Below are 288,358 nucleotides of genomic sequence, written 5' to 3'. Positions count from 1 at the left end.
ACTACACCTGCCACGCCGACTCCAGTGGAGTCTGCTTAGCATGGGAAACCATCTATCAGACCAAGATAGAGGCTTCAGAGACCTATCTCTGAGTTTTGGGACTTCACCGAAGTCTACCTCAGAGAATGGGGCTTTACAGAAACCTATCTCCAAGTTTTGGGACTTCATCGAAGTCTACCTCGGAGAATAGGGCTTCTAAGAGGCCTACTCCTGGAAAAAGGCTGGCAAACCCCTGGGAAAGATGTGTTTCTGTCTTTCTTCTCCTCATAAGAGTGCCTATTAATCTTTTACTGTTTCTGCTGTTCATCGTACTTACTCATTGTTGAGTTCCCTTATTCAAAGCTCTTTCTTAAGAGTATTGATGACTCCAATATCTGATGAGTGTCTCAAAAATATGACTAACTCACCAGAGTTAAGTGCTACCCTGAAACCCCTCTTATGAAGGCTAGTAGACAAGTTATAAGTAAATATAAAAGTATTGGGGGGTTCACAAAGTCACTCCAGCAGAAGGAATTGTAAGAGATTTACAAGAAGCTGTAGGCGCGGCTAGAACAGAAAGAATGTATGGCAATTGCGGAGATAACTACTTAGGAGAAAGAACTTCCTGTTACTCTCATTTACTAAGAGACTTGCTAGATCTAGGCCTCCATGACCTTACTATTAAAGAAGGAACAGGAAAGATCTTATGGGACAATTAAGGCCTCTATAGAAATAAGGTACTGGTTAGATGGTGACAAACATCGAAACCCATTATATTTCTTAGAGATAAGCCGGAAACAAGTGCCTTTCAGGCGACCAGCTGGTGACCACCCAAGAATGAAGCCCTGCAGCAAGATTGTGTAACCTTTTGCCCTTTCAGGGGACCAGCTGGTGACCATCCAAGAATGAAGCCCTGTAGCAAGATTGTGTAACCTTTTGCCCTTTCTTATGAAGACTTCTGTTATAAAAGTTTGTTATCCTCTGCATTAAATCGCACTCAGCACTCAGCACTCAGCATCCACTCCTAATGTGTGTGAGTTGTCTGTTTGCCATCTCCCCGTCCTATTCCAGGTTCCTCCCCTAGGTATCCTCTGTCGTCCCGACAGAACCCGGTCCGCGGCATACACCATCACCCATGCAAAAAAAGTGTGTTGGAGATAGTTTCTTGCAATAGGGCTTCTCCAATCTTTCTTTCAAATGACTGGCATTCATACACATTTTGATGGTAGTCTTCACCTCAGTGACATCCATGGTAATGACATAACAGTTCTCACCACTGGACCACTCTAGCCAATAGATGACAGCATCTCAAACATCTAAAACTTCACCAGTGTCCACACAGGAGCTTCTGTCACTGCTGTGGGACACCTGACTGATTCCAGTCGCATACATAATCTTTTCTGTATTGTAGTTTAGGATACTTAAGAATATTTTAGCTTGACTTTTTCATGTGTGAAAAGAGACATCCACTTGAGCTTATTTTCATGTGCACCATGTGCCAGGAAGTCAGGCAGAACTCACTTGGACAATTCTGAGCTGACTCATCAGTAATGAGTTGATGAACAGGCTGGTCTAGAGATTGTATGGGAGTTAACACATCCCAAAAAGAATGCTCCAAAGCAATCCAAGTGATCTCAGCTGAATTTTTAACTTGGTTTTTGGTAGAAATTTTGTCACCTGTCTTCAAACTTCCTCTGTAACTTAAGGTTCTTTTCCAGATCCCTGAAAATATTCTCAAGCTGGTCTTTTTACCTATTATACATAGCAAGTAGAGCCTTCTGTATTCTGTGTCTGATCATTTCAATTCTTGTGTCTTTGAGAGACTATTGTTTACTTGTGGAGGCAGTACAGATCCTTTTCATTTGGGGCATTTATTTAATTTGTGCCTGACAATATTTAATTGACTCTATAATGGTACTCAGTTAATTATTTAAGAAGCCAGGTTTGGTGGATCATGCCTATCATCCTATATATTCAAGGGGTGGAGCTCAGGAGGATGGAAGCTCAAGACAAATCTGGAGAAATAGCAATATTGTCATCTCAAAAATGAAAAACATCTGGGCATGGTGATATGCATTTGTCATCCCAGCTACACAGAAAGTTCAGACAGGAGAATCACAGTCCAGATTGGATCAGGCACAAATGCAAGACTATATTTGATGGTGTAGGTCAAATAACAGAGTGTCTCCCTGGCAAACACAAGCCTTAAGTTCCAACCTCCATAAAACCATAAAATAAGACAGAAAGGATATTTTTAAGGAATAATCATTAAAGTCCTGGATGAAGATAGCTTCTTCCAGAAGAAATCAGAACTACCTCCCAAAGTAACACTTCATGTGCCCATAATGTCCATACTATTCCGTCCTCCTCTGGTCTGCTTACCTTGAAGTCTGGTTCCCTCAGGGGATCAGAAAGCCTTTCTCTTTTACTTGAACACTTCGGATTCAATAACAGAATTGGAACTTATCTGATTTGTCAATGTAGATCTCAAACTGTTCAGAAATTCTACACACAAAAGTTAAATGTTTTCCATCTGTATTTATGGAACTTAAAAACAGCAACACAGCCTCGGCCAACAGGGATAGAAAAACCTGCTCCTAGACACGGCTGTTTGTCGGGTTGGCTGAAAACATTCTTCATGGTGTGTTATGCCAGAAAACAGGGCCCAAAATGATTGATAAATTTTGGATTAAACTCCTGAAATTCTTTTCTAGGCCTACGTCTAAGTCTGTGGGAAATCCCTCGGGCTAGAACATGCTACCTAGAAACGAACCAGGAAAGAGACAAGACCCTCAAAAAGCCCCCACTAGGAACTTTCCAGGGCACGCTACGGTGTCTGTCTGAGGCCAGCCCTGCCCATCCTGGCAGAGCTGGGTTGTGTGCCCGGTGTCGATGCGACCCCGCCCACCGTGAGAGAGCTGGGCCTTGTGCCCTGGGATCCAGAAGGAACAGACAGGTTGAGGACCGCACAGCAGAGGGACCAGCCAAATCCCTCGATTTAGGTGAGAAAGAGAACCGTGTGACTTCATCCCCCGTGAGCTGTGCTGCCTTATCTTAAAGTAATACGAGAAAAACCGAGACAATTCCAGAGCCAGGGCCATTGTAAAGCTTCGGGTCACCTTCTAACAGCTTTGTTGTGTTCGTTCTCAGTATAAAGTACTGGAAACATGGGCAGTGGGGGGGAACCAACCAGAGTCACTGTGGGACAGGTATGGTAGTGAGACCTCAAGCCAGATCTGCCTGCAGCCAGGCAGTACCCCAGCTCTTGTTGGGGCCCTGGCTGCCACTGACCACCGGTGAGCAGCTCCTGGACATGGCTCTGCACACCGCTGCCCAGCCTCCGGACGCCTGTCCCATGCTGGGTCACAGCGCTGTCCCCTGGTTCCTCTCGAACAGCCCTGCCTCCCAGCCAAGAATGCTTCCATGACTGGAATCACATGGACAATGTGCAATTCTGGTCAATCTGTTCCGCTTGAGAAGTAGTAAAACGTGCAGAGGCAGCTAGAAACAATCCTATCAAGAGTGGCACAGGCATGTAAAGTCCCACACTGAGGGAAAGGCAGGGTGGCATGGTACAGCACCTCCTGGTGACACAGAGGAACAGAGCTTTACTGGAGGGGGGAGACAAGCTGAGCAGAAGCTCAGCCTTCTAGAAACGTCAGAGCACTGTGGACATGTTTCATTTTTAGCCTGTACTGGGGCTTGAACTCAGGCACCACACATTTGCTCAGGTTTCTTGCTCACTGCTAGAGCTCTAACCCAACTTTCTGCTGGTTAATTGGAAATAGAGACTCATGGACTTTTCTGCCTGAGCTAGTTTGAAACAGAAACTCTGAGGGTTAGACCCTACAGGTTTTACACTCCTAAGTAGCTAGGATTACAGAGTGAACCCCTTGTTACATTGCTTATTGTTGAAGTGAGGTTGGGAAGTTAATTGTTCAATAGAGTTGCATAGAGTCATATACATATGTATGTTTGGCTTTAGCTGATAAGCAGGAGGTGTCTTTCCTAATAGCTGGCTTAATACCTTGAATTACCTTGTGTGTCTTTCATTGGAGTGACTTAATTTTCTCTAGGTGGTGAGACTATCTTAAAATTAGTTCAAACAACTTCAACAAACACAGGCTCATTTTTCAGCCTCTTATTAATCATATTCCAAAAAGAATTGGAATTCTACCTGAAGATATTTCATGTTCTTTCAATATGACGTTGTTTGAAACTACTTGATAGGGTAATTTAAAGGAAGATAATTTGTTGTTGTTTTAGTACATGCAGAAGTAGCAAGTGTCTTGCTATTAAATTCCTTGCAAAGTTTTAACCACTTGAAAGAGACACTTAGAAATTGAATTGGGCTCTGGACGATAATCAATTTTAAAAAGAACTAATAACTGAAAAGGTAAAAATCACATTGCCCATATGCCTAGTTTCCAAAAATCTATTTTTTCTTTTACTACTTTTGAAAGAAATTTGGGGCCAGGAGCTGGGAGGCTGATAAGTTAATCAATTATCTCATCGCTGTTGACGCAGAATTAACAGCAAGTCCTGTGTGCCAACTGGCAGGGCCTCTTCTCCAGGGGAAAGAACACTCACCCCAGCCTGCAAGAGGCTCTGTCAGTACCCTTGAGTGATACATTCCAGAGGCAGGCACAGCCCAGCCTTGCCCCACCACCCTGCATGACCCCACCAACACACAGCCTGTAGGCACCAGGCCTCAGTGCAGGTATAGCTGGGGCTCAGCCACCATCCTCACACCACAATGAAGGTGGGAAGACAGGAGTAACATGGAAGCTTTGCCACTTCCCAGCCTGTGAAGGGTTATCTGCACTTCATGAGGCTCAGAACATTGAGAGAGCTGAGCTCCTCAGAAGCCATGGTCTCCACACGCCCACCAGAAGCAGGGATAACGGTTTTTTTCTCCACTCCAGAGCATGGAGAGCCAAGATGTAGCTGGAATAGCAACACGAGCAAGTCACACTGCTGCTTCCGGAAGGCCCCCTGGACCCCAGCTTCTCACAGCTCTGGAAATTCAAGTCAATCCTGGGCCCTAGAGCAAGTGGTCTCCAGTCCTTGGCTTCAAGCTGGGCTTATATGCCAGTTGCTGTTTCCTCTTCTCCATTGCTTCCCCAGTCCACAGTGAGGGGGAGGAGGTATGTGATGGAGACACACTGCAGGAGTAGGGGTTTCATCCACACTGAAAGATTCCTGGAGTGTAGTGCGGAAGAGAAACTGGTTCCCAATCTTGGGTTGCTGACATCCCCTCAGGCCTCCTCCAAATGGCTGACTCTCAGATTCCACCATGAGCTCGCAGTCCTGTGAAGCCAGCCCTCCCTGTCTGCACAGACCCAGGTGCTCGAGATGTGCCAGATAGGCAGTGTGCAGGCAGATCGACAACAGGTCCTGTAGTCATCAGACACCATCATCACACTGGCCTTCCACAGGACAGCCTGAGCCTGGAGGCAGGGCCAGCCCACCTAGCATCAGGCTGCAGGTTCTTTCCAGAGTTTTCACATTCCTCTCTCTTGAATCCTGAGCAAGGATGCCTTCACTTACACTTTAGAGAGGAATTAGGCCTGAGTCTCCTCTCCTTGGCCAGGGGTTTCTTCCTCACTGGCTGCTCCATCCCCAGGGTGACAGAGAAGGAACTGTAAACAGCAGGTGGGAAAAGGGGAAAGGACACTTGGAAAGTGAAGAACAGATCTGCTATGATCACCCATGAGAGGGAGCCATGCTTGCTCCTTTCAGGTGTGCCAGGAGGCTGACAGAGCTGAGCTGGTGTGCCACAACTGAACCCACCACAGTGTTCCGTGACCAACCATCTGTTCATGGGGCCTGTTGCTAAGAGGAAATGCAGAGGAAGGGATCACAGAATGGAGGCAGTGGGTGGATGAGCAATGCATAAAGTCTCAATAGTAGATCAAGGTCAGGAGGCGTGGGTCTGAATCTCTCTCTCCTAGGTTACCAACTTCAAATAGATCTTCACATCTCCCTTGCCTGTACATACTCACATACCCTCCCTTTAAAAGTTCAGCTGAGTGCTTGCTTCAGCAGCAAGGATGACACAACAAATTCATGAAGCGTTCCATATTTAAAATGAAAAAAAAATTGATGACTACTATCTCAACCAGACTCTAGAAGTATATCCTTGTTTGCACCTCAGCAAGATGAATGAACACCGGGAGTATTTGATGGGGAAGATGAGGTCATCCGCCTTCTAGGTGACCACACCTGCATGCACAGACCCTCTAGGGCACATGGCAGTATAGGATATTTGACAGAGTAGCCCCGTTTACTGTGAGCCCTGGGACCACAGGCTTAGGATTGGCTGTGGTCCCGGCTGTGGTCCACCATGGCCAGTCACAGTCAGTCATGGGGTCCTGCACTCTGAACTCTTGGAGGCCATTGGAGGGGATATCTATCTCAGATTGAATGGCACTTCATGTTCCTGACTGGACTCACCAAGCTGTCAGTGACAAGGAAAGTCAAACCAGATGATGGACCAAGACCTCCAGAGACAATGAGTTTACTTAGATGGGAATACACATGCAAGGGCAGAATTTTAATGGAATTCAAAGCAGTACAAGCAAGGGGAGGTTTTAAATCGAGAAAGATAGGATTGCCTAAGTTCATTTGAACTAAAACTCCTTCACCAGAAAGTTAAATCACAAGGATGGCCTGGTTCAGGGTTAGCAGTCGGTCAGATGGCTTGTAGTGGTCCTGTGTGTCCAATGGAGCCTATATTCAGAAAATTCATGGACAAAGCCTTCCTTTCACAATCTCCTTTACTCCCAGCTTCATGTTGCCGGGGTCGGATACCAATGCTTCCATGTTGGGTTTGGCTTTGGGGGTGAGGTCTCAGTATGTTCCCAAGGCTGGTCTCATACTCCCAATCCTCCTGCCTTAACAGCAGGCCTGAGCTGCACTGTAACTCCATTTTGTGTGTGAGAGAGTGCCAGTGCTGGGCTCTTTTATTCAAGGCTAGTTCTCCTTCTAGCTTTTTGGTGGCTAATTGAAGATAAAAGTCCTGTGGACTTTCTTCTCAGGCTGCCTTCAAACTACAATCCTCAGATCTCAGTCTCCCAAGTAGCTAGGGCTAAGGCGTGATCCCACAGCACCTGGCCTAGACCTTATTTTGTAAAATCAAAACAACCTGACCTAGGCTCAAGTGTTTCTTGTGAGCTACCTGGCTTCGAAGCACATGGAGGAGACAGGTTTTGGCTGGTGATCACTTCTGCTTGGTTCTAACCATGGTCAGACCTGTCTCCTTAAACTAAGAACAGGGGAGACACAGACATCCTTGGACCCAGCCCCAACTTGCATTTTTCATGGATGACTTTCACATAGGAGAAAAGGAACTTAGGATTTTCCCAGAAGCTACCAAGGTAACATGTCTCCACCATGTCTTGTGTGAAAGCCCTCAGACTGCAGACCTATTTCACAGGCCTCCCCTTGGAGCTGCTCCAGAGACCCAGCAAGTTGGGCTCTGCACCTTAATGAAATCCTCAGTATGAACGGCAGCACACTCTGATGCCACAGGAGACTCCCAGTCCTCTGTATCCAGAGCAGCCATTTTCTGAATACCCCATGGCACAACACTAGAGTCCCTCTCTCTAGGAAATGTAACAACATATATTGAGCCTCCCATACTCCTAGACACCTCTTAGCATAAAAAGATAGATTTTAAGCTTAGCACCAGTGGCCCATGCCTATAATCCTAGCTACTCAGGAAGCTGAGGCCTGAGAATCATTGTTTGAAGCCAGCCTGACCAGGGATGTCCTTGAGACTCTTTCCTGTCTCCAACTAACCACCCAAAAGTCTGAAGTGGAGTTATAACAAGTAGCAGAACACTAGTCTTGAGCTAAAAAGTTGAGCCAGCACCCGAAGCTCTGAGTTCAAGCCTCAGTATTGGCACAAAACAAAAAGAAAAGATAAGAAAAGAAAGAAAAGATGGACTTTTAGCAAGGAATTTTAGCAAGGGGAATTGATGTCAAGAGAGCAGAGACATTGGTCACCTAGGTATGTTTGTCCGCATGACCTTAAAAATAAAAGCAAAGGCTACTGACAAAACTCCATGCTGGGGGATAAGAAGTTTTGACGGCCTGGCCTGTCATGTTTCCACAGGAAGGGCCCATCCCAGGACACGCTCTGCTCCCAGAAGCAGCAAGTGTGCCATTCCTGAGCTATTTTACTTCAGAACACTGAATCCTAAAATTCCCAACCATAAGACTGCCAGAAATTGGAGGAAGAAACTCTATTTCAAAAGATTAGTGGTCAGGAAGAAGATGGGGCCCAGGGGTCAAAGACAACATCACATGACCTTCCAGGAGCATGATTCTCAAATGTTCAGGGTCGGAGGATCCTCCCTCCCAGCTGGGTGGGCACTCGCACTGGACCTTGCCTTCCATCCATCATCTCTCCTCGGCCCCCAGGCATCTCAGACAGGATGCTGAGGAGTTGGCAGTTTTACTTGCCTTCAGTCTCATCTTGTGAGGGCTGCTGGGCAGGTTCTCCCTACACTCTCCATTTGCTCTCTTTTATTCTTAGTAACACAAACAACTGTAGATAATGGTGGGATTCAGTACGAGAGTTCCATGCATGCACATTGTGTGCTGGTCACTATATCACTTCATCTTTGAAAATACAGCTGCACTGTTAGAATCTTAAACTTGTACACCATACTCACAAAGATGAGAGGAAAACTTGTGTGCTGTGTGAAATAGTTTGTGGCAAAAGTAAATATGGCTGCAAGAGCAGATAGCCAGGAAGGAGCAGTACTGGGGCTCTCCAGAGAAACAGTGAATGCAAGAATCTAAGATGTTCACTGTTAGTATAATCAGGCATCCACTTCCAATAGGTGCGCTCACTGGGAAGTGCACTGTTTGGTAACTGTTGGGTGTATACTCCATAAAAGGTGCTCACACTAACCACCATGGTATAATAGGGACCACTCTCTTTGGCCTTGCATGCAATTACAGTGCTCAGGAAACACACAGTGGAAGATGTTACTACAGTGTAACCTGGCACACTGCGTCTCAATAAACTCATTTTACTGGTTATTCTCAAGTAACAATAAACAGCCAGGTAAACACAGAAGCTTCAGCATAGTGATTGGTTATCACCACCAAGCACTATGGCTGCAACTTCTAGGGTTGTACTTCATATGGTCGAAGCACAGCAAGACAACCCCCACCACACCACCACAGACACCTGAGTGATATGTTCTGTTACTGATTGACATGAATTTTTCAGTTCTATTATAAACTGGGCATAGCACCTTCTAGTCAGTCCATTGCTGACAGAACATTACGGAACACATGACCACCATTGTGGTTTACCCCCTGTAAGCTGGAGACCCAGGAGAGCCAACAGTGCAACCCCTAATCTGAGGGCAAGAAACCAGTGTGCCATATTTCAACCTGCCACACAGAGAATGTTTTCTCTTCCTCCACCTTTCTGTTTTATCTAGACCCTCAGTTGATTAGATGAGGTCCCATTCAGATTCTGCTCTCATCCAAAAATGCCCCTGTAGGCACACCAAGCATAATGTTTGACCAAATAGTTGGCAACCCTGTGGCCCAGACCAGTTTACACCTAAAATAAACCATCCCTCAGTGTATCTGCCACCCTAGACTCAAGAATCATGACTTACAAAGCCAGGCATCAGTGGCTCATGCCTAGAATCCTAGCTACTCAGGAGGCTGAAATCGAAGAATCCCAGTTCAAAGCCAGCCTGTGCAGGAAAGTCTGTCAAACTCCTATCTCCAGTTAACCACCAAAAAGTCAGAAGTGTAGCTGTGACTCAAATGGTGGACCACCATCCTCAAGAGAAAAAATTAAGGAACAGCACTCAGACCCAGAATTCAAGCCCCAGGACCAGCACCAAAATAAATAAAAACCATGCATCTTTGGAAAGTCATATTACATGCACACACACACACACACACACACACACACACACACACACACACACACACACACACACACACACACACATACACACACACACAGAGCGCGCTATGATTTCAGGGATCCCAAACTCATGACTAAGCTACTCTGGAATGATCTCCATGAATCGCATCATGAAGGGGAAACTTCTATCCATCAGTGCCTATCTAGGGCTGTACCATCCAGTGACCTCTACATAGTCCACATGGATGCCAGGCTTGAAGTCAGCTTGCACTCACATCAGAAGAGCTCAGGGCCAAGACACTAAGACAGCTGCCAGGGCTGGGGGCAGGGGGGCAGAAAGTGGCCCTGAATAACTGCAGGATCAGATCTACTAGTTAGGCTGAGCCTTCTCTTCCTCATCAGGGAAATGAGGACTTGGAAGTATTAACTGACATAATGCAAGAAAACTGCTTATCCTTGGGGAATATGCCCCAGACTATGGTTTCAATATTGCTACTCAGGGCAGGAGTCATGGCTTACATGGAATCCTAGTTGCTTAAGAGGCTGAAAATAGGAGGGTGGCCCAGTAAGTCCAGCAGAAAAGTTCTCAAGACCCCTTCCAAACTTTAACGGGAAGCAGTAGTGTGCCTGTTGTCCCTTGATCTATGGGAGGCTGATTGTGAGAGGATCGTTGTGTTAGATCAACCCAGGCAGAAAGGTCTGTGAAACTCCTCTCCACAGAAGAGAAGCTGGATGTAGTAACACACTCCTGTGATCCCAGGGACCATGTTGCCTAAAGCAGATGAATGAGGCTCAGGTGCACACCTGAGTAAGAAGTAAGAACCTGTCCTTAAAAAAAATGTGAAAATCAGGGCTGGAGCCATGGCACGGCAATAGAGCACCTGCCTAGCCACGAGTTTAAAATTCCCAGTACCTCACAACGAAACTAAAAAGATTGCCAGTCACAGCACCATTGTGATTAAGGATAAACATTGCTGTTGGTTTTCCTTGCCTGGGCCTGAGGTCTGAGATCTCAAGGCCAGCAGGGCGAAGTTTGCCGCTGTTTTCTAGCATGGAAACCCCCATAGTGAGAACATGCTGTCACCGACATATCCCTGAGGGAGACACTCAGAAGACAGTGGCCTGAAGACCAGGGGCTGGCACAGAGGAGGGCTCTGCAACCCCTGCAGAGAGTGCTGATGACCAGCTTAGGATACACAGGGGTCTTGCTTTCTAGTTTGGGCTGAACATCACTGAGGATGGACGTGATTGGTCTTCTCCCTTTATCTCTGGTGTCTATCAGAATAAAGCAATGTACCCACAGCCAAGAGAAATGCTCCCAGGACCTGTTTCTAGAGACCTTGATCTGTTCCTATAGAAGGATAGTCTCCTACCAGGTGCCCACAGAACCAGAGCAGAAATATAATACCTGGAGCCAAGCAGGCTGGGATACAACTCACCTGCTCCCTGCCAGCTCCTGTCCTTGGTCCCAAAATCCTCTAAGCTTCAGCTTCTACTTGTGCAGAATGGAGAGTGATTGTCTCTGCTAGCACTTCTCCCTCCCACTTCTCCTTTTTTTCCTCCTCTTTCTTCTCCTCCTTCTCCTCCACCCAGAGCCCACCTGAGACTGACCTGAGATGGTCAGTAGTGGCTGGACAAAGTACCTGCACTGATGAGTCCCCTTTTCTGGAACAGCTGCTGTGACTCTGTGTTCTCCTGTGGCTAACTATGGCGGCCACCCAGAAGACTAGACTCTCTGCCCCTTCCTTCTACGCCCTTCCTTCTGCCTCTGGCTGACCAATAGAAAAGACAAAGCAGACCTGGGGCACCACAGTTGGGACCTCACATCTTGGGACCTCACAGGGACCACTACAGTGGTGGGGAGGGAGGGTGTTCTCTGAGAGAAGGCTCCTTGTGATCCCAGTAGTTCTGGGAGCAAAGCTGCATTTCTCTCAAAAGACTATGGGACATCTGTGTGCCCTTTCTCAGCTCATTCTGCTGCAAGCTTCTCTGTGTAAAAGCTCCCCTGGCAGGATGCATAGAAGATAACAATATACTAGAACTGACCTAAAGAACAAATAGACCTCTGGCAAGCAGACATTAGGAGCATTCTATACATCCACATGGAGGCAACTGGAGCAGCTATTCCTGGGCATAACCTGCCCTCATTATCTTCCAGTACCCCAGAGGTACAGTGCACCCCCTCCTCACCACAGGCATCAGAAGGGAGAAGTGAGACCCACCAGAGAAAGAAAGGCCCACATGCAAGGAGACCACTCGTGGCGACTGGCTGAGCCTAGGCTGGCTTGGTCTGTGAGCTGCCACAGGTTGCCCTGATGGGCCTTGTATGAAACCAACACATGTGGTCTGCTAAGGGGAGGTGCTTTCATGCTATTCTTCATAAATCAGGATATAATCTCCTGTCCGATTTCTCTGATTATAAACCTGTGTGAGCTACAGAAAATTAAACAGGAAAACGATAAAGTAAAAGCAAACCATAATCCTGCCCAGTTAACAGTTTCTTTAAAAACTTTTCTTTGAGATGACTAGGCTGGTCTCCAACTCATAGACTCAAAGCATTCTCCTGCCTCAGCCTTCCACATGGCCTGGAGCTCAGGTGAATGCTACCATAGCTGGCTTGGCTTCATTTCTTTCAAAAACGGGACATTGAATATTTAGTTTGTTTTCTTTTTCAGCTAGTATTTCATACTCACATTTTTCCTACTTCTTCAAAAATTTCCATTACTATAATTCCCTGAGTCACTGTGCTTGGTTATATGAAGTGAATGTCCTTTAGCCAAGCTTTCTCTATTAAACATGGCTTCCTTCCCTTCTCTACAGTGAGTAGCAGCACTGAATTGGCTCCTCTCCTGGGCACGTGACCCAAGTGCAGTCCCACCCTGCCCGCAGGGGGCAGAGATTCACAGCCCTGCCTTCCACTGGTTGGAAGCCTCTAAGTCTCTTTGCCAAGATCCCTGAATGGCCTTTGGGGAAAAACCACCTTGTATATCTATCAGCATCTTGGGAGAGCCACGGTCACGTGTGACTCTCTGTGGCAATGAGTCTACTTGTTACTAATGCTACTCTGTTCTAGGTACAATTCCTAAGACATTTCCCCACACTTTCATGTCAGCCATGCTCTGTTAAGGGGTTGCTGTGAGATTCCCATTCAGAAAGCACACACTTAGAGTCAGGAAGCTGAGGCTCAGCGTGAGCCTGCCTCTCACCCCTTGTCTAACTCATCTGTGCCATTTGCGGTCTATCTGCTCAACACAGAAGCAAGCCCATGGCCAAGGAGGCACAGAAGATAGTCCCTCGTGGACTCAGGCTGTCATCAAAGACAGCATCCTGGAAGAGGTGGTGCATACCCCAAGCCTCAAGTGACAAATGGGAGTGATTCAAGGTGTATGGTTTGAGTTGCTGTCCCCAAGGTGCTAAAGACAGGGCACTACTAGGAGATGGAAGGAACTCTGGTCTCCATAGAGCTGCCTAATGGGAGGTGACTGGGGCATGAACTTGAAGGGGCCACCGCGATTCCGGCTCCATCTGCCATCTCTTCAGTTCCCAGCTGCCATGAGATGAGGCTTCCTCTGCCCTGCACTCTGCATTGCTCTGCTGCCTCACCAATGGTAGAGGCCGGCTGACAAGCACTGAAAGAACTCTCCAGACCCATAAGCCAACTCAAACCTTCCCTCTTTATGAATTGACTCTCTACGATGCTTGTCACAGTAATAGAAAGATCAACACACACAAAAAGAAGCTTAAGAGGAGTTGAAAGAAGTTAAAGTGCAGCTGGGCTTTGTCAGTGACACCAAATAGCCCTTCAGGAAGGGAGTCCAGAAAACTCCCCAACTTTCAAACCCATGCCCACCTGAGGCAGCCACCCCAGGCCAGATTTGACTTCGACAGGAAACTCAGACCCTCTGGATTTATACCTGGGGCCCGCACAGGGCTATGTTCCTGTGGCCGCCCACTGTAGCACAGCAGGCCTTGCCTGTGTCACTTGTCACTCATTTCCCAACTCCCGCCTTTCTGCTCCTATCTCATTGTAGCTCTTCTTCTGTGTCACATGGCTTTTCTATTTGAACATGATGTCAATAAGCAGTTGAATTCAGCATTTGTAGGCAGTGCCCTTCCCTGCTAACTTCTTGGGCAGAAGTCGATGAATAACGTCACACTCACTGATGGCAAGTCCTGATGACGAGTGTCACACACACCAAATCATGAGCAAAGCGCTGCTGAGCAGCACTGCATGTACAGCAGAGGTGGGGGAAGTGGAAAGCAATCCTCCCACAAATTGCCTCTTGCCCTGCAGTGTCCATTGGCAAACTCCAGGACACTCTACTGCTCTGTTGCCTTTGCCAGATCCTGAAGGCTCTTAAACTTCTCAATGACATGTTCAGATCAGTCTGCTTTCTCAGGGTAAGCGGGGCACTTACCCATGGTCACAGTACCAGGGCCACATGGAGAGGATGAGTGCTAACTTGACCTGCTGACCAACTGCAGAGTCGGTACTATAAAGCACAAACCAGAAAACCACTCAGACACACAGTCATGTAGAAGAAAGAAGCATTTAACGTCAGCTGGAAGCTTACAGGCTCTCATGAGATAGAGAGTAGCAAGTGTTCTCAGAACCATAGAGGTAGATATAGTGTCAGGAGTCTAAAGGCAGAAGGGGCTGGGGCTGGTAATCACAGCTGAACACTGGAGATATCAGACAGCCAGGGTAGGACATTCTATAGCTGGCTTGCAGCCATAGAAAATATCCCATATCTGGCATGGAGCAGAGACAATACATCTTATAGCTGTCATGTACCCAGGGGAAACATCCTATAGCAGAGACAATACATTCTACAGCTGGCATCTTGTGACTATACACTAGAACCCTCATGTGACCAGGACTGGGCATCCAGACTATGTTGCTGATGCAGCCATGGCTGGTGGGAATAGACAACTGTGGCCCAGCCTGGCTTGTGGATGACCCAGGGTGAAGGCTGTCAACCCAAAATAGGGGTGAATTCGCTTACATGCACTCCAGCTGCCCGATTGTTCTACAATATATCAGACCTTTTCCCATTCTAGTGGAAATGTGCCGAGATGTTCATTAATACACTGGACATTTCAATCCATGACCTCCGCCCCTCCCTCATGTCTCCTCCATCAGAGAAGCAAGGACACCTGTACGCATCACGGTAAATAAAGGGGAGCCTGGGAAGCCAGCCATGTTGTGAGGGCACTGGGGCTGGGAGCTGCTGTCTGACTGACTGTCTAGCTGACTGAGAAGCTCAGGAAGACCTTGGTCCATGGCCCATCATACCTCAGAGGAAAGTGAGGAAAGCTTCCCACTGGTCCAGGAGAAACCCTGCATGGGGGCAAGGCTGTTCAGACAAACAGGACCACTAAGATTATATGCAAAGACACACAGAGAGGAAACATGGTTTATTCTGAGGAATTGGCTTGTGAGATAGTGGGAGCTGGTGAGCCACAAATCTTCAGGGCAGGTTGGCAAGATGCAGACCCAGGATGATGGCATTTGATGGCACCACTTAAGTCTTAGGCTATTTGGAGGCCTTCCCCTTCCCCTTCCCTGAGGAAAACCTTGGTCTTTTTTCTCTTGTAGCCTTCAAATGATTGATGAGGCCCACCACATTATAGATGAATGATTTACCCAAAGTCTTCTGATTTATGTGCTTACTATATATTTAAAAATGAAAATTTCCTTCACCACTGGGCACAGTGGCTCAGATCTATGACCCCAACTTCTTATGAGGCTGAGATCTAAAACTGAGGTTCAGAGCTAGTCCAAGCAAACAAATACAAGAGACTCTTATCTCTAATTAACCTGCACAAATCTAGAAGGTGCTCAAATAATAGCATACCAGTCCTGAGCAATAAAGCCAAGCAGGGGTGCAAGGCCCTAGTCTAAGCCCCAGTACCAGGGAAAAAATCCTTCAGAACTAAGATATAAATGACTTACATGCACAATAAAACTAGATACAACTTTTAAACTCTCACAGCAACATTTACACTGCTATTTGGCCAAATATCTGAGTGCCACTGCCTAGTTCAGGTGACTACAAGTTAATACCATGGGCACACACCCTGAACTACATGAGAAACCCTGAATGTGAGCCACCTAGTTGAGCCTATCAATCCCAAATAAGCAGAAATAAGAAGTGATTATTGTTATTTTCAAGACACTACTTTTTCTGGTAGAGGATTGTTCATAATAGAGCCACAACTAAATAGAACACTGTACAAACTTCACACCAAATCTCTCATTCCCAGTAGCTTTTTTTAATTTAATTTTATTGTCAAGGTGATGTACCTCTGTACAGTTATATAAGTAAGGTAGTGAGTGTATTTCTTGTCAAACAGTGTTACCCCTCCCTTATTTTTCTCCCACTTTCTCTCCCCCCATACCCCCTCCCAATTTGTAAAGTTTATTTTCAACATAGTGTCTTGTGAGTATCATTGTTGTTGCTTTGGTTCACCCTTTGTCTTTTGTCTCACCATTTTGCTGTTCCCCTTCCCTTCTCTAATTCAGATAAATATATATACAATACCCAGGGTACCAAAATCAAATACAGCAACAACAGGGGATAAACAATAAGGGGAAAAAAGAAAAAGCAAAAGAAATAACTTTTCACAGTACATTAAAAACAACAACAAAGAACACTCCTTATGTCCATGCCTTGGAGTTCATTTTGTTTAGCATCATCTTATACAGTCATATGTACATAGGTATTGAGCTATTCTGCTCATCTGCTAGGACTGTCCTAGACATGTACTAATTATTGCAAATGAGGGAAACCATGGAGTCTATGTTTCTTTGGGTATGTCTTGCTTCACTTAATACAATTTTTTTCAAGTCTTTCCATTTCCCAACAAATGGGGCGATGTCATTCTTCCTGATGGAAGCATAGAATTCCATTTTCTTGATTCATTCATCCATTGAAGGGCATCTGGGTTGGTTCCATATCTTAACTATGGTAAAATAATGCTGCAATGAACATAGCTGTGCTATAGCTTTAGTGTATCCTTGCTTGTGATCATTTGGGTAAATGCCCAAGAGTGGGATTGCTGGGTCGTGGGGAGGCTCTACGTTTAGTCTTTTGAGGAACTTCCATACTGCTTTCCAAAGTGGTTGAACAAGTTTATACTACCATCAACAGTGTAGTAGTGGTGGTTCCTTTTGGCCACATCCCTGCCAGCATCTGTTGTTATTAGATTTCTTGATTTAACCCTTCCTACTGGGGTGAGGTGGAATCTCAGTGTTGTTTTGATTTGCATTTCTTTTATGGCCAGAGATGTTGAGCATTTCTTCATGTGTCCATTGGCCATTCTTATTTCCTCTTCAGAAAAATCTCTCTTTAAGTCATTAGCCTACTTCTTAATGGAATGGTTGTTTCCTTGGGGTTTTTTTGGGGGGGGGTATTTTTTTGAGGTCTAAGTATACTTTAGATATGAGGCCCTGTCTGTTGTATGGCTAGTGAAGATCTTCTCCCAATCTGTGAGCTTTCTGTTGATCTTGCTAGCTCTGTGCTTTGCCGTGCAGAAGCTCTACAGTTTCATGCAATCCCATTTGTCCAGTCTTTCTGCAATTTGTTGTGTTTCTGTGTCACTGTGCACTCACAGTCACACCCTCCTGGCCACACAGGCCACAGAGTCCACTCCTGGCCACAGCAGCCCACCACCTGCTGGCAGCCTTGCCTCATGAGAGCCAGCCTGTGTGGAGAAGGATGTGTGTGGAGGATGTCACACTCTGTTGCCCTGCTAATTCTGGCCCATCCTTCCTGACAATACCCAGTCTTTGTCATATTTGTGTTCCCAGCCCCTGACCCCTCCAGCTGTCAGGAAGCAATCACTAATAACACACGGGTGCTCATGTCTTTCCAAAGGACTCTAGCCAAGCAGAAAGACTGCGGATTGCCACACAGCACTTCCCTCCAGGACCTGTTTGTGGGAGCTGGCAGTACAAAGAAAGAGCTCAGGCAACATCACCCACACCCCTGAACACACAGCACACATCTCTAGTGCCTGCCAAAGGTTGGCCTACGGGGAATCCATAGTCAATGGAATGGGTTCTCTGGGCTGACAAGCCATCCCAGCTTCCTGGTGCATCTTTCCTGTCCTCTCTAAGTGGCAGCTATAGGGTCCAGCTATACCCATGTGGAGGCTGAAGCCTCTGCCCACCAAAATGTGTCTCCTGGGGCCCACAGTATAGCTCTGGCAAAGGATGCAATGATAGACAGAACCCATCTGGAGGGGCAGGCAGGCTGGAAAGCCAGATGGTAAACAAGGAAATTCATCATGTCTTATAGGACAGCAGCAAAAAACAGGGGTAGAGAGAGAGAGAGAAAGAGAGAGAGAGAGGCATCCACAGACAGGAACTTTGACAAGGTGACATTGAGCAAAGAAGAGAGAGAGAACACATGGCTGTTGACAGATGTCAGCACAAACAAGGGCCCTGAGGATAGGTGACATGTATCCATGCATATAAGGGAAAGTGAGGACAAGGATCTGTGCCTGCACATGGGAATTGAGAAGGGTCCAGAGTGGCTGAAGAGTGAGAAGGACCAATCAAGAGGAGATAAGATGGAGGCATCAAGGATCATGCAGTGAGGTCAGTGTGCAGGCCCCAGGTACCTGAGCTGCTGAGGGCTTTTTTACTGTAGGAGGAGGCACAACTCTCTGAAGACAAAGGTCTTGGCAAGGAGCTGCCCTGTGGTGTTCCCTGAGATTGAACCTCATGGGCCATCCACACACATAGGGACTGGGGCCTGAGCCTCTGCTCTCAAGAAACGCTAGGAGCTCAACAGCACACACACACACACACACACACACACACACACACACACACACACACACACACACACACAATACACGTGCATACTCACACACCAGCGCATCATGACTGACCAAGGGTTCCTCATAGGTGAATCATTCTTGGATGCTTCACAAGAAAACCCCAAGTCCATGCAGACCTGTATGTGCATGTATGCCCCCAAATGCAAAAGTGTGAACCTACCAGGATGTAGACAACCTGTGAATATGAAAGTGTGACCAGGTTGATGGTGACAAAGTCAGTTTCTTTTCCCAAGTCAGAAGGACTCAGTCCTTCCAGGCATATGTGAACAAGAAATAGCGACACCCCCCCCCAGCCCCTGGAGTGCCTTAAAAAGGTCTCAACCAACAACACAAAGTGCTTATTTTGTGTCCCAAGTTTTCTTTTATTTCAGATCATCACTGGCGTAGGATTTTACACATAGTTAGTCATAAATGCAAGGAAGTCCTAACTCCTACTCTGTGGGTAAGAGACAAAAACAAACAGTGCACTAGAGTATAACACTGCACTACACAAATAATACCACATGATACAGATAGCCCTGGTCCTACAATGCTTCAACTTGTAATTATTTAACATTACAAGAGTGTGTAAATGGTACCCATTCAAATGGTACCCTTCAAATTTTGACTTTTCACCTTCTCTCAAAATAGCAATACAATCCTTTATCACCAGGTTAGGAGTTGGTGAGAGCCATAGCTGCAGTCCATGCTCCTAGTGGGAAACAGCACTCCAGCATGCTGGGTGGCTCGGCTCTGCTCCACAGGGGAGTAAAATTATTCTATGAGTTTTCAACCTGGGCTTCTCAGAATGCAGCCTCACTATGAGCCGAGCTACACCTGCTCAGCTCATGACAGTCAGTATTTGATGGTATGGTACACAGCCAGAAGGCCTGTGCAACACTGTTCCTGTTGTTTACAGCACCAACATGCATACCACATGTAGTGCAATAGAGTGTACTATAGTATCATGGCACACAACCCAGCAAATACAACATAACACGTGGTCAGATGCCTAAGGTGGATCAGGCTGAGAGACAGGCCCTGAGTGCTTCTGCACGAGGAAGCAAGAAGAGCATGTGTCCCATCCCTAATCACCCTAACAGCAGCAGCTGCCACAGCTGGCACTAGGAGAGAGAAGGCTTGCCTGGGCCTGTGGTCTGGGCTGCAGAAAACACCTCCTTCAACCCCAGCTGCTCTAGCAGGAAAACACAGGCAAGACAGCTGCAAAGGCCTAGCCTTGTGGCAATGATGGGGAGGTCCTGGTAAAGTCCCAGGCCCTGCAGAACTTTGAGCCCTCTCTGACATCAGGGCACACTGTGGGCTTTACCTGTCCAGCTGGGCTTTGGCACAACCCAGGCGCTTTCCTGTGTACCAGGTTCAACATGGCCCTCTCAATCGAAGCACCCAGCCTCACCAGCCCATGTGCCATGCCATGCCAACCTGTCCACACTTATCCAGGGAAAGCCCATTTACCATGGTGGAAAAGAGAGTTCACGGGCAAGCTTTTCTCTTTCAACAATATTTCTGAGGTTGCCTCAAGGTGATCAGAAATATTTACAAATATGAAGAGCCTGCCTCCTCACAACTATATCTTATAGTGAGCTATGGATGCAGTTTGGGTTGGTCAGAAAAAATCATTCTCACAGGGCTGGGAAGATGGCTCAGTGGTAGAACGCTTGCCTTGCATGCCTGAGGCCCTGGGTTCGATTCCTCAGCACCACATAAGCAAAATGAAAAAAGCCGGAAGTGGTGCTGTGGCTCAAGTGGTAGAGTGCTATCCTTGAGCTGAAGAGCTGAGGGACAGCGCCCAGGCCCAGAGTTCAGGCCCCATGACCGGACCAAAAAAAAAAAAAAAAAGAAAAATCATTCTCACAGATGAGACCTCAAAGGTCCTCCGATAACAGATTCTCTGATGTTTAAATGCCGCCACCCCCCCCCCCCAGGCTGCCAGAGCCTGGGCCTGGGCTGTTCCAGGAGAGCCCTTTAACCACTCAGGCTCATGGCCTCGGGGCAATGCTGCCCATGGGCTGCCTGGAGCCTGCTGGGAAACATGAAGTCTCAGCCCCAGAATGGGCTTCAGCGTTCAGTGGGCTCCACAGTTTCCCCCAGGCACTTTCAGGGATGGACTCCCTTTCTATGTGCAGGGGCTATTTTGTTGGCTTTGTTCTGTTGTTTGTTTGTTGTTGTTTTTGTGCCAGTACCAGGGCTTAAATGCCACCAGGGTGCTACTCTCCCTTAGGCTGATACTCCACCACTTGAACCACAGCTCCACTTCCAGCTTTTTTGCTGGCTAATTGAAGATAATAGGAATCTTACAAACTTTTCGGCCCAGACTGGCTTTGAACCATAATCCTCAGAGCTCAGCATCCTGAGTCATTAGGATTATAGGCATGAGTCACCAGCACCCACCTTTAAGTGCAGTCTTAAAAGGAAACCTCTTTAAAAAAAACAGGTTAACAGTGGTACAGAAGTAGAGGAAGGATGCCTAGCACTCTGTCTTTTCAGTCAGCATGGGGTCCTGCAGGGGGAGACTGTGTGTTGTGCAGAGGTCCCTCCCACAGCTTCTGAGCCTGCCCACTGTCAGCAGGAAACCGCACAACTTAGAGCCTGTCTCTTACCAGATACTCACCCATAATGAACAGGAACAGTGGCCAAAGGAAGAGCAGACACAACTCACCCATAATGAACAGGAACAGTGGCCAAAGGAAGAGCAGACACAAGGCCATGGATCCAGATGTCCCCAGCTCCTGTGACACTGGCACCATTCATTACCAGGGCCTTCCCATTGATGCGGCCTCAAAGCAGATGAACGCTCACAAACCTTATGCAAAGATGAAGGGGAAAGGAGACTGAGGTTTAACTTGATGGTACGGTACTCGTGTGGCATGCGTGAAACCTAGGTTTCACCTCCAACACCAAAAACAAAAACAAAATCAACAAATCTGGCAGAAGCAGGAGCAGCAGCCCCACCAAGGAGTCTGTGTGCACATCAGGCCAGGATTGTGAGGGCACACTGTCCAGGTAAGGCTCTTCTGGCACCTCCTGAGGGCATCTCAACCTGGCACCCCATGGAGACAGCCTCTCCATGGCACAGTCCTCATCTGTCCTCTGTCTGGAAGAACATACCAGCCCAAAGGACAGCCTAAAGGGACAGGCTCTCGACTGGAGTTCTGTATGTACCCATGCTGGGTCCACCTGCTGTTCCCAGTGCCTGCGATATGTTGTTGGTTGCATCCTGTTCTGTTAGAAGTACATCTCTGGAAAATAAATAAATAGATAAAAATAAAACTCCATCACTAAGAAACAGATGCAAGCTTAGAGCAGAAGAGACAAAAGCCTGAGTTCCTCTTGGCTCTCCTGGGGCCATATGCACACACATATTTAGGGGATGGGTGGAGAACCCTAGAGCCCTCTTGCTTCACCAGGTGAGCTCTGGCACTGGAAAGGATTGTGGGTGGAACTACACTGGCTAATGGTGGACAGAGACCACCTGTGAGCTCTGCAGAGGTGAGGATAGCATCCTCTCGGTTTGTGTTGGAGTAGATCTTCTCTTGCCATGGAACCCAACTTCCCAGGAGTCAACAGACAGAGCAGTACTTGTCTATCAGGCCCTGTTTGCTTCTGGATATGTCAGCACCACAGGGAAGGGGATGCTTTGTCCAGCGGCTCACATTGGCCCCAGACTCAGCATGGGACATGGAGGACCCACTGAGACATGCTAAGGGGAGAGGGAGGCTCACAACAGACCCAGTAGTTGCTGAACAAAGCATCCTGAGACTGGACATTGCAGAGTTACTGGTAGGAGAGAAAGCAGGAGACCCTGAGGTCTCTCTCAGGGCAAGGCCAACGCCATCTCCATGCTCAAGTTGCAGCCAAGTTCGACTCAATCACTCTTTAAATAAAGTCTCACTTGAGAGACTCACAAGACAGCAGCTAGAGGAGCCACATCAGATGAGTTCTGTGCAACATCCATGCTATGGCTTAGGTGTGGCTTAAGTGTCCCCTAACGGCCATGTGAAGCATGGGTGCCCACGGTGGCATGGCTGGGAGGTAATGGAAACTTTTGTAGTGGGGCCTGATGGAAAGAAGCCAGGTCACTGGGTGGCCGTGCAGAGGAGTGTGGGAGCCAGCCACTCCTGCCCTGGCTGGAAACACAACCTTAGGCTTGCTCCCTCCACACAGGCATCATTGCCCCATGGAAGGAGATGATGCAGCCAGGAGACAGCAATGAAGCCTGCATTGCACTGGTTGGACTCTTAGCCTCCCAAATAGTGAGCTCAGTAAGCCTTTTCTTACTAGTAGTCCGCTTCCAGTATTTCATTATAGTAACACAAAGCCAACGAGCCCTCTCAGAGTCAGTGTGTCTGTGTCACACATGTGCACGTGGACTTGTACATGAATGCTGCAGGTTTCTGTGAGCACTTGTCTCCCACTGTGGGGAGATTTGTTGTTGGTTGTGTACACCACGGGAAGACTCAGCAAGGCACAAGCACTTCTCCCTGTGTGACAAACCCAGCAAGATTGCTTGGCACCATGGGGGGAGGAGGGGTATCGGCATCTGGACAGGGTGTCTCAGTAGGACAAGAATGGTATTCTACAAGATTGGATGACTTTAGGTAAGCTGGGTGGATCTTCAGAGAACAGAATCACAGGTGCCATCCTGAGACCAGAGGGAGCAAGAACTCCAGGTGTATCTGCCTACATGGGAACCACCACAAAACAATGGAGGTGAAGAAAGGTCTGTATCATAGAGCTGTTGCAGGAACTTCACCGTAGTTATGTGAAGCTAACCGCTCAGCTCCTTTCTCTGCAAACATGTGGATCAGCAGTGAGTGAACCTGAGCAGAGACCACTTGGGGCAGTAGCCTGAGATCAAACCCTGGGCTGCACCTCTCACCATGAGCCTCAGCCAGGGGCTCTATGCCTTGAGCTTTAGCTATGAAGATTGGCAGGATTCAATCATCAGATACATGAAAAGGCCCTTGCACACAAGATTCCAACACTCTGGCCATCTGCAAGCCCCCACTGTAGGCTCTGCATGGTCCAGAAGCTTCTGGAGATACCCCAGGTGTGTTCAGGGCCTCTCGCTGTGTGGCCAACCCAACAAGATTGCTGGGCACCGTGGGGGGGGGCGGTGTCTGGACAGGGTATCTCCATAGGACAGGAATGGTGTCCCATCAACATTATGTGGCATATACATAATCTTAAACAAATATCCAGCCTACAGTGCCTTGGTTTTCTCAATGTAGCACATAGTGCAATAAGCAGGGTTTTTCAACACCAGTCATGGGGCTCAGTCCAGGCTGCCTGGATGGCAAACTAGTAGCTGGCAACCAACCCTGTAGATCTGACTGTCCACAGCACATGCTTCCCAGCTCAGATCATCCGAAGTGAGAAAGACCAAGTCTATTCTATACTCAAACACCAGAGAAAACGCTACAAACCTCCTGATTTGCCAGCACACTGGAGCACTCTGATATCCCAGTCATTCCCCAGCTCCTGGCCCCCCGTTTGTATTCAGCACCCTAAACCATGCTGCTTTGGTGAGCTGGGGACAGGTGCACTTGAAAAATGCATGCTCCTGTACGCTGATAAAACTGATTGAATATTTTAGTTAATCTTGCCTTTTCCTCATCCACAACTCATGTGGCTTTTTTGTAAGTCTTCTTTGAAGCTTAAGTGAGCATAAGTGTAAATATCCATTAACATCTCAATTTCCCTATAAATGATTTCATTTCCCTGAGGCACTGCTGGGTTCCCTCATGGGCTCCTCCAGCAAGTGCATGTGCTTCTGCTCTCTAATTGCACGGCCAACAAGGGTGCCCACAGTACTATAATGCTCAGAGCAGCAGCCAGTCACCAAAATTGAGACACTTTACTGAAGGAAGCAAAAGTCTTTATTCAAACTCTATTCCTCTATTGATGGTTCATCTTGGACTCAGTTCCCTGACATAAACAGAATGACCTGCTGAGTGCTGATGGCTCACATCTGTAATCCTTGATATTCAGGCAGCTGAGATCTGAGGATCGCATTTCAAAGCTAGCTTGAGCAGAAAATACCATGAGATGCTTACCTCCAATTAACCAGTAAAAAGCTAGAAGTGGAAATGTGGCAGCAAGAACCCAAGGCCCTGAGTTCAAGCTATAGTTCTGGCAAGCACACACACACACACACACACACACACACACACACACACACACACACACACACACACACACACATACACACACCAAAAAAGAAGGAAAAAAAATCTAGTGAGTTCACTACCAGATCTTACATGAAATGATACGAGGTTGAGTGCAATGGAACAAACCTATAATAATAGCTACTTGGGAGGTGGAGGTTGGAGTATTGAAGTTTAAGGCCAGCCCAGAAAAAAAAAGAAATTTGCAAAACACCACTTGAAACAAGGTCTGGGAGCAGTTTCTGTCCCAGAAAGCACAGTAACTGAGGGTAGTGCACCTGCTGGGCATCCCCAGTGACACACAGAAGCACAAGGAGGACTGCCATCCAGGCCAGTGAGATCCCACCTGAACAATCATCAATGAAGGGGCTGGAGGAATGGCTCATCGGGTCAAGCCTTTGCCTTGCACATGTGAAGCCCAGTAATGGAGTAGGAAAGCAGTGAGCTACAGTGAGACTTTTCAGGATGAACACATGAGGCTCACTTGAAACACTAAGTAATGATCAAATCCATAACATAGGAACCATGGAACTTTACTAGAAGGCAAGCCTAGTGAAAAATAATAATAACGACAATAAATATGAACTATGAAAAAGTATAAACTGTGACATTAGGAATTCAAAATGGAGAGTAGAGTTAGAAGATACTGATTATTGCAATTAAAATAAAGTTGTTATCAGCTTTAGATGAACTATTACATAACTGTAACAGGCCTTTTTAGCTGCATGGTAATCTCAAAGCAAAATTCTATAAAAGATACACTAAAAATTAAAAGCAATATATCAAAACATACCACTAGAGAAAATCAGAATCACTTAGCTGCAAAAGAAGACAGCAAGAGATAAAGGAAGGAAGAAAGGAAAGAAAGGAGAGAGGGAGGGAGGGCAGAAGAAAGGGAGGAAGGGAGGAAGAGGGAGGGAAGGAGGGAGGGACACAGGGAGGGAGGGAAGAAGTAGATCTAACTAGAAAATAATTAACAACATAGCTCTTACCTTCCCTCAAAACTTTGAATGTGATGGATTAAATTAAAGGTTGACATTGGCCAAGATGAAATGGCAAGATTAAAAAAAAACCAACATGCAACTATAAGCTGACTCTGAAAGACTTCTTCAACCAGTAAAGACATACACTGAAAGAGAGGGGTTAATAATGTGTGAAGATGGATAGAGCATGCAAATGGAAAATAAGAAAGCATATAAAATACACTTTAGGCCAAGTACCAATGGTTCACACCTATAAACCTAGCTACTCAGGAGGCTAAGATTTGCGGATTATGGTTCAAAGATAGCCCAGGCTGGAAAATCCACTAGACTTTTATTTCCTTAACCACCCAAAAGCCAGAAATGGATCGTGACTTGAGTAATAAAGTACCGACCTTGAGCAAAAAAAAAAAAAAAAAAAAAGCTAAGTAAAAGCACTAAGCACTGAGTTCAAGCCCCAGGACCCAGAGGTGGGGGAAAAAAACCTGTAGGTACAGACTATAAAAAGAGACAAATATGGTCATTTTATGGCAAAGGGATTGATTTGGCAAGATGGGATTACAATTATAAATAAATGTGTATGAAGATACATGGGACTACCTAAATATATAAAGCCTATATTAACTATCTACAGGGAAAGACTGGTGGCAATATAATAATGACAACAACTCACTTCAAGTCACACACATCGATCATCTGGACAGAAAAATCAGCAAATGAATATCAGACTTAAACTTCACTCTTGACCAAGCAGACATTTATAGAATATTCTATCCAATAGGAAATGGAATACACATTCATCCCAGTTGCATACATTTCATTTTCCAGGATAAAGGCAACTGAGTCCATAAAAGAGATTTTTACAAATTTAAGCCGGTTGAAATCACATCAGGTATACATGCCCATGATGGTATAGAACTAAAAAAATATAGTAATAGAAAGAACTGTGGAAACTTGACTAATATGTGAGCATTGAACATGTCTCTGAATATACAGAATAAAAGAGAAATGTTAGCTTTTCTTCAGATGAAATAGAAAAGTAATATATCAAAACTCATAGGATGTGGCAAAAGCAGTATTAAGAGAGGTCTACAAGAATAGATCTAAGGATCACGGTTCAAAGCCAGACCAGGCAAGAAAATCCATGAACCTCTTATCTCCAATAAACCACCAGAAAACCAGAAGTGGTGCTGTAGCTCAAGTGGCAGAGCGCTAGCCTTGAGCTGAAGAGCTGAGTGCTCAGGCCCAGAGTTCAAGCCCCATAACCGACAAAAAAAAAAAAAAAAAGAATAAATGCTCACATAAAAAAAAAAGACCTCAAAAACTTAATGTTGTAGATGGATGAGTGGATGGATGCATGCATGGATGCCTGGATGCATTCATGCTTAAGTGGGTGGGTAGACTGATGAGTAAGTGGGTGAATGGATGGACAAATGGGATGAATGGGTAGATAGATGGATGGATGATACTTGCATGGATGAGTGAGTGGGTGAACAGGTGAGTGGGTAAGTGGACAGGTGGCTGAGTGGGCAGATAAGTGGATGGATGAGTGTCTGGGTAGGTGAGTGGGTAGATGTAGATGGATGGATGCCCTCAGACACTGAACACGAAAGTCCTCCCTTTTCTTCCAGTCATAACTTCTGTCTCCATGCAAGAGAACATGAATTAGAGCTTCAGTTCATGTCCTTCTCCCCTGGAAGCTCATGGTGATATGCCTACAGAGCCCAGCCCAGCCGGAAGGCAGAGGCTTAGCTTTGCATCCATGTGTTGCACAGGTGAGAGTTGTCATTAGAAGCAGACAGATGATGGGATGTTCTTGCTTGTGCACTCCCTGCTGTGGACCTGGAGTCCCAATGGGAGAACTCATCTTGAGACAGAACAGTCCTGCATGGTGCTGGTGCATGTAGAATGGAGAAGGATGCCCAGAAGCCCAGGCTTGCCCACCATGCCACTGCCCAGCTCAGCTCAGCTCCCAAGCCCTATCCCAGACCCACAGAAGACCCTCTAGAGCAGGGACCCCAACCCCCTGGAAGTTTGAGTCATAGTCAGATCAGTAATTTTTTTTAATTTTATTTTATTTTATTTGAGAACATACTGTACAGAGGGGTTACAATTACATGGGCAGGATAATGCGTACATTTCTTACCAAACATTGCAGCCTCCTCCTTTGTTTACCCTTCACCTCCCTTCCCAGCCTCCCCCCTCCCCCCCACCCAATCATATCCCCCTCCCCCCCCCCCACACCGACATTGTAAAGCTGGTTTTGACATGACATTTTGTACTTCTCATTGTTGCAACAGGTCCACCTGAATCCTTAAACGACTTGTTTGTCCCCATCTCCTCCACATGTTATACTGACATCAAATATAGTGAAAGCGGGGGTTACACTGTGGGGGAGGGACATACAAAGCAACAAAGCAATAATCTTATAAATGCGTTAGAAACACATGCATGAAAGAAACGAAAACATTAAAATACATATTTAAGGGTTAATTTTCCTAACATCACATTAACTGACCTTTTCCGCTTGACTCATACCTATACTAGATATTGCAAATAAGGGAAACCATGGGACCTATGTTTCTTTGGGCCTGGCTTACTTCACTTAATATAATTTTTTCCAAACCTTTCCATTTCCTAACAAATGGGGCAATGTCATTCTTTCTGATGGAGGCATAGAATTCCATTGTGTATATATACCACATTTTCTTGATCCATTCCAGATCAGTAAATTTAAGGAAACTGATAGGACCCTAAGTGTAGCTGTTCTGTCTGCAGTCAATCAACGGTAGGCATCAGTGGCCTCCAGGCAGGGAGAACAGAGAAACTTCATGGGGAATTATGTACACCCTGCACTAGACACTCTTCTGAGAAGTCTCATGTTGTAAACCTTTACCTGTCAACACATGGGGTCATCCCTTCATAAAGTGGTGACTAGAACTCATCTGTGCAATCTGGGGTCTATCTCAACACCAGGGTGCTGAAAGGGCAGGGCAGGGAGGCCAAATGAAAATGGATGTATAAAGGAAAGTCCTGAGAACAGACAGGCTATGGAAATAGAACAAGGGCCTGGGGCAAGGGGCTAGAAAAGCACAATGGGCTACAACAAGAGAGAGAGGGAAAGAGATGAGAAGGGAGAGAGAAAGAGCTGCAAGAATGGGCAAAAAATGTAGCATGTTGGGCGGGTGCCCGTGGTTCATGCCTGTAATCCTAGCTACTCAGGAGGCTGAGATCTGAGGATCACGGTTCAAAGCCAGCCCAGGCAGGAAAGTCCGTGAGACTCTTATCTCCAATAAACCACTAGAAAACCGGAAGTGGCGCTTGTAGCTCAAGCAGTAGAGTACTCACCTTGAGCTGAAGAGCTGAAGGACAGCGCCCAGGCCCAGAGTTCAAGCCCCACAACCGACCAAAAAAAAAATATGTAGCATGTCCCCAGCACTTTACAATATCTGATAAGATACTGTGCACCTGCCCTGGTCTTTAGCAGGACATTGCCAGATACATTACCTTGAGCAGCCAGGAAATGACAGGATGAGTCTCCATCTGAGAAAGCTTAGGGAGGCTTCCAAGAGCCCCTTCTCTCCAGATCTCATCCATATGGTACCCCTTGTCACCTAGAAACATTGGCAACAGACAGACTGGCTTTCAAGGACAAGGAGCAGTGCACAGCTCAGACCAGTGGCAGGAATAAAGGGAGGTGTCTCTGTGACTCTGAAATCATCAGACACAAGTCTAGAAATATAGTTCAGTCCAGAGAGACAGCCCTGGGCCAAGCAAGCCTGGAAGGGCCTTGGCAGCAGGGAACTCTGTGGATATGCTGCCACCTAGTGCCAGCCCTCAGAACAGCAGCTACCTGTGGGGTTTGGGGGAATGCAGGGAGGGAAGGAAGGGAAAGAAAGGTCTCTTTGAACTCACACTAAAACTTCTGAGAGATGATCTGGATTCAGGAGATGTAGGCAATAGAGAACTTATCTTGTTTTTTTGGTGGGGGTCCAGTCATGGGGCCTGAACTCTGGGCCTGGGCGCTGTCCCTCAGCTCTTCAGCTCAAGGCTAGGGCTCTACCACTTGAGCCACAGCACCACTTCCGGCTTTTTTTCTTTTTGCTTATGTGGTACTGAGGAATCGAACCCAGGGCCTCAGGCATGCAAGGCAAGCGCTCTACCACTGAGCCACCTTCCCAGCCCCACGAGAGCCTATCTTTTTTATTAGCTCCTGGGAACCGCTGGGCTGAGGTCAGTCAAACCCAGGAAAGCTATGGCCAGGCAGAAAGTGCATTCCTCTACCTGGAAAGCGCTTAGGGCAGGAGACACAATGCTGGTCCTCTTCCTGTGTTCAGAGAAGTGATAGAGATTTAAACCCCAACCCCCCACTTCAGTCAGTGATATTTGCTACAGAGTGATTGGATAGATCCCCTGTGTGAGAGTGAGTTTATAAGGCCAAGGATGCCTCTCTGTGTCCTTGTGAACATACAAGTTGCTCACTGGTCTCTTCCAGATAAAGGAGAGAGCCAGCAGGGTATGCAAGGCTGCTCAGGAGCACCCCAGGATTACAGCCCCGTAAGATGACTATTGAGGAAGACTGTCCTGAGGGCCCATCATTGTCTTCTCTGTTGGGTACAGGGGGGGCACCATACTCCCACCTGCCAGGCAGATATGCCGCAAGTGTCAGGGCAAGTCCAGAGCCAGTGGCCTGCCTCCCTGTGCTGACCAGGAAACTCCCGAGCAGCAGGAGGTCCTCCTTTGAGTCCAGCTGGCTCCAGCAGGTCCCAAGGCCAGCCAGCCATCTAGGCCAAGACTGGCCAAGAGATGGCACAGACTGCCTATCAGCATAGCAAAGGTGCTGGATCTGGTTCTAAGCATTTCACATCAGTACTAACTCAGTCAGTCCACACAGCAGTCCTTCAAGGCACTTATCTGCCTGGGTCAAAGAAAAAGATTACAGGTGTGAGACGCCAACGCCTAGCTAAAATTTTTACTTGTTATCCTTAAGTAATTGTACAAAGAGTCTTCAATTCAACATGTCAGTGTGTGAGTACAATGCATCTTGATCAATGTCACCCCCCTCCATTGTTCTCCTATCTCTCCCAACTCCACCCATCCCTCAAATTACCTGGTTCCACTTTCACATGTGTACATTGACTATTATGACTGCATACATCAACTACGATGACTGCATTTGACCACCCTTCCTCTCTCCATTTATCTGCCCCATTCCCTTGACAATCTCTCCCTGCAGACATGCTCCAGCTTCCTGGTGCTCTTTTTGTTAAACTGTATGTTTGTTATTCAAAGGAGTTGCACTATTGGAATCCACACTTGCATATACCATGCTTTAATTAATACATGTGCATATCACCCTGTATGATTGCATATATGTATAATTTAGAACTAACTTACACATGTGAGAGAAAACATGCATCTTTTGTCTCTCTGAGCCTGACTTCACTACTTTTTTCCCAGACCTTTCCATTTGAAGGGAGTTTTTCAGTAAAGAGCAAAAGCAAGGGCTGATGTGAAAACCAAAAAAACAGGTCTTGGTAGTAGAAAACCTCAAGTTCATAGTTTACATTTCTGTGGAGGGGGAGAGAATAATTCTCCCCATGGCATGTCTTGGGTGGTATATAGGGTCTTTTGTTTGCTAATTCTCCATCACCACAGCTCAGGTGTGGGCTTCCCTGGCCATGAGAACCAGCTAAACTTTGAAGGCTATGGACACTCAAGTGGTATTTTCTTTTTCTTTTTATTGTAAAGGTAATATACAGAGGCGTTACAGTTACGTAAGTCAAGTAATGAATACATTTATTTCTGAACACTGTCACCCCCTCCCTCATTTTCTCCCAGTTTTTCCCTTCCACATTCCTCCCCCAAGTTGTATAGTTCATTTCCAACATAGTGTCTAGTGAGTATCACTGCTGAATTAGTTCACCCTTTGTCCCATAAATAACAAAGTTTAGGAAAAGCAGCAAGAAAAAGCCAAGGCTTGTTGAGTTTGCACCACACAATAAGCCTGTGTATGGCCTTCACACTCACTGATATCAGCCCATCCTTGACCAACACTGCAGGGAGAGTATCACCACACTACAGAGAAGGGTAAGCCCTCACCCACAGCAGGCTGTGTGGGATCCAGACCATCAGCTGGCCAAGACCTAATCCAAAATCTTGTAGGCTCTCATAAGCTGCCTCACTTCTGCTGTGTCCTGTCCAGGCACAGGGCCAGGCACCTGGAAGTAACGTATCCTGCTGGCTTTGCTCCCTTCTGGTGCCTGTGACCTGAGCCTTGGGGTAGCAGGCTGTCATTCAAACCCTTGGCTCGCATACTAGTGGAGAGACACTGAAGAACACCCTACACTTCCTAGAACACCTGCCTAAACATTCCATGCTCTCCCTCCCAGGCCATGGCTGAAGCCGCCGCCTGCTTTCAGGCAGGCAAGAGCTATCTCTGTGGCAATGCCATCACGCTCAGAAACAGATGAGGATTTTTAACACCACAGGAAGGAGCAGTGGGAATAGTCAGACACAAAAATGCAATGGCTCAGTAAATACTCTGGCTGAAATGAATGAAGTTTGTGTATTACAGAGCAAATGACTAAAAGGACCTTCCCTGTGGGAAAAGGTGAATGCTTTTTTCTAGGTCAAACTAGCTGACTAAGGAAAACCATGTATTAACAGCCCAACTATGTTTGCTCATGCCACACACATGTGTATGCTCACAAAGACATATATGGTATACATACACATACACATACACAACTGTAAGCTCTCGCATTTCCACTTCCTGCTTTCTCCCAGAGCTGCTCATTCCTGGCACAGGCATATAGACTCAGTGAGCCACACCACACAGCTCCCAGGCTGAGCTGCCCCTACCCCTGCCCTTTCTTTAAAAGTTACCCATTTATAACTACAAAAAAACCAAAACTACCACTGACAATCATTTCTCAGAAGATGGATAAATAGGGGCTGGGAAGATGGCTCAGCAGTAAGAGTGCTTGCCTTGCATGCATGAGGCCCTCGGCTCCATTCCTCAGCACCACATAAGCAGAAAAAGCAGGAAATGTGGCTGAGAGCTGAGGGACAGCTCCCAGGCCCAGAGTTCAGGCCCCACAACTGACCAAAAAAAAAAAAAAAAGATGGATAAATAGAAGTGTAATTGTTCTAATACTGTGCCTATAACCAAGTTTTAATGAAGCATTAATGTAATCCTACTTTTGCAGAAAAAAATCTAAAGATCATGTATATAGCTTTATTTAATATTTCTTATTAAGGTATACTTAATTTTAATGTATACATTATCTCTGACTTAAAATTATGTCTGCCTTAGCATTTAAAATGTCCATTCTGTGATGTTATAATAATTACCAAAAATGTATTTAACATGAATAGTATCTATAGATGTGATCATCATACATACTAGAGTTTATCTATCTATCTACTATCTACTGAACTGGAACCACATCTCCACTTCCAGCTTTTTGCCAGTTATTTGGATATAAGATTCTCAGTTTACTTCTGAGACTGGCTTTGAACTATAGTCCTGAGTAGCTGAGATTTATTAGGTATGACCACCAGCACCTGGGTTCTGGAATTTATTTTTAAATTATTAACTACAGTAGGTACATTTAGCATCAATCATTCTCCAAATAGTAATGTTTAACCAATAATCCATTAGCCTGCTTTGAAAAGTTAAATTTAAATTAAACTTAATCAAACCTTCCTGTGATTTATTTATACTCTACTGTTGGTAATTTTCATTTCTAAAGATGGAGTACCAGTTGATAATGTTAATTACTTAGGACTTTTCTGTAGATCATCTAATCAGGGGACCTGAGAACCAGTCATTCACATGTAATTGGTACCACCAGTTTTGCTGATCAGTAAATACCATGCAAATGCAGGTCACTCTTAACCTGACTTCCATAGAGTTGAGGATGACAACTGGGGTCCATCCTCTGTCAGTCATTCCCAGGGATCTGTTGTGTTTATCAGCAGCAGAGGCCAGGGTGGCTTCCTGGAGCACTTGGAAAACAGCCCTGGAGCCAGAGCTGAGCTGACACTGGGAGGGGCTGTGTCCTTACATCTCTTTCCTCCAGCAGGCTACAGAGGCCCCAGAAAACTCCAAGACAACTCATAGAACCTCAGTTTTGACAGAATCCCCTCCTTAGAAATCCACATACAGGGAAGTGGTGCTGTGGCTGAAGTGGCAGAGTGCTAGCCTTGAGCTGAAGAGCTGAGGGACAGCACCCAGGCCCAGAGTTCAAGCCCCACGACTGACAAAAAAAAAGAAAAAAGAAAAAAGAAAAAAGAAAAAAGAAAAAAAGAAATCCACATACATTGCAGCCAGGCACCGGTGGCTCACACCTGTAATCCTAGCTACTCAGAAGGCTGAGATCTGAGGATCATGGTTCAAAGCCAGCCCAGGCAGTAAAGTCTACAAGACTCTTATCTCCAATAAACCACTAGAAAACCGGAAATGGCACTGTGGCTCAAGCGGTAGAGCGCTCACCTTGAGCTGAAGAGCTGAGGGATAGAGCCCAAGCCCTGAGTTCAAGCCCCACGGCGGACAAAAAGAAAAAAAAAAAATCCACATACATTGCAACTTTTATTAGCAAATAGCAAGTGTACAAAAGGATTTTGCTCTGATACTTCCATACATGTATAGAGCATACTTTGATCATGTAAGACTCAAAATACTGCTTTGAAGGTAGCGCCAATTCAGCACAGGGCTCCAGGAGTTTCCTCTCCTCACTGGTTATCTCTCCATCCAGTGACAAGCCACAGGGCACGCACATAACTCAGGAAGGCCAACCAAAGAGCAATACTGGATTGTTCATTATATCCAAAATGACATAATTTCTTTCTCTGTAATCATATGTTTCTGTAAGAGTATATTTGGTTCACGGTAATATTTAATAAATGACTATTCTTTATACATAGAACTAATGCATATTAAGTATCTTATGAATTTTTCTGTATACTTTTTTTCACTATAAAAAATCTGTAAAGCCAGGTGCCGTTGGCTCATGTCTGCAATCCTAGCTACTCAGGAGGCTGAGAAGTGAGGGCGGTGGTTCAAAGCCAACCCAGGCAGGAAAGTCTGTGAGACTCTTATCTCCAATTAACTCTGGGCTGTGGCTCAAGTGGTAGAGCATTAGCCTTAAGCTAAAGAGCTCAGGGACAGTGCCCAGGCTCAGAGTTCAATCCCCAAGACTGACAAAAATAAATAAACAATAAAAAATGTGTAATGTATTGCTTCCAGATAATCTCTCTGGCATATACATGTCCTTATGGACACATTCTGGAATTCAGTAGCCTACAAAGTTGGTAGGTGTATAAACAAAGTATTTGTAGAGAATTGACTTTTATATATTGAAATCTCATTTAACTTTAAGGTGCATTTATTGGTACAAAGCATTCTAGCCATTCTCTATTATATAAAAATTACCTTGCATACAAGTTTTTAGTTGCAGTGATGTTCTAAAATTTCTGGAACATAGTACAATAAAGCTTAGCTATGACTGAAAAAGTATAATTTGTTTTTTTCTGTTGTGAAAGTAAATTCCATAGCATTTAGTAGGTTCTGAATAAAAGGCAGTCTCATTGATCATGACAGCAGAGATTTCTGATTACTACAAAGTATTTGTTTTTAGTCAGGGTCTCACTTAGCTAGTCCAGGCTGCCCACGAACTAGTGCTCCTCCTGTCTTACCCTCCTGAGGGCTCAGCTTATAGGAATGTAGCACCATGGCCACTTATGAGAGGGGGGAGGGGGAGAAGGGAGGGAAAGAGAAAGAGGGAGAGGGGGAGGAAGAGGGAGAGAAAGAGAGGAGAGAGAAAGAGGGACATGTGTATAAATGTTTATATAATTATGGCATATGTATATGTGTAGTTATATATATGTACACAATATATTGTTATAGTAGACATTGGCATCTTCAGATTTGAACCCAGGACCTCATACTTTCCTAGAAAAGCTCTCTACCACTTATGTCACAACTGTCCCTCAGTTTTTTACTGGCTATTTTGGAGGCAAGAGTCCCTCAGACATTTCTGCCCAGACAGCTTTGAATGGTGATCTTCTGAACTCAGCCCACTCAATACCTAAGATTATAGGCATGAAACACTGTTATCAGGCATCATGTATGTATGTGTATATACAAAATATATATACTTTTTAAAAACTTTTTTGTTCAGGTACTGAAATTTGAACTCAAGACTTGAGTGCTTCCCTTAACTTTTTCACTCAACGCTAGTTTTATACTATCAGAGCCACAGCTCCACTTCCAGTTTTTGCTAGTTAATTGGAAATAAGAGTTTCAAGGACTTTTCTTCCCCAGGTTAGCTTCAGACCTTGATCATCAAATCTCAGCCTCCTGAAGAGCTAGGATTACAGTTGTGAGCCAAAATAATCCAAAAAACAAAAACAGAAGTACCAGGTGCTGGTGGCTCATGGCTGTAATCCTAACTACTCAGGAGGCTGAGAGCTGAGGATCATAATTTGAAGCTAGGCTAGGAAGGAAAACCCATGAGACTCTTATCTCCAATTAACCACCAAAAAAGCTGCAAGTAGCTCTGTAGCTCAAGTAGTAGGGTGATAGCCTTGAGCAAAACTGCTGAAGGACAGTGCCCAGGCCCCTGAGTTCATGCCCCGAAACTAGTGTGCAGGTGTGTACGCATGCGCGCATGTGCACACGCATGCACACGTGCACGCATGCGCGCGCACGCACACACACACACACACACACACATGCGATCAAGTCAGAAAAAAGCATACTTCAAGGTTAATGATCATTTAATATTTGAATACTTTCACTTAGAAACATACAATTTTGCACATACAGGGAAAACAGGCTGTGCAGAGAACAGAATACTAGAGACATAGAATCACTCACACAAAAAAAGAAAAGCAAGTGTGGAGAGAAAAATGGAGCTGTATTCTATGCCTCTGTCTACATACACTGGGGGGTGATTCACAGACTCAAAGCTGACAGAGAAAATTAATCTGATCATTCTCTGTCTGAACTGCAGAACTTCTTATGATCCAGACAGCTACCTAGGTTCATGGATGGCCTAAAATAGAAAAGCTCTCTCTGGCATTCTTCACAAATGATTCTGAGACACTAACCACAGTTCACCCTCTTCTCTTTTATATCCCAAGTCCAGAAGTTAACTCAAATCAAGAGAACAGAACCAAAAGAACAATCAGGTCAACAATAGTTAATAACACCAGCCAACTTCTTCCAGGCCTGAATGGTTGTTTAGGTATACATGGCTCAAACAAACAATTCTTTCCAACCCATGCCTTTTGTGATGCAATGTGGCCCTGTGGACAAAGCTGTGAAAGGGGGCACCTACAGGAGTTGGGGCTCAGGGAATCATACACCTGAACCACTTCATACTCATCATGCATTTCATACCAGAATCAAGTCACCAGAGAAAGGGAACTTCCAGGCTCAACTATATAGGCTACCTAATGTGGCTGACACCTCCCAGGACAGAGGTTAATGAGACAGACACTCACTTCAAAGAATTTCAGGGGCCACAACTCCATTCTCTGGGTCCAGGAATTCAAAGTTAATACTAAAATGTACAGTGAAACTGGATTTTAATATTTTGTAAGAATAGCCACAGCTTTAATAATTATTACAATCAAAGCAAAAGCCATTCTTCAGACGCAGAACATACAATCAACATTATGCTGGTTAAAGTAACACTTTCTCACACATCAGAGATGACAGAGTAGTCAGTACACTTTCCTTCAGCTGCCAAGGGCATTGCATGTAACAACTTCTCTAGGAATGGGTACTGCTACGTCTCCTTGGTAGCTGGCTTCACTGGGCAAGCTAGTCAAAGATGAACATAGCAAGAGATGGGGGTCAGCTAGCAAGAGATGGGGTCAGCTAAGCCACACAGTAAGAGAGCAGGGCAATGTAACAGAAATGTGCATTTCTGGAGTGTACTGTGGGAAAAATAGAACCAAACAGAGGGCATGGTAGAGGTTACTGTACTAACCTGCCACTGTGAAAACGTACTAACACAGGCAGGACAGAAAACATAAAGTCGAAGCTTTGAACACAGAATAACAAATATAAATATTTGAAATACATTATTCCATAATAGTGGGAAATATAAGAATCTGTTAGAAAGGCAGGGCCGTGGATTTTCCATGCTTCACATGTTTGGGGGGGGGGGCACAAAACTGAATATGTGGGCCAAGAACAAAAACAAAACTGGAATACTGGCCAAGCTGATGGCCCTAAGCCAGTACCTCAACTCTATACCCAACTTATCATCCATAACTCAAATCTCCCTCAGTCACAGCCCATCCCAGTGCTCAGAACACCCACCAGACTTACAAGACAGCCCTTCAGGGGGGTGGAAGTGAGCATTCTCACACAGCTTGGTCTCTGAATGGCCAGAAACAGAACACTAACTGGGCTCTTCCTCCCAGCTTTCTCTCATTCTCTTTATAGTACTTTATCAACAAATAGAAAAATAGGCTCCATGTAGGCTTAGCTGGTAGTAAATATACCCAAAGCAGACATCAAAAATACATTTGAATAATGCAAATCTACCTTCATATACTTCTTACTGCTCTGACTGTTTTGGTTTTACCTTTAAAAGGTAAAGCCAAAATTTATGAGACTCAAACCTATTACCAATTTGGAACACTTTCCAAATACCACTAATGAAAAACTAACAAGCAGAAATAATCAATCAAAAGTTCTCTCAGGTTAGGCAAATTTCTGAAGCATCATTTTTAAAAGGGGTGTCACCCTGAGCAGTCAGCTTTGCTGGGGGCCCAAAGACCCACTGGTGGTTCCACATTACCACCTTAGGAAAGTCACTTGACAGCATGCCAGCCCTTAACTCCTAAGAAAACAAGCAGCCAGTTCTGGTCTGAGGTCTTGGAAGTTTATCATTAGACCAAAATAAGTTGTAGTTTTTTCCTGCCACTATCACTTACTCAGTCATCACTAGGTCCTTGGCATAATATGAAAATAAGTTATCCCTTTAAACACTGTGAAAAGAAAGTGCTTTTCAAGACATGTATATTTAAATAAGGTATTCCAAGAGCTCCATAAGGAAGAACTGGGATGAGCCGGCACCCTTAAAATGTCCAAGTGTTATTAGCTAAACAGCTTCAACCCCCTTCTCAGTGGTTCTTATGAGGATTAGTTACAATGATCAGATCACTACTTCCAAAGGAACTATTAAAACATTAAAAACATTTGTCATAAACAGAAATTCCCTGCAAATCATATTATTGCACACAAGGTTCTCAGAAGCTATGCACATTATTTCTTGAAGACTCTAGAAGACCCAGAACAGAGACCCCAACGCCATGCCTGTTGCTGCTCCAGCCAGCATGCCTAGTGCCAGGTCACTGTCATTGTCTCGATACCGCTCTCGAATGATGACTTGGTTGGCAGGCTGCTGTCCATAAAGACCTAAAATAAAGAAGAAAAAAACAGAGCTTTGAAGAGCAGCTTGTGAATTCCAAAATTCACTGGAAAAGACTCTCTCCCCATAACTGAACAGAGTCTCCTCACCACCTCCTTTCCTGTTGCCTTCAGCCCCGCCTGCTGTCTTCTGCAGACATGGTGGCAGGAGGTAAAGAGAGTTAACTCCGGCACCAGCCCTCCCGCACCCCATCGGGATATGCCCTCCACCCTCAAACTGCACCAAGAGAAAATAATGATCCTCAGGCTCACCAGGACCAAACACTACAAGAAGCAGGGGCCTGATGAAACTAGAGTCTTGCCTCAAGTTTCCAGGTCAGGCCTACAGGCAATGGTCACCAGGACAACAGATCCATGGCCTCCAGACAAGCAGAGAGCCAAGAATTCTAGTCCAAGTTATGTAGTTCCATTTTTACATAGTGAACATTGACATTATATAATGACTGTACCTGCTCACCCTCCCTCCATTTGTGTGTAGGGATGGGAGGGGTATAATGGTGGAAAATGAGGAAAGGGGTGACACTGACCAAGGTGCACTGCACTCGTAACTGACATGGAATTGTAACCTCTCTGGACAACTATGTAATAATAAAATATTTCAAAAATAAAAGAAATCTTGTCCAGAAATAGCCCATTTAAAAGCTATTAACTATTTACTTTAAATCAGCTCATATAACATGCTATTTATTTATTTATTTAGCAGTACTGGGGATTGAATCTTAGCAAGCACTCTAGCACTTCATTTATGCCCCAGCCTTTACGCTTCCTTTTCAATCACATCTTTATGAGACAAGAATAACATTTATGTTAACAGTGGGACGTTTTTTAGCACATTTAAACAAATTTAAGCTTATTTTATATAACTGAAATTGTAAGTGAAAATATGTTATTTGCTCTCTTCTCTTGTTTATAGCTATAATGCCTCCTGGTCACTAGGCAGCTTTCCAACTGCTCCTGTACTAACAGGGATCTCACCAGGACATGAACACATGTCAGAGCAGACAGGAAGGCAGCAATGCTCCCAGCATATGCCCAACCCAGGCATTTACCTACCACATAACACCCATCTGTCTGAATCAACCCTCAAAATAATCCAGTTCAAATGTTCACCCCCAGTTTGTAGATGGGCACACTAAGGCACTGGGCACCCCTGCTATACTCTGTACATATGGCTAACAACCACAGCCTCAAAAGCAACAAAGGATGCTATAGAAAAAAAAAAGTCACAAAGAGTACAATGAGATCATTGTAATCTAAGGATACATAACAGCATTAGAAGTGACCATTTTTTCTGGGGGGGGAGGGGAGGGTCATTCGTGGGACTTAAACTCTGGTCTTGGGAGCTGTCCCTCCCTCAGCTCTTCAGCTCAAAACTAGCACTCTACCACTTGAGCTACAATGCCACTTCTGGTTTTCTGGTGGTTATTTGGAGGTAAGAGTCTCACAGACTTTCCTGCCTGGGTTGGCTTTTAAGTGTGATCCTCAAATCTCAGCCTCCTGAGTAGCTAGGATTACAGGTGTGAGCCACCAACACCCAGCAGAAGTGACATTTTTTTATAAAAAAAATTCCAAAACTGGTAAAGGGTAGCATTTACTCATATAACCTGAAACCTTTAAATATTCCAATTAGCAAAATGCTAGTTACATAACTTGTAAGATGGCCTAAAAGATCACCTGGAAAATCTCAACTCTATGTCTGCCCTCCCCCCACCCCCACACAGGTCACAGCCCTTATCACTGGATCCAAAGGCCATGTCCTTGTCGCTTGGAAACTGAGCCAAGACTCACCAAGTCATACCTATTATGGCTACCAAACATAACTATTAGGTAAATGGTCAGATGTCAGCAAGAAGGAATCAGCTACTGTTTCCATAACAACAAAGTTAAATAAATCTTCAGGCAAGACTGAAAGCAGGTCACTTTTGCAAACAATGAACTATGTGGAATGGAGAAGCTTTAAGAGATGGGGAGACAGCTAAAATCACACACTTAGAAGTCTGTTTGGGTTTATATCCATCTAGAAACCACAGAGCAACATTATACTAATCCATTCTCTACAAGATAGAACTATAAGCCACTAAACCAAAGGAGGCAACTCAAACAAGGGTCTCAATCTACATCACAACATACCTGAACCAACTCCACTAACGTGGGTCAGTTAAAGCAGAACATTTACAGTATGTCCTGTGTTCATTGCAATCTGTACCAATTGACTGACCAAGCTTTGGTCCAAATCACACCAAACAGAATGCTGTTAACCAGTTCTGCACATGAATAGAAGGGTCTCTATGGACCCTGGAAGGTAGGAGAACAAGAACCACCTAAGCACCATAGGGTCTCAGGAAAGGCAATGAAGAATACCCCTCTGCCTGCCCGCACACCACTGCTGTGGGGTGGCCACAACCACACTTGGGCCTTCTATTCCCTCCATCTGCTAACTAGTCACAATGCCTACCAACCAGTCCCTCGTGCGGCAAGCAAGGGCACCACTGCCCCCATTCCTCATACTAAGAACAAAGAGTAAGTTTGAAATAGCCTTTACAGTTGCTTCTGAATACTTCTGCTCTTCTACACAGAGAAGAAACAGCTGTGGCCTTTCACTCTGTGAACCCACACCTGGTATTAGGCTTAAGAGCCCCACCACAACCAGGACCCCAGTAAACAAATGGGTAAAGGAAATAAATTCACACAAGGCGAACATAATTAGCCAGCAATTAACACAAGGCTTATCCTTGTGTGTCAGCCTAAAAATGTAAAATTGGAGTAAATCCAGAGCTCTCCTTTCGACATACTGACATTAGAACTGTCGGAATAACAGTTGATTTTACAAGAGCAATCAGTATAACAATGAGAATGTATTTTATAAACTGGTCTGAGAATCAACTTGGTAAAGTGTTCTCAAGACTTATTCCAATCTTTTTGTATTGCTGTTGGCAGTACAGAATTTTGAACTCAAATGTGTTCAAAACGGAGCCACATCTTCAGCCCTTTTTACTTTTAGTTCTCTTTCAGATACAGTCTCCCCGCCCTTTTTTTTTTTTGTCTCAGTTTGTCATGGACCTCAATCCTTCTGCCTATGCCTCTCACCTAGCTGAGATTATAGACGTGTACTACCATGCCTCGATTGTTTTGAAGATAGGGTCTCATGCTAACTTTTCGCTTGGGGCTAAAACTCAAACCATGACCTTCCTATCTCAGCCTCCCAAGTAGCTAGGATTACAAGCATAAACTATCATGCCAAGCTACCTGTTAAAACATTAACACATGAAATAAAATGTGAGAGTTTCCTGAAAAAAAAAATCAGAGACAGAGAGAGGGAAATAGAGATTAAAAAAAAGATTACTCATGATGTAATAACTATTAAAAATACTAAGAACACTACATGAGTAACTACATTATCATAATAATCTCAATACTGGATATTTTAAAACTTTAATAATTTTAAAAACATTGGAAGAAAAATGTCTATTCCTTCTGACATTAATAGGCAGAAATGCACATTAACATATGTCTCATAGAAATAAAAACAGAAACAAGAATTCAAAGCAGATTTACAACAGAAAAAAGTAAAAGCAAAAGCAGTCAATCCTGATATGTACCATCCAGTACAACATGCAACCACTGAAAGCATGTAACAATACTGTGAGGCTCTCTCTGGACAACATACAAAAATTAAAATTTGAGGGAAGGAGTGACATTGCCCAAAAAGAAATGTACGCCTTATCTGACTTATGTAACTGTAACACCTCTGTACATCACCTTTATAACAATTTTTTTAAAAAATTTAATGAACCTAAAAATAAAAATTCACAACATAAATATAAAAGGCAATATACAATTATATAGACAAAATAGTTATATAGAGAAAGTGATTCAAATAAAAATAATTGTGCTAGGATGAGGTATAAACATTTTATATCATAATTATTTTGCTATTTTTCATCTTGACATTAAAACCAGTCAAACAAAATTGAATCCTCCAAAGTACATAGTGGCTGGGCAAAAGGAGAACAAAAAGCTTCTACTTCTACTCAAGCACCAGTCTCTCAGATGCTAATGCACCTGAAGCCAAAAACAACCCTCTAAGAGTGGCTGCGGGTGGCCAATTTCCCTGAAACCACTGTCAGTGTCCACCCCTTTCTGCTGGCAACTCTGCTTAGACACCATGCTACTTCTGTTCACAGCCTATGGACCCCATAAGCCAACCCTCCTGAGCTTCAGGCTCTGATTCCACCATCCAGCAGTGTGTCCTCCTGTAATATACAATCGATTTGCTCTTCTGCCTTCATCCCTCTCACTGTGGCTCCAGACTCACTTAGAAACTAGCAGCTCCCCACACACATCCCCATACTGAAGGTCCTCTTGCCCAGGAGACCTAGGAATCCTACCTACTCAGTCCCATTTATAATTTGTTTCAAGTGAGACAAAAAAATGGGACAAACTTCCAAAGCCCCAAATAACATAGCCTCTTGCAAGCCTCTTCACTTCACTGGGAAAGAGATTGTTAGCTCAGTAGTAAAAACTGTCACCTCTCATCCCTTACAATGGGTCTCTTTCTTTCACTTTCTTTTGCTTCTTAATATAATTCAATCCCAGTAAGTACAAATTATCTTCATGAGAATTAGACTATACATAATAATGACATTCTAAAACTCAGGACTATTCTAGCTTCGTAAAATAATGCGTGGATACAAAGGCTTATTAAAAAGCAAACATGGGCTGGGAATGTGGCTTTAGTGGTAAGAGTATTTGCCTAGCAGGCATGAAGCCTTTGGTTCAATTCTTCAGTACCACATAAACAGAAAAAGCCAAAAGTGGTAGTGTGGTTCAAGTGGTAGAGTGCTAGCCTTGAGCAAAAGAATCTCAGGGACAGTATCCAGCCCCTGAATTCAAGCCCCAGGACTGTCAAAAAAAAAAAAAGCAAACATGCCAAAGGCATAGTAGCCAAGTGATCTGTGGTATCTAACAGAAAATACAGTTGACTTAATCTTAACATGAGAAATAAAAATTCTTCAAGGCCCACCCACTAAATAAAGAGAAGCTGAGTAGAAGGCCAGCGTAAGTTACCTGTGTATGGGTACTGGTAGGGCACAGCATAGGCCTGCCCATTTGCAGCATAGACAACTTGAGTTCCTGCCGGGTAGGCACCACTGTAAGGACCGTAGCCATACATCTGCTAGAAAGAAAAAGGCCCATGAGAAATACATTCCTGAAAGTTCCAAACACCTTGAAACTGCATCTCTAAGTGGCCATTAATAAAATTTGAGTCATTAAAAAAGGAAGAAAATGAGACTACATGGTTATGACTTGTTTTAAGATTACTAAAAAATATAAACTAAACAACCATATTTAAAAGTCTACTTTCAGAGTATAAAATGAAGAAGATGTAAAATACAACAAAACAGAGAGCTGGATTTCTAAGAGACTGGGATATGAATTCAGTTCTACCATTACTTCAACTTTCAATAGATTCCCCAACCTCTCATTACACTAGACAATGACATTCATTCAAACATGTATTTTCCAACTAAAACCAGCCTAGAGGCAGAACTGTCCCCAGCCCAATTTCAGCTTACTGGGAAGAAAATATAGCAGGGGAACACTAGAGGTCTAGGATTTGATCGGGTAGCTGATTTTCTGGTCACAAATATCTATGAAAGACCACTACCAGAAATAGGCAGAGGAGGTGCCCCCAATGGCTGAGCACATGAACTATGCAACAAGAAACCCAGAGGAAAAAAAACAGCCTTGCTTATAAACTCACAGGCACATTTAGACAATTACAATTATGTTCATGATGTCACTACCACCTGATATGAGGAAAGTAAGGAATCTGGCATAGATCTAAATCTGTAATTTTAGAAAAGCAGGAGAAAAGACTTCCACTTCTAGAAGGAGTGGACCTTCTTTCCTTATTTCTCCTTCTAAGAATGAGCACTTAAAACTCTGGACATTCCACACAGAACAACATAGGAAGCCACAGTCAGTCTAGTACCCCAGGAATGGAGGGATAACACATGGCAAATCTTCTCCCCTTGGAAATGTGAGCAACTACACAAAAAGGTCTCAAGAAAAGCCTGTTCTCCCTACCCAAAGATTCTACAAGGGAAAGGGGTAGCTGAGCAAAAGGGAACACTGTCAGATGATAGCTTCTCTACTCTAAGCAAAACCACAGAAAAACCCCCAGCCCAGCCCCATTCCACCAGCAAAGGCCTCGTGTGGACAGCTTAAGCTCACACACTAAGCCAACGGTAACACAGCCTCCCCTTACGGTATTCCTTCTTAATACTGTAAAAGAAGTCAAGCAGGGAGTGAGAAACTCTATTCCTGCCAGATGAAGGTGGTCCCACTATGGTATGGGGACCATGTGGGCCCTGAAATGACTATTCTTGCCTTATGGAAAAAAGACACCCCCTCCTTAACACCCAGGATGGCATCAGCACAGCCTCATAGATAGTATGTTCCACTCCATGGGAGCCACGGGGTGAGGTTATCAGTAGGGGTGAGGTCAGAGCAGTGGCCTGACTCCCCCCCACTTTATCTTTACGATGTCCATTTGTCTTAAAATCATTAATCATATCAAGTACCAGGAAGATCTTAAACTGAATGACAACAGAAAACAGTAACACTAAGGTAACAAAGACTAGAATTAAGGGATAGGATGATGCTCAGTGGCAGAGCACTTGCCTATCATGTGCAAGGCCTAAAGGTCCAACTGGGAAAAAAAAATCTTAAAGAAGCTCCATAAAAATATTTCAACAAGCCTTGATGAACTCATAAGCAAAAAATAGAAACTTTCCCCCAAAATAACAAAATCAATAAAGATATAAGAAGGTAAACAGATTTTTCTATATGAAGATATAAATAATAAAATGAAAATTTTAGAACCAAAATAATACAACTAATATACACCATTCAATGAATAGGCTCAATAGAATAGAGCAGGGAAAGATTCAGTGCCTTAAATCCAAAGTACAGTATCATAGAAAAGACAGACTAAGGAAAAAGAACAACAAACCTAACCTTCCTGTCATCAGTCCCAAAAGGGGAGGAGAAAAGGGTTGGCTGAAAAAATATTCAAAAATCATGGCTTAAAATTTCTCAAACTTAAAACACAAAATCCTATGTATTTCAAAAAGGTAAAGTATTAAATGAAATAAGCTTAAAGGAAGTCCCCACCAATACAAATCAAAGTTCTGAAAACTAAACACAAAGAAAACCAGAGAATGAACAGAAGGAAATAAGCAAATCCATTAAACTAATAAAGTGAATAAAGCAAAAGGCTGACTCTGGAAAGAATAGTAAAAGTAACAGACCTGTGCAGGGGGCAGGGTTACAAAAATTACTATTATCAGCAATGAATGGAATGGCGACTATCACATTACAGACCTAGCAGACATCACAGTAAGAAAACACTGTGGTGTCAGGCTTGCCGAGTCATGCCTGCAATACCAGTTACTAGGGAGGCAGAAGATCTCAGAGGCTAGCCAACAAGCCAACAGGCAAACATGGTGGAGCACCTGTAATTCCAACTATGCAAGAGGCATAGGTCGGAGGATTGTGGCCTGAGGCCAGTTCTGGGGAAAAACTTAAGATTTTACCTGAAAAATACCTAAAGGAAAAAGACTGGGAGCTCAGCCCAAGTGGTTGAGTGCTTGCCTAACAAACACAAGTCTCTGATCAAAGAGTTTATTCCAGAAAATGCAGGGTTGGTAAGTATTTGAAAATCAATCAATGTAATCCAGAATATAAGCAGGTTAAAAAAGAAAAAGAAACTACATGATCATTTCAATTGACTCAGTAAAAGCATTGAGTCTAACATCCATTCGTGATTTTTACAAACAAAGACTCTGGGAACTACAAAAAAGAAAACCACCTCAACTTGATGAAGTTATTTAGAAAGAAAGAAAGAGAGGGAGAAGGAGAGGAGTAATGAGTATAAGCATGCTCACCATGGTACAGCATTCCCCCAAACCCAAGAACACATCCTGCCTGACCATTGCCATTCAAAACAATTCTGCAAGTTGTAAGCAATAAGGCAAGAAAGGAAGTGGGAAGCATATAGACTAGAAGACATAAAAGCATCCCAATTTGTACATGCATCTACAAAAAAGGGATACATGATTTTAATAAGTCCACAGGCTATAAGATCAGCATACAAAAATTAACTATACTCCATGTGAAGAGTAAAATTAAAATACTGCATCACATATAATCACTTCAAAAAGATGAAATACTTGTAAATCTAACCTATCTTGAACAGTTATACTTTTACACTGAAAACTAAAAAATACTGAAGAAAGAAATCAGAGAATTATAAATAGAGAAGCAGTCTATATTCATGCACTGGGAAACTCAATATAGTAAAGATGCTCATTTCTCTCCAAATAAACAGGAAACAAAAGTTTACAGCAATTTCTGTCAAGAGCCACACAAGATTTTATAGTATATACAAATACATTAATTCTAACTTACATAAAAAGTGGTAGAATCAAGAGCGCTAAAAGAAAGAAGGAAGAATGGAGGTGGTAGTAAATCAATTTACCAACTTCAAGACAGTACTGTATATAACTACAGTACAAGAACACTGTGTCTACTAGAGGAAGAAAAACACATTGATCAAGGGGCCAGAAAAATCAGAAATAGGCACACACCTTATAAAAATATTAACTCAAAATGGGTCACAGTGGTAAGATAAAACTTTAAAATGGTAAGATAGTAACATAGGAGGGAATCTTAGGAAACCTGGGCTAGGTGAGGTATTAGGTATGACAACAAAAGAATGATCTAGAAAAAGAAAAAATGGTGAAAGGCCTCATTAAAGAGTACAAAGACAAGCAATGGAGCTGAGGGAGGGGTAAGGCTCAATGGCAGAGCACTGGCACAGCATTAAAAAGGCTCTAGTTCCATCTCCCTACACTGCAGGGGGAAAACAAAAATACAGATAAGAACTCAAACTGAGAGCCAGGGGCTCTTGCCTGCAATCCTAGCCATTCAGGAAGCTGAGATCGGAGGTTCAAACTGGAAATCAGCACAGGCAAACAAATTCAAGAAACTCTTATCTCCAATAACCAGCAAAAATCTGGAAGTAGAGGCATGGCTCAAGTAGTGGTAGAGTTATAACTTGAACAAAAAAAAAAGCTGAGTATAAGTCCTGAGTTCAATCCATAGTACCAGAACACACACACACACACACACACACACACACACACACACACACACACACACACACACACACACACACACACACACACACACACACACACACACACACACACACACACACACACACACTCATAGAAAGAAATCTCAAATGTCAACATTTTTTAAAATGCAATTATAAAAATGAGAAAAGAAATAAAAAGTTATTTCCACTAAGGAGGAAATACAGATGGTAAATAAGTACATGAGAAGATGTTCAACATCAACAGCTTTAGGGAAATGCAAAGTAAGTCCACAAAGAGCTACTACTGCAGATAGGACAGCTAGTAAAAAATAAAAACAGTGATAATACCAAGCCCAGTGAGGATTCAGCAAAACTGGATCACTCAGACATCACTGGTAAGAAAAATCCAACTTAAAAAAAAAAAATTAGGGCTGGGAATGTGGCTTAGTGGTAGAGCATTTGCCTAGCGTGCATTAAGCCCTGGGTTCGATTCCTCAGTACCACATAAACAGAAAAAACAAGAAGTGATGCTGTGGCTCAAGTGGTAGACTGCTAGCCCTAAGCACAGAGAGGCTCAGGGACAGTGCCCAGGCCCTGATTTCAAGCCCCAGGACTTGGCAAAAAAAAAAAAAAATTAAATTAAATTAAACCTATACTTAACTATACATAGGACTCAGCAATTTCACATTTGGGTATTTATCCCAAAGAAATAAGACTTTTCATCTGTACAACCTGCACACACAAGTGTTTGCTGTAGTTTTACTAGTAATAGCCAAATGCTGACAACAAAATACCCCTCTGTGGGAAAATGTTGTTCCATACAAAATGTAGGATATTTGTACCATGGAACACTATACAGCAATAAAATAGAACAGACATGCAAGGAAACCGCGGCCCACTCTCATAATCTTAACTTCTTTGGAGGCTGAGACCTAGAGGACCATGGGTTCAAGATCAGTTTAGACAGAAAAGTCTAGTACTATTTTAACAGAAGAAGCTAGGCATGGCAGCACACACTTGTCATCTCAGCTATGATAGACAGCCTAAAATAAGGAGATCACAATAGAAGCTTATGCCTAGCCAGAAAATAAGGCCCTATCACAAAAACAATCACTGTAGAGAAGGAGTAAGGTGTGGCTCAGCAGGACAGGGATACACAAGGATGAACCTCAAGGGCATTAATGCTGAGTGAGAAGGACTTTATTCATCACTGAAGTGAAGAGACAGGTCCTGCTGTGGGGAAAGTGTGTGTGTGTCTAGGAAAGGAGTCAGGCTCTGTGAAGATCTGTCATGAACAGGTTGGTGGTTACTACAAGCTACACAATAACACAGGATTACACATAGTACTATATCAATTTAAAATTCCTGGTTTTAAGCCAGGCGCTGGTGGCTCACGCCTGTAATCCCAGCTACTCGGGAGGCTGAGATCTGAGGATCGCGGTTCAAAGCCAGCCTGGGCAAAAAAGTCTGTGAAACTCTTATCTCCAATAAACCACTAGAAAACCAGAAGTGGCGCTGTAGCTCCTGTGGTAGAACGCTAGCCTTGAGCTGAATTGCTGAGGGACAAAGCTCGGGCCCAGAGTTCAAGCCCCACGACCAACAAAAAAAAAAAATAAATAAAAAATTCCTGGTTTTGATGCTATCTAATATGCAACAATCAGAGAAACTGGTTTAAAATATACCGAAATCTGTACTGACTTTCTGCAACCTTAAATATATACCCACTGCATCTGATTTAGGTAATTTTTTTCAGGTCTTTTCTCACCCTCAAAAAAAAAATTCTGATTATAAAGAGAATTCAAATCAATACATATAAACTATAAATCTTCAAAAATCTCATTATTTAAAGCAACTATTATTAACATGATTCATCTTTGAGGCTTATCTTAAAAATAAACCCTGTGAACATAAATTCAAATAGACAATAGCTGCTTTACCTCATAAAAGCATAAGTTGATAAGGAACAATTTGTTTCAGAAAGTAAAAGTTTAAAGTACATTCCTAATCTCTGATACTGTTTCATATTAAAATCAAAACACAAAGACACAGGACAGCAGAGACCCGAGAGAGCTCTCCTCATCTGAGTGTGACCCTGCTCAGGTGGCATCCTACCTCAGCTGTTGGTGCGGCATAGGCCATGTACGGAGGGGGCGAGGAAGCCACAGCAGCCTCATCGGACAGGACTGCTGAGCCGACATATGCCTGTACGGGAAGAGGACAGGTAAGAGCCAGAAGTACTTTTATTTTGCAAGTGAAAGGATCAAGAGCTATGAGAAGTAGGAAGCCCTGATGGTGGAGAGGAGTGGACAGAGCCATGAGCATGTTCTCTTAGTCCAGGAGCCAGGCAGCTATCCCTGTCCACTCTGCAATAGAAACAGCCTTGAGGCTCCACTGCCACACAAAGGCTTTAAAAAGACAGCATGCCACTTTCAATTCTCTGTTCACAATCTGACATGGAGCAATTAAAGACGTGTCCTATACAGTCTTTTTATTATTATATCTAGGTATTTGTACAAAGGGATTTCAATTTAACCTATCAGTTGTCCTATACAGTCTTTTTATTATTATATCTAGGTATTTGTACAAAGGGATTTCAATTTAACCTATCAGTTTGTAGGTACAATGCATCTTGATCCACATCATCCCTTCCATCATTTTCCCCCTCTCTCAACCCTACCCATCTCCTCCATTTACCTAGTTCCATTTTTAGTCTATTTTTTCAGCCTTTTTTTTTTTTCTGTCAGTTATGAGGCTTGAACTCTGGTCCTGGGTGCCATCTCTAAGCTCTTCAGCTCAAGGCTAGCACTTTACCACTTGAGCCACAACGCCACTTTTAGTCTGTTTTTTTTTTTTTAATGTTAAAATGTTCATTCAATCGTTCTCCAGTAGAAAAGAAAAAATAAATCACTGTTTTCTAAAAAAAAACACACAAGAATTACTGGTATTTTGCCCCTAACGAGGAACTGGTAAGACTAATTTCACCTAAAAAGAACATTTGCTGTAGGAGGTGACTGGAACTGCTGAGTAGGCATACAAGAAAGAATATATTAGGCTAACAAGAATAGAAAACACTGGTATTTGAATAGTAGGCTTTTTTACATTCTTTCCCTAAATATACAAATTCTTCTGTAAGCTTCATCTCATTTTTTTTTCTTCCTACAGAGATAAATGAAAAAACTAAAAGCCCATCTTGAAGAATGAAAGTGTTGACCAGAGGTCCTGCTTGCTTGATTGCCTGGTAAGCAAAGTAGGACCTATTGCCTCCGAAACCTCCTAAGATCAGAAGCAGAACCAGAGAGAAGTATAAAGCCCAAAATGTCATGAAATCTTATGCACAAAATAGATACTATAGTTCCTTTTGGACTTCAGGACACAGCACAGCACAAAACAAAACTGCAAAATGCAAACATTTCTAGACAGCATTGGAACTGGCATGCCTGTGTGAAGAGGGCTGTGCTATGTTCTGGCCATGGTGACAGCCATTAGCGACTTACAGTGTTTGTTCTGGAATCCTGCAGTGTAAATTTCCAGGCCCTGGAAAAAAATAAAAAGGTGCTTTAATTAAGGTTACCTAACAATTCAGTGATTCCCAGATTCAGGTTAACATCAGAATTCCTAAAAAGACTTGCTTAAAGAACAGGTCTTCAACTTTCCCCAAAATAAATACAAGGAATATATCCCCCCCCTCCACACACACACACATATACATTTTTAAATATCCTTATTATGGAAAAATAACATTTTAAATACAATGAAAACTAATATATCTGCTTTATTTCTTAAATATGAAATATACTGCAATTTGCCTTGCAGTTTAAGTCACATAACTAGATCTACTTAATTTTTAATAGTTTTCCATGATATAAGTAAGCTTAGATAGCCAGCAATGTATTCCAATTGAAAAGAATGTTTAAGCAGGTGCCTGTGGCTCACACTTGTAATTCTAGCTACTCAAGAGGCTGAGATCTGAGGATCATGGTTCAAAGCCAGCTAAACAGAAAAGTCTTTGAGACTCTTATCGCCAATCAACCAGCAAGATGAAAGTAGAGCTGTGTCTAAAGTGGTAGAGCACCAAAATTGAGAACATAAGTGGGGAGGGGAGCCACACAAGATCAAGAGGCCCCAAGTTCAAGCCCCAGTAAAGGTAATGACACACACACACACACACACACACACACACACACACACACACACACACAGAGAGAGAGAGAGAGAGAGAGAGAGAGAGAGAGAGAGAGAGAGAGAGAGAGAGAGAGAGAGAGAGGAATGCTTTTCTTAACCTTATTACCCTTGGTACTCTTCAGTAAACATTTTTCTACAGGATGAATTTGAATGAACTGCTAGATCAAAGGATATAAACATCATATCAAAGGCCCAGTAGAAAGTATGTAACAATCCTGCCTAATCTTCCCCTACATGGCCACAAAAATGAGATTCTTAAATCTTAAATTTCACAAGAGTTTTCTCAGTTGTTGGGTAATTATCTCTTCTTCCCTCATTCTTCTTTCTAACCTTCTTCTCTCATCCCTATCATTTCCATCTATGTTTTACTATCTCCTTGAGTTGAAAGATTAACTCATATTTTCAAAAGTTCTGGTTTTCTAATGAATGTATTTCACTTGCAAAATTGCCCCACAAATGTGGGGAACCTTGGCTCAAGCTGCTAAGGGCACTACATGCATCATCCGTGTGCCTTACAAGTATTGTTTGGTTGTCAGGCAGGACAGTCCAGCCTTTGGTCTACAGATTCAGTTCTATTATTCCAGAAGATTTTTCTTCTTGCACTGAATTTCTAAATACCTCTTCTTTGGATTCTGTGCTTTCTGGATATCAATAATCTTTCTGAATCCTTTTCATCTAACATAGCTTTCATCTTTTTCTCAATTTTTTTTCTTTTTACCATATTTTCACTGAGATTTCCTCCACACCAATGATTCACTGTTCAGTTGGGTTGTAAACCAGGGGAAACGTTAGCTTCAAATGTAAAGGATACCCCAAGAGGGCCAAGGCTATAGACACAATGGGCACACACCCTAACCCTTATGCATCTTCCATTCTACAGTAAGAGACAGAGGACAAGAGAGTAGGAAAGGGAGATGTCATTTTAAACATGGCAGCTAGGCTGGGAATGTGGTAGCCTGACTAGCATGCGTCATGCCCTGAGTTCAATTCCTCAGTACCACATAACAGAAAAAGCCGGAAGTGGTGCTGTGGCTCAAGTGCTAGCCTTCAACTAAAGAAGTTCAGGGACAGTGCCCAGGCCCTAAGTTCAAGCCCCAAGACTTCAAAAAAAAACAAAAACAAAAACAAAAACATGGCATCTGGAAAACCACTCTGGGATCATTCGCTCTGTCATGCTTTCTCTCTCTCCTCCCAACCCCCACCCCACTCTTTCATTCTGAATTTTGTGCATTTGAACTGAGGACCTTGGGCTTCTAGACAGGCATCCTACCTCTTGATCCACAGTTCACAACCTTGTTGCATTAATTATTTCAGAGATCAGAGTCTCATCATTATGTTTTAAGCACAGGCCAGACTAGAACACCTTTTTGTCTGTACTGACTTTTGAACCTTGATTCCCAATTAGCAAGGATTACAGGTGTAAGCTACCAAACCCATTCCTTTAGTTTTGAGTTCTTTGAAACTTTATTTCTGCTTTGCTAGCCTCCAAACCAGGAACTTTTTCTGAGGCTTACATCTTCCTTTCCATATTTTTTTCCTTACGGCATATTTGTAGAGTTGCCCAGCCATGGTTATATGCCCTAATCATGTTTAACCTGGGAAGGGATATCCAAAATATGTTTGCTCTGATGATGATGATGAGTCACTTTTCCATAGTGTCTGACTATCAAGCATCATCTGGCAGACCTAGCCTTGCCTGTATCCACAGAAGTTTGATGGACTAGATGTGACCCACAACTACTTTTGTATAATTCAAGGGCATGAGGTAGAAGAGATTTTTTTCTGGGACAGAATAGGCCCCTTCTGAAAGATGTGGGTCTTATATTCTTTAATGACCATATTCTTTTGAATCTCTCATGCTAATTTTCACATCACCAGCCAGAGAATTACCCAACACAGGTAAGCATCAGTGCCTTCAGTGCCCTGGCATGAAAAACCCTAGGGAACTTCCCAGCCTCTGATAAAGTCACAGGAATATCTGCTCTGAAGAGCTTTACATTAACTTTCCCAAAAAAGTATTTTACTCTTAATGCTATCACTCACAATTACAGACTATTACTACAAATTTAGAAGGTTTTATTAATTCATGTTATGCTGTCTCTGAGATCAAACATGAGGATAAGGACAGTGATAAAACTCAGAAGAACTGTCTACTTCACTTCTTTGGCTATTCACAGTTTGTGCTTCAAGTCCAACTTCTGCTGTTGAAATGTCTTCCCTTCATTTCAGAAAATAATTGGAGAAAATTTGTCAGGTACATTTTAGCACTTTTACTCAGGAATCTCTGCTATAGGTTGAATTGTCTCATCAAAAGATAAGTTTAAAAAAGTGTTTAAAGCAGACAGAGCAAGTTTATTTGAGGCTGAGTATGAGACTCTGGCAATTCAGCTGAGAAAGTGACTTCAGATCTCTAGCCCCCAGAACTATGAGCAAACCAGCTTCTGTTGCTTTCATTATGCAATTTGTGGTACCTAGTGTAACAGCCCTGAGAATATCTCTTATTCTACTTTTTTACCAAACATTTTATTTCACATTTGCTTCTTAGTACCAGAATAAATAGTTGTACTTTGTATCTTCTACCTAATCTCAAACCTTATTTTCCTAAGGTAATGTGACCATCTCACCTTAAATGAAACCATGGATACTGTCAACATAACTACTGATAGGTGAATTTTTTAGTGATTTACCATACTTTACCAGTTTGTCTTTTTCTGATTATAGGAAGCATTTTCTGTTCCTTTTATTCCCCTGGTTTTAAAGGTATTATTCTCCATATATTTCCCACCTAATTAATGCCTTTAATATCAGATATAGAAGGCCAGACATGGTGGCACATACCTGTAATCCCAGCTACACAGGAGTTAGAGATAGGGGGAAATCATAAACCAAGGTTTACCCTGGGTAAAAGTGAGACTCTACCTGAAAAACAAACTAAAGTAGAAAGGGGGAGAGATGTAAAGTGGTACAATACTTGCCTCACAAGCATTAGACACTGAATTCAAATCCCAATACCACCAAAATAATAATAAATCAGACACAGATACAAACTCCTATTTTTTTATTCTAAGATTAGAGCTGACCTACCCTCTCCTTCAGGCAAACCTTCACCATATTTTTACTTCTTCTACAAAAGGAAAAAAAACTCCATGTTTTGCTGAAACACTCTCAAGTGCTAGTTCTAGTTGTTTTTTTCTACTATTGAAACATTTCACATAATCACCAGTTCAGCCCCAAGAGAGCACAGCAGTTGAGACTAATCCATTAACTCCATGCCAGGGAATGTATGATGGGAAGAATGATGGCCCATAAAGATGTCCACATCCTAGTTTGTGATGGCTTACAGGGCAAAAAGAGACTGTGCAACTATAATTATTAGGCTAAGTACTTGGGGTGAGGAGATTATCCTGGAAAATCTAGGTGGGCTGAAACGAAACACAAGTCCTAAATACCTATATAGCCTTTTCTGGCTATAGAGCTAGAGCAGTGGCAGTATGACAAGACTGGCACATTTTTGAGGAGAATAGGGCTAAGAGCCAAGGAATGTAGGAAGCCTTTCTATACTGAAAATGTAAGAAAATAGATTCTCCTATAGAGTGCCTATAAGCAAGGAAGCCCCACAAATACCTTTTTAGTGAACTTTGTTTAAACTTCTGACTTTCAGAGTATCTGCCTACCAGTGTAAGGTCCCTGTTCAATCTCCAGTATCACCAATAAAAACAATATAGTATAATGTAGATTCCTGTGCACATACTAATAGTAGAGCTTGGACGAAGGGTCTGGGTACTGTCCCTTTTCACTTAAAGCTAGCACTGTACACTTTAGCCACCCCTCCACTTCTGGCTGTTTGATAGTTAACTGAAGATAAGCCTCATGGACTTTCCTGGCTGGGTTGACTCTGATACTCAAATCTCAGCCTTTTGAGTAGCTAGGATTACAAATGTAAGCCACCAGAGCCTAGCTAGTGTAGATTCTTTGAAGCCACTAAACTTGTGTTAATTTGCTAAAAGAATGAACAGAGAAGCTAACTAATTCTTCTATTCCTCAATTTATATACCAAGAGGAACAATATCTACTTTGTAAGTCACGGTGATAATTAAAATATCTACAAGGCAGTTATGTCCATGCCTAGTACAAAGTAAGTGTTCAGTATTTAACTTACTAAGTAGTAATGATAGTTACAGCTTATAAAAGGACCAAATTAGCCTGATACATGTCATTTTTTTATCCTTCTTTAAGAAAGCCATGATATCTCCCAGAATATACCATTTAAGATTAACTGGTACAAATTAAAAAGTATAAAAAACAAGTTATATCTGGTATTTAAACCATAGAGTTTGGCATAGAATAAACATTTATCTCAAGGATAAGCATGAGCATGAATTAACAGCAGCCACTGACAAAATCGTCTGTGGGCTTCTATGAAAATGTAATTTATGTGCAAATACTTCAGTGATCCCTGCTAGCGAATTCTTACCAGGTCCAAAATTAACACACTGTAATGATACACAGTTAACAGAAAAAACTCATTCTCCTATATCTCATTCAGCCAGTGTTTTCAAAGATCTAACCTAATGTTAATGCTAATGTCAACAGGCTGAGGACCATTTTAATTTTGCATTTTAGTTCATGATCCCTTCTTGCAGAGCTAGTAGATGAAAGTAATTGCGACCAAAGCTAAGTAATAAGATACTACACTTCTTAAAGACATAGTTACATTTTTTAAAAAGACGCAAGAAATAACTCACCTATGCCTATGAAGGTACCTAGTGTGACTCTGACAATAAAAAAAAGCATGGGGAGGGGGGAGCACAAAGTGACTGCCACTACCTTCTGCCACCCTCATGGCCTAGCAGTCTAGCTGGCCAGGTGTGACAGGCAGAACCTGCAACCAGGAAAAGGTCCTTGTTACATTCCTCTCACACACTGCTAAGTCCTATGTTCCCCTGCCTGAGGAAACTCCAATCCCATTCTTTTCTCTTTATGATAACTAAAAATTAAACCAGTAACTACCTTGTAAATTAAACACACAGAATCAAAGAATGGGGTTAGAGCAATGACTAAGGTAGTAGAGCACCAGCCAATGAATAAAAGAGTTAGAGTTTGAATTCAAGATGCAGACCAAAAGAAAAAGAAGAAAAAACTCACAAACAATCATCTGTGCTTTCTGCACAGAGACTAACAGTTTTCCCATCTCGGCAAACAATCTGCAGCAGACAGTCTTTTGGCTTCCCATCTGGAGGCTGAATGTCTAGGGGGAAAAAAGAAGACAGAAGAAGCACTTACACAGTTGGTTTAAGATTTCTCCTTACACATTCTAAGACCTAACAACTTAGATTAGCAAAAATCTGGATAAGAAATCTCATGCTACATCCAAGAAATAACCTGTAGCCTTGACCAACTGTGTGAGAAGGAAACAGCTAGGCTGCCCATCAGGAGTGGTAGTTAGAAGACTTCCACAAAACTTAATCTTTTCAAGTTCAAAAGCCATGTACATATGACAAATAAGATGATGTTAAGTGAAATGAACCCAAGATAAATATTGACATATTTAAAATATACTATGTGATTTTTTTTTTTGTTTCTCTTGTATGTTCTTCTCCCACGCTATAACCCATTGTCACTGTATTTGATGTTAGTGCCCTGCATCTTGTATATACATTTCTCTAATTTGGGGAGGGAAAGGAAAATAACAAAATGCTGAAATAAGGATGCAGGTTGACCCACTATAACAATGAGATGTACAAAACACTATGTTGAAGACAAACTTTACAACTTGGCGGGGGGAGGAAGGAAGAGTTGGAGAGGTAGGGAGGAAAGGGATGACAGGGGAAAACAAAGGAGGAGCTAACAATGCTGGATAGGAAATGTACTCATTACCTTACTCATGTAACTGTAAACCCTCTGTACAGTATTTTTACAATAAAAAAACATTTTTTAAAACTAATCTGTTCAAGTGAATATGAGAAGTAATTCCAGGAGAGCATGATATTGTAGAAGCCACCAAGTAGCCAGAAGCTAGTGACTCACGCCTATGACTCTGGCTAATCAGAAGGCTGAGATCTGAAGATCATGGTTTAAAGCCAGCCCAGGCAAGAAACTCCATGAGACTCTTATCTCCAATTAATCACCAAAAGCCAGAAGTAGAGTGATGGTTCAAGTGATAGAGTACCAGTCTCTAACAAAAAAAAATCTAAGGGATAGGGCTCAAGTCCTGAGTTCAAGCCCCAGTCTGTACTGGCACATGAAAAAAAAACTGGTATGTGCCTGTTTCTGTCACAAAATAAAAATCCCTCTTGGGATTCTAACATCTGATTCCCTCTCCAGCAGGTGATAGGACATGAACTGAAAGGGCCTAACTCAGATGAGAAAATCTATCTGAATGAACTCTATGGTTCACAACCTAAGTGCCTGTGACCCCACTGTAGCTACCCATCTTGGATGGAAACTCTTTCAGTCTATTAACAAATCCATATACAATAAGAAAAGAAATCCATTTCCCATTAAGATTGAGAAAGGAGCTAGATGTCAGTGGCTCATGCCTATAATCCTAGTTACTCAAGAGACTACAATGTTAGGATCACAGTTCAGAGCCATCCTGGGCAGAAAAGGGACAGTAGCCTCTTATCTCTAATTAACCATCAAGAAGCTGGAAGTTAAAATGTGGCTCAAGTGACAATGTACCAGTCCTGAGTAAAAAAGCTAAGGGACAATACCAACGCCCTGAGCCCTGAGTTCATGCTCCAATATTGTCTCTCTCTCTCTCTCTCTCTCTCTCTCTCTCTCTCTCTCTCTCTCTCTCTCTCTCTCTCTCTCTCTCTCTCACACACACACACACACACACACACACACACACACACACACACACACATATACAGATACACACAAAAAAGACAATGGCAGGTGACATAATAGAACAAAGCCAAGAAGCTTACCCCGACACTCATGCCCCATGCGAAGATTGATGCAATCCACCGGCATATGGACTTTATCCTCAATACTCTGCCGGGTCTGGTCATCATAATAGATTAGGTGGCCATCTGACCACAGGTCAAACCAATTCTTCTTCCAGCGTTTCAAGATTGTACCTGAAAATATAAGAAGATAGCTTTGGATGAAAAGAACAAAGACAGTATTCTTACTTACAGCAAAAACAAAGGGAACTGTCCTTTAGCCTGAAGCACACCTGCACAGAACTTAGTAAAGCCATCCATCAAATTGTTAGTGGAAATGTTCATCATCCCTGGTGGTGAAGGAAATGCAAATAAAGACAACCCTGAGATACCACCTTACCCCAGTCAGAATGTCCCACATCCACAAATCAGTCAACGACAAATGCTGGAGGGGATGTGGAGAACGAGGAACCCTATTACACTGCTGGTGGGAATGTACACTCATACAACCACTTTGGAAAGCAGTCTGGAGGGTCCTTAGAAAGCTAAAGATTGACCTCCCTTACGACCCAGTCATACCACTTCTAGGCATCTACCCTGAACAACAGGAACCAATATACAAGGACACGTGCACCTCCATGTTTATTGCAGCACTGTTCGCAATAGCTAGGATATGGAAACAACCTAGATGCCCCACCACAGATGAATGGATCCAAAAATTGTGGTATCTATACACAATGGAATATTATGCAGCCATTAGAAATGACAAAATAATGGCATTTGCAGGGAAATGGATGGAGCTAGAAGGAATCATGTTGAGCGAGGTAAGCCAAGAACGAAGAGACAAACAGTACATGGTCTCCCTGATAAGTGGATGATGAATCCAAAATGTTAGGTGATATGACAAAACTAACAGGACTTAAGAAACAAAGAACTCCCACTCATCTGGTTGAACCACTACTAAATATCCCCATGCTGCTGATCACATATATGGTATATAACATATGAGCACCGTTATATATTACAGACTGTGATAGACAATTTGCTCCAGGAAAGTTAGAATGAACTTGTGACTTTAAATGAGCATCATTATTCCACAATACTGTGAATTTCCGGAAATTAAGTAATCACTTAATCACAATCAAAAAAAAAAAAAAAAAGAACCTTGGGGAAGGGAGGGAGGGAGGGGATGGTAGGGGGAAAACAATGGAGGGGGTAACAATGTTCAAGAGGAAGTGGAAGTGTACTCATTACCTCACTCATGTAACTGTAACCCTCTGTATAGTATCTTTACAATAAAAAAAAAGAAAAAGAAAAAAAAAATAAAGATACAGGTTGACCCATTGTAACAATGAGATGTACAAGACAATATGTGGAAAAACTAATTTACAATTTGGCATGGATATGGGCGGGAATGTAGTTGTGGAGATGGGGGGGAGTGGATGGTAGGGGAAAAACAAAGGAGGAGTCAAAAGTGCTTGATTAGATATGTACTCATTACCTTGCTCATGTGATTGTAACCCCTCCGTACCGTATTTATACAATAAAAAACTTACTAAAAAAAAAAAAAAAAAAAACAAATTGTTAGTGGAAACAGACAGTATGGCTTCTCTATACTGCTGTAATAAGGCTTCAGGTAGCATATTCTGCAGATACAGAGGAGGCTACCAGCCAACGGGCAAGTCCCAAAACAAACAAGAAAAGTTAGGCTTTTAAAAAGCTTGCAGGTTCAAGTGGGGGAGTGCCTGCCCAGGAAGCAAGAGGCCCTGATTTCAAACCTATATACCAATCCACACACACACACAAAAAGCTGGATTAGAGAGTCACTAAGCAAATGATTATAATAGCTCTTGGAAAAATGTTTTTTTTTTCTGTCCTTAAGAGCTTTAACCTAAACTTTTTTCTAATATTGCCCCTCAGAAAACTCAGAGCCAAGATCCTGTAGCTCACACCTGTAATCCTAGCTACCCAGGAGGCTAAGATATGAGGATCATGGTTCAAAGTATAGGCAGGTAAGTCCATGAGACCCTTATTTCCAATTAACCACCAAAAAGCCAGAAGCAGAACTGTGGCTCAGGTGGAAGAACACCAGCTTTGACTTAAAAAGCTAAGAGACAGAGCCCAGGCCCAGCAGCAGCACACACATGCACGTGCGCACACACACGCACACACACACACACACACACACACACGCACGCACGTACACACACACACACACACACACACACACAACACAGATACAGATGGAATCATGCCCTAGGTAAATAGGCACAGGGCTATTACCTGGTACATCCCCTATCCTTCTATTTTGTCATCTTGGACCAGGAATTTATTTCATAACGTTGTAATTTCCTTGCCTGCTGGGAAAGAATTTCCTGCAGTAGACTCTAGGGCAAATCTTAACTTCCAGCACTCTTTCTCACCCTGTTCTTGACCAATAAGCATAAATCTCCTTCTACTCCCTACATGTTCTTTTATGTGACATCCAGCCTTCCTATTACCAATACTATACTTTCTCATTGTAACACCAATATCCACATGATGGCCAGGGCATGAGCTACCCAGAAACCACCAGACTGAGCCACAAAAAAGTTGGAATCACCAGGCTAGGAGTTTCTGCCCAAGTATTCCCCCTGCCACTAAAACTCTTGACTGGAAATGCTCAAATCAAGTTGTACAATAGAGGCAAAGTACTAGCCCCTAGGTCTATGTAGAAAAAGGAGACCAGAGTACCACATGTCCCACATGTATACCTCTGCTGCTATGCAACCCAATAAATGTAATAGATGTCCCCTCATTTGTTGTTCTCAAGATTGACTCTTCTGCTGTTAGTAAAGGAAAAGCAATCCACATTTCTAGAGATGGGTCTATAAAATAGTCGTCTAAATACACACCTCTGAAATAGCTATGGTCTATTGCTAGGACCTTTGAAATGACTGAGTAACTTCAGGCTACTATGTGTAACATCATCAGGCTAGGCACTGGTAAGGAGCAAAAACACTAGTACACAAGATACTGTCCACTACAACTACAAACCACTTACAGTTAAATATGGTGGGAAAAGGAGAAAACCAGAAGACATCCAAAGGAACAGAATAAAAGTAGGGGAGGCAAGTATTCAGAGATGTTGGAGCAACTTCTTCACAGCCAAGGAGTGGTTGGGATCACAAAACCCAAAACAAGGAAACTTACACAAAGACTAGCACTAAACTCTAACACACCAAAACTTACTGTGTAAGTCAATATTACAACAAATCCATCTGTGCTAAAGGATGGATATGATACATGGTATCCTATGGTTAGGAAATAAAGGTCCAGGTCTAAGAATGTATAGATAGACACTAACAAGCTGAAGGGCCACATTTGTGTCAAAATAGTGTTAATGATGGAGTCAGACCTAGACAAATTGCACTGAATCTCCACTTCAACAAGAAACAATAGCACCTACCAAAACTTCAGACAAAACAATGGTTTTTAATAAACCATCTAAAGTATGTAGTTGACTCTTCCCTGCTAGATTTACAACCACAAATTAAAGTCTCTAAACAGTAAATAACACATGTTTTTGCTCCATTTTTTGCTAAAGTCATAAATAACATAATGGTCACTTTTCCTTAATTTGTCTCTAAGACAGCAAAATAATCTACTTATTCTTCCTTTAATAAACAGAGCCAGCTTCTCCTGCTTTAAAGTAGAGGATGACTTCCTCAGAGATGAGCAGACAATATATGAAGAACATGCCCACAGAGACAAGTCTAGGACAGTGGACCCCAACCTGCAAGAAATGAGCTTCTCTTCAATGGAGCTGTTTTGGAAACAAAAGTCTCTTCAATAAACTATGTCCTCAGTCAAGTTGTCCTCCAGAATCTGAGTCACAGTAAGACAGATACTACTTACAGGCAGAGACTAAGTCCCAGTGACAATCTAGCAGTAAGGTGTGCTTAGAGTCAAGTGGAACCTCAGGTCAGCCATTAGTAATAAAGCAAGCTGTTAGTAATGGGGAGCAGCAAGAACTGTCACTGATGCCTCATTCCCATCAAGAGCAAGCAAGGAGGAGCTCCATGTGTGTATATTTATAGAGTTCTAAAAATTCCCAAGAGGAAATTCAAGGCTACTACATTAAAAAGGATTTCTGATTCATTTTTAAATGGGATTCATTTCACTTGCAACTATGAAAATAGAACATGAAACCTGGTGAAATTGTTTTGGGAAGGGAGAAAAAGAGAATGGTAGAAGGGGTGAGACTAATTGGAACATATTGTAAACAAGTGTGGAAACGGAACACTGAACTGCCCCTCGGTATAACTAACATAAGCTAATGTTAAAGATGTGATTCATGTAGGCAAACAGAAATAAAGATGTGCAGAAAGCACAGCACATGTACTCACTCTGGCGTAGCAACCATCCACTCTTCACAAACGCCATCTCTTCACCTACAGAAGGAACAGGCAGGTTCAGAATAATATCCAGGAAAAGAGGGATTCATCTGGCCCAATTCTCACTCCTCATGTCCTTCAGTGTGAGCAGAGGAACACTCAGAGCTATCTCACATCACTGGCCACCTGACCTCCGGAGTCTCCCATTCCCAGCTTGAACCTCACCACCCACTTTGCTGAATCAAACAGAGAGGAAGCAGTCCCAGGATTACTAAGATTCAGCTCTGATAAAAATGTATGGCTTCTTATAACTCTCCCAATGTCCTAGGGGCCTAGGAGTTCAGCTCCTAGCTTTACATCTGGCATGCCCAGCAGACTGACATGATACAATCTGGGCAGGATAGCAGAAATACGAAGGGAAAGCTGATAAAGTTAACTCCATCACAGTATTTTTTTTAAAAAAATGTGTCCACAAGCCTTAGTCCTCCTACACCCTATCTGCAACCTTATACTCTGAAGGTTCTAGCATTCCTTCCAGTTTTTGCCAACTCATGCTATCTATTCTGCAATCTTTCGCCTCAGACATACAGCCAGCATCCACTTTGTCTCAGTAATCACAAACAGAAGCAGCTCAATCCTGCTGGCTGCCACCTTCTGACCAGCAGGGACCAGAATGCAGGTGGCTAATCCTAAAGACAGAAAATCTCACAAAGGTGATCCACCAACTAAACCCAAAACCCACTCTAATCCAGGGATTTCTGCTAAGCAAAATTGTAGGTTTATCCTTTAAGCTGGGTTGAATTTGGTTCCCTGCATTAACACACTGAAATAACCATTCTTCCAACAGGATTTGAGGTAGAGAAATATTATCATGTGCTCATTGAACAAATATTCTTAGTGTAGCTAAGAATTGTGCCCAAATTGCCCTACACACTGGAATTTGGCAGTTCAACTACCTGCTTTCATGTAGCTTACACTCTAATAGTAAAGAAACAAGTGAGAAAAGGATTTAAAAGCCAGGCTATATGTTGCAGACATTACATTTCTGCAATGTTATTACCTCCATTCACACCAAACTGGAAGGGTAAAATGCATTATACCAAAGTGCAAAGCATGACAAATCCCTATGCCCATATCACATAAAAAAGAATCTCTCTAGCAACAGCTACTTAGCAAAAAGTACTTGAAGAAGAACCACCTAGTTACAATACAAAGAGAAAATCTGACTGAAATGTTGCCACACAACTCTGTTAGTAACATTAGTTTATGGCTTTGAAACAGGTATATAAAAATGTGGAACAAGGACAGTGCCCAGGCCCTTACTTCAAGCCCCATGACCAATCAAAACTAAATAATAAATAAATGTGGAACAAAAGAAAGGAGTTTCTTGAATTTCTGTGGTATCTCTATTTAAATTTCAAATGTCTAACACCAATTTGGCTGTATTATTGCCATTTTAAACAGTCCAAATGTCAGGCCAGTAGAATACTGAATAGCTTTGCTTATTCTCTGTGGCCATCAGTTGAACATGTCTGTCAAATTACCATCAACAGCAACATCCAGGAAAATGTTTTAAAAAACAGCTCTAGAAGACAAGTGCTGGTGCCTTGTGCCTGTAATCATACCTGCATATAAGGCTGAGATTTGAAAGAATCATAGTTCAAATCCAGCCCAAGCAGAAAAGTCCATGAGACTCCATCTGCAAAATAACCATCAAAACTCAGGCTTAAAGGCATAGCTCAGGTGGTAAGTACCTACCAGCCATGAGCAAGCAAGCCAGCAAATGAAGGGCCTGAGTTCAAACCCTGGTACTAGAAAAGATAACTTTAGGTAAAGCACAAATCATTAGATTTCCTATTGTCTCTGCTTATAATCCACTAATGTATGAGTCGTGACAGGTACAGGTATCTCCTTGGGATGAGAGCACAGTTTCTTTGCAGGTAGGAACTAGACATAAAAGATATCAAAAAGGAGAGAACAGCAGATTGGGAATTAGTTCCAGGCCAGTTAAATCAAACTTTAAAATGGAGAAAAACAGAAATATGTCTGCATGTAAAGAACATTATGAACATACTATATATGCCTATGTAATACAATTAACACTATTAAAAGAAAGGGAAACATTAGACAGAAACTGGAAACTTTCCGACAAAGGAAATTCTGATGTTGAATTGCTTCTTTTCTGGTGTCATCCTATCCATCTTTAGTCATTATAGGAAACAATCTCATGGCTCCTAGTGCCCAGGTTTTATTATCTCTAACTCTAGTCTTCTCTAAAAGGAATCAGCACTCAGTGCAAATGAGCTGATTACAATTTAGGGGCTGAACATCTCAAGACAGTCCTGAGACATATTATTATTAAAAAGCAAAGCTGCATCATGCCTGGGGGCTTATATCTGTGGTCCTGTCCTCAGACAGAGGCAGGAGAATGGCTTGAGTCCAGGAGTTCAGTGTCAGTCTGACAGCGTGAGTAATGTAGTGAGAACTTGTCTCTTAAGAAAAATTTGCTTTTAGAAATGCTTTTTAGAAAGGATTTGAAAAAGTTAACTAGCTTTAGAAAGGGCATCAAATTCCAATTAATAGTTATAGCTTATTAGAACAAGAGAACTAGACATAATGGTGCATATCTATATTCACTCCGGGAGAGGAGACAGGAAGACTGAGTTTAAGACCAGCCCAGGTTACCTGGTGAGACCAGGTCTCAAAACAAGGGAGGTGAACAAGTAACCTGAACATCAAGAATTCAAATTATACCACTATAAAATGTTAGTGAAAAAGAAATTTTCAATGTGAGTTTTATCTCACACAACTGGGAACAGTGCAATTGGGTTTTTATATATAAAACTTACAATGCAATTGGGTTTTTATATATAAAACTTTATTGTTATTGTTAAGGAGTTATACAGAGGTGTTATAATTCCATAAGTCAGGTAATGAGTACAATTCTTCTTGGAGAGCTGCCCCTTCCTTCACTTTCCCCTGTGACTTTTTTTTAAGCTGATACAGTGATTTTGTTTACTATCATCCCATAGATAATCCAAGTGTTCATTTTGTTAATAGTTAATCCAAGTGTTCATGTTGTTAGTAGTAAGGGATATGTGTCATATTTTGTATCTTAGATGTTAGGATTTCTTTTATAAGACCAAAAGAGTAGATATCTAGGCTAAGGCTCAAGGTTACAGAGATTTAGACTACAAGGATAACCTAGGAATAGGCTTGAAACCAACCTAAACTTGAGCTAATGAAGAAAAATGGCTGTGGGGAAATGAACCATAAGTTCACATGCTAAGGAATGCATTGAGTTTGTTGATCTGAACTTGCTGGGCAGGCACCTACTGCTGGGTCTCCGGGAAAATGTAAAGAAGCCAAGAGGCAATAAATGCTCCATAATGATGGGAGCATCTTACTGTACTGTGTGGAATTTGCAGAATCTTCACCCAGGGTATACAGTACTTTTAGCCACAGGGCATCTTCTTAGGACTCTGAAATCTGCAAACTATACCATCTAACAGAGTTAACAAGGTTGCAGACAGTTGAGTACTTTAAAGAAATGTGTGTCCTTTGTATCTTCTGGCCTCTGGGGTTGGCCTCCACATTGGTTTCACTACCACACAGAGTACTACCTGCCTCTTCAACCTCTACTCTCAGCTACAATCTACCCTGGCCTCTGGCTCCCAATCTCTAAGCCGCATGTGACACAAACTAGATCCCCTACATACCAAGCAGACTAAGTTAAGACCTGTCAAGGGAAGCAAGTCCTCACATAAGCAGTCACAATCACTTGTTTCTTAACTGAGTCACCTTACTCATACTGGACCAATAAATGGTTCTGTCTAAAGTTTGGCCCTGTCACACTCTTCCAGCAGGTCTTGAACCCTCCCAGAAGTAAGGTCCAGAGAAGACACTGTGTATCATTTTGCTTGTCCTCAGTCTTCTGAAGAGTCACATGCTTCTGAAGAGTCACAGAGTCCTAGATCCTACTAGCCTGACCTGCCTTAAGGTTACCTATGGCAGGAGAAATGCAAAAGAGGCAGACTTTTAAAGTCTATCTTTCCATTTGTATCTCCCTTATATATTTCTAGAGAATTCCTGGTTCTTGTGGCTCAACATCATAGTTCACAGGAGAGTTATTTTCCAAGGGAAAGGCAGAGAATACAATTAAAATACAAATAAATGTAATGCACATGGCAGTATATGAACTTCACCATGGTGACTGCTCTGCTATTTCCAAGGTTAATTATGGATCATAATAGTGGCTCACGCCTATAATCCCAACAACTCAAGACACAGAAATCTGAGGATTGTTGCTTAAAGCCACCCTGGATAGGAAAGCCTAGCTCCAATTAACTAGCAAAAAAAGCCAGAAGTGGAGCTATAGTTCAAATGGTAAAAATGCTAGCTTTGAGCACAAAAGATCAGGGACAGTGCCCAAGCCCTGAGTTTAAGCCCCAGGACCAGCACAAATTAAATAAATAAATAAATAAATAAATAAATAAATAAATAAATAAATAAATAAATAAATAAATAAATAAAAAACAGATAACTCTGCTACCTTCTGAAACACAACCAGGATGATAACTGGAAACAAGGCATTAATCCACAATAATAAAGTGAAGAGAATGGCAAAAGAGACAAAGTCAGATAAGAAGTCAGATAATTCTAAAGCAACTAGACAAGAAATAACAGAAAATCTAGCTTTCTTTGGTTTTCCATATGGTAACAGAAGCAAAAACTCAGCAAACCAACTCTAGCTGTATATAAAATTCTAGAAAATTCAGAGAATGGAAGTAAAAGATAAATCTGAAGGTGGGGGAAATACTAGCAGAATTTACTCAAACTCACTAAGAATTATTAGGCACCAGAACCATCTAGGTAGCAATCCTTATGACCCTGAGGATCTCCCTCTAGAGAGGCTCTGGGCTTGGGACATCAGGCACAGCTCAGAGTGGGTATGAGATGTCACACCTAGAAGAGGAATATAGCATGTGAAAATCTTAAAATACCCAGTACCCTTCCATACCTCACCTCCTAGAAACTAGCCCAGTACTAAGGTCATAACCAAAGAGAAAAAGCTCACTGATACTGATGGTTGGGGGTTCCACAATAAAAAAAAATCAAGTCTCCACTCAGCTAATAAACTTTAAGCACAAGACTCTCTATCAGTCTTTCTTAGTACCTTGCTCTTAAATAGGAACAAAGAACAAGAATCATCTATCATTTAATAACAGCCTAACAGACAGATTAAAGAAAACAAGACTCACAGGAATCAGAGACAATATAAAGAGCAAAGAGGTTCAATAATAAATAAATCCCTATTATTGGAGAACTAATACATGTTACGTCCAAAAAACAAAACTGTGTTGTAAAATAGAAACATTCAGAGAGCTCTCAGTTCCAAGATAACTACAACTAAAATTTGAACAAAGTTGGGAATGTAACTCAGTGGTAGAGCGCTTCCTGGGCAAGGCTCTGGACTGCATCTCCAATACCAAGAATATGTATGATAAAATTTAATAAAGCCTAATGCTTATTAATATAGGCTTTAGAGCCTGTGTTTGCTTGGTGCTGGTGCCTCATGCCTGTAATCCTAGCTACTCAGGAGGCTGAGATGTGAGAATCCAGGTTCAAAGCCAGCCTGGGCAGGAATGTTTGTGGGACATTTATCTCCAATAAACCACCTGAAAACTGGAAGTGGTGTTGTGGCGCAAAGTGGTAGAGCGCTAGCCTTGGGCAAAATACCCAAGGAGTGTGTCCTGGACGTGTCCAGGCCCCAAATTCAAGCTCCAGGAAAAAAGAAAACAAAAGATTTGTTCTGTGTTTAAATCCCAAATCAGTTATGTTACCTTAAGCAAATTTCTTTATATTTCTAAACTTTAATTTTTTGATCTATGAGAATACCACAGGCTGGGTGGCAGTGACTACCTGTAATCCTAGCTACTGAGGAAGCGGTTATCTGAGGATTGAGGTTCAAAGCCAGCCTGAACAGTAAAGTCCATAACGCTTTTATCTCCAATTAAACATCAAAAAGCTGGAAGTGAACTGTGGCTCAAGTGGTAGAATGATAGTCTTGAGCAAAAAAAGCACAGGGACAGTGCCAAGGCTCTGAGTCCAAGCCCCAGGACTGGCAGGCACACATATACACACAATTTACTTGATAGGATGTTTGGAAGACTGAGTAAAATATTCAAGTATGTGGCATGATGCCTGATAGTTACTAACACTCTACTCATGATAACTGCTTCCACAGTAATAAGTACTACCACCAACACCAATGTTAGTTTACTCATTTAATTATTTGGATATTTATTTAGCTTTAAGTAGTTGGACAAATGGTTCTCAACTTAGTGTCAGTCTGAATACAATGTATCTTGATCAGTGTCATCCTTTCCATCATTCTCCCCATATCTCTCAATCTCACCCATCCTCTCAATTACCATTTTCATGTATATATATATATATATATATATATGTTGAATACTATGACAATATTCACACACCTTTCTTCTTACCATTCATTTTATTCACTTTATACACTTAGCTAAAATTTGTCCACAACATTGTAAAACAGGGACATTAGTCTGTTTCTCAAAAGGAGCAGAAGATTTAGCAAAACACCTTGAGGATCGAACTTTAAACATAGTTAGAAGAAGAAGAAAAAAGAGGGCGCAAGGGAGACAAGCAACTTATTCCAACATTTCACTTTTTATATTCTGGAATAGGGCCTAATTCATAAGTTAAAATTCATCCAGCTAGACGTAAGTCTGATGTTCATCTTAGAGGACAAAATAAATTAGTTGTAAAACAGCCACATTACTTCCAGGACAATAAAATCTATAGAAGCCTTGAAAACCTTGCCACAGTCAACAGTTCAGATTAAATAGGAATTCAACTCAGTTGTAATGCATGGAGTACAAAAGGATCAACTTAACAGGTGAAAAGATAATAGTGCTAGATCTGGACCTGACTAGTCTGCCTCTCCTCCCTGGCATGACCTCGAGCAAGGTACTAAACCTCCCTAAACCTGTTTTCTTACTGAATGAAAGAAAAGACACACCAATTACCTAATGGGGTTATTATGAAGGTTAAACTAGGTGTGTCAGAAAGAGCCACACAGCAGAGCCTTCCATAGTTATGAATGGCTGTAACTACACTACTATCTGTAAGGTACACTCCCGGATAGCTAGCAGACTCCACCCTCCTCGCAGCAAAGTCTCCACCCAGTACCTGCCTTACCTAGGCAACTAGGACACCTGGAAGAGGTCACATCTGCATCCGCTGAGGTCACATCTGAATTTGATGTGGCCACACCTTTCTCCGCCCATACCCTAGATAAGGGCTAGCCCAGGTCCAGATGCTCTCTCTGTTCTTTTCTAGCTCTCTCTCTGTTCTTTTCTAGCTCTTTTCTCTCTCTTTCCTCTCTCTTTCCCAGCTCTCTCTCATTCCCAGGCCTTTCCCAGCCACATGGAGTGCCAACCTTGCCTGGTCCAGCAGGTCTACTGAATAAACCTACCCCTTACCTGAATACCACGGTGTGCTGCTGTTCTTACTCGGCTACCTCTTTTTAAAAACCTAACACTATCTTGTTTCAAGAGCTGTAATTCTGGGTAACTCCACCAAACACAATTTGGCCTGTTCTAACTAACACTCACTTTAGCTATAAACAATTGCCTCCTTAAGAAAAGGAAAAAAAAGGAGTAATTAGAAATCCCAGGTATATGCCAACACCAGAGGGGTTCACATGTAGTTCCCATTTCCAGCAGACCTGCCCAGGATCAGGTCTTCTAGATACAGAGAACACACCCGCGTCCTCCCAGAACCAGCGGCAGGAGTATTCCCACCCACCTGCTGGCCCTTAAGCAGGTGCGCCCACTGCACAGATACCTGTGTGCCTATGCATACATGTTTGGATTACTAATATCTTCCATAATATTGTGGGCTATAAGTAAACAGGCAGGCCCCAGCCCTAGCTCCCCATGTGACTTCCAACAAATCACTTCCGCATCAACACTGATCCCCTCTGAGGCCTGAGGAAATAGGAAGAGCCCTCAATCTAGTATTGGTTGTTCTGATTCCTGCTCAAATGGGAGACATCAAAATAAGGAGAAGGAAGTAGAGGAGAGGGAAGAGAATATTTGATGATAATCAACCTCATTCCTCTGCCCACAAGGAAACACGATGTGTAAATTTACTCTACCAAGAAGCCTATTTGTGAACTGCTCTACATGAGATTTAAACCCCACCCCCGCAAAAAAAAACTCATGCTTGTGAAAAATAAAAACCCATGACCTCAGAGTTCTCAATCCAGTTACATAACAGAATCAAATGTGAAAGAAATATACACTGTAGAACCAGGCATCTATGACACTAAAGGCCGTCTAAGGCCAAAGCCTGGGAACGCCAGCTAGGAAGGGCCCATCCGGGAGAAGCAAAGCGCCGAGGACGGGCAGAAGGCCCAACCCCGGGCACTAGGCGCAGGGGCGCTGGCAAGGCGCCCGCAGATCCCAGGCTGGCAGAGAGGCCCACGGAGGCCCGGGCAGCCACGGAGGCACACGGCGGCGGCCGCGCTCGGTGCTCGCAGGCCCCGGGGCTACGGAGGGGCGCGGGACCCAGGAGCCCGGGGAGGGGAGAGGAAGGACTGCGGTTCCCCGGGAAGGGGGCGGGCGCAGGAGGTCGGAGAGGTGGGGAGCCCAGCATAAGGATCGGGGCGCGGCGGCTCGGGAAGGGCGCGAGGATTAGGAAGGGCAGACTGGGGAAGCAGACAGGACGGGGTTCGCTCAGGGTCAGAGCACAGGCGGCTTCCGAAAGGGGAGCCGGGCTGGAGGAGGGGTCGGGCAGGGGAAGGAGGGGAAGGGTGTAGAAGTGCGGGCCCCTCCGGAGAGCTGAGAGGCGGAGGATTCGCATGGGGGAGTGGGGGCCCCTCCCGGGGTCGGGAGAAGCAAGGTTCGGGACGGGGAGGGCTGTCCGAGGCTCATGGGCTGGGCGGCTGGGGATTCAGGACGGGGACGGGGGCGGGGAGGGAGGGCCCCCGATGGCCAGAGACGGGGGCTCCGGGGAGGTGAGGGGTCAGAGTCGGGGCTCCGGGGAGGTGAGGGGCCGGGGACGGGGCTCCGGGGAGGTGAGGTCCCCCTAGGGGCGCGGACTGAGGAGGACCCTAGAGGAGGTTCTAGTAGGGTCAGGAAGTGGGGAGCAGGCAGCCGGGTGAGAGGACCAGGGTCATCCCAGGCAGGAGGGGACGGTCACCTGCGAACACTCAGGCCGCCAGCTAGAAGCCGAGGAGACCAAGGACGCTCAAGCTGCCGAGAATGGACAACCCACCGGGCAGACGCACGCGCACGTCCTGCGTCCCTGCCCTGAGCGCATGCGCCGGGCACGCCGACCGTGTCGTGGGCGGGGCGGGGGCGGGGTCTGGGCGCGCGGGGCGGGGCCTCGGCTAGGCGGTGCTCTTCCTTGGCGCATGCTTGGTCTTTGCCTGTGAAAGAGTAGGAAGCACTGGACTTGGGCTGTAAATCCCATCTCTCGCAAATAAAAGGCCTGAGAGAAAGGCATATGTGTAGGACCTGGACTAGCCAAGGGCTATCTCAGGCAGGACCTCCTCCTAGAAGTGAGGAAGCGCTCAGCTATTAGCCTGAAAGAATACCCAAAGGCCAAATTTGGAATACTTTTTAAGTCTCTTAGGATTGTTATAACACGGAGATAAGTATTAAAGAAATGCATCTTCCCTACAGAGGGATTGTAATTATTTTAACCATCAAGGCTGATATCTTGACCCCTACCCATCCAGAATTTGAGAAACCGCCTTTTCTAAGTGACCAAGGTTCATATCAACAGCGATTAGACATGGTGGTAGTTACCCCCATAAGAAGCGATGAAAAATTCTCCTGTGACCTTTCCCCAATATCCAGAACTACTATCTAACCCGCAGGGAGATACCAGACAGGTCTCAACAGAAGGAGGGACATTCAAAATAATAACCCATCAATACTCAGAACTGTCAAAATCACCAAAAACCAAAGAAGACTGAAGCGGTTTGGAGCCCCAAATGGGATCCTGGAACACAATAAAAGTGTTCATGAAAAAATTATGAATGCTTTTTCTTAGTTAATAGTTTTGACAAATGTACTACTGTTATGCAAGATGATAACAAAAGAAATTGTGTGATGGATATAATGTCTCTAAACTTTAAGTCTAAAATTATTACAGGGGCTGTAGGTATAGGTAAGTCATATAACACTTGCTTAGCATGTATGAGATTCTGATATGGATCCCCTGCACTGCAAAAGAGAAAAAATATGTATTTCTAGTTTTTTTTAAAAAAAAAAAAAGATGATGAGGAAGAGTAGGAAATGTTAATTTCCTTGCTGCTAAACATCTCTAGAAGAGAGCAGGAATGCTGTCTAGAATAGGATTTCAAGAAATCCCTGGCAACCCCCCTTCTGGGTGCTAGAAATGCTCCTTTTGTCTATTTGAATGGTGGACATTTGAAATTAAGCAAATGTTATCAAGGCTTAAGATTTATTCACTTTTCTGGGAAAAAATTTAACAAAAAACAAGATATGTTGCAGAAATCCTGTTCTTACTGGTTTTCCAAACTCTAAGCTCTGCACATAAAGATCCCTATCTTAACACAGCCCCTCTCTGAGGGTAGAAATGCTGGCTGGGGAGTCATGTGCACCAGCAACTGAGCTTTTGCAAGATAGCTCAGTTTACTTAAGCAAGAGCTTAGAGATTGGCACCATTTGGAATTCTTCCAGGTTCTACCACTCCTGAACGCCCTCAAGAAAAATGCTTCTTGACTAGTTCTGGTTAAGACTCTCAGTGTACTTCAGAATGCTGTCAGTGCTATGCTTAGGAGTTTTTCATGGTTTGTATTTGAAGTATCAAAAAAGTACACTAACATTTGTTGAGTAATGACACTATGGATGTCTTACTTTTTCTTCCTACTTCTCTGCATTTACCAGTTTTCTTCAATAAATGTGGATTGCTTAAATAACAGGGAAAAGTGATATTAGCATCTAGTTTGGTTTAAGCTATAGTAAGAAATGCCCCTCAGAATATGTCCAGGTTAATCAAGTTGAGTTTCTGTCTAAACTGACTGATAAGAGGAGCCTAAACTGACTACGGATGAGGACATCTTTCCAATCCCACATCTGACAATACTGAATGTATGACTTTGGGTCTGAGCCTGAGACAGAGACATTGAATAGCTTGATTGGAATGTCACACCCAGTCACCCTGCATCTGTGGACCTCAGTTCAGCCAAACCAAATTACCTACTAATTTGCTCCATTCCCTTGTTTGTTTCCAAAGATTAGAATAGCTTTTCTTGTATAAAGGAAGGAAGGAAGGAAGGAAGGAAGGAAGGAAGGAAGGAAGGAAGGAAGGAAGGAAGGAAGGAAGGAAGGAAGGAAGGAAGGAAAGAAGGGAGGGAGGGAGGGAGAGAGGGAAGAAGGGAGGAAGGAAAAGTAAGAGATTCTTGTGGTTACAAAACTCCAAATAGAGCATGAAGGAAAATGCCACACTCCATATAATTTGAAATGCATTTTCGACAGATAGGAAGTGTTAGACACTCATAGTTCTAGCTTCTGTAGCTTTCCTAAATGACTAGCAACTGCCCATGTTCTCAGCCAGTGGGGCACAGCAGTGGTATATAAGGCTCTGTGGTTAACTCCCAGTGTCCCCACTGCTTCTCCTTTACTTTATTGTGCTTCTTATTAGTTGTTGAATATCGATCATCTATTTCACCGGACCTAAAGGGATAAAAGTGTGTTCTTGATCTCCCAGTTCAAATTCAAAACTTACAAACCTAGTTGCTTTCTATCACATTTGGCCAACTGAAATTAATTGATAGAGTTCCTGACTTGTTTTACAGAATTAATGTGGATTTGATTACAGATATGAGCCACGAGCACTTTGCTTGGATTCATTCTATTTTATTATATTATATTACATTATTTTTTGTTAGTCCTGGGGCTTGAACTCAGGACCTGGACACTGTCTCTGAGCTTCTTTTTGCTCAAGGCTAGCACTCTACCACTTGAGCCATAGCACCACTTCTAGCCTTTTCTGTTTATGTGATACTGAAGAATTGAACCCAGGGCTTCATGCATGGTAAGGCAAGCAATCTACCACGAAGCCTCCTTCCCAGCCCCCTCATTCTTAAAAAAAAAAAAAAAAAAAAAAAAGCTTTTCTAGTGGGTGCTGGTGACTCATACTTGCAATCCTCACAGTTCAAAGCCAGCCTGGGCAGGAAAGTCCATGAGACTTATCTCCAGTTAACCACCAGAAAACTGGAAGTGGCACTGTGGCTCAAGTGGTAGAGTGCTTGCCTTGAGCTGAACAGTTTAGGCCCAGTGTCCAGGCCTGGAAGTCAAGCCCCATGACTGACAAAGAAAAAACAACAGCTTTTCTAGAGCCAAGCTTGATGGTTCATAGGAGGAATGCTGTCTCAGAATAGCCCAACCAAAAAGTTCATGAGACCTCACTTCAAACAACAGCTAAGCAAGGTAAGTGCACCTGTCAGCTCAGCATAGCACAAAGTGAAAATAAAAAGATCATGGTCCAGGAGCATACCCAAGCAAAAATTGAGACCCAAACTCAAAAATACTCAGAGCAGAGGACTAGAGGTGAGACAGAGGCAGTGGATCATCCTCCTAGTAAATGAGCAGCTCTGTTTCCAGCTAATGTGCCCAAAGTACAGTACTTTAAATGCATGTATGAAAACAGAGCAATGAAACCAGTTGAAATGGCCTTTAAAAAAACAAGGATAAGGACAAATAATAAAGGGGGGAAAGGAGGGGTGTTTGATGGGACACATTGTATGCATACATGAAGATACCACCATTTATAAAAGATCCCTGAACAGCCAGGCACTAGCAGGCATGCCTGTAATCCTAGCTAATCTGGAACCTGAGATCTGAGGTTCACCATTTGAGCCTGCCCAAGGAAGGAACGTCTATGCCACTCTTATTTCCAGTTAACCACTTAAAAAAAGCTGGAAGTGGGGATTTAGAGCTCAAAGTGGTAGAGCATTAGCCTTGAGAAAAAACACAGGGCTAGCCCTAAGTTCAAGCCCCAGAACCGGCACCGAAAAGAGACTGAGAGTGAGAGAGAAAACGGAAAGAGAGAAGAAGGAAGGAGGAAGGGAGAGGAGGGAGAGGAGGGAGAGGAGAGGGAGGGAGGGAGGGACAGAGGGAAGGAGGGAGGGAGAAAAAGAGAAAGAAAAAATTGAACAAATTAAAAATCTTAAAAGAACAACAATTCTCCCTCCAACTAGTCAGTGCACAAAAGGCAGTGGTATTATCCTGTCCTCATTTCACACAACAAACTCAAAGTAATTGACTAGGGAAACACTAAGACTCCAATAGAGAAAAAATGGTAATAGGTACATGAACCAATCATCCATTAAAAAAAATGTAAATACAACCATCATATTATGAAATGAGTCAAGATTATAATTTATTAACACAAGTGAAATACAGATTTTTTTGAACTAGTAAATTTATTTTTTAATATATAGTTTATTGTTGTTGAGGTGTTGTACAGAAAGGTTACCATTTTATAAATTAGGTAATGAATATATTTCTTCTGTTGGACAGTATCACTGGTTCTTTTGGTTTCCCCTCCCATCCCAGCCCACAAGTTATATAGGTCATTTTCCACACAGTAGCTACTGAACAACATGGTTGCATTTGTCTACCTTTCCTCCCTCCCTTTCTATACCCCTCCTCCCCTCTCCCCCCCAAAAAAGAAAGAAAAACACTCAGCAAAAACAAATACCATAACCACTACCACCACCAGTAACAACAGTAACACCATAAAACCTGAGTTTCCATTTCCTGGAATTCATTTCAATAAATAGTTTTTTGTTGTTGTTTTGCCAGTCTGAGGCTTGAACTCAAGGCCTGGGCACTGTCCCTGAGCTTCTTTTGCTCAAGGCTAGAACTCTACCACTTGAGCCACAGCTCCACTTCCAGCTTTGTCTGTTTATGTGGTACTGAGGAATTGAACCCAGGGTTTCATGCATGCTAGGCAAGTACTCTACCACTAAGCCACATTCCCAGTCCCATAAATAGTATTTTAAATGTTATCAGAAGTTACACCTTTGTGTAGGGAACTCTGAGGCCAAGCTGTGAGACAAGGAAAGGGGTAAGAGGCTGGAATATGGCCTTATCAATACTCAAAAGGCTGAGAAAGGTTAAAACAGACAGGTCTGGAGAGGGTTAAGCGCCAGCAGGCCACCTCCTTAGATAGTGCTGGAAAGGCTGAGAGTAGACCTTAAAAAACCAATAAACTAAAATACATGTTTGAATTATGCCTGGGTTGCAGTCTTTGCCCCCCAAACAATAAGGGAATTTATTTGCAAAAACTGTTTTGTCTCTATGATTGTAATAACAGTATAAACAACTTGTTTTCTACAGGTACCTATAGTAACCTTCACTGTATTAAGCTAAATAAATAGGCTTGCTTATGGGAACTCAGGGTTCAAGAGCTGGTGGGTCCCCACTTGCTTTACTCTCTCTCTGTGTCTATTCTTACTTCTTTTTTTTTTAATTTAAAATTTTATTTTATTTTATTTGAGTATTCTTACTTCTTTAGCTCAGGTATCTGGTTGTGCTGTTCCAGGTTGCTGGTTTCAATACCTTTGTGTTCCTCCCCTAAAGGTATCCCCTTTGAGTCTGAGTGTTTGTATGTGAATGCTAGAGTTCTGTATAAGTTACCATGTTCAGTCATCAGTTAGATCTTTCTTCCACATATGATGGAACACATGTGCTTTTTGGCTTGTCACTCTAAGCTTCACTGTAAATTTATTTTCTGAATTGACAATTCCAAGGCAAAAATAAAATTACAAATAACAATGTTATGATGGTATTTTTGGTAAATATTTCATTGTTATTATAAAGGTGATGTACAGAGGGGGTTACAGTTACATAAGTCAAGTGAAAAGTACATTTATTTTTGGACAATGTCACCCCTTCCCTCCCTCACTCCCAGTTTTTCCCTCCTGTTTCCACTCACAAATTGTACAGTTCATCTTCAACCTAGTTTCTAGTGAGTGCCATTGCTGCATTTGTTCACCCTTTGACCTTCCATTTGAAATACAGATTTTTGAATTATCAAGTTTTACTAAGGATTTTTAATGAAACGTTCACTAGCAGTCACTGCTTGTACCTTTTATAAATGAATACAGTCCTTTCAGAGAAAATGTTGACAATACTTTAGGTAAAAATGGACATAAAAACAGCTATGAGATATGATTTCAAACTCACTTGACTGACAAAATTAAAAATTCATATTGAATATGACAAATATGTGAAGGTACCATGTTTTACTGGGGATGAGATAGCTTGGCACAAACACTTTAGAAAGTCATTTTGTGCTACTCAATACAAAAAAAATTTTTTTTGGGTCCGGTCGTGGGGCCTGAACTCTGGGCCTGGGCACTGTCCCTCAGTTCTTCAGCTCAAGGCTAGCGCTCTACCGCTTGAGCCACAGTGCCACTTCTGGCTTTTTTCTTTTTGCTTATGTGGTGCTGAGGAATCAAACCCAGGGCTTCAGGCATGCAAGGCAAGCGCTCTAAGACTGAGCCACCTTCCCAGCCCCTCAATACAATTTTTTTTTTTTACAGTGCAGGCATTCAAACCAGGCCTCAAACATGCTAGGCAAGTGCTTTACACTAAGCTAGATTCCTACCTTAATCTAAAGAGTTTTAAGATACATATGTCCCATGGTTGTGGAGTTCCTTTCTAGGAAAATACGTTGAGTCATATTTCCAAATATTTTGACAATCGCCTACAGTAATAAATTTAATTGAAAATGCAATACATAATTGTATCAGAATTCTCCATCATAACAGAACTAATCGGTCTGGTGCTTGACAATAGATGAATGGATAAAGAAAATGTGGTACAGGAACAGGAGTTTTATTCAGCCATTAAAAAAGAAAGAATGAAATTATGTCATTTGCAGGAAAATGGGTGAAACTGAATATCATGTTAAACAAAATAAACCAGATATTGGAAGACAAATATTGCCTATTTTTCTCATGTGTATAATCTAGATGTCAAAAAAGACATGAAGAGGTATTATTTGAAGGAATAGGAACAAGATGGTTATGAGGGAGGCCAAACTACATTGTGTGCAAATGTGAAAATACCATATTAAAACTCATTATATATTATTTCAAAAAATATAAAAAAGAAAGCTGGACACAGTAGCTCATGACTGTAATCCTAGCTACTCTGGAGGCTGAGATATGAGGGCTTCAATTTGAAGCCAATCTGGGCAGGAAAGTCTTTGAGACTCTTTCTCCAAAAAACTACTCAGAAAAAGCTGGAAGCAGTGCGGTGTCTCAAAAGATACAGTGCTAGCTTTGAGCAAAAGAAGCTCAGGGACATGGCCTAGGGTTGAATTCTAGTCCCAGGACCAGCAAAAATAAAAGTAAGAAATAGAATTTTACCCACATATATAAAGAGAAAAGGAGCCATACTCTGTGCTATTCACAAAGTTATAGGTACTCATACCTCTCACCTTTTTTTTGATGTTAGCATGGTTCCATTTTTTTAATCTCTAATTCCAAAATACAGAGAGCATGAACTAGTGGATTTATTTTCTTTCCAAGGCAGGAGAGAAATGGAGTACTTGAATCTTTACAAAAACTGGTATAGCCTTTAAATTCTTCAGACTGAAGCACATATGGGTTGTCATGAGACTAGCTCAGTAAGAATAACTGATTTCTTTCTTCTAAGAGGTTTTAGCTGAGAAACATCTTATCTATCTGTTGTAGGTCAATAAACCAAACCAAAGGAGAATCACACAATACTGTGACACTAGGAGCCCCTCACCAATCACTTTATTTCCCATTCTTGCAACCCATGCCACTCCATTCCAAGCTCAGTTGTTATCAGCAAGCCCTAGAGACACTACCTGCTTTCAAGTTCGGTCTACAGTATTGACATTTTATTTGTTACATTGTTAAGTTCAGAAAATCAGCAATAAATGAAGCCTTGATTAATACTACATAAGTAGTCTGTGGAGGGTAGAAATTCTGATAAAGTTCATGTTAGGTTTTCAAGGTGACCACACTGAGGAAGGCAAGGGTATCACAGCACCATACAACATGGTCACAGGTAGTTGCGTGGGGGGGAGGGGGGAAGAATCTGCAGACAGCAAAAAAGATACTGGTGATGTCAAGATAATGAAGAAAGAACAAGTTTTCAGCATATCCTCCTTTGTTTTTAATATTAAGTTTATACACTATAATTTATAATAGTGGCTGTACTTGACAAATGGCTTGCCAAGTCACTGGAAATTTGTCCTTGGGCTTTCACAAGCAGACTAAATACATCCCTGAACTTGTTTATCTGTGTCTTAGTGATAGATGTCTTTCTGTTTGGGGTTATTTTTCATGAAGTAAAATAAAACTGCTTCTGTGCAAATCTTTGTATAGATGTATCATTTCATTTCTCTTTGGTACAATTTACAAGGTGGTAGGATCTCTGTGTGTGTGTGTGGCATATATATGTGTATATATATATATATATATATATATATATATATATATATATATATATATATATATATGTTTTTTACAAGAAACAAACAGACTTTTCTGAAAGTGATTTTTTTTATGTGTGTGGCAGTCCAGGGGCTTATTTCTGAGCTTTTTTTTTTTTTCCTCAAAGCTGGCACTTTACCATTTGAGCCACTGCTCACTTCATCCTTTTTGGTGCTTTAGAGTTTCACGGACTTTCCTCTTGGGCTGGCTTTGAATAGCAATCCTCAGATCTCACCCTCTTGTGTGTAGCTAGGATTATAGGTGTGAGCCACCAGCACTGATAGAGATTATTTTGAACTCCTATTAAATACATGGGAAGTTACATTTTTGGTGAGTTTCATTAATATATGCATGTAACATATATCAATCCTTTTCATTCCCCAGTACTGTCTCATTTCTCACTCTCCACTAAGGCTGATAATACTCCAAACAGTCCCACTTTTGCACTCATGGCATCATCATTGTTATTATTGTCATCATCACTTTAGGTCTAGATTCAACACATGCATAAAGACATGAAATATTTAGCCTCTTGATCGTAACTTATCTCATTCAACATGATAATCTCCAGTTCCATACATTTTTCCAGCAAATGCAGTTTTATTCTTATTAATGGCTGAAAAATACATACTACATTGTGCTTTCCTTTCATCAGTTGTTAAGTATCTTAGGCTACTTCCTCAGCTTATCTACTATAATTAGTGTTATAGTAAACTTGGGTGTGTAACTACCTCCCTTGTGTGCTTATTTACACTATTTTAGATATATGCCCAAGCATTTTATAACAGGGCCATAAGCTCAGTCTATTTTTTCAGAAATCCCTATGCTGATTTACAAAATGATTGTACTAATTTACGTTCCCACCAACAGTGTATGAGAGTTTCTTGCATCTCTACTAGCATGTGTTATTATTTATTTTTTTAACAATTGCTAATCTACCTGAAATGAGATCTCAGTATTGTTTTTGATTTGTACTAATTTTATGGCTAACAATGTCCAGCATTTCTTCATGTAGCTATAACTATTTGAATTTATTCTTCTCAGAACTTTATTTCATTTGATTATTTGTTAATTGGATGTTATTCTTCTGCATTTTATTTTTTCTGAGCTTTGTATACTCTGGATATTACTATCCAATGAATAGTTGGCAAAGACTTTCTTTCATTCTGTGGGTTTTCTCTTGGTTGTGATAGTTGTTTCCTTTTGGCATGCAGAATACTTTAAATTCAAATTTATTTGTCAATTCTTGCTCTTATTACCTGAGCAAATGAAGTCCTATACAGAAAACAATTACTATATCAATATGTTTAAGTGTTTTCCTAATTTTTTATAGTAGCTGCCTGGGTTTGGGTCTTCCATGAAGATGTGTGATACATTTTAATTTTTTTGTATATGGTGAGAATTATGTATCTAGTTCCAGTCTCTTTCTTGTGGATAACCAGTTTTCCCAACACCACTTGCAAAGGAAGCTCTCTTTTCTCCAGCTTATATTTTGGTGTCCTTTATCAAAGACCAGATGGCTGTAGTTATGTGGGTTTATCTCAGATGTTCTGTTCTATTCCATTGATCTTTGTATTTGTGTGTGTGTGGGAGGCAGTACTATGCTTGTTTTGTTACTATAGCTCCATACTTAGAAGTCTGCTATTGCGATACCTTTAGCATTGCTCATTTTGCTTAGCTACCAACACTGTCTGTAAGTTGAGTTTATATCATGTTACATTGCCCAAAGTGTTTATAAGATTTAGGTTTTTTTCTAATTTACTTTATTGTTGTTTTAGGGGTGATATACAGTGGGATTACCTTTATATATATATATCAGGTAATAAGTACATTTCCTTTCACATAGTATCATCTGTTCCCTCATTCTCTCCCATTTCCTCTCTCTCCTGTCTCTACCCACAAGTTGCATAGTTCACTTTCATCAATGTCTATTGTGCTCCACTGCTGCACTTTTTCATCCTTTTCTCTGATTCTTTCTATTCCTAATTTCTCCAAAACTTTGATCATAAAAGCATGTTGCATTTTGCTAAAGGCTTTTTGTTATTGCAATTGACATAATTATTTTTTTATTCTTGATCCTATTTATATTCTGTACTACATGTATTTATTGATTATGTATTTTAAACCATCCTTGTATCCCTGGAATGCAATCAACTTGATAATGGTGTATAATCTTTTTAATGTGTTGTTTTACTGATTTAAAAAATATTTTTTATCTTTTTTTATCTTTTTTTTTTTTTTTTTGGCCCATGTGGGGCTTGAACTCTGGGCCTGGGTGCTGCTTCTGAGTTCTTCAGCTCAAGGTGAGTACTCTACAATGTGAACCACAGTGCCACTTCCAGTTTTCTGGTGGTTAATTGAAGATAAGAGTCTCATGGACTTGCCATCCCAGGCTGGCTTTGAACCACAATCCTCAGATCTCAGCCTGCTGAGTAGCTAAGATTACAGGCATGAGCCACTGGTGCCTGGCTTATTATCTTTAAATAATGTTACAAACTAATTAACATTAAACAAATCAGTTTATGAATAAAATGCATCTTGACTAATGTCATCTTTTCATTATTATCCCCATCCCTCCCAACCCAACCCTTCCTGTCAATTCTCTTAATTCATAGGATATATATTGAGTATTATGACTGAATTCTTCTCTACTTCTTCTCTTCCTTCATCTGCCCTCTTCCTCTAACCTCTCCTTACCTGTCAAGTGCTAGTTTCCTGGTATTCATTTTGTTGGACTATGAGTTCGTTTTTCTAAGGAATTATACCATTTTAATTCTTCCCTGGAAGTACCATAGTGTAAACTTGCATGCAACCACATTGTGTTTACATTTATAAATTTGATCTAGTTTACACATATGAGAAAATAATATACATTGTTCGTCTCTCTTAACCTGATTTACTTCACTTACCACAATTTCTCCAGGACCATACATTGCTTTGCAAATGGTATAATATCATTTTTCCTAATGAATAAGTAAAATTCTATTATGCACACACATATACATATGTACATATAAACAACGTTTTGATCCATTCATCCATTGAGGGGCATCTGGGCTGATTACATTCCTTGACTACTGTGAATAGTGCAACAATAAACATGGTTGTGCAGGTGGCTTTATTATATCATTATTTGCTACATTAAAGGATAGTTCTATAACTTGTTTTTTTGAGGAGTCTCCAAAGTTCTTTCCGGAGTGCCTGAACAAATTTACATTCAATGATTTCTGCATCTATATTCATTAGTGAAAATGGTCTATAATTCTCTTTTATAGTTGTGTCCTTTTCTGGTTTTAGAATGAATGTTATGCTGGCTTCACAGAATAAAGATAGTCATGTTTATTCCCTTTCTATTTCATGGAAAAGTCTGGAATATGTTAGTTTTAGTTCTTTAAAAGTTGAGGATAAGGGCTGGGAAGGTGGCTCAGTGGTAGAGCGCTTGCCTTGCATGCCTGAGGCCCTGGGTTCAATTCCTCAGCACCACATAAGCAAAAAGAAAAAGAAAAAAAGCCGGAAGTGGCGCTGTGGCTCAAGTGGTAGAGCGCTAGCCTTGAGCTGAAGAGCTGAGGGACAGCGCCCAGGCCCAGAGTTCAGGCCCCATGACCGGACCCCCCCCCCCAAAAAAAAAAAAAACGTTGAGGATAATTCAGCAGAGACTTCATGCGGTCCTGGGATTTTCCTTATTAAGAGACTAGAACTGCTTAAATCTTGTTACTTGTTATAGATCTATTTAAATGGTTGATATTTTCTTGGTTTAATTGTAGTAAGCCAAGAGCACCTAGAACCTATCCATTTCTTTTAGGTTTTCCAATTTATTTAAATATAGGGTTTTTGAAAGTATTCCCTCCTGTTCCTTTAGATTCTATTAGCATTGGTTGTGATAGCATCTTCTTTTGTGTCTACTTTTATTAATCTGGATATTTTCTCTCCTTATTTTAGTAAGAATGACTAAGGTTATCAATAATACTTATCTTTCCAACAACAACCTGCCGGGCACCGGTGGCTCACATCTTTACTCCTAGCTATTCAGATGGTCAAGATCTGAGGATTGCCCTTCCAAACCTGCTAAAGCAGGAAAATCCAATAGACTCTTACCGGAAATTAACCGTGAAAAAGCTGGAAGTAGAGCTGTGCTTTAAGTTGTAGAATGCTGGTTTTGAGAGGGAAAAAAAAAAGCTCAGGACAGTGTTCAGGCCCTGAGTTCAAGTTCCAGGAGCAACACACACACACACACACACACACACACACACACACACACACACACACAGCAACACACACACACACACACACACACACAAGAATCAGCAAAGAAAGAAAACCAAACAACAACAAAAAATTAACTTTATTTTAACTGATTCTTTATATAGTTGTTTTGGTCTCAATTTCATTGCTTTCGGTCTTCTAAATTATTTGTTTCAACTGCTAATTTGGAACTAAGCTTGTCCCTGCTTTTATAAGAGCTTAAAATATGTCATCAAAGTGATAATTTAAGATCTTTGATTTGTTGCGTTTCTGAGTCTTTATTAAGAAAATTTTGGCTTGTGCCAAGGAGCCCTAGACTTTCTCCTATTCCTTCCTGTAGTGTTTTCAGGGTGTTTGCTTTGACTCCGAGGTCTTTGATTCCATTTGGAGTTGATTCTGGTGCAGGGTGATATATAAGGATCTAACTTTAGTTTTCTACAGGTGTTGAACCAATTTTGCCAGTACCATTTACTGAAGAGGCTTTCTTCCATTTTTTTTTTTGGCTCCCTTATCGAAGATTAGGTGGCCATAGGTCTGTGGGTTCATTTCTGGGTCTTCAGTTCTATTCCATTGGTCCTGAGGTTTGTTCTTGTGCCAGTACCAAGCCATTTTGATTATTATGGCTTTGTAGGAGAGTTTGAAATTTGGTATTGATATTCCTCCAGCACTGTTCTTTCTGCTAAGGATTGTTTTTGCTATTCAGGGTCTTTTATTGTTCCATATGAATTTTTAGAATGCTTCTTCTATTTCATTGAAGAATGAAGTTGGGATATTGATGAGTATTGCATTGAATTTGTAGATAGCCTTTGGCAGTATTGCCATTTTCATGATGTTAATCCTCCCAATCCAGGAGCATGGGAGGTTTTTTTTTCCATTTCCTTAGTTCTGCTTAAAAACTGTTAGAGGTTTTTAAAGTTTTCATCATAGAGGTCCTTCACTTCTTAACTCCTAGCTAAGATATGAAACCAACCCAGATGCCCCTCAGTAGATGAATGGCTCAAGAAAATGTGGTATATACAATGGAATTCTATGCTTCCATCAGAAAAAAATGACACCACTCCACTTGTTAGGAAATAGAAAGACTTGGAAAAAAAATCATATTAAGTGAAGTAAGCCAGAACCAAAGAAATATAGGTCCCATGGTTTCCCTTATTTGCAATAATTAGTATATGTCTAGGATAATCTTATCAGATGAGCTCAAATGCTATGTACACATGACCATATAAGAAGATGCTGAGTGAAATGAACCCAAAGATATGGACACAAGAGATTTTTCCTTTGTTGTTGTTATTTTAAATGTACTATGTGACTCTTTTATTTCCTTTGTATGTTCTTCCTCCTATGGTATATCCCTGTTGTCACTGTATTTGATTTTGGTACCTTGTATCTTGTATATACATTTATCTAATTTGGAGAGGAGGAGGGGAATAACAAAATGCTGGAACAAGGACAAAGGATGACCCATCGCAACAATGATACTCACAAGACACTGTGTTGGAAATGAACTTCACAACTTGGTGGGGGGGAGTGAAGGAGGTAGGGGAGGTGAGGTAAGGGATAGAGGGAGAAAAACAAAGGAGGAGGTAGCAATGCCGGACAAGAAATGTACTCATTAACCTATTGATATAACTGTAACCTCTCTGTACAGCATCTTTACAAGAAAATAAAATTTAAAAAAAGATCTTGAAGGTATTATTTTAATGTAAGCACTTGTGGCTATAAACTTTCATTGTAACATTTCCTATGTTGTATCCCCAAAACTCTTTATTTTATATTTTAATTCTCATTACATTTTAGAAACTTTGTAATTTCCTTGCTTCTTCCTTTAGTGACTCACTCCTCATTCAACAAAGTATTGTTCAGTCTCCACATATTTGAATACATTCTGTGGTTTCTTTTGCTGTTGAGTTTTAGTTTTATTTCATGATGATCTGATATAACACAGGGCATTATTCCAATTTTCTTTTATTTGCTAAAATTTGCTTTGTGTCCTTAATTTTTATTTTTTTATTTTTTGGGTCTGGTCGTGGGGCCTGAACTCTGGGCCTGGGCGCTGTCCCTCAGCTCTTCACCTCAAAGCTAGCGCTCTACCACTTGAGACACAGTGCCACTTCCAGCTTTTTTTTTTCTGCTTATGTGGTACTGAGGAATCGAACCCAGGGCCTCATGATGCAAGGCAAGCTCTCTACCACTGAGCCACCTTCCCAGCCCATGTGTCCTTAATTATGATCAGTTTTATAGAACTTTCTTCAGGCTGCTAAGAAGACTGTATTTTACAACTTCTAGGTAAAATATTCTGTTTATCTGTTAAGTCCATTGGATCTATGGTGTCAATTAATTCTGAGGTTTGTGTATTGATTTTTGGTCTATGTGATTATCAGAAAGAGTGATTGAAATCTTCCTCTATCATTTTATTATATCTATTTTATTCTTTCTGAACTTTTGAATTCAGTAGTGTTTGTTTAATGTAGTAGCATGTACCAAACTTCGGCACATATATGTTAATGATTTTAGATGCTTGTCAGTTTGGTGACAATGCTGCCTTAAAGTGTTCACTTACATTTTTAAAAATACAGACACGGTTGAATTGTACAAGTGGAGCTTGTACAATGCTAGCCTTGAGCAAATAACAAATAAGCTAAGGACAAGCATTCAGACCTTGAGTTCAAGCCCCTCAAAACGTAAAATGTTCTATTTATGTATTTATTTACTTTTCTTATAAGTAATTGCTAGAGTATTTTAGATTTTGCCAGAAAACCATGCAGACATCTAGGTACAAAGAACAAAGAAAAGGTTTACTGCCAGTAAGGGGCCAGCAAGACCCCTTCCCACAAGAGAGAAGTGAGAAGAAGTACAGTTTATTGTCTGAGGTGACCGATATAACCTAGGAGGTTTAGGAGGGGCTAGATGGGGTTAGGAGGCGGAGACCCTTGTGTAGATGTGAGGGCCAGGGGCTTCATGATGGTGGACTAGGATTTATGGCTACTGCCCAAATAGTAAATAAGGGGCCCTGCAGCTGCCCAAACCTAAAGGTCACTCTAAGGGACTCTTGTTGCCTTATATGGTGTTAGCTGCCCCAGAGAAGTGCACAAGGTAAAGGGGTGTTGGAGCTGATTATTTATTACCTCTACTAAATGGTCCTAGTGTTGCCTAGGAAGGGAGCATGCTAAGGTGTGGAGAAGGAAGAAGCCTACTAAGCAATGGGAAAGCAGCTCATTGGCTAACAGTAATCCTACACAAAATAGATCTTTTCTTCCATATATATAGTTAGATATATCATATCTATTGATTCTTTTTACTTTTTCATACTTGATTTTATTGTTTACATAAACTGTTTACATAAACTGTAGTTTAAGTGGAAATACATTTGGATTGTATGAGAGCATTGAGATTTGGGGCTTGATGTTATTGTAGCATTCCCTGGATATCCTGACAGATACAAGTGATTAAAAAAATGACAACTATGTTTGACTCTCTTTTTTTATTTTTATTTTTTTTTATTGTGAAAATACTGTACAGAGGGGTTACAATTACATGGGCAAGATAATGAGTACATTTCTTATCAAGCATTGTAGCCTCCTCCTTTGTTTCCCCTTCCCATCCTTTCCCACCCCCCCTCCCCCACCAAAGTTGTAAAGTTTGTTTTCGACATAACGACTTGTACTTCTCATTGTTGCGATGGGTCCACCTGTATCCCTATTTAAATGACTTGTTTTTCCCCCTTCCCCTCCACAAATTGTTTGACTCTTTTTGACATGGAAAGCCACATTCACTAACTTTCTTATTGCCTAATTGAAAGAGGGCAGAAGTTCATACTTGTTCATGCTTATGGAAATAGAAAAGGTATCCATTACCTTACAAGTGTCCTTGCTGTTAGGCCCTTCCAAAAAACCACACAGACACCCAAGCACATAGGACAAAGAAAGGTTTATTGCCAGCAAAGGGACTAGAAAGGCTCTTTCTCACACTGGAGAAGCAGCATGGATCAGTATCAGAGGTGACCTTTTTAACCTAGAGGGGCCAGGAGATGGGAACTTTGATGTGGATGTGTGGCCCAGGGGCTTCATCATGGTGGGCTAGGATTTATGGCAGCTGCCCAAATAGTAGATAAGGGGCTGCAGCTGCCCAGACTGAAGGTCACTGGAGGGCTGGGTTCCTTGTTACCTTAAATGGTTGTAACTTCCCCAATGGAGTGCCATCTCAAGGTAAAGGGGAGAGGAGGCCCATGATTAGCTGCAAGCACCAAATGGGCCTGGTGCTCTATTTACTGCCTGCACCAAACAGGCCTAGTGATGAACTCTCTGGGAAGTGCCTTCTAGGTTCTGGGAAAGAAGCATAGGCTATGGGAAAGGAGTCTATTGGACAAACACTCACAGTCTACCAGAGCCATAACCTTTCAGTCTGCCATTGCTCCACTACATATTTGTTGGTGACTAAGTTAACACTTACTCATTTCAATAGTGCTTTTCTGTCATGGCCAATCATTCTATCTCCCATGTTAGGAAAATGAGGCTTTAGACAGTCTTTACGGATCATTCCCTCATTTAGATTTGCTGATGTCAGCTATGCGCTTACAAGAAAGGTTCCCTATCTTTCCTAACCAAAACACTGAATCATTTGTCTCTCATACTACTAAAGAAAAAAATGTATTGTGAATAGCACTAAATCCTGAAATGATGTCTGTCATTCCTAATATTATAGGTCATTCCTAATATTATAGACACATTGACTTCACTCCAAACACATTTAGGAAGAATAAAAGTATTAGAACTCCTTCCAGAGAGGCAGAGATGGGAAAAATCAAGGGTGAAGTCAAAAGTTAGTGAGATCCTATCTTAAAAAATAAGTTGGAGGCTCAAGGCATGGCTCAAGTGATTGAGCGACAATGCAGTACTTCAGAGGCCTTGATTTATTTTAATTATTTTTGTGCTAGTAGTGGGGATTGAATTTAGGGTCAGGGCACCACATAGATTTTTCTTTGATTGAGAAAGTAGAATCTTTTCACTGAATTCATCTTTAAAGCTTAAGAAAAGCACGGAGGTGAGTAATAAAATCAGCTCTGTTTTTAAAAAGAAGACTCACAATATGTTAGTGTATAAATGTAAAATTCTGTGGAGAAATGGAATGGGAATTCAGTGAGAAAAATAGTCACAATATCTTGCACTGTTAGAGAAGAAATTATTGATGTATTTTAATAACAGAATAATTGTGAGAATTAACCATGGTATTTATGTGTATTTTGTTGTTGTTAGTTGTGAGGTTTGAACTCAGGGTCTGTGTGCTGTCCTTGAGCCTCTCTGTTCTCCCGGCTAGTGCTCTACCACTTGAGTCAATGCCACTTCTGGTTTTTGAGTGGTTAATTGGAGATCAGAGTCTCACAGAGACTCTTCCTACAGTGGCTGGCTTCAAACTGAATCCTCACACCTAGCCTTCTGAGTAGATAGGATTACAGCACTGAGCTTTATGTGTATTTTAAAGTACAATATCTTAATGTAATTTAAGACATCAAGTACTCTAGAAGTTGGACCTAATTGCAGGTTGAGTATCTGTAAACTGAAACCTGGAGATCAAAATCAGGTTAGCGGTGTCTTTTGTTGTTGTTGAAATATCTGTAATCCCAGCTGCTCAGGAGGCAAACAGAGGAGAATCAAGGCTTGAGGACAGCCTAAGAAAAGTCAGTGAGATCCATTCTGAGAAATAAGGTAAAAAGACAAATATGGCTCAATGGTAGGGATCACAGCTACAGGCCCTGGGTTCAATCCGCCATGTAGCAAAAATACCAAGCAAAATGCTCAACATTTGCTATTTTTTGAGACAAAATTCACACCTGGAAACCTTTTGTTTCACGAACCCAGTTACTAAAATATTGTATAAAATTACATTCATGTGTTGAAGAAACATAAATTCGTGTTTAAAATTGGACCCGATTTCCAAGATATCTCATGTATATGTAAAGACTCCAAAATTGGAAACATTGCAAATTACAAAAACCATTTGGTCTCCATCATTACAGACAGGGCCACCGTATCTGTATTTTAACATCCATTAAAATCTAATTGATGCCATCTGAAAAAAAAAAAAAACAAACCTTCCTTGGAAGTGTGGCTCGTGCTGCTGAGGATGGCAGAATAGAGAGGGCTGTTTTTGCTGAGCACAGGCTTAGGTGGTCTTGCTCCAATGGGGCTCTAGCCCGTGCATGGACCAAGGCGGCGGCGCGGGGGGGGGGGGGGGGGGGGGCGGGGCTGTGTGTGCCAGAGTCGCTCCTATACCTCGGTGTGTTCTGTGTGTATGTGTGTGTGTGACAGCCACAAAGGGTGTAAGACCTTGGCAAGACCTTGGCTTGCCGCGGCGGAGGGGACCCTGCCATCCCGGGTCGGTCCACGCCGGGCTCGGGGAGGCGGCCTGGCCCCGGGCTCCGGGTCGATCTACCCCGGATGCCCCCACTCGGCCGCCCGCCAGGAAGGCAAGCGCCCTCACCGGGCCCGGGACCGCGTCCGCCCGGGGACCAGCGACCACCGCCGCGGGAGCTACCGAGGCGCTTTAAAAGCGCGAGGCCTGGGCTGGAGCAGCGTGGCGAGGCGGGTAGCGCGAGTCTCCATCTCAGTAGGAAACAAAGCGGAACAAAAACCGGAGCCCGAACCACTTTCACTTACAAGAAGTGAGCAAAAGCCACAGCGGCGTTCCAGAATGTCCATTTCCATCCCGCGTCAGCAGGAAGTAGGCCCCGCACGAAGTTAGTCCACACCAAAGTCTGCAACAATCCCTCCGCGTGCCCGCGCCGCCCCGCGCGCGCCCGCGCCAAGCGCCCGGCGGATGCCGTCCCGGGAGCGCGCACGCGGCGGCGTCACGTGCTCGGCGCGTCCCCGCCGTGGCGCGCCCGGAGCGGAAGTGAGGTCGGCGGCTCCGGTGGCTGCGCAGCGTCGGGGAGCGCGGGCTGCGGTGAGGCGGGCCAGCCCAGCGAGCGGGAGAGCGGCTTCGGGAGGCGGCCGAGCGCGGGACGAGCGGCCCAGCCTGCGGCTGAGGAGTCTCCGCGGCGCTGCTCCGCGCCTCACCCCGCGCCGAGCCCGCCCGGGCCGGCGTGCGCCGGTCACCGAGGAGGCCCAGGCTGCCGAGCGCGGCGCAGTGAGGTGAGTGGGGGCGGCGGGTGACGGGGGTGGCACGCGCGCCCTCCGCGCCGGGCTGCGGGCCGGGCCCGGGCTGCACGGTCGGCGACGCGGCCGGGCCGGAAGTGCGGCGCTTTGTGCGCCGACCCAGGGCGGCGCCAAGGTCGGGCCCGCGGCCCGGGGTCGCAGGGCGCCAGGCAGGGCTGCGTCGCGCTTTGTCCCCTGCCAGCGGGCTGGGGGCCGAGGGGGCGGGGCGCGGGCAGGTGCGGGAGGGCGGCGGACGCCGCGCCACGTCCGGGATGCGGTCCGGGCCATTGCCCCCCGCGCCGCGCCGCGCCGCTCCCGGCCTGCGGTCCGGGCCGATATCCCTCGCACCGCGCCCGGGATGCGGTCTGGGATGCGGTCCAGGCCGATGCCCCCCGCGCCGCGCTCGGTTTCGTAGAGGTCGCGGGGAGGAGGGGAGAGTGCGAGCGGCCCTGGACCCGGAGCGACGGGACGGCTGTTCTCCGAAGATCTCGGCGGTTTTAGTCTTTCCGAATGTAACTTAGCCTAGGTACAAAGTAAAACTCCATTTGTCTGGAGCAGACCGAGCATCCTTGAACGACGTTAGGTCGGTTTCTTTGGAAAGGACGTTTCGGGTGTAATCGTGGTTGCCCTAAGAAGGAACTGGGCATTTCTCTTTCTGAGTGTGGGATGATCACCTAATGCAATGTGGGAATTAACGTTTGGTCATTGAAGCTACACATAAACACGTTGGGAGTGCACTGGCGAGCAACAATGCTTTTAAAAATGAAAGGTTTAGATATGTTGTTTGTACTCCTTAAACCCTCCAGCCATCTTTTTTTTTTTTTTTTGTAATTCCAGATTTGTTTTTAAAAAATGAAAGATTTTGGGCTGGGAAGGTGGTTCAGTGGAAGAGTGCTTGCCTAGCATGCATGAAGTCCCCAGTTCGATTCCTCAGTACCACATAAACAGAAAAGGCTGGAAGTGGCGCTGTGGCTCAAGTGGTAGAGTGCTAACCTTGAGCAAAAAGAGTCTCGGACAGTGACCAGGCCCTGAGTTAAAGCCTCAGGACTTGCAAAAAAACCATTTTTTTTAATGAAAGATTTTAGGTTAAATGAAAGATTGTTGGTTTTGGCAGGAACACATTTTTAAACCTTGGTGTAGGTTGAGAAGTATTAATGGGTTTTTGTTTTGACAGCCAACATTTGAGCGAGCTAGTTTTCCTACTGTTGAAGCCACTGTGATGGAAGTTGTGGTGATTTTTTGCTTTTCTTTCTGAAAAGATCCTTGTTTTTCATGTTTCTCTTGCAACATTTGGTATGCCAGGAAAGCTTTAAGATGAGTTAAAATTAATTGTGTTTGTGACCCAAATGCAAGTTAAGATCTGATAGAAGAAGGAAACTATGAACTTTCAAAATTCCCAATTTCCTCTATGTTTGCTTTGCAGAGGTCAGTAAAAATACTTTAACAGGTAGGTACCCCTTCTTTCTTCATCTGCCCTTGAGAAGAATGGAAAGATTAGGCTCTATGCATGAGGCAGAGTCCCTGGAACCTAGAGGGGAGGAGGAAGCAGCATGTGCTATTTTAGTCAGGCCCTCTTTTCATCTCATCTAGCCCACTTCCATTTTTAAGTTTAGAGTAACAGTTGTAATGAGAAAGTTAGGTGAATTCTCACTAGTGGTAGAATAAGAAGAACATAACAGCATAGAAGTTTACAGTTCAAATTGGAAAATAAAATCTGAAGTACATTTTAAAAATATTTTTTATAGATTCTGTAGTTTAAATTTTTATCTTCCCGTCTTATATAGACCCTTTAGTTTCCTGGACCAGCTGAGAACAATTTTAAAAACATCAATATTCTAGTGTAAAAGAGTTACACATTTGTATGTTACTCTGTATTGTGCAAATACATGAATTTTTCCCGTAGAGTGTAAATTTTGGTTGTAAAAGTTTGGGGAATGGAGAGCTTTCTATTTTGTGCTTCTACTGTGGGTCATATATTACTGAGGATTGCTATTGCTGATGTTTTATATTTGTTTCTCTGGAGAAAATTTTAGCTCTTGGAATTAGGGTTGTTGATATGGAATGCTAAAATATGATGTTTATATTTTATAACTTAAAATTTTGTAATTACTTTATTTTTTATTTTTATTTTTTTGTTGGTTGTGGGGCTTGAACTCTGGGCCTGGGTGCTGTCCCTCAGCTAGCACTCTACCACTTGAGCCACGGTGCCACTTCCGGTTTTCTGAGTGGTTTATTGGAGATGAGTCTCACAGACTTTCCTTGCCTGGGCTGGCTTTGAACCCGGATCCTCAGATCTCAGTCTCCTGAGTAGTTAGGATTACAGGTGTGAGCCACTAGTGCTCAGCTGGTAATTACTATTTTGTGGGGAGACTTTGTTTAGATCTTGGTATAGTAAAACTATAGATAGCACAGGTGTATTTCTGATTAGTGTTAGATTTTAAGTTAAGGAATTTTTTGCCTTTTGGTAAGAGTGGTACTGAGGTTTGAATTCAGGGCCTTATTATTAGCCAGGCACTCTGCCAGTACTTGGGCCATACTGCATCTATTTTGCTTCAGTTATTTTTCAGGTAGGAGCTCTAGCCTTTGCCTGGGGTTACTCTCAGCTGCTCCTACCTCACACCGGTCTGGGGTCATAGGTAAGATCCATCATGCCCAGCTAATTGATTGAGATGAGGTCTTGCTAACTTTATTGGGGCTGGTCTAAACCTTGGTTCTCCTGATCTCTGCATCATGAGTAGGTAGGATTACAGGTATGACCCACTATGCTCCAGCTGCCATACAATATGAATCTGAAATTTGTCTTTAGATACAGATATCAGAAACGTATTAAGAATCTCACTCAAACAAGAATCTTAAAGAGTGATCCCTCTGGTATCATCTTTGGGATTGGTGTCCTTGGTGTATACCAGATCTGAGTAGAAAATTGGTGACCAGTGGCACTAGAGTCCCAAGTGGATTGCTGGTGGTGAGATTTTTATCATTATGCAAATTTAGAAAGTACAACACTACAGTATATTGCCTTGTTCCTGATACTTACGCAAAGTTTACTAGCATTTTATTGTGGGGTTTTTTTTGTTGCAATTTTTCCATCTAACTCAGAATCCAAAGGATATCCACCTCTTGACTTTTAAATCTGTTTTAATCTAGACTCCCACAACCCCTCCCCCCATGCACACCTTTTGAGACCATCAACTTAATGCCAGTCAGCATATTCCTTTTGATTCCTTGCTTTTGTCTGTAAACTGAAAGTTAAAATTTTAGTCTGCATTTGGCTTTTGCAATTGACACAGAATAGTTGATACTTCTGTCACATAAGGGTACACATAATAGATTTTTTTAAACTCCTGGTGAACCATTGGATTTGTTTACTAAATAGGTATGCTTTGATATTTCTGAATTAGAAATAAGTGCTTCAAATTAATATTGACTTAATGGAAAAAAGTCCCATGTTTTATTGGATGGATAGGGCTTCAGTTATTTAATGCACATTTAAAAGGTATTTAGGGGGAAATCATCACATGTTAGAATAGTGCAAGCCTTTTTTAAAAAATAATTTTTATTGCAATTAAGTGATTGCATAAATTCACAATACTGTGAGATAGTGATAGAGTCATAAAAACATTTTAACCTTCACTAGGCAAATGATCATTATCATGGTCTATAATGTTTGTGAATGCTATGAGCTTTGACAATACAACTATTTTGTTTATTTACCATTGGTTTTTATTTTGTAACATTTTAAAGAACATTTATTAACTTTCACATTTACATGGGTTATAAGAAAGGTTTATCATATGGGACAAACTAAAATGAGGATATTAACTTGTATGAGGTTGAACAGCACAAAACCAGTCATCCATTATTCTACCATTGGCAGAGTAGGCCATCAAAATACTATGATGAGTTGGGTGCTTTCCATCCTACATTGCTTGGGAGTTTTTTTTTTCTCTTATGATATTGGGCCATTCCACACGGTGGAACTTTATTATTCATAAGCCATAATAACAAGTAGTGATAATAAGAAAATAGTTCATTGCAAGTCACAGAAGTTTTATATGGCATTTAATGTATGATATAGAAATATATCCTTTGATCGATTAACAGATATTTCTTTTTTTTTTTTACAGTTTGAAAATAAAGTTTATTCATTTATAATGTGACAAGTCACCAAAGAAAACCTAAGAGGAAAATTTACACTTTTATACAACTTAGGTTCTGCTCAAAGAATATCAGTTTTGTAGCTTTAATGAATGAACTATATCTATCTAAAGTAATTATCAATTTTGTATCTATTGGAGTTTTGAAGGCTGAGATCTGAGGATTATAGCTTGAAGCCAGCCCAGGCAGAAAGTCTGTGAGACTCTTATCTCCAAACCAAGAGGTACAACTGTGGCTCAAGTGGCAGAGCACAATCATTGAGCACATAAGCTCAGGAACAGTGCCCAAGCCTTGAGTTCAATTCCAAGAACTAGTACAAGACAAGAAAAGGGAAAAGAAAAAGAACAAAGAAAGAATGAAGGATTTTTGCAATGTCTTGTTTAATGCCCTATTTTGTCCTTTGTTACTGTCTTTAACAAGTCTATGTACACATCTGTGTACTACTGAAGAGTCCAGGCTCACAATGTCTTATCTGTCTGTGATTGAATTCTTTTATGTATAATTCTCTGAAACAGATAATATTTCTAAACATTCTTTTTTTTCTCTTTTTTAAATTATCTTTAAGTAGTTGTGCAAAGAAGTTTCCATTCTACAAAACAGTATATGAGTACAAAGTGTCTGACAACGTTGTCACCCATCTCTCTTAACCCATCCCTCTCTCACCTTTTTTCTTTGAGATTAGGTGATTACATAAATTTCACATATTTCACAGTATTGTGGAATAGTGATACTTAGAGTCAAAAATACATTTTAACTTTCGCAAGGCAAATTGTCATTATCATGGTCTATACAGTTTTGGAATTCTATGAGCTTTGACATTACAAGTTACTTTTTCCACATCAGGTGATATTTACATTCCTTTTGCTTAGTGTAGGCTATTTCCACTTATTCTGTTCCTGCTCCTGGCTTCCCACTGTTGCATGCATATATCTACCATATATATAGTCTAGAACATGGAGTCATTTAGCAATGATATGACAAAATGGGTGGCTGTCCTTTGTTTCTTGAGTCCTGTTACTTTGCCATATCAGTACAACTATTTCTTCCACATTGGGTGATATATGCCTTTTGCTTTAGTGTAAGCTGTTACCTCTCTCATTCCCTCCTGTCCATCGCTGCCCTTGAGTTGCTTAGTTCTTTTTAATCAATGTCCAGTGCAGCTGTGCAGCTGATGAACTCCTCTGTTATGTATTTTCCCATTTCCCTCTGATTGTGTGTCCTCCTCTTAGCTTCCCTCAGATGTGCGCATACACACACACACACACACACACACACACACACACACACACACACACACACACACACACACACACACACACACACACACACACACACACACACACACACACACACACACACACACCCATATATGTGGTCAGGAACATGGAGTCATTTAGTAATGATATGAAAAGTTGAGTGAAGGTCCTTTGTTTCTCGAGTCCTGTTTACATTGTCATATCTCCTTGCATTTTGGATTTAACATCCACACATCAGGGAGACCGTGTGCCCTTTGTTTCTCTGCTCTTGGCTTACCTCATTCAAACTGGTTTTTCCAGTTCCATTCATTTCCCTGAGAATGCCATTATTTTGTCCTTTCTAATGGCTGCATAATATTCCATTGTATATAGGTACCACAGTTTTTGGATCCATTCATCTGTAGTGGGGCATCTGGGTTGTTTCATATCTTGGCTATTGTGAACAGTGCTGCAGTGAACATGGAGGTGCATTTGTGCTTGCATCCTGGTTCCTGTTACTCAGGGTAGATCCTAGTGGTATAGCTCAGTCATAGGGCAGGTCTATATTTAGCTTTCTGAGGTACTGCCAGACTACTTTCTAAACTGCTTGTATTAGTGTACATTCCCACCAGCCATGCAATAGGGTTTCTCTTTCTCCGCATCCCTGCCAGCATTTGTTGTTGGCTGAATTTAGGATGTTGGTCATTCTGACTGGGGTAAGGCGGTACCTCAGGGTTGTTTTATTTGCATTTCCTTTACAGCCAGGGATAATGAACATTTCCTCATGTGTTTCTTTTCCATTTTTATCTCTTCTTCTGAGAAGTCTCTCTTTAGCTCCCTTGCCCATTTCATGATTGGTTTGTTAGATTTGGGAGGGATTAGTTTGAGTTCCCTGAACATAATGGATGTTAGGTCCTTGTCTGATCTATTGCTGCTAAATATTTTTTCTCAATTATTTGGCTGCCTTTCTAGTTTGATAGCTATGTCTTTAGCTGTGCAGAAACTTTTTATTTTAAGGTAGTCTCATTTGTTGAATCTCTCCAATTTATTGTGACCCTGGGACTCTGTTGAGGAAGTTCCTGCCTGTGCCTATAAGTTCAGGTGTCTTTCCTGCTCTGTCCTGAGTAGTTTCAGAGTTTCAGGTTTGATCTTAAGGTCTTTAATCCATTTTGAGTTGATATTAGTGCATGGTGACAGGCTGGGGTCCACTTTTAATTTTCTACATGTGGCTGCCCAGTTTTCCCAGCACCAATATTTGAAGAGGCTATGCTTTTTCCATGAAGAAACATTTGGCTCCTTTGTCAAATATCAGCTGACTGTAAGTGTGTGGTTTTGTTTCTGGATCTTCTATTGGGGGTCTATTTTTGTGCCAATACCAAGCTGTCTTTGTTATTATGGCTCTATAATAGAACTTGAAATCTGGTATCATGATTCCCTCCCGCGTTGTTTCGTTTGCCTAGAATTGCTTTGGCTATTCTAGGTCTTTTGTTGTTCCATATGAATTTTTGGATTGTTTTCTCTATTTCAGTAAAGAACATTGTTGGGATTTTGATGGAATTGCATTGAATTTGTATATCAATTTTGGCAGTATGGCCATTTTCATTATATTCTGTTCTAAGATATTTCCATTTCCTGCTATCCAGTGCAAGCCTTTTTATCCAATTGGAGAGAGAGACTTTTGGGGAAGTATCCTTTTTGAGCTGGTGATTGAATCTACTAGGGCTTTGGACATGCTAGGCAATTGAGCTACATCCCCAGCCCAACTTGTAAATTTTTTTTTTTTCTACCACTTGAGCCTCAGCTCCACTTCCAGCTTTTTTTTCTGCTTATGTGGTGCTGAAGAATCGAACCCAGGGCCTCATGCATGCAAAGCAAACACTCTACCACTGAGCCACCTTCCCAGCGCCCCAACTTGTAATTTTTAATTATTGAAACTTGACCAGTTCAGAAAATGTAAAGATGCTTTCAGGAATATAGTTTCTATCTAATTTCAATCAGGACTTTAGAATTCAGATATGGCTCTATAAAACCCTTTTGTGGCAGATACAGATGTTGTATTATTAATAGACTGTAAGGTTATTATGGGATGAGAACCCCTTTGGGGTTCAGTGCTTCTTTGGGGTATGCAGTTTGTGACTATCATGAGAAGTACAGGAATAGACATTCATGTACCAGCCTAAGTCTTATATCACTTGAGCTTCCTGTTTTTCAGATAGGGTCTTAGTTTTGCTGGTTCTGGCCTCACCAAATTCTTATTCCTACTTCTGCATAGTTGGAATTATAGGCATGAGCCACAGTACTGTGTACAATTCTTGGTGTGATCACGTTTCATTTTTCTTTGGGTTCATATCAAGGAGTGCAGTTTTGAGATTCTGTAACATAATTGCTGGGCTGTTCATGAGCTTTGTTGCCTGCTATATGAAAACTCATGCTCAACTCACATGTAAAGGTATCTGTGATGTTATAACCTAACTTGTGTCTCTATATAATCTTCTATCTTGATTGTAGCTTGAACTCCAATACTTTTGTGCATTGTTCTTAAAATGCATTTTGCGTTGTCTCAGTTCTGTGCAAGTCAGGAAATTGGAAATGCTGACTGCCTCCTTAATTTTTCTCCTAATCATATTCTTCTTCTTCACTGAATTTCTGCTCTTCACTCAGCCTGGAGAGCATTATGTGCTTGTGACCTTTGACACATAGCCTGCAGAAAGAATATTATCTGATCTTTAACACTGTCTCAAGTTTCTTTCTTTTTAAAAATTCATTATAAGCCATTATAAGTGTGATCCCGAACAGTGGCTGTAATCTGTATGTGACTGATTAAAGTTGGATCAAAAATTTATATCTATGAACAATGCAGGTATAAGATTGCACTTTAGCAAAAAATTCTGTTGGATAGTGATTTTTCAGGATCGTAAACTCAAAACTTTTCTGTTTTCTTTATAGACTTTGGATGGTACTTTGCTTATTATCTAGAATTCAATTAAAGTCATCCTGGTGCAGAATAGTATTTGGAAAATGTTTACTTCTTCAGAGATGGTGATTGAACCAGAGAAGTGGATGAAGTATCTTGAGGGCTTCTACAGTTCTTCTGTTGTAAATCTTGCAGAATTTAGTCACACATCACAGATCCTGTGCTGGCCACATTTTTTCAGATGTTCATGAGTCACTTTCTGCAAATGGCTTCCATGTTGGACATCCCAGATTGAGAACATTGGATGGTTCTGACTTAACCATTTGACTGTGATGGAAGATTGTGTAGTTTTGGTTTAAGTCTGGGCACCAGTGGCTCACCCCTATAATCCTAGCTACTCAGGAGGCTGAGATAGGAGGATCACAGTTCAAAGCCAGGCTAGGTAGTAAATCTGATCTCCAATTAAGTAGGAGAAAAGCCAGAAATGAAGCTGTGGCTAAAGTGAGTAGTGTTCACTGTGAGCAAAAAACGTTCAGGGAAGGTGGCTCAGTGGTAGAGTGCTTGCCTAGCATGCATGAGCCCCTGGGTTCAATTCCTCAGCACCACATAAGCAGAAAAAGCCGGAAGTGGTGCTGTGGCTCAAGTGGTAGAGTGCTAACCTTGAGCTGAAGAGCTGAGGGACAATGCCCAGGCCCAGAGTTCAGGCCCCCAAACCTACCAAAAAATATAATCATTGAGATTTTTTTTTTTTTTGATATCTTAATCTCTGGTATTGCTCAGAATGGTCTTGTTCTGTAGGCCAGGCCAGGCTCAAACTCTTGATCCTCTTGCCTGTGTCTCCCAAGAGACCAAGAGACTAGATACACTAGAGACCAAGATACACTCTTTACTAGACTTCTTAGCTATTTTCTAAGCAAGTTAAATAAGCTTAAACATTGATGTGATTTGTTTTGTATTTTGTCTTTTAATGAAGTTTGATACATACAATGTTCTGAGGTGTATGTGTAGGTAAGTATACCTGTTAAACAACACATCTTATTGATGTTGGAAATAGTGCAGAAAACATAAGCAAGTGTGTATACTCTGCTTGCCTGAACTGTGCTCTGTTGAGGATATGGAGAAGGCAGGTACTTTGTAAACAAATAAGTTTATGTACTTTCTTGTTTTTATTTTTAAAACTAATCATTATATAGAACAGTTTGAGGTTTGTAGCAAAATTGAACAGAATAAAATAAGCAAAACACCATTGGTTTCATTGTAAATTAAAGATCCTCTTCTTACAATTACCTAAATCAGTGAGTTCTTTTTAGATCAGGAATAGCAAAAACTTTAAGAGGGCATGGGGTAGTAAAATTAGGAGGAGCTGGCTGAGAATCTCCAGGGAAGGGTAGAGTTTAGAGTGCTTTAAATTCTGGGACTTTGCAGGGGAAGGAAGAGAGAGAGAGAGAGAGAGAGAGAGAGAGAGAGAGAGAGAGAGAGAGAGAGTGTGTGTCTCTCTCTCTCCCTTCTGGGACTTTGCAGGGGAAGGAAGATGTGTGTGTGTGTGTGTGTGTGTGTGTGTGTGTGTGTGTGTGTGTGTGTGTGTGTGTGTGTGTGTGTGTGTGTGTAACTCCCTTTGAGAGTTGTTTTTTGTCTTTTTTAAAACTTTATTAGCATGCATTAATTGTATAAAGAGTTTTAATTGTGATATTACCCATAAATGCATATACTTAGATTAAATTCACTCTATCATTCTTACAAGTACCGAGCACTAACCGATTGTGCAACTAGAGCTCCCACTATTATCATTCTTATCCCTTATCAAACCCCTCCCTCCTTTTTAGAGGGTTTTTTGTTGTGCTGTTTTCATACATATATAATATGCTTAGGTATCCTATTCACCTTGTCAGCCTCTCCTTTCTTGTGTCTTCTTGTTGGTTTCCCCCAAAATCCTCTCACTATCAGGGCATTGTTATTATTATTACTTCATATATGAGAGAAAATGTGATGTGTGTAGCATATGATAGAATATGGAATATATATATATATATATATAGCTAATTTTGTCTTTTTTTAGGAAAAAAGTTGTTTAAGAAATACAGAAAAGTGCAAAAGGAACACTAAACTCACCTCATCCAGAGGTAATCAACTATTCATATTTTATGTATCTCCATTAAGATGTAGTTGTATTTTCCCAGAGGTGTATGTGTCTGTAAGTATGTGTAAACTTGGGATTGTTTTACATAAAGCATTATATTCTACTTTTTCCATTAACAATGTGCCTTCTTAGGCCTTTAAACATCATTTGGTCTCTCCCCAGTTCTGAGAATTGAACTTAAGGCCTTGAGCATGCTGGTCAAGGCTCTGTCACTAAGCCATTTTTTAAAAAACTTTAAACTATTTTAGAAATCTCTTTACTTTGGAAAGTAACTACATAATACAGTTACGTGATAATGCACTGGCTTTGTCTTGGTTTTAACTAACTTTCTTTTTGCTCAAGGCTGGTGTTATACAACTTGAGCCACAGGTAGTTCACTTTTATTGGAGATACGAGTCTCACATACTTTTCTTCCTTCAGGTAGTATCTTCAGAGTTTAGCCTCCTGAGTAGCTAGGGTTAGAGACATAGCCACTAGCACTAGCACCCAGCCTTATTTTAACTATTTATTATAAGGACATTTATGCTGTTTGTAGGACTTTCCCATGTTAATTATTAGGGATGTAAGGACTTTTTTTTCTCTTAGTTTCTGATAGAGTTGTAAAGAAAAGATTGCAATATCCTGGTTGTATACCCATTAGCGCAGTTGGCATTCCTTTTCTATTCTTTATTGATTTGGAACCATATGAAATAGACTGCTTTATTACAGCTTAGAGAAAGACATTTACTCCCTGTCTTTGAGACTAATGCTGTAGATATATCTGAGAACAAAAGCACTTGGCTAAGTCACTGGTTTTTTGTGTTTTTTTTGTTTGTTTTGTTTTTTTTTCCCCTTTTAGAGCTTGAAATCATGAATCCTGTTTATAGCCCTGGATCTTCTGGGGTTCCCTATGCAAATGCCAAAGGAATCGGTTATCCAGGTAAGCAAATTTTTTTCATTAAACATGATATATTTCCCTAAATACATTTAGAGTGGATAAATCCAGCTCAGAGTGGCTTAAGGAAGAAGACAGATGGAAGTGAAAAATCAAGAGACAGGTATGTTTTTTGTTTTTTGTTTTTTTTTCTTGCCAGTCCTGGGGCTTGAACTCAGGGGCTGGGCAGTCACTGAGCTTCTTTTGCTCAAGGCTAGCACTCTACCATTTGAGCCACAGTACCACTTCCAGATTTTTTTGTATATGTGGTACTGAGGAATCGAACCTAGGGCTTCATGCATGCTAGGCATGCACTCTACCACTAAGCCACATTCCAACCCAGATATGGTTTTGATCAAAACTTGATATGGTACTCTAGCACTTGGGACCAGGACCTAGTTTCTGTGCCTGTTGGCCTCAGCCTTTTCTTCTTCAGTATTGCCTCAATGTTGGGTCATAGGCCTGTGAGGTTCAGCCCCTCTAAGGCAACCTCTGACTAGATCGTCTTTATCTCTGCCTTACGGAAAACTCTGGAACTTCATGTTCTGTATTGACATTAGTTCTGGGATTTGTCCTGATTGAACACAACTTTCACCTTCTACGGCCAGGGAGGGATCCTACCACATTTTTCTTAGTGGAGTCAGCTATCAAACAGCTTTGAGGGAAGCTATAAATAACAATTTACCATTTTTGGTTAAAAGTAATAATGGTTGCCTGAATTGGTGACTTTATTTACAAGAAGTAGTTATTTGTAATATTACAGGTATATTGTCAGTTTTTATAAAAATGGTGGATAACAGAAAACTATGTTGCTACAAAACCCTAAGAAAATGGAGTACAGTATTTTGCAAATGGGTAACTAAACTTGCAGGAGGGAGGAGATATTTTAGGAGCCTACAATGAAAGAGAAAAATCAGCTCTCTTAGCCTTTCAGCTGTCTGTCCTGGAGGCATTTGCTGTTTGAGTTTTAGTCAGAACTGGTAGGTTAGGATCTTGAGGAATAGGAAGCCAAGGCCCTCTCATCAGGCAGTCTGAGTGGTGGAGTTCCTGCAAAGAGGTGGGCTAAATAGGCCACTTACTGGCCTCAGAAAGAAGCTTGTGTCTGTGTCAGTTCTGAGAAGGGAAGTTTTTTTTTTAATGCTTTCTAGCCATTCAGGACATTTGTGGGCTCTAGCTAGTATAACTTGTACTTCCTGGGGGTTCAGAAGTTGAGAAGCTAACAAAAAGTTAGCAGATTCTCAACCTACTGTGCAATATGGTTAGAAAACACGGGGAAAAGTCACCAGTCACGACACACTAGAATGGAACCAGGCAAGTTTAGAATAGTTGCAAAGAAAGAATTAACAAAAAAAAGGAAAGATGCTTGGTGTGTGTGCACAGGGAGAGAGAAGGGGAGAGGTGGGGGGAGGCCGGAGCGGGGGCGGGGGGGGGAATATGAACTGGAATTTAAAGATAGGATATGCAAGACAGAACATTGCTAAGAGAGAACCAGAAGGGGAAATAGGTGACTGATTAGGAAGTTTTAAAGAGGGAGAAGACTATTCTAGAAAGATTGAGTAGGGGCCTGAGGCAGCCTTGTGTCACAGCCCCCTCTCTCAGAGGTGTGTTACTTGGATGCTGGTGCTGTTTTTATTTGAGGAGTGTAGGTGGGTGTATGTATCTGGACTTCGTGGAGCTTCGTACCCATCTCCTTACTCCTGTGTGAGTGCTGTTTGCTATGAATCTATGTAGGCACTCAGGTCTTTTGCTGACACTCTTATTTTTTCCAACTTGAAAAAAAAGTGGCAAGGGTTTTATTTGGTTGGTAGTGAGGCCTGAACTCTTGGTCTAGGCGCAGTCCCTTAGCTCTTCAGCTCAAGGCTAGCTCTCTACCACTTGAGCCTAGCACCACTTCCAGCTTTTTCTGCTTATGTGGTGCTGAGGAATCGAACCCAGGCCCTCATGCATGCAAGGCAGGCAAGCACTCTACCACTGAGCCACCTTCCCAGCCCAAGAATTTTCAAGAATTGGTGGAAGACAGTTTAGTGATGATACCAGCTGTTTTTAAAGTGCAAACACTGTCTAAATGGAATAGCAGAAGAGGATTCTCAGTGAATCTGGAGCTAGGGAAGTAGCCAAAGCCTTTGGTTTTAGCATTACCTGGTAGGTTTACTATAAAAAACAAACAAACATTAATTCTCCTACAATCGCCAATCCGTGGTGGTGTTCATCAGGGCCTCTAGCACAAGAGCACCCTCTGATGCTACCCAGCAAGGCATGATCTAAGAATACTGGAATTGGGTGATGGGCTGATTTGGCCCCATGGAGAGTCATTTGCTCCCTCCTGCTCAAAGAGATTTCTGGAGCAAACAATTTCTATAGGATTTATCTAAAATCTCAGTCTCCCCATCATCATTTCAGGTCATTCAAACCCTGGGGTCAAATGAATGGAATTATGTGTCTCTTTTGGTGCTCTTGCTCATAAATGGAGAGACTGGTCTGGTGCCTTTCTTTTTATTTATATTTACTAGAAAGGAAGGATATTTTCTCAAAAGACATTATTTTTACTCAAAATAATTACTGAGATGATTTAATCAATACTAGAAATTTACTGATTTCTCATCAATAACATCTGTGTTTGTTCATTTCTACTTTGCCTTTTGGATTAAATATTTTTATTCTTTCACCTTTTTAAAATTTATTTTAGGTAGGGGAGGGATTTGAGACAGGGTCACACTATGTAGCTAGCTAGGCTCTAGTACCTGCTTCAGCCTCCTGAGTGCTACAATTACAGTCTGCTCCTGTACACATGACTTTTAAAAAAGGATTACCATATTTTTAATATCCTTTTTCTCTTTTTGTAATGTTTTTGCCATACATTTATTCAGCTGACCACCATCCCATTAACTCACATTGGTTTTGGTGCCCTTTTTCTGTTTCTCTGGTGATATGTTTCTTAGTTTATTGTCCTTTATACTTATATTCCTCCTTACCGTTGGTAAATTCATTACTGAATTTTGTTTTGTGACTGTCTTTAATTTTCCTTTCTTTTTGGGACATGTTTGTGCTGAATATACTTGCTTCCTGTTGCTGCTATAACAAGTTATCAGGAACTTAGATTAAAACACAGAAGTTTATTTTCTTTTGTGAAAGCCAAATGTCTGGAATTAAGAATTCAGCAAAGTTGTACTTGCAGAAGCTCCAAGGCAAACCCGTTGCTGTTGATGGTCCTTGACTTCCTGCCTTGTGGCTACATCACTTCACTTCTTGTCTTCCTGTTTATATTCTCTGCCCTTTTGTGTATGTGTGTATGTGTGTGTGTGAGGGGGTATTTTTATAAAGATACTTACCATTGGATGTAGAACCTACCTGGGTAGTCCAAGGTTTTCTCAGCATCCTAAGTCTGCAAAAGCCTTTTCAAAATAAGGCCATAGTTGCAGATTCTAGAGATCTGATTTGATATCTTTGAGATTCCATTTTTATTTTACCTAATAACATTGAATGTAGATTTTCTTTTTTTGGTGAGTACTTTCAGATTTTAAGGTTACAATTGTATATTTGTCTTATTTAGCTCTTCTTTTCCACCCCTCGTGTGTGTGTGTGTGTGTGTGTGTGTGTGTGTGTGTGTGTGTGTGTGTGTGTGTGTGTGTGTGTGTGTGTGTGTGTGTGTGTGTGTGTGTGTGTGTGTGTGTGTGTGTGTGTGTGTGTGTGTGTGTGTGTGTGATAATACTGAGGTTTTAACTCAGAGCCTTGGCCTTTCTGGGGCTCCATTTCTTGAGCCATATCCCTAACCCTTGTGCTTTGAGATGGGGTATCAATTTTTTGTCTAGGCTGGACTGGACTCCAATGCCTCTATTTAAATTTCTTGTTTATCTGGGATGGCAGCTTTTGTCTGTTGTTGAGATGAGGTTTTGATTACTTTTCTTCTCAGGTTGGCCTTGAACTTGAATCCTCTCAATGTCTGCCTCCCAAGTACTTGGCATTTACATTTGTGCCAGGCCTTGGCATGTCTTAAAGGAGACTTCAGTTGGTTTTAACTTAATACACCATATATATGTATGTACACACACATTACATTTGAAATCATGGCAGCCCTGCAAGACCACCAAAAACCTTTTATGGTTCTTTGTCCTTATGTTAGAGGCCTGTATCTGGGGAGAGCTTATACTCAGTCTTTTTTCCATGCTGAGAATTGTTAAGTACCCTAAACTGACATATTCATGTATCTTAATTTCCTCCATGGACAGTGGATGAAATTGAGACACATCTATTTTTGGGAAAGTTAAAAGGGGAAGCAGCAGAATTGGGTAGGGAGAACCTGATATTGGAGTGCTCAATTGTAAAAGTCTACCCTGTCCTTCTGATACTCTGGAACAGTGAGTGACACTTGGAGGAGGCCTGTGTTACAAGCATTACTGTTGGAGGCTGCTGGCCCACCTACCCTCTTTACTAATGAACAGCAGGTTCTTGACTAGCAATGCAGGCACTCTTCAAGTTGCATTGTCAGCGTACATGTTCCAGGAATCCCATGTCAGTTGGTTTGTTCTTTTTTTAGGTTTTTACATAACTAAGTTATATAGTCTCTATCTCCATCTTCTGGAGTTTCCTTACTTTATTCAACCAGTTTCTTTTTAATGGTGTTGGAAGTTTTTGAATTACTTCCTGTACCACAGTGCTACAGACTGAATAGCCTTGTGGTGAGTTTGTTTTTGGAAATTACATTCAAGGTAGATTCCTACAGGTGGAAGGTGTTTACTGAGGCAGAAAGTAAGTGTTCAGGGGCTGGGAAGGTGGCTCAGTGGTAGAGCGCTTGCCTTGCATGCCTGAGGCCCTGGGTTCAATTCCTCAGCACCACATAAGCAAAAAGAAAAAAGCCGGAAGTGGTGCTGTGGCTCAAGTGGTAGAGCGCTAGCCTTGAGCTGAAGAGCTGAGGGACAGCGCCTAGGCCCAGAGTTTAGGCCCCACGACCGGACCCCCAAAAAAAAAAAAAAAGTAAGTGTTCATACAGGTTTTTTGTTGTTGTTGATATTTTTTGTTTTTGTTAGTTATGGGGCACCCACTCAGGGCCTGGGGACAGTCCATTATTTTACTTGCATCAGTGGTGTATTAGAAGTTGTTGCAGGTTTTTCTGTGACCTTTTCTGCAGTAATTACCAAGTACTGTAAACTAGGTAGTCCTCACAACACCCAATGAAGGAACCAGAGAACAGGAAGAGAACATTATAAAAACTGCACCATTTATGCCTATTTTATTCTCATTTAAAACATCAGTGATATTTTTGGGGTAAACACCAAAGTTTTGATAACAGTTCAGTTCTATCTAAATAATTTAGATACAAATTTCTCTGGATAATTTCTTGAATAATGTAAGAGCTGCCTTTTGCCTAGCCCCATTTATACATATACTTGTTAATCTCTAGTCTTCCAGAAATTTATGGAACTAGAAATAAAAATACTTAAAATCTATAAAATGATAAAATGTGCAAAATAACTTCCAGAAATTTATAGGCCTAGAAATAATATTTAAATTTGTTTTTGTTTAAATAAATTTTTTATTGTGAAGATACTATACAGAGGGGTTACAATTATAAGAGCAAAGCAATGAGTACATTTCTTTTTTTAATTTTTATTTATTTTTTATTGTGAAAATACTGTACAGAGGGGTTACAATTACATGGACAAGATAATGAGTACATTTCTTATCAAGCATTGTTGCCTCCTCCTACCATCCCTGCCCTCCCGTCTCCACGACTACACTCCTTCCCCCCCTTCACCAAAGTTGTAAAGTTGGTTTTTCCACACAGTGTCTTGTACATCTCATTGTTGCAATGGGTCCACTTGTATCCGTATTTAAACCATTTTTTTCCCTTCCCCTCCCCAAATTATACCTACATCAAATACAGTGAAAACAGGGGTTATACCATGGGGGAGGAACATACAAAGCAACAAAACAATCACCTTATAAATATGTTAGAAACAATAGCAAGAAAGGAAAAACCACTTGTGTCCTTATCTTGGGGTTCATTTTGCCTAACATCATCTTATCTCACCTTTTCTGCTTGTCTCAGACATATACTAGTTATTGCAAATAAGGGAAATCATGGGACCTATGTTTTTTTTGGGCCTGGCTTAGTTCACTTAATATAATTTACTTTTTTAAAAGTCTTACAGACTTTGAACTGTGAGCCTCAAATCTCAACCTCCTCAAATAGCTAGGATTATAGGCATGAGCCACCAGCTATGTTCATACAGTTTTTAAAAAGATTGCCAAGATTACTTCCATAGGGACTTCACTGTCTTTCTTCTTTCTGACTTTCTTTCTTTCTGACTTTCTTTCTTTCTGACTTTCTTTCTTTTCTTTTCTTTTCTTTTCTTTTCTTTTCTTTTCTTTTCTTTTCTTTTCTTTCTTTCTCACAATCATGCCAGCAAGCATGATATCTAGCTTGGCAGGCTTGGCTAGTTTGGTGTGAGAAATGGTGTCACTATAGTTATAGTTTGTAGTGCTAGCTGTCTCTGTCTGTTGGTGCTTTATTTCTTTACTGGCTTTTTGTTCTAGTTTAAAGTGTTATTATCTCTTTATCCTAAGTAATTTATTTATTTATTTATTTTTAATTGTGAAAATACTGTACAGAGGGGTTATATCCTAAGTAATTTATAGATATCCCTCTAATTGGTCTTTTTACTTAGTTTTGCTTTTCTGAAGTGATTTTATAGAAGTGACTAGACCCAGAAAAGTGGTTAAAGTGCAGGATCATTCTGACCCTTACTGTGGAGACAGGGCTTTCCAGTCTCTGCAAGCTCCAAGAGTACTAAAGTACACCCTGAAGAAGATGATGGTTGTGAACAGGCAGAAACACTACTTTGGAACCCTGAGACCAGCTAACCCAATATTCTGGTGGGTGGCGTAGGCTGTCTCGGGGGTTTTATGTAGTCCAGGTAGAATCTTGGAGTAGAAAAAGTAAAGTGAATTTTGTTTATCTGGGTGAGGGTGGTGGCAGAGGGAGAGATGCGAGGATGGAAGCAATAGACACACCCCAGGAGAATGGGTGACATGGGTAGCATCTGATGATCATTGTTTACTAGACTGTTTAAAATGCCTGCTGTATATGTTTTCTGGTTAATTTTTTAGAGCATATCAGATGATTGTTAGAAGGTTGAGATGACAAGGCCCAAGAAAACTTTAATAGTACTGCAGAGTAGACAATTCTCTGTATTTATGGGAAAAGATGAGGAAATTTGGATTCTGTGGGAGTTATTGCAGAGTCTACAGAATATGATCTAGTTTAATGGTGTTTCAGATTGTAAGAATGAAACCACTAAAAAAAATTGTGACATTGTCCACCACAGCTATGCATGACAGCTTACATGGTCTTACATTGGGGCCTTTAAAGCTCAGTCCACAGAACACTACTGTTCTAAATTAGCAAATTTAGTTTATGTGAGTACTGCTTGTTTTCTAACTAATAAGAGGGCAACTGGAGAATTGAGACTCTAGGAGGGAAACCCAGAGTAACAGGTTTCGGTTCTGTGTCAGTTTCAAGAGCAAAGAAAACACCTTGGAAGCATTGGATTCATACAGGAGACGAGCTGGTCACTTGAAGAGGTTACTATGAGCCATAGAATTGGTGATCCCTGTTTCTTCAGAAACCTTGGGGCTTGCTTGTAGAAGCTTGTGAAAGTGGGATAGCTGTTCAGGGCTTCCAGGGGTGGGGTGATTAGAGAAAATAGCTTTATTTAGAACTTTCAAATCCACTCAGGGGTTGAGGGTATATGTACCTCAGTGGTGGAGTACTTGCTAAGCATTTGCGAGACATGGATTTCTGTATTCAGAACCACAAACAACAAAAATAAGACTCACCCACAAAACTTTCCTTTTGGAAGTCAATCCAGACCCCTCTCTCCTGTCCCTAGTCTTTACCTAACCCTAGGCAGCCCTCAGTTTTCAGACTGTTACTATCTGGACTCTTTAAGGGGACATGATACTGCCTTCAATATGTTGGTCTATATTAGTCTGCAGGAGTCCCCCTCCCCCTTTCTTGGATTTAACAGTTTTGAAGCCTGCAGTTTTCAGTCACCTTTTTGCATAGGTGAGGGGATAGAGAAGAACTTCCACATATAGCTGTGGCAGTTAAGATGAGTGAGCCTGGTTTGCTTCATTGGCTCTGTGCCAAGTATAAAGAAGGGTCTCTAATGTCCAGGGGTTAGGCAGAAGGGGGCAGGGGAAAGAGAATCCCCTGGATGGGGCAGGTGACAGTCTCTCTCCACTGAGGGCCACCTTATTAAGAGGGTAGGATTCCTACTACAATAGCCTTATATTTCTATAAGTTGTACGAAATTGAGGAATTAATGGCTATGGTTTGATTTCACTAAGGATTCCTAACATGTTAATAAAGATCATCTTCATTGTGTATCTTCAGTAAGAAGATTGACGTTTAATGACATTGATACCTGGATTCAGTCACCATGAATTTGGGAACGTTGGGGATTAGAACTTAAAAATATGAAGAGGCTTGACAGTAATGTAGAAGGTTATAATGGTATCTGAGAGTAATAGCTTCTTCTTCCCCCTCCCCCCCAAATTACTATCTTTTGGGCTGGAGGATAGCTCAAGTGGTAGAGCACTTGCCTGCCCATCATACATGAGGCTTTAGGTAAAACTCCTAACAACACACACAAACTAATTTTTTTTTTTGGTCAGTCGTGGGGCCTGAACTCTGGCCTGGGTGCTGTCCCTCAACTCTTCAGCTCAAGGCTAGCGCTCTACCACAAGCCATAGCACCACTTCCGGGTTTTTTTCTGTTTATGTGGTGCTCAGGAATCGAATCCAGGGCCTCATGCATGCAAAGCAAGCACTCTACCACTGAGCCACCTTCCCAGCCCACAAACTAGCTTTTAAATAGAAATATGTAATGATAACGGCTATGTCTTTGGAGTCACTGCCTCTCATTGCTAGCAGTGTTATTTATAAGCTATTGCATTCAAGTTCAGTTTAATCCTGGTTCCTCCATACTTAGTCCAGTGAAGCCACAATACTATTAGCATCCCTATTCCTCCTCTTAAGTAGCAAATGATGTGATTAGAGTCTGTAATGAAACTGTTGGAAGTGCTAGGGTTTCCTAATTGCAGCTTGGGCCCCCCCTGTCTCCCCTCTTAGTTCTCTCCCTTTCCCCTTATTTTTTCTTCACTTATCCTTCCTTTGCAGTAATACTATGACTTAGGTATTGTTATTTATTTTAGTGGTTGGAAATAACCCCAGAGCTTTATACATGCTAAACATACACTTTACCAGTTAGCTCAGCTATACCTTAACCCTTGATTTAGTTCTTAGGGGAAAGGAAGACAAGGTCTTACTGGCCCAGGCTTCCTTATTTTTCTGCTTTCCTTTTTTCTTTTTGTCAGTCATGGGGCTTGAATTCTGGGCCTGGGTGCTGTCCCTGAGCTCTTCAGATTAAGGCAAGTGCTCTACTGTGTGAGCCTCAGCACCTCTTCTGTTTTTCTGGTGGTTAATTGGAGATAAGAGTCTCACGGACCTTCCTGCCCAGCTGGCTTTGAACTGTGATCCTCAGATCTCAGCCTCCTGAGTAGCTAGGATTATAGGCGTGAGCCACCAGCGCCTGGCTTCCTTACTTTCTTGATACTCCTGAGTGCTGGGATTATAGGTATGTGCCGTGGTGCCGAATACTCTTTTGACAGTAGACTTCTTAACTCATGTTCTAAATTGGTCCAGTTGTAGAAAGGTGAGCATTTATTCGTGGGTTTAAAAACCCTGATGATGGATGTTACTCATCAAAATTTTGAGGAAAAGAAGACAAGCAGGGATAAGCTGTTGGGCACATGTACTGCCATGGGGGTCCTGTGCATCTCTGTGGAGCTGTACAGATGATGATTGTAAAATTTGTGGGCTTGTGGGAGCTTTAGTTGTAAGATTACTTTTGACAATGACATCATGTTGTGCTCTATGTGTTTTTGTTTTGTTTGTTTTGTTTTCCAGCTGGCTTTCCCATGGGCTATGCAGCAGCAGCTCCTGCGTATTCTCCTAACATGTACCCTGGAGCAAATCCTGCCTTCCAGACAGGTATGTGCTGAGGAGAAGGCAATAGATAATCTTTGAGAAGTGCGTTGCATGGAATTAGGATTTGGGTTGAGTAGATTTCTCAGTTCATAAAGTTAGCCTGTTGATAAGTAACCTAAAGTCTTAATTCTCCTTCACATCAGTCTGTAGATACTGCTTTCAGATCCTCTCCTCACCCAATCTTTATTCTAATCAGTGAGTTGTTATAAATAACTCTTTGTGTCAGACCTCTCTTCTTGGAACAGAGGTGACTCCTAGAAAATTGTTTCGCAGATGATTTTTCCACTAGTCTTCTTTCACTGTGATTATATTTTTAAAGTCTTTTTCATGTAACATGTTGTAAGAGAACATTTTTAGATTTGAAAAATTGTTGTTAAAATTGAAAGTAGAAAGAGAAAGCTGGTGCTGGCGCTCCCATCTGTAATCCAAATTTCTCAGGAGGCTAACACCTGGAGCATTATGATTCAAAGACAGCCCAGGGTCTCAGTTTAACCAGTAAAATGCTAGACTGGAGGTTTGGCTCAAGTGGTAGAGTGCCAGCCACAAGCAAGAAAGCGGGAGAGAGCTTATGTCACCGAGTTCAAGCCCTGGAACTTAGCATAGAAAGAAAAAAAATTGAAAGTGGAATTGCTTTGGGTCAGTCTTACAAAGTTGTTGATTTAGTGGGATTTTCTCTTGTGAGTGAACACCCTCTGTTGTTGGCTTTTTTCAACCATTATTTGCCCAGAGGACTTTGTGAATCCTTTGCAGAAGTGGTCAAGCCATATGACATAGCTTGTTCTCCACAGGTGGCACTTTGCAAGACTTGGGTTCTTTACTTCTGAGAACATGTGAGGAGAGAGCAACAGTGTTCACCAAATTCCTCCTGTTTTCTGACTCAGAATTCTGCCTCAGTAGTCTATCCTTTTGTTTATCTAGTATTATTAGCTTTCTCCAGCCTTTAGCAAAATTATACCTATAGGAAAGTTTTGACTTGGTCTTTCTGCTCCCAGTCTTCTCCTGGGAAAAGCGGTTCATGCCTCCTGCCCACCTAAATCAGGGTGATATGTCCACGTTTAAACTTTAGACTCCTAGCTTTTTGCCACAGTGTGTGTGTGTATTCTCCCCTCTCTCAATGTTGGTACTCTGCCACTTGAACCACAGCTCCACTTCTGCCTGTTTTGGTGGATAATAGAAAACAAGAATTTCACAAACTTTACTGCCCAGGCTGGCCTCGAACCACCATCCTCAGATCTCATCCTCTTGAGGGGCTAGGATTATAGGTGTGAGCCACTGGTGCTTGGTTGACATAGGTTTTCTTTTGTGGTATTGCTTTTTTCTCACACACTTTCTTTCTTTTTTTCTCACATACTTTCTCCTAACTGGACTACTGTCTCTCTTCTGCACCTCTTTTTTTTTTTTTTTTGGTTAGTCATGGGGCTTGAACTCAGGGCTTGGGTGCTATCCCTCGCTTGAGCCACAGCGCCACTTCCAGTTTTCTAGTGGTTTATTGGAGATAAGAGTCTCACGGACTTTCCTGTCCGGGCTGGCTTTGAACCATGATCCTCAGATTTCAGCCTCCCTGAGTAGCTAGGATTACAGGTGTGAGCTACCGGTGCCCAGCTTCTGCACCTCTTTGAAGCTGTTCCTCACAGAGCCACCCATCTTCTTTAGTGTAACATTTTATATCATTTAACTTTCTTTTATTAACAGCTTTCTTGAAATATTACATGTATAATAAACTGCATTTGGTTTTTTGTTTTTTTTTCTGGTGGTACTGGGGTTTGAACTCAGGGCTTTCACCCCTTAAGCCTTTTCGACTTGAGTCACATTTTCATATGTGAGGATGGAATTGTGTATATAGAAAGTACTTTTTTCTCTTTTGTACTGCCTTCTTTCATTTTAACATCATTATTGTAGTTCACTCCATTTTATTGTTAGGTACTGTCCTATTATATACAAATACTTTGTTTTTGCATCTATCTGTTAGTGAACATTTGCATTATTTGCAGTTTTTCAGTATTGTAAATAAAAATGTTGTGCCTGTTCATATACACTTCTGTGTGGATTTGTGTTTTCATTTGTCTTCAAGGGGTAGAATGGATCTTATAGTGGATGTTTATTTAACTTTGTAAGAAACTGCCAAGTTGCCTTCCAAAGTAGGTATAACATTTTACTTTCTTCAGTAATATGAGAGTTCCAGCATTTCCTTTTCCTCAACAGTGCTAGTATGATCAGTCTTTCATTTATCTGTCCTGGTGGATAGACCTGATGTACCTTGAACTTTTAATTTGAATAGAAGATGAATATAACATACTATGGATTACCTTTTATGTGCTTAATTTGCTATTTTTATGTCATTGATAAAGAATTTGTATGCTTTTTTTTCTGTGTCAGTTGCTCAAGTGGTTAAATTATATTTTCTTAAAGTGGTTGATAGTTTGTTGACTGCAGCCCTGGCTGCACTCAAAACCATGGGCGGAGTGATCCTCTTGCTTCCTTGATAGTTGGATTACAAGTTCACCACACTTTCCATGGCCCAAGTTTGTTTATTGTTTGTTAAGTTTTGAGAGGTCTTTATTTTATGTCATTTTTTTTATTATCTTTAATGGTGTTATTTAAAGGACAGAGTATTAAAAATTTGACTAGGTTCACTTTATCATTTTAATTTTTGGTATCCTAGCTGAGAAATCTGCCTAACATTATATCACAGTGATTGTCTGCTTTTTGTCTTTTGGTAGTTTTGTAGTTTTAACCTGTATATTTAGACCTGTGGCCCATTTTCGGTTAGTTTTTGTGTGGCGTGTTAGATAAAATTTAAGTTCATTTAAGTTCATTTTTTTGTGTATTAAAAATGCTGCACATTATAATGCTGCAGAGCATCATAAAGCAAGTTAGTTGTTTTTTTTTTTTTTTAAATTACTATTGTTGTACCAGTACTGGGGCTTGAACTCAAGACCTCAAGCTCTTGTTTGACCTTTTCTTTCAAGACTGGTGTTCTACCACTTGAGCCATACTTCCACTTTTAGCTTTTTTTTTTTCCTCATTAGTTGGAGATAAGACTAGGCTTTGAATTGTGATCCTCAGATCTTAGCCACTTGAGTGGATAGGATTGCAGGCTGAGCAAAAGAATTTACTTTTCAAGAATTTAAAAATTTATCTAGCTATTTTACTCTAATGATCTTCCTTTTTTGTTTTGTTTTGTTTTTTTGTTTGGTCATGGGGCTTGAACTCTGTCTGAGCTTTGGCGCTGTCCCTCAGCTCTTCAGCTCAAGGCGAGTGCTGTACCACTTGAGCTACAGCGCCACTTCCGATTTTCTAGTGGTTTATTGGAGATAGGAGTCTCACGGTCTTTCCTGCGCAGGCTGGCTTTGAACCTCGATCCTCAGATCTCAGCCGACTGAGTAGTTAGGATTACAGGCATGACCCACCGGCACCCAGCTCACTAATGATCTTAATGGAGTAATGGAGTTCATGTTACTGTGGAAATACACTAAAGACTTCCAACTCATTGTTTCAAATAAGTTTAATAAGGTTTATGTTCGGCTGGCAAAGCTGTTTTTGCCAAAAGTATATTGCCTTGCCTGCAGAAAAGGCTGGTGTTGAGATGTTGGTGCTACTGAAAAGGTTCTCATCTAGAGCTTTTTGACAGGTGTCATCCAGCCTTGTTCAGCTCTTTTCTATTAGATGGAGATTGATTCTTTCTTGCTCCCTGCTCCCCTTTTTGTGGCAGTACTGGGACTTGAATTTAGTGCCTTAGGCTCTCAGCTGTTTACCTTATGACTGGTACTCTGCCACTTGAGACAGACCTCCAGTCTGACATTTTACTAGTCATTTGAAAATAAGTCTACTAGACTTTACTGCCTGGGCTAGCTTGGAACCATATCCTCCAAGTCTTAGCCTACTGAGTAGCTAGGATTAGTAAGTCACCAGTGCCTGGTTCTTTCTTCCCTCCAAGATTGCTCACAAACAGATCCACTAATTCAAAGCTAGGACAGGCAGAAAGAGCTATAGCTTCCCAGAAGTCCTGCCTTGTTGAAGAGATGTCCATCTAGCAGTGCCAGAACTTTTTTTGCCCAAGGCTAGCCCTCTACCACTTGAGCCATTGGAGATAATAGTCTCACAGACTTTCTTGCCTGGGCTGGCTTCAAACCACAATCATCAGATCTCAGCCTCCTGAGCAGCTAGGATTACAGGCGTGAACCACCAGCACCTGATTCGAATGTTTTATTCTCCCTTTTCATTGAATCTTTTCTTCTTAACTTGTAAGAAAAAGACATCACTATGAGACACAATTAGGAGAAGATTTTTTCCATTTCCTCTGCTTGCTTTCTTCCTTTTTCTTCTCTTTTTTCTTGTTGTTTGTATGTGTTTGTGTTTTGAAACAGGGACTTGCTATATAGTCTAGATTGGCCTTGAATTCATCCTTTTCCCTCTTTACAAGCACTGGGATTATAGGTGTGTACCACCATGTCCAGATTCCTATTGCTTCCTTCATCTGCCCCCTAGTTCTCTTACTGCCAGATGTGTAGACAGAAGCTGCTCTGTGGTTTAGATGGTGGATATATAGAGTGGATTTCCTGAGCACTTTTACAATCCTAGTGCTGCTCTTAACTCTCTTCAAAGTGTGATGCTGAGAGTGTTCAGAGAACCTTGAAAAGAGATGTATTCTGTTACTCAGACTGGAAGTGGAGAATATGTCATTCATGTTGTCTTCCTGAAAAATACAGAATGTAGCCAGAAGGCTGTTTTTATAATCAGAGCTTTGGGACTAAGGTCAATAGGTGTGGCATAACTTCTGGTTTGTGTCACTCCTGGGGAGAAGCATTTAAGTTCACTAGTATTGTTTAATGAATGAATTTACTCCTTGGCTATATTACTAGAAGATTCTAGTCTTAAAAAAAAAAATTGTAAAGGTGTTACACAGAGGGGTTACAGTTACGTGTTTCAGGTAATGAGTACATTTCCTTTTGAACAGTGTCAGCCTCCTTCATTCTTTCCCAGTTTTTCTCCCGATTCCTGTCGTATGTTCATGATTAGACACAGATATGAGTAGGAAGAACCTAAATAGAACAAGGACATGCTTACTCTGTTCTCATCCACTTGTACTTGTGACTAGTATTTGCAATGATGATCTGAAATCATGAAAGAATCATCAGTCCTTTGTAGTAAGCTGTAGAGATACTTAGATATTCCATTAGTACGTTTTACAAAGATGAACACGTTACTGAACATGATATACTAAGGTATGATAGTTTAAATTAGTTATACAAAGTTTATCTGATACTAGTACTTGCACATGGACAATATTTAAGTAAAAATGCTTTATAATATAGCTGCATTTTTCTTTTGGTGGTACTGTGGCCTATTTGCTTATGCCTTGGATGATTTTCCTTAGTGTAGTTGCATAGATTTGAAGCTGAAGAGAAACCATGTACTCTGATAGGATAATTTTTTTTCCTAACACAATATCTGAGCATTTTCTTAAACTTTTATAACTGTGGTGTCAGGCAACTTAGTTGGTCTCTGGTCTCTATTCTGGTTTCTTATTGCTGATGGCAATAGTTGGGTTCTCTGCCCTCTAAATATATTACTTTGTACACTAACTTGACCTTACCTGAAGTATTTTTTTCCCCACCTTCCAGTTTGATACTTCAAGGCTCAGAAATGTTTAAGTTGCTATCTGTAAACTCAAAATTTCATTCAGGTGATGTCTGTTACCTACTCTGAATGGGCTGTCTTCTCTCTGTTCCTCCCAGACAGATGCTTACTTATTTTTAATTTTCAAACATCAGTTGTACAAGGGGAATTTCATTGTGACACAGCATAGCGTACCCTAATCACAGTCAACCCCCATCATCATCCTTTTCTTACTTAACTCCTCAGATTTCATTGTTTTGTTTTCATAGAGGCACACGAGAAACATCAATCATATTCTCTTTTGCCTTCCATTCACCATCTCCTGTCCCTCTGATAGCCACTTCCAGACAGTCTGTTTATATTGTCTTTTTTTTCCTTAGTGTATTTTTTTAATTATGCAGATGGATTTCACTGTAATGTTTCACACATGCATTTATTGTATTTAAATAAGAGTAACCCTCTCTGTTACCTTCTCTTTCCTCATACCTCCCATCCTCTTTGTCCCATTGTTCAACAGCTCTCAATAAGATTCAGTATGTAATCTTAGTATATATTAATGATCTTCATATTCATCCTCCACTCCCTTTCCATCTCCATCTTTCTTGTGCCTTCTGCAGAGTCATAGCTAGAAGCAGGTACTCTGTAAATGTCTATGAAGACAAATCTTTTAAGTTTAGGTTCTACAAATGAGTGAAAACAAGCAATATTTGATTTTTTTTTTGAGTTTGACTTCTCTTGTCTTACTCAACATAATGAATCTGGTTTATTTCACTTACATGATCTATTTACCTGTAAATGACATGATTTCATTCTTTTGATGTAATACTCTATATGTATTTATATAAATTTTCTAAATTCTTTCATCAGTTATAGGGCATCTGGGCTGTTTATACAGATATCTGCTATGTAAGAGTGTGCAGATGCTTCTGTACTATCTTATATTCTCTCAGATGTATGCTTAGTAATGGTGTCAGTGATTGTTCACAGGATATTTCTGTTTAGTTTTTTTTTGAGGAGGCTATACAGCTTTCCTTAGAAGTTGCTAGTTTACATTCCCACAAATAATATGTAAGGTTTTCTTTTTCTCTGTATCCTCACCAGCATTAGTTTGTGCTCTTGTTGATATCTATTCTGATTGGAGTAAGATGAAATTTCAATATCATTTTGAGTATATTTCCTTTATTGCTAGTATATATTTGTTGGCCATTAGTGTTACTTTTGAAAATAGTTTATTTGCCCACTTATTGATTGGGTTGTTGCTTTGTTGGGAGTTTAGATTTTTGAGCCCTTTCTGTATTTTCCCTATTTGAATCACTTTTCTTTCTCTTCCCATATTTTTCTGGCTACAGTTTCAGCACTACTGGCTAAGAATGGAAGGAGTATCATTGCTGACTTTAGAGGAAATTTCAGTTTTTTGCCATTTAGTTGCCTATAGATCTGTCATTCATAGCCTTTATAATGTTGAAATAACATTCCTTCTGTTCTTAATTACTGAAGAGCTTTTATTGTAAAAAGATGTTGACTCTTGTCGGAGGCTTTTGTATTAATTGAGATGATCGTGTGATTCATCTCTTTGATTCTGCTTAGGAGCTATATTATGTTTGATTTATGTGTACTGAATCATTCTTACATCTCTAGAATGAATCCAACTTGTGTGGCCTTTTTAATGTGTTGTTGAATTCATCTTGTATTTTATTGAGAATTTTCATGTCTGCTTATCGAAGAGATTGGCCAGTACATATATTTGTGTGTCTCTGGTATCTAGATTTGAAGTAGTGTCCAAGTTAGAGGAGGACTGCTGTTCTTTAAAGGTCTGGTAGAATTCATCAGTCTGTCAGATCAGATCCTGGGCTTTCCATTGTTGAGAGACTATCACTGCTTCCATCACATTGCTTGTTGTCATTTAAGTGATTTATATCATTGTGATTCAATTGTAATAGGTCAGATACATCCAGAATTGTGTCCATTCCGTATAGGCTTTCCACCTTACTTGAATATAGGTCTTCAAAATATTTTATGATGATCCTCTGGAATTTCTTTTTTTATTTTTATCTTTTAATTTTGTTTAAGTCTTCACCTTCCTCTTCCTCTTGGTTGCATTGTCTAGGAATTTATCAATCTTATTTGTCTTACTAAAGCAACTTCTTGTTTTTTTGGGGGGGGGCGGTGTATAGTTCTTAACTCTTAATTCTTTGATTTCTGCTCTTTTTTTCCTCCTAACTTGTTCTTTTAACAAATTTGCCTTGTTACTGTTTTTCTAGGAGTTTGACATGAATCATAAGTTTACTTTTGAGTTCGTTTATCTGGTTTCTTTTGTATTCACTTTGGTTTTATTTAGCTTTTTAAACATGTTTTGAAAAATTATCTATAAATACTACAAAGGAGGTTCAATTCACCATGTCAGTTTATGAGTACAATATATCTTGATGTCACCCCTTCCATAGTTCTCCCTTATTTCTCCCAATCATACCCATCCTCTTAATTTTTATTTCTTTACATTTTGCCATTCCTGGACCTTGACCTCAGGGGCTAGGCACTGTCCCTGAACTTTCTTTTGCTCAAGGCTAGCACTCTTATCAGTGAGTCACTTCCAGCTTTTTCTGTTCATGTGGTACTGAGGAATCGAACTCAGGGCTTTCATGCATGCTAGGCAAGCATTCTATCACTGAGCCACATTCCTAGCCCCTTATTTAGTTTTTATTTGAATTGTCTTTGAATTTGTTTGCTTCTATTTTCTTTGAGTTCATTGCGGTGTTTACACATATCCTCCTTCATCTTAGTGATTATTCATACTCATTTTGAGCCTAACCTTTTGAATTTCTTCTACTTCACTGTCACTCTGATTCTTTGTTGTATGATTGTTGACTTTCTGAGGTGTGGTATTATATTTTTCATGTTTCTTGTGTTCTTGCATTGAGATTTGCTCAGTTGAAGTCAGTTTGTGGCGTGGGGGGGGGGGGGGTCTAGTCACCTGAAATCTTTGTGTTGGACTGTTCTCTGTGTACTGACAGGGCTGAATATTACCTGGGTTAGTAGATTCTCACCACTGGCCTGAAGGTGTAACTGAGCAATAACAAATTCATTGATTCAATATCAAACCATATTCTCACCTAAAGCAAAACACCATTGACAACATTATCTATAAAACTAAAATCATAGTCATACATGGTATGGCTAGAAAAATAATTACTTGTGTAAGAGTTAGTAAGGAAAGTAAGAAGAAGGAAGGAAAAATGAAGATGAGAAGGGTAATGGAGCATGAGGCCTGCCAGGAATATACTAGTTTATAGGGTTATAGTTTAGTTGTCATGAAGAATGGTGGTATTGTCCACAGAGAGGTTGAAGAAAGGAAGGTGGTGTAAATGGTTGTAATGGATAGGAGAAAAGTGAAAAGAAAAAACAAAAAAGTCTCTTCTTGATGGAAAAGAATGAATGCCTGTTCCTGGGTCTGTACTCAATTAGATGTGCTCTTCCAATCTCTGCTTCCTCTTGGGTGCTGGCTTGACCAGGTGCTCCCCAGATGACATGTTTCATGGTCAGTTAACAGGAGCAGCTGTGGGGTGAGGCAGGGACAGTTCCAGGGGTATCAAGTAGCAGTTGGGGATGAATGACAGGGTCTTTGTGCATAGCTGGTGGTTCAAACAACACTGCTACTCCTGCAGCCCACTTTGCCCTGCTCTGGAAGTCCAGTACCTGCCCTGGCTCTTTCCGTTTCTACATAGGCCACCTGTTGAGTGTTTCCTTTGGAGAGGAAGGGCAAGTGGGTTGCAGAAATTATAAACCTAGCCTGTGGCTTCCTGTGTATAGACACCTAGGCCCCAGAACTATGTTTCTGTCTTAGCAAGCACAAGGGTCTGAGTTCAAATCCCAGTACCACAAAAAATGGGGAGCAGCACTGTCTCAATTAGATACTTCCCACAGTATCCAGGAACTCTACCTCCCCAATACTTCCCATAGAAAAATGAAAACAAGTGTGAATCCACAAAGTCTTTGTAAACCATATGCTCAAAAACTTATACGCTCAAAAACAGGAGAAAGGATGCTCAGTGACCCATCCATATTAACACTACTTAGCAACCAAAAGAGAATTACTGGTGAATTCCAAACCATACTAGCTTTCCAAAGAAGCTAAACAGAGAGCACATAAAACGATCCTATTTACATACCTGTAATGAGTAAATCTATCTATGGTGACAGAAATTAGAAAAGAGGAGAGAGTGAAGAAACACTTTTTAGATTATAAATTATTCTGTATCTTGTTTTGGACATCTGGCTAGTCTGGCTACAGAGTGAGGCTCTTATCACAAAGGAAAAAATTACTTGATACCATTGGGCATTGTTTATTATATACATGTGTTTTATTTTTAATGTAAAAAGATTGGGCACCCACTTTAAACTTTTTTCTTAAATAATAAGAATGTTTGGTATATATTTGGGTGATCTCAAACCTTTGTCTTTTGTATTCTAGGCTATACTCCTGGCACCCCCTACAAAGTGTCATGTTCCCCTACCAGCGGGGCTGTGCCGCCATATTCCTCCTCTCCCAACCCCTACCAGACAGCCGTGTACCCTGTAAGAAGTGCCTACCCCCAGCAGAGCCCATATGCCCAGGTATGCTTGGGCATGCCCTGCAGGAGGGAGGTATGGACAGGGTGTGGTTCCATCAGATCTACATAGCCATGGGACCCTGTGGCAGTTGTCTCTCTTCTTCCCACAGCAAGGCACTTACTATACACAACCACTGTATGCAGCGCCCCCTCACGTCATCCACCACACCACAGTGGTGCAGCCTAATGGCATGCCAGCGACCGTGTACCCTGCGCCCATCCCTCCTCCTCGAGGCAATGGGGTCACCATGGGCATGGTTGCTGGGACCACCATGGCCATGTCAGCAGGTGAGTCCTTTTTTCTTGGGGTCTTGTTCCTTTTCATTTGTGAGCGCTGGAGTAAGGTGGGAGAACCATGGAAATGGTGGTTAGCTCTGACATTCAGTAGTATGGCAGGATTGCACAGGCAGTCCTTCCTTTCCCTTCAAGAGTATGGGGTGAGGTAGGCTGGGTCCTGTGGACTGACATGAATCAAGTGCCCCAGTGCCACCACTATGGGGAGGGGGGAGGGGGCGGCATATAACTGAGCACCACTCCCTGAATTAGATGGAGGTACTGTGTTTGTTGGTGAACTTGGTAGGCCATTTGGTAGCAAGGATGAGGAATGACTAGATGGTCTCATACTCCATGGAGTTGAGAAAACTCCAGCAGAGGGACTCACCCACTTCACAAGTCCCTGTAACATCTTCAGTCCCATTTGCATGAGTGGGGAAGTTTGACAGTAGAAAAGCTGGCCTGTGTTAATAGAAGTAACAACTACTTGTTAAATTCTTTGGCATTCATCTACTTTACTTTTCCTGGTCTCTAGGTTAGGAGGTCATTATAGGAGCTGGGGCTTGTTTTTGTCTAGGGATGAGGTCACATTTAGCTCTTTGGATAAATCTGGTTGTCCTCAGACTTTCCACATAGTGTGCATTTTTTTTGCTCGTGACTGAGTTTTAAGGAAAATGAACAAGTACGTAAGGAAATGATTCTAGAGAGAAAGGTAGTGCAACAGCAATCTGTGTTGCTGAGAATCTACTTGTCCCTGTAATTTCCTGTCAGGGCAGAGAAGACTAGCACAAAAGCCTGAAGGCCCTGAGGTAGAGGGGCCAACAGAAAGTGAATGACAGATGTAGGCACTTGGGTTGACACTGGGTTGAACGTGGTCCTTATTCTCATACTTGGGTTGCTATGTTTCTGAAGTTTGAGCAAAAATGTACTCTCAATGTAGTCGGAAACATACATGGTATAGAATTGCCACTTCACATTTTCCTTTTTTAAAAAAAACCATGCTAAAGCTGGGCACTGGTGGCTCACACCTGTAATCCTGCAACTCAGGAGGCTGAGATCTGAGGATCATGGTTCAAAGCCATCTTGTGCAGAAAAGTCCGTGAGACGTATCTCCAATAAACCACTAGAAAACTGGAAGTGGTTCTGTGGCTCAAGTGGTAGAGCACTCACCTTGAGCTGAAGAGTACAAGGACAGCACCCAAGCCCAGAGTTCAGGCCCCATAACCAACCAAAAAACAACAACAACAAAAAAAACATGCTAACAACTTTTCAGTATGTAGTATGGTACTCAGTATATTCACATTGTTGTAAAATGGATCTTTACAAAACTTTCATCCTGCAAAACTCCTTTTTCCCTTCCCCTTTAGCTAAGACATCTACTAGTCTGTGTTCTGTCTTTGAATTTGATAACTTTTAGTATTCCTGAGTAGAATCATGCAGTGATTTCAATTCATCCCTGACTTTTTCATTTAGCATAATGTGCTTAAGGTTTGCCTGTATTATATAGTGTATCAGAATTTCCTTCCCTTTTAAGGCTAACAGTACTCACTTTTAATTTTGTAGTTTCTTGTCCATAAAAATTATTATAGATGCTCTCGGAAGGGGTGGTACACAGCCTTTTATAAACATTATTAGCAATATCAAATGTGCTGTGAACAGGCTATATTCTTTTAGTTTTTTGGCTATTCAGGATATTCTAAGGAGTTGGTCTAACCTTACTTTTCCCATCTGTCTTCCTCTCAAAGAGGCTGGACCTACCTGCTTGTTGCTTGTCGAGGAAGTAAGCTGTGCTAAACAAGTCTCCTATGTAGTATGAGGGCTTTCCTTGTGTGTGATGTACTGTTCTTTCTTCCAGGTACTCTGCTGACTGCTCATTCCCCAACTCCTGTTGCCCCTCACCCAGTCACTGTGCCCACATACCGGGCCCCAGGAACACCCACCTACAGCTACGTGCCCCCTCAATGGTGATTACCCTGCAAATAAATGTAAGTGACCACTGGAGGCAGGCAGGGTTCTGGCAAAAGTATATTTCCCTATGGAAACTGGCAAACCTTTTTTTTTTTTTTTTGGTCGGTGGTGGGGCTTGAACTCTGGGCTTGGGCGCTGTCCCTCAGCTCTTCAGCTCAAGGTGAGCACTCTACTGCTTGAGCCACAGCGCCACTTCCGGTTTTCTAGTGGTTTATTAGAGATAAGAGTCTTCGGGGACTTTCCTGCCTGGGCTGGCTTTGAACCGCGATCCTCAGATCTCAGCCTCCTGAGTAACTAGGATTATAGCCGTGAGCCACCGGCGCCCGGCTAAACCTACTTCTTATTCAAGCATTAGCAAGAAAAATACTCCTGACCATTGTTTTATATTAGTGTTCTTAAAGTAGAGGAGAAAGAAAATATTATTTATTGTTTATACAGCATGGAAGACTCTTGGATCTCCTTCTTGCCTGCTTCAGGAAATAGGGCTCTGATTGTTACTGGGTGGGAATGGTGGCGCAGGGGTCTTTGTAATGTAAGTGGGAAGGAGTACAACTGCCCTTTTTGCCCCAGTAGATACCCTCCTCCTGGAGTTTTCAGAGCATCCATGCCTTGAAGATCCCCACTAACTTAGGTTTGTCATTCTCCCCCAGGTGTGAGGATGGAGCTGTGCAGTCACATCATTGAGTTCCACAGCTGGTGCTGCAGGCCTTGTGCCTCCAACCAGGACTTTCTTCTTAATGCTCTCGACACTTAGCTAAATACTACGTCCCGGCCCAGCAGGTCCCAGTGCCGTTAGTCTCCAACTAACTCTGTGGGTTGGTCTTAAAGCAAATCCTGTTTTGTGGACTGCCTGGCAATTTTTTAGCTAACTGTAATGATAAAAAAAAAACAAAAGGGAGTATTAATCTATTCTGACTCATATCTAGTTGAATGCATGTTTAAAAAATACACAAAAACAAAGCTTGCTCAATCTACCTGCAGTGACTGATGCAAAACCATCATATGCAAAACCCAAAGGTATGGAAATGTATTTTACAACTTGTATCACTAATGCACTGTTGTAATGTATGCAGTCTTAAAGTTACATGTGTTAAAGTGAATTTCTTCCTAGAGCATCTGGATACCAGAGATGACTCTTCAGCCACTTGGGGTTGATGTGGGTTGCCAGTTAGGGATGTGAACTTTTAGTTTTTAGTGACCTGTTTTGTTTGGGGTTTTGGGGGGTACTCACTGATCCAGGAAGTTGCTGCAGAGGTGGGATGAGAGTAGGTTGGCTGCAGTGGTTTGGGAGCCACTGGTTAGCAGTTGTCCCTGTCCTTCTGTTGAGGTTTGGTGGGGTTAGGGAGCAGATACATGCTTAAAATACCATCACACAAGATGAGAGCGGAGGGAGCCGTGACAGTTTGGGGTGGGAGGTGGTCTGTGTGTCAGCACCACAATGGTCTTTGCCACCTGAGCATTTATACATGACTCTTACAGAGAATCATGCTTTGTATATTTGTTGGAAAACTATGTAGAACAATTTTTTCCTGAGAGTGAAAGAGCCACGCTTAGAAGAGGCATTGCCCTCTGCTTTAGCATAGAAAGTCATTCCCTGTTTTTATTTCCCCAAGAAATACATGAATCAGGTGGAAACACATAGGCATCACTGTTTTCATTCAACAAGGGCAAAGATTACAACTATATGTAATGAAGTTTATTTAAAAGGGAACAAAATTGTATTTAAAATTCCTCATGTTTCTTAAAAGCCAAGCCATGAGTATATCTGAAAATGGTAGTACATATGGCTGGTCTTGGGGGGTGTCCACCTGGTGAAAACTTGTCTTCTCGACTAGCTACAGAAGACTTGTAAAGCTGGGATGAGAGGGAGCTTCTTTTGCTACCTTTTGTAGCTGAAAGCATTCAATGCCAAGCACATGTGGACAGCAAAAGGGTGAGGAGGCATCAGGAAGCTCTTGGCTGCCCAGTATCCATTATGGAAACGATTTTGAGTTTAAAATCAGTACATATATAAGAAATCAAGAGGATTTTGTTTTTGCCTAAATATGCCCAACTTGCATCAGTGGAACTGTGTCTGTGCCCTCGGTGAGGGCATGAGGATATGTTCATGTGTTCCATTTCAGGGGTCTGTGGGATAGGAGCACATAGTTTTCCAACCCCATCCTGTGTAGAGTGCTATGGGCTTTGGCTGGGATGCTGGCCTGTGCTTCTGCGTCTGGCAGCTCGGTCAGGGCTGTGGCGCTGCAGTGAAGGTGCCTCAGTGGTCAGCCTGGTTAGGTGGAACTCTTGGCCACTGGGCCTTTGGTGACCCTATTTTTTTTATAGTAATACTTTAATTTTTTTAACATTTCATTTTATAATAAGTCTAGGGAGGTTTTTGCATGGATCAGTGTAAACAGAAGATTTCTTTATTCCTAATACCCATTAACATAGAATGTTTACTGATAAGTACTTTAAACCATGTCATGAGCACTTAGTGTGTGTGTGTGTGTGTGTGTGCGCGCGTGCTTGTGTGTGTGCGCGTGCTTGTGTGTGTGCGCATGTGCGCATGTGTGAGCGCGTGTGTGTGTGTGTCTGTGAGTGTCTGTGTGTGTATGTATAGTGGCAACTCCATCTGTATAGTGGATGGTTTGCAAATATCAGTAGGTTTCTAGGATTCCAGGGATTCAACAGACCAGAAGGCAGTTTTCTCAGGTGAAGGACCATCCATCAGGAGAATATACTCATGATTTTAGTGTGTGCTAAAACACACACACACACACACACATACACATACATATACACACATATACCCTTAGAAAGTTACACAATTTCCTGTCTAAAGGAAGTTATCTAGGCTTGGCTGTAGGCCAGCTTGAGATGGGTGCACACAGTGTGTTCACATTGCTGAGGTAAAAGTGTTTCCATATGAAGAAGAATGAGTTCCATCTCCTCCACTGTTACATCTGATTTGTAAACACTTTACCTATATTTAAAAGTCTTGCTTTTTTTCTGAAATTGAGATAAGATACTATCAAATACTGCATATACCATTCATCTGTGTGGAAATACTTTTCAAATTTGAAACTGTTAGGGCATCAGCTCTCAAATCTGGTGATGAAAGTAGATTGTCATTTTTTAATAGCAATTCAGTTCTAGTAAAAAGGCCTAGAACTTGGATCAGTATTATTATAAAACTATAATTTGGTGTCTCAAGCATAATGTGGAACATTCCAAGAGTTTTGTGCTTTTGTTTGACATTCCTGACTTGTGAGTCCTAAAGTTGAACTAAAAGTTTAGAAATTGAGACAGGGAAGCACAGGGCCTAATTCCTGTAAACATGGATATCATTAGAGCTATCAAAAGTTTGTTCTCAGCCTTAGGTTGTGTGTTCTTTCACTGTGTCCTGTTACTGCTCTCTCCTTGCAGAATTCTAGTTTAGATGTGGTCTGGAGGTGGTTCTGTTGAGTGACCTGTGAGCTTCCTGATTCAGAAGTGAGGCTCCCTTAGGACCTTGCCAATCAGGTGACATAGACATAGGAGACTTGGACAAATTCATGTCTCTTGTGGTCCTGTTTTTAAAAAAATAAAATAAAAACAAACATTGTTGCAGTTATGGCCTGCTGATTGGTGTTGTGTGAAACTTATTCTTGAGTACCCTGAGGAGGCAGTGTTTTCAGGAGGCTGAGTGTCCTGCCCTTCCCTGTGTTAGCACCTGTGCCTCATTCTGTCTGGTGGTGCTATCTGCTGAGACAGATGTGGCCCAAGAAGTAATTAAAGAATGTTTTCTGGGAGAGAAGGGAGCTCATTCTATGGGCTTTTATGATGATGCCAGTGGAGGTGATGAGAGCCTGGAGCATACCAGCTATAAATACTGGGGCTGCTTCACAGAGGAAATCGTTTCCTCACCAGGCCTTGTTGAACATTTAAGAACAGTGTCACTTTGATCAATTGGGCCACCCCTCACTCAAGAGTTGACAGTTGGCTACTGCAGTTTTTGTCTGCCTGTCACTTCCTGAATGGCACAGAACCTCCCACACATGCAGTGGCAGGTGGGTGGCTGCTGGTCCTTCTCTGGTGCTCTATTCTAAGGGGTCTCTGGAGTGTATGAGTATGTTTGGATCTAGGAGGGCTGAGCTTGACTCTCCTGCCCCAGCGTATCCCAGGCTTGTATGTGTTTTTCTCTGAGCTGCCCACTGCCCTTGCCCACTGAAAGGCAGCTGACTGATAAGCTGTGGATTACATGCATGAGAACAGAACAGCTCTTGGTAGGAATGAATGGCAGAGTTGATCTCGTATGTTTCAGAGAATCTATCCCTTCCCATTCTCCATTAACAGAAAACTTAGGGATAACCTTACTTTAGTCCAGGGGACCAAATCAGTTGGTACAGGGAGACAGAGACAAGCAACTAGGTGTAGGGAGCCTCCGTATCTTTCAAGAGGAGGGTAGGTGTCTATGACTAGTGTGGCAAGCAACTCCCTGGACAAGGTAGCTGTGGGCCTTGGTACAGAACAGTCAAGCCTGGCTCCCTGCAGGGTTGCTGATACTACTCAGAGGAGAGGCCCCAAGGAGCCTTAGTGTTGTGACTGAATAGGAAATGGTTCCCTTTCCTTTTTCTTTTTTTTTTTTTTTTAATAATTTTTAAATACTTTTTTACACTGTTCTCTTGGTACCTTTTTTAAGCTTAAGTCAGCATTGTCTTCCAGTGTTACAGGCATCCCTTGCCTCTGCATTGAACATAATGTGTCAATAACAAAGGAATGGACCATCCATCCTGAGCCAGTTCAATTAGGTGTAAATCACACAGTTTTAATTTTTTATGCAATCTGATGAGTAGATGAACTCAGATTTAAAATTCTTCAAAGCACGTTTATTGTAACAATAATTGTTATGTATTAATACTGCAGTTTTCAATAAAGATTGACTTGTGTTGCATATTCTGGTTTTCATGATTTGTTGGTGTGGCTCCTTTCCGAAGGTAGCAAGCATGGCCTGACTAGGAAGGTGCCGCGGCTTCTTGGCAGTCAGGATTGCCAGAGTGTGCCAGGGCTGCTATGTAGTGCAGCCTTAAGGGCTGTGGCTCTGGGTGGGGTGGGGTAGTGGAAGAGGCAGTGGTGCACTTCCCTTCCTGGCTTTTGTGGCTGGGCCCCCCTGGGGAGAAACATTTTCAGAGGGTGCTGTGGCCTGGGAACACTGTGGACCACCTATCTCTCAAACCCACCTACTTCAGCCAAGCCCTTGGAAGCAGCCCGCAAAGAAAGCAATCAGTGCTTCAAGCCTTGGGGACGAGTATAAGGGGATGGTCACTGCCCTTCCTCTTCTGTGTGTACTCCAGTTTCTCTGGATCTCTGCATCATGCAGCCCTGCCACCTAAGACTGTCTCACAAGGGCAGTGGTTTGCAACCAAGCAAGCCTGTCACTCTACCACTTCTGGAATCTCTGGGTTTACTCTTACAGGCAAAAGAAGGATGAGTGGATGTATGGAAGAGAAAATGCACACACATAATAACAGAAAACAATGGCTGACTGGTAGGTTTTTGCAAATTTCTTTATGAAATTAAATGTGGTTTCTGGCTTGGAGAAGGTAGAGTACAAGAGTGACTGTCCATGCTGCTAAATCCTGTGGGCTCTGCACTGACACACAGGCCTGGGCTGTGGTGCCCGCTCCTCAGGTAGAATGCAGGTCTCAGCCTGTTCCTGGAGTAGGTGCATCAGTCCTGGATGCTGCACCACAGAATTCAGTCCTTATGGCTTCTCACGCTCAGTAGGGTAAGGCAATCTTTCTGTGTCACTAACAATTACTTCTCGCCATTGTTAGAAAAAAACAAGATGACAAAATCCAAACAACAGGAACCAGGTAGTTCTGCAGCCAAGCCCCAGCTACAGTGGACTAGTCACAAGCCTGGACCAGAGTATGTGGCTGACTAGTTTTTTGTATTTCCCACTACACACATCACAAGTGAAAGGGTTTCCAGCAGCCAACAGTGTCTAAAGGGGCTGGGAAGCAAAAGGTCAGCTCTGGGCTAGATGTTTGGGCACAGAATCTTGGTTCCTGTCTTCTGAGGTTTAGTGGCCCTGTACCACCACCAGGGCCAGTGGCCTGAATGGACAGCAGAGGGCACATAGCCTGGCTTTTGCAGGTAGCTGATGGCCATAGAGTAGGTCTCTCCTGCCCAAAGAAAATAGGAGTGGGGATGATTAGACTTCCAGAGTCCCAGGGCAGCCAGAGCCTTCTGTGTTGTCAGCCTGGATGGTGGTTCTGTGCTGTGGCTCCCAGCCTCCTGGTTAATGGAGGCCCCATGAAGGTCCAGAGTGCAGGAAGAGGGGCAAGTGCAGGCTTCAGGAGAGGTGCACATGCGCGTGCAGGGCTTTGCCTCTTCTAGCTGGACTTACTGCACTAGCAGTGAGGAACCAAGGAAGGTAGTGCGGACCTGTGTGCCCTGGTGTCAATGAACAACTCCCAATTACAGCCCTGTTTACTTGTACCTTGCAAAATAGGCAGAGGAAGGTCAGTTGGAGTGAGCCTGGGGAGAAAGCTGAGGGCTGTGGGCCAGCAGGTCCACAAAGTGTTGTCAGGTGACTGTTGGGCTCACTTTCGGAAGGGTGCCAGCCGGCTGATGCTGTGCCAGAAGGTAGATGGCTTCCTCCTGGGCTCTGCCAGCACCAAGGCCTGCTGCTGGGGCCGGCTGGTGGGCAGTGTGGGGTGCTTCTGGCGTGTCAGGTAGCAGGGCCTACCAACAGCTGGGCAGGGAGAGAGCAGCAGGGGTCAGATGACACAGGGCCAGAGGAGCCCATCCAGGGACTGTGCCACAGGCCCCCATGGAGGGCAGTCTTCCTGTGAGGGACTTGCTTCCTGAGCACTGACCACACTGGAGCCCAGGCTGCTTGGAGCCACTGACCTGGGTTTGGCTATCCTTGTGAAAGGGGGCAAGGCGGAACCCTCACCTAGGCAGCAGTGAAGGTACCTTTTAGAAAGTCGTCAGGGAGCCAGTTGCAGCAGCTCTTGCCTGTAATCCTAGCTATTTGGCAAGTTGAGGTCAGGAGGAAGCTAGTTCAAAACAAGCTTGTGCTAAAGAAATTCATGAGTCCTGGTCTCATCCTACAAAAAGGTAGGCATGGTGCATGCTAGTTATCTCAGTTATGAAGGAAGCATTAAAAAATAAAATCACAGGCTGGCTGCTGGCTCTCACCTCCCATCCTAGCTGCTTGGGAGGCTGAGATCTGTGGATCACAGTTCAAAACCAGCTCAGGCAGGAATGTCTGAGAGACTTTGAGACTTATCCTCCAGTTCACCACCACAAAGCCAGAAGTGAAGTTGTGGCTCAAGTGGCAGAGCCCCAGCCATGAGCACAAATGCTCAGGGACAGTGCCCAGGCCTTAAGTTCAAGTCCTAGTAACGGCACACACGCATATACAGAATCTCAGTTCATTCTGGCCCAGGCAGAAAATGAGACTGTCTTAAAAACAGCCAGAACCAAAAGGGTCTCCCTGAGTTTAAGTCCCAATACTGCCTCCCCTCAAAAGTAAAGCCTGGCAGAGGGGAATGAGGGGGGTCAAGAATAAGAGCATCCGTGTACTGGTCTGAGCTTTGTCATCTGTGGCCCCTTGTCACCAAACTTTGTAGTGGGCACCTAAAAGGGACTGGGGGGCTTCTCTGGGGGAGGGGTCAGAGATAGGAACAGAATCAAGGCCAGACCCCCCAGGAAGGTGACTGTCCCACTTACCTTTGGGCTTCCCCAGGGCCTGCTGCTTGCTGGCGTTCAGCATGGCCTGCTTCCTCTGCATTTCTGTGATGGAGAAGCCTGTAGGGAGGGCATGGATGAGACTGCAGCCTCGCCCTCCTCTCCTGCGCAAAAGGGTGTCTGCTCACAGTGCTACCATCATACCTTGAACTGATTCCTAGCCACTCAGCCTGCCTGGCCTGCCTTCTCTAGAGGATGAAGATCCCTGAGCTCTTCCTCCTGATCCCTGTGCCCCACCCCACATAGTATCTAGTGACCTCTTCCCTGAAGGGCAGTCTCTTTCCCAGACCCAGCATCAGTAAATATGGCCCATTCCTAAGAGAGAGGATGTGTGTACTGGGGAGATGGTGCTCACAGGCAGTGGCAGCTTCTGGAGGCCTGATGTCTATCCTGCTCACCCAAGACCTAAGCCAGCTGGAAAAGGGCTCCCCCAGGCCCCAGGGACCTTGTATACACTGTAGGCGTGAATGTGTGTGTGTGTGCCTCCGGCCCAGGCTGAACCCTGGCTGAGGACCACCACTCCAGCCAGCGCCTTTGCTCACCAGTAAGGCCAGGAGGTTCCTGGAACTTGGACAAGCCCTGAGGCCCCTGGGAGGTACCCACTCGTTTCAGGGGGATTCTGGGAGCCAAGCTGGCCAGGAGGGCTGGATGAGCCTAGAGGCCTGGCAAAGCTTGGTAGGGGTTCGAACCTGTCTCCTGGTCGAGCTGCACCTGCTCCCTCTCCCGGGCAAAGGCTTTGAGCCAGCGCTGCTTCTGCTCAGGCTTCCTGGCACACAGTAGGTAGCTGTCCCCTGAGGTGCCACAGCACAGCCGGAAGGCATTCTTGAAACTCACATGAAGTTCTCGATCTTTCCCATCCTCCACATCCACCACCTCCAGACTGTCCATGTCCAGCCGGCCCTTGTAATACAGCACATCCCGGCGAAGCAGGTCCTGCCAGATAGGCCTTGAGTCCCAGCTGTTCACATCCAGCATGAATCCCCTCTTCCCCAAGCCACCTCCCCAGCAGATAGTGAGCACCTGGCAGCAAGACAGGGCCTGGTGCAGTCCACAACTGGGCCAAACTATGTGGAGGAGCCTTGTCTGGTGACTAGCCACTGGTCACCCACGGGCTCCCCTGTTTAATGGAGAGACAGCCTCTCAAACTAAGGAAATGGCCCACACACATAGCAGAGCGTAATGAACAAGAGGGTTCCGTAGGGAGAAATCACTATGCCACAAGCAGAATCAAGCAATAAAGGGAGACAAAGGAGGCTGGGAGGAAGCTGGATTAGAGGAGCCCATGGCCAGCAAGGGAGAATGGAGGCTTGAGCAGGCAGGGACCAGATGAAGAGGGGAGACTTGTTATAGCAATGGACTGGTCAGAGAACTGTCCCACAGTTTCTGAGTTCCCGCTGCAGAGAGCCACCCACACCTCATCCTATCCCGGTGTCCAGAGCAAGGAACAGCTTGTGTTAGCTCCTTTTCTCTGGGCTGAGGCCCCAGCAGCAGCCTCTACATGAGGCCAGTCCAGCAAGGTAGAGCAAATGGTACCTTCTTACAGTAGATGAGCTGGTGGTCAAAGAGAAAGAACATTCTCTGCTGGTTCTTAGCTTGAGGCTGTGTGACACGAGTTAGCTCCCCCGAGTAGATGAGTTCTGAGCTCCTGACCAAGAGATCTTCCCCCTGGGAGACCCCGAGGAGAGTCATGAGTGAGTCTTCCCACCTTGAGTTCTACTTCCTACCCCCATGGCAGGTGGGTGGGGCCTTCCCGCTGTCTTCCCCAGTGGGCCAGGCCAGTCCAAGAAAGCAAAGTTCCTGAAGCCGAGGGAGATACCCAGCCTTACAGGTCTGGTATGGGACAGGAGGCAGTTCTGACCACTTGCAGAAAAGGACACCACTGCTGCTGGTGGCCTCAGGTAACATTTGAGCTCATATGGCCTGACAGAACTCCACACTGATTTTGAAAACAGCAGTAGGAAACAATAAAATATCCCATTGCTGAAATTTTATGTTGATTACAAGTTGAAATATTTTAGATATATTGAATGAAATAAAGCATTGAATCATCCATCTTCATCTTTTTTTTTTATAAAATGGCTACTAGAAAGTATAAAATTTATATGATCCTTTGATTAGATAGTGCTGCCCTGGAGAAAAATTAGACTTGACTGGAATTCACCTCTGCAATGAATATTACCTGAATTTTACCATGCCTCGAATTTGCAGACTAAACTTTGCCCCCTTCCTGCTTGAAGGTGAAAACCACAATAGGAACAGTTGGCAGCCATCTAGTTTGGGATAACTGATCTTCACCCAGAGCTTGGCCTCAGAACTCATCAATCACCTTGATTACCTCCACCACTGCCTCAGATTCTAATTCAGTGCAAAGATGAGGCCTAGGAACCTACAGTTTCCTCTGTGTGTGTGTGTGTGTGTGTGTGTGTGTGTGTATGCGTGCACATACACATTCATGTTTGCACATGCATACATGAACCAGTGCTAGGGCTTCAACTTGGGGCCTTCTGCTCTTTCTTGGCTTTTTTGCTCATGGCTGGTTTTCTACCACTGGAGCAATGCCCCCATTTCTGGCTTTTTGCGGGTTAATTGAAGGTAACAGTCCCCGTTGGATGCCTGTAATCCTAGCTACTCAGGAGGAGATCTGAGGATTGCAGTTTGAAGCCAGCCCGTGCAGGAAGTCCATGAGACTTTTATTTCCAATAAACTACTCTGAAAAACCTAGAAATGGCACTGTGACTCAAGTGGTAGAACACTAGCCTTGAGCACAAAGAGGATCATGGACAGCACCCAGGCCCTGAGTTTAAGCCCCAGGACCAGAAAAAACAAAACAAACCCAACCTAAGCCCAACAACAACACAAAGACAAAAAAGCCTCTTGGATTTATTTATCTGCCCAGCCTGGCTTTAAACTGAGATCCTCAGATCCCAGCCTACTGAGTAGCTAGGATTACAAGCATGAACTACTGGCACCCAGCTTAGATTTATTTCTAGGGCTGAATTCTGATTGGTCTTCAGGTAATTTTTAGACCTCACAGTTGGCACAATGCATAGCAGTGGACATTGGGAGCCCTTACATGTCTCAGAGCTTCAGCAGGAGACAGATTGGCAAGTGGTGAAGGAATATACTCAGTTGAAGCCTTGGTGTGTCTTTAGAAGGCGGAAAGGTATGTGGGGGTTTGTAAAAATCCAGAAAAACCAGCCTAAAGCCAACTGTTGGAAGTCCTAGAAATGAATGAAAACTCATATCTAGCCTGTCTTCGGCAAGGAGAAACAATCACTTTTGAAAGCTGCATGAACTACAATGTAAGTCCAGGCTTCTGGGCTGGTGGCTCCAGGGAGAAGAGAAATTTCACAATGGAAGGACAGCTAGCTCCAGGTGACACAGGCATTACACACCCGTGCAAGAGAACCTGTTTTCCTACCACCAGTGTTTCTACAGACTCCCAGGAACATGGACACTAGCAGCCTCTACTCTCCCCTAGACTTTTGAAGAGCAAGCACAATTTCAGAGCAAGGGCTTCAAGAGCATTTCCCGGACCCTTAGGCCCCTCACCTCCCAGTCCTCTATGGAGCTCTGCCATTGAGCAATCTTGTCAATGTTTTCAAGTCTCCGTTTCCGTTCATTGATGAGCTGGGCCACGTTCTTCATAGCATGCAAGGCAGCTTCAACATCCTTGAAATCCCTGTGGCAGAGCAAAGACAGAATGGTGCTGGCCAGCCAGAGAGCAGAGGAGTTTCCTGCAGCCCAGTGTGAAGCTGCCTCCCCCGGGAGCTGTCCACCTTTACCTGTTATATGCACAGATCTCTTCTCCACAAATTCAGGGGCAGAGTAGAGCTTAGTATGCCATTCATGTTCTCTCCCTTCAATGATAACTCATAAAGAGACCTTGCCCTATCCTGTGCTATTTATTGCTCTAGTGACTACAGCAGTGCCAAGCACACTGTAAGATCTCCAACAGCTAGCAACTGGAGGTGTGCAGAGAGAGCCTCCAGTGCCTCCCAGACGCACCCTCCTACCTGTGCTGGGGATGTGTGTACTTGAGCAGCTCGGCCAGTTGCAAGGGGTACTTGCAGATCTTCTGCACTGGGGTCAGCAAGAAACCATCCAGGGAGATGTCAATCATCTTTTGCAATAGTCGGCAGGCCTCAAAGAAGTATACATACTTGCTGAGCTTGGTGAGTCGGGAAAGCTCCACGCAGGCATTTGGGTGGTTGTTGCAGTACTCTGAGTAGATCTGGAAGTCCGCTTGCTGGGAACAGAGCTGGAGGTCAGGATAGGTGTGTCCTGCAGCCCCAGACAACTGGCCAAACAACACAGGGCGGAGCCTAGGCCTGTGCTTTAGGAGTTGGGCTTTATCTACCTACTTCACTGAAGCACAGGCTGTGTAGAGTCACACTCAGGAAGAACCTGTGAAACTTGTGTTCTCCCCTTCTGTTGCTACTGAGCTTTCTCAACAGTGCCTTTGGGACTCTATCAGACTTTCTTTCTTTTTTTTTTTTTTTTTTGTTGGTCGTGGGGCTTGAACTCTGGGCTTGGGCGCTGTCCCTGTGCTCTTCAGCTCAAGGCGAGCACTCTACTGCTTGAGCCACAGCACCACTTCCAGTTTTCTAGTGGTTTATTGGAGATAAGAGTCTCACAGACTTGCCTGCCTAGGCTAGCTTTGAACCGTGATCCTCAAATCTCAGCCTCCTGAGTAGCTAGGATTACGTGAGGCACTGATGCCCGGCTCTATCAGACTTTCAAATGATATCAATTATGCTCATCAGGAAGAGCTATCTGTGCTGAAGAAGAGCCCTGGAAGGTAAAGAGACAGGCACCCTTTGCTCAACCCCAAAGGCTACCCTGGGAGAGGGCGAGGAGAATCCCTTCTTGTCAGGTAAGGCTGGAAGCAGTCCCCTGTAGTCCAGCTCAGTCGGTGGCTCCTGCTGAATGCCACCAGCTTTTACAGTGGATGCAGGCTGCAATTCCATGCAGATTCCAGGCTGCTCACTGTGTAAGGAACCTTGGAATCTGCTATTAACAACCAGCCCCAGGGGTGTTGCCTTCACTTTATCCCCTGCAGAGGCTTGAGTCCCTTTGTTGCCTTCACTGGCTTCATTTCTTTTGGCAGAGATGCTACCAGCCCTGGTAGCTGGGCAGGAGGCCAGGGTCTGGTGCACCAAGGAGTCTGGACGCAGTGGGAAGCGAGTGGTAGGTTGCCTGTCCTAGAGCAGGGAGCCAGGCTCAAGATACACTAGGGAGAGTACACTAGGGTGTCCTGGGCAGGGAGAGAGGGGCACAGAGCACCCTGGCTTGGATGAAGGTGGGGGGCTATGCTCACATGTTCCAGGAAGCAGGCCCCCAGCTCGCTGAGGTGCGGGCGCTCCCTGTTGAACCTCCGCTCCAGGGCCTTCACAAATGCCTTCTGGCAGCGGTAGATCTCCTCGATGTTCCCGAAGATGGTCTGTAGCTGCTCTTCGCTGAACATGTCTGCGCGTTTGCGACACTGCCTGATGTAGCCCTGGGGAGCAGGCTTGGTCAGGGTTCTCTGGGGCCCTGCCTGCACTCCCCTCCGATGCCCCCTGCCGCCTCCAGCACCTCCCCCCACCTTCCCTCTCCTTCACCCCCTACCTCACAGATATCCCGCAGGTGTTTGATGTAGTCCCGCTCTGTGCTGAGGATCTCCCTGATGACATTGGTACGCATCTGGTCCTTGCTGCTCTGCGCCTCGGCCCCACCATCCTCTTGTTCACCATCCCCGGCCCGCGGGGCCTCATCATCCCCCGGCTCATCCTGGTTCACCCGCAGCTGCAGCCAAAGAAAGGCAGGTCAGTGCCCCATGTCCTCACAGACAGTTCCTGTGCACTGCACAGCGCTGTGGGGACCCCAACCCTGGAGGACACAGTGACCAAGGACCTGCCTGGAAGTTCCCTGTAGGCCACACGCACCTGCTGGGAACAGGGCCTTCCTGCCCGATGGCCACAGGGGCTGTCAGCGAAGTCCCTGCCCCATACCAGTCTCCTAGGCAGGCCCTGGATCCTCCAGCCCCCTTCTGCCCACAGACTGCCTGTGCTCAGCACTATGCTTGAGGCTGCCACAGACTACCTTCTGAGCCATAATCTGCTCACACTGGCTGTCAGAAGCTACAGCTGGGTGGTGTGGCTTACTGTCTCTAACCTGCTAACCTCAGGTCAGTTTGGGGAGCAGGGTGGACAGTTTTATCCAGGGTGTCTGGGACAGGAGAAGTACCTAAATATCAGGGCTCCTGGCCCTCTGGAGACCTTTCTTGGAAACCAGAGAAAGCCTTAGTGGCACCTGAGCCCCCTGCCTGTCATTCTCAGGTTAATGGTTTCACTTGTCCAGTTTCCGTTCCCAGATTCCCACATCCTTCTGGGCTCTGTGTGTTAGGTGGGCCACAGCAAAATGGCAGTGCATCCAAACATCATTTCCTCAAACCCATTTCTAATTTGTTCTTCTCTGGCCATTGAAGGCTATACAAGAGGGCCTGGGAGCAGGCGGGGGGGGGGGGGGAGGGGGCTCTGCAGGAGGAGGAAGGCCTCTGCAAGTCTTTGACACCAACCTGTCCAGCCCAAGGCAGCTGGACCTCATAGAGCAGGGGAGGGGAGGTCCATGCTTAGGGTTCCACAGCTGTTTGGGTCTTAGATTTTGAAGCAGAGCAGGGAGGCTCTTCTTGAGCCTGGGAAAAGCAGGAGCTGGAACCATACCCGTACAAAACTGGCTGGGAACCAGCCCTCGCCTTCCGCCACACGGCCCCACCACCACTCTCTGTTGGTGGCATCCATCACTTCGATGACGTCCCCGGCTTTGAAGCCCAGCTCCTGGTCATCCATGGTGACATGGTCCCAGAGTGCCTCGGCGCACACCACACTGCCATCACTGATGAGCTGTGGATAGAAGCACAGCGGGCCAGTCAGGGAGACCACAGCTGCACGGGGCCCCAAGTAGAGGCTGTCCCTATACTCTGTGCCCACTCACAGCAGCCCTGGGAAGAGGGGGAGCCTGACATGCTTTTCAGAGGGGCTGACTGGGGTTTCCTCCAGGCCAGCAGCTCTTCTGGGGCAGCGCGGTGCAGATAGGTAGGTCAGAATCCTGACTGTCAGGGCTCAAGGATAGGCCAAAAGAGAACTTGAGAACACATGGTTCCCTCTCTTCCCAGTGACATCTTCACCCCATTGAGCCTTTTACTTTCCTTCCAACATGCCAGGCATGTGCTGCTGGCAGACCCTTCTAAGCACTGTTTAAGGGGGAAGGCAGGCTGCAGGAGGGAGAGGGCCTTATTCCCTCCATGGGCTTCCCTGTGGATATGCTGTGCCTATGAGAACAATCCACAGCCTCTGGTGTCATTCTGCCTGGGTACAGTGTGCTCTGCCCATGCTGAGGCTGGGTCAGGTTGTTGTACTCTTGAATCGCTGTAGAACAGGCCTCATGATTCCTCTGGCCCCGAGAGCAGACCCCCATGTGAGCTGAGGAGCTCCCTCCTCAGATGCCTAAGTTCCAAGACACAGAAATGAGTTTAAATTTACTCAGCTTCTTAGCTTTATTTCCTGTTTGGAGAAGCATACTAACTCAGCAGCAGGCACCTCTGCATTGTCCTTGTGCACTGTTGCTGAGCTGGGCACATTCCACCTAGCTGACGATTCTCTGTAGTGTTCCCTCTGCTGAGCTTCCTTTCTCCTGAGTGGTATGGACCGACGCACTATAAGAATTGCTCCCTGCCCCTTGGAGTTGTTTTCCATTGGCTGCCACCTGCTTCCCTGTACCAGGGCTCTGTTTCTGCTCTATGAACCAAGAGTGGCTCCAAGGCTTTAAGGCAGGAGAGGAGGGTGGGGTGGGGGTCCTGATAGGACTAAGTGCTAGAGCTGCTCATCACAGCTGCAGGCCTGGCTAAAGTATCAGGGAAGAAGAACACACATCTTCAAATAGGCCCTCTGCACCCACTTCTGCTCTGAGCTGCCCACCTCCCTTGTGCACCTCCCTTGGTCCCTGTGGACACTGCCAGCACAGTGTGCATGCTGATCCTCACACCTACATGGCTACCAAGCACACCTAGAAGCCAGGCCTGCCCTGTGGCTCCAACTCAGTTCCAGTCACTGTCTAAGAGGTCTGTCTGTGCCACATGATCAGAGACGGATGGGCAGTACAGGAGCACAGAAGCCTGCTCAGGATGGGAGCTTACCTTTCTTTTGGGAGAGCAATGAGCAGGCAAGACCTTGATCACTGCCCAACCACTAGGTTTTTACTATTTCCTGAGGCTGAGACACCGCTCCAAACCTGATGACCCTGGGGGCATCCACACCCCAGGTGCCTTCTCATGGTGCAGTGGCTGTCACCCAGCACACAGCAGAGGGTTATCCTTGGGGACAGCAGGCCTCCACCTCGGCACACATTCCTGCTACAGTGATGAGCTTGCAGGTGAGCCGGGTGACACAGAGTCAGGAAGAGGCAAGAGAATCCACGAAGGCCTTGTGAGAAACCAGCCTGCTTTGGGTGCAGAGCTGACCCACCTCCCACAGACATGCGTCATGTGAGGGCTTGACGGAGATGGCTCAGGAACAGAAGTAGTGGTACCCCCTAGCAGTGGGTGAGCGGGAGCTCGTGTAAACCCGGGGTCTGTCAACACAGTCCACAGCTCTGGGGGACTGTACCTCACGCAGCAAAGCCCAGCTTCCCAATGTGCTAGTCCCTGAAGGTTCTTGTGATGTATTAGCTGGTGAAGTGTCTCCCCATGTCCCTAGGTTCACTCAGTTGAGCCGGGTACAACAACAACAAAAAACAAACAAACAGCTGGGCGCCAGTGGCTCACACCTATAATCCTACTCAGGAGCTGAGATCTGAGGATCATGGTTTGTAGCCAGCCTGGGCAGGAAAGTCTGTGAGACTCTTATCTCTAATAAACTACTTTGTAAAGGCCAGAAGTGGTGTTATGGCTCAAGTGGTAAAGCACTAGCCTTGTGCATAACTAGGTTCTCCGACAGTGCCCAGGCCCTGAGTTTAGTAAGCCCCAGGACCAGCAACAAACAAACAACAACCCTCCTACCCATGGCTTGGTGCCCACCCCTTTTCTTCCATTCTTCAGTCCTGCAGGGAAAAGTGGATCCTACATGGGTGCTTTCCCCAGCAGCTGTGGGGAAGCTGTGGAAGGTACAGGAACAAAAAGGCAAGACTTCACAAAGACCACTATTAGAAACGAGCCTCTGGCCTATCCTACCAGGTATCCGAAAGCCTGAGATGGCGGAGGAAGGGTTAGTCAGTCATCTTGGTTGTTTCCAGAAAGGTGCACAGCACAGGAGCGCCAGAATAACACATAGCCTTGAACGAGTTTTCGGATCCACCCGTTCCCCGAGTAGCTACTGTCTTCTCTGTATGGACAGATCCACGTGGGAGGCCCTCTGCGGAGTGGGCGCCTGACATCAACCCTGCCTGTGATCTTGTCGCCAAGACAATGCGTCTGGGAGAGAGCAGGGAGGGATACATTTCCCCAGAGCGCAAGGGAGGCGCTCCATCCGCATGGGAGCCCCGCTCGCTCCTGTCTGTCAGGCGCAGCTGGCCCTGGAGTGCTGATGGGTACTACTCGTTTAAGGGCCAAAAATGGGAAACGCAACTGCAGCTGCTGTGTGTGGACCCAGGCGTCCCACACAGCCCTGTAGGAGCTCTTTCCCCTCATCCTGCGGTCACATGCGCGCCGTCCCCGGACCGCCCCGGTGCCTGCGTCCCCAGTGACACGGAGAAGCGCCATGTTGCCCTTCCCTCTCCAGCACGGACCACAGATGGAAAGACCCGCACGTGGGCTACCACGCCCCTCAGGCCCCGGCACGATGGCGCCCCTGGGTGCGGCGCGCAGGCCGGGAGCTGGCGGCGGGGGGCCCAGCGGGTACCGCTCAGCCCTGCGCGGCGCGGCGCTGACCACTCACCCTGACGCGGCGCGGCCTCCGGTTTGCTCAGCGGAAGGCCAGCAGGAAGATCAGCACGACGTTGACCAGGACCAGGAGCACCAGCACCGCGGAGACCACCACTCGCTGCGCGCCCGGGGGCAGGTTACAGCGCAGCAGGGCGCGCAGGGCGCTTCCGGGCGTGGCGGGGCCGCGTCGGGGCTGGGGGCCCTTGGCCATGACGCCCGGCTCCCCGGGGCTCCGAGAGGCCCGGAATCCCGCGGCGCGCAGGGCCGGCGCCGGCAGCCCGCAGCGCCCGAGGAGGGGCGGAGCCGTCCGCGCTCTGCTCGCAGACCCGGCTCCTCCCGCGCAGCCCGCCCGCGCGCGCGTGGCATCTCCAGGCCCGGATCCCGGGGACGTGCGGAAAGGAGAGCGCGGGGAGGGAATGATGGGGCCGGAGGAGGGCTGAGCGCACGTCGGGCGGGGGCCGGGTAAGGAGGAGCCCAGGGGTCTCAGCGGTCCTTGTACTGCTCTCTGCCCCCCTCCTGGGGAGGGCCGCCGGACTAGCAGATGGGCCTTGTGGGGGCAGAATGCCCAGCATCTTTGCATCATTGCTCTGGGGCGGGGTGGGCTAGGAATTCTGATCCCTAAAAGCTGCCCACAGGCCCCCCCGCCCCGCTTCCAAGGTCAGTGAGACTCTGAAATAGGCAATTTGCTCAGTCACATGGTCACTCAGAAATGCAGGTAGAGCAGAGCCAGGATTTGAACCCTGGAGGGACTTGATTCCTGCGGAAGGGCTCCACATCACTACTGCCGGAGGAACATTCTGTTTACTTGGACAAGTAGCTAATGTCTTCAGCTAGTGTCTGCAAAACGAACCAACTACGCTAAGTACCCAAGTTCCTCCAACTCCCTGGAGTCCCCTGGAGTCCAAAATCACAGCTCACAAGCAGAAGGCCTCATCCTGTCCACAGCAGAGTGCTCGTGTGTAACTTCACATCTGAGACCAGGAGGGTAGCTGGTGGGGCTGAGGGCTGGATGGTCACGGCTCACCCTTCGTGGCTGAACTGCACGCACAGGCATCCCTGTGAGTATGTGCATGAGTGTGTGCCGGGGCCACATCTACCTTACAGATGGGACCATCTATGGAAGACCTTAGGGCAGTGTCTGCCAGGTGTGTGTGTACATGCAGAGGCATGTGTGCCCATGTGTGAAGGGGCTAGGTCTATGTGCATGTGTGTATATATGGGTGCCTGTGGATATGTGTGTGATTTAATCATATAAGAGCTTTGTGTGCCGTGTTTGTGCCTGTGTGTGTGTTACCCTTGTGTGTACTTCATAACCAAAAAAGCTTGAAGGCACAGGTCAGGCCCCTGAGGAGCTCCAGTTAGACTGCCCCAGAGTAAAGGGTGTCTGCACGCTTGCCAAGGTGGCGAAACTTAGGTAGAAGTGAAGGAGGCAGGTGTCTGGGGCAGGTGAGGGCTGAGGTTCTGGTGGTGTGGCTTCAGGTGACAGGAGGAGGAAGACTGCTTTGGACACACTGGTCACCAGGCAGTCTTACAACTCTGTGCTAATTGTTGTGGCCCAGAGAATCTGGAGTTGCACTGGTCTGTTCTCAGGAAACCTGTGAGCCTGGTGGTTGTAGAGCCCAGCAAGGCTGAGCACAGGTGTCTGAGATCCTGACAGCACCAGGCTCCTGACAAGGCAGGACCTATGTGTCCGTTGCCTCAGGGATTGGGGGAGAAGGAGGCAGCCAGAAGTTGGCTGCAGGGCCTGTAGCATCCTCTCCATGAGCTGTGGAGTGCTGACCGGCAGGTCCGTCTTTGGGTGACCCTGTGTTTGTATGGGCTCAGACAGCTGTGCTTCCTGCCACTGTGCTGGCCTCACAATTGATGGTGCTCCCTTGTAGGTATCAAGTGCAGCTCAGACACCGTCTATGGCTTTCCGTTCATGTCTATCTGTCTTCTGCTTTAGGCTTCATCTCCTCTCAGCAGAAGGGTCCAGAGCAAGTTTAGGTCTCCCCTTACCATTCCCTATTTGGAGGTGCACAGATGAAGGACTAGTCCCCTACCACTCAGAGCCGCATGGGGAGTAGATGGAGACAAGAGGGAGCTCCAGCTATGGACTGATGTGTACAGGCCAGGCTGCCATCCACTCTTCCATAGCCCGGCTACCTCGGTTGATCATGGCACTAACAGCAGGGGCAAGGGTGGGTCTGGTGGAGAAGGCATATCTGTCCAGGACTCCGGGACAGGGAACTTCCTCTTTTCAGCCTCAACTTTTCAGAAAAAGTTCTTGGGCCAAGGACGGCTTCAGGCCTGCTGGCAGAGATGACAAGGCACATTCCAGGTGGGCTAAGCAGACAGGGCAGACAGGCAGGCCAAGGGCCCAGTCATGAGCATTTGGGGAGGGGTCTGGGCCAGGTGATGGTGGAGGAGAGGGGCCCTCCGGTACAGTAAGGGTAACCATCACTGCGCTCTGCAGGTCTGAAGAGTCACTAGACTCATGGCACAAGTAAGAAATACAGATAGAACAAGACCCTGTGCCTTCTGCTCAGACCACAAAAAGCAGGAAAGCCCCCCATGAACTTACACTCCCCACCACCACCCCGCCACACACACACACACACACACATACACACACACACACACACAGCCACACAAACACACACACAGCCACACTCCTTGCTGTCAACTCCCTGCAGGCAGAATTGTGTCTTCCACACATCTGCATCTAGAGCTAGGGCTCGGTACATGGGCACGGAATTTAAAAAAATTAATTTTTGTGTGAGTGCTGGTACTGGGGCTTAAACTCAGAGGCTGAGCATGCTCCTGAGCTTTTTTGTCCAAACTACCACTCTACCACTTGAGTCACAGCTCTACTTCCAGACATTTGGTGGTTAATGGGAGATAAGGGTCTCACAGACTTTTCTGCCTGGGCTGGCTTTGAACTGAGATAGTTAGATCTCAGCCTCCTGAGTAGCTAGGATTTAAGAGTGACCCTCCAGCACCTGGCTCAGTACATGAATTTTATATGCTTGTGGCACACATATACATACAACATACCCACAACCTTCATGTATGCCATGTTCTTGTTCTCTCTGTGTTTCTGTGTCTGTCTATCTCGGTCTCTGTTTCTCTCTCTGTGTGCTCTATCTTTGTATGACCCTTGCCCCTGAGGAAACTCAGAAGTGGTCTCCTTTGTCTTATGGCTAACATGAACAAGAACGTATCACAACATAGAACAAGACATCCCTTGCAGAAGGGATGGAAAGGAAAAACTGGGAAAGAGTCAAAGAAGGAATGACAGTGCCCCAAAAGAAATGTACTCATTACCTGACTTAGGAAATAGTAACCCCCTGTTCATCACTTTTATAATAACAATTAAAAAAAAACACAAGACATCCATATAGTCTTAGAAAATACAAGTGAATTTTAGGGTAAGCCAAATATTACTGAGTATGGATGCTTTTCTGGCACCTGTTGCTTCAATGATCTCCAAGTGTGAAATTCATGGTAACTTCCAGCAAAGCTTCTTGCTGAGTTCACATGGTTACGCTGAGTTCACAAGGGAGGTGAGTGGAAGGCCAGGGAGCTGGCCCAGTATTGGACAGTCACAGAGTCTTACATAACTTAGAGTCTCTGGTAAGGAGGGCCTATTTAATGTCTCTACTAGCAGATCATCACTGACACTTAAATCCCCAGCACAAGCTGGGCCCAGTGAGTCCACTGTAAACCTGTGCCCCACAATGAGGGGTCTGACTGGTGGCTGGCCCTCCTTAGATCCAGAGAGGCGGCTCTCACACCCGGCTTGCCCTCCCACCCGCTTCTTTCACAGACTGATGTCTTGGCCTTTCTATATAAGGATCTACCTGTGCCGGTGTCTGGCATGAAGGTGACTTGCATGGCGGTCCACCTGTGAGAGGAGCCAGCCTCTTCCCTTGAAGCCCACTGGCTCACTGGAGAAGAACACCTAGTTGCTCACTGTCTCCCCTGGGATGCAGTGCCCTCTGGTGGTAAGGGGTACAGGAAGGCCATGTGCCCTACTTGTAAGGTAGACCCAACAACTTCCAATCGCAGGCCATTCCCTGAGTCCATTTTAAAGCAGTTCCTGCTTTTGGCTTCCCTTGGCCAAAGAGTCTTTGAATGAATCACTGTGGTCTAGCACCTAAAGCCCCCCCTCCACAACTCCAGCACCTCTGATCTCTGCACAGGACCAACACATGACAGTCCAAAATTGCACTGCTAAGAAAGAGATACACCACTATGAAGATAGACACTACACCAATGCAGTATATAAGGCTAGTCAAGCAATACCCAACACCCTGGGGGGCCCAGAGGGCTTTTCATGACTATTTCTTCATTATCTTTCTAATTATTGGAGGCCTCTTGAGAACCTGCCCCATACCTGGCAGTGCTCCTCATTTCAGATGGCTTCAGCAGTGTTGTGGCCACCAAATGCCAGCTAAGCTACATGGCTACGTGCTGAGGGCTCCATATACCCTGCACTCATGCCAGGCTCTGATGCGTGAACTCTCACTCCTGAAGCTGAGCCCAAGGCAAAGTGCAACCGTTGTATGTGATTTCAGAAATGGACCCCTCGCCCACATCTGCATCGGAGGAAAGATCTACAGTCTCCACTAGCAGTCTACTGTCTCCACGAGTGCAGCAGCCCTGTTTCTAACAAAGCAGAGGCTTTTCAGTGTCCCATGGCCAGGGGATTGAGGGGTTGCTATGGAACCTGTTTGTGCTGAACATTTGGCTAGCAACCGTTGTGTTCTACCACCCCCTCCAAACTCAAAGAGCTGAGAAAACAAGAGAGGATGGTTAGTGGGTACAGGGCTGCTGCTGGACAGCAGGAGTCACTTCTAATGCTTTATACCACAGCAGGGTAACCACCATGGATGTCAATTAAGAACAGTTCAAAGTAGCTAGCAGAGAGGTCTTTGAATGTTCTCAACACAAAGAAATGGTAAATGTCTGAAGTGATGGGCATGCCAAGTACCTGCCATCTGATCTCTACACAGCATACACATTTACTGAAATGTCACACACTGTAAATGTGCCCTATAAATACACACAATCATGCATCAGCTGAAAAGTATAAAAATACATTAAAAATTCTCTCTCAAAAATTCTTGCAAAAGGAGAATTTGGGATTGGAACCAGTTCTGCCCAGATGAGATTTATCACTCATTTCTTTTGCTTAGATAGGAAATAGCAGAAAACAGTCACTGACACACAGTTGTCATAGCAACAGCAGTGCTTTGGGCTGTGGTTTCTGCAGGAGGGCCGTCCACAGTCCCTCACTTGCCCTTCCTCTGTCCCAGCGGGTTGTTGGAAGGCCTGGGTTGAAGCCTAGCCCTGCCTCTCTACCAGGATAGCTGTGCAGTGGTAGGGGGGTGAGGGGGGTGGCTTTGCCCTGTCAGATGGCCCAGCACCCTGTATGACCCCAATGACCCCAGGGAGCTCAGGGTCAGTCTTCTATCAGACACAATCTGCTTTCAACACCTTGCTATAGAATGGTGCCTCCTGCTGAAACTCTATCTGACCCTGCCACACAAGGGCCTGGACCACCTCTGCACCCCAGGGCTGTGTGAGACTACTGAGTCACCCTGAGCCTCAGTTCCCCTGTGCCCCTCCCTCCCTCTGCTGCCTGGCCTCGACTTACCTCGTTGATGGCCAGCTGCTCACCACCTCCACCAGGGTGACTGTAGTGGTGTCCAGAGCCACGCAGGTCCTCATACAGCTCTTCCTCACTGCCCGCCTCCTCAGTTCGAATGGCTGTGTCCAGGGCTCCGTCGGGCATCCCTGAAAAAAGACACAACAGCTAGAAAGGGGGTTGGGTGTGAAATGGTAGAAGGGAAACACAGTTGATTTTAGGGCAAATGCTCCTTGTGTGGGAGAACAGAGAGGGTTCTGGAGCTGGTTTCTCAAACCATCCTTGCTAACTCAGCCACCTATGGCAGCAATGAGTCTTCTAGCACTCAGCTGCTGCTGCAGCCCAGCAGACGTGGTGTCAGGATGCAGGGCCCCAAACCCTCCAACTGGATTCATTTAAAAACCATTTACCAGTGTGCCAATTAGAGAAAGCCTTTAAAAAGGTTAACATTTTAAAACTGTTTTTATTGTGAAAATACTATACAAAGGGGTTACAGTTACATGAGCAAGGTAGAGACATTTCTTATCCAGCAGTGTTGGGCTATCCTGCCCCCCTCCCCCCCGCTTGAATTGTGAAGTTCCTTTTTCGACATAGTGTCTTGTAAAAATGTCCCCCTGTATCATGGGTTCTACATCCACATCCACTGATCTTGGATTGAAAATATTGAAAGCAAACTGTTGGTATTGGCCACATATAGACCCTTCCTTGAAATCTCCTAAAGGATTCACTATAACAACTATTACCTCATATCTATGTTGCATTAGGCATGATACATAGCATTCTAGAGGTGATTTAAAATTTATTGGAGGATGGAGGGTGTGTCACGGGTAAGCACAGGGTCTTGAGTTTCATCCCTGTCACCAAAAACAAATTAGTAAAGAAGTATATAGCAAACTGTATAGGTGAAATGCACAATGATAGCACTTTCTATGAGACTTGAATGAACATTTAATGGTTCTGGAAACAATCGTGTACACCAAGGAACAACTATGTATGTGTTTATGTGTATATTCAAACAAAATACACAACACACACATACAAGTATAGCTTGACATTTAAAAGGATGAGCCCTGCTGGCACACTTAAGAAAAACAGCCCAAGCTTAGAGTTTTGCTTCCTGTCTACATACCTCCAGCTCCACCCATTCTTCTCTACTTTAACAATACACAGCAAGGTAACCTCTCTGTCACTCATCCCTGTGTGTGTCTTTGTTTTAGCATGTGTCTTCTGAGTCTTGCCTGGTTTGGATTCTATGAAAACGGAGCCATCCCAGGACTATTCCTTAGTAAAAGGCCCTTCTCCCTGAGCTGCCTGTGCGGCTGTGGAAGGCTCACTTTCATGGACTTGTGGTTATTCCACTCAGGGCCTCTGGGTGGCGCAGCTACAAGGCAGCCATTCCCTGCTGTTCATGACACTTGTTTCCTCAGTGCCCAGCCAGGAGTTCCTTCAGGACAGTGTTGATCTATTTTCTCATTGCTGCCTGAAGGAGTCTTCACATATGGTTCTCTTTTTCACCCATGAACATATGCTGTGTGTTGCTCATGAAATGTGGATCTTTGGTGCGTCAAAACCCATCATATCAGCTTAGAATTTTGCCCAATTTGGGAGAAAACATTCCCCCTGGTGTGAATTCACCCTCCAGTCTGCAGACTTGCAAGGGTGGCATCATTAGGTTTGGAATGGACCAAGTGGCTTCCCAAAGCTATTCTTCTCATGAAGCCTCCAAGAGGTGATAGGAGTGTCCCCATGGCTCCACAACATAGACAACATATGGAATCATCATGATCAGGCATAGATTGTGAGGATGATGGGTATAAAGATGGTATCTTGAATGTATGCATTATCCTGCCCATGTAATTGTAGCCCCTCTGTACAGTATGTTCTCAAATAAAATAAAATTAAATTAAAAAAAGATGGTATCTTGCTGTGGGTATAATTTTTATTGATAATTCTTAATGAATACATCATTGAACATCTCATCTATATTTATGAGTCATGTACATTTTCTTTAATGTGAAATATCTATGAGTTAATCACTTTTCTATTGAGTTACTTATCTGTAGCATATTATTGATGTAAAATTGAATTTGAAGGTGCCTATGTGTACACACACACACACACACACACACACACACACACACACACATTTTCTCCTGTTCTGGTTGGTCTGTCATTGATACATATCACCACTATCTTCTGCCAGTTTGTGGCTTATCTTGTCATGATCTTTAAGGTGACATTTGATAAATGAGCGTTCTTCATTTTAATACAAATTTGTCCTATATGGTTTACATATTGTCTGTGTGTTTAGGAAGTTCTCTCCTACCTCAAAGACAAATTTATTCCTTACATTATATCTTAATAAATTTTGATTTGACATATAAGTATTTAATTCACCTGCAAATGATGTGTGTAGTGTAAGGTAGGAATCCAACTTTATCTTTTCCACACATGGATAACAAGATCTCACACAGTATTGTTTATGGAATCCATGGTGCTTTTCCATGGATCTGTCATGTCTTCTCTAACCTTAAATCAAGTTTGCACATAGATTAATTTGTGTCTAGTTCTTGTGGAGGCAGAATACTGTACTTGCAAGGCAAAGTCATCTTTTTTTTTCCCCCCTGTTGTGGGGCTTGAACTCTGGGCCTGGGTGCTGTTCCTGAGCTCTTCAGCTCAAGGCAAGTGCTCTACCCCTTGAGGCACGGCACCACTTCTGGTTTTCTGGTGGTTTGTTGGAGATAAGGGTCTCATGGCTGCGCAGGCTGGCTTTGAATCGTGATCTCAGCTCTCAGCTTCTTGAGTAGCTAGGTTTAAAGGTGTGAGCCACTGGTGCCTGGCAAGGAGAAGTCATCTTATCCTCAAAGCCTGGGACTATGTTCCCTGGCAAGGGAACTTGTTGCAGATGAAACTAAGGCTGGAAACAGCTGGCCTTGAAACGCAGATTGTCCAAGATTGCCTGGCATATTTGGACCTGACATAGGAGACAACGATCAGGTATTTGTTCCTATGGATACCAGGCGCCTGGCACGGAAGCTGCCTCCATCTTGCCTTCAGAGTGGCTTGAACACACATCTCTCATGCGTCTACACCCTTGGTGCATTGTATTTCTGACTGTTTCCAGCCAGACTGTGAACTCTTGGAGGCAGCAGCCATGTTTTATTTATTGATGTCCATATTCAGTGTTAAGTGATGGAGGGCGACCATGGTCAAAACATGAATGTGTGTGAGAATGGAAAAATAAAGCTTGTTGGCACTGCTTTAGGACTGGGGAGAGCAGAGAGGAGAGGTGTATCAAGGTACATCGTGTGCATATACAGGTATGTCACAATGAAGTCATGTTTTACAACTAACTGATATTAATAAAAATGTAACAAACTGCAAAATAAAAATAAAAACAAAGTAAAGGAACTAACAGATGGAAGAATGGTGTCTAGACATGAATGACCACACAAAATGGAGAGAACAGATATTTCCATGAACAGATGGGAGGTTTATCCACACAGCAGCTTCATACACACAGCTGCACACAGACAGAAAGCCCAGGCAAAAGGGGGTGTGTGTCTGGGAGTCCTCTGTCTCTGGCCCAGAAGTTATAATGAAGGCCGGCTTTCTAGTAGGAGCCAGAGGCCCTGATCCCAAGATTGTACTCAGCCAACACTCCCCAGGGACACTCATATTTTCAATTTATTTATGTTATCAACTTGTTTTTATTATGGAATGCTTCAAATGTGTACACAATGAGAAAGATATAAAAAAACACACATAGTATCATCTGGCCTCAACAATGCTCGACATTTGGCCAGTTTTATCATCTAATTCCTCTCCCTACTAGAATTTTGGGGGATGGGAGTTATGGGTCCTGGGGCTTGAATTCAGGGCCCGAGCACAGTCCTTAAGCCTTTTTTGCTCAAGGCTAGCTCTCTACCATGTGAGCCACAGCTCCACTTTTACCTTTTGATGTTACTTATTTATTTATTTATTTATTTATTTATTTATTTATTTATTTATTTTTGGCAGTGGTTAATTGGAGCTAAGAGTCTCCTGGACTTTCCTGCCTGTGCTGGCTGTGAGCCTTGATCCTCTAATTTCAGCCTCATGAGTAGCTAGGATTACAGGCATGAGTCATGGCATCTGGCCCACTAGATGATTTTTAAGGTAAATTCAAGAGATGTTATAATCTCACATATAGACACCATATGGGATTAGTCATAAGGACTATCTCTTTCTTTTTTTAAAAAATACAACCTCAAGGAACATCTAAAATAAAATATGATCCATCAAAGACTGTCAAAGTGTCATTCCTTCTCCTTTGGGGCATTAGAAACCTCTTTTACTTGAGGTGTTTGGGGAGATGAGGTCAAGGGGAAGGAGACAAATGGAGAGAGGAAGGTTGAGAAAATGCAGTCAATTCAGTTTATGTATGGAAAATGTAAGAAGAAAAATAGAGGGCATTGGTAGGTTAGGAGACATGCCGGAGAATGATGCAAGGGGCAGTATTGATCAAGATGCATCGTACTCATAAACGAACGTGCTGAACCCTCTGTAAACTACTTAAAGGTAATACAGACATCAATCAACAGAAATGAGAGCAAGAAACAAAACTGTAGTTGAGTTAAAACCCCTCTGTACAACTCCATAAAGATAATAATGAAAAAGAAACAAAAAACAATTATTGGGCTTTAGGGTATTATATTTATAGTATTTTCCTCCAATAGTATATTGTATGTGATTCTAGCCAGGGACCTATCATTGGTAGAATGTGTGTATATAGTTTTTGTTGTTGTTGTTTAGTTTTTAAATCTTGCTATTTAGTTTAAGCTGGCCTCAAACCTGTAACCCCTAGCCTCACACCTCAGCCTCTCGAGTGTTGGCATTACAGGTATCACTACACCCAGCTCTCTCTATAGTTCTATGCCATTTTATTACCCGTTTAGGTAGCCACTAGGGAGATCTTCATGTAAGCTTGTTTTTTTGGTTGGTTTTTTCATTGCAGCTCTTGAGATACATCCAAGTTGTTGTGCACATTATATTTTACTCCTCTTTTTTTTTTTTTACTGCTGAATAATATTCTGTGTTAAATGAATGAGCTTCATAGCTTGTTTAATCATTCACCTGTTTATGGCACTGTGGGTCAGTTACAGTCCCTGGGTGTTACAGCTGCCCCCTAAACCTTCCTGAGCAGAGTTCTGCGTGAGATGAGTATTCATTTCTATGGATAAATGCTCACAGAGTAGATTACATAGTAGATGAATATTTAGTTTTTTTAAAAGTGCCAAACTGTTGCATTGGTTCACTTTTGTCCTTTGTCGCACTCTTTCTGTGATTCTCCTTCCCTTCCCCAAATCAGATAAATTTATATAAGACAAGGGGTACTAAAATCAATAACAGTGACAACAGCTTCTCTGACTTCTCACGGGAGTTTGGCATTGTCACTACCTTTATTAGACAGTGAGTTTGTGGTGAAGGCTCACCATGGCCTCAATCTGTTTTCTTAAAGGCTATGGACGGTCACTATCTGTTCATGTGTTTACTTCCACATCTACTCTGGTGAATAGCTCCTCCAGTCTTCTGCCTAATTTGTAATTGGACTTATTTTAATGCTGAGATCTGAAAGTTCTTTTTATATATTCCAGACATGAGTTCTTCATCAGATAGATGATTTACAAATATTTTTCTCTCAGGCTGTACTTTATGTGTTCACCCCTAACAAGGATTTTTTGTGAATAAAATTTAATAATTTTTCATGAGGTTTGATTTAATTGTTTTAACTTTTATGACTCATGCTCTTGGTGCTTTGTCTAAGAATTCATCAAACTCAAGCTGGCAGAGTGGCACAAGTGGTAAAACATCTGCCTAACAAGTGCAAGAATCTGAATTTAAACCACAATATCATCAACAATAAAAGGAAAATAAATGAGAAAAAACTTTTTAAGAAATCTTTACCAAATCCTATATCCCAAAGGTTTTCTTTTATATTTGCTTCTAGAAATTCTACCTTTTACATTAAAACTTATCATTGCCTCTAGATGGCTGAATAATTCCAGCACAGTTTGTAAGAAGCGTCCCTTTGCAGAATTTTTGTACCTTTGTAACTAGTTGGCAAAGTAGGTCATCACTATCAATTTTTACAGAAATAATAATTATAAAAGAATACTATGAATTAGATTGTACAACCACAAATTAGGTAAATTAAATGAAATTGAAAATTTTTACCAAACTAACTCAAGAAGTTTTACAAAATTCAACTAGACCCACAGTTAATAAGAAGGTTGCATAAATAATCAGAACCTCTAAAGAAAGCAAAGCCCAGGACCAGAGAATTTCTATCATCTGGTAGTAAATTCAACCAAGGAATAATAACAACTCTTTTCAAAGTCTTTTGTAATATTTAAATGCAACATCACCCTAATAACAAAACTAGACAAAAAAATTGCAGAAGAACTAGACTAAAAATAGCCCTTATGCAGACAGATTCAGCAATTCTCAACAAAATGCTGGCAAATCAAGTTTAATAGCATATTAGAAGGACTGTATATCGTGCCTTGGACAGTTTATTTCTGGAATGAATAGATGGTTCACCATGCCAAAATGAATCCAAGTAATATATATTAATAGATTAAAGAAAAAAATACATGACCATTCAATCAATGCAGGAAATGTACATATGAGACTCTACAGCTTTCCATGATAAAAACACTGTAAATCAGGAGGAGAGGCGCAGTTTCTCAATATGAAGAAGTCATGCAAAATATTTATACTCAATGATGAGCTACTGAAAGTTTTTGCTTAAGATTGGAAACAAGACAAAGATGCCCACTTTCCTACTCAATACCATGATGAAACTGGGCCTAGTGGCATATGCATGTCATTTTGGCTAGTTGGTAAGTAGAGATAATAAAGATTATGGTTTGAAGTTAGCCTAAGCAAAAATTTAGTAAGGACCATCTTGGTTAATAAGTTGGGTATGGTAGTATGTCCCTGTGACTCAAGTTATGCAAAAGGTATACCTAGGAAGATTGTGGATGAAGCGTGAGACTACCTGAATGAATAACTAAGACAAAAGATAAAAAAAGGTAAGGAGGGCAGGCTGGTTATAGTTCAAGTGACAGAACATAAGACTAGCAAGCATGACAAATGTAGACCAAGCTTCAAAAATCACTTTAATTTCTGTAAACTTATAATGAACACTGTGAAAAAGGAGAAAAAATTAAAAATCATCCTAATCTTATTCATATGGAATTGCAAGGGACTCTAAATAGCCCAAATAATCTAGAAAAAAAAGAATAAAGAAGATGGTCCATATTTTCTGCCTCAAAATTTACTAAGGAACCAAAATAATCAAAACAGTGTGGCACTAGCATAGACATACAGAGTGGACATATAGAATCAGGGAATAGAACAGAGAAACCAGAAATAAACCCTCACATACTCAAACCACATAGTATTGACAAAGGTACCACAATATTGGTGATCAAAACTACCCTGGATTTGATCAGCACACATTGTATACATGCATTGAATTATCACAATGTACCTCATAAACAATAAAATCTTAAATTAAAAAATAAGTCAAGCTAGCCTTGGCAAACAAATCTGAGAGATACTTATTTTCAATGATAAAAGGCAGTATAAAAGGCCTGGTTCAACAGCCCGGGCAGGAAAGTCCGTGAGACTCTTATCTCCAATAAACCACTCAGAAAACCACAAGTGGCTCTGTGGCTCAAGTGGCGCTGGGCCTGGGAGCTGTCCCTCAGCTCTTCAGCTCAAGGCTAGCACTCTACCACTTGAGCCACAGCGCCCAGGCCCAGAGTTCAAGCCCCATGACCGACAAAAAAAAAAAAAAAAAAGGCCTGGCTCAAGTGGTATGGCTTTAGCCAGGGTCCAGCACAACCAAACTTGGGGTCCCTCCGTGGCATGGCATAGGGATCTCTTGGCTGTTCCCCGTTGAGCCTCTGCCCTCTTCTGTAAGCACTCCTTGGTAAAGGGTAATCTGTCACGTGGTAAGTCTCTACCACAGAGCTCAAAGGCTGCATTCTGCTAAGTGAGGATCAAAGGCCTTCATGCGGCCCTGAAGATGGCACAGAAAATCAGTCTGCTCAGTGGCCTCATTTCCCTCCACTCCTGTCCACCACAGTCGGCCTCCAGTGGGCTCCTGATCAGTCTGAAGTAACCAGTTCTGATGGAAGCCACCGAACCCACTAATGCGGATACTGATCGAATGTGATATTCTCAAAAGTGATTGACATCTAGATGTGTGCTTACAGCCCTCACTTCAGGGAGAACAAATGCTAAACACCAGGAAGACATGCAGTCTTCTCAGAAACTGCATGCTGCTTTTCTTATCAACTCTGACATTGTCTCTTCTAATATGCATCCTTTATGGCAAATGAAGTAAATTTCCCCAAGGTAATTTTTTTCCCCCTGTCAAAGTATTTCCCATAAATTTCCTGTGTTCACAGGCTTGAACACTAGGAATACTTTGAATATCCTGGGGGTGTGGTAGAAAGGTTAAGGTTGGGATGAAGAGAGTTAGGGTACTAAAATACTAGGATCTCTTTTGGTCATATCTGTTTGGGGTTCTTACACGACTCTATGTGATTCACAAGAAAACTCTTAGATGTAAGAAAGCCTTTCGTCAAAGAACCAGGACAGAAAATCCAACACAGAGCCAGGTTTTGGTGAGTCATTCCTATTTATCCTGAATAGCCAGAAGTATAGGAAAATTCCAGTTTGAAGCCAGCATTGGTAGAAAAATCCAACGGTGAAAAAGGTGACACTGATACACTGATTAAGATGTAGTGAACTCATAAATAGACATATTGAATTTAAATCCCTTTGTACAACTACTTAAAGATAATTTAAAGAAGACTATCTCCAAGATAACCAGCAAAAAGCTGGGCTGGAGGCATGGCTCAAGTGGTAGAGCATCACTTAAGTAAGCAAGCCGAGCAACTATAGGACTCTAAATTTAAACTCTAGTGCCAGAAAATTAAAAAAAGAAAGAAAGAAAATCAACACATATAAAGTAGTAGCTTCTTTCTATACCAACAATAAGCAAGCTGAGAATGAAATTAGGAAAACAATCCTGCTCACAGCAGTCTAAAATACCTAGGAGCTAGGCACTAGTGGCTCATGCCTGTAACCCTAGCTACTCAGGAGGCTGAGATATGAGGCTCACAGTTCAAAGCCAGCCTGGGCAGAAAAGTCCCCAGAAGACTCGTATCTCCAATTAATCACTCAAAAACCAGAAGTGGTGCCACATCTCAAGTGGTAGAGCACTAGTAGCCTTGAGCACCAAATGCTCAGGGACAGTACACAGGCTCTGAGTTCAAGCAAGCCCCATGACCAACAAAAACCAAAAACACAAAAACCAAACAAAACCCTAGGAATAAACCTAACTGAAAAGTTGAAAGACATCTGCAATGAAAACTATAAAACACTGAAAAAAGAAATTGAAGAAAATAGTAGAAGATGGAATGACCTCTACTGTGCATGGATTGATAAAACTAATGTAAGAATGGCTGTATTACTAAAAGTGATCTATAGGTTCAATGCAATCCCCATTAAAATCCCAATGACATTTTTCACAGAAATTGAAAAAAAAGCCGGGCGCTGATGGCTCACGCTTGTAATCCTAGCTACTCAGGAGGCTGAGATCTGAGGATCACGGTTCAAAGCCAGCCCAGGCAGGAGAGACCATGAGACTCCTATCTCCAATAAACCACCAGAAAACCGGAAGTGACGCTGTGGCTCATGTGGTAGAGCGCTCGCCTTGAGCTGAAGAGCTGAGGGACAGCACCCAGGCCCAGAGTTCAAGCCCCATGACCGACAAAAAAAAAAAAAAAAAAAAAAAAAAGAAATTGAAAAAAAAATCTCCTCGAATTCATATGGAATAAGAGACCCAGAATAACCAATGTAACACTGAACAAAAAGAGTATCACAATATTTGGCTTCAAATTATACCTAAGAGGATATTCACAAAATTATACTATGAAGCCTAGTCACAAAACAGTATGGTAACTTGAAAGAAAACAGGCATACAAACCAGTGCAATAGAATAGAGATCCCAGAAGTAAGCCCACACAGCTTTACCCATCTGATTTTTGGCAAAGGAACTGAAACACTGAAGAAAAGACAGCCTCTTTAATAAATGATTCTGGGAAAACAACACACATATGTAGAAGATCTCGCACTGTACAAAAGTAAATTCAAAATCATGAAAGACCTTAGTCTTAATCTAAGACTTGGAACTCTGAAACCAGTACAGGAAAACACTTCAAATATAGGAAAAATACTTCAAAATATAGGACTCGGCAAAGACATTCTTTTTTAAAACAGCTGTTCTATTTGTTTATTTTTGTTTGTATGGTACCAAGGAATCAAACCCAGGGCCTCAGTGTGCACGGCAAGCACTCTACCCCTAAGCCACATTCTCAGCCCTGGCAAAGAGTTTCTTTCTATGACTTCAATTGCTTAGCAAATATGAACAAGAGTTCACAAATAAGAGTGTATCAAATTAAAAGCTGCCCAGCAAAGAAACAATTATCAGCAGGAAGAGACAACCAACAGAGTTATTCATCTGACAGAAGGTTAACATCCAGAATATGTAAAGAACTAAAGATACTGAACACTACAACAACACTACTCATTAAATAGGCAAATGAATACAGCAGTTCTCAAAAGACAAAGTATAAATGTATGATGAAATATTCAACATCTTTTTTTTGGGGGGGGGTCCGGTCGTGGGGCCTGAACTCTGGGCCTGGGTGCTGAACCTCAGCTCTTCAGCTCAAGGCCAGCGCTCTACCACTTGAGCCATAGCGCCACTTCTGGCTTTTATTCTTTTTGCTTATGTGGTGCTGAGGAATCGAACCCAGGGCCTCAGGCATGCAAGGCGAGCGCTCTACCACTGAGCCACCTTCCCAGCCCGAAATATTCAACATCTTTAGCCATACAGAAAACATATTACAACTTTGGGGGGGGGAGGAGGGAGTGTAGTTGTGGAGATGGGAGGGCAGGGGTGGTAGGGGAAAAAACAAAGGAGGAGGCAACAATGCTTGATAAGAAATGTACTCATTACCTTGCTCATGTAATTGTAACCCCTCTGTATGGTATTTTCACAATTAAAAAAACTTATTTTAAAAAAAAGAAAACATATCAAACTGTACTGGGATTCTGTTTCCCCCTCTTGAAAATAGTATTTCCTAAACTGACAATATAATACAGGGGAAATTAAACATTCACACACTGTTGGTGGGAATAAATTCATGAAGGCAGTAAGGAAATCAGTGTGGAGACTCCTCAAAAAACTAAAAACAGAACCATCATAGTATCCTGATATACCACTGCTGGACATAACTCAAGGAACATGAGTTGGCATAAAACACATACCCACACACACCTGTGTTTAGCACAGTGCTACTTAGAAAAGTGGAATCAGCCCCAGTGCCTATCAGTGGGTGACCATGGAAAAAAAGCATGTTCTGAATATACAGTTAAGTATCGTTCATCCATAAAGAATGAAAACATGTCATTTGCAGGAAAATGGAGGGAAGTGGGCATCATCATATTCAGCAAAATAAGCTAGGCACAGGAAGACAAATACTGCACATTTTCTCTCCTATGAGGAAGGTAGACTTCAAAATGGAGGACATGAGTATAAAAATGGAACTATTGGGGTATTGGGTAGAGTATCACAGTGAGGGGTTAGAAGGATAAGTGAGGGTAGTTGGGTAGTGAACATGATTTGAAGTACACTATATGTCCTGTGAAAATGATGCAATAAAATTATAATTATAATTATTAAAATTATAAAAAATTATAATTATTAAAATTATAAAAAGAAAGAGGGTCAAAAGAGGGGTGGTAAAAGTAATAGAGGAAGTGAATACAATTGAATTACATTATATGCATATATGAAAAAGTCATAATAAAACTCTTGGACAATTAACACATGCTAATAAAAACATCTGTCTGAAGATAAAGAGATATAAAAATGGGAAATTGCAGAGTAAGATACAGGAGAAAAGAGAAGCCTGGGGAGGTATATTGAGCACTTAGACCATTTTTCCTTTCTGGCATCTACTAATTTCATGCATAAGGACAAAAATATTTATCTGGGAACAATGAGAGTTAATAATGGTGCTTATTTTACTGCTTTATAATGACAAACAACGTGCATATAGGATTGAGACGCTCAGTCCTAACCACTGCTCCATATGTGTGAGCTATCACTGAAGTTGTTACAGCGCCCATGACAAGCACCTTAACTCTTTGCTGAATCTCTTCTGTCAGAATTCAATGCTACAATTTTACAGCGTTTGTTACAATTTTCCTTTTTTTCTGTGCTTTGTTTGTATCATTGTCTCCCTTTCGAGAGTGCCTAAAAAGATTTTCCTTGGTTCCTAACCACTAGAAGACCAACTTCACACTCCAAAGAAATCAAGAATGACTCTTAGGGTACAGAAAGTCGTTAGATGAAGTGGAGATTGTACTCGGGGAAGATATTCTCTTTAGGAAAATGAAAAGAACTGAACATTAAAAAGACAAACTAGCTCCTAATTTCAAATAGATGAATACTAGACAAACAGAATCTGGATGGTTTTCTCCTTAATGGCCGATAGACCTTAATGACAGGGCAGTCAACTCCAGCCACTGAGAATGCAGACGGGGAAGTGCTATGGGAAAGGATTTGTGTGTGAGGTTTTCTGTGGCTGCTGTAACAAATGACCACAAACTCACGGGCTTGAGGCAATGTCCATTGTCTGTGAAGGTCTGGGAGCCAGGCACATGGTGGCTCAGGCTCTGTAAGGTGGCCACAGGGCTGTGTACCTCAGGAGAGACTCTGGGTGTGATCTCATTCAGATTTCAGGTGGGACTCCTCAGTTCCATAGAGTATAGGCAAAGGAACTCCTTTCTTCTGGCTGCTGGGCTCACGTTGTCCTCTTAGCTCCCTTCCTTCATTTATGTGCTACAATAGCACTTTCAGGCCCACAGCTTTCTGATCTTTTCTGTGTTTTTCTTCTGCTTTAAAGGGCTCATGAGGTTATGTTGGGTCCAGACGGCTCATACAGCATGGTCTTCTTCCTTTAAGAGCAGCTTAGGATTGCCCTCAATTTCAGCTACAAAATCTATTTCCAGTAGTCCCTAGACTCTTGTCTGACTAAACGAGGGGTGGGGTGCAGGAACACCTTGAGAATTCCCTCTGCCACAACGTGCTGTCCGGCCTTTCCCCAGGAAGCCGCCTGCACTGCTGTTCATGTCTCCATGAGCATGAGCAGCCAGCTTCATGAGCAGCTGGCTCTGATGATCCTTGGACAGCTTTCTCTCCTTCCCTCTCCTGTGTCTGACACAAAGTCAGCCTCTGTGACCCATCTTCACACTATCACGGCCCCCTGGACTGGAAAGACGAGAGTTTAGAGAAGCACCTCCAGGGCTCAGTGATTCTTCATATGGGAATCCAATTCACAGATATCAGACATGCTAATGACTCTAGGAGTGAATTTCATCACAGAATATAGCCAAAGCTCTGTTCTTGGGGGAGAACTTGGCTGGCTCAGTGTTAGAAGGACTTGTCTAGAGCTGGGCACCAGTGACTCATGCTTATACTCCTAGCTGCTTAGGAAGCTGACACCTGGAGGATAATGGTTTGAAGCTAGCCTTGGCAGAAATCTGAGAGACTCCAGGTTCAATTAACCAGCAAAATGCTAGACTGAAAGCACAACTCAAAGTAGTAGAGCACCAGTTATGACAGAAAAAGCTGAGAGCACAAGGCCTTGAGGTCAAGATCCAGTACCAACTCCAAAGATGAGAGAGACAGAGAGAGAGAGAGAGAGAGAGAGAGAGAGAGACAGAGAGACAGAGAGACAGAGAGACAGAGAGACAGAGAGACAGAGAGTCAGAGAGACAGAGAGAGACAGAGAGACAGAGAAAGAGACACAGAGACACAGAGACAGAGACAGAGACAGAGAGACACAGACAGAGACACAGAGACAGAGACAGAGACACAGAGACAGAGACACAGAGACACAGAGACACAGAGACAGAGACAGAGACAGAGAGAAACAGAGAGAAAGACAGAGGAGCATGCCTAGCATGTGCAAGGCCCTGAGCTCAATTCTTAGTACTGCAAACACACACACACACACACACACACTATATGTGTGGGCCTGGGTGAAGGGCCACAGCACAGGGGAGGAGGTCAGGTTTATTGCAAATGCTTCCCTTGCCATCGACATCTCACATTCCACTGAGCAGCACATTTCCATAACTCCCACCTGGCCACGCACAGTGGCTCACTTTCCAAGTCTGTGCAGACTGCAGACATGTGCAGCAGTGCCTTCCACAGGGGGCCACCAAGCAAGATGCAGGCCTTGTGCCAACACTGAACTAAATAAAAATGGGGATATTTGCTGCCCAAAAGTCTCAGCTAGAATGTGCTGTCTGTAGCACAGAGCTGTCTTCCCTCGTGCATGTGGAGTCGGAGCCTTGGGCTCTGTGAGGTTCTGGGGGTGACAGAGGCGGTATTGCACACTTTGGGGAAGGTTGAGGTGACAGCTGCACAGGCAAGGGAGGCAGGGCCTGAGGCGAGGCCTTGAAGAACTATGGAGCTGGGACATGAAACCAACTCTGTTATTGGTGCATTTGGCCATTGCACCTACTTCCTTGAGCTTTCTCTTTCATGTGAGGAAAAAAGACAGAGTGGAGGCAATACAGAAAGTCTTCGAAAAAAACAAACAGATTTTGTTTGTTCTTACTTCAATTTCAATTCTTGGCAATGTAAGGTAAGGTTATTGATTTGAGACTTTTTTTTAAACCATTCCTGGGGCTTGAACTCAGGGCCTGGATGCTACCTCTGAGCTTTTTTGCTCAAGGCTGGGTTTTGTTTTTTTTTTTTTGTTGTTGTTGTTTTTAATTGGAGAAATGAGTCTCATGGACTTTCCTATCTGGGCTGGCTTCCAGCTATGATCCTCAGATGTCAGCCTCCTGAGTAGCTAGGATTACAGACATAAGCCACCAGCAAGCATCCTAGAGAGGGCTATTTATTTATTTATTGCCAATCCTAACTGTGGGCCCAGATGCCATCCTTGGGCTCCTTTTGCTTAAGGCTAGCACTCTATTGCTTGAACCACAGCACCACATCTGGCTTTTTGGCTGTGATTAACTGGAGATAAGAGGCTCATGGACTTTCCTACCAGGATGGGCTTTGAACTGTGATCCTCAGATCTCAGCTTCCTGAATAGTTGGGATTATAGGTGTGAGCCACTGACACCCAGCTTACTTTTTTTAAAAATGTAAGTATTGACTGATCTATGCTCCTTTGAGTACAGTTTTTGCTGCATTCCACAGGCTTTGGTATGTTGGGTAACCATTATCATTTGTCACAGTAAGTGTTTTAATTTCCTTATCAATTTCTTCAACAACTCTGTGGTTATTCAGGAGCATGGTGTTTTAATTTCCATATGTTTGTATAACAGTCAAAATTCATGTTTTTATTGAGTAATAGGTTTAGCTCATTGTAGTAAGGAAAGATACTTTGTAGGTTTTCCACTAAAAAAAATGAACATGCCAGGCACCGCTGGCTCATGCCTGTAAATCCTAGCTACTCAGGAGGCTGAGATCTGAGGATCACAGTTCAAAGCCAGCCTGGACAAGAAAAGTCGTGAAACTCTTACCTCCAATAAGCCACCAGAAAACTGGAAGTGGCACTGTAGCTCAAGTGGTAGAGCGCTAGCCTTGAGCTGAAGAACTGAGGGACAGCGCCCAGGCCCAGAGTTCAAGCCCCATGACCAAAAAAAAAAAAAAAAAAAAAAAAAGAACGTGTTTTGTAGCCTGTCAAATGGTCTCCAGTGACTAGCATTCTGTGTATGTCCTGCAGCTAAGCTACAGGGTGAATGCTCTGTTAGGTCTGCTAATTGGCAAGCACAGAGTTGAAGGATGGAAGACAAGATCTGGCCCTCCACTTCATAATAGCTGATTATAGTTCACAGGAACACGTGTCCCTTTCACAGTATAGATGCAAGAGAGAATTCTGAATATTACAGTACAAAATGAATGTTTGAAATGATGGATATGTTAATTAGTCAGATTTGATCATGATAGTAATACATACATGTATCAAAATATTACATTGCACTCCATAAATTTACATACTTTGTAATCTCTCTCTCTGTCTCTGTCTGTCTCTCTTTTACAAAAACAAAATGCTATCTAGATTCCAAAGGTGTACAGCATTTGCACCATCATGGATTCTTGTCTCCTTCACAGGTGGAACTGCCTCGGCCTGTCTGGAGGCTCTTCCTTGAGAAGACTCCTCCCCTCCTAGCATCCCTCTCACAAAGATGTTTCTGTGTCTCTTGAGTGATTAGGGATTTAAAAAGTCCTATTTCAGTAAATAGTCCCTCTGAGAAGTATCAATACCTTCTTATCAGTTGCCAACTCTCCTAGTTCTAATTAAGCCCATTGACTTGCCAAAGCCCATGTCCCAGAAGACACTCTGCTGACAGTGCTCAGCCGGCAGATATGGGGTTTTGTCTAGGTTTGAATATCTAGGCCAGGCTGTCAAATGACATTTTCTCATCAGTGCTTTTGCATTTCAGCATTGTTCTATCAAACTCACCTGCCCTCCAAGGCAAGGCAGATTGCCAGCTCCATCAGAAGTCAGAAAAAATTACCCCAGCCTTAACACGGACATCTCCGGGCACTGAGCATTCCAGTCTCACAAGCTACTGGGCCATCTTCTTCTTTCTTCTTCTCCCCACCTCCTCTCCCCTCCTATCCCTCCCCCACTTTCCTCTTCCTCTTCCCTCCTCTTCCTCCTCCTCTTCCTCCTCTAGACTGGGCCTGGGCGCTGTCCCTGAACTCTTTTGCTCAACTACCACTTGAGTCACTGCATTATTTCCCATTTTTTTCTGGCTGAGCAGCTTCTCATCCATCTGCTCTGTGTCAATTCAACCTGACATTTCTGTGAATCTACTGAGTACTGTCTCCACCCAGGCTCAGTGAGTGTCTGCCCAAAGGGCCTGGGGTCACAAAGTTTGCCCCTTAGCTTAGTGTCATTGGGAGGTGGTTTGTTTGAGGAGAGGCCCAGGTGAGGGCTTTAGTTTTAGGAATTATGCCCTCCAAAGGACATTGAAATTCTGTGTCCATCTCCTGCTTCCTGCCATGAGGTGAGTTGTCTCTTCTCCATGTGCCCTGGCCACGACACAGGGAACAGAGCAACAGAGCCAACCAAACGTAGTGGAAACTTCTGAAACTGAATGAAAAAAATAATTTTTTTTTTTGCCTGTTGTAGGGTCTGAACTCTGGGCTTTTTTTAACTTATGTGGTGTTGAGGAATCGAACCCCAGGCCTCATGCATGCAAGGCAAGCACTCTACCACTGAGCCACCTTCCCGGCCCAAAATAACCTTTTTATTAGTTGATCACTTCAGGTATTGGTCATCATGACAGAAAACTGGCTCACATAAAATGAACAAGAATAAGGATGAAAATACAACCAGAAAAACTGTATTCAGATAGATTCAAATAAGATGATCACATGTCACTTCATATTCATTAGGCCTGAGGAAAATGAGAAAGCTAGAACATTCCAGGTAGCAACAAATATTCACAGAACTACAGGTCAGCTGTGCAGGAACAGGAGCACAGGAAGGTAAGGCTGTAGCTTGGGAATGCTGACTCCCTGTGAATCAGAGGCACAGCTGAGAGGCTGAACAAGGCTCCCAAAAACTTGAAGACCAAAGAGAGAGGGAGGAAAACCAAGCAAGAGCCTCCTCCAGAAAGGGTTAGGGTGGAGGGTCGCACTTTGTGCGCTGGGACTCTTAAGCGGGGGAGTGTGGTTAATTATTAATTGATCGGCCCCGCAGAACTTGGCTCAGAACTAGTAATTTGAAACAGTACAGAAGTAATTCTACTTGCCAGTACTCAGAGTTATTTGGCAGAGCAAATATAAATCCTCTTTGGAGACAGAAATGTCATTCTAAGCCAAAAAATTATTTCCATAAGTACTCTGAAAACACTGTGCTCATCACTAAATACAACACAAGCAGGCAGATGTAAAGGAAGGACAACATGGACAAAATAAATAGCTACAGCATTTACAGGTTCATAGGAACGCTAGACAATGGAGTTTCTAGACACAGATTTTAATATTAATGTACTAGGTTCAAGAGGTTAAAGGCAAGATGGCTTATTCTAATAGAAAAGTGGAAAGTGTAAAAAGGAAAGAATGGGAGATTTACACTAAAATATTCAATAACTAGAATCAAGAATTCAATGAATGTTTTAAGCTACAGATTGGATCCAGCTGACTAGAAAAGTCAGCCATAAATATTCAAGTAAAACAGAGAAAAGAAAGATGCCACACATAGAAAGAGCAACACTGCAAACTCTCTGAGAAGGTCTATGAGTAGTTATAGTCTTCCAAAAAGGAATACACAGGAAGTAGCAATTTTCCAAAATAAGTGACTGATATTGAAGGATAGACCCCTACCCTATTTTCCCAGGTGCATCAGGCCATCAGGCAAAACCTCAGTATGCACGGACATGATGTAGGCAGGACAATCTGACCTAAGCCTGCCATTAATGTTCCATTGTGGGCCTAACTTGTAGGGAATTCTAAGGCCCAGCTGTGAGACTAGGAAAGGGTGAAGAGGTTGGAATGCCAGAAGGCTGGGAACTGGACCCTGAGAAGGTCAAACAGTCAAGGCAAAACAGAAGTATACGTTACTTCCCTAAGTGTGTATAAGTTACAGCTGTTTGGACACTAAAAGCTTGAGACCTTGGAAATAAGTTTGTTCCCCTCAGCTCCTTAACAATAGGGAGTCAATTATCACTATGTATACAGTCTATACCTTGTGTTAATGGTTGTAACCACAAAATAGATTGGTACCCTATTTTCTGCCTGTACCTATAGTCACCTCCCTGAACCAAACTAAACAGTCTCTGTCTCCTTGCTCAGACCCCATACAAGCCTAATTCCCACCCCATCTCCTTGTACAACCTCCATTCCTGTGGGAAGGCAGCTTGCCCCTTGATGTGCTTCAATAAACAGTCCTTGCCTGTTGAAATCCAGTCTGGCCTGTTCCTTTCTCCCCCATTTTCCTAACAGATATAAGCCATTAGTTCAAGCCCTATGAACCATCACAGGTATGAATTAAAAACCCCAATATACACCTGTTTATCAGTTACCATGTGAAAACCAAACATGGAAATGTTTGGTTATCAGGAGGCTTAAAACTATGGAAATCAGCTGATTTTTCCACAGAGACTATGGAAACTAGAACTCGATGTAACAATATTGTTGCAATTTGTCTTCCCAATGCCCCATGCTGGGCTCCTGGCTTTGGTGATGTTGGGATGTGGGGCAGAGTTGAAGGAAGTGAGGTCACTGGAAGTGTGGCCCAGAAAAGAATACTGGGACTCTAGCCCCTTCCTCTCTTGCATGCATCCCTGCCACCAGCAGAGCCATTTCCTGTACCATATGCTCCCACCATGATGGTCTACGTCACCACAGGCTCCAAAGCAATGGACCAACCAACTACACTGAAAGCTCTAAAGCCACAGGACTAAATAAACATATTCTCCTTTAAGTTGTTTGCCTCAGGTATTTTACCTTTTTAGAGCAATTGATAGTTGATTACACAGATATTTTAAGGGTCTATCGGGCTCTGGTTGCTCATGCCTGTAATCCTAGTTATTCAGGAGGCTGATATTTGAGGATGTTTTTTGAAGCAAGATTAGGCAGAGAAGTCTGTGAAACTCATCTCCAATTAACCAGCACAAAGTCAGTAGTGAACTGTGGCCTAAGTGGTAGAGCTCTAGCCTTGAGCAAAAAAGCCAAGCAATTGTACAGATCATGACTTCAAGCCCAGTTCTCACACAAAAAAAGAAAATAAAAAAGGAGTCAACCTCTATATTCAGAAAATAAAGCATTTTAGGTAACGAAGAAACATTTTTATACAAAAAATGGAAGAAATCATTACCAGCACATATATCTTAAAGTAGTAGCTATGTTTATCCTGGCTGGAAGACAAGGATACCAGATAGGAAGGTGGAGATTCAGGGGAAAAGGAGAGTAATTCAAATGCAAATATATCACTAAATACAAGTAAGAATAATTCAAATGCAAATATATCATTAAATACAAGTGAGAACAGACAAAACAATAATGTCTTATTGATTTAAAATATATAGAGAAGCATGCACAAATGATATGCACGGTATGCACCAATGATAAACACATAATATGAGCAGCTGACAGGTTAGGAACGGGTAATGCATTATTCAGAAAGAGTGTGTGTGTGTGTGTGTGTGTGTGTGTGTGTGTGTGTGTGTGTGTGTGTCTGTGTGTGTGTGTGTGTCTGTGTGTGTGTGTGTGTGTCTGTGTGTGTGTGTGTCTGTCCTGGAGCTTGAACTCTGGCCTGGATTCTGTCCCTCAGTTTTTTTACACAAGGCCAGCACTCTACCACTTGAGCTACAGCCTCATTTCTGGCTTTATGGTAGGTACTTGGAGATAAGAGTCTCACAGACTTTCCTGCCTGGGCTGGCTTTGAACCTTCCTTTTCAGGTCTCAGGCTCCTGACTAGTTAGATCACAGACATCCATTCAGAGCTTGATTTTAGTATATGAATATGGAACCTAGCTCTGTTAAATATCAATTTAACAATTGCCTTTTTTTTGTCGGTCATGGGGCCTGAACTCTGGGCCTGGGTACTGTCCCTCAGCTCTTCAGCTCAAGGCTAGCGCTCAACCATTAGAGCCACAGGACCACTTCCGGCTTTTTCTGCTTATGTGGTGCTGAGGAATCGAACCCAGAGTCTCATGCATGAGAGGCAAGCACTCTACCACTGAGCCACCTTCCCAGCCCTGTCATTTCTTTTTTTGAGATAAGGTCTCAGTCAGCTCTGCCTCCTAAGTACAGGATTACAGGCATGCACCACCATGCTTGGCTTTTATTATTTTCACTAAAACCCAACACTTCGCCTCACAAATGTTTTACAAACATCTTTGAATAGTTTATAAGGCATATTTTCTATCCAGTCACAGAGAATTTTTTAAAAAAAGAAACAATTGAATTAAACATAAAGAAGTCTAAACTCTGGACACAGTCCATTACGGAAATAAAAGATAATAAGTCAACTTCTATCAAATCTTTGATAAAAATTTTACTTCAGTTACTTTCCTAGGATTTTTCTTTTGTGTGTGTGACAGTATTGGACCTTGAACTTAGGGCTTGGGGGCTGTCCATTTACTTTTACTCAAGGCTGGTGTTCTGCCACTTGAGCCACAACTCCACTCCTGGCTTTTTGCTGGTTAATTGGACTTTGCTATACAGGCTGGCTTTGATCTGGCTTGAGATCTTCAGATCTCAGCCTTCTTACTAGACAGAATGATAATCATGAGCTACCAGTGTTTGGTGCTGGATCATTTCCTTTTGGAGATACTAGGATTTGAACAGTTTCCCCATATAGGTGGGACTACAGGCAAACATGCCACCATGCCTGGCTTTTTTTTTTTTGGCAAGATGGAGTTCTCCAAACTTTTTTTTCTCTAGTTCTCCTATGTCTACCTCCTGTGTAGCTGGAATTACAGGTGTAAGTTACTATACCTAGCCTAGATCATTACTTATGCTGTCTAATTTCCTGCAGCTTTTCCACCCACAGTCATTAAGCAGCAATTGATATGGAATATTGAGTTCAATCAACAGTGCAGGAAAGGTTTACACAGATAAGTATTTACTAGGCATCAGATTTTATGTTAGAAACGTGGCATTCATGTCTCAGTGGAGTATCATGGGTCCTGATTTAGAGAAAATTCGAGCTCCAGATCAGGCAACCTGCCCAAGGCCACAGTTGACTTGGACCTCAGACAGTCCAATCTTGAAGCCCAAAGTACATCTACTTTGTTGTAAAGTCTTGGTGTCTTCGGATATGTAATCATTGATAATAAATCAATCTCTGCAGATTTAATTTAAAAGGTATAGTTAGTGGCTAATTTCTAAAATTCTAGCTACACAGAAGCCTGAGCTCTGAAGATCATGGTTGAAAGCCAGCCCAGGCAGCAAAGTTTGTGAGACTTTAATGTCAAATTACCCAGAAAAAAAGCCAGAAGTGGAGCTATGGCTCAAGTGATAGATCTCTAGCCTTGAGTGAACAAGCTAAGGGACAGCATCCAGGCCCCAATACTGGCACTAAAATTAAAAGGAGGGGTGAGTGAATCAAATGGTTCAGGAAAATGCAAAAAACGATTAAAGCAAACAGAGTTGATTGATCCTCAGCTCTTCAGGAGCAGGATGACTGTGTCCATAAGACATTGATTCATTCTATGCATATCCCCCCCCCATCTTCTAAACTGTCAAGGCTTGGCTGAAACCCAAACTCACAGCCCAGACAATGCTGGACTGATAGGGAAGCTGGGGCAGGTAGCATGTGAGTTCAGGTTAGGACTGAGGTGCCAAACTGCAGGGCAGGTGGTTTGCTTGAACAGGAGACAAGGCTCATAAGGCAAAATCTCCCATCTTCCAGGGGCTGGGATGTGAGTTCCACTCTGAGAACACCAGGGTCCTTCCCTTTTACTGCAGAGCGATGGCCGCCACCCTGCTGGCCAGGACATCGCTTTAGCTTTGATTTTCTTGACTCTGCAATCTTCTCAGAGATGGTCTATAAGGAATGTGAGATGGTGCTCATACAATGTAGCACTGGACACAGGAAAGATAAAATGTGCCCTATCATCACAGAGACAAGCCCTGGACATAGCACCCCTACTCCCCATGCAACAAGTCTGGAAGGGAACGCACCTTCCAGCTCTGCTTCAAGGTATAGAAAAACAATCCAGAAGGCATCACAGTTGGCTCTGTATCCAAGGGTTCCACATACCTGGACCCAACCAAACTCAACTCAACAATATTTGGGAAAAAAATGAATCCCTACCGAAGATGAACAGATCTATTTTTATCCCCTAAACAATACAGTGTTTTAGCCACTATCTACACAGCACTTACACTGTGTCTGATATTACAAGGAAACGAAAGGTGATTTACAGCAAGCAGGAGGATGTGTGCAGGCTGCATGCAAACACTAAACCATTTTACATAATGGATGTGGGCGTCCATGGATTTGCTGTCCTGGGGGGTACTGGCCCAACCCCCAGTGCATACTGAGAATGCTGTGCTAAAATGGCAGAAGTGGTCAGAATGGTTCTGCCCAGGAAAAGGATGATAGGAAATTGCTCTCCTATTCCTTCATACTTACACATGTTTGTCAGTTTTTAAATTATACTTGTATTTAGTACCAAAAATATGTGTTATTAAATATCTCAGAACAATATACTATATATTACATAGCATATTTCCCTAACATAAGCATACTACCTTTAACATAATATTAAAAGTGTAACAGATGATCATCTTTTTCTAGGCATTTATAACACAATGTGAACAAAACTATAACTCAGATATCTCACAGGAACTAGGGTGCAGTGATAAAGCATGTAGTAATGCATGCTGGAGGCCTTGGACTCAATCCTGATCACCAAACAGAAATAAAATAAAGCCAGATGCCAGTGGCTGGTGACTGTAAATAATCCTAAATACTCAGGAGGCCAGAGTTTGCGGATCTCAGATTAACCAAAAGTAACCACCAAAAGACAGAAATAGAGCGGTGGTTCAAGTGGCAGAGTGCCAGCAGTGAGTGAAAAAGCTAAGTACCAGGGCTCAGGCCTTGAGTTCAAGCCCCAGTACTGGCGCAAAATAAATAGACAAATACATACCCAAACTACTACCTTTACCTTTCCTATGCTCTTTGGCTCAGCAAATACATTTCTAAAAAGTTAGAACAAAATCACAAAAGAAGAAGGATAGGAAGGTGTATTGTTTAATATACAAAAGATTGCACACAAGCTGCTCCCCAGCTCCATCTCTGAGCATATACTCCTCCCAGCTCTCTCTCTCTGAGTACACACTCTTCTCAGCTCTCTCTGATCATATCCTCCTCCCAGCTCCCTCTCTGAGCACATACTCCTCCCAGCTCCATCTTTGAGAATATACTCCTCCCACCTCCCTCTCTGAGCACTGAGCTGGGAAACTGAATGTCGTGAAGGAAACTGACATGCCCTTCCAACAGCTCCATAGGCAACCATGAACGTGATGCCAAGGAGCATTCAGCATCAGCCAGAGACCCTACAACATAGTGTGTGTGGGGGGTAGTCATGAGCTCCATTTTGCTAATAAAGAGAATGTTATTCAAAGGGCTGCACAAAATAAACCAAATATATACCATGACATAATAGCAATTAGGAAAGTTTGAGTGATCTTGAATTTGAGTGAGAGTTGTGAGAGTTTGAGTGCTGTTTTTCTTAGGAGTTTTAGAATGGGTATGAACTACTTTTGTGATAATAAAAAAGCTGCCAAAGTGAATTCTTCCCTTCTCCCAAATTCAGCCCCAGTCTTCGTTCTCCATGTGAATGTTCTCACGTCACAGGTGATCCTCATTTCTGGCCTGCTGTCCCAGGGCCTCAGATGCTCCAAGGTGGAAACCCTGATCACTGGGACTTAGTTTTGCCAAGGCATGGGGCAGATTTCACTGAGCAGTGCCCTCAAGCACTTCCTCAGGGATGACTGGATACGCCAGCCACCCACAAGGGGCAGCTCTGTGGGGAACTCTGGGCTTACTGGGCAGGCACAGCTCCGGTTTACAATAAATGTATCTTATTTCTTCCTTCCAGAGACTCGTCCATTTATTTCACAAACGTGTTATCTCCTATCTCTGTAGCAGCACACCTGACTTCTCTAATCCTTATGAAACCCTAAAATAATGCTGTTGTTCTGATTTTGCAGAAGAGATCCTCAAGCACAGAACATTAGCTTGCTTGTCAGTTTGTCACAGTAAGAGGCCTGGCTGTGATCCAAACCCAGAGTCTGCTTGCCTCTCAAGTCCAGCACATTTGACATTATTTCACATGGTGGTATTCAAAGCATCACCCCCATATCTTTCTCTACAATCATAAGCTACTTTTGCACTAGAATCCACAGTGTAGGTATCCAGGACCCCAGGGAGCACCAGGGTTGCAAAGAAGGGAGCAAACCCACCATCATCTCTGTTCTTTGAGGAGCTCCTACAGAATCTGAAGTGATGGGCAGTCTACCTCCTGAGGCCCACACAAGTGTGCAAGGCTCCCCATTCTCTGGTCAGGTACATGCAGTAGCACAAGGTGGGGCAGCACCAAAACAGGCCCCCAGCACCAGCTGTGCTTCTGGCATCAGGGGGTGCTGGAGGCCACAATGGATGAAGCAAAAGATGAACATGAAGAACACAGAAGCCAGAGTTAACTCACTAGGGTCCTAGGTCCAGAGGAGTGACAACATCTGTAAGGATGCTCAATGCCCTGCTGCTTGTCAGGACTGAGAACACACTCCCTTAGCTCCCACTGTGAGGACTTCTGAGAACAAACTCCTCCCAGTTCCCTCTCTGAGCATATACTTCTCTTAGTTCTCTCTCTGAGAACACACTTGTCCTAGTTCCCTACATAACCCCTCCCCCCCAGCTCTGTCTCTGAGCATACATTCCTCCCAAATCTCTCTCTTCTGCCAGTGCAGACACCCTCCTTTCAAGTCTGTGAGCCATAATATGTCTAATGATGGAGGGAGGGAAGAAGAAAAATGCTTCAAAGCCCACAGAAATGGAGGGTCTGGGAAAGCAGAGACTTGTAAACCCATCCATAAACAAGGCCATACTAAAGCCACCAGCACAACCATGTTCATTGCAGTATTATTTACCATAGCTAAGACATGGAATCAATCTAGATGCTCCTCAGCAGATGTATGAATCAAGGAAAATGTAGTATTTATACACAATGGAATTCTATGCTTCCATCAGAAAGAATGACATTGCCCCCATTCATAAGAAAATGGAAAGACTTGGAAAAAAATCATATTAAGTGAAGTAAGCCAGACCCAAAGAAACACAGGTGCCATGGTTTCTTTCATTTGTAATAGTTTGTATATGTTTTGGATAGTCCTAGCAGAGGATCACAATAGCTGAATAGCTATGTACATATGACCAATAAGATGATGCTAATAGAAATGAACTCCAAGATACGGAAACAAGGTTTTCCTTTGTTGTTGTTTTTAAAGTACTGTGTGAAGTGATTTATTTTTTCTTTCATTTCTTTTTCCTTTGGTTTATCCCCTGTTGTCACTGTATTTTATTTTAGTATCCTGTGTTGTGTGTGTGTGTGTGTGTGTGTGTGTGTGTGTGTGTGTTTATCTGATTGGGGAAGGGAAGGGGAACAACAAAAGGACAAAGGACAAAGGGTGAACCAATGCAACAGTGATACTCACAAGACACTATGTTGGAAATGAACTTTACAACTTGTAGGGGGATTGGGGGAAAGGGAAAGTGGAAGAAAAACAAGGGAGAGGGTAACACTGTTGGACAAGAAATGTACTCATTACCTTACATATGTAACTGTAATTCCTCTGTAAATCCCCTTGACAATAAAATTAATTTTTTAAATGCTTCAAAACCCACAGAAAGAGGCCTGGGAGAGCGGGGTCTTGCAAACCCAAAGTTACTTGCTTACTCCTTCCTTCTTTCCTCCCTTCCTCCCTTCTTTCCTTCCTTTCTTTCTCCCTTCCTCCTTACCTTCCTCTTCTCCTTCTCTTCCTTTTCGTTCTTCTTCTCCATTATCATTATTTCATGCCAGTACTTAAACTTAGAGTTTATAAACTGTGCTTGTTTAAGGCTAGCATCCTCTGCTTGAGCCACAGCACCACTTCCCGGTGCTTAATTGAAGAAGAGTTTCACAAACTTTTGTGCCTGTGCTGGCTTTAACCATGATATTTAGATCTCACACTTCTGAGTAGCTAGGATTATAGGCATGAGCCACTGGTGCCTGGCTATTATTTTATATAGGTACTGAGGCTTGAACTTAGGGACTGGACACTGTCTCTTAGCTTTTTTTTTTTTTTTTTGCTCAAGGCCAGCAACCTACCACTTGAGCCAGTTCTACTTCTAGCATTTTGCTGGTAAATTGGAGATAAGAGTCTCACAAACTTTCCTGCCTGGGCTGGCTTTGAATTATTATCCCCAGATTTTCAGCCTCCTGAGTAGCTAAGATTACTGATGTGAGCTACCAGTGCTTGTCTTATCATCATCATCATCATCATCATCATCATCATCATCATCATCATCATCATCATCATCATCATCATCGCCTTCAACATGTCAGTTTATGTGTCCAGCGCATCTTCATCAGTACCCAATCCCCCTCCATCTATCTCATCCCCATCTGTCTCCTCAAGTTTCCTTGTTCCATTTTTACATATGTCCATTGAATATTATGTCTGTATTTGTTCATCCTTCCCATCTCCATTCCAGCCCCACCTTCTTTTGGGGAGATGGCTGGAATCTGAATTGAACTGGAGGCTCTGCTGAAATGAAGTATGTCCTTGGGATGAGCTCTCACTTCCTTTTGCAATATGGTTGCTAGCAGAGGGTCCTGAGCTCTGGCCCGTGGTCATGGTGGCAGCTTCCTGTGCATCCTGGGCACAGGACAGCTGTACTTCCACACCCAGCAGCTCATATCCCTCTCAGCTGGATGCAAAGTGGCACACTTGCTGCTCCCTCTCCAGGCCTTCCAACCTGGTCTGGGCTTCGCTTTCTAGCAATCTGTGTCCTCTGCCTCCCATGTATAAATAACATGTTAAAAGAGACCAACTCTGCAGCAGATGCCTCTTGGAGCATCTTCTGTTGGGGTCACGTGTAGTAGGCTAACAGGTCCTCTCCCACTGGAATTGAGAGATACATTCTCGCTAAATGGACAGATTCCACCGTTCCCTCTGCACAAACACAAGCTACCTCATATGAGCTGGGGATGACACTGCTTTCTGGAGCAGGTGGAGGGGTAGATGCAGAGAAAGGCAGTAAAGAAACACACACTACAGACACAGACAGCCACCCCCCCCAGGCACACCACACACCTCCCAGGCCACCCACCCATGCACACCACACACACCTCCTAGGCCACATACCCATGCACACCATACACTTCCTAGGCCCTACATCCACTCATACCTCCCAAGCCTACACCCCTGCACACCACATCTCCCAGGTCATACACCCCTGCACACCACACACACCTCCCAGGCCACATACCTGTGCACACCACATACCTCTCAGGTCACACACCCCCGTACACCACACACACCTCCTAGGCCACACACCCGTGCACACCACACACCTCACATGCCACACACCCATGCATACCACACACACCTCCCAAGCTACATGCCTGTGCACACCACATACCTCCCAGATCACACACTCCTGCACACTTCCCACCTCCCCGGCCACACACCCATGCATACTATATACCTCCCAGACACACACCCATGCACACCACACACCTCCCAGGCCACACACCCACACATGGCACACATGGCACACACACATCCCTGCAATACCACATACCTTCCAGGCCACACACTCACCCACAGCACACATTGCACACATACCACACCACCACAGATCATACACAAACACATGGGCACACGCTTTACTATCTCCACAGACCATACACACATGAACACATATGTATATACATGCATAAACATACAGAGCATCCTGGAAGACACACTGTCTTTTTTTTTTTTTTTTTGGTCAGTCATGGGGCTTGAACTCTGGGCTTGGGCACTATCCCTGTGCTTTTCAGCTCAAGGCGAGCGCTCTACCGCTTGAGCTACAGCGCCACTTCTGGTTTTCTAGTGGTTTATTGGAGATAAGAGTCTCACGGACTTTCCTGCCTGGGCTGGCTTTGAACAATGATCCTCAGATCTCAGCCTCCTCATTAGCTAGGATTACAGGTGTGAGCCACCGGTGCCCAGCTGACACACTATCTTTTGTTTCCTTGCTTCCTGTCTGTTCCTTGGGGTAAGCTAGGACCTCTATGACTCCTTATGTCCAGTGTGTGGGACTCTCCTTTTCTTTCTTCAGTATGTCTTAAACATGTCAGGCTCTTTTCAAGGTTTTATATTCACAGAGATCTGTCCATCTTCTGTCTTTCTGGATGAACTTTTCCACATCTGCCTCCATATTTCTCCTCCCCTCACACTGGCTCTTTGCTGGCCTGCTTACTGGCTGGTTCTAGAGCCTATCATTCCTGCCAGCCTGCCAGCATGACTGTTCCTTCCTTGAGATGGAAGCTCCAGACCTGCATCAGTCTGCCGCCTGAGGCAAGCAGAGAACTCATTTAGCACCTCTCCAGTCACTCCTCACAAACATTTCTATCATATACACACATCAACGATTCCATGCCTGGGTGGCGCTTGGAGTTCGGCAATACAGGGGATAGCATGTGCTCTCAGAGGTTAGAACAACGTGGGTTCTCCAAGCTTGTTTGACCATGGATCATTTACTATTCACCATCCCTCCCTAGGCTTGGATTCCAGTTAATTCATGCAAACCCACAGGTCCGAGATGGCTGAAGGCTTGGGCTGCAGGGTGTGCTCATGGAAGAAGCTGCGTGGCTTCCTGTTTGGTGACATTTTGGTCCCACAGGAGTATTCCTGCCATGATGTGCTGCCACTCAGAACTTTCACCAGAGGCCCATCCAATGGGACTACCTGATCTTCAACCTTCTGTGAGTTACACGAGACTTTTCTCCTTATAAAGTTAGGTGCCTCCACCATCTTGTTGTAGCAGTGCAATGTTCTGGGCTACATGAGCTGACATTCATTGGAGTGTGACTAATTTTACCTCTACACTCACATCTTGGGAAACCTCTCTGAACATCCACTTCCTCACTTGCTCTGTCACACAGGAATCTTAAATCAGGCAGAAAGAATGGTACAGATACAGAAATCAAGGTTACACCTGAGCTACTCAATCAGCTACTCAGCTGTGTGATGGGACCACGTGAGCCAGTCTCTTCACTCTTGTGAGCTCCCATTTTTCTCGTCTATAAAACAACTGCAGGGGCTGGAAATGTGGCTTATTGGTAGAATGCTAGCCTAACATGCATGAAGTCCTGGGTTCGATTCCTTGGCTCTACATAAAAAAAAGCAAAGCAACTACAGTGAGAATGAAACATAACTCTTCAGTCACAATATCCTTGTCCACTCCTCATCTGCATCTGCTCAGCAGAGTCCTTTTAGGGCTGACCGAGAGGGCACTGCTGGGAGGAGATGCCCCAGGATGGGAAGCCAGGACCCCCTGAGCAATAGCTCACACTATTTTGGGTGTCTTTAAAAGTTCGTAAGGTTTGTTTTAATCAGGGATGACAAGACAGACATGAAATGACTGTTTTGAAGGAAGGCATTTACATTCACAAATCAGAGAAGACCACCCAGGGCCACAGGGAAGCAGCAGGGTCAGTCAGGAGACAGTAGATTGTGGATGACATAGATAGGGCCTTGAGAGTGGTTTCCATGAGAAGGACAAGGCAGGGCAGGGAAGGCAGGCTGACAATGGGCTGAAGGTACCTTCTCTAGAGCTAGAGGATAGGGTAAGGGCTCAGCATACAGGGGCAGTGGCCGAGGCAGCTGGGTTCTGAGGTGGAAGGTATGTATGTGACGTGTCTGCTCTGGACAAGTGTTTGCCACCTGTGGGACTCAGCCAGCAGATGGAGGAGATGTCAGCGATGGGAAGACATGAAGGCGTCAGGAATGTGGATGGATGCACACACAGCTCCCTCTGCACTGGTCTTCACTGCTGACAGAGTTCCAGGCTGCCAGCGCTTCCCCATCCAAGACTAGTCATAGACTCCATACCTCACAGACCTCTCTACTCTCAAGGCTTCTGACTCAAACCCTGGGAACTTGGGGCTAGAGCTACAATAAGTAGCAAGAGCAGCTCTTTTCTTTCTTTTCTCTCTGCAAAGGCTTCACCTATGTCTCCTTTCATCCTGGATTTCATGCCTGTGCCATGATGCTGGTGACAGACAGAGTTCATTGATAGCCTGTCCCAGAGTGGCTGGCATCTGACTGTCAGGTACTGGGGGAGGAGAGAGATGGCTAACACTGGTCCCCATGGAGGCAACGTTGGAGGGCCACCACAGCTCCTGGCATTCTAGGAAGTAGGCTGAGGCTGGGTCCTAACCGCCCCTGCCCTGTGCCTCCGTCCACCCCTGTCACAGCCAGCCCTTTGTCACCATCCTACAGTCGAGACTGTCATGACCACCACCTGGCAACACCTCCTCCTTGACATCTTTGGAGTCAGATCTATGTGTCTCTATCGGCTTGTTGAGTTTTAGTTCACAGCCACAGTCTTATGCTTAGATAATGAGGGGAAGCAGAGGAGTCGAGCCCTGGACCCATCTGTGAGTTTTCAGACCTGCCCCTAACAAGGACAAAGCCTTTACATGCCCTCCATACCCCAGCCTGCCCCTAACAACTACAAAGCCTTTAAGCACCCTTCGCACCCCAGACTTCCCAGGGCCATTGCTCTGCAGCCTCAGAGGGAGCTGCACAGGGCTTGGCTCCTGGTTGTGTATTTCCCCACACATTGACACTCCTAGTGTGGAGTTTCTCTGCATGGGCCTTCCTAACTCTGGGCCTCTGTTGAGGTCATATCCAGGGGAAGGAGGAGCTGTGAGACAAGACGCCCCCAAATCTCAAGGACTTTTTCCCTTCCCCTGTTACCACCTCTCATCCCAAGGTTAATAAAATGGAAGAGCCTTTTGTTCAGAGTTCCCTCAGAAGTAACAAAGCAAACCACTCTACACATCACCTTCATAATAACAAGAAAAAGAAAAAGAAATAACAGCATCCCCATCTGTACAGGTAAGTCTGAGCACTGCTGCCTCTTGCCTATATTGCTGTGGTAAGACTCCAGGTGGGACCAGGGATATACTGGTTGTCATAGCCATGGCATGGTGATGTCACAGCACAGGGCATTGCTCATACTTGTGATGATGCTGATGGAAATCTACTGCATGGCCAGTTTTATAAAAGCACAGCAATATAATTTTGTGAAGTAAATACTACTTCATTATAAAGATAATTATGTTACTAGTTTCTATATTTCCACTTTTTTGGGGGTGTGGGTTAATTTTGTCCAGGAACAGTATTGGGGTTTGACTCAGGCATTCTAACACTGATGCTTATGCTAGCTTTCAAATGGCTGCTGCACTTTCCCAGGTTGGCTTAGACTATCCTCCTCCTACATAGTACACTTTTGACATTTTTGACATGGCTGGGGTGACAGGCACATACCACCATGCCTCTCGTTCCCCACCCCCCATCCTCCTCTTCCTCCTCTTTCTTCTCACTCTCCTCCCTCTTCTTTGCTTTGTGCCAGTACTGGGGCTTTAACTCAGGACTTGGGTGCTGTCCCTCAGTTTTTTTTCCCCCTAAAGACAGGTAGGTGCTCAACTACTTAAACCACAGCGCTACTTCCAGATTTTGATGGTTGATTGGAGTCTCATGGACTTTTCTGCCTAAACTTGCTTTGAAATGAGATTCTTAGATCTCAGCCTCCTGAGTAGCTAGGATTGCAGGCATGAGCCACCAGCACCTGGCTCATGTCTAGCTTCTTAGTGGTTGACATAAAATGCTGCTTAATTTTTGCCTCAGCTGGCCTTGAACTGTGATTCAGCTGATGTCAGCCTCCTGAGTAGGTTAAGATACTGGGGGTTTGACCTGGAGCCTTCACTTGTTAGGCAGGTACCCCACCACTTGCACACATATAATCCTATGCTATACTTTGTCTTAAATTTACAGCACATTCCTTCTTCTTATAATAATTGTCAGGTGTGAAAGAGTATGGGGTGCTATATGGCAGCAGCCTCTCACACCTTGTGTGTGAGACACCTGTCTTAATTGCATCATTTTCTCTTGTGCTAGAAGCAATAGGTTACACTGTGTGTGCATGTGTATGTGTGTGTGTGTGATATCTGTGTATATAGATGCCATTATATAGTCTAAGTGTATAGCCTAGATCTATGCAAAGGCATAATGATGTTTTCACAGTCATGAAGTTCTTTCACAATGTACTTCTCAAAACATAGCTCGGTTATAATGCTCTTTTATTTTGGTTTGTTTTCTTTCCAGATTATTTCAATACCTGCCAGCTCTGCTGTTTCTTGGGTTTTGAACTCCTAATTGTTTTTCTTTTGTGAAAATGACAATTCCATTTAAAAATGGAATTCACACTTAATATCATAAATTAAGTCAGGCCATATCCTGGGCTGTAAAGTAGAGCTTAACAACCTTGAAAAGACTAAGGTATATAAAGTTCACTCTCTGGCCATAGGCAAGTAATACGTAATAACCAAAAAAACCTCAAGAAAAATATTTTAAAAACATTTTTGAATTAAAAAGAAACCTTTAAATGATCTATAGATAAAATAAATCACAAGGAGGATTAGAAAATATTTTAATCAAATAAAACTAAAAATTCAACATATCAAAATCTGTGATACTGATTTACAAGTCCAGCCATGTCAGTGCTTAGAGGAATATTCACAGCTTTAAATGCTCTCAAATTAATTCTTATGCCCTAAGAAATCATAAGAACAGCAAAATAAACCTAAGAGAAAGGACTAAAGAAAAATATAGATAAAAGAAATCTGTGAAATTAATAACAGATACACAATGGAGAAAAATTAATGAAACTAAAATCTCATTCTTTGCAGTCAATAAAACTGATAAGCCTTTAGGCATATTTGCCTAAGCCCAAGAAAAGAGAGACATAAATCACCAATATTAGTAATAAAAGAGAACAGAGCACCTCAGATACTAAAAACACAATTAGGGGATATTCTATCTCATGCCCATATATTTGACACCTTGGCTGAAACTGACCAATTGCTTGAGACACTTAACTAGGAATGGCCCATAATCAGAACAATCACATATTAAAGTTTCAATCAAAAACCTTCCAGCATCAATATCTGGGTCCAATCAGCTGGATGACTTCACTGGTGAACCCTGTCAAACCTTTGAGAAAAAAGGCATCCCAGATTTACGCAATTGCTTTCAGAAAACAGAAGAGGAGGCAAGCACTTTGACAAAGGATGAATTTACCTGAGCTCTGGCCTGCCAGGAGCACAGAAATCCACTTTCTTGTAACGCAGTGGGTTCTGAGGTAACTGGCCACAAAGGACCAACTGCCTCCTGTGTCTTGGGCTAAGGCCCACATCTACCCATCTTGGATGACTTTGCCTCGTAAGAAAGAAACGAAACTCCACATTCCTTCCCGAGTTACTCCTCAGTGATGCTCATCCATTCTTCCTGCTGCAGCACCAGGAATAAAAGAGTCCCCAGGCGCCCAGTGCATACTGGGCGTGGCAGTCCTGGTTGAGAACTGCAACAGGTTGGCCTTGCTCTGGATTCCTGTTCCTCCCCTAAGCCAAGAGCCTCCTGACTGGGACTAAAGCTGTGTCCCATCCCTGGTCCTGTGTGCTGAACTCTGGTGCAACCTCAGCCCAGAAAGGAACAGATACTGAAGCCTGAGTATACACTCCTGTTCAAGGCTGGCACTGAAAGCTGGCTTCTCTGGGTCCCTGACTGTATTTGGTGATCTTTGTGAGATTAATGGCTGACAGAGATCCTTTTCTGTCAAGTGAAAGATGACAGAGAATCCATTTGTTTGTCTGTCTTGAACTCAAGTAAATGGATTATTTCTCACCCAGTAGGAACTGGATATTCAGACTGGTGAGTTCTATTTCTGTTTATGTTTGACCTATAGCTAAAAATTTATAACTGAAGCCACAGCTTTCTCCCTGTGACTATGATGCAGAAATACCTGGTCCTCTCAGTGTATCTAATAATTTTCAGGTAGCATTACCAAATTTGACAGAAAATGTTATAAAGGAGCTATAATCTGATTGGCTTAGAGAGAAGTAAGAATTTGAACAAACTGAATAAAATTGAACCACAAATTCTTTCATTGTGAAAACAAACAGGTATTCTTAGAGAAACAGAACTTTTTAAACATTCAGGTTCACATAAGTAATTTTTTGACAAAATTAGGTTAATAGTTGGTTTAATAAATAATGCTTTTTTTTAAAATTAGTTTTTTTGTTTTTGGTCTGTTGATGCTGTCCCTGAGCTCTTCAGCTCAAGGCTAGTGCTCTATCACTTGAGCCACAGCATCACTTCTGGTTCTCTGGAGGTTAATTGGAGATAAGAGTCTCACAGACTTTGCTGCCTGGGCTGGTTTTGAACAGCAATCCTCAGATCTCAGCCTCCTGAGTAGCTAGAATTATAGGTATTAGCCACTAGTGCCTGGCTGTTTTTTTTTTATTAGCGATAAATGAATAAGCGAGTAATATTATTCAGTGTTTAAGCTTATAAAATATATATCTTTATGTGTGATCAAATTGACCCATTATTCAGAAAAACTTCACCAATAAGTAAAAAAGATAACTTGGATAATGTCTAAGATTTTCAGGTAATTTGAACCCTGGGAGTTAATTAAAATATATTGAATAGTATCCAGATTATTTCAATGATAAAATGCACTGATTACTAAATATCATTTATTATATGTTCATTTTATTTCTATTTATTACAAAGTGACTATATTATCTGTTCATGAATGTTTATTATTTGTAGTATGCTGTACAAGAGCCAAATAAAGACCCAGAAAGCTATGTAAGTTTCATTACAAAGGAATTTGGAGCTTAGTGAAGTTAAAGCAGGAGGACAAAAGCCAACCTGGGCTACATAGCAAGACTGACTCACAAAAACAAACTTTTTATTTTTCAAAGGAATTTTACTTGTCATGCTCAAAGCTATAAGCTTGATGAGGTTTTTTTTTTTTTTTTTTTTTTTTTTTTTTTTTTTTTTTTGAAGAATGGACTATTGGTCTATTTTAAAGATGAGATTGTGAAAGGTTATCTGCTACCTCTGGGAAATCTGCTTAGGCTGCAGAAACTCAATTTATTAGAATCATTTCCTATGCTTTATAATTACTTGTTATGTCTTTGGTTTAACAATCATGTTAACCTATATTATTTATGTTTATTTAGAATATTTTATTTTTTTATTAAATAGGTAACCAAATAGTCTTAGTAGCTTATGATCCTATGTAGATCAGTGTTCAGTCTCCTAGCATTTGACATTTTGTCTGTCCAAGATCAAACACTAAGTGGTAACTTTTTTTTTTTTTTTTTTTTTTGCCGGTCATGGGGCTTGAACTCTGGGCCTGGGTGCTGTCCCTCAGCTCTTCAGCTCTTCAGCTCAAGGCGAGCGCTCTACCACTTGAGCTACAACGCAACTTCCGGTTTTCTAGTGGTTTATTGGAGATAGTAGTCTCTCCGTCTTTCCTGCCTGGGCTGGCTTTGAACCACGATCCTCAGATCTCAGCCTCCTGAGTGCCTAGGATTACAGGCATGCGCCACCGGCGCCCGGCCTAAATGGTAACTTTTGCAGCTAAAGCTGTCTTTGTGACTTCCCAGAAAGCCCCTGGTTCTCCTGTCTTATAAAAAAGACAATTGCTAGTATACCCTGAGGTAATTTTCTACGTTACTAGTGATGAGTGGAATGGGAAGAGCTGCTGCACCAGAAGAGGTACACATCTTTCTCTGGGTTGATGGGTAACATAGGTATTTCAAAAACTGCACATTTCCTGGTGAAATGCCAATGCTGGTTGTCTGTGGTGTGTTTTTAGAGTCATGGTGATGCTTTGGCTGGCATCAGACAACAAACAATGCAGTACTGTCAGTCATGACCTTATTTATTTGCAAAGTGGTATTGGACTGCAAGTTTATTTAACTTGCATATTATTACTTATAAGCCAGGAGGTTTTAATGAGAAGCTCACATCACTTACCTGTGGACTTTTATATTGATATACAGATGCTCAGGTCTCACTCTGGACATACTGAGTCTCTTTATAGTTATTATTATTGAAATTATTGGCAGGATTGGGGCCTTGTGCTTGCTAGCATTCATTCAACTACTTAGCCATTTTCCCTGCTGTAGTTAGTTTTGGGACACTGTTTGTTTTGCCTGGTCTCTGCCTCATGATTAGCTGGGAGGATAAGCGTGAGCTACTATGCCTAGCCCTTCACAGTTATTCTTGGCACAATTTTGGTGTATTCTAACTATATACTTGATTCCTGATATAATTTAGTCATGATTTTATTATAGGTTGTTAGAAGATTATTTTCATCAATTATTATAAATTAGATAAAACTCTCTTTTAAGCACAGGTTAATACTTGTGTTTGTCTTATCTGAACATTCTAATGATCGCCTTGTTTATATACTGCAGGAATAATGAAGCTTCTACCAGTGTACTGTTCCTACCATGTCTTCTTGTGAGATCTTTCACTTTTGAAAATTCAGAAAGGAGCTAGCTGTAGCCTTTTCTCTCTTATAAATAGCTTGCAAAATAATTTTGTTTTTGTGTTTGCTTTATTCTGATGCTTCAGTTGTCAGCCAGAGTGCCTAATCATTAATAAAGAAGACAGTCTCAGAGCATCATGAAAAGGACCATACTAGGGACTTCCAGGGGCAGGTGCAGATCACATATAAACTTCTTTTTGGCAATAGTGGCCATGAGTCCAGGTTTCCAGTGGAGATATGTACAATCTCACAAGACTGAACCTAAGTTAGAGCTGAGCACTAAAACAAAGAGCGTATGATGGATGCTTGTGGTTTTTACTGAAACTATATACATTAATGTATCATTTCCTTTTTTATTTTGGTTGGTCGTGGGGCTTGAACTCTGGGCCTGGGCGCTGTCCCTCAGCTCTTCAGCTCAAGGCTAGTGCTTTAACACTTGAGCCACAGCACCACTTCTGGATTTTTCTGCTTATGTGGTGCTGAGGAATCGAACCCAGGGCCTCATGCATGCAAGGCAAGCACTCTACCACCTTCCCAGCCCCTGATGTATTATTTTCTGTTATGAGTTCCCCTTTCTTTTAAGTTATCCTTTACTCACAAATAGGCATGTAGTAGACCATACTTTTGTAACCTTAAAATGACACATTTTAAAATGTGGCACATATTCTCCCAGCTCAACTCCTACAGAACTATTGATAACTATTCTTATCTTCATGCAGTAAAATTATCTGGATAGGTTCATAAGAATCTGTCCTCATTGTTAACAGAGTAACTATTGAAACATTGGCTCTGAAACATTGTATTTGGGAATAGTATTCTATTATTTTTTTAAATACAAGGCCAGGCACTGGTGGCTTTCTACAAGCCTAGCTATTCAGGAAGCTGAAATCTGGAGGATCTTGGTTCAAAGCCATCCCAGGCAAAAGTCTTTGAGGCACTATATCAAAATGTGGGACTAGGGAATAGCTAATGTGGTAGAATGCCAGCCATTAGCAAGCAAGTTGAGTTAGTATGAGGTTCTGAGTATTCAAGACCCAATACTAACACCCTAAAATAAAATAAATATGACCAGACCCTTTTCAGGGGCTAGGGTTAACTCTGTGGAGCTGACCTCTGCTAAGCTCTCTTGTAAACTAACCTAGCACCTGACTTGCAGACTCCTCAGCCTTACAGATTGGTGAGGAAGTCATTTCCCGACAGCCCTAGGGCTTCTGGGTATTTTGGACACTTGGAGAGGAGTCCACAGAAATCTACAAGCCCTGTGTGCTTTGCAGCAGTGGACTGGGTGTTTGGGCTTGGCTTTCAGCCTCACATATGTGATACTTATAAAGAGGTAGACTTCATACTGCTAACATTTAATCCTCCCATGTTCCTAACAGATTCCACCCAGTCTATTTTAAAACCACTTGAGGTTACTGTGTTACTCCTGAAAAGTTGTTTATAAATATACATGGAAGCGTAAAATAAAATAAAAAATACTGAAAAAGGACACACTGAAGGACTAATATACCTGAATGTGTGTGTGTGTCTGTGTGTGTACACATGCATGTGCATATTAATAGGAATCTAACTCAGGGCCGTGCAATTGCTAAGCAGATGTTCTATAACTTGAATCAGGGCTTTACATTATGCTTCAGCGGGCTTGGACTGTGGTCCTCCTCTATGTGGGGTCCCCATGTCTCTGAGGATGACAGGGACATGCCACTGTGCCCAGCCACTGGTTGAAATGGAAGTTCGTGAACTTTTATGTGCAGACTGGCCTCCAGCCTTGATCCCCTGATGTCTGTCTCCCAAGTAGTTAGGCTTATAGGGCTTGAGCCAAGAAGCCTAGCCAAATAAAGTTGTTGCTGTTGTTGTTTTTTCTTTTTCTTTTAGAAAGATATAAGGACAAGCAGTGGAAAAAGGATAGTTTTGTTTTGTTTTTAAAAAAATGGTATGGCACAATTGAAATTGCACAAAAATAAAAATAAAACCCCCAAACCATGACATTTATACCAAATCTTGTAAAAATTAACTAAAAGTAGATCATATCTAAGTTTAAAACATGACACTAAAACTTTCTGGGGCAAACACAACAGAAACTCTGTGGCCTCAGGTTAAGTAATGAGTTCCAAAATACAACACAAAAGTATGTCTCATAAAAGAAAAATGGTGAGTTGGATTTTGATCAAAATTACAAACTTCATTCTATAAAAGACATCTTTATATACATGTGTCCAATTTGGGGAGTAGAAGGTGAATAACAAAATGCTGAAACAAGGACACAGGATGACCATTGCAACAATGATATCCACATGACAGTATATTGGAAATGAACTTTACAATTTCAGGGGGTGGGGTGGGAGAGAGGAGTGAGGAGGTGGGGGAGGGAAGGGATGGTGGGAGAACCAAAGGAGGGAGTAACAATTCTTAACAAGAAATGTACTCATTGCCTTACTTATGTAGCTGTAACCCCTCTGTACAGCATCTTTACAATAAAATGTTAAAAAATAAAAATAAAATAAAAAAGACAATCAGTGGGAAAGAAAAAAAAGCCATGGTTGGAGTAATGAAACCTAAGGTAAACTGGAGAAAATATTTTCAAATCCTGTTTCTGGTAAAAGTACTTGTACTCAGAATGCACAAAGGATTCTCAAAAATGTTGCAATAAGATAATAATCTGCTAAGTATGCTGACTCATGCTTATTAACTTCAGCTATTCAAGAGGAGATGACTATAGTTTAAGACTATTCTGGGCAAAAGGTTAGAGAGGCCCCCACCTCAAAAAATAATATGGGTATGGTGATGCTCACCTGTAATCCCAGTTAGGCAGGGACATAGGTAGAAGGATCAAAGTGAAAGCTGACCCTGAGCAAAATATTAAAAAAGGGCTAAAAACAAAAAAGTAATGGGGACATGGTACACATAGTAGTGTATAGCAAATACAAGGCCCACAATACAACCTCAAGTACTTCTCCACAAAAAGAAAGAAGAAAATTGTGAAGATTTGGACACTTCAACAAAGAAATGTACAGATGGCAAGTGAGCACCTGAAAAAAATGCTCAAAGCTAATAGTTATGAAGGAAATGCAAAATAAAGCCAAATGATGTTTCTAAACATATGCTTAACCATGTAACCCAGCAATGCTCCTACTTAGCGAAATGAAAGCTTATGTACATAGAGTTTATACACTAATGTTCATGGCTGCTGCATTTGCAACAGCCCCAAACTAGAAACAACTAGTGAACAAGTAAACAAACTGTGGTATATCCCTGTAATGAAATCTGATTTAGAAATTCAAAGGAACAGAAAAAGTATTCATACATGTGACAATGTGCTGAACCTTGTATCCCTCTAGGTGAGAGAGGTCAGATTGAAAAGGCAATAGTTAACAGGATTGATTTCTTTCTTTCTTCTCTTTCTTTCTTTTTCTTTCTTTCTTTCTTTCTCTTTCTTTTTCTTTCTTTCTCTCTCTCTTTCTTTCTTTCTTTCTTTCTTTCTTTCTTTCTTTCTTTCTTTCTTTCTTTCTTTCTTTCTTTCTCTCTCTTGCTTGCTTGCTTGCTTTTCTTTCTTCCTTTCCTTCCCTCCCTCCCTTCCCCTTCCTTCCTTCCTTCCTTCCTTCCTTCCTTCCTTCCTTCCTTCCTTCCTTCCTTCCTTCCTTCCTTTCCTTTTCTTCCTTCCCTTTCCTTCCTTTCCCTCCCTCCCTCCCCTTCCTTCTTTCCTTCTCTTATCTTCCCTTTTCTTTCTCTCTGTTTTGGTTGTTGTTGGTCATGGGCCTGAATTTGGACTGGGCACTGTCCATGAGTTTCAGCTCAGGGCTAGTGCTCTACCACTTGAGCCACAACACCACTTCCAGCTTTTTCTGCTTATGTGGTGGTAAAGAATCAAACCCAGGGCCTCATGCATGCAAGGGAAGCACTCTACCACTGAGCCACCTTCCCAGATCCTCTCTGTTTCTTTCTCTTTTTCTCTCCCTTTCCCTTTCTCTGTCTCTGTCTCCCTGTCTCTCTTTCTCTGTCTCTCTCTGTCTCTCTCTCTGTCTCTCTCTCTCTCTCTCTCTCTCTTTTTCCTTCTTTTCTTTTCTTTCTTCTCTTTTTTCATGCTTAAGGCTGAGCCCAGGCCTAGTAGGTGCCAGGCAATTGCTCTTTCACTAAACTACATCCCTAGGATGTTCACATTTGGTGAACATGGACTACCTCATGGGCATTTCTTTTTGAAACTCCACAGCACTTCTAAGAGAAGAATATTCTTTCCTTTCTTTCTTGGTGGTACTAGGGTTTGAATGCCTGGCCTCCTGCTTGCTGGGCAGGGACTATACTACTTGAACCAACATTCCCAACCCATCTTGCTATAGGTGTTTTCTACAGGATCTCACATTTATGTTCTCTTTGTAGCTAGGATGAGAGGCACAAGCCAGCACACCCAGATATTGATTGACATGAGATATTGCAAACTTTGTACCTACATTTGGCTTTGAATTTTTCAACCTGGGCCTCCCCGAGTCACAGGGCAAGCACAGCTGGAAGGAACTTCTAGTCCTCCTCCCTCTACAAACAAGAACTCACATGCAAGCAAAGTTTAGAGCTTTGGACACCGCAGGGTATGGCCGCCCAAGGATTTTCACTCTGGAGCACCAGATATTCACTCTCAATAACCTCAAAAATGAAGATATGTCAATTTATTTCCAGGGGAGGGAATGCCTGGAAATTTGGATTTGGTCCCTTGTGGAACCTGCCCCATGTGCATTTTTCCTCTTCTGAGTTTAAGCTACATCCTTCCTCTATAGTAACATGGAACCACAGGTGTCACAGCATTGATGAACTCTATGAGTCCTACTCAGAAATTATCAGTGAGTGTGGCTTGAGCACTCCAACACACCATTTGTTTACTGGTGCTAGGACTTTACTCGGGGCCTTCAGCTTGCTAGGTAGGTCCTCTACCACTGAGATTCATCCTGCTTGGAAGGCATGCTGGACCACTATCCACCTATATATGTATGAAGCTATTCTTGAAACTAGAAGGACAGGTGCATGCTACTACATTCTCCTATTGGTTATGATGAAGATGTGTGAACTTTTTGGCTCAGCTTGGCCTCAAACCTCTTGCCTATCTCAGCCTCCCAAGGAGTACAGATATGAGCCACTATTCCTGGGGTGGAAGTATTTATATGGGATCTTGGCTGCCTATCTTTCTCTGTGCAGGGAGTTCTTTGGGTTTTGTTAGTTTGCTTGTTTTTGTTTTGTTTGTTAGAGACAGGTTCTCCTGAATTTTTAATTCTTGATCTATCTCTGGGATGCTAGGATTTCTGTAAAGACAAGAAACTTGAACATGATTTGAATCATCTCTAATGCCTAGTACTTGGCCTGGCACAAGTGTTACATAAATGTCTGGTTGTAAGAGAGACCCAGGCTTCTTGTGGTCCTGATACCCTGCTGAACCCAATATACAGGGCTGAGGTTTGCAGAAGAAGGTTTTCTCCTGAGAAGAAATCTTACCACTCTGGCCATGAAAACCACCAGCCCAACAAGCCTGACAGAGAACTAAGCTCATCAGATGACACATCCAGAATAGGAAGTCAAAAGGCCTCAGCCGACTGACAGCAGAGGCTCTGGGCCCAACCAGAGAGGACAGTTAGATAAAGAAAAAGGCAGGGAGGAGGTATGGGAGTCCCACTCTGTCAATTCCACTTTCTTTTTAGATTCTGCTGCTCAGGAAAATTTCCACAGTGGCGTAACAGCTCAGTGGAAATTGCCAGCACTGGGCATTTCAAGCCTCTGGGAAACAGCCAGCATCTAAGTTCTGCCTGGCTTCCCTGTGAGTGCTCTGCCCTGTGAGTCAGCCACACCCCTGAGTACAGGCCTTCTGGACCTTGCTGGGAACTCTTAAAAATGTTTAGTAACAGGCTCCACCACAAAAATCACAATAGCAATTAAGTTTTGCTAAGGATCCCTTCCTGGTAATTCTTAGTCTTAAGAGATACACACAGCCCAATTAAACACACACATATACTATGTCACTGAGCCCAACACCAAACAGTAAAACAACAAATGGCAGCTCAGTGGGGAGTGCCCAGCCCCAAACAATATTTCTGACCAGAATCACGGATTTTAGAGTTTACGGGAAATGCTTCAGACATTTGATTTTCATTTCCTTGTTTTGCCAGTGAGGACCTGGCACCCTCTAAGCTGTGATGCTGAGTGATGAGAGTATGTGCATAGCAGAACCCTGCTACTGTGTGTGACCTGAACTGGCACATGGCCTCTCCTCGCTAGACCGACACACTCATCAAGTCATGCCATCCATGCCTTGAGAGGTCATCACCTCTCTCTGATCCTGTTTTTAAATCTAGAATTATAGTGAGATGGTGCCTGACATACAGAAATTGCTCAAACACTGTATTTCCCCATTCCTCTTGAAATCAAGTTCTTAGTAGCATCGTTTTCCAACCAGCCCTCCTCTTCTAAACCACAAATCTAAAGAAAAGGGCTGGAATGCATATTTTCTGAGTTTCCCACTGAGGACAGCAAATAGCCAGTAATCTCATAAAAGAGAACAAGAGATCATCATTGTGTTCTATGGCTGTCTTATGGGATCAGGGCCAATACGGTACAGAATCCAGTTGAGGAAGATGGGTAGCTCCAAAGGAGTTTCACACGGCTCTGTGGAATACATGGAGGTTATCTTTTCATACTTCTGAGTGTTGATCTGCTTATACAGGTCTTAACAACAAGACTAGAAGTAGAGGTGGAGGGAAGGATGCGGGTGAAAAGGATGAAGAGGTAATGAAAAATACCGCCCCCCCATGACTGTGTGGCTAGATCTCCCCAACACCTCTACCTATCCTAGAAACTAAATACCTAGGATACCCAAATACACACAACGCATCCTGCATGGCCCTGTGTTTTGTGAGGGGAGTGGCATTTTCTTCTTGTTTCAAACCAGTGCCACATTATCATTGTGCTTACTGTAAGCCCTGTTCCAGCAGGGGCAGATGGTACCACAGGGTACCATCATTGTACTTTTCTCTTCCCCAAAACTTTTCATGCAGAGGTATCTGTTATCTCTGAAACTAGTCTAGCCTGCCTCAGCACCCCTAGTATTGTCCGAGAAGTCTCTGAGTCTCAGGTCACCCTAATAAGCCCAAGCCTATTTCATCTCCTCCTCACTAGTGCAAATGTCCCGAGACAGCAATTCAAAGAGAAGAGGGGACTAGAAATCACTTCGTTGAGATAATCTGGGTGAGGTTCATAGTTCTAGAAGTGAGAGCAAGTGCACTTTCCAATTCCAGAAGTTAAGGGTAAAGACAAGGTCATTTAAAACCACACTTGAGTATTTATGATCTAGTGCAGCTTTGTTCAGCACCCCAGAGGAGGGATGGGTTTTTAAGAAAGTTCCCAAGGGAAGAGAGGGGATCTGCAGAACAACGAAACACTTCTTCATAGAAGACACTGTGTTGAGTTGGGCTGCCCAGGGGTTATGAAATCCTAGCACCTGTCTGCAGGGGGCAGATGGAGTCAGAGCCAGCAAGCGCTGGTCTGCAGAGAGCAGGTGGCAGTCATGGAGCCCGTGTACATTAGTCCACGTGTCCTTAGCTTCCCTCTTCCATACCCACTGACCACAAAGGGAAGTCCAAACTCAGGATCTGCCTCTCAAGGGGTTCTCAACACCTTGCCAGAGCAATTCTGAGTTTACCCCTCCCTAATATGGCCTGAGCTCCGTCCTGGGGAAGGGGCCCTTGCTCTCTGCCCCTTTCTGGGCCTTGATGCCCTGACAGGGGAGATAGCACAGGTTGCAGCCCTCTAAAGATCTCAAGACCTGTCTGATTTCTGGGTAGCATGTCTTCCTTCCCAGTACCCACAGCTGTGGCTCAAAATACTTGGGAAATGCTCGCAAAAAGTAGAATAAAAAGAAACCAGTAAGGCACTAACCAAGGGTAGGTGATCACGGTTCATAAAAGCACTCTGAGCTTCTCATCCTAAAGCCAAGGCTTCCTACCCCGAAGTGCTCACCACTTGGCCCTCCAGGCAGACGGGAGCTAGGAGCACACGGTGCCAGAAGACAACAGAGCATTCACCTTGAGAACCCTACTCCTGTTGGGAACGTTCAAGCCGAACACCCTCCTTGCTAGCGCCTTCATCGGGCGGCCAGGCCCAGGCATAGGCGCGCTCCAAGGCAGTGACAAAGTCCTGCCCACCTGGGCCAGCGAACATCTCCTCACCATCACCCTCCCTCCCCACAAAGGTCAAGGCGCCACAGCAGAGACAGCCAGGCACAGGCCAGGCCGAAGAGCTCCGAGAGGGCGGAGAACACACCCAGGGACCGAATGCCAGTCTCACCTTAACCGCTTAGTCCCCTAGGTGACAGTCCCGGCCATGACAGGTGGCCCAGTGCTCCAAGTGGATGGAAGAAGGGACGGGTGGGCAGAATCAGAAAGAAAGCAATCCCGAAAAAAGAAACGGGATGAGGAGGCGACGCCACGGCGGGGGAATGGGCCAGGAGATGGACAAGAGACACCGCAAAAGTGGAGGGAGGGAGGGAAGGCCGGGCGGGAGAGTGTGCCACCGGGCGGGAGCACGGGACGAGGGCGCGGAGGGCGCGGGACGAGGGCTCGGGGGCGGAGGGCGCGGAGGGCGCAGGGGGGCGCGCCCTTACCAGCGGAGGCCGAGCGCAGGCTCTCCAGGCTCCAGGCGCGGGACAGCGCGCCGCGCATGCCCCCGCTGCTGCCGCGGCCGCCGCACACCACGCCGCTGCTGTCCGAGTCGGAGCCCGGGGACGGCCCCGCGCTGCTGCTGCTGCTGCTCGTGCCGAGGTCCCCGCTCGCCTGCCCGCTGGACTCACTGGGGCACTGCTGCGCCCGCGTGAGGGCCGGCCCGAGTTCCAGCCACAGGCTCGGCGGAGGCTGGGCCGGGGGCGGCGAAGGGGCGCGCGAGCAGGGGCGGGGGTCGGCGCCGCCGTCGGCGGGCGAGGGCCGAGCGGGCGATCTCGCGGCGTCCTCAGCCCCATCCCCGCCGCCGCGGGGCCGCTGGTCCGGGCTGGCTGACATCTCGGGGCTCCGCGAAGGAGGCTCCCGGTTCGGGCTTCGCGGCCGCGGGGTGCGCACGACTCGGGGAGAGGTCGGCGCCCGCCCGGCGGGGCGCGGCGCCTCGGTTCTCCGGCCGCTGAGCCGCCGCGGCGACCCCGGTGCGGGTCGCAGGCCCGGGCGGCTGGCGCTCACGCACGCGCGCACGCAGACCCGGGGCGCCGGCGGCGGGCGCGGCGCGGTGCGCGGGGTCCCCGGCCGCCCTCGGCCCCCGCCTGGCTGTGCCCGCACGCGCGCTCAGGACGGCCGGGGACGCCGTGGCGGCGAACGTGGTGGCGGCTTCCTCCGTCAGGATTCACAGGCGACACCGCGGGCGGCGGGCGGCGGGCGGCGTCCGCCTGGGTCGGGGACGCGGGCCGGCGCGCTCAGCCGGGGCCGACCGGGGCCGACAGCCGTGCACGGCGGCAGGACACGCGCCCGGCCCCGCGTGCCGCTCGCTCCCACGCGCGCCCTGACAGCCGCTCCGCCGGGGCCTGCGGGTGGGCGGAATGGAGCGTCACGGTCCAGGCTAGGCAGTCGCACAGTGTGGACCGGTCCAGTCAGAGTCCAGCACAGGCGAAACCGGGGTGGTGGTGGTTTTGGGGGGGGGATGGAAGCCACGTGACCCCCACATGGAACCGGGGTCACACGGTTGGTTCCCTTTTGGAGGTGGAGCGGGAAGCTGGAGTGGGCATTCTTCCGCCCTCCCCCACATTCCCAAGCATCTCCAGGTTCTTGGAGAAGGTGTGGAATGAGATCACACCACTGCCATGAAAGACGAACCCAGGGGAAGCTGAGATGGGTGAGGAGAGGGAGTCCTGCTAGTCATCCCCAACCTCCCTGCATTTCCTTCCCCTCCCTCTTCCAGTCCCTGTGTGTGGGGAAGTGGGGGGGGGCTTACTGGGCTTGAACTTAGTGCTCAAGGTCGTACTTTTTTGCTCTGAGTACTGAAGCCACCCCTCCGAGCTGTTTTCTGTTGTGAAGTGGCTGAGGAAAGGATGACAGAGTAGTCAGAGCTCGGTCCCACCCCAGCTGGTTAGGGGTCAAGGAGCACTCCATCTCTTCAGTGGGGTCCACTTCCTGTAGACAGTTCATCTCCACACCCAGGACTGCACCGCAAGGAATCTGGTATCTTCACAGACACCGCTCCTTCTAGCAGCCCAAGCTGGGCATGGCAGCGTGTGATGGGCACTGGGGGTAGGGTGGCCAAGGCTTGGCCAGGCCCCAGCTCAATGTACTCTCTGGGTCTCTGTGCCTTTTCCTGTCCCTCCCGCCCCCACCCACTCCCTTCCTCCCCTACTCCTGAAGGCAGGCCTTCTGCTTGGACTGTCACCATGTGTGTTCTAGGATGCCTCTGAAGACCTGCACCAGAACAGAGAGATTGCTGGCACAGGCCACGCTCCCTATCCATCCACAAGGCCAGTGGATTTTACCTTCAAAATAAATGTCAGGGCTCCCCATTTCTTTTTACTCTGTAGCTGCCACTACCATGCCAAACCAGGAGGGCAACTTCCATCTCCTACACAGCTGCCAGACAACCCCAGAAATAGGGATCACATCTGGTCCCTTCCTAGGCTTCAAGATCCTCACAGCATACCTGCTCTTGTTCTGCATTGACTGACCTCTCTATCTGCACTCCAGCCACAGGGGCTGTTTTGCTGTTGCTCCTAGACTCAGTACCTTTGCACTTACTGTTCTTTTCAACTGGCATGCCCTTCTCTTTGTTTTTTTTGCAACTTTCAGGTCTCAGTACCTGTATGTTGGAACATTTATTTATTGAAATCATTGATTGTTTATCTGTTGCATGTCTATCAGATGTTCAGTGAAAGCAGTAACATCTGACCCACCATGTCCCCACAATGTGTAGGGCACCTGGCACAGGCAGCTTGGAGGGATAAGTGGAGGCTAGGTGGGCAGTTGAGGAGAGATCTTTGTTCTCTGGGGTCAGAACTCTAAGTAGAATGAGCTGTGCTTTTGAGGGTGTAGGGGTGATGTGTCTAGCTCATAGCAAGATGCATGGCTCTAGCCTGTATAATTCCTGAGCCAGGCCTTCCTTTGGGGAGTTCATTTCCCCTTGAGACCCTCCTAAGACTTGGGTAAATTTATGTTGGGTATCTTGTTCTAGCTGTAGCTGCAGGGAAGGGGAGATTCTCCATTTTAGCTTCAGCATGAAAGAAGGATACATGTATCTTTCCTATGACTACAGTGAAGATGGAGAGTGAAATCGATGTTTCCTGTTCCAAAACACAAGGAGTTATAAGGGAAAGGAACAGTGGTACAATGAGAGCTACTGTCCAACCATGGAAGATCCTATAAGCCCACTGTTAAGAGTTGGAACTTGAAGTATCCCCTACGGATTCACAGGTTGAATTCTTGGCTCCCAAATGGTGGTATTGTTTGTAGGTAGAGTTCTGGGAATTTTAGTGGAAGGGTAGTTGAAGGAAGGAGGTCATAAGTTGTGCCTTTGAGGATTATATGGTGTGCTTCCTCTCTGCCATGAGGAAACCAGCTCCTCTCCATGAGCTCTACAGGCCCAGAATCAACAGAGCCCAGGACTGTGGACTGAAACTGTGAGCTAAAATAGACCCTTTCCTCCTTGTTTACCTTAGCTATTTGTTCACAGTGACACAAAGTGTCTGATACATTCACAAAGCTTAAGGGCTCCACTTTTGACACTTCTAAGAGTGGTGGAAGATTCCTTAGCAACACAACAGTGGGTTTGTAATTATTTAGGTGCTGTATGTGTATATGTGGGAGTGTGTATAATAACAATGACAAAATGAATGAGAAACTTCCATGCAAAAAGATCAGTGTTTCTCTAGGCATTTGATAATATACAAAAGAAGGAAATGAAATTCAACAGGGAACAGAATGGGAATTTGTCTAAGCCTAGAGATGCGCTTCTGTTCTGCTTCTCTCCTAGTGAATCCTGTGCTTCAATTTCTGTAACAGTGCAAGCTAGAAAGAAGCTCAAAACTAGGGAGCTGTGTTCCTGTCCTGCACTGTGTCTTACCTTCATGCATCTTTCTCAACTTAACTGTCAAATAGGATACTGACAACAACTTTTGTAGGACTGTTGTAGGGACTAAATGAAACTATATAGATTGATTGATCGATCCATTGATAGATAGATTTAGATAGATAGATTAGTAACAGTACCTGGCAATATCTGGAATATTGGCTGGTATTTATGAAACAGTCCTATATATTAAATACTCTAGTCTCCACAACTTTATCTGATAGGTACTATGCTTCATTTCATTTACTAGTAACATCTAATTGAGGCTCAGAAGCAACCAAGGCCACATATCCAGGATGAATGGAACTGGTGCTAGTGCTTATTACCTGGTTCTGGACCACTGTGTAACTATTATTTCCTCTCCCCATTCTGAGGGCTCCCAGAAACTTCATGATGGATTCTCATTAGTGTCTTTGCTGAGTGTACACTAGCTGCTGGTGATTCAATAAGGAAATTTAAGAAATGGATTTAGATTAAGATATAACAAAGTCATAGTCATGAAATTTATCTCCTCTCAGATTCTCACTAAAATGACCAGGATGTAGTAATAGGGAAGACAAAGCCAACTTCGGGAACCCTAGTGACCCATTTCCCCAGTAAAACTAATAAGAAATATTTAAAAAACAGCTATTTAAAACCTTTAGAAGGTCCTAAGAGTGAACAGCAAATAAAAAAGGCACTCACAGCTCAGTGAAAGTGAGTCTGTGATATTTAAATCAAGATGGCTTCTTTCTTCCCTGCTTACAGCCCAGTGAGGATCACAGAACTCTGGCTCTGACTCCATTCAGGAATGTTGTAGCCCATAACAGCACAGCCAATAGCCTCTGATTCCTGAAGGAGCAGATCTGGCATTTCTCAGCCTGCCCCAACTACCTGTTGCTTCAGCTAAGTCCTGAGAGACTGGGGCTTCCCTTGGACCACTAGAAACACTGTGGCTGGGGTGTTTCCCTGCCAAGAGAAGCAAGGGGGCAGCAGCTACTGCTTCTCTTCCTGAAGCTCTATTGAGAACCCTCAGAGAACAGTTGGCCAGTGTCCCCACCCCTAGATCCAGAGCCCTAAGATTTTGCTTGAGAGAGAAAGAAGGCTGTAAAACAAATAGCACTTAATTTATTCTAAAGGAACTGACCTTATTTGTTACAAAGTATGGAGAAGTTTAAACCTTAAGGTGCTTTCAAGAACAGTGGAGAACTAGATATAGTACATTGGTGACAACAAGGTCAACAGTTGTTTCCTTCTTGGAGTTCAATTAGCATCATTTTGTATGGTCATAGGTACATAGCTATTGAGCTATTATGATTCTCTGCCAAGACTATCCTAGGCATATATTAATTATTACAAATGAAGGAAACCATAGAGCCTATGTTTCTTTGGCTCTGGCTTACTTCACTTAATATGATTTTTAGCAAGTCTTTCAATTTCCTTATGAAAGGGGAGATGTCATTCTTTCTGATAGAAGCATAAAATTCCATTGTGTATATATACCACAGTTCTTGATCCATTCACCTATTGTGGGGCATTTGGTTGTTGACCTTGTTGTACCAATATACTGTATCTAGTTCTTCCTTATTTTATTTCATTTTTTTCTTTTTCCATTAGTCTATCTCTGGCAATCACTGTCTTTGATTTTGGTACCCTACATCTTGTATGTACATTTATCTGATTTGGGGAAGGGAAGGGGAATAACAAAATGCTGAAAGAAGGACAAAGGACGACCCATTGCAGCAACAATACTTACAACTTGAGGGGAGGGAGGAGTGGGTGAGGGAAGGGATAATGGGAGAACAACAAAGGGGTGGGTAACAATGTTTGACAAGAAATATATTCATTGTCTTACTCAAGTAACTGTAACCCCTCTGTACAGCATCTTTAAAATAAAAAAGTAAAATAAGAGGGAGGGGATGGTAGGGGGAAAACAATGGAGGGGGTAACAATGTTCAAGAGGAAGTGTACTCATTACCTCACTCTTGTAACTGTAACCCTCTGTATAGTATCTTTACAATAAAAAAATAAAAAAAAGTAAAATAAAATAAAAAATTTAAAAAATAACACTGGAGATTGGGTAGGGAATTGGGAAGAAATTCCTATGGACCTAATGAAGAATAAGCCTAGCATAAACTCAATAATTTGTATGAGAGAACTGGAGTAAAGACGGCTGAGATGAGGGTCACCCCCCTCCCCAGCCAGGGTCAGACAAAATAAACACTGGCCTCTGAAAGCATTCTTTCAAAGACTGGGGTATGGCTCAAGTGGTAGAGCACCTGCCTAGGGAACACAAGGTCCCATGTTCAAAGCTTTGTACTGTAAAAAACAAACATGATTTTTTTTTGTCAGTTGTGGGGCTTGGGTGCTATCCCTCAGCTCTTCAGCTCAAGGCAAGTGCTCTACTGTTTGAGCCACAGCACTACTTCTGGTTTTATAGTGGTTTATTGGAGATAAGAGTCTCACAGACTTCCCTGCCCGGGCTGGCTTTGAATCGTGATCCTCAGATCTCAGCCTCCTGGTAGCTAGGATTATAGGCATGAGCCACCGGTGCCCGGCATGGATTTAGTTTTTGAAATGAAACAGAATTTGCTTGGTTTAGTTTGTAGAGCAAACAATATTGAAAATAATAGAGCAATCAAATGCTAATTAGTAAAATTTAATAACTGTGTTTGGTCAGGAAAGGAGGCGAAGAGAGCCCAAGCAAAGCTACTGCCATTACTAGAGCTGAGTATCAGAGGTTTATACCATGAGTCGGAAAATGACTAAAATAATTCACCCAGTTACTAAGCAAGCAACAAAAGCAAACCTAAAAAGAGAGCAGTGTTCAGAACTGTTACAACATACTTTTTAAAATGTGCAGTTTTTGGGGCTGGGAAGGTAGCTCAGTGGTAAAGTGCTTGCCTTGCATGCCAGAGGCCCTGGGTTCGATCCCTCAGCACCACATAAGCAAAAAGCAAAAAAAAAAAAAAAAAACATAAAATGTGCAGTTTTTAATCAAAAGGTGTAATATGGGAAAGTATGACCCATAATTAGAAAGATGAAGATCATATGAAGATGCTATTGAAAGTGATGAGATTTCTCATTTATCAGAGTTCAAGCATCCATTATAAACATGTCTACAGAATTGAAGGAAACCATGACTAAAAGGAGACAATATAACATCAAAAAGAGAATAACTGCCAGTCATCAGTGGCTCACACCTGTAATCCTAGCTACTCAGGAGACTGAGATCTGAAAATTGTGGTTTGAAGCTAATCTGGGCAGGAAAGCCTCTGAGACTCCTTCCTCCAATTAACCACCAGAAGTGGAAATGGAGCTGTGGCTGAGCATAAGCCTTGAGCATAAAAGCCCAGCGGCAGCACACTGGCCCTGAATTCAAGCCCCTGGATTGGCACACACACAGACAAAAAGATAATAACAAAACACAGAATTTATTAAGAAGAACTAAATGGAAATTGTGGAGTTGGAAAGCATGATAGTTGGAATAAATATGAAAGATTCAGTAGTAGGTTTGAGCAGTTGGAAGAGGGAGTCAGAAAGCTCACTGTTAGATTGATAGAGATGATGCAAATTTTTTTTAAATCCAGAAACATGGGACACATTTAAGTACACCAACACAGGTATAATGGGAATTTCAGAAAGAGCATATAGATAAGGAAAAGGAAAGCTAATTCTAATTAAGGAACAATATTTATTGAAAAATAACAGTACCCTGTATTTGTACATCTAGGAAGCCAGAGAAGTCACAAGATGAACACAGAGATCCACAAATAGGCACACCATAATAAAAGCACTGGAAGTAAAAGGTGAGACAACTGAACCAGCAATAGAGGAGAAATAAAGTATTATAAGATTCAGTTTTGAGTTGAAGTATGCCCCCCAAAGCCGTATAATGGAGGTTTAGTGCCCTAGTGGTGGCACTATTGGTAAGGGATGGAACCTTTTCTTACTTTTTATTTGTAATTGTAAGAAAAATCTTGCAAATTTCCTGTTTGCCTGTCTTTTTGCTCCAAAAGACACTGGAAAGACGGTACAGAGACTAAAATTGTAGCCAGCCACCAGCCCCAGCAGAGGCAGTGACCAGGGAAGAGATAAGACCAGAAAAACAAAGCATAAGGAGGAACTGAGAAAGTCTCCTAGATAAAAAAGGGATAAAACACCAAAAGCTTTGTGGATAGAAAGCAGAAACTTACTACGTATAAAACAGAAATCTCACACGTCTGGTACACAGCAGGTAGAGTGTCAAGCAGTAACTAAGGAAAGAAAAGAAACTTTACCCAAGTGACACACAGAAACACATCCTGGTCTCTTACCTGCCTTATGAGATAGGAGACAGGATGTAGTGTTACTGCTGTGATGGAAGTGATCATTGACAGAGAAATGGAGGATGGGCCCAACTTTTACCCCACACCAAGTGTGACCACACCTGGAGCCCTGTCATTGCGTGACTGTGCTGAGGACATATGTCACCGGGGCCTTAGAATTTCTCATTTTGCAATCATTTTATTGCCCACAAATTTAACTAATGCTCTGAAAGAATGGAGTATCTGACCATGATGCTCTGAATATGTGAAAATGTAAGAAGCAACCGAAAAGATGCCTTTGCTGGACCCTGTGGGTTAACAAAAAGCCTTCATCTTGGTATCTGTGCCTTTTGATCTAAGCTATTCTCTGTGGAAGTCATTCATAATCATTTTGAACTTCAAAAAACAGAAGCCTCATTGATAAGTATCTTGTGTAGGAGGCGAACTACCCCTCAAGACAGCAGTGCCTTCCTTCCTCTTAACATTTTAAAGCAAATAGCTCGATACTCAGGAGATGTACCTCATTCCTGTTCTGTTTCAGTGGGAAAGTGATAACTCCAGAACTCCTCCAGAGACAAAGATGGAAATAAAGATAAACCAGGACTGTTTTAACTATTGCATACCTTCTTATCTTCTACCCCCAACTCTTCTCCTACTAAAACTTAATATTTTTTCAAATACCCCGAAGACAAGTTTTGGTTACCAAGTCCCTTTGTTTTCCCAACATAACTATGTTTGATTAAACCTCCTTTCTTTGTTCACCAATGCTTATCTCTTTAAGTAGTATATAGGAACAGGTGGCCAAACCTTGTATAATCAGGATGCCCAGAAAGAGATTTTTGCCCTAAATTCCAACTTCAAGAAAGTGCTGACTTCATGGGTCACAAGCCTTGGGGCTGGTTATCTCCAGAAAAATACTACTCTTTATCATGTCTGTTTCTTCCAAAAATCTCTAGGTAATTTTAAAACAATAAGGGGGTCATATGAGAAAATATCTTTCTTCCAGAAATGATTCTTTTCAGCAATTGTCAAACTTTGCTTATTGTTTAGTTTAAGATCACCACTTTACATAGGAAAGAATACAAAGGAGGAGGTAACAATGCTCCATAGGAAGTGTACTCATTAACTTACTCATGTAACTGTTAGCCCTCTGTACAGTATTTTTCAATAAAAATATATACAAAAAAGAATACAGTCCATGTTACCATGCAACTCCAACATGAACATCTGCTGACAGGAAACAACAAATCACCTGGCTAATTCAAGCTCCTAACCCCACCAATTTTCTTCAGGCACAAGAAGCCAGGCCTTGTGCAGGCAAATATGTGATGCAATACTATTTGCTATAGGGCTGGGATGGAAACTCAAAGGCTGCCAAAAAGTCCAGGAAGAAGAGAAAGCCCTCAGGTTCCACCACTAGATCAGAGTCAACTCTGGTGATTATACTTCTGCGAGTTATATCCTATTATAAGACCAAATTGAGTCAGTCAGTGTAATTAGGGGAACCAGTCTTGGACTCCATCCCTCTGTCTGGGTACCAGGCATTCCTTCCTAAGTAAAAGGGCAAGGTGATTCACTCTCCCTCATCTTTAAGTTGCTTCTCTCAGACAAGTGGGCACTAACCCCAAACACTCCCTTTCTTCCTTCTTGTCAGGACACTTGGCTGTAAAACAGGATAGGCACATGGCTCACCGGTGTTGGGTATGTGCTCTGACCAGCCCGTGTGGTTCAGTCCAGTCGGGGCACTCTGGGAAAGCTGATGGTTTCTTCGAGGTAGACATAGAGATTCTGGAGAGTCGATGTTCATTTTCCTCCAGTGCTGGGGGAGGAGGAGAAAGGCAGAGAGGAGATGAAACAAACAGAGGACAGGCTGTCTTCACCACTTCCTAATGCGTCTTGTTGTCTAAGATGCTTTCAGTGAGTAGAATGAACAGCCAATGTGCAGACATCTCCAGGGCTTACAGTCTACACAAAAACCTCAAAGGGGAACTGCTCCTGACCTGCAGCATGCACAATCCATGGTTAGATGTGCAATCCTAGCGCACAATACAGGCTGCTATTCAACCATGTGAAAAGAGAACTGTGGAGAAGGCTTCTGGTGCCAAATCTCCCCAGATGGTCAGCCAGACACAGCCAACTTCCCCCAAAGCAAAACTTAGGTTTAGCTAAGGAATATTTTACAGAGGATATTCTGTAGGGGAGAATTTAATGAAAATGTAATGCACAAAAGCCTCATAATTATGAGACCAACATTGATCTTCAGATAGTAAGGAGCAATGTTGCATGGGTCTTGGAAAGGAAGAGGTACTATTTTACTCTCACTATCCAGTGTTAAACTTGGACCTCCCCACTTTTGGCTACCTGGTTAGGTTCAATTAATTAAAAATATTGTAAGTGTTCAAATAAATGCTTGTTCTTTTCTGTTGTGCTTTGGGTTCCTTATACTATCAAACAATCATACTTAGAGTACTTTTTTCCATTACTGCGTGAAATGCAAATATGTAAACAAAGATTAAGGTGGGTAGCTACTCTATCCTGTCTGAAATCTGTATCTGAAAACCTTGGGCAGATGCATGGATCAGCTATTGTAATACCAGAAAGAAGACTCTAGCAGGTAGACTAGGGAAGGACACAGATTACACTCTCATGATGCAATTTAATAGAAACTAGACATGAATGGGCCAAAGAGGAAATCACAGTGTGAATTAGGAAGAAACAAGAACCAACAAGATTATAAAAAAATCACATACTAAAACTGTCATGCAACTGAAGGTGTGTTTGGAAGGACACAGTGTCCTCAAATATGAATGCTTTGGGGGCTGGGGATGTGGCTCCGTGGTAGAGTACTTGCCTAGCATGCATGAAGCCCTGGATTTGATTCCTTAGTACCCCATAAACAGAAAAGGGCAGAAGTGGTGCTGTAGAGTGCTAGCTTTGAGCAAAAAGAGGCTCAGGGACAGTACCTAGGTCCTGAGTTCAAGTTCCAGGACTGGCAAAAATATATGAATGCTTTTTGAAAAGAAGGATTGTGGAGACTATAACTATAAGGTGGAGTTCAGTGTCTTTGGGGGGGGGGGTTGCCAGCCAGAGCTGGGGAAGGAGCAGCACAGGCCAGGAGCAGGAGGTGGCACTTAGTTGTCAGCCCCATTCTCAACTCTGCCAAGCCAGGTTTGCCATAAGTTCAACCCCCCTCCCCCCCGTTTAAACTCACTCTAGTCCCGTGTTTCTTGCAGGAAAAATTCCAGACACCTGTCCTTTTGTTTGAGGCCTCAGATACTGACCAGATAAGACAGTTTAGGAAGTGTACTAAGATGAAATAATTGCCTGCTTATGAATACTTCAATCAGATCCTCTTCTTACCTCTACAAAAACCCTGAGCTTCAACAAAAAGAAGCCTGTAGAGTTGAGCCCCAGCCAATCCTGAGAATGGGTGTATGCTGAGAATTCTCAGTCCTGAATCAAATCAGGGTGGGAGAACACCATTGGAAGGACACTAGATATTTTTTTTAACTGGGGCTTGAACTCAGGGCCTGGGCATTGTCCCTGAGCTTTTTTTGTTTAAGGCTAATGCTACCACTGGAGCCACAGCTCCACTTCTGACTTTTTGGTGGCTCATTGGAGAAAAGAGTCTCAAGGACTTTCCAACCTAGGCTGGTTTTGAACCCTGATTCTTTGATTTTCTGATTCAGGACCTTACTAGAATTAAAGGCATGTGCCATCTGTGCCCCGCTAAGTATACAGGATTTGAAGGTTGCCTTAATCCTGTGGTGAGTTTTTTGTTTTGTTCATCCAGAGGTATGACACATCTGAACAAAATAGCAGCTTAGAGCTGGGTAGGGATAAAACAACCTCTAAAGAAGCCCTCTTTGCCCAGAATAGGGAAAGGGCTCCCTGCAGGTGTGAGGGAAGGGGGGAAATCCTGGGGTTTGGTTATCCTGTCTCCCAACTCCAGTGGAATACCACTGCAGTAATACCAATGGTGGCCAAGTAGACACTCAAACTCCAAGGGAGAGAATTCATCTCTGACTAGAGGCCACAGAGAGGAGTGGTTTTGGGGGATTGTCTCTGTTTTTGGTTTTTTCTTCATCCCCCTGCCACTTGGCTCAGAAGCAGATACAGTTGAAGTGTCAGAGAGGGAAAATGAAAGGGCAGATAACAAGTACAAAGACAAAGTACAGAGAGGAGAGGGCTCCTGAAAAACAGGAAGTGTCTTGGAACAATGTATAAAGGGGAATACTAAAGATGTGACCTGCTGCTAGCTTACAATCCAGTGATAGAGTGCCTGCCTGGCAAGCATAAGGCCTTGGGTTTATTCAGTTTCCAGTAATGGGAGCAGGGAAGAAAGAAATGAAAATTTATCCATGAGGTATTACTATGGTGCACATCTGGGTCTCCAGGACCTGAGAGGTGGAGGTAGAAGATCTCAGGTTCAAAGGCACCCTAGGCAAAGTTAGTGAAACACTCTATCTGAAAAAAAAAAAAAGTGGTAACAAAAGGGCTGCATATGTAGCGCAAATATCTGGGGACCTGCCTAGGAAGTGCAAATCCTGAGGTTCAATCCTTAGTACTATATAAAAGAAAAAAGGAATCAAGAAAGTGATCGCACAGCACCATGCGTGTCCTCCAGGATTCCCCCGAACTGTGCCTGAGTAGACCTGACTGGACATTCTGCAGGTCCGACTGGCCACTGACTGTGCCACACACTGCCTAAATGGTTCTGGAAACCCAACCTGACAACAGTAGCACTGTGTTCAGCAAGAACTTGTGGCCTGACCATCACGGAGTCAGTCACCTAAAAATCCCAGTCATTCTATTCTCTACAGGAATGGAACGAGGCTTAGAGTTTTGTGACTTAGTATTCAAAATGCCAAGATAGAACCAAAAATGACTTGTGAGAATCTCCATAACTTACAAGGGGAAAAGACAACAGATGCCAGCAGCAAGATTGTAAGGTTGCAGAAACTGGCAGGTATCAGACAATTTCTCACACCTGTGATTCTAATAACCCAGTAAGTTACTTTGTGTGCTGCAATCCTGGGCCCACGTATGGCGAATGCCAGCATGGGGCAGAGTGAGGACATGGCAGCCACCTGCAGAATACAAGAGGGCGACAGGTCAAGTTGGAAAGCGGCTGGCCCGTGAGTGGCTCACCTGTCCTCGATCCACGTGTGCAGTCTTGGTGTGTATCTTGCCTCCAGCCTGTGCCTGAGTCTCCAGCTTCCTTCTCTGCATCTTCTCCAGCCACAGGTCATCCACACTGGCCTGCAAGAGCTGAGAAAACTGCCTGGGGACATGCTCTGCAAACGTGGTAGAGAAGAGCCTCTGAGCTGGCTCTGTGTGACAAGCCTTCTGACCACGGAGGCAGCTTGATCTGTGGCCCGGCGGTCCTCCCCAGGGCACGAGGTTCTGGAAAGCAAAGGGAATGCACCAGAGGTCAGAGGGAGGGGAGACACACTGAGGTTTCTGTTCTTCCTCTGCCCAGCTTCTTGTGGAGAGACCATTACTATTGTTTTGTGTAATCATTTAAGTACAAATGCAATACTCGGTTGACAGTAATTTTGAAAAAGGCAAATAGACAAGAAACAAAAATCTTGTTTTTTTAAAAGATTTATTTATAAGACTTTGAAAAATCCACTCTTCTACTTTGATTGAAAGAAGTCATGACTGAATATTGCCTGCTCCATAGTCTTGTAAGTATTGGTCGTGCTGGAGTTTAAAGGCAGGTCCTCATGTGTGCTAAACTGGCTCTCTTTGAGCCATGCTTCCAGACTGGCTTCTTTTGGAGATGGAGTCTGACTGGACTTTTCTGTTCAGGCTGGCTTCAGAATGTCATCCTCCGATCTTATCCTTCTTAGTAGTTACGATTACAGGCATGAGATATCAACACCTGGCTTAATTAAAAATACCTTCAGGCCAGTAGTTGTGATCAAAGCTCTTGCTTACACAATGCCCCATGAGAACAGAGTTAAAGCAGGAACACATTCTGGGCATTGAGTACTTAGGCTTGTTTGATAGAGACATTGGACTAAGTATGTGTACAGCCCTAGTCCCTGAGCTGCCAATACTACCCCAGCTCATAGCTAGCACATGGCCACCTAAGCATTTCAAAACAAAACCTTCCCACACTAGCAGAACAGCAAGGCTCTGGGCCCATATCTCCAGTGTCTCTGTTCTGTGGAATCTACTGATAGCCACTGGAAGACAAAAACCCTTTTCTTCCCAGGTATCCTATCTGTACCCCATTCCACTCTAAGAGGAGTTCCTTCCTGGTAACATGCACACACACATACAAACATATACACACCCCCCCACCCCACACTCACCACACACACACACACACACACACACACACACACACACACACACACACACACACACACACCAATGGAAAGTAGAAGGAAGAAGAGGAGGTATCCTGATCTCATGGTATCAGATTTTTAAAAACCTTTATTTGGTTATCAGATTTTAATAGCTTCAAGATTGCTTTACAAAAAGGCTGTAATATTTCATACTGCTAGTAGCATTTATATTTCTTCAGTCAGTCATGACAATTATAGTTTAATACTTTTGAGTTTTTTTTAAACTTCCTTCCACACCAGGGTGGTATCAATGGAGAGCCTTAGCTCCTATCCATGCCTGCAGATGAAAGACATCATCCCCACATTAGGGAGCCAACAGAGACCCAAAAAGGTGGGATTTGTCCCCAAACTGTCAGTAATGAAGTGATTTTTTTTACCTTGTTCCACTAGAGTCATGTCTGGTGGTTCAAATAACACACAACTCCTATTATACAACCCCAATAACCCAAATAATACAGAAACATACTCATCATACCAAAAACTGGAAAACTCTTAACTGAAAAAAATAGTCAATAGTCTACTGATGCCAACAACTAGCCAGATATACATGTGACAAATACTTTATAAAGTATCCATCATAAAAATGCTTCAAAAACAATAGGTAGCTCAGTGGTAGAGTGCTTGCCTTGCATGTATGAGGCCCTGAGTTTGATTCCTCAGCACCACATAAGCAGAAAAAGCCAGAATTGGTGCTGTGGCTCACGTGGTAGAGCGCTAGCCTTGAACTGAAGAGCTGAGGGACAGTGCCCAGGGCCAGAGTTCAGGCCCCATGACTGACCAAAAAAATACAATCAGCTTGAGGTAAATGAAAAATTTTCAGAAAAACTTAAAAAAGAAATTGAATATACAAAGAACAACTAAATGGAGATTACAGAACTGGATAACATGATAACTGAAATAAAAAAGTTCAATAGATGGCTCACAGGAGATATGAACCTGAGCTATAAGGGGTCTGTGACTTAACAAAGAAATGTCAAACACTAGACTAAGTCAAACTGGACTAAGGAGTGGCAAAAACTGATTGATGTTTTAAAACATGTTTTAAAATTTAAGGCTTAAATTCCATCTCACCCCTGTTATATTGTTCACCATCAAGAGTTCAAATAACAACCAATGCTGGCAGGGATGTGGGGGAAAAGGTACCATATTGCCCTGTTGGTAAGACTATAGTATAACCATTCTGGAAGGGGTTTGGAGGTTCCTAAAAAAACTCAATATAGAACTTCTCTATGACCCAGCCATACTACTTCTGGGCATTTACCCAGATCATTACAAATCGGGATTTGATAAAGACACTTGTACATCCACGTTCAAGTTAGGTTTGTTAATGCTGTACTATGCACAATAGCCAAGTTATAGAAACAGCCCAGATACCTTCCAACAGACAAGCGAAGAGTCAAGAAAATATGGTACATGTACACAATGAATTTTACTTATTCATTAGAAAAAATAAGATTATGTCATTATCAGGGAAATGATGGACCTAGAACAAATCATAAGTGAGGTAAGCCAAGCTCAGAAAGAAAAACAAAACATGTCTTCTCTCATATGTGGAAACTAGATCTAAAATGTAAGTGATCATGATAACTATACAGGACTCCAGGCATTCACATACAAAGCCAGATTAAAGGAAGTCACCCTTAGGAAAGAAACATAAAGGTGTAACTTCTCTGGACACTGAAAATACTATTTATTAAAACAAAACTCTGGGAAATAGAAACACCTTTTTGTTGTTGTTATTATTAGTTTGTGATGGTGGAAGTAGTGGTGTTGGTATTTGCTTTAGTATTTTTTCTTCTGGCGTATAAAAGGGGGTTCAGAAAGGGAGGGTAGAAGGGTGAACAAAAGCAATCATGCTATTTAGTATACACTGTGTGGAAAATGACTTATGTAACTTGTGGGCAGGGATGGGATGGGAGATGAAGGGAAAGTAAAGGAAGAGGCTACATTATAAAAAATAATAATGAGGCTCAAAATTCCCAAATTAGATGTCAGACGTAAACCCACAGACTTAAGAAGCTGAACAAACCCCAAATTGAATAAACCCAAAAATATGTACATAGAGAAGGATCACAATCCAACTTCTAAAATCAAAAGACATAGAAAATGTTTTTAAAATGAGAAGAGCACACCTTCATCATGAGGGAAAACCAAAATATTTTTGTTTGTGAAATACTTTGCCTGCATCAGTTTGATCATGGGATTTTTCTTTGACCTATTAATATATGTACCCCACTGACTGGCTCTTAGACACTGGGCCTGCTTTTGAATGGTGAATAAGTTCCATTCGGCTCTGGTATATAGTTTCAATATTTTGTTGAATTCTGCTAGCTAGTATTATGTAGAACACTGTTTTTTGTCCTTTCGATGTCTGTTGCACTATCTCTGTTTCATTCCACACATTAGGAAATTGTTTCATGTTTCTTTTTCTCTTTCTGGCTTGAGGTTTGTCAGTTTTATTTATCTTTTGTCATGTTTGCATGACATGTCTTTTCTATTCTGTTACTTTCCAATGGTTTGTGCAAATTTGAAAAGACTTTCTTATAGGCAACATATAGTTGGGCAAGTTTTTAATGACATGATTCCCATCACCATTTTTAATTGGTCTATTTGTCATTGATGGTTAAAGAATTTTTCATGCATTAGGGTTTATATATTTTTTTCTATTTATCATTTGTCTTTTCTTTTTTTTCTGAAGTCCTATCACTTTCAGAATTCCATTTTAATGTACCTATAGTATATTTGAATGTGTACCTTTTAATAAATCTTAACTGGCTGTTTCAAGCAATAAACTATATATATATATATATAAACTTTACTGCAGATTACTAGAGTAGACATTTTCTTTAGTTGAATGAAGTTCAGAATCTTTACTTCCACTTAAATCCCTTCCTTTCTTCCTGCTTATAATATAATGTCTTCAATCATTCCTTGGTATATCTTGATAACCACATCTGATAATGCCATAATTTTTGCTCCAACATAAAACACAATTGAAAAATATCGAGAAGGACTGTCTCTTGTGTGTGCCCATATTTCACCCTTTTCATTGATCTCTGTTCTTTCCTGATGTTTACTGCAAGATTCTTTCTGTTCTCATTTCTTTCATTTCAAAATTTCCTCTGGCTCTTCTTGTGGTAACAACTCCTCACATTTATTGCTAGTAACAATCCTCTCATTTCCTGACTCTGGAAATGTCTTAGATTCCCTTTATTCTTGGAGACTGTTTTCACTAGATGGAAGACTCGGAGTTAACAATGTTTTCTTAAAAAAATTCACTTAAAAATATTGTGTCACACCCTTCTGGCCACTAAGTATTTAATAATGCAGTTTTCTCATTTTGGACACCAGAAACAGCGCAGAGGGTGAGAATGGGTAAGGAGGGGAACAGGGTGTGACATTGAGAGCTGTTGGTACAAGGGCAGGGGAACTATGCCTTGCTTATGCTCTTTGTTACATGAATTTGTGTGTGAGGTAAAACATCAGTAGTGTAGATACAGGCTGAAATCCTGTCCAAAAAGTTCCAAAATCTCAAACTTACTGGGCACTGACATGACACCATGATGGAAAATGACATCATGAGATAGGTCACAGTCAAAATACCCTAACAATACTTTGTAAAACAACTTCAGGCTATTTAAAGGCATATGTAATCTACATGAATGCTGTGGTTAGACTTGAAGCCTGCAACCAAGAGGTCTCATTATGCATAAACACACGGTCCAACTCCCAGTGTTGTTTCACCCAGCACTGGTTCCCAGCATTTCAGATGAAGAATATGTGCATGCATTCTACTGCTGTCAACACGTTGGCTTTGCTATTACTTTATAATTAAGGAACATGGCTCCTTTGGGGGAATGTAGGGGAAGGGTTAATTGGGGTTAATGTGTATTATTTTGACCACTTCCTATAAATCTATCAATAATTTTAAATTCAATTTAAGCAATCTGTTTAAATCAACTCATGCAAATGTATGCTAACAATGCATGAAGTTGCAGAGCTTCTGCATGGCAAAGGACATAGCTAGCAAGATCAATAGAAAGTCTATGTATTGGGAGAAGCTCTTCACTAGCCATACAACGGACAAGGGTCTCATATCTAAAATATACTTGGAACTCAAAAAATTAAATCCCCCAACAACAAATCGTCAAAGAAACAGCTGCCCAATAAATAAGTGGGTGAAAGACTTAAAGAGAAATTCCTCTGAAGAAGAAAGGATGGCCAATAAACACATGAAGAAATGCTCAACATCCCTAGCCATAAAAGAAATGCAAATCAAAACAACATTAAGATACCACCTCACCCCAATTAGAATGGCAAAAATCAAGAACTCTAATAACAACAGATGCTGGAGGGGGTGTGACAGAAGGGAACCTTACTTCATTGTTGGTGGGAATGTAAACTTGTTCAACCACTTTGGAAAGCAGTATGGAGGTTCCTCAAAAGACTTCACATAGAGCTCCCCTATGACCCAGCAATCCCACTTTTGGGCATTTACCCAAATGTTTACAAACAAGACCACACTAACGCTACCAGCACAACTATGTTTATTGCAGCATTATTTACCATAGCTAACATATGGAATCAACCCAGATGCCCCTCAGTAGATCAAGAAAATGTGGTATATATACACAATGTAATTCTATGCCTCCATCAGAAAGAATGACATTGTCCCATTTGTTAGGAAATGGAAAGGCTTGGAAAAAATTATATTAAGTGAAGTAAGCCAAGCCCAAAGAAACACAGGTCCCATGGTTTCCCTTATTTGCAATATCTAGTATATGTATGAGTCAAGCAGAAAAGGTCAGATAAGGTGATGTTAGGAAAATGAACCCTAAGATATGTATTTAAATGTTTTTTTTCTTTCATCCATTTGTTTCTAAGGCATTCATAAGATTATTTCTTTGTTGCTTTGTATGTCCCTCCCCCATAGTATAACCCCTGCTTTCACTGTATTTGATGTCGGTATAACTTGTGGAGGGGAAGGGGAAAAACAAGTCATTTAAATAAGGATACAGGTGGACCCGTTGCAACAATGAGAAGTACAAATTGTCATGTCGAAAACGAACTTTACAACTTCAGTGGGGTGGGGGAGGTTTCGGTGGGGGGACAGGGGGAGTCTGGGAAGGGATGGGAAGGGGAAACAAAGGAGGAGGCTACAATGCTTGATAAGAAATGTACTCATTATCTTGCCCATGTACTTGTAACCCCTCTGTGCAGTAATTTCATAATAAAATATTTAAAAAAATTACAAAACAGGGCTGGGAAGGTGGCTCAGTGGCAGAGTACTTGGCTCGCATGCATGAGGCCCTGGGTTCAATTCCTCACCACCACATAAGCAGAAAAAGCTGGAAGTGATGCTGTGGCTTAAGTGGTAGAGTACTAGCCTTGAGCTGAAGAGTTGAGGGACAGCGCCCAGGGTCAGAGTTCGGGCCCCATGACCAGCAAAAATAAATAAATAAATAAAATAACTAAAAAAGAAATGATATTGAGAGAAGAAAAGGATAGGATGAGAGGAGGAGAGAGATAAAAAGAAAAACTGAAAAATAAAAAAATTAAAAATGGAATACTTAAAAATTATATAGGTATAAAGAAATAATACTACTATTAAAGAAGTTAAGCCTAAGAGGTTGTGAATTGAGTAATAAATTTTTTTTCTTTTTTTTTGGGGGGGGGGGAGTCCGGTTGTGGGATTTGTCTGGTTCTGGCTTTTTTCTTTTTACTTATATGGTGCTGAGGAATCTAACCCAGGGCCTCAGGCATGCAAGGCAATCACTCTACCACTGAGTCACCTTCCCAGCCCCTGCATAATAAATTTCAGAATTAAGTATGTACACAATGAGGAATAAGGTCTAATAATCGACGACAGGTATATATCTGGGGATGAGCAGAACTTCAATTAAGTCACACAAAAAGAAAATGTATATATATACAATGGAATTCTATGCCTCCATCAGAAAGAATGACATTGCCCCATTTGTTAGGAAATGGAAAGACTTGGAAAAAATTATATTAAGTGAAGTAAGCCAAGCCCAAAGAAACATAGGTCTCATGGTTTCCCGTATTTGCAATAACTAGTATATATCTGGGACAAGCAGAAAAGGTCAAAAGCTGTACATATGACCAGGTAAGATGAAGTTAAGGGTCGGGGAAGGTGGCTCAGTGGTAGAGTGCTTGCCTTGCATGCATGAGGCCCTGGGTTCGATTCCTCAGCACCACATAAGCAAAAAGAAAAAAGCTGGAAGTGGTGCTATGGCTCAAGTGGTAGAGTGCTAGCCTTGAGCTGAAGAGCTGAGGGACAGTGCCCAGGCCCATAGTTCAGGCCCCATGACTGGACCCCTCCCACCCCAAAAAGATGAAGTTAAGTGAAATGAACCCCTAAATAGGGACACAAGTGGTTTTTGCTTTCTTGCTATTGTTTCTAATGTATTTATAAGGTACCATGTGATTTTTTTTTATTGTTTTGCATATTCCTCCCCCACAGTATAACCCCAGTTTTCACTGTATTTGATGTCGGTATCATTTGGGGAGGAGAAGGGAAAAAACAAAATGTTTAAATAGGGATACAGGTTGACCCATTATAACAATGAGATGTACAAGACACTATGTTGAAAAACAAACTTTACAATTTAGGTGGAGGGGGGTAGGGGTGGGAGTGTAGTTGTGTAGGTGGGAGGGAAGGGATGGTAGGAGAAAAACAAAGGAGGAGGCAACAATGCTTGATAAGAAATGTACTCATTACCTTGCTCATGTAACTGTAACCCCTCTGTACAGTATTTTCATAATAAAAAACTTATTTAAAAATTACAAAACAGAAGATGGCGACAGGGCAGTAGGGAAACGCCACAGCTCTCTCCAACCAAAAAGAGAGTTTGAGTTCCAACGCTTAATCTCCCCAAGAGACCGACAACAACAAAAAGACGAACACTCAGAGAAAAACCAGAGGCGGAAAATAACAAAAAAAGAAAGAGAGGAAAAGAAGAATTTCAGAACAGAGAAAAGCGAAGACCCCTCCCCCAACCTTTACTGGCCGCGCGGCAGTGCGCCCAAGCCACCGGCCAGCCAGCCCAGCAGGGGGCTGCCAGAGCCCCAGAGACACAGGGGGCCGCCTGCAGATCACCAGGTACCGGTTTGCAGAACAGCGGATCGCCAGGAACAGAGAAACCTACCAGCCGGGAGTCTCCACGAGGATCCCACCCCCACCCCTCACTCTCCACCGGAGCAGAGAGGCTCCATCCCACCAAAGCCACTCGGCACCAGCAGCGCGACAAAGGGACCTGTCGGCAGACCACCCACCCGATCGCGATCGCAACGACCCAGCGGGGCTGCCCGGGCCCCAGAGGCACCACGAAGAAGCTGCCTGAGCGTGGATACTTTTGACCCGACAGCTTCGACAGAGGCAGAGACAGAAAAGAATCACACAGAGCCACCACCGCCCAACCCAGCCCGCAACCACCCCAACTGAACTCGGATTGCAACAACAACTGACGACCTACACCACACAGAAACAACCAGCTCCAGGGGACAGTGTATCCCTCAAGGGAGACCAGAGCTGGAGGGAATCCCCAGACCCTGACCTAGACTCCCCACCCCAACACCCGGACCACAGGACCCACTAAAACTGGGAACTGCTCGAGAGCTCCACCAGCCCGTGGAGCACACTCAGCTGGCCAGGCTAGAGCAAGAGCGCCCCTGGAAGGGAGCTTAAATGCCCAAGCCAGGAACAGCGCCCCTGGGTCAAGACTATCAACAGTAGAAGAAATTTGAACTGTGTCCCCCAGGCTGTATAACCTAGGTGGTATACACATCAGCACAGGCCTAACGAGCGCGCTCCAGGCTGCATAACCTAGGTGGTATACACATCAGCACAGGCCTAACAAGCGCGCTCCAGGCTGGGACCGGAACCAGGCCGGGGGATCCGGCACCTGAACAACAGGACCAGCTCCTCCCAACTGAAGTAAAAAGCTGAGCATACGCCTCAACAGAGGGGAGAAAATCAGAAAACAACACTCCCCGGGAAGCACGCCTGTGACAACAAAAGACCTGGAGGCTCAGGACAAGAGAAGCCCAAACCCCACCAAAACTCCACCCATATACCCTAGACTGGGAATTGGGCAACACAGGCTGCCAGCACCTGATAGTAAGCAGGAGCTCAGACTGTTAAGGCGGCTCAGCAATAGAGTGATAGTCTTGGATGTATGAGGCCCTGGATCTGATTCCTCAGCATCACAAAAGCAAAAAGGGTCAGAAGTGGTGCTGTGGCTCAAATGGTAGGGTGCCAGCCTTGAGCTGAAGAGCTGAGGGACAGCACCCAAACCTAGAGTTCAAGCCCACAACCAGCCCAAAACAAACAAACAAAAACACATCAGGAGCCCATAGCAGACTCCAGTATTTGGGAGAGTGCATCCAGAGCATCTGTTCTTCACAAGAGCACCTGTAGGAGCAAACACAAGCAGTCTAGGCTGCTCAACCCTTCCAAAGGCGGGAACTGCCAGCAATCTACAGCAGAGAGCTGAGAATCCTAAGTAAGTCAGAATAGCAGCTGGAAATAGGCTCCCAACAGAACCCAGATCAGGTACAGACTCTCTCTACCAATACAGAATCAGCAACCAAGCAAAGACAGACAAACCAAAACAAAATTGAAAAGCAGTCTCCTGAACCTCCATGCGAAAATCACAGAGAAAAATCACAAGGCTTATCACCACCCAAGACAGCAAGCTCACCTCAAAAGCCAGCAGCCACACAGGGGAGAGCCCCAGTGGGAGCAAAGCAGGAATGGAAGACAAAAGCTACATCCAAGCGTTGCTGGAGGCAATGACTCAAGAAATAAAGCGAGAAATTGATCAGAAATTGAAAGAGCACAAGGATGAACTATCAAAAGAGATACAGGATATCAAACAAGAGTTGGATGCAAAAATAGAAGCTGCACAAACCTCAGTAAGAAGTGAGATAAACGCCAAATTAGAGGTAATGCATACCTCATTGAGAGGTGAGATCAGTACTCTGAGAACCAACATTGAATCCATAAAGGGATCCATTTCCTCCATGCAAACCACAATAGAAGCCACAGTCAACAGAGTGAATGAAATGGAAGGTAGAGTGTCAGATACAGAAGACAGAATACACCAACTGGACCAAAAAGTGACAGATATGGAAAAATCACTCAAATTAAACCAAAGGGAAATTCAAGAGCAAGCAGATAATGCTAAAAAATTTAACCTTCGCATAATCGGAGTGGACGAAGGTGACGAATTCCAGAGCAAGGGAATGCAACACCTATTGAACAAGATAATCAATGAAAATTTTCCCCACCTCAAAAACGACCATCTTAACTACATCACAAAAGCTTATTGAACACCCAACAAGCAAGACCCCAGGAGAAACACTTCTAGACACATTACAGTAAAAATGATAGATCTGAATAATAAGGAAACAATCCTGCATGCAGCAAAAATGAAGAAGGAGCTATACTACAACGGGAAAAAAATTAGAATCACTGCAGATCTCTCCACACAAACAATGAATGCAAGAAAAGCCTGGGAAAGCACCATACGAGCCCTGAGAGCCAATAACTGCCAACCCAGACTAATATACCCGGCAAAGCTAGCATTCATATTCGATGGAGAACTGAAAACTTTTAATAGCAAAGAAAAACTAAATGAATACATAAACATTAAGCCAGCATTACAAAGAATTCTAAGAGGGGGGACACAACCTGAAGAAAGCAACCAGGAACTGGGGCCTGCCCCAAACAGGCGTTACTCAAAGTCTAACTGAGCAAGCACAGGAGGAAAGGAAAGAAGAAAAACTTAGGAAAATGGAATGGCAGGGACAACAATGCATCTCTCTATACTTTCTCTTAATATAAATGGGCTGAATTCGCCAATTAAAAGAAAACGAACTGAGGACTGGATCAGAAAACAAGACCCATCCATCTGTTGCTTTCAGGAGACCCACCTCTCAGCCAAACATACAAACAAACTCAGAGTGAAGGGGTGGAAAAGGATCTACCAATTAAACGCCCCCAGTAAGAAAGCAGGTGTAGCTATCCTGATATCTGACAAAATAAACTTTTCATTAAAATCAGTACAGAAAGACAAGGACGGACACTACATATTAATAAAGGGAACAATCCAAGAGGAGGATATAACCATCATCAACTTATATGCCCCAAATATTGGTGCACCCAGATATGTCAAACAAATGCTCTCAAACTTACAGAATAAAATAGAACCCAATACGATAATACTAGGAGACTTTAACACACCACTCTCACCAAAGGACAGGTCTACCAACCAGAGGATTGGCAAAGAAGCTACCAAATTAAGTGAGGCCATACTCCAAGCAGAATTAACTGACATCTACCGAGTATTTCACCCTAAAACAACACAGTACACATTCTTCTCAGCAGCTCATGGAACTTTCTCCAAAATAGACCATATCATAGTTCATGCAAGGAACTTAAGCAAATACAAAGGGATCGACATAATCCCCTGTATCCTATCTGACCACAGTGGAATCAAGCTAGCTCTCAATAACAAAGCATACCGCAGAAATTTTTCTAATACATGGAAATTGAACAGCACACTCCTTAACAATGCCTGGATAACAGAAGAGATCAGAGAAGAAATAAAGCATTTCCTACAACTCAATGAAAATGAAAACACCTCACAAAGAAACTTGTGGGACACAGCAAAAGCAGTCCTGAGGGGCAAATTTATTGCCCTCAGTGCCCACATCAAGAGAATGGAGACAGACCAAGTAAATAATCTCATGTTGCAATTAAAACAGCTAGAAAAACAAGAAAAAATGGGACCTAAAGCTACTAGATGAAGCCAGATCATCAAATTAAAAGCAGAGATTAACCAATGAGAAAATCAGAAAACCATAACCAAAATAAACCAAACAAAAAGCTGGTTCTTTGAAAAAATAAACAAAATTGATGGCCCATTGGCTAGATTAATTAAAAAAAGAAGAGAGGAAACCCATATTAATAGGATTAGGGATGCCACGGGAAACATCACAACACGTACCCAAGATATCCAAACAATTCTAACAGACTACTTTCAAAAGCTATACTCTCTAAAGGAAGAAAATCAGGCAGAAATGGATGCATTTTTAGAGAAATACAAGTTGCCCAAACTGAGCAAAGAAGAAGTTAACCAATTAAATAAGCCAATATCCTATAATGAGATACAGGAAGCTATCAAAAGTCTTCCAACAAAAAAAAGCCCAGGACCAGATGGATTCACAGCAGAATTCTATAAGACCTTTAAACAAGAACTAATACCCATACTCCTCAAGCTCTTCAGAGAAACAGAGAAGGAGGGAGCTATCCCAAACTCATTCTACGAAGCCAATATCACACTCATCCCCAAACCAGGCAAAGACCCAACCAAAAAGGAGATGAACACAGATGCAAAGATCCTTAACAAGATTCTAGCTAAAAGAATCCAGAAACACATAAAAAAATAATTCACTATGACCAGGTAGGCTTCATCCCAGAGACACAGGGATGGTTTAACATACGTAAGTCAATAAATGTAATCCAACATATCAACAGAGCCAAGGTCAAGAATCACATGATTATCGCCACAGATGCAGAAAAGGCCTTTGACAAAATTCAACATTCATTCATGCTAAAAGCTCTGGAGAAAATAGGAATAGAAGGAACATTTCTAAAAACAATAAAAGCCATTTATGACAGACCAATAGCCAATATTATACTTAATGGGGAAAAGCTACAACCAATTCTCCTAAAATCAGGAACAAGGCAAGGATGCCCACTGTCTCCACTCCTCTTCAATATAGTCCTAGAACCTTTAGCCAGGGCAATAAGGCAAGAAAAAGACATTAAAGGGATCCCCATAGGGAAAGAAGAAGTTAAACTATCCCTTTTTGCAGACGACATGATACTATACCTCCACGATCCCAAAAACTCCATCCGCAAACTCTTAGAAATCATAAATCACTTCGGCAAAATAGCAGGATGCAAAATAAACCCACAAAAATCAGTTTCCTTCCTATACACTGATAATGTACAGGAAGAGAGGGAAGTAAAGGGAGCAACCCCATTCACAATAACCTCCCCCAAAATAAAATATTTAGGAATTAACCTAACCAAAGATGTAAAAGAACTATTTAATGAGAACTATAAAAAGTTAAAGAAAGAAATTGCAGAAGACACTAGGAAATGGAAAGACCTCCCATGCTCCTGGATAGGCCGACTTAATATAGTAAAGATGGCAATACTTCCAAAACTAATATACAAATTCAACGCAATTCCTATCAAAATCCCAATGACGTACATCACTGAAATACAGAAAACAGTCCAAAAATTCATATGGAACAACAAAAGACCTAGAATAGCCAAAACAATTCTAGGGGATAAAGACAATATGGGAGGGCTATCCATGCCGAACTTCAAACTCTACTACAGAGCTATAATAACAAAGACAGCATGGTACTGGCACAAAAACAGACCCGAAGACCAATGGAACAGAATAGAAGATCCAGAAATAAATCCACAGGCCTACAGCCAGCTGATATTCGACAAAGGAGCCAAAGACATACAATGGAAGAAACACAGCCTCTTCAACCGCTGGTGCTGGGAAAACTGGGCAGCCACATGCAGAAAACTAAAAGTGGACCCCAGCCTATCACCATGCACCAACATCAACTCAAAATGGATTAAAGACCTTAAAATTAAACCTGAATCTCTGAAACTACTGCAGGACAGAGTAGGAGAGACACTTGAACTAATAGGCACAGGAAGGAACTTCCTGAACAGAGTCCCAGGGTCACAACAAGTTGGAGAGAGACTCGACAAATGGGACTACCTTAAAATAAAAAGCTTCTGCACAGATAAAGCTATCGCAACCAAGCTAGAAAGACAACCAACTAATTGGGAAAAAATATTTACCAGCAATATATCAGACAAGGGGTTAACATTCTGTATATACAGGGAACTCAAGAAACTAATCCCTCCCAAACCTAACAAACCAATTACTAAATGGGCAAGGGAACTAAAGAGGGACTTCTCAAATGAAGAAATAAAAATGGCAAAGAAACACATGAGGAAATGTTCATCATCCCTGGTGGTGAAGGAAATGCAAATAAAGACAACCCTGAGATACCACCTTACCCCAGTCAGAATGTCCCACATCCACAAATCAGCCAACGACAAATGCTGGAGGGGATGTGGAGAACGAGGAACCCTATTACACTGCTGGTGGGAATGTACACTTATACAACCACTTTGGAAAGCAGTCTGGAGGGTCCTTAGAAAGCTAAAGATTGACCTCCCTTTACGACCCAGTCATACCACTTCTAGGCATCTACCCTGAACAACAGGAACCAATATACAAGGACACGTGCACCTCCATGTTTATTGCAGCACTGTTCGCAATAGCTAGGATATGGAAACAACCTAGATGCCCCACCACAGATGAATGGATCCAAAAATTGTGGTATCTATACACAATGGAATATTATATAGCCATTAGAAATGACAAAATAATGGCATTTGCAGGGAAATGGGTGGAGCTAGAAGGAATCATGTTGAGCGAGGTAAGCCAAGAGCGAAGAGACAAACAGTATGTGGTCTCCCTGATAAGTGGATGCTAAATCCAAAATGTTAGGTGATATGACAAAACTAACAGGACTTAAGAAACAAAGAACTCCCACTCATCTGGTTGAACCACTACCAAATATTCCCATGCTGCTGATCACATATATGGTATATAACATGTGAGCACCGTTATATATTACAGACTGTGATAGACAATTTGCTCCAGGAAAGTTAGAATGAACTTGTGACTTTAAATGAGCATCATTATTCCACAATACTGTGAATTTCCGGAAATTATGTAATCACTTAATAACAATCAAAAAAAAAAAAAAAAAGAACCTTGGGGAAGGGAGGGAGGGAGGGGATGGTAGGGGGAAAACAAAGGAGGGGGTAACAATGTTCAAGAGGAAGTGTACTCATTACCTCACTCCTGTAACTGCAACCCTCTGTATAGTATCTTTACAATAAAAAAATTTAAAAAAATTACAAAACTAATTTAAAATAACAAAAACAAAATCCTTGTGGGCTGGGAAGGTAGCTCGGTGGTAGAGTGCTTGCCTTGCATGCATGAGGCCCTGGGTTCAATTCCTCAGCACCCCATACGCAGAAGAAGCCGGAAGTGGCACCGTGACTCAAGTGGTAGAGCACTAGCCCTGAGGGGAAGAGCTGAGAGACATCACCCAGGCCCAGAGTTCAGGCCCCACAACCAGCCAAAAAACAAACAAACAAAAACAAAAACAAAATCCCAAAATTAGTAAATTAGAATAGTTATTTACTGATAGAGATGTGGAGAAACATAAATGCTACTAGCAATATAAAATACTGTAGTTTTTTGGAAGGCATTCTGGAATCTACTAATATCTAAAAAAGATTTCAACTTTAATCAGCAGTTTCACCCAAGATATTATCAATTAAAAAGTGGTCTAAATACAAAATCATTTTCACTAGATCAATACTTACTATGTTTGTAGTTGCCAGGACTATAAGCACATGGTACATTCACAGTATAGGCTATGATGAAGCCATCACATAAAAGTACAAGTGCCTAAAAGGGATTCCATAAATGTTAAATGGTAACAATGCACACAGGGAAGGGTGTGTGTGAGGGTACATGTATGCAAACGTATATCTGTGTTGTTATTAGAATATGGAGAAAATACAGAGCTGTTCACTACTTGTAGGAACTGGTTATAAAGACATTATTAAGCATATATGACAAAGACAATATGAGAGTGACCTGTATATCAAATTTTGTATAAGGTTTTGTTTGAGCATGTATGTCACCAAATTGTTACTCTGGATACCAGAAGGTGTTAGAAGTCCCAGAAAAAATTTTAAATTGTCCATATTTGTATGAATGTAGAGTTCCTTATAGTGATCGTGCATTATCCACACAACCAGAAAAATCTATATTTTAGTTATAGCAAAAAATTACAGAAAAGTGAACACCAACAAAAATTGAAAATAAAATTAACATTTTCCATTCCAAAGCTCAAACAAAAAGATGAAGCGCCTGAGTATCAGTGGCTCACACTATTATCCTAGCTACTTAGGAGGCTTGAGATCTGGAGATGGAGGTTTGAAGTTAGCCAGGGCAGGAAAGCCAGTAAGATTCTTATTTCAGAATTAGCACCAAAAAGCTGAATGTAGAGCTGTGGCGCAAGTGGTAGGGCACTAGACTTGAGTAAAAAAGCTCAGGAACAACATCTAGGCTGACTTCAAACCTCAGGATTTGCAGAAAAAAAAAGATAAAGTACTGGAATATTGAAAAGATAAGAACATTAGAGCACTTGTCCAGCAAGCACAAACTACTTGCAGGAGTCCCAGAGGAAAAGGAAGAAAGGAAATGGAGCAAACCCATAAGACACCCAGAAAAGGTCCTGGGTGTAGAAGGCTGCGTGTATCCAGACTACAGAGGCAGTTGGAATGTTTAGCATTTTATATAACTGGTAACAAACTCACGCTGGTGATTCACACCTGTAATCCTAGCTACTTAGGAGGCTGAGATCTGATGATCAAGGTTTGAAATCAGCCCAGGTAGAAAAGCCCATGAGACTCTTATCTTCAAATAAGCATAAAAAAAAGCTGGATATGGAGCAGTGGCTCAAATGGGAGAGTGCTAGCCTTGAACAAAAAAGCTCAAAGACAGCTCTCAGGCTCTGAGTTCAAGTCCCAGGACTGCCATACATACAAAAATAATAGTAAGAATCTGAAAAAAATCAAGAGACAAATGCTTCTAGAGTTGAAAAAAACATTCATACATATTATACACATAATGATATAACTATCTATACACTGATTAACTATATATACTAGGAAAATTGATAGGACAAGGATGAGACAGGGCATTCTGGGATGGGTGCAAGATGTCAAATCTTCAGCTACCACAATAGAAAAGCTAACAGATAATAGTTTAAAATATCACTAGCTAGGTGGCCATGGATAATGCCTGTAATCCTAGTTACTCAGGAGGCTAGGATCTGAGAATCAAGATTTGGAGCCAGCTTGTGTAGAAATGTCTGTGAGACTTGTGTGTGTGTGTGTGTGTGTGTGTGTGTGTGTGTGTGTGTGTGTGTGTGTGTGTGTGTGTGTGTGTGCGTGTGTGTGTGTGCATGTGTGTGTGTGTGTGTGTGTGTGTGTATTGGTGGTTAATTAGAAGTTCATTAAAAGTTTCATGGACTTTCTTATTCAGGCTGGATTTGAACCATAACCTTCAGATCTGAGTCTCCTGAGTAGCTAGGGTAACAGGCATGAGCCACCTGTCCGGTAGTCTATGAGACTATCTCCAGCAAAAAGCTAAAATAGAGGTGTGACTCAAGTGGCAGAGTGCCAGCCTTGAGCATAAAAAGCTAAATGAGACTGTGAAGTCCTGAGTTCAATCTCAGTGCTTGTATAAGGTGATGATTAAAATGTCAGTTTAAATTATTCCAACTTGTCTGTGTGGGGGGTGGAGGGGAGATGGCTGCTGTTTCTTACCATAGACTTCCCTAACACTGCCATAGCCCAAGCCCATGAGAAGAGGTCATATCGAAGCTTCACACCTGAGCCCAAGCTTGTTAGAAGCATAGACACTCCACCCCTAAACAGTTGATACACATCTGCATTATTTCCCCAGATACCAGGTGCTGCATGAACTTCAAAGTTTAAAATTTAATACCTTGGTACTTGTTTTTTATAACCGTGTATATGCGTAATTTTGATTGTTTTTAAAAAGAGCAAAAAAGAGGGGGTGCTTAAGGCATGCCAGAAGCATTTCTGGGTGAAATGAATGAGTACCATGCAACCATCCAGATAGCAACATAGTTTCCTTTTCTAATTTCCTTTTTGGTTATTGATAAACATGCAGTTATAAGAAAAAAATCTGTGTGCTTTGTGATCATTGTGTGTGTGTGTGTGTGTGTGTGTGTGTGTGTGTGTGTGTGTGTGTGTGTGTGGTGTTTAGTTCTATGTCGTTTAATCATAGATTTTGGGTTAAGATTTTTCCACATCTCACCACCATAGGATCTGTTGTAGAGCTCCACCTATCCCCAGCCTCTAGCAGTGACTGATAGTTCTTCATCTCCATAGTTGTAGGATTGCAAGAATGTGATGGGATCACACACTATGTAACATTTAGGATGTCTTTCCACTCAACACAGTGCCCTTAAGATTCATCCATGTTGTGGGTCATTCTTTAGTATTTGCTAGTGCTTAGCTCACTACTCAATGGCATGGACTGGCCATTTTGCTTATTCCTTCATTCAGAGAAGGATTTTTGGGATGCTTCCAGCTAGGTGCTAGAAATATTTGTTTCTGGGTAAACTAAATATCTTCAGAAAAGTGCCTCAGAGTCTCTGGGTAGGGTTATCTGTGTCATGTGATAAGCACTCATTTATTATCATAGCTACTGTCAGACCTATCTTCATGCAAGCATGTGCACACACCCACACCAGAAACCTATACCGAATATATTTCTCTGAATTCTTTCCCATGCTATGCTGCCATGATCTATTCATAATGGTTACTCAGACTGTATTTTCTTGAAAGTTAATAATTCTGAATCTTCATGTGCTTATATGCTATCCATATCCTCTTTGGTAAAAATGTCTTTTTTTAAACTAGATTATTTTTATTCTTACTGTTTACTTTTAAGTGTTCTTTATATAGTCCAGATACAGCTCTGTTGTTGGATCTCTGGTTTCAAATAAATTCTCCAATCTATAGTTTGTCTTTTTATCCTCCTCTGCAGAGTAAGATTTTTATTTTTAATGGTCTCCTTTAACCACCATTCGGTTATGGTTGTGTTTTTGATAACCTGTCTCAGAAGTTTTACCATCCTGGAGATACAGATGTTTTCTCTTGTATTGTCTTCTCAAGGTTTAAATATATTATTATTATGTGTATATACAAATCAGGGGTAGTAATTCTTTGAGAGTTAATTTTTGAATGAAGGTAAAAGGTTTTTTGTTGTTTATGGGGTCCAAATACCTTGGCATTTATGTTAAAGAGATTATCATTGAAAAACTAATAGGGAAGTAGGGCATCAGTGTTTAATGCCTGTAATCCTAGCTACTCAGAAAGCTGATCTCTGGGGATTGTAGTTCAAAGTCAGCCCCACCAGGAAAGTCCATAACACTCTTACGTCCAACTACCTACCAAAAAGTTGGAAATGGTACTGTGGCTCAAAGTGGTAGAGCACTAGCCTTGAGCATACAAGCTTAGTGACAGATATCAAGCCCCAGCACTGGCACCAAAAAAATCCCTCAAAAACTAGCTGAGTACATTTATGTGGGTCTATTTGTGTGTGTGTGTGTGTGTGTGTGTGTGTGTGTGTGTGTGTGTTAGCCATCCTTCCCTTTTTACCTGTGTTTATTCTTCCCCAATTCTCCTGTCTTGATTACGGGATCTACAGGGTAAGCCCTAATTCTTATAGCGTAGGAGTATTTCCATTTTAGTTTTTCCTCAAAATTGGTTTACTATTCTAGAGCCTGTGCTTGTAAAATACAAAAAGACTTGTAAAGGCTAAAAAATATTCATGTTACATTCTCTTCCCAATCTCTATTTCCTGCCACTGGAATCTCTAGGTAGAGGCAGAACCTTGGGCACTTGTGGATGTCTGAGAGGGCCAAGGTGGAGAAGAAGGTAGCTAGCTAGCTTTCATTCCTGTGTTGTTTTTTTTTAAATAGTATTACTAGACTTTGAATTCAAAGGCAGGCTGTTTACCACCTGAGCCACTCTGATAGCCCTCCCTATATTGTTTATTTTGAGATAGAATCTCCATTGATGTCTTCTGTGCCCTGCACTGCGATTCTTGTATTTATGCTTACTGATGTCACTGGGTGAGAGACCAGCACCATCTTAAAGTTGATGCTAAACCAAACAGAGCCCTAAGAGACCACAGAGTTCAACCTTCCATAGACAAGGAAATGGAGTCTCTATGGTCTCATTCCAAGGTTCAGGGTCAGGAGGTAAGAGAGGGGGAAATAAAAACATTTGTAGTTGTTCACCATTTCTAGTTTCTTCTTATTCTTCTCACTCAGCCACAGGCACTCACATCCTGATCCCTCTTCATTTCAGGCACTCACATCCTGATCCCTCTTCATTTCAGTCTCCTTCCTAAGACCCTAAAAGGCACAAACCCAAACATGCGACCCAGTTTTCCAGGAATCAAAGGCCTTCTGCTATTAAGACTAGAACTGAAGAGGAAAGAAATCTGCCAAAGGTAGCGTTCAGACCCTGGGGCTGCCCTGGGGCTGGTCATACAAACACATACCAACATGCTAAGATCTCAGAAGTAAGAGAATGTTGCCAGTTTACTGTATAGTCATAATGATCAAGATGGATGCAGAACTTGGGAACTCAAAGGCCAGTTTCAGGAAGTTTGGGGACCTAGCCTTAAAAAGCAAGATCTTAAAAGCTTTGAAGAGGTAATTCAGAATATTCTTTCATGACCTTGTAGCTGGTAAGGAGAAGTGGGACCATTAGACAAAATTAAACTTAAGAAGTAAGGAACCCTAGTAGGACTGGTGGCAATGTGAACTTGTGCAACCACTGTGGAAAGCAGTCTGGAGATTTCTCAAGACAAACAAACAAAATCATAGAACTACCTATGATCCAGGAATACCACTCTTGGGCATTTACCCAAAAGATTACAAGTCAGGATACAATAAAAATACTTGCACAACCATGTTCATTGCGGCACTATTCACCATGGCCAAGTTATGGAAACTGCCCAGATACCCAGATGAGAAGAACAAGAAAATGCCACACACATGCACACACACACACACACACACACACACACACACACACACACACACATTTTACTCATCTATCAGGAAGAATGACCTTATTTGCAGAGCAATGAGTGGATCTGGAAAAAATTGTTGCATGTTTTTGCTTATGTGGAGAAGTTAGCTCTAATTTGTAAATATAGATCTCAACATATACATATCTCAACATAGAGAACCACATGCACTCATGCACACACACATGTGTATTATCTAAAGTATTGTATATGCACAGGAAAATTCCAATGATGTATCTTCTTTGAACAACTATCGTATAGCTTAACCAAATAAATACCAGGAAGGTAGAACTTGAGGTGACAGGGTTGGGAGGAGGTGGTATCAAAGGGAGAGGGAGAGATAAATGAAGAGAGGAAGGGTGGGATACTGCAATCATACTATTCAATGTATATATGTGAAAATAGAATTAGGAAAACTGAAGGGACAGGTAAGGTTGGGACAGATGGGGGGGAATGTTGAAAGCAACAACACTGATCAAGATGCATTGTATTCATGAATTGTCATCTTGAATTGAAATCTTTTGTATAATTACTTAAAAATAATAAAATAAAATTTTAAAAAGTTCTGTTCATGAAGAATTATGGTTCAAGAACAAAGACAGGCCGTGCAGAGTGGGAAATGGTATCTGTTGGATCACATCCAGAATATGTACAATCAGTAAGAAAAAGTAACCCACAAAGTCCAGTGCCAGTAGCTCATGCCTGTAATCCTAGCTACTCAGGAGCGTGAGATCTGAGGACCATGATTTGAAGCCTGCCTGGGCAGGAAAGTCTGTGTGACTCATCTCCAATTAACCCCCAGAAAACCGGAAGTGGTGCTGTGGCTCAAGTTGTAGAACACTTGCCTTGAGCTGAAGAGCTCAGGGACAGTGCTGCCCAGGTCGAGTTCAAGCCCATGACTGACCAAAAAAAAAAAAGTGACCTACAAACAAGAAGACAAGTGACAAGGGAAGAGGTATTCTATCAATACTGCCCATAAGGAGGCACTGAGGTGTAGCTCATGGTAGAGGGCTTGATCCAATGTCTAGTACTGAAAAGAAAGTCCCCTTGAGCATGTAAAAAGAAGCCTCAAACACTTTAGATATCAGGGAAATACAAATTAAGTCCTCAAAGGCTACTAGAGGTGGGGGGTGAGATATACAGGATCACAGGTTTAGGCCAGCACGGGCGAACATGTTTTCCAGATTTTATCTCAACAGAAGAAGCTGGGCCTGGTGGCCTGCATTTGTCAACTCAGCTACAGCTGTGAAACTCGATTGTGGTCCTAGGTGTTTGTCTAGGCTAAAATCAAAATGCTATCTCAAAATAACTGGGGCAAAAGAGGCTGGTAGTGTGGCTCTTACTAGTTTGCAGCTCTGAATTTAAACCCCAGTGCCAGAAAAATAAAAAAGAAGGATATCACGAAGAGATGCCTATGCTCACCTAGCAGCATGAAACTAAAGACAGCACCCACACAATGTCAAGAAGAATTATGGAAACTCTCGAAGAATGAGCAAATTTTTATGATCACTTGGGAAAACGAATCTGACGCATGTAGAACATTGAAGGTATGCATCCTCACAGGTGCACTGGCACGTGGGCAAGTGGCCGCAGGATCCTGGGGCAGAGCACGGTCACATGGCCCAGGCTCAGCCACCCCCAAGTCCATCAACCAGTGACAGAAATTGAGTACTGTGTGATGCTGGGCCACTTTTATAACAATGAAAACAGAAGAGCTGTCTAAGGTCTATAAGCAGGATGAATCCTTGCTAGAGTTAAGAGGAGGCAGGGACACATAGAACAGGCAAGATTTAAAAGAATAAGGACTTACTTCTATAAAGCTCAAATAACCCTACACTGTTTATAATGAAAAGCAAATGCATGTCATAAAATGAGGTCTAATGGGGTTAGAAAGAAGGACGGGAGCTCAGAGCAGGAAGTGGGTAGGTAGTAATGTGGTATTTACCAACCCAGATGTTTACAACAATGTATCAACCCTTATACAATGTATATTTTGATATGAAAACGAAGCACAGGATGCAAAATCATTGTGCTCTTATAGATGACACAATCACAGCCATGTTATAAAACCTGCTTATAGAAACAATGCTAGAAGAAATCTACAAAGATACTGAGAATGGCTATTTTGAGATATTGGAATCAAAGAACTGTGTGTCTGCCAGATGCCAGGGCTCATGCCTTATAATTCTAGCTACTAAAAAGGCTGGGATCTGAGGATTGGTATTTGAAGCTAGTTGGGAAGGAAAGACTTTGAGACTCTGATCTCCAATTAACAACCAAAAAGCCAGAAGTAGAGCTGTGGTTCAAATGGTTAAGTACCAGTTTTGAGTGGCAAGAGTTAAGCGACAGTGGCCAGGCTCCAGTGCTATCACAAAGAAACAAACAAAAACCTGTATTTCCTTACAGCCTTCATGGAGGGAAGAAATTCCCTCTGATCCCACAGCTACAGCCTGCTCCCCAGCGTATCCATAAAAAGGAGTGGTGCTATTCCTAAGTGGAGCCTCCCCTCCTTGGCAGCCAGGGGCTCTGCCCATGGAAGAAGTCTTCTCGGGGTTACCATCCTGACCCCCTGCCCTGTATTTCTGCATTTGGTCCTTGGTGTCTTGTGCAAGTATATCTGTTTTCTCTGGTAAGATTTGAGAGAAGAGGAACAGGGGGCCTGGGGTTGTGGCTCAGTGTAAATCACTTGCCTAGCATGCTGCAGGCTCTGAGTTCCATTCTTAGCATGGGAAAAGCAAGCAAGCATAAGTGAAAGAGGAACAAGAGCTAATATTTATTGGACACAGCTTCAGGCTGGTCCATTGCTAGGTGTTTTATACTCAACAGCATGTACTGCTTAAAAAAACAAAACACATATAGGTTGTCCAGGGTTTTGCCTGACTTCCTCCTCCCCCCATTCCAACACAAGGCTCGCCTGAGTACAGGGACAACCTCCAGGAATGTCTCTCTGCATCAGTGTGTGTGTGGGGGGGGGGGGAGTATGAGTACTGTAGGCTTACACATGGACACATTACTACTATTTAGCAGCCTTAATTATTCAAACAATGCATGATCTCTTTAACTACATTTTAAATTTTACTCTGAAAGTTACTTAACATCTATTTTTTTCTTTTTACTGTTGGTCGTGGGGTTTGAACTCTGGGCCTGGGCGCTGTCCCTCAGCTCTTTAACTCAAGGCTAGTACTCTACCACGTGAGCCACAGCACCACTTTCAGTTTTCTGGGGGTTTATTGGAAATAAGAGTCTCATGGACTTTCCTGCCCAGGCTGGCTTCAAACCATGATCCTCAGATTAGCCTCCTGAGTAGCTAGGGTTACAGTTGTGAACCACCAGTGCCTGCCATTAACATCTGGTATCTTTTGATTTCTAAATCAACTTCTCTGTGTATTTCAGATAATCAAAATTTAAAAGGGGAACAGGTAACGAGAGTTGAAAAGATATCAGAAAATGGTTATTCATATCCTGCTTTTCAGGGTTAACTGCCATTATCACTACAGAAAATAATCTGAAATCAACTAAAAATACACCCAGAGTTAGATTATGCAATGTCTTAACCACCTACAGAAGTGAAAGTACTGAAACCTGAGAGCAAGCGTTTAAGGACGATGTGCAGCCTTCTGTAACCTCGGTGCTCATCAAGAAGGAAAACATGAAATACAGATCACCCATAAATGAAGTAGTCCACAACGTCTAGAGTACCACATAAGTAAATTGGTAGAAGTATGCTCCTGCTGTATTACCAAGCAAACAAGAAAGCAATGGAGTGACACAGTAGGAATTACCCCCACATCGTCACTCCCTTCTAGGTTCCAGCTGTGTGAGAATATTAAAGGAAGATAATATCCACCAATATACTGTGACAGTCAATTTTAGCTGTTAACTTGATGGATTAAGAAACACCTAGAAAACCAACATATGGTAAAGTGTTACTTTGTGTATAGCTGTGTACATTTTTCTAGAGGAGGCTGGAACATGAGCCTGAGTGGATTACAGGAGGAGGAATTCCTTGATGTGGTCTCTGGTTTTTGGACTGTCAGACTTACACCAGCCCTTCCTGACTCCTTTCTCAGGCATTTGGCTGAGACTGAGAGTTAGATTATCAGCTCTCCAGGTGCTGTGGCTTTCTGCTTGCACTTGGTCTCCTCTGGGGCTTGTCAGCTTCCTTGATTGCACAAGCAATTCCATTACCAACTCTCCTCCCAGCTGTGTGTGCTGCTGGGTCTCTGTCTCTGGAGAACTGTGACTTGTCAGTTAAGCTTCTAACCACGTTCCTTCATGGACCGGGACTGCAGAGCTATGGAGAGAACCCTTTCCCTTCTGTATCAAGTCTGTCTGACATTTTGCTGTAGAAATAACAATTTGAAAAAAAACAAGTAACAGTCAAGCACAGACAAGCACCAGAAATTGGGTTTAAGGTCAGTGAGAACAAAGAGGTTTGGAAGACTCCATCTCTATCACAACTGTTAGGTGTGGTGATATATGTCTGTCACCCAGCTATGCAGGAGATTGACATGGAAGACTCCAGCTCCAGGCCAGCCTAGGCAAAAAAATGTAGTCATGGGACAACCTGTCAACAGAAAAAACTGGTCATGGTGATACACACCTGCCATCCCAGCTATGGAGGGAAGTGTAAATAGGATTGTAGTTCAAGCTGGCATGTGCAAAAAACAAGATCCTACCTGAAAAATAACCAGCGCAAAAAGGGCTGGCAGTGAGGCAAGTGACAGTACTTGCCTTGCAAGTTCAAACCCCAGTACACAAAAAAAGTACACATTCAAGATGGGGAAAATTTTTCCAGTTAATACTTAAACCCTTTGAAGATGAAAAGCTAGGTGTAGTAATATGAAGCAAATCTCAGAGAGTCTGATTACATTTGATGGTCTCTACTTTTTTCCACTGTCCTAGGAGTCAGTGCTGGAAAGCCCTTCCTGCCCCAGCTCTCTCCTTTGTACTTATCACCCATGCCAGCTGCCCTGGCTGTGGGTGTGCTCTGGATCAGGAGGCACACAGCTGGAGCACCATGGATGGCAGACACCTGCAGGAGGGGGACCTGGACAGAGGCACCCTCAGCACTAATGCACACATGGAATATGGGGCTCCTAGTATGGACCAGGAGGTGGCCCCTGGCAGACTCTGCAAACCCAGCCTTCTGTACCCATACTGTGTTGTCTGAACAGCAATAGGAGACATACTTTCATAATGTGGAGAGTATACTCCTTTCTGTTATTTTGGGATGGCTCCTTTCTTCCCAGGAAGCCAGACTCATGAAAACCCTTATATGTCTCTCCCAGATCTGCTGTACCTTGCTACCTGGTCCTGGGTGGGAGCTAGGGGACAAATCTCATCTCTTCCCTCTTCTCTTCTCTACTCTTCTCTTCTCTTCTCTTCTCTTCTCTTCTCTTCTCTTCTCTTCTCTTCTCTTCTTTCCTTCCTTCTTTCCATGTTTATTTCCTCCCCCCTCTCCCTTTCTTTTCTTTGAGATTCCAGAAGTACCAATAATTCCTACTTTACTCCTTAGGAAAAAATAGGTCCAAGTGGATCTGATTTAAGATATAATTAAGATATCAATAAAGTACTGGAAGACACAGAGAAATTTTGGAGGGCTAGGGTGACAAACACTTGTGTCAACTACCCAACAGAAAATGGACACAGAAAGCAGGAACAAATGGCTCATGCCTGTAATCCTAGCTACTCAGTAGGCTGAGCTTTTAGGACTATGGTTTGAAACCAGCCCAGACAGGAAAACCCATCAGACCCTTATCTCCAATTAGTCACCAACAAGCTGGAAGTGGAGCTGTGGTTCAAGTGGTAGAGTGCCAGCTTTGAATGAAAAACAGCAACAAGAACAACTAAGGGACAGTGCTCAGGTCCTAAGTTCAAGCCCAGTATTGGCATAGAAAAAAAAGTAGACAAAGACAAGGAGACAGTTGATAGAAAAGAGATTCAAGTGGCTTGACTTGTATAGGGAAAAAAGAAAGAAAATTACAATGAAATGTCAGTTCTTCCTTGCTGGTTTGGTAAATTTCAACAGGCTGGTCACTTGCGGTGTGGATGAGGAGGGAAGCATTCTGAGAGGGTAACATGCAATTTATTTGGCCTTTTTACTTTTCCTTTCCTCTACTGAAAATTCCTGTCTAACTTAGTCCTCCTCCAGTATCAAGACCAGCAGTAAGGGGATAGAAGGCAGGTAAAGTTCTGGGCATTTAACTTGCTACCCATTAGATACAAGTTTTCAAAAGCATTGTCATGCACCAGGCTAGACCATAAGGCTAGGATGTCCACACACAAGCAGCCTCTTATGATTGAACTGAACTGAAATTCATGGGGGCTGGCAACACAGATGACAAACAAAGAAAAGGATGCATTGTTACCTAAGAAAAACCTGAATAACAACCTTCTAGCTTCACTTGCTCTCATTTAACTTAAGAACCACTCATTTTAAATCAGGTACCAGTGGCTCACTCCTGTAATCCTACCTACACAGGAGGCTAAGATCTGAGAAACCCAGCTTGAAGCTAGCTAGGGCAAAAATGTCTGAGAGAATCCATCCCCAGTTAAACTAGCAAAATACCAGACTGGAGGCATGGCTTAAATGGTAGAGCACAAGGTGTGGGCAATCAAGCTGAGCCAGCACTGGAGACTCAGTTTAAGCCATGGGACCACAAACACACACAGAAAAAAAAATCACTTATGTTGGAGGTCACATAGCTGATCAATACATTATTTTCTTACACAAGCTTATAAGAAATAATACCTCTAAGATGAGGGCTATGATAATAGTCACTTAGATTCCTTTGTAAAAACTTGAAGCTTTTTTTTTTTTTTTTTTTTGCTAGGAACACCAGGTCTTCATTCTAGCCTGCAGATATCTGATGGCTGATTAAACCAGGATAGAAATGCTTGGCATCTCTGACTTCATTCTGCGTCTGTCCCTACTGCTGTCTGAACCACTGGGGCTCAATTCTATTCAGCTCTGCAGGTAGACATGTTCATCATTTTTAAAATGTTTGTCCAAGACACAGGGTGAATTTGGCCTGTTTGTCTGAGCTGGCATATGTTTCTTCTATGTCACCATGTTCTTTCTCAGAAACCTAGCGCCTACAGTCCCTCTACTTCCGTGGTTCCTTTGGGACCAAACCATTATGCATTCCTGCAACACAGTGAGTAGTAACCCCACGGTTCCTGAGTAAAGATGATTGCCCTTTCCTCCACCAAGTGCAAGGCCAGGAGGCCAACATGCAATAAAGAATATCTTTTGAAATCTTGCCCATGCTAATGAAGAGTAACCACATCAGCCCACCAACAGATCTAAAGAAGTCTTCCATTTCCTTTGTGTAGTGAGTAGCCAGACCGCCTTTCATCAATCTGTTTACAAGCTGAAGTCCAAAGAAAGGAATCTTATGTCTCCAAATTAGCCCCATCTCTTATTTCATACAATCTCACTGTTACCATGAGGACCTTAACATAGTTTTTGATGCTATCAAGGATTGTTCGATTTCACCTTAAGTCTGACCTGACTGTACTTCCCTCTTCTTTCCTTAAGAAGTAACAGGGTGTGTGCAGTCAGCCGGTCACTCACCTCGCTCCCAGGAAGGTCTCTGAGAGAGGGTGCTGGGCTCAGGCGGGCCTGACGCTGGCCTCTGCTCCTATCCTCTTCCCTTGGGTCCTCCTGGTTTAGTGTCTGCAGAGAAAGCAGGAGGCTTGCTCGGGACTTGGGAGTCCTGGGCCTTTCTGAGGCCTGGGAACAGTTGTGGACTTCGCTATAGCTTCCAAGAGAAACCATGGAGACGGCGGCGCTGGTTCTGCCCTGGTAGCCAAAGTCTGTCTGCTGTGCGCAGACCCTGGGGTTCCTCGGCTTGGGGCTCAGGGGCCTGCAGGGCATGACTTGGTTTTCATAGGCCAAACAACAGGCCGAGCCACAGGGGATGGTGCAGCTGATGCCAGGCTGCTGGGCCCCAGGGCTGGACATCAGCCAGCACTGTTCAGGGAAGGTCCTGGAAGGGAGGTACCTGCCGCCCCCCTGGCGGGACATGCATTTGATGGCTGGCTCACTTTTCCTCCTGTGTTCTGGAAAGCCCAACTTGCTGGGTGCCAAAGACGCACGGGAGCGTGGGGGCGTCCAGCGGTCTGTGCAGTCGCAGCTCTCGGGGTCCTGGGCCCACTCCTCGGAGCCGCTGCTGGCCACTGGGGAGGGAGACCCGAGCGCACGGGAGACCTCAGGTCCTGGGAAGGGATGCGCGGCCTCAGAGAGGCCTTGGGGGCCATCGGCATCCCTGCTTTTCAGGAGTGCGCGCCAGGGGCTCAGACGCTGCCCGCTCTTCTCCATCTCGCCTTTGGGCGAACCGGGAGAAAGTTCTTCCAGCTTTTCTTTTTCTAGAACTTTTGGCTCAAAAAAATTGGAAAAAGTCTTCTGAGCTAAGGCCAACCTGGCCCGGAACCTGTTTTCTGTTGTTTTGAGTCTTTTTGCATTGCAATTTTCGGAGGACAGTCGTTTGCTTCCAGGGTCCCCTGCAGTCCCCCCATGCTCTGGGTCCAGCAGCCCCGGGGCCCCGCCAGGGGTGGCCACGGGGCTCGGTGCTGGGGAGCTTGGGCCCTCGGTGGTCCAGTCCTGCGGTGGACCTGCTCCTGGGCTCGAGGCCAGCGGCCTGCCCTTCCTGAGGGAAGTCACCTTGAGGAACGTGAGGCGCTTCCTCGGCTCCAGCCCCGTCTTGGGGCGCCGGCGGGGCGGGGCGGGCAGCGGGTGCGTGTGCCTGCCAGCCAGGGCCAGGGCGCAGGGGTCCTGCACTGCCCCTGCAGAGGCGCAGCCCTCGGGGCGCCCTTCGGTCCCTGCTCCCGGGTCCTCCGGGGTTGTCAGGCTGCGCTCCAGTCCTGTGCTCTCCGGGCTTGGCGGCCCCAGGCTCTCTAAGGTGAGGAAAGCCTCGGGCCGCGTCCTCCTGCCTTCATCCTCTGTGCTTAGCATCTCCTCCAACTCCACTCCGGGGACCTGAGCCCCGCCAGCCTCCCTCAGCTCACACCTGGGGCCACCGGGAAGCGCACAGGATGTTGCATCGTTGCTCCGGGGAGGCCCGGGGCTTCCCTCCGCCAGGCCGGTGAGCTGTGGCTCTGGAGGAGGGCAGACTGTCCCTGGGGCCTGCAGACCCTCCTGTTCCACGAGGAGCACACAGCTGCTCCTAGAGGCCGAGCTTGCCCTGGGTGTCGGCTGCAGGCTCGGGGAGGAAGGCTGGGAGACATCCCCTGGACCCTGGTCCTCTGCCTCAGGCCCAGGGCCAAGGTGAGCCACGGCGGCTGCTGGGCGTCTGGAAAGCCCCTGCCAGGCACGTTCGCTACACGTGAGGTCTAGAACCATCCCCGCCTCTGCTTCCTTCTCTCTTGATTTCAGGGTGGTCTCTGGGGCGTCTGAGGTCTCCCTCCCTACCCAACCACCCACCATGCCTCTGTCCCACACCTGGGCTCCACTAGGGATGTAGAGATGCCGGGAGTTGGCGCTAGGAAGTCGTTTTCTATCCTCCCTGAGAACACACCTGGATGTGGGATGGCTGGTCTGGTTTTCTGCTTGGACAAAAATGTCTTGCAGGTGCTTTTCTTTATCACCCGCATCAGCAGGGCCTGGTGCCAGGCCAGTGCCTTGAGGTTCCTCAGGTCTGCTTTCTGAGCTGTGTCCCAGCTTGTGCTCAGCAGGCCCCGGCACTTCCTCCCAGCCTGCACGCTGCACCAATTCTGAAGTAAGGCCTGAAGTGGCTGGGCATGACGTATAGCCCTGCTCCAACTGGTTTTCCTGTGGGAGAGCCACAGAAGGTGTGTCCTGAAAGTCCTTTTCCAAGCTGCATTCACTGGGCTGGTACTGACCTTGCAAATTGGGAACCCCTCTGTGGGAATCCAGAAGTGCACCAGGCTGTTGGGTAGGCACTGGGAAAAGGGTGGTTTGTGTTCTTGGGCTGTTTCCTGTTGCTGTCTTTTCTTTCCGTTGGACCCCAGGCTTCCTTAAGTTCACCCCTACCTGATCTTCAAGGTAAACAAAAGGAAACTCTGTAATGGAATGGGCTCTGGCCAGTGCCCTAATCTTCCCACAGTGAGGCCTTGGGGGTGCCCTGCCACTGTCAACAGTATTCTCTGGGGTGCAGTGGTGACACTTGACTTTTGAGAGGCATGGTGTGCCTGACAGAGGGCAACAGTGTTCATCTAAGCAGGGCTGGGTCCAGCACAGGTCTGTGTCCCCTGTAGGGGGCAGAGTACCTCCCTTCTCTGTTGGTGCCTGCAGAGGGGATGTGGTATCCAGTGGGCCTGTGTGTACTACTCCTGTCCTGTTGCAAATGTGTGGCCAGCTCCAGCCTGGTTCGGGGCACTGGAGAAGGCAAGGCCAGACCCCAGGGATGCCCAGACAGCTCTCAGACCTGGATTTCTGGAGAGTCACAGCACGAAGTTCTCTGAAGTCCTGATCCGTCACCCTCTGTGCCCACTGGGGACTGCGGGTGCCTGTGACATCCTGAGAGGCGCATGCTGGTAGCAGAGGCAGCTTATCCAGGCTGGTCACACAGTCCCAGAGGGACTCTTCCCCTCTGCTAGTGATGTCAGCCAAGGAGAGCGACTCATTTTTGCCCAATTTTTCCTTTAAGTCAGAGGACAAGTCTAGTTCTTTCGCATCAAGCCCAAGGACACTGGTCAAAGGCTGATCCTGAGGTGGTCTAGTTGTTGAGGCATCTGGACACTTCCAGCTTGCTTCTGTGTCTATGGAAGGATCAGTTGGAGAGAGGCAGGCACTGCCGGTGAGGGACTCTGTGTCAGAGGCACTCTCGAAGGAGTCAGTTTTTGTGTCTGATCGAGTTTCACTCTGATGGGACAATGTCTCAAAATCATCACCATCTGTTTCCTGGCTCCAGTTCTGCTCTTCTGCTTCTGTAGGGAGTCGGGGGAGCTGGTTATCTTCAGTCTCACCTTCACCTGACAGGTGTGCACGTGCCTCTGGGGTCTGGAAGGGCAGGAAGAGAAGAGTCAGAAACAAGACCCAAGAACATCTACAAACATGTTTATGCCATGCCTGCCTCATTGGAATTGCTGAGCAGCACTTCATCAGTTCCCTGTATGGCCCCAGGAGGGGAAGTTAAGTATGAGGAGCTACCTTTATTAACAGAAAATAAGTGACAAGACCAAATGAAAATAGTGGAAGAAAATGTAGCTACCACACAGTTTAAAAAAACAAAACAGGGCTGGGAAGGTGGCTCAGTGGTAGAGCACATGCCTTGCATGCCAGAGGCCCTGGGTTCAATTCCTCAGCACCACATAAACAAAAAGAAAAAAAAAACATTAGAAGTGGCACTGTGGCTCAAGCGGTAGAGTGCTCGCCCTCAGCTGAAGAGCTGAGGGACAGTGCCCAAGCCCAGAGTTCAAGCCCCACTACGGACAAAAAAAAAAAAAAAAAAACAACCATTAAAAGTCAGAATAATCTGGGTGCTGGTGGCTCACGCCTGTAATCCTAGCTGCTCAGGAGGCTGAGACCTAAAGATCATGGCTCAAAGCTAGCCTGGGCAGATAAATTCAAGACTCTTATCTCAAATTAACCAGCAAAAATCTGGAAGTGAAGGTGTAGCTCATGTGGTAGCGTACCAGTCTTGAGTGACAAAACTATGGGGAAGATGAGGCCCTGCGTTCAAGTCCCAGTACCAGCATGTGCACACACACACATATTCATGAGAAAATCAATAGAATTTCAAAAACACAAAAGAAAATAGGCCATGCAAGTATGTGCAATTTAAGTAGTATAAATATACTGCCGAGTCATGAGAAGTGTTGTCTGCTTCATGTTTTCAGCAAGAGGGAACAGATTCATATATGTTGTGATCTGTGTTCTGTGTGTTCTTAGGCAAACAGCTGGTTAATAGGGAATGATCTTTCACTTAAAACTATTTTCTGAGTTTGAGTCCCTGAAGAAAAAACCAGAAAGCAAAAAAGAAGCCTTGAAATTGCAAACACATTTTGGGCGGTTATAAATGCCAAAGATAGTTTCGAGAGTGCAGAACTTTGCAAAATTTTCTTCCTTGGGTGTACATTTCTTGATCAGCTGAATGAGCTATGAAGTATATAGATGAGAGTTTTACAAATGTACACACCTGTGTACCTACCACCAGGAGAGACATCTGTTTTCATTCCCTCCAAAGTCCCCAACCTTCCCCTGGCCAGTGACCCGCTTTTGTCACCATCTGGATTTGCACACACACAGATCCTGTAGTGTGTTCTTTGGGGCCTGGCTTCTTCCCTTGGGCCTGGTAGCTGTAGCACATCTCAGCACACACAGTGACCTCATCTGTGAGGCAACACTGCATGTGAGATTCAGTTATCAAATCCCAACTCCCCCAGGCCAGGAGTGAGGCAAGCACTCACCCACTTCTAGCCAGGACTCCTCATAAATCTTGTACCTTCCCAAGTATTATTTTCCTGAGACTATGGCAAGATTTACCAAAGGAAAACTATTCTCTTGTGTTTGCCTGTGCTGGGGGTGGGGTGGGAGGGTGGGATAGTTGGGTGGGGATGGGGATGGGGGTGAGGGTGGGGAGAGAGTTGAATTCAGGGCCTGAATGCTGTCCTTTATCTTTTTTTTGCCCAAGGCTAGCACTCTAATAGTTGAGTCACAGCTTTACTTCTGGCCCTTCTGCTGATTAACTGGAGGTATGAGTCTCATGTACTTGCCTATGCTGGCTAGGTTCAAAACTTAATCCTCAGATCTCAGCCTCCTGAATAGCTAGGATTATAGATATCTAGCTTGAACTACTTTTAAGCTTCCTTAACTAAGAGACAAAAAAAACACCAAAGTACGTGATACGTGTTAGTCCTAAATAAAGAGGCAGGGTGGAATCAGTAATATCAGAATAAGGGAAGCTTTGGGCTGGGAAGGTGGCTCAGTGGTAGAGCGCTTGCCTTGCATACCTGAGGCCCTGGGTTCGATTCCTCAGCACCACATAAGCAAAAAGAAAAAAGCCGGAAGTGGCGTGGTGGCTCAAGTGGTAGAGTGCTAGCCTTGAGCTGAAGAGCTGAGGGACAGTGCCCAGGCCCAGAGTTCAGGCCCCATGACCAGACCAAAAAAATAAATAAATAAAAAGAATAAGGGAAGCTTCATGTGATTGCAAAGAAGGAAGGATTTGAGAATAGGAAAGAAAACACTAAAAATTAGACACTTGAGAAGGGGAGGTGTAGGTTGTTCTGTAGTGTTTCAGGAGGTGAAGGAAGGTGCAGAGGCAGGCAGTGCCAGGAGTCCATCGCAGGGAGTGTCAGCACCTGGCAGCTCAGCAGGACTAGCAGCCTGCTGCCTACATACCTTCTGGGTCATGTAGGAGTGTGGACGTGTGAAATGTGATGTGAACACGCCCTGACACGTACACAAAACGGTGGCAACAGCCATGAGAGCACTGGGAAAGCTACAGAGTGCTCCTGCTGAATGGCTAGTGGCTTCCATGGTTCCACCCTGTACCTCCACATCCTGGGAATTCAGCAGAGCTGACCTAAGAGGGGATGTCGGAGCAATCCTTTCAACACTGCAGTGGGTGGGCATCTCCTGGTTCATTCCCAATTCACGTTGGCATTGTTAAGCTCTAGTCCTGGACATTTCCGAAGTCTCAAGTTCCAAGTGACTAATGGCAAGGTCTCTGGTGATCACAAAGTCAGATGGTATTTTCTCACCTAGCTCCCTTTCAGCACTGTACCTCACAACACCGTGGGTGAGGGAGGCTGCGGCTGTGGAGATGGCTCTGGGGCTACTGCTGTGTGGCTCAGGAGGATCCAGCCTTAGCTTACATTCCAGGCATTTAGCAAGAGGCCTGGCTCGTACTCAATGAAAATAAAAGCCTCCAGGGGAAAAAAAAGCTAAAATAACTTTCCAGATTAAGCAGCTGGTATGGTCTAGCCAAGACCATTGGAACACTACATGTAGGATTCATTGATGTATGCAGATACTGAAATGCAAAGGGGTGCTTTAAAAAGAACTTGGTTGAATATTAGAGTTTAGTACTATGAACAGTGAATATAGTAACTCCTTATCTGAGGGGTCTACCAGCCTTGGACTGAATTTGTGGTGTGTGTGTGTGTGTGTGTGTGTGTGTGTGTGTGTGTGTGTGTGTGTGTGTGCGCGCGCGTGTGTGTGTGTGTGTGTACCAGTACTGGGGCTTGAACTCAGGACCAAGGTGCTGTCCCTTAGCTTTTCTGCACAAGGCTGGCACTCTACTCCTTGAGCCACACTTCTACTTTCAGACTGGAGATGAGGGGTTTTGGTGGTTAGTTGGACATTAGAGTATCACAAACTTTCCTTCTTGGGGTGGCTTCAAACAGACCCTTCTGAGTAGCTAGGATTACAGGTATGAGCCACTGGCATCCACTTGGATTTTTAAAATATTTACATCTGTATTGAACATGTACAACCCTTTTGGTTCTTCCCTAAACAATGTGGGAGGGCTATTGTGTCTATAGGATTTTCTGGAATGATGTTACATCACTTGAGGATATGTGCACATTCTGTAGGAATACTCAAGTGACTTGAGCTTCCAGGGACTTGAGGTCTGTGGAATCCCAGAACCCATCCCCTGTACAGACTAAGTAAGGTACCACATTCCTTTCATCCTGATTCAACTCAGGACTCAGAATTGTCAGCACAAACCCATGTAACTCCTGGTTTATCTTCAGGGCTGGCCTAGGGCTCATATCTACAGGCAAGAATATTCTTTATGTTGAGGCTCTGAGTTTTTACAGAGGTGAAAAGAGGATCCGATTGAAATGCTCATAAGTAGGCAAATTCTCTTTATTTCATCTCAGTCAGTATACTTCCTAAATTGTCTTATTTGGTCAGTATCTGAGGCTTCAAACAAGAGGACAGGTGTTTGGAATTTCTCCTGAAAGAAACACAGGACTAGAGTTTCCACAAGGAGGGGTAAACTGATGGCAAACCTGGCTTGGCAGAGTTGAGAATGGGGCTGACAACTAAGTGCCACCTCCTGCTCCTGGCCTGTGCTGCTCCTGCCCCAGCTCTGGCAACCCCCCCCCCCCCCCCGCCCACAGACACTGAACTCCACCTTATATTCACAGTTAGTCTCCACCATCCTTCTTTTTAAAAAGCATTCATTTCTGAGAACACATTGTCTTTCCAAACACTTTAGTTGCATGACTGTTTTAATATGTGATGTTTTTATAATCTTGGTATTTCTAATTTTTTCCCAATTCTCATTGTGATTTTCCTCTTGGGCCTATGCATGTCCGATATCTATTAAATTACATCATGGGAGTGTGATCTATGGGATAGAAAGTTTCTGAAATTAGTTGAAAGTGTCTCTACAGCATAGTACATTTAAAAAATAGCTCATATATGTCTGAACTGTGTCATTGAATCAGTGATTATTAGATTAATTTGTTACTAAGAATGTGGAGGTCATCCACTATACTATAGCATGGGGTTTGTCGATTTCTTCCTTTCATTCTGTCATCACTGATATGCATATTTCAGTGTCACATTCATGTGTAAACATGCTCATGATGGCTGTATCTTCCTGGTAAGTAGCACCTTCAGTACTGTGGAATAATTAAGTGAACTTCCTTATCCATAAAAAGGCTTTTACTTCAAGGGCCAGCATCTCTGACACTGATAAACACACATCCATTTTTTTGTTGGTTAGAATTTGCCTACCATATATTTCTCTATTATTATCAATCTATTTTCTTTAGGTATATTTTTCATAATCAACATAGAACTGGGTTTTCAAGAGTCATTTTTTCAATCACCTTTAGATGTAGAACTTAGCTCATGGACATTTCTTATGATCACTGACATAGCTGGTTTTCATTTACTTCTGTACTTTGCTCTTTCTGAACTACTTTTTATGTCTTGGGAATTTTGTAAGAGAGAGATTTAAACTATTGTTTAAAAGGTTATGTTTATAGGAATGTTGTTCTTTACCTCTGTTTTTTTTTCCAGGTGTTTTGTTGCAGGGATGTTTTAGAACCATACTGGTCCCCATGGATTAGATCTGTAGAATCAATAACCTTCAGATCATCAAGCCTTACATTACCTCCCTCCTTTACCTCTTTCTCTCTTCCTGAATGACTTACAAGTCCACATATATGGCATAAAACAAACTATATGGATTGTAAGTGTACAGTTGAAGGTTATACATACATATCCATGAAACTATGACCGCAATCTTATAATAAAAAATGAATATTTCTCTTATTTCTGTAAAAGTTAGTTCATATTCTTTTTTTGTCCCCTTTGCTCTTTTGTGAATGTGCCTCCATTTCAGGTAATTTTACCTGTTCTTTGCCATCACAGATTAATTCCTATCTTGAAAATTTTTATGCAAATGGAGTCTTTTGTCTTTACAAATAGTTCCTTCCAAATTGGCTTGTTGGTTAATTTTTTATCCATGTTTTTTTTGAAGAGCAAAAGGTTTTTATTTAATAAAGCCCAAATCATTGATTTTTTTATAGGTCAGTTTTTGGTGTTATTAGATTTAAAAAGCTACTAAGATTTTCCTACCATTTGTTCTAAACTATGATAGGCAAAACAATGCCTCTCCTTCCAGAAGATACCTGTATCCTACTTTCTGGAACATGTGAATTTCACCTTTCAGGGCAAAGGGAGTTTAGCAGATATGAGTAGGTTAAGGACCACAAGGAGACCATCCAGGATTATCTGTGGGTCTTCATAAGGGAAAAGCAGGCCAGAGAATCAGAGTAGGATCTTGGCAATTAGCCCAGAACATGGGTGTTTGGAGAAAAAGCATGCACCACAAAATTCTGGAAATTTCCAGAAGCTGTAAAAAGCAAGTAAACACTTTCCCCTAGAGCCTCCAGTAGATGACAGTTCTGCAGTTGCCTTGATTTTAGAACAGTGAGACCCATGCTGAGCTTTCTGACCTCCACAACTATAAAATAATAAACAGGGTTTTTTATAAACCATCAAGGTAGTGGAAACTTGGTATACATAGCAATAGCAGCCATAGAAAATTGAGACATAGACTAATCATTCTTTATGTCTGTTTTTCCTTTGAGACAGGTTGCTTTGTAGCATTCTCTGCCTGGGCTTCTAGAGTGCTGGGATTAGAAGCTTGCATCACCACACACAGCCTGTCTGTGGCTTCTGACAATTAACTATAATATTCCTTTCCCTAAACTCTACCCTTTGATTTCAGCATACTTTGTTTCTCTTGATTCTGTTATTTCTTTGACTGCAGTTTCTAGGTGTCTAGGCTTGATCCTTCTGAAACACTTGTTCCACAGCCTGATATATGGTTTGGGTGTGGCTTGTCCCTGAAAGGCTCAAGTGCTGGGCACTTGGTCTCTAGTGTGGTGATGCAGAGGTGGTATAACATGTGGCACTGCTCCGTTAAGAGCTGGAGCCCAGGAGAAGGTGCTTAGGTCACAGGTTAGCTCAGCCTCTCCAGACAGGATTAGGTCTCACAAGTATGTCTTGTGGTAAAGCAAGTTCAGTCTTTGTGGCTTGGTTTCTCTTGCTTCCTCTCTTGCCAGGTGGCTCTTTCACTGGCACTCCCTCCACATGATGACATCCCACATTCTGTGACACAGACAAAAGATCCTTCTCAAGGGCCCCCTGACTGTGCACTGTCAGCATCTACAGTATATGCTCAATACGCCTCTAAACTACCAGGCCAGGGGATTCTGTTATAGAGATAAGACAGCCCCTTCTTTTCTCAGCCTGCTCACCTTTCTACCCTCTCTAGGGCCTCAGCTTTAGATGGTAATGCCCACCATCTAAATGTCAGCTGTCTCCACTGCTCCACATGAATATTCAAAATAATTAGTCTTGCTCTTTTCTACAGCCCTTCCTGATCCTTGTCCTGCAATTACCTTTGGTGGAGGCTAATATCTAGATGCCTAAGATAGAAATACAGCAATCCTCTTCTATCTTTCCTTTTCCATGCCTAATAGGTATCTATGGATTCTCACCTAAGTCCAAGTTACAGGACTAGGATTTTTAGCTGTTTTTGTAGTATTTCTTCAGTACTTCTGGACAGATAGCAAATACTCCTGGCTAGCTGCGTATTCATCAATTCTAACTCCGGCAGCATTGTTTTCAGCTCTCCCAGTCTAGTCTCAGCACTCTGCCTTTGCTATCTCTAGCCTGTGTCCTGACTTGCCTCCACTAAGCCTTGCCTACTCTGGTGCCTGTAAGTTCCTACAACAAAATGCTGATGGAAAAATCACCCCATTGAAGGTATCCAGAGCTCACAGACTAAAAGGCTCAATATACTGACTATGCCATTTCTTCCCCAATTGATTTATTAATTTAATGCAATTCTTATAAAAATGCCAGCAACATATTCTCTAGGCATAGAAAACATGGTGTAAGATTTATGCAGAATGGATGTAGAATTGTTGTTAAAAGATCCTAATAGTGAGTAAAGAAGCAATCATTGTCTGTATTAAGACTTACTCTATTGATCAGTTGGGGCTTTTCTGGCATGATGGACACTTAGGTAATGGAATAGAAGAGATATACCAAAAATAGATCAATACAAATATGCCAACTTAAGAATGGTTCTTGATGTGTGAAAGCAATGCAAGGCGGGAAGAACATCTTTTCACCAAGAGATGGTAGAGGAACTGGGTATCTATGGGGAAAACTAAGTTTTAACTTCACCTTGCACCTATGCAAAAATTACAGTGGATCATGGGCATAAATATAACATATAAAACCTATAGAAAGTAACAGGAAAAAAGTCTTTGTGACTTAATATTAAGCAAGTAGTTTTGAGAAATGGTTCTAAGAGCACTGTCCATATGAAAAAATGTTGGTAAAGTGAACTGAACCTAAATTGAAAACTTTTGCTCTGAGGAAGTCCCTGCCAAGAGGATGGAAAGGCAAAGAAGAGGCTGGGAGAAACTCTTTGCAACTCACTGTAATGATAAAGGATGAGTACTTAGAATATGTAAATGACATTAAAAACTCAATACCAAAAATAAATAATTCAAAATGAAAATAGATGGAAGACGTGAACTGAGATTTCACTATGGATGACACTCAGATGAGAAGTAACCCAGCCATGAGTACAACATTACAACCTCAATTTACAACACATCTATCAGAATGGCTAGAATACAGAAGCAAAGCAAAACCATACTCTGTGACAGTATCAGGGGCTGATGGAATCTGTACAGGTACCGCCCCCTCTTCCACTGCTGGAGGCCTGTGTGGGAAACAGCCATGCCAGAGAGCCACCAGCACCCGCCTGTGCTCCTGCCCTTGCCTGCAACAGCCACAGTGGGCTAACGATGAGCAGATTCCAAAGCTGCTATTCAAAAATCTAGTGCAGTTCCTGAGAATTAGCAAGCATTCAAAATGTGTCAAACTGCTTTCCTAAAGAACAAAACAAAACTATAAGTATTACATCCAGATGGTTTAAGAAGCTCTGCAAACACTTAATGAGGCCATAATTCCAGGCTCAGCAAGAACTGAAAAAGAGAATCGTTCCTCAGGTGGCATAATGTTGTGTACAAATCTCAATATGGCCGGGTGCTGGTGGCTCATGCCTGTAATCCTAACTACTCAGAGGCTGAGATCTGAAGATTGTGGTCCAAAACCAGGCCAGGCAGGAAAGTCTGTGAGACTCTTATCTCCAATAAACCACCAGAAAACTGGAAGTGGCACTGTGGCTCAAGTCGTAGAGCGCTAGCCTTGAGCTGAAGAGCTGAGGGACAGCGCCCAGCTGAGGGACAGCCCTACTACACACACACACACACACACACACACACACACACACACAAACTCAGTATGGACAAACACAGATACAAAGTTGTAAGCAGAATATCAGAATAAGTCTAACCACTTACAAAAATAGCACATCATGACCATCTGAGGAGTTATTCTTGCATAACAGATTAAATTTACCACAAGAACAGATTAAAGAAGAAAACAAGACATCTCTGTAGATTTGAAAAAAAAGTTTAAAAAGTCATTTTTCATAAGACAATACAAAGACAAATACGAAGGATGAAAAGCTTTTCAAAGAACCTTTGAGATCTGATGAATGGAGTTTTTAAAGACTACAGATGTTACCATACAATTAACCTTTCAAAGTACCCTTTCAAATTAAAAACAAGGCAGGGATGATTGCTCTGTGAATGACAATGTTGTACTAAAGAGCCTACCTGCACAAAAGACAAAATGAACAATAACAAATATGTGGACTACCAAGGGAGAAGTCCACAGATGCTCTCACAGAAAGTCCAGAGGCTCATCAGGTAAATGATTACAGGCATTGAAAAGATCGATATCAGCTGTACTTCTATAGCTGTTCCTGCTAAGAAGGCAAGACACTTTTTCACACAAACATCAGAAAATAATCTTCAGTACTCACTTTTTCAAAACATATCCAAGAACTTCATGGAAACAACTTCGAAGTATATAAAATTTCAATTTTGGTCTAACACTTTATTGGAAGACATTTTTAAAGACTACCAGTTCTACAAAAGACTGAGCAACTCCATTCCTCCCACGTCCTCTCCCTTGCAACAACAAACCACAGCCATCACAGCAGCACATGAGCACAGGAGATCCATCTACAGGATGGGAGGAAGCTGCAGCCATTAGGGACTCCATGACTTAAGGAAGATGCAAATCTCTGGTTTCCTTATTGCATCTCACTTATCAGAGCACCTCCAACTCTGAACCCACAGCCAGCTTTCAGACACACACACACACACACACACACACACACACACACACACACACGCTTGAGAAAACCTGCTCTCTTCTAATGAAGGAACCTGGTAAAGTGTCATCTTTTATTATTATGACACTGGATCTCTGCTCTGTTCTAGAATCATGCTTCTTTCCACATGGTCCCGGCGGCAGGACAAATGCCAGTCAAACTCCATGTGCTCTCAGGAAGCAGTAAATGCTTCTTTCTCCTGGGAAATGGATTTGCTCCGTTAGATAGAAGAAAACAATGCTCTGCTTTCCTGCCTGAGTTGTCAGCAGGGTGCAAATGTAGCTGAGAATCTCCCAAAATTTGGGAGCAGTAAGATTCAACAAGAGAGTGTGAGGATTTAACAACCACTATGCTAGGCAACCGTACTCCCTCAGTCTCACCTTCACCTGCCATCCATGAGATGAATGGAGCACAATGGGTACCGCCTGGGACTCTGCTTACCTTTCTTCCTCCTTTTTTCTACACTCATCATGGCCTAACTGGGTGGGAGGGGGCAGGCTGTACCTCCACCCCTTCCTGAAGCAAGAAAACAGGGTGAGTCAGCCCCCCATCACGCTCACTGCCAAGTAAGACAGCACTGTGAGTCAGTGCTCCATTTCAATTGGGGTGGTGTCCTCAAGGTCCAGTGGAAACTTGAACGTACATGCCCACCTGTCCCCCAAGAACACTTCAAATGGGAGCTGACTCCTATGAAAAGATTAAATAGGATGCAGAATCTAACTGAACAGCATCCAAAATGCTCTGGGTGTAACTGGAAGTCACTGGAACTACGAACCAAGAACATCACTCCACATGTGAACATGAGCAGTACTCATATCAAGGCCAACCAGGTGTTGGAGTTCCTAACCAAAGTTTTAAAGTTGTTATCAGAGAAATGCTTCCATAAGCACTTACAACTTTTCCTGAAACTAATACAGACAATCTCAGCAATAGAGAAAACAGAATTATTTTTCTAATGCAAAAGAACCAAATGGAAATTATGAAGCCAAACCTTGTAAAAATAGAAATAGGAATCTGCTGACTGAACTCTGAAGTGGGATGTGGAGGAAGCAGGATGGAATCAGTGGACTTGAAGACAAGGCACTAACAGAGAGAAAATAGGAAATGTAACAATATTGCAGCTTCAGGTGTCTGTGGGATCATAACAGAAGAACAAACATTTGCATCAGGAGAGTCTCACAAGGAGAAGAAAGAGAACCTAGTATTGAAAATAGTCAAAGAGAGCCTGGGAAGGTGGCTCAGTGGTAGAGCGCTTGCCTTGCATGCATGAGGCCCTGGGTTCAATTCCTCAGCACCACATAAGCAGAAAAAGCCAGTGGCACTGTGGCTCAAGTGATAGAGCACTAGCCTTGAGCTGAAGGGCTGAGGGACAGTACCCAGGCCTAGAGTTCAGGCCCCACAACCACCAAAAAAAAAAAGTCAAAGAAACAGTGGATGATTTTCTTCTTTTTATGTAATAATGTGGTGCTGGGGATTGAACTCAGTGTCTCATGCTTGCTGGGAAGTCTCTCTACCAATTGAACTATGACCTCACTGCTTCTCCTGTAGGGCCAGGATGATGGGTACATACCACCCATTTGTGTGTGTGTGTGTGTGTGTGTGTGTGTGTGTGTGTGTATACATAGATTTTTTTTTGAGTGGGTGAGATGCAGTCTCATAACATTTTACCTAGGCTAGCCTGAACCACAATCTTCCCACTCTGAGTGCCTGGGATTATAGGCATGAGCCCACCCCTAGTTTGGACATTTCTTAAATTTGGCAGAAGACATAATCCTACAGATTCAAGAAGTTGAGATAACTCCAAACAGAATAAACAGAAAGATCCCAATCCAAGACAGAGTATAACTGAATTTATAGACTAAATATATAGAAAATATTCAGAAAGCCTTCCAAGAAAAACATTTTAAATAGTAAATACAACTAGAATGACAGAAAATTCCTAATCTAAAACTATGGAGGCAAGAACAAGGTGGGTATTTTCAGTTACAGAAATAAGGAAAATTCTCTATTTAGTAAAAATTTCAGAACTGAAAGAATTGACACTATATCTGATTAAAAAAAATCTGTCAGGAGCTAATAGGAAATGAGGAAACTGGAGAAGACACACAAGTGCAGAACATGTCTTGCTGGTGATTTTAACAAGCTGGCCATGCCCAAGAGTCTCTAGACGGCTGACTCATGATTTGTGATGTGACGAGTCAGTGCTGCTGTCAGCCTTCGACCCTTCCCTGTGAACTGAAGGCTGAACCACTGAGGTGAACCAGAGGGAGTGGCCCTTCAGCAATGTCTGAGCCTTCTATGGGATAACTATTCCTGCTTTCATATCTATAAAATTGACCTCATTTTTATAATATTGATTTGATGATCCTGTTTATTTTACAGCCAATTTCCATAAACACCAGGAGACTCACATGACCTCGTATCTTTTGTATATTATATATACATATACATGCACACATATATTACTATATAGTATAGTTTATACCACTATAACTAAACTACAAAGCCTAAATACACACATACATATATATATATATATATATATATACATGCACATGTGTATATACATATCTAAATCTAGATATATCACTAAAATATATACCAACTGTAGGACATCTATTTTATCTATTTTAGGGTTTTTTTTGTTTGTTTTTGTTGGTTGTGGGGTCTGAACTCTGGGCCTGGGCACTGTCCCTCAGCTCTTCAGCTCAAGGCTAGCACACTACCACTTGAGCCACAGCACCACTTCTGTGGCTTTTTATGCTTATGTGATGCTGAGGAATCAAACCCAGGGTCTCATGCATGCAAGGCAAGCACTCTACTATTGAGCCACCTTCCCAGCCCCTATTGGTAACTTCTTATGGTTACTTCACTGATCAAATATTTGGGCTCCATGAATTTTTGGTGAAAGGTCTAATTTGTAGTTCATTGTCTGATCCTGAATCCACTGTCGCTGGTGCATACAAAGCATGCCAATCTTTATGAATGTAGACATGCATCTTAATACATAATTATTGCACGCTATTCCTTTAAATTAAATAGACTGACAAAATGCTCATTTGATTAACAAATATACCTATAAGTGCTTAGTATCCCAAAGAACAGAGCTTTGATTTCATGTCATATTTGGAATTTCTCCGAGCAGGAAAGGCAGCCACACAAAGAGCTGCACAGGATTCTAAGCCACTTCTGTGACCATTTGAAAGGAGAGCCAATCCTGCTTATCAAGATTTACTGGGAATGAGGGAAGAAGGAATTACCCAACCCTTGCCCCAGTTCTTTCTCTAATTAAAAAATACACCAAGGAGGAAATACTTTGCTTATTTGGATTACATTAAAACTTTCTTGAAAATCAGGTTTTGTAATACCAAGAGAAAAATGTTTCCATTCTTTTCAGGACACCTAGTGACTTGTACACTTAAACAGAGACAATGGGAAGAACAAGAATCCTGGCCTCCACAGCCCTGGTGTTCAATACTGCCCTGCAGCTCTCCATTCCTTAACTGGCTGGCATAACTTCTCACCCTGTATAAGGGCAGCCACAGACCTTGCTCTATCTAGTTTCCTTTCCTGTCACCTCTCCATCTCTTCCAGAGAATCTTCTGTCTCCTTCTCAGAGACCACAAGCCATTGGCTAGAAACAGTTCCACAAAAATGTCTTATGTCCAATCATTTGTGTTCAGCTGCAACTTCATTCCCCCATTTCTCTTTCCTTGTAGTATTCCAGTCCCTGTTGCCTTATTCCTGTCTATATTCCACATCATATCTTCCTACCTCCAACAATTGGCCTGTGTTTTCTGCCTTTACCATTCCACTGGCTTCTTCCTACCATCATGTAAACATAATCTTTTTTCTTCCATTAAAAATTGCCACGCCGACCCCAGTAGAGTCTGCTTAGCATGGGAAACCATCTATCAGACCATGATAGGGGCCTCGAGACCTATCTCTGAGTTTTGGGACTTCACCGAAGTCTACCTCAGAGAATGGGGCTTTACAGAAACCTATCTCCAAGTTTTGGGACTTCACCGAAGTCTACCTCGGAGAATAGGGCTTCTAAGAGGCCTACTCCTGGGAAAAGGCTGGCAAAAACCCCTGGAAAAGATGTGTTTCTGCCTATCTTTTCCTCATAAGAGTGCCTATTAATCTTTTACTGTTTCTACTGCTCATTGTACTTACTCATTGTCAACGTTCCCTTATTCAAAGCTCTTTAAGAGTGTTGACGACTCCAATATCTGATGAGTGTCTTAAAAATATGACTAACTCACCAGAGTTCAGTGCTACCCTGAAACCCCTCTTATGGAGGCTAGTAGACAAGTTATAAGTAAATATAAAAGTATTGGGGGCTTCACAAAGTCACTCCAACAGAAGGAATTGTAAGAGATTTACAAAAAGTTGTAGGCACGGCTAGAACAGAAAGAATGTATGGCAATTGCTGAGATAACTACTTAGGAGAAAGAACTTCCTCATTTACTAAGAGACTTGCTAAATCTAAGTCTCCTTGGTGCTTACTATTAAAGAAGAAACAGGAAAGATCTTAATGGGACAGTTAAGGCCTCTATAGAAAAAAGTAGTGGTTAATTGGTGACAATCATCGAAACCAATTGTATTTCTTAAAAATAGAGGTAAAGCCGGAAACAAGTGCCTATCAGGTGACCAGCTGGTGACCGCCCAAGAATGAAGCCCTGCAGCAAGATTATGTAACCTTTTGCCCTTTCTTATGGAGACTTTTTGCTATAAAAGTTTGTTATCCTCTGCATTAAATCGCACTCAGCACTCAGCACTCAGCATCCACTCCTAATGTGTGTGAGTTGTCTGTTTGCCATCTCCCCGTCCTATTCCAGGTTCCTCCCCTAGGTATCCTCCGTCGTCCCGACAGAACCCGGTCCGTGGCAAAAAATAAAGTTCTCTCCTCAACTTCCTTGACCATAGTTCCCTCTAGTTAGTGCTTTTAGGCTACACATCTCCCCCCTTGGCTGGCCCTATCTCTCCTCTGTTTTCCATCTGAGAGCTTGTTTTCCAGGCACTCTGGTCTTCCCAGACAGTGAACGTTAGCAGGTGATCACAATCATTCTCTGGTGACTCTTGGTGCCTGACCGCCTGCCTGCAGGACATCACCACTCCATGGCTCACAGGCACCTCAAGCTAGTCCACATATCTGCATGGTTTGAGTGTGTCCTCCCAAAGTTCCTGTGCTGGAAATTTAACCCCCGAATGCATGTAACAATGACATTTGGAGGTACAGACTCTGGGAAGTAAGTAATCAGCATGCAATGATCTCAGGAAGGCATTAGTGGCTTTGTAAGGAGACGTGAGCTGTCTCCCCAGCTGTCTTCACATGATGCTTTCCCCATGGTGTGACGCAGCAGGAAGACCCCCTGATGTGTACACCATGCTGTTCTTGGGCTTCTCAGCCTCTAGAACTGTGAGCCAAACCATCTTCTATTTTAAAAAATATTTAGTCTCTAGTATTTGGTTATAACAACAGAAAGTAGGCTAAGACTATAGCTAAAGCTTCATTATTCCATTGCTGTTTCTCCTTCAGTCTCTGTGAATGGTATCATTTTGTCTTTCTAAGCTAGGAACCTAGGGGTCATTTGTACCTGTGCTGACCTTTCACACTGTCCATCCTAAGTCAAATCCCACTCACTTCTCTGTCCAGCGATGCCTCTGCTTTTCAGGCCAGCATCATCTGCTTAGGTCACCAGAATAGCCTCCACAGTGGTGTCAGCCTCCTGTCCAGACACAGACTTCTACCCATTCCCATAGTGCCACTAGATCCACTTTCCACAAGGAAATCTGACCACGTCACTCCCCTGCAGAGAGCCTTCCGTGCTCGCCTCTGTCTTGACGTGCCTCTGTCTCTCTGGATCCCTGCAGTAAATTCAAACAGGAGCTGTATGTGTTATTTTTCCTGTCTGTGACCCTTTACTTTCCTAATTCTGCCAGTCATTCTAAGAATCTGTTCTTGTTGCAAGTTAACGAGACCTCCTAAGCAATGCACGGTGCTATGTGTTCACTCTTCTGAAAGCATTCACTGGATTGCTGCAACTGCCAATCAGCAAATCTGATTTTACCAACAGATGTGAAGGGCAACGGCATAGTGCTAGGCAGAACTGTGGCTCTCCGGTGTTAAGTCCACAAATGTGATGTGCTGTATGGTTAGAAAGAAAAGGAATTAAGGGTTACCAAACAGCTTGCCCCAAGACATATTGCTCTGGGTTTCTCTGTGAGCAGCAGAAGGCAGTGAGAGAAGACAAAACTCAATTTCCAACTGGGACAGGCTCTGTGAAAAAAGGATTCCGTGGCAGAAAATTACACATATGGGTGAAAAACAGCACTGTGAGATAAATGCATGTGGCTGAGAGTGGAGTAGGGACTTTCCTGGGCCCTTATTTATAATGAAACACATAGCACCCTGCATGCAGTATGAGACTGTGTTCACAGTGGCCACCACTGATCAGTCCCTGTGCTCTTCAGCTCAAGGTGAGCGCTCTACTGCTTGAGCCACAGCACCACTTCTGGTTTCCTAGTGGTGTATTGGAGATAAGAGTCCCAAAGCCCGGGCTGGCTTTGAACCGCAATCCTCAGATCTTAGCCTCCTGAGTAGCTAGGATTATAGGTGTGAGCCACCAGCGCCCGGCAAGGTGTAGCCCAGGCTGGTCTCAAACTTGTGATCCTCCTGCCTCATCCTCCTCGTTGATTACCGCCACCACAGCCGGCCAATCGGTGTATCTTAAGGCCATCTAATGAACTCAATTACACCTACAAAGTCCTTTGGTCACCAGCAGAATGTCTTATTCTAGGGTATAATATCAGTGGGCTACAATTCTGCTCTGCACAATACGCCAGCGTGCCTGTTGGAGGCCCCAGGATTAGTAATAGGCAGTTGTAACACAGACTGTTAAGAGAAGAGGAAACACGAGATGCTGAGGGCTCCATCTTCAGCCCTTTTCAGTGCTCCCACTGGTCCTGAGAAAGGTGCATTCTCAGCCTGCAGCTTCTCCTCTGTCTGTCTCTTCTATATTGTACCCAGCTTCCTGTGAATGTGTCCACGGGAGACTCTGAGAGTCTGACTCATAATTTGCAATGCAATGTCCAACCAGAATACTTAACCATTGTACCCAAGACTTCCATTCCTGTGATTAACTCAGTAGCTCCCCATGCAACCCCCCGCCCAGCCCCAATCTACCATTATGCATCCCTTGTTTTACCAAAAATTTCAATCATCACTCCCATGTGCTGAATCTCTATGCTTTCCAGTCCCTGAACTCCGTCAGTAGAGATACCAGCAGATGAAGACACAGGGCCAGATCATTCCCACCGTACTCCTCTGATCTTGGGGAAGGACATCACCACATATCTTGTTCCCCAGCCTTTGGGAGGCTCCCATGCTGGTAACAGGGCTTTATTTATTACCAGCACCCTAGGTACTGAGGATTGAATTTGGGGCCAGGGAATTCCCCTCCCTTGGCTTTTTTGCTCAAGGCTGGTGGTCTACCACTTGAGACACAGATCCATTTCTGGCTTTTTGGTGGTTAATTGGAAATAAGGGTGTCAGAGACTGTTCTGCCTGGGCTGACTTCAAACCTCAATCCTCAGATCTAAGCCTTCTAATGAGCTAGAATTACAGAAGTAATTCTAGGTTCTGTGGAACCCAGTGTGGTAGAGGTTTAAAATAGTACCGGTGTACACCTTGCATGGCACCCAGCATCCTACCCAATACCTTCCAGTCCTTCCAGGACAGAATTCAAAAGATCTGTTATAACCCAGAGAGACATCTAACTTGTGGGCAAAATAATAATAACTTTATATCTGTGACCCAGTGCAGAAATGTGGATAAAATGAAAGGGGCACTTAACAAAGCAAAGCAAACATATTTTCCCTACTTACATATAACACATTAAATATTAATCTTGGAATGCCCATGCAAAAGCAGGTATTCTGCCTGAATGTGTATATCTCTTTTGGCTATGTGCCAGGAAGTTCCTATCATTTAGTTGCTTAAACCTAAAAAGCAAAACCCGAAATGGGTCTGCTGTTTGGAATTTACAGCCTTTTTGTTCATGATTTCATTTCATCTTTCTAGTTGCTTTGGGCTTTATCACCATTCCAAATTTTAACCGACAGCAGTATGATGTTTTGGAAAAATTAAAGGTGTTTTCAGAAAATCTCCTGTGAATCGGTGGGAAGGTAAGGTCTCTGACCCTCACATTCCTTCGCTGTGGGCCAGGAGGGGAAAGCAATGCCATCTATACATTCATTAGTTAAATGAGATAGGGCTAAAGTACCAGCAAGTGACACCTTCAACATAGTCTGAATCTTTCTTTCTTTTTCTTTATTTTGTCTGCATGGGTTTGCACTCAGGGCCTTGTGCTTGCTAAGGAGGTCCTCACTGCAGAGCTATGCAACAGACTCTTCTTTCTTTTCTTTTCTTTTCTTTTCAGCTGTGGGATTTCTTTCTTTTCTCTCTTTATTCCTTCCTTCCTTCCTTCCTTCCTTCCTTCCTTCCTTCCTTCCTCTTCTCCTTTTCCTCCTCCACTTCCTCCTCCTCCTCCTCCTTCTCCTCATTCTTCTTATTGTTATGTGTATGTGTCTTTGTTGGTACTGGGGCTTGAACTCAGGGCCAGGGTGCTGTACCTTAGATTTTTCACTCAAGGTTGTCACTCTACCATTTGAGCCCACAGCTTCACTTCTGGCTTTTTGGTGGTTAATTGGAGATAAGAGTCTCATGAACTTTTCTGCCAGACTGGCTTTGACTTTAATACTCCTGATTTCAGCTTCCTGAGTAGCTAGGATTACAGGCATGAACCACCAAAATGAATAAATAATGAAACATAAAAATGTTGAAAAATGAACATGAAACCCCAGACAGATAAGGCGATGTGGCATGGTGGCAAAACTTTGGTCTACCTCTCTACCTTCTGTCCTGTGCCCTTCATGCTGTCCTGAGCTGACCATACTTGAAGCCCATCCTTCTCTGGTCAGAGGTAGTCACGTCTGGTTGGCCAGAATGTAATGACAAACACCAGGAGTCATGTGAGCTCCTGGGAACATCAGGCCCACCTTAGGCATGGAGTCGTTTGCAATCGAGAATGCCACAGTCTGCGTGATCCCCAGCAAGGCACCCCCTGTGCCTGACTTGTGCTGATGGCCCAACCCAATGCAGAGCTGGCAATTCACTGATCCAAATCCTATTTGGAGGCAAAGATGCACACATTTCCTGAGAAAACTGTTGGCTTGAAAAAACAAAAAACAAACAAGGACATGTGAGTGCTAAACAGGAAGTCCACTGCAAGAGGAGGTCTTCTCTTTCCAAAGTCCTTGGGCACTGCAACCAGCATTTCTGGAGTTCACTGTGGGCAGGGGCTTATTTTCCTTTCACTGAACTCCATGGGAACTATGATTTGGGGTTTGCTTTGTCTAGTGATCTAGGCAGACATACAACAAGAATGCATTATTTGGAGCATTTTTGCCTATATACTTAATCTTCATCACCCTGGCAGTTTCTAATCCTTCTTAGGCTAACCTTCCACTGAGCCCTCAGAACCTGTGGCATTTAAAAGCAGTTGCCACTGAGAACTTACAAGAAGCATCCAACTCTGGCCTTCAGGTGAACTGACACCGCTCTCCAAGAATCTCCCAGCCTGCAGTGTGGGTTCCAGAGGCCTCACGTAGGCCCATCTCCTCAGTGACAGTTAGCTTTGTTTGCTACTTGGAAACATGGCATGAGTACCGCTTGCGTGTGCCTCCCAAAAGTACGTGTGCTGGGAGCTTAGTTCCTGGCATGATGAGGGAGGTAGTGGACCCCTTGAGGGTGTTAGGGAGGATGGGCTTGGGGGGAGGGTCCATGGCTTGCTATAGAAGCTGCTCTCAGAAGGCACTGTGGGATCCAGGGTCTGTGGTGCCCAGCATCGTGATGCGTTCCTCCTCCCACAAGGACTCTGACTATCGCTGTCCACCATGGGCATGTAGCTGGTGAACCAGTCCTCCCCAGGGCCTGCAGTGTAATATCTGCACTGTCTGTCTTCGAAACTGTAAATAAAACAAACTTCTTTTCTTTCTTCCTTTAAAAAAATTTTATTGTAAAGGTGATGCACAGAGGGGTTGCAGTTACCTAAGTCAGGTATTGAATACATTTTCTTCTGATGCTGGCCTGACTCCTTTATAATAATGAATAACAGAGTCATGTCCTTAGTAATGGATGAGTGGTTATGAGATACCATCAGTATTGTAAAAAATAAAATAAAATTTCCAGCCCATGTAACAGAAAGAAAAAGGCTCAGCTCCAGCCTAACGCGGTTTGCTATGGGACAGTGAACCACCTTCTCTGAACCTTACCGGTGGTATCTGCATACTGGGATAACAATCATCCACTCAGTTTTTTTTTCTTTTTGCAGTACTCGAGTTTAAAGTCAGGGTCTCTTGCTTATTAGGCAGGTGCTCTACCACCTGAACCATACCCAAGCCACTTTCTAGTCTCACATCATTGTTATGAGAGTTAAGGTAGGTGTTGGGAACAGTGTGTATGAGAGAAAGCACAAGTCCTCCCCATGTGTATGGGCCCAGGTCAGTACTGTCAAGGTCCTGAGCCACTGCCCCAGAAGAATGATTTACGCGGACACTCCCAACAAACATGAGGCCTGTCCTGTCTAGAGGAAAATCCTCCTTTCCCTCGGTATGGGTGGCTTTGGGCAACATAAGCAGTTATAATAATGTGGCATTTTGAGTATTCTGGTAAAAGAAAAAGAAAAGTTAGGTCACTGATTGAAATCAATATAAGAGGTTCCACATGCTGTACAGTGCCTTAAAGACTGGCATCTACATACAAATCAAACCCTAGTAATTAAATTTGTTCTTAATAAATGGTACTGCAACTGTAGTTATCCACACATAAAATATAAAATGCACGCCAGGAGCCGGTGGTTCACACTGTAGCCTAGCTATTCAGGAGGCTAGATCAGAAGGACTGAGAGTTGAGGCCATGCTGGGCTTAAAAGTTCTTGAAATGCCATCTCTAAAATAACTACAAAAAGCCAGGCTCAAGTGATAGAATGCCAACTGAGCAAGCAAGCTGAGAAAGCAGGGTAGACCCTGAGTTAAAACCCTGGTACAGGGGAAAATGATGAAAGGAAGAAAGAAAAGGAAGGAAGAGAGGGAGGAAGCAAAACACAACAACAAAAACAAAAGAAAACCCCAGCCCCAAACTCCAACATCATACCACACACAAATTAACTCAAAATATATCATACAGCTAAATGTTAGGACTCTCAGAAAGACATGGAGAAGAAAATGTTTATGACTCAGGTTAAATACATAAAATGCAAAAGGCTCAAACCCAAACCCTGAAAAAAAAAGTTAAATTCAATTTTATCTCAGTTGAAAGTTCCTGCTACTTAAAAGGCACTATTAAGGAAGTAAAAATGCCAGCCACAGTGGGGAGAAAATATTTGAAAATGTATTTGAAACTATATAAAGAATTTTTTTCTGGTAGATAGTTCACTGGTACAACACTTGCTTAGTACATATGAGGCCCTGGGTTCCATCTCCAGCCTGGTCAGAAACAAAAAGTATTCACAAAACAGCCAAGCAAACAGACAAACCCTCATACTTCTCAGAAGAAGACAATCCAGTCAGGGTTGGTTGTGAAATACCTGCCTAGCAAATGTAAGTACTGAGTTCAAACCCTAGTAATGCAAAAACAAACAAACAACAAGATAACCCAATCCAACAAGGGCAATTTTTTGAATAGATATTACACTAAGAAAAGAGACCCCTTAGATATGTATTTTAATGTTTTTTTTCTTTCATTCATGTGTTTCTAATGCATTTATAAGATTATCTCTTTGTTGCTTTGTATGTCCCTCCCCCACAGTATAACCCCTGCTTTCACTATATTTGATGTCAGTATAACTGGTGGAGGAGATGGGGAAAAACCAGTTGTTTAAGGATACAGGTGGACCTGTTGCAACAATGAGAAGTACAAGTTGTCATGTCCAAAACGAGCTTTACAACGTCGGTGCCGGGGGGGGGGGGGGGGGGGGGGGGAAGGGAGGGGAAGGAGAAGGATTGGGGGGGAGGGGAGAGGCTGGGAAGGGATGTGAAGGGTAAACAAAGGAGGAGGCTGCAATGCTTGGTAAGAAATGTACGCATTATCCTGCCCATGTAATTGTAACTCCTCTGTACAGTATGTTCACAAATAAAATAAAATTAAATTTAAAAAAAAAGAAAAAAAAGAAAAGAGACAAATAAGAAACAAATGATCCTCAAAGTCTTGAGGGAAATAAAGATTAAAAACACTGAGATAGCTCTTTATATCTACTAAAATTGCCAGAATCCAGAAAGCCAAATGTGAGGAGGACTTAAGCAGCTAGAACTGCAGGCTCTATGGTAGGGGAGGAGACAGGGGACTATGGTACAACTACCGGCAACAGCCTGGATGTTTATTACAAAGTGAACCACATACTCACCATGTCGCTGGTGTTACTCATAGGTATTTATTGGGAGAAAAAGCAAAATATATGTCCACACCAAAAGTTGTCATAGGGGCCAAATGTAACAACCCAAATGTCCATTTGATTGATTTGGTACTCAGTAAATACCTGGTGACACACCAAAGCACAGAGAAACCTTCTTTAGTTGTAAAAAAGAAACAGACTTCTCACTCCCATGATGACATGCAGTTATCTGTAACCTCACATTAAGTAAAAGAAATCAAATGCCACAGGCTCTGTGCTGCCTGATTCCTGTGCCATGAGGCAGTAGTAAAAGTACACCTAGAGCTCTAAAAGCAGAGAAGAGAAGGATCTGCCGTGTGAGGCAAAGGGAACTCTCATAACAGAGGAAGTTTATCTGATGACTATGGTGATGGTTATATAACTGTACACATTTGTCAAAACTTGGTAAATTGTTCAATGAGAAGTGGTGAGTGCTACTGCAGGTAAATTAAACCTGAATACAGTCAGTAAAAAGCAATCCATGTTGTCATCTCCATACAGAAACCAGGAGAAGACCCACAGAAGCAACAAGTGTCTGGGCACTTGTGGCTCACACCTGTACTCCTAACCACACAGGAGGGCAAGATCTTAAGACTGAGGTTCAATGTCTGTATAATTTGTGGAAGGGAAGGGAAAAAACAAATCGTTTAACTAGGGTTACAGGTGGCCATTGCAACAATGAGATGTACAAGTCGTTATGTCGAAAACGAATTTTACAACTTTGGTGGGGGGGGAGTGTTGGGGGGGCGAGGGGAGGATGGGAAGGGGAAACAAAGAAGGAGGCTACGATACTTGATAAGAAATGTACTCATTATCTTGTCCATGTAATTGTAACCCCTCTATACAGTATTTTCACAATAAAAAAAAAAAAAGACTGAGGTTCAAAGCCAGCCTGGGTAGGTGAGACTCTTCTCACCAATTCACTACTATAAAGCTGGGAGGGGAGGTGTTGCTAAAATGGTAGAGCATAGCCTTGAGCAAAACAAAAACAAAAACAATACCCTCAGGGACAATGCCCTGGCCCTGAGTTCAGGCCCTAAGCCTCAACATTGGTGCCTGTGCACCGCCCTGGATCCCAAAGTGAAGAAGTAAACAGGTGGCAGAGAAGACATTTCCCAAATGCTTACATTAGCAAAGGCCAGGTTAGTCTACCAAGGAGCATGACTGCCAAGTCATGCTACAGGAGGGGTACAGAATGGAGGCCAGGGAACATGAGGCCCATCCCTGATGGCACAATAACACTAACGCGTCTCGCCAGACCTCTCCCCATCCAAAATAGATTGCTCTTTTGGTTTTTGCTTATGTTGTTATGCAAACAAAGCAATTTAGAAAAATGTGAAAAAATATCTTGTTCTAAGATGACACAGCCCCCCCTTCCCCCCAGGGCCACACTTTTCACTGGCCCAGAATTCCCACCGGATAGTATTCTACTCCAGGTGATTTGGCGATCCACTGGTGAAGAAGAATCAGAAGCCACTGGTGGGTTTATCTGTGAAAGCCCAGCTCAGGATTCACTGAATAGTTCTTTTTCATCTTCATAAAACCTCAGCACTATTTCTCTCCAGGGATCCTGATCTGCAGGAGTGAATTCTCCCTGAATGCTCTGTCTGTACGTAGCAGTAACAGTTTGGGTGCCGATGTGTGACAGAAGTAAGAGCATTCCTCGTTTCCATTCAACTAAATATAAAAGCGTTAGCTTATAGCTCAATAAACACTTTCATAGAACACATCAGTCCATAGAACACTGATGCTTCCCCACCCCTAGATTCAAATTCTGAAGCTCAATCCACTGCTTTGTTGTACTCCAGCTATCCATCTGTCCCTAGACTTAAACCCTCAAGAGGTGTAGTTAGCCCATCTCCTTCAGATGAGACAGGGCATGGGGAGGTCTCACACCGGACCAGCTCAAATACAGATCTCACTAAGTTATTCATCCTTTCCCAGGTGAGAACAGATTTAGAAATACTTGAGGGCATTCCTCACCTGCTTCTTCCAGCTCTTCTAGAACACACGAAAACCAAGGTATGGCCTTTGGCTGCATCACAGGTGTCTTCCCCAGTGATCTGGGGACACACCTGGACACAGATAGACACAGGTGATATTTAGAACAAAAGCCTACAGGCATTGTATGGGAAATGTGCTTCCTTAAAGCCCTGCTGTTTGGACTCACCAGGTGATGAGGCTCTGGCCTTCCTCCTTCAGGCTCTGTGGGATAAGAAGCAGGAAAGAGACTCACCTCCCTTCCTCCTTGGCTACACTTGGAGAACAGAGCAACCTCCTCTGCCCTTTGCTCAGTTCTACATCCTCCTGCCCCAAGCCAGGCTCTGTACCCAGCACTTTTCTGCCTAGACCAGGCAGGCAGAAAAGTCAAAGCTGGCACAAGAAAACAGGGTGAGACAATTTACAATTAGGTGGAATGTATTTGTTCTTCATAACTCAAGAACTTATCAAAACATTTGCTTCGTGGACAATAAGCAAGTCTGTGCAAGGAATGAGAAAGAGCAAACGTAAAGACAGAGGATTGTGGTGAAGGACCGGGGACAAGACCAGGACAGGGAGTTTTCTGGCATCCCTCCCCACCCAAGTGAGTCAAGGCAGACAGGAAAAACAGTTTTAGAGGAAGAGACTATGAGGTGAACTTTGAAAAAGAGATCTGCCAAGCAGGGAGAGTTATGCCTGGAGGGCGGGTATGTGGTGTTAAATTAGTACACAGGCAAGGCTTCCTGAAAATGACTAGAAATATGTGGTAACAGGGCTTATCAGTCAGAAGTCTGACATCAATGGCCTTTTCCCTATAGCACCCAGTGGTCTGGGGAGCCGCTGCCCCAAAAGAGGAATCAAACCAACATGTTTCAGAATGAAGACGTACACTGTGGGAACAGGGGGCTTCCTGGATACCAGGAAGGTGAAGATACAGGTGCAAGTGTGTGGGCTGGAGCTTGGAGATGAGCCCCACAGGCAGGAGCATACACAATAGCATCTGTATACATCTCAGGGAACAAAAAGGCCATCCCTCTGCTGGAAGCATCTGTCTGGGCTTGTCTCCCTCTCGGTACTTTGAGCCCAGGGGAAGGCTCAATGCTGTGGAGCTACAGTTTCCTTCTGAAAGCAATAGGCCAGCCAGGGCCACCGCCACTTGTTTGAGGGCACAAGGCTTGATGAGTCCTGTCACTTTAGAGACGGACTCAAAGACCCTGAGTTCATGGTAGGAAGGTTCACCTGTATGTCCTCCATCCACCTTCCATCAACAAGGACCAGACACAGGGCAGTGTCTGATGAGTCTCTGCCAGATGGCTAGTTCACTATCTGTCTCCTGGCTGTGGTAGGGCATTCGTGCCAATCATGAGAGCCACTCACCAGGGCACGAAGCTCACACTTCTCTCAGATGCTTTCCCAGCCACAGGCAAGCACAGGCTTCTCCCAAAGAGCAGCCTTAATGTCCCAGGAGTCCAATTTTCAGGTCCTCTCCCCATCAGGATGGCCCAGGTTGTCCTCACAAACATGAATTATGCATAGAAATCTCCAGAATGTTAAAATCAGGGGGTGGGACAATAGGGGGCTTGGTGGGAGAATGTCCACAGCTGATTTTCATATTTGCTACTTTTCCTTCCTTATGTTTTCAGTTTCCCCCCTCCAAATGAATTACTATTAAGTCCCAATTCCTCAAAGGTCTTGTCAGGTGCTGATGGCTCACACCTGAAATCTTAGTTACTCAAGAGTCTAAGATCCGGAGCATTGCAACATGAAGCCAGCTCAGGAAGAAAAGTCCTCCAGACTCCATGTCCAAAATTAAAATCTAGGTTGGAAGTGTGACTCAAGTGGTAGAGATAAGCAAGATAAGCCAACACAAAGTCTGCAGTTGAAACTCTTGTACTAGCAAAGAAAGAGAAAAAGAAACAGAAGCAGAGACAGAGAAAAGAAAGCAAGGAAGGAAAGAAGGTGGGAAGGAAGGAAGGAAGATAAAGGAAGTAAGTAAGAGACAGAAAGAAAAAAGAAAGGAAAGGAAAGAAAAATCTTGAGGATTTGGAAGGGCCAGCACTGTTTATTATGGTTTGAATGCAGTTGTAATTCACATTGAAATTTAATTTTTATGAAGTAGTAAGTGGTAGAACCTGGTAGGACTTCAAGGGTTGATTAGGACACTGTCTTTATGAATATGTCAGTCAATTCATGCAGTAATTAGATTAACAGGTTTTCTTGTGAGTAGCTCTGTTATAGATGTCAGTTTGTTCGTGTTTCATATGGTCTAGTTCCTCTATCCCTCTCCCATGCCATGAAATGCTCTGCTGTGACTAGCAAGAAGGCCATCACTAGATGTGTGCCCTTGACTTTGAACCAGCAAGCCCAGGTTAGCCCCTTAGCAATAGATGACACTATTGCACAGCACAGAGACTCAACCAAAAAAGTGAGACAACTGACAGGAGCTGCCTTCCAAAGAATACTAAGAACGCGTAAACACCTGTGAAAGAAGCACAATTGAGAGGAGTGGTAGGCGTTGTTTAATGTTGCTGTAGTTGTGGCAAAAATCACATTCTGCCAACACACACCGTGCTCTGTGTCAGTCACATCTGTATCCCCCGTCCTGCACAGAAGAGTTGCCTACTGAATGCTGAAGAAACAGATGACTGGCATGATGTGGGTTGTTTTGCTATCCTTACTGCACTCATGGTAAACTAAAGTATTGAGTCTTGTTCTTTAGAAATGAATGGCAGGACTGGAAGGCCTGTTTGTCCTCAGGCCTGCCTCACACAGAGAGACATTACAGCAATCAGATCCCGGCTCTGTCCTTCCCAAAGAACCTCAGCACTGCTAGGGTCAACTGAGTTCCAAAGAATTCCAAATAGATATGGACACAGTTACAATCCAGTTATCTTTACATATCTCTATATTCCATTATCAACTGCAGAACATGAGCCAAATCCAGGCAAATTACAGAGATACTTGTCTCTGTAACTAAGTTTTTATTGGAATATAGCCAAGCCCATTTATGTATGTTGTGTGTAGCTGCTCTGGGCTACCTTTGGGATTGAACTGTGTTCTCCCCAAATTCTCTACTCCCTCAATGTGACTGTATTTAGAGATAGAGCTTTTAACGGGGTAATTAAGGTTATATTAAATCTTGAGGATGGTTCTATAACTGGGTAGGACTGGCAGCCCTACCAGAAGAGAAGAGACACAGGGGTGTATGTGCACAAAGGTCGCGTGAGGACATGGTATTGAGGTGCTGCCTACAAATCAGCAAGGACAGCCTCTGGAAACAGTGTACCGCTGTCAGTACACTGACCTCAGATTCCAGGCCTCACATCCATGAGAACATTAATGTCTGAACGTCTGTCGAAGCTGCACACTGCATGGCACTCTGCCAGCATTGCAGCCAGAACAATGTCAGACGACAGTGACAGAAGTGGTTAGTTACAAAAATACTGTGTAGTAGTCAACAAAATCCAAGAGATTTTTTTAATCTAAAGCTTAACAGAAAAAAAATGTCCAATCCTTGATCTCAAAGTTCAGACATAGATATTGACAATCAATTCTACTCACTTGGTTTTGATTTATTAATCATATATTGATGCATTCCTGTGAGTAGATTTACATCCCAGTTATGGACCTAGAACTCTGTGTCATGTGCTCAAGTATTTACTGAGTCCTGTTCAAAGTGTCATAGTCACAGGGATGTGTTTGCCACAGGTCCTGTGTTCAAGGAGCTCACAGCAAGTCACAGAAACATAAAGCTCAGTTCCCTAAAAGCTTTAGGTTCTGTAATCAGTGAATGCCTCTTTTCTCTGTATCGAAAGTTGCAAGTACCCATCAGGGAACAAACCCAAATCTTCTCTCTGGATCAGAAATCTTCATTTCTGAGAGCTTCAGGCTCTAACTATAGTAGAAGGTAGAAAAGGAGAAACAGACACAAAGACAAGTTCCCGGATGTTCTTATCCCTGTGCAGGATATAATAGCACCTCAGGTTCCTGAGGATTAAAGGACATACCAAGTGCAAAGTCTCTGAAACTAAAACAAATAATTTTACTGTGCAAGCTTAAGAATCCATAAGGAACAGAGAGCCAACATTGAACTTCCAGTAATTATAACTTTTAGAAATTAAAACTACAAAAAGACTTAGAAACTCAATAGGTAGTTTTAACAAAAAATTAACCACTGATAAAGAAAAAAGTTAGTGAATCAAGGAATTGGTTAAAGGAACTTCCAAAATGCATATATAGCAAAGAGAAGTAAAATGGTAAAAACTGATGGAAGAGAGGTGAAGATACACAACTGAAAAATCCAGAAGATCTAACATCAGTTATGTTGGAGTTCCATAAGGAGGGAAAGAAGATGGTAAAATACATAAAGATCTGGAGGACTGAAGGCTGAGAACCTATATTACTGATAAAAATCCATCTATTCATGCACTGAAGAAGTTCAACAAATGTCAAATTGAGTAAATTAAAAAGGAAACTGATCCCCAAAAAAACCAGAGCAAAACTGGACAACTCCCAATGTGTTCAAAGCAGTATGTGTGAAGGGGTGTGACAGTAACATGAATAAAGTTAGGCTCATAATAGAAACCAGGGAACAGATGTATAATACCTTAGATGTATGATACCTTTAACTTTGGGTAAACACTGAATGAAGACAGAATATACATTTCTAAACAAGTAGATGAAAAAAAAACATAGTCATAATTACAGAATTCAGAAGATTAAACTCAATCAATTAATAACAGGATCTTCCCTATATTTAGACATTAAGTAATGTTTTTCAATCTATGGATTGGAGAAAGAATATCAAGAGAAATCAGATGATATGTTTGAACTGTATGATTAAATAAAGTATAAACTGAAATAAAACCTTGTGGGGTGCAGATGAAGTATCTGAAGAACAATTTTAGCCTGAAATACAAGAAAGGCTAGGGTGGAGATGAATCAAGGCTAAAAGAAAAAAGCTGCCAAAGTAGATGACATATCTGTGACAAAATACCTATTAATAGTACTATTTAAGAAAACAAAATGCTGAGAAAACTCACCCCTAGTAAACTCAGTAAGGCAAATCTAAAGAATATCTTTTGGATTGAACTATCATCATAGATAGAAGAACAAATGAAGAACCAAGAAAGCACCTAGTGAAACAATGAAGACACGACAATGCCAACATCTAATAGATTAGAAAAGAAACAAAAAGAAAATACAGGGTATTAACATGACAGAAGTCAGAAAGATGAGGAGTTAAAGTTCTGAGACCTCAATGCTATCCATGAAGAAGACAATGTAACTGATTTTCTTTAGAAGTCACTAAAACATGCAATTGCAAATCTTGGGCAAACACTGAAAGAATAGAGGCAGAATGTATAACACTTCTAAATAAGTAGAGGAAAATACAGTAATGAGTACAAAATTCAAAAGATTAAAATAAATCAATCACAGGATTGTCCCTATATTTAGAAATTAAGTTACTTTACAGCAATCTATGGATTAGAGAAATAATATCAAGAGAAAGCAGATGATGTTTTTGGACTGAGTGATTAAATAAAATATAAACTTGAACAAAACTTCATGGGATGTAAATCTGGAGGACAATTTTAGCCTGAAATACTAGAAAAGCAGGTGTGGAGATGAATCAGTCATCTTTTCCAAGAAGCTGAAGATGAGCAGAAAACAATGCCAAACTAAAAGATACAATATAGTAATCCCAAGAGTAACAATGAAGGTGAGAGCCATTATAAAAACAGACAGAATCAACCAGTAGTGTTTTATAAAAAGTTTAAATGGACTCACTGCAGAAAGTATTGAACAGCTGTGAAATCCTTTGCCCTTCTTTCCGGGCATACAGCTTGGCACTTCCCCATCCCTCCTGAAGGAGAGAGCCCTATGACTAAGCAGAGCTTATGCATGCCATTTCAAAACTATGCACAGAACCTCCTATTTATAGTCCTCTGCCCTTCCCCAGCACCATGGAGGCAAAGCAGCACCTGGGAATGCACAGGGGTGAATACATATGTCCCAGGTAACATCAGGAAAAGCCTGGGTTTCTGAACCTCCCCGCCCCCCCCCCAAGAGGAGAGCCACCACTACCTAGAAACACCCATTCTGAGAGAAAACCTGTAATGGTACTGTTTGAGATTTTTCATGTTGTTATTATTACAGATGAAGGTAATAGAGAATATCTTCATTCACAACCCCCTGAAAGGGGGTGATCAAGGAGGGTGGCAGAAATACACATAGATCATAAGGAATGAAAAGAATAACTGTAAACCTTGTAGATATGAAAAAATGATGCAAGAATTTATGAAAGTGTGCTAACAAATTCGAGCAGTTACATGAAATGAAAACAAAGCTCACAGTTATTATGAAACAAAAATGGACTTGATGTTGTTAGAAGCTGTCACTTCTTGCAGTGAACATGGTTTAAGTAGTAAAACACAAGCATGAGGTCCTGAGTTCAAATTCCTGTGCCACCAAAATATCTTCCCAAAGTAATCTGTGGATATAATGCAATGCCAATTATAATTTCTGTAGGCTTTGTATAGAAATTTTACTAAGATTTTAAATTTATATGGTAATGCAAATTTCTCCAACTAGCTAAAACAGTCTTTAAAAAGACATAAATCTGGGGTACTACCCAGCCTGATTTCGAAATTTTAAGGGACAGACAGTTATAGGAATCAAGATAGCATGATTAATGGAACCAAATAGAGACCACAAGTTAAATCATATAGATTTGCAGATAGACTACTGTTGCCAGAGTAAAAGCATAGTCTTTCCAGACAACGGTGAAAAACACATGATGTATCCACAAAGAAAAAAAATTCATCCAAAGTGACTAAAAAATACATGGAAATTTCAAAAACCCCAATAACCATTAAAGCAATTAAATCATCATTAGTTTTCCACAAAGGTAACCTCTTTAGCAATTTTTGTCTGATATTCAGACTCTAAGCCTTTTGTTTCTCATCCAGCAGTCATGTGTTCAGACAGCATCCATAATACAACAGTAGGAAAGCTGATTATCCCAGAGGCCAGCAAACTATGGGCTGCGTCCCATAGTTTTTATACAGCTTGTGAACTAAGAATGGTTTAATGTTACTAAAAAGTTAAACATGACTGAGATCCACAAAATGGGCCCCCAAAGCTTACAGTGTTTACAGTGTTACCCTACAAATGAAATGTTTGTCTAGCCCTATATTATCCTGCAAGAATAATAATTCATCTGAGTCTCTGACATGTTACCTTCCTGAAAAGAGAAATGTCACCTTCCCTCCTGTGGTCCCGAGCACCAAGGACAGGTCCACTCAGATAAGCTTAACAGAGACCAAAGCAGCCTCTCTTGTTCCTTAGCCTCAGACTTAGTGCCTTATACTCTTTCAGGATCTGAGGAGACAGAGGTCAAGACTACAGTAAGAATCTCCAAGCCTACGGAGCTGGCACTAATGGGGAGACAGACAACATACAGGTGAAGTCTTGCCAGGAAGTGTAGGAAGGACTGGAGAAAACTAAGTGTGGGAGGCAAGGCATTCCCAGGTCCTGCTAGTTGGCATGTGGAGGAGTGGCGAATGTTTATTCAGCACAGTCAGGAGGCAGGCACCCTGGAGAAGGTGGTGTGAGTGAGGAGACCACCATCTAAGCCTGCTCTGGGGAAGCAAGTTGCAGCCGTGGATAAGTGCGTGAAGTTATGCTCACGGTCATTAGCTTACTTTAGACTTCCCACCATTGTGAGCATCTTTCAGAACAGTATATTGTACATGATGCACATGTATAATTTTAATCACCTTGAATAAAGATTTTAAAATAAAAACCTCCTCTCTGTACTTTGCCACCTGGGTTGCAGAATTCAATACTCATTTGGGCTGAGCTCACCCCTGGATTACCTGCCAATCTTATCCCATACAGTGCTCTGTAACTAAAGGCCATGTGCTTTGTACCTCCTCCCCATGGCCAAATGCCTCCTTATAATCCTTTTACAGGAACCCTAAAAGCTTCCAAGTTGGGAATCACCATCCCTTGACTCCTGTTTTATCTTTATGAAATACATACTAATTCCCTGTCCCAGCAAACACAAATAAGACATTTGTACATATTATAAGATTACAAATAAGATCTCTATAAATATAAAGGTAAGAGCCATTGAACCTCTGCTTTGGGAGAGAGAATGATAACCTTGAAAGAATCATTTCAATTCAGGTCCAAATCCACCTTTTTTAGCTGGAGACTCCACACAAATAATATGAACTCTCTTGGTTTCCTCATCGACAAAGAGAAGCTAATGACACCTGTCTCCTAAAACACATAACACACTCAGAGCAGAGTGCATGCAGTCCACTGCAGACCGTGTGTTGGTAAGTGCTGGTGGTGGTGTCTGCAGGACAGCACTCCGTGCAAGGCTCCTCACTCACGAAGACTGTGCCCTTGAGGAAATGGTGCAGTAGGAAAGAAAACAGTAAGAAAATAAACAAGCAATGCTGGATGCTGTGACTTGCACAGAGGGTAAGGGTCATCGGGAAAGGCATCTCTGAGGAATGGCTAAATCGACTCTGCGGTAAGGTCCATCGTTCCAGAGAAAGCAGACACTCTGGATTGGCTGGAAGAATACGCAGTGTGACTGAGCTTAATAACAGGGGTTATGGGGAAGGGGAGAAGTACCAAGGAAACCAAATGGAAAGGGCTTAATTTGCTGTGCTAAGGAATTTGCAAGGAAGGATGCGGTTCACATATGAAGATTTGATTAGGGTGGGCAAGACTGAGACAAAAAGACACAGTGCAGAAGTAGGTCAAGGAATTGAGAGGGGATACAATAAACAGAGTTTGCCTTTCCTGTGGAATATCTTAGCAGGAAGACAGATGTAAAAAGTAACATCTGTATTGGAAACAGATGTGGAGGGTGCCTGGGTCTTGATTAAAATAAGAGATTTAAACTTGTTCACACTTTCTTAGCTCCAAGAACCTGGCACTGGCTTCTTCTGGCTCTGGTGAGGGTCTGAGTGGAGGCAGCATCACAATAGTATAGAAAAATGATAACACTGGAAGTCAGAGAACAGGAAGCAAACAGGCTCACCCTGACCTTCCAAGTCAGGACTCTTGAAGGTCCCAGCACCTCACACCTTGCCACACTATGGACCAAGCTTCCAGCAAATGAGCCTTTGGGAGACACATTCAAACTCTACACAACTGAAGAGTGGGATTGTCCCCTTGCAGTAAATTCATTCAAAGAGGACTCTTTTTGTGTAGAGTAGAAGTACAGGAGGGCTGATGAAAGAGCCCAGAGACATAGTTATAACTCAGAGAGAAGACAGCCAGATAGCCACAAAGAATAAGCAGAGGGGAGGAGGAGGACTGGAGAGTTTTAAAGTAATACTCCAGGAGAGTAAGAACACCAAAACAGGTGACTAGCAAGCTCCAAGCTCTCCTTCTCTAGTAGAAATGGTTAGCCAACCAGATACTGCCTGAACCAATTTTACAGATGAGGCAAGCAGTCAAGTTTATAGCAATCAAGCAAATGCTTGATTAAGAAAAGGCCATCTCATAAGAACAGACCTCAGGACCAATGGAATAGAATTGAAAACCCAGAAATGAACCTACAGACCTATAGCCATCTAATCTTCGATAAGGGAGCTAAAACAATAGAATGGAAGAAAGACAGCCTCTTCAGTAAATGGTGCTGGCAAAATTGGTTAACTACTTGTAGAAAACTAAAGCTAGATCCTTATATATCACCCTGCACCAGAATCAACTCCAAATGGATCAAAGACCTCGAAGTCAAAGCAGACACTCTGAAAACATTACAGGATGGAATAGGAGAAACCCTAGGTCTCCTTGGCTCAGGCCGAAATTTTCTGAATAGAGACCCAGAAACACAACAAATCAAAGAAAGGTTGGACACATGGGATTGCATGAAGTTGCAGAGCTTCTGCATGGCAAAGGACATAGCTAGCAAGATCAATAGAAAGCCCACGGATTGGGAGAAGATCTTCACTAGCCATACAACGGACAAGGGTCTCATATCTAAAATATACTTGGAACTCAAAAAATTAAATCCCCCAACAACAAATCTTCAAAGAAACAACTGCCCAATAAATAAGTGGGCGAAAGACTTAAAGAGAAACTTCTCTGAAGAAGAAAGAAGGATGGCCAATAAACACATGAAGAAATGCTCAACATCCCTAGCCATAAAAGAAATGCAAATCAAAACAACATTGAGATACCACCTCACTCCAGTTAGAACAGCAAAAATCAAGAACTCTAACAACAACAGATGCTGGAGGGGATGTGGACAGAAGGGAACCTTACTTCATTGTTGGTGGGAATGTAAACTTGTTCAACCACTTTGGAAAGCAGTATGGAGGTTCCTCAAAAGATTTCACATAGATCTCCCCTATGACCCAGCAATCCCACTTTTGGGCATTTACCCAAATGTTTACAAACAAGACCACACTAACGCTACCAGCACAATTATGTTTATTGCAGCACTATTTACCATTGCTAAGATATGGAACCAAACCAGATGCCCTTCAGTAGATGAATGGATCAAGAAAATGTGGTATATAGACACAATGGAATTCTATGCCTCCATCAGAAAGAATGACATTGTCTCATTTGTTAGGAAATGGAAAAACTTGGAAAAAATTATATTAAGTGAAGTAAGCCAGGCCCAAAGAAACATAGGTCCCATGGTTTCCCTTATTTGCAATATCTAGTATACGTATGAGTCAAGCAGAAAAGGACAAATAATGTGATGTTAGGAAAATGAACCCTTAGATATGTATTTTAACGTTTTTTTCTTTCATGCATGTGTTTCTAACGCATTTATAAGATTATTTCTTTGTTGCTTTGTATGTCCCTCCCCCACAGTATAACCCCTGCTTTCACTATATTTGATGTCAGTATAACTTGTGGAGGAGATGGGGAAAAACAAGTCGTTTAAGGATACAGGTGGACCTGTTGCAACAATGAGAAGTACAAGTTGTCATGTCGAAAACGAGCTTTACAACGTCGGTGAGGGGGGAGGGGGGAAGGAGAAGGATTGGGATTGGGGGGAGGGGGAGGCTGGGAAGGGATTTGAAGGGTAAACAAAGGAGGAGGCTGCAATGTTTGGTAAGAAATGTATGCATTATCCTGCCCATGTAATTGTAACCCCTCTGTACAATATGTTCACAAATAAAATAAAATAAAATATAATTAAAAAAAAGTAAAGGCCATCTAGCCCGGCACCAGTGATTTACACTTGTCTTAGCTATTCAGGAGGCTAAAATCTAAGGATCATGGTTCAAAGACAGCCCAGCAGAAAAGGCTGTGAGACCCTGAGCTACAATTAATCACCAAAAAGCCAGATGTGGTACTATGGCTCAAGTGGTAGTGCTAGCCTTGAGTTAAAAAACTAAGAGACAGTTCCCAGGCCCTGAGTACAAACCCCAGGACAGAAAGGAAGAAAGACAAAAGGAAAGGAAGAGAGGGGAAGGAAGGAAGGAAGGAAGGAAGGAAGGAAGGAAGGAAGGAAGGAAGGAAGGAAGGAAGGAAGGAAGGAAGGAAGGAAGGAAGGGAGAGAAAGAGAGAGAGGAGGGAGGGAAGGAACTCTCTTCAAAATGTGTAGGAAAGGTTTCTGCTGTTTTGCTCCAGGTCTTCTGCAGAGGTAACCGAGATTCCTCTTCCTATACTCAGATGGAACCAGATAAGAGCAGACATGCTCATGAGGCATTGTGTATGCTTGTTCTTACCTGTCTAAGGGATACCTGAAGGACTACCTTGCACATTCTCTATCAGGTACAAATCAAGTACAAAGAGTGGCCAGCACTGCTGTCAAATGCTATCAGGAAACAGCTGCATGATGACTGGGGTGATTGATTGAGTCTTGATAGAGACATCTCAGAATCTGTTTAAGCCCTTGAGAAGCTTGGTTAAGAGGCTCTGGGAAATCAGGACATTTAAAAGTAACTTGAACTACAGGTGAATTTAGAAAACCACTCATGCCCAGACAAGATGCTCTAAAAGAAAAGATCTGAAAAGACATTAAGCTTTCACTTTGAGCTAATCCCTAGGCTCAGAGCCTAAACCCGGCTAATTGGTAAGGGTCTACACCAGAATGGATTCCAGCCACAAGGAAAGGTGCTTGCTTTCCTTCTGTTTCCTCCCCCACATCCCTTTCTTTCTTTCTTTCTTTCTTTCTTTCTTTCTTTCTTTCTTTCTTTCTTTCTTTCTTTCCTTCTTTCTTTTTCTTTCTTTCCTTCTTTCTTTTATTTCTTTCCTTCTTTCTTTTTCTTTCTTTCTTTCCTTCCTTCCCTTCCTTCCTTCCTTCTCTTCCTTCCTTCCTTTCTTCCTTCCTTCCTTCCTTCCTTCCTTCCTTCCTTCCTTTCTTTTCTTTCTTTCCTTCCTTACTTCTTTCCTTCCTTCCTTCCTTCCCTCCCTCCTTTCCCTCCTTTTCAGTCTCTTTCTTTCCCTTTTTCCTTTTTTAGTGATTTTACTTATTTGTCTGTATCAGCTCCTCAAATTTTAGGAAATCTGTTGAAATATTAGTTTGGGCTAGATGCAGTAGTGTGAGCCTATAGTCCAGCTACTTGTGAGGCTGAGGAAGGAGGTTCACTTGCATTCAGGAGTCGGAGGAGGCCTGGGCCACTAGCAAACACTCTTCTTAAAAAAAGAACCCCAAAGCAAAAACTTTGTGAAACTCTTAAAACAAACTACTGTGGGCTGGGAAAGTGGCTCCATGGCAGAGTGCTTGCCTTGTATGCGTGAGGCCCTGGGTTCAATTCCTCAGCACTACAAAAGCAGCAAAAGCTGGAAGTGGTGCTGTGGTTCAAGTGGTAGAGTGCTAGCCTTGAGCTGAAGAACTCAGTTGATAGCACCCAAGCTGCTTTCAGGCCCCATGACAGGGGGAAAAAAACCCACAAAAACTACTATAACCTCAACTAACCAAAACAAAGCCTGTACTACAATTTTCCAAGATGCTACCATTGGGGGAAACTGGGTAAAAGGGACATGAATGCTGCATACTAGCGGCTCATGCCTGCAATCCTAGCTATTCAGGAGCTTGAGATACACTGACCAAGTTTCAAAGCTTAGCTTGGGTAAGAAAGTCCATAAAATTCTTATCTTCAATTAACTACTAAAAAGCCAGAAGTGGCTCAAATGGTAGAGCACCAGTGAAAAAGGTAAGTGATAGTGCCCAGGCCCTGATTTCAAGCCCCAGAACCAGTACACCAAAAAACAGGGACATGTAACACACTGTGTAATTTGTTGTAACTGCATGGGAATCCCTAAGTCTCTCCATAAAATGTATAACTTAATTCTAAAAGTAAAGATATTCAAGCTAAGAACTGGGGTCTCACGACTGTAAGGAGGAGGCTTAGATCTGAGGATCAAAGTTCGAAGCCAGCCCAGGAAGGAAACGTCCATAAGACTTTCATCTCCAATGAATTACCAAAAAAAAGTGGAGCTGTGTTTCAAATGAGTACTAGCCTTGAACTAAAAAGCTTAAGGACAGTGCCTAAGCCCTAAGTTCAAGCCCCAGGGCTGGTGCACATGCACACGCATGTACATGCACACGTGTGCGCACACACGCACGCAAACATAGAGTAAAGATATTCCCACACACTAGCTGATCTAAATCCTTAAAATACTAAGATACAAGTGCCAGTGGCTCATGCCACTAATTTTAGCTACTCAAGAGGCTGAAATCTGGAGGATAGCAGTTTTGCAGGTAACCCAGACAGGGAAATTCAAAACCAGCAAAAGTTAGGCTGTTAGTGTAGCTCAAGTGATAGTGTGTGCCATCTGGACAAGCAAGTAGAACAAGTGTAAGTAAGGTCATGAGTTCAAATCCTAGTACTTGCAAAAACACCCTGGCAGGCAATCCTCCTGCCTCCACATACTCTTATCATTTGCTTTACCCTAGTATTTGCCCGGATTTTGCTACCTGGGGTTCATTTTCCTTAAGAGGCAGGCTGGTATACTGAAGATTCCCTGAAATACATATGTTGGTTTTACCATTTCTCAGTAAGTTAAAGGTGACCAGCGTCCATTTCTGAATCTTTTTTTCAGCTTTTATTAAATGAGAGTGATGATGATGTCAGCATTTGTGGAACCCTTATCACACTGCAGCCTCAAGAGCGCCATATGAGGCTGGCATCATGACCCCATCTTACAAACACTGATATGAGATCACACAGGGAGCCAGGACTGGTGTCCAGTCCCATTGACTAGGAGTCACTGAGTCAGGGTTCATTCTCAGTGTTCATTCTCCTGAAGATTAAGGCAGGCAGCAAAAGCACCCACGGAGACCCTGTGTGTGCTCTGACTAAGAGCTTTGCAACTTTGAAGCTTTTAAAGGTGTGCTGTACAAAGGAGTACATGCGGATCCTAGGGCAGCATGTACACATGCGCGGGACCATTCACGGGTCAGGAGCTACCAACTGGGAGATGCAACTGGGCAGGCGCTGCCCACTCTCGTAAATCTAACCTCACCTCCTAAACTGCCCAGAGGCCCCGCCAGGCACCGCCGATGACTTACACATGCTGGATTTATGTCCTGGCCCATTCTTTCCCACCAATGCCTCTGTATCCATCTTTCTGCAAACCCCAGTCCTAAAACAACAGGGAAATTCTTCCTGCTCCAGGAGCTGGCAGGCAAGCGGTCTCCCTTCCAGTGACTCCGTTGAAAAGCCCGCTAAGAGCCTTGCAGAAGTCAAACAAAAGAGCTTGCCTGTGGTAAGATTTGTGACTGTGCCCAGTGGTCATGGGTGAAGCCGCACAATTGGCACGATTCATTTCAAAAGAAGGGGTTCAGGGGACGGCTAGGAAACGGCAGGAAGCCGAGTCTTGGAAAGAAGCTTGGGGAGGGGGAATCTCTGGGGGCCTGGCTCAGGAAGGAAGGAGCTGGACATGCCGGAGCCACCGGGAACAGGCCTTCTAGGACCATCTTCGCTATGTCACGGTCACAGGCTCTTGAGTTGGGGAGGCTTTGGAAGCAGGCCTTGGGAGTTACACAGAGTCATCTCTGGCGCAGGGACAGGCTTACACACACACCCCCAACACTGGCTTATCCCTGAAGCCCAGCCTCTGTGCTTTGGTAGCCAGCAGAGGAAGTCTGAATGCTTCAGTAACAAGGCAAACTGCTGGACATCTGAGTTTCCTCATTCTTAGGAATCTGAGCCTACAGCAGAGCAAAGAACAAACAGTGGCCTCCAGCACTACCAGTCACCCCCCCCCCCATCTAACCGCCCTGGGCTGCAGCACGGCTGCTCCATCTTACAGGTCTACAGCTGGTGTTCAAGGCCCAGCATGTTACCAAGGTTACGCCAAGATAGGATAGATGACCAAGATCTAAAATCACAGCTGACCAGCTGCATAGCCTGTCTGTTTCTGAAGGCTTTGGTAAGGAGGGGGAGGAACTGTTCACATCAAAGCCATGGAAACAAGGGTACTGTTTTGCTTGCTTCACTGAGAACAAGTGTTATAGGGTCTTCCCATGATCTGGGGAGTGGGCCTCAGTTTCCTAGGTTTCTAGCACAGGACTTAGAAAATGTAGCACACAAGTATCCAGATAACAATGGGATAAGCAGTAAAGTTCAATACATTTTTACGTTTTTTATCTATAGATTTATTGAAATGCCTGTGTATTCATGACCTTGTTTGGGTTCCAAGTGTAGGACACTGAGGTTCAGAAAAAACCCTGGGTCTAGCTGGGGTGGAGGTGAGAAACCTGACTCACACCCCAACTCTGTCCCTGCCCCTGCCCTGCCCTTCATAAAGAAGCCTTTCATGAGCAACTGAGAACTTCTTGCCACCCAAAGCCCATGCTTTTGCAAGGCCCTGTTCTTTCTCCTCTTTTTAAGCACCAGTTCTTAGTCTGCAGAATTCCAGTGCCACACCTGTGGCAGGGGATTGAGGGTACTTCTGTCTAACCATGCTCAGGATTGAATGGCAATGCATTCTGAAACTTGGCAACAAGGTTTTCTTTCAGCTTCCTAGAAGACAGAAGAGAGAAGAATTTGATTTCTATCCTGGCTCTATCCTGATAGTTGATGGCTTTGGGGAGGTTAATTCTCTGACTCTCATTCTCCTCAAATTATGTCATTCTGAGGGGGGCATAGCAATGGAAGGAAAGAATCATTTAAACACAATGCTTCGAGGGAAGGAACAAGGGCTTCCCTGCTCCTCCTGGACAGCTTTCTGGAGCTATGGTTCCTGGAATTTGTTTCCTCAGACACAGCACTATCCATCCGTGCCTCTACATGTCCTGTGCCCATGGCTGCCTTTCCAACCTAGATGTTTATTCCTCCATCTGCACTCAGGCCTTCTAGAAATCCTACCTCATTGTGAGGGCTGAGTATCAACTCTTCCATAATGTTTATGTATCTTACACCAACACTCAACCCCTTTGGTGTAAGGAATCCACAGTGGGGTAAACAGCAGTACCCATGATAGGAATGGTCCCACAGACCCATGTTCCCAGCGATGTTTCTCCATGAAGTCCTGACACAGAGCAACAGCAATGGATGAGGACAGTTCTCAGGAGCGTTGAGCACTGGCCCACATTCCCCTTCCATGAATGTGCCCACTGAGGCAAACAGAAGAGTGTCCTGGATGCTACAGGCCACCTCACACCAGGTGAGTTCCTTCTGCCAGGTTGAATCGCCACGAAAGGGTCTCTCAGCCCCTCCGTGTGCAGTCTACAGCTGATGTCCAAGAAGTGGTGCTGCTCCCAGCCAAAGCCTCGGGGCCCTGGTGCCGACAAACGAAAACACAAAACCATGCTGGACTCTCCCTTTCTAACATTATTCCCAAACCCTTACCGAAGGGTTTTGGCTCAACAAGATTTGGCTGTTTCTAATGAGAAAGAGTTCTGACAAGGCAGATGTGCACAAGCTCCTTCCTGCTGCCCTGCAGGCCCCCTGCCCGCCTGGTACCTTCCTAGGTGCTTTCTGAACACAGCCTGTTCCTTCATTCACCATGTACCAGGCACCAACAGACACCTTTCTAGATTGCCTACCAAGAACGCTGCTTATCACACGGTAACTCCCCACTTAGGCAAGGAGAAGATTATCCCACTCAGCTGATAGGTGCAGAATCCCCAAGGCCTTTTTGCCTATTCACATGATATCTGGCTCTCAGTTCTGGGATTACAACACTAGGCAAGTCTCCTCCTCAGTCCTTACTGCTGCTGGCCAGAGGTACCTTCCCATGGCTGCCTAGATAATTCTGCAGCTTCCAAACCGCAAGTTGGGCCTCCCACTGTACCCTCCTGCTCTCTCTGTTACCAGATTGTTCAAAGCCTCAAATCAACACTTTCCTCGTATTTTCTCCTCCAGTGGATATTTGTAATATGTTCTTTGTGGTAAGATAAATAATGATCCTTCAATATGTACACATGTTAAGACGTGGAACCAGCAAGGTGCCTTTTATGAGAAAGAAGACTGAGTGCTGGTGGTTCTGCCCATAGTGTCAGCTCCTCAGGAGGCTGGGATCTGAGTATTACAGTTAGAACCCAGACCAGGTAGGAAAGCCTCCGAGAGCTACATCTCCAGTTAGCCAAAAGAAAGAAAGGAAGGAAGGAAAAAGGAAGGAAGGAAGAAAGAAAAGAAGAAAGAAAGAAAGAAAGAAAGAAAGAAAGAAAGAAAGAAAGAAAGAAAGAAAGGAAGGAAGGAAGGAAGGAAGGAAGAAAGGAAGAAGGAGAAGAAAGAAGGAAAGAGAGAAAGAAGAGGAAAAGAAAGAAGGAAAGAGAGAATGAAGGGGAAGAAGAAAGAAGGAAAGAAGGAAGAAAAAAAGAAGAAAGAAGCCTCAGAAATGTGTTTCAAATGGTAGATCACCAGCCTTACTGAAGAAGGTAAAGGACATTGCCAAGGCCCTAAATTCAAGCCTCAGAACTGGCACAAAAAAAGAAAGAAGAAAGAAAGAGAGAAAGAGAAAGGAAGGAAGGAAGGACAAGGGGGGAAAAGGAACTTAAGATGGGAGATCAGCTGGAATGACAAGGACCCCTACAAGAAGAATGAGTAGTTGGTGAGAAATGATGGATGCTGCAAGCAAAGAACAAAGATGTCTTTTAAGGTAGAAGAGGTCATAACCAATCCCTATGTCAATAAAGATCAATCTTTTTTGAGTAGGTGACCACCTGATGTTTTCATATTATTCTGGGTTAGCTTTATCATAGTCTTGTTAAAAAAAACAATTCTCAGTAAGCAAAAAACATTAGGACTAAGAATGTAGCTCAGTGACAGAATGCTAGTCTAGCATGCGTATGTCCCAGTACTGCAGAGAGAGAGAGAGACAGACAGACAGACAGACAGACAGACAGACAGACAGACAGACAGACACAGACACAGAGTGTGTCTGTCTCACGCAGTGAGACAGAGACACAGAGAAAGACAGAGAGGGGAGGAAAGGAAGGAAGAAGAAAGAAAAATGGGGAAAAAAGGAAGGGAAGAGAAGAGAAAGGAAAGGAAGGGAAAAGAAGGAAAGAGAAGGAAAGGCAAGGAAAGGAACTAGCTAGCTAGTCAATAAGGCTCCAGCTCCAGGTACAGATGAGATCAGCACACCCCACTCTGCCTGTCCCACTGAATGTAGTCCAGACAGAATGCTGGTATCACAACTAGAGGACTTGTCAAAATCCACAGAAGCAAATGGATGGGGAAGAGGACAAGTACCTGAGAGAGCACTGAAGCTAGTGTCTCATCTCATCTCAGGATCTCAGGGTGTGCATGGGGAGACAGAATGCCTGAGGAGGATGTATGTATCTATTGCTAGATGGAGGAGAGGTATTAGGACTTGTAACACTCAGAAAGAGGGGAAGAATTTTGTTTTTGTTTCATTGTTTTGTTTTTCCTTTCTTCAAACACTATATCACAGATGAAATTAGAAAATATTTTGAATTAAATGAAAAGGAAGATTCAACACTTAAAAGAGCCACTATTACTGATATCACTGACAAAAAGGATAATAAAGGCACATGATGAATAGCTCTATGCTATTTGATGACTTAGATGAATAGATTTGATGACTTAGATGAATGGAAACTCCTTTTAAGACATAAGACTAATGCACCAATACACACACAAAGAAAAACATTTAATGTAAATAGGCCTATAACTATTAAAGAAATTCAGTTAATGATTTATACCATTCCAAAACAGAAAGCATGGGGACCAGATGGTTTCACCAATAAACTCTACAAAACAGCTAAAAAGCAAATGATGCCAGTTATCTGTGATCCAGAAAACAGAAAAAGATGAGAACATTTTCTAATTTTTCCTATGAAGCAGCATTATAAAATCAGAAAAGGTTGTTATAAGAAAGAAAAGCCACAGACCAGTATCTCTCATGACCACAGATGCAATTTTTTGGCCCTAACAAAATATTAGTAAGTCAAACCATCAGTATGTAAAAATAATTATACACCATGATCAAGTGGGATGTTTCCCAGGCAAGCAAGAATTCAACACTCAGAAATCAGACAATGTAATCCATCATACCAACGTACCAGAGGAAAAAAAAAACTATAGGACTATATCAATAGATTTAGAGAGAGCATTTGACAAAATTCAAAATCCTTTTATAATTAAAAACTCTCAGTAACTTGGAACAGAAGGGAACTTACTCAACTTGATAAAGAACATGTAGAGAAAATCCACAGACAACACCATGCTCAACAGTGAGAACAAGACACTATCCTCCTAAGATTGGAAATAAGTGAAAGATGTCCATTCTTACCACTTCTATTCAATATTACACTGGATGTCCTATATAATACAATAAGGCAATAAAGAAATAAACAGTGTACCAATGGGAAATCATGAAACTGTCATATTCACAGATGCCTGATTGTCTATGTCAAAAATCTCAAGATGCTTGTAGACATAAACTAGAACTAATAAGTGAGTTCATCAAGATAATAAGATATAAAATCAATACATAAAATCAATCATATTTCTGTATTCTAAATTTTACATTTTATACAAAAATAAGTTTAAAATGAATCACAGATCTAAATGTAAGCTACTAAAATATGCGACATTAAGAAAACACAAAATGGGCTGGGAAGGTGACTCAGTGGTAGAGTGCTTGCCTTGCATGCATGAGGCCCTGGGTTGGATTCCTCAGTACCTACATAAGCAGAAAAAGCTGGAAGTGGCACTATGGCTGAAGTGGTAGAGTGCTAACCTTGAGCTGAAGAGCTGAGGGATAGCGCTCAGGCCCAGAGTTCAGGCTCCATGACCAACAAAAGAATAAAAATAAAAGAAAAACACAGGAGGTTACTTACAGTCTTTAGATATTCTACTGAGCATTATCTATAAAGGACAAAACTGATATATTGGATTTCTTAAACATGTAGAACTTCTGTGAAAACACTACTCAGAGAATAAAAGGACAACTACAAGCTGAAAGAAAATATGTGGAAGTTAGATCTAAATTATACACATATATGAAAACATATGGTGCCATATGCATATATGTATAAACATATTGTCTAACGTATGGTGTACATGGGAGAGGATTGCAATGATGTACTCCTTTGAACAACTAACTTGTAGTTTAACAAAATGAGTACCAGGAAGTTGGGGGAGGTCAAGGGGATGGAGGCTAATGAATGAAGAAAGTAAATCCAGCCATAAGATTCAATATACTCTAGGTAACAACAGAACTGAGAGAAGGATGAAAGAGGTGACATTGATCATGATGCATTGTATTGTCCACCTCTGGTGGCTCATGCCTGTAATCCTAGCTACTAAAGAGATTGAGATCTGAGAATTGTGGTTCAAAGCCAGCCTGGGTAGGAAAGTCCATGAGACTTTTATCTCCAATTAATCACCAAAAAGCTAGAAATAGAGCTGTGGCTCAAGTGGTAGGGGCACAAGCCTTGAGTGAAAAAGCTAAGGGGCAGCACCCAGACCCTAATTTCAATCCCCAGGACTGACAGACAGACAGACAGACAGACAGACACACACACACACACACACACACACACACACACACAAAAACAAATGCATCATACTCACAAACTGACATGTTGAACTGAAAGCCCTTTGTACAACTACTTAAAGATAATACAAATAAATAAATTAAGATGCATTGCATGGATAAATTGGTATGTTATCTTGAAACTCCTGTGTACAGCTACTTAAAGATAAACAATTAAAAAATATGTGTAAGTCACACATGTAGCAAAGAACTTGTAGTCAGTATATATTAATAACTCAAAAGAAACAGAAAAAAGAAACAAGTGTGGCACATGGGCCCCAAAGGCCCCCCAGAGAGATGCTACTGGGAAGTGGGGTGCCTAGTGGCAAGTCATCAGGTCACTGACAGAGGCAATGGGCCCCAGCCCTTCCTCTTTTGCTTCCTAGTTATCAGGCAAGCATCCCTGCTTCACCACAGGCTCTTGCCAGCACAGGCCCAAATCAAGAGGACTCTGAACTGGAACCTCCAAAACTGTGAGCTCCACCAGATCTTTGTTCTTGATAAGTGTGTTATCTCAGCCACCTGTGAGAGTAATGAAACTTCTACTAGCACAAGTGCCATGTGACCCACAATCCCAACTCTGAAGTATCTACCTCAGAACAAAAGTTACCCTCCATAGACTGTTGTAAAAAAATTGTGTTGATTCACAACTTCAGTCAGTTCCCCAGGACGTGGCTCCCTCGATTCCAACTGCCTGTCTGCTTTCTCCCTTGCCAACCTTCTCTAATACTTTTGTTTATTCAATAAAGCATCATTTGATTAGTTATTGCACTGAAGAACTCATGAGTCATCAGGGCCCTTTTCTGAGGAGGATTACATTTTCTGGTATGGCTCTAACTGGGAAAATTCAAGGTTTTGTATTTGAGAATAAAAGCCCCAGACACCAGAATAATGGACCTCTACAGGGAGAAACTTTAGGCAGTATCAAGCCTAATTTATTTTGTGCTATGAAAGTGTTTTCTACCATGTAAGTGACCACTTTCCTGACAGTCACATATTGTCTAATACAGAGGAGATGCATCCTTCCATACTTTCACTGTTGGGTGAATGTCAGCATTGCTTATACAGACCTGGATAATGTAGGTCAGTCACTCATTTCCAGGTTTCTGGGTGAGGGAGCTGCTACTGGAGGAATGTGGCACATCATCTTTACAATGAAACTATCTCTTGGCAGTACTCGAGTTTGAATTCAGGGCCTCATGCTTGCTGTACCACTTGAGCTTCCCAACAAGCCCTTCTGGAGTTGCTTCCTTCTTTTTTTGGGGGGGGGGATCCAGTCGTGGGGCCTGAATTCTGGGCCTGGGCGCTGTCCCTCAGCTCTTCAGCTCAAGGCTAGCACTCTACAACCTGAGCCACAGCGCCACTTCCGGCTTTTTCCTTTTTGCTTATGTGGTGCTGAGGAATCGAACCCAGGGCCTCATGCATGCAAGGCAAGCACTCTACCACTGAGCCACCTTCCCAGCCTGGAGTTGCTTCCTTCTAAGGTCTCCTTTTATGCCCAAGCCAGTCCATCTGTACTCCTTGTATTTGCACTTCTCCTTGTCACTGGGATGGAAGCATGTGCATGGTGACCAGGCATTGTACTTCCCTTGTCAATTAGGATGACAAGCATGAACTACCACAGCCAGTCACTGGCTGAAGTAGAGTCTCACAGTTTCTTGCCTGAGCTGACCTTAAATTATTATCTTCAAATCTCTACCTCTAGAATAGCTAGGACTATGGGCTTGAGTTATGGCACTAAGCTACAGTAAACTTTTAAGCTATTAATAGCACCATATGTAAATAATGGTAAATTGTACAGAAAATATATTCACCAATACCAAGTTCTGTATTATCATTACTGGGTATTAAGAACTGTACATCTAGGAAAGAAATAGGAGTGAAGGAAGGCATGACATTGTCCAAAAAGAATTGTACTCATCACCTGACTTATGAAATGGTATACCCTCTGTATCACCTTTATAACAACAATAAAAATTAATAATTACAAAGGAAGTGTACCTTATTGTACATGCTTTACTTTGGTATGACTGGTAGGGCTAGATAGTTCCATCTGTGTCACCACAAACTCTGTGCAGGTGGCTTTATGATGACTGTGAGATCACTTGGCGAGAGGAAAATTTCAAGGTCCATTCTTGACCAAGGCATTGCCATGTAGTGTTTGTATTTATCAGCCTGGTGCTGGGTGAGTGAGCCCATTGTACCTTAGAAGGCCCAGACCTCATCAACTAGGCCCTGTAGCAGATGCAGGTTTTTGGTTTTGAGTGTTTTGTTTTTGGTTTTGGTTTTTTTTGGTTGTGGAGCCTGAACTCTAGGCCTGGGCGCTGTCCCTCAGCTCTTCAGCTCAAGGTGAGTACTCTGCCACTTAGGCCACAGCGC

At 43.2% G+C, this 288,358-nt stretch overlaps 4 protein-coding genes across 9 annotated transcripts; 1 reads left to right on the top strand and 3 right to left on the bottom strand.

Moving 5' to 3' along the window:
• Nucleotides 1-31,601: 31,601 nt before the first annotated feature.
• Plekhb2 (pleckstrin homology domain containing B2) lies at nt 31,602-73,274 on the bottom strand. Of its 2 annotated transcripts, none has more exons than XM_069989472.1 (8): nt 73,191-73,274; nt 63,963-64,007; nt 59,617-59,769; nt 57,830-57,932; nt 51,997-52,036; nt 50,615-50,704; nt 44,404-44,512; nt 31,602-39,324 (listed from the first exon to the last, which is right to left on the bottom strand). In XM_069989472.1, the coding sequence occupies exons 2-8, from the start codon at nt 63,997-63,999 to the stop codon at nt 39,188-39,190; spliced, it is 669 nt and encodes a 222-aa protein (XP_069845573.1). In that variant the 5' UTR covers nt 64,000-64,007; nt 73,191-73,274; the 3' UTR covers nt 31,602-39,187. The 2 variants fall into 2 exon arrangements, with proteins under 2 accessions (XP_069845573.1, XP_069845574.1); XM_069989473.1 differs by having other exon boundaries at nt 44,404-44,509.
• Nucleotides 73,275-92,635: 19,361 nt separating this feature from the next.
• On the top strand, nt 92,636-131,665 carry Fam168b (family with sequence similarity 168 member B). 2 transcript variants are annotated; one of them, XM_069989470.1, is made up of 8 exons: nt 92,636-92,873; nt 103,240-103,303; nt 104,159-104,239; nt 114,203-114,286; nt 124,371-124,513; nt 124,620-124,797; nt 126,638-126,767; nt 127,401-131,665. In XM_069989470.1, the coding sequence occupies exons 3-7, from the start codon at nt 104,170-104,172 to the stop codon at nt 126,748-126,750; spliced, it is 588 nt and encodes a 195-aa protein (XP_069845571.1). In that variant the 5' UTR covers nt 92,636-92,873; nt 103,240-103,303; nt 104,159-104,169; the 3' UTR covers nt 126,751-126,767; nt 127,401-131,665. The 2 variants fall into 2 exon arrangements, with proteins under 2 accessions (XP_069845571.1, XP_069845569.1); XM_069989468.1 differs by having other exon boundaries at nt 124,599-124,797.
• A 595-nt stretch (nt 131,666-132,260) lies between these two features.
• Nucleotides 132,261-240,817, bottom strand: Arhgef4 (Rho guanine nucleotide exchange factor 4). Of its 4 annotated transcripts, XR_011365385.1 has the most exons (14): nt 237,431-240,817; nt 208,788-209,042; nt 205,329-205,455; nt 150,012-150,151; nt 141,177-141,356; nt 140,083-140,259; nt 139,793-139,972; nt 138,489-138,721; nt 138,025-138,154; nt 136,006-136,137; nt 135,162-135,405; nt 134,455-134,532; nt 133,217-133,471; nt 132,261-132,899 (listed from the first exon to the last, which is right to left on the bottom strand). XR_011365385.1 is itself a non-coding variant. In XM_069989465.1 (13 exons), the coding sequence occupies exons 1-13, from the start codon at nt 239,279-239,281 to the stop codon at nt 133,320-133,322; spliced, it is 3,879 nt and encodes a 1,292-aa protein (XP_069845566.1). In that variant the 5' UTR covers nt 239,282-240,817; the 3' UTR covers nt 132,261-133,319. The 4 variants fall into 4 exon arrangements, 3 of the variants coding, with proteins under 3 accessions (XP_069845566.1, XP_069845567.1, XP_069845568.1); XM_069989465.1 differs by having other exon boundaries at nt 132,261-133,471; XM_069989466.1 differs by lacking the exons at nt 205,329-205,455; nt 208,788-209,042; nt 237,431-240,817 and adding an exon at nt 195,926-196,062 and having other exon boundaries at nt 132,261-133,471.
• Smim39 (small integral membrane protein 39) lies at nt 144,411-144,627 on the bottom strand. The gene has a single exon (XM_069989471.1). The coding sequence runs from the start codon at nt 144,579-144,581 to the stop codon at nt 144,411-144,413; it is 171 nt and encodes a 56-aa protein (XP_069845572.1). The 5' UTR covers nt 144,582-144,627.
• Nucleotides 240,818-288,358: the final 47,541 nt, after the last annotated feature.

This window comes from Dipodomys merriami, unplaced genomic scaffold (assembly GCF_024711535.1).
Source record: "Dipodomys merriami isolate MVZ:Mamm:240054 unplaced genomic scaffold, mDipMer1.0.p SCAF_38, whole genome shotgun sequence".
Taxonomy (NCBI): Eukaryota; Metazoa; Chordata; class Mammalia; order Rodentia; family Heteromyidae; genus Dipodomys; species Dipodomys merriami.
This window is presented reverse-complemented; position numbering and strand designations above follow the sequence as displayed.

Bases quoted from the DNA above. Each gene is read 5' to 3' on its own strand.
- Plekhb2 (XM_069989472.1), bottom strand. From the start codon at position 63,999: ATGGCGTTTGTGAAGAGTGGATGGTTGCTACGCCAGA. The intron at 50,705-51,996 runs GTAAGTCGCTAA...CTTCCCGTACAG, and splicing joins AGGATTCCAGAACAAACACT to GCATATGTCGGCTCAGCAGT. The intron at 39,325-44,403 runs GTAACTTACGCT...TCTTTATTTTAG, and splicing joins CTACCAGTACCCATACACAG to GTCTTTATGGACAGCAGCCT.
- Fam168b (XM_069989468.1), top strand. From the start codon at position 104,170: ATGAATCCTGTTTATAGCCCTGGATCTTCTGGGGTTCCCTATGCAAAT. The intron at 104,240-114,202 runs GTAAGCAAATTT...TTTGTTTTCCAG, and splicing joins CAAAGGAATCGGTTATCCAG to CTGGCTTTCCCATGGGCTAT. The intron at 114,287-124,370 runs GTATGTGCTGAG...TTTGTATTCTAG, and splicing joins AAATCCTGCCTTCCAGACAG to GCTATACTCCTGGCACCCCC.
- Smim39 (XM_069989471.1), bottom strand. From the start codon at position 144,581: ATGGCCAAGGGCCCCCAGCCCCGACGCGGCCCCGCCACGCCCGGAAGC.
- Arhgef4 (XM_069989465.1), bottom strand. From the start codon at position 239,281: ATGGTGGGTGGTTGGGTAGGGAGGGAGACCTCAGACGCCCCAGAGACC. The intron at 150,152-205,328 runs GTGAGCCATGTG...GTCTTTTTTCAG, and splicing joins AGAGCACATACCCAACACCG to GGATGCCCGACGGAGCCCTG. The intron at 134,533-135,161 runs GTTCGAACCCCT...CCCTCCCTACAG, and splicing joins GCAGCTCGACCAGGAGACAG to GCTTCTCCATCACAGAAATG.